General features: G+C 42.0%; 8 protein-coding genes and 1 long non-coding RNA gene across 21 annotated transcripts; 6 read left to right on the forward strand and 3 right to left on the reverse strand.

The window, feature by feature from the left end:
- Positions 1-18,396: 18,396 nt before the first annotated feature.
- Positions 18,397-39,219, forward strand: LOC148648035 (neuronal acetylcholine receptor subunit alpha-4-like). Its single transcript, XM_088607882.1, has 6 exons — positions 18,397-19,007; positions 28,365-28,516; positions 31,324-31,368; positions 31,509-31,618; positions 33,091-34,486; positions 37,036-39,219. The coding sequence occupies exons 1-6, from the start codon at positions 18,944-18,946 to the stop codon at positions 37,159-37,161; spliced, it is 1,893 nt and encodes a 630-aa protein (XP_088464008.1). The 5' UTR covers positions 18,397-18,943; the 3' UTR covers positions 37,162-39,219.
- An 18,390-nt stretch (positions 39,220-57,609) lies between these two features.
- On the reverse strand, positions 57,610-65,137 carry zgpat (zinc finger, CCCH-type with G patch domain). Of its 3 annotated transcripts, XM_088608408.1 has the most exons (8): positions 65,008-65,114; positions 64,158-64,255; positions 63,253-63,930; positions 62,372-62,505; positions 61,869-62,027; positions 61,058-61,189; positions 60,448-60,853; positions 57,610-58,787 (listed from the first exon to the last, which is right to left on the reverse strand). In XM_088608408.1, the coding sequence occupies exons 3-8, from the start codon at positions 63,891-63,893 to the stop codon at positions 58,649-58,651; spliced, it is 1,611 nt and encodes a 536-aa protein (XP_088464534.1). In that variant the 5' UTR covers positions 63,894-63,930; positions 64,158-64,255; positions 65,008-65,114; the 3' UTR covers positions 57,610-58,648. The 3 variants fall into 3 exon arrangements, with proteins under 3 accessions (XP_088464534.1, XP_088464533.1, XP_088464535.1); XM_088608407.1 differs by lacking the exon at positions 64,158-64,255 and having other exon boundaries at positions 65,008-65,137; XM_088608409.1 differs by lacking the exon at positions 64,158-64,255 and having other exon boundaries at positions 65,014-65,106.
- Positions 65,138-65,244: 107 nt separating this feature from the next.
- arfrp1 (ARF related protein 1) lies at positions 65,245-79,766 on the forward strand. 4 transcript variants are annotated; one of them, XM_088608411.1, is made up of 9 exons: positions 65,283-65,357; positions 66,895-67,095; positions 67,365-67,458; positions 67,652-67,739; positions 67,856-67,938; positions 69,115-69,196; positions 71,293-71,363; positions 74,345-74,445; positions 78,378-79,766. In XM_088608411.1, the coding sequence occupies exons 3-9, from the start codon at positions 67,366-67,368 to the stop codon at positions 78,463-78,465; spliced, it is 606 nt and encodes a 201-aa protein (XP_088464537.1). In that variant the 5' UTR covers positions 65,283-65,357; positions 66,895-67,095; position 67,365; the 3' UTR covers positions 78,466-79,766. The 4 variants fall into 4 exon arrangements, with proteins under 4 accessions (XP_088464536.1, XP_088464537.1, XP_088464539.1 ...); XM_088608413.1 differs by having other exon boundaries at positions 66,895-67,010; XM_088608410.1 differs by lacking the exon at positions 66,895-67,095 and having other exon boundaries at positions 65,245-65,357.
- A 9,327-nt stretch (positions 79,767-89,093) lies between these two features.
- LOC148648038 (tumor necrosis factor receptor superfamily member 6B-like) lies at positions 89,094-93,847 on the reverse strand. The gene is made up of 4 exons (XM_088608312.1): positions 93,366-93,847; positions 92,482-92,866; positions 91,854-92,051; positions 89,094-90,720 (listed from the first exon to the last, which is right to left on the reverse strand). The coding sequence occupies exons 1-4, from the start codon at positions 93,372-93,374 to the stop codon at positions 90,452-90,454; spliced, it is 861 nt and encodes a 286-aa protein (XP_088464438.1). The 5' UTR covers positions 93,375-93,847; the 3' UTR covers positions 89,094-90,451.
- Positions 92,864-107,222, forward strand: LOC148648039 (uncharacterized). Its single transcript, XR_015926808.1, has 2 exons — positions 92,864-92,985; positions 107,009-107,222. It is a non-coding gene; the product is annotated as an uncharacterized LOC148648039 (long non-coding RNA).
- On the reverse strand, positions 99,592-174,746 carry rtel1 (regulator of telomere elongation helicase 1). 2 transcript variants are annotated; one of them, XM_088608310.1, is made up of 34 exons: positions 174,595-174,746; positions 173,864-174,001; positions 170,046-170,244; positions 166,506-166,599; positions 165,792-165,873; positions 164,151-164,211; positions 160,005-160,080; positions 158,324-158,408; positions 157,158-157,223; positions 153,691-153,844; positions 150,757-150,795; positions 150,328-150,406; positions 144,706-144,803; positions 143,419-143,474; positions 141,731-141,805; positions 140,903-140,984; positions 139,681-139,813; positions 137,917-138,030; positions 136,254-136,294; positions 135,729-135,814; positions 135,572-135,649; positions 135,281-135,358; positions 133,386-133,532; positions 131,966-132,081; positions 130,790-130,913; positions 128,061-128,235; positions 127,560-127,717; positions 119,359-119,454; positions 116,965-117,178; positions 114,230-114,367; positions 107,054-107,185; positions 104,891-105,127; positions 102,970-103,107; positions 99,592-100,738 (listed from the first exon to the last, which is right to left on the reverse strand). In XM_088608310.1, exons 1-34 carry the CDS (start codon positions 174,709-174,711, stop codon positions 100,620-100,622), a joined length of 3,825 nt encoding a protein of 1,274 aa, XP_088464436.1. In that variant the 5' UTR covers positions 174,712-174,746; the 3' UTR covers positions 99,592-100,619. The 2 variants fall into 2 exon arrangements, with proteins under 2 accessions (XP_088464436.1, XP_088464437.1); XM_088608311.1 differs by lacking the exons at positions 127,560-127,717; positions 128,061-128,235.
- Positions 174,747-195,901: 21,155 nt separating this feature from the next.
- On the forward strand, positions 195,902-236,578 carry stmn3 (stathmin-like 3). Of its 4 annotated transcripts, none has more exons than XM_088607722.1 (6): positions 195,909-196,263; positions 218,322-218,378; positions 222,091-222,186; positions 223,981-224,159; positions 230,971-231,169; positions 234,241-236,578. In XM_088607722.1, exons 1-6 carry the CDS (start codon positions 196,245-196,247, stop codon positions 234,291-234,293), a joined length of 603 nt encoding a protein of 200 aa, XP_088463848.1. In that variant the 5' UTR covers positions 195,909-196,244; the 3' UTR covers positions 234,294-236,578. The 4 variants fall into 4 exon arrangements, with proteins under 4 accessions (XP_088463850.1, XP_088463849.1, XP_088463848.1 ...); XM_088607721.1 differs by having other exon boundaries at positions 195,913-196,263; positions 223,978-224,159; XM_088607724.1 differs by lacking the exon at positions 218,322-218,378 and having other exon boundaries at positions 195,902-196,263.
- Positions 236,579-239,280: 2,702 nt separating this feature from the next.
- gmeb2 (glucocorticoid modulatory element binding protein 2) lies at positions 239,281-255,962 on the forward strand. Of its 3 annotated transcripts, XM_088607730.1 has the most exons (11): positions 239,281-239,467; positions 240,133-240,279; positions 242,672-242,836; positions 246,048-246,136; positions 247,180-247,310; positions 248,111-248,214; positions 250,536-250,693; positions 251,853-251,924; positions 252,123-252,260; positions 252,423-252,545; positions 253,835-255,962. In XM_088607730.1, exons 2-11 carry the CDS (start codon positions 240,170-240,172, stop codon positions 254,467-254,469), a joined length of 1,725 nt encoding a protein of 574 aa, XP_088463856.1. In that variant the 5' UTR covers positions 239,281-239,467; positions 240,133-240,169; the 3' UTR covers positions 254,470-255,962. The 3 variants fall into 3 exon arrangements, with proteins under 3 accessions (XP_088463856.1, XP_088463857.1, XP_088463858.1); XM_088607731.1 differs by lacking the exon at positions 240,133-240,279 and having other exon boundaries at positions 239,282-239,467; positions 242,639-242,836; XM_088607732.1 differs by lacking the exon at positions 240,133-240,279 and having other exon boundaries at positions 239,283-239,467.
- A 1,613-nt stretch (positions 255,963-257,575) lies between these two features.
- On the forward strand, positions 257,576-285,407 carry helz2a (helicase with zinc finger 2a). 2 transcript variants are annotated; one of them, XM_088607687.1, is made up of 21 exons: positions 257,576-257,728; positions 259,108-259,204; positions 259,780-260,820; positions 262,205-262,388; positions 263,431-263,538; positions 263,973-264,490; positions 264,768-265,385; positions 265,713-266,505; positions 267,173-267,251; positions 269,405-273,005; positions 273,229-273,314; positions 274,182-274,325; positions 275,470-275,634; positions 277,990-278,134; positions 278,267-278,383; positions 278,794-278,986; positions 280,547-280,681; positions 281,142-281,351; positions 282,153-282,309; positions 282,708-282,875; positions 284,387-285,407. In XM_088607687.1, the coding sequence occupies exons 3-21, from the start codon at positions 259,820-259,822 to the stop codon at positions 284,503-284,505; spliced, it is 8,541 nt and encodes a 2,846-aa protein (XP_088463813.1). In that variant the 5' UTR covers positions 257,576-257,728; positions 259,108-259,204; positions 259,780-259,819; the 3' UTR covers positions 284,506-285,407. The 2 variants fall into 2 exon arrangements, with proteins under 2 accessions (XP_088463813.1, XP_088463812.1); XM_088607686.1 differs by lacking the exon at positions 259,108-259,204.
- Positions 285,408-288,358: the final 2,951 nt, after the last annotated feature.

The raw sequence follows: 288,358 nt of genomic DNA on the forward strand, positions 1-288,358 counted from the left end.
AACTGTGCAACAATGTTACAAAATACATGTATAAATCTTTACATTCTACATATCCACAAATAATTATATTCCTGTAATAAAAAAAAACATTAAACAACACCTAAAAAGGCCAAAAAGAAAAATAATGCCTCCTAATAAATGGATCCTAAACAAAATGAAATCTTCCTTCCCACAAAAATAGATACATAAAAATGCGTGACAATCAATCTTCCTATTCCAAAAATGCACCAAACTAGTAGAGAATGTTTTTATCCTGAGGATCCCACAATACAGGAAATAAGAATTCCCAAAATAAAACAGACAGCAAATCTCTGTGAAGCTGGCTTCCTGTAAACATTATAAACCATGAAACTGACCACATTTGTTTGTTTTAAATTTCTGCTGTTTTTTACCATTAACACAAGCATTTGTGCTGCTTTTGGTCCAGAGATCTAGCGTAGTGTGGTGTCACTATACAACTGCTGGTTTGACACAGGCTAAGAGGAAGAGGAAAGTAATGCTCCTCCACTCTGTCTCTCTCCTCCTGACATCATTCTCTTTTGTATTATGCTGTGCTGAGCTATTATTGTTGTTATTAACAGCTATTATGGCCGAAATTGTTATCCTATGTTTTGGTTCTGTGATTTAACATAATGTTAATTAACAATATCATCTGGCTTTACCTACCTCTCAGCTCACCTGCATCTAGGCAAACAACTTAAGCAATAACCATTGGAAAGCAAATTATTCACATTTTGGAAATGATCAAAGTTCAATCACACCTGTTCAGGTAGGTCAAAGAAAATGGCGAATGTGATGAATTCTCTACAGTCTCGTCACCGGTACTGGTTATACTGGGAATAGACTCCCCAGGGATTAAAATATCTACTAAAGTATCCAGAATGGAAAAACCATTTAAATATGGGTAAAAACTGGAAAGATCACACCGCCTCAGAAAATGGATTCCTCGGGAAAAATATGCTTTTAATCTACAGTATATCATACTTATAACTTTTTCTTTATTTTACCAATCACCAATCAGCTTTCACAGCTGAAAGCTGAAAGCTGCTATATTTACAGTAGCAACAAGAAACATGGGGAAATCTGTTTTCTCTAAAGCCCTTGCTTGTTCATTGTTTACTTGGCAGAACATATGCTTATCTTTTGTTTTATGTCATTGTAGAGTGAATGATAGATGTGGGTGGGATGGACACTGCTTTATACAGAACAAGCATTTCACTTAGACGGTATTTCCTCTTTCTCTCTCATCCTAGCATTAATCCCGCATCAGCAGGGTCCGCTTGTCTCCATTTGGTGGTTTGAAGCTGACGTTGCCATTAAATGCGACCGAGAATACTCCAACCACCACGTCGCTCCGCTTGCCGTCGGAGTGGGGGGGGGGGAAGGAGAACAAAGTAATGTAGCCAATTCATAGAGGGGGATTATTAGGAGGTCATGATTGATAAGGGCCAATGGGAAATTTGGCCAGGATGCCGGGGTTACACCCCTACTCTTTTCGAGAAACACTTTGGGATTTTTAATGACCACAGAGAGTCAGGACCTCGGTTTTACATCTCATCTGAAAGACGGTGCTTGTTTTCAGTATAGTGTCCCCGTCACTATACTGGGGCATTAGGACCCACCTGGACCGCAGGGTGAGCGCCCCCTGCTGGCCTCACTAACACCTCTTCCAGCAGCAACCTTAGTTTTTCCCAGGAGGTCTCCCATCGAGGTACTGACCAGGCTCACACCTGCTGAGCTTCAGTGGGGCTGCCAATTGTACAGTAAGTTGCAGGATGACATGGCTGCTGGCGCCTCTTTTTCCTCTTTCATTTTTTGGTTTTCTCACAAATGGAGCTGTACTTTGTGTTACAAAATACAAAGTGACACATTAAAAAAGCAACCAAAAAAATTACAATTACTTAGACCAAAACAAGGTTTAACAACTTTTTCAAAGAGTGGCACCCTCTACAGTACAGTGTCTCTTGTCACCGCTCGGAGGCAAATTCTTGTCCAGAGAGGAAAGAGCTCAGCCTACTGATCCATCAACACCACATCCAGCAACAAGCTCACCGAGACTGAACGCAATACGTCATGAACTCAGCAGCTGTGTTATGACCACGCATGGCGCCTCATTAATCTAATCATCTAATTAATCCCTCGCACCTGCCCTCTTCACTATTTAAACCTCCACTTCCCTCTTCCCGACGCTCGGTATTGGAGTCACTCAAATTCTTTCCTCGTGCTTTATCCTGATAAACTCTCCTGGCTTTTTGACTGTTGGCTTTGGCTCTTGGATTATTGCTTTTTCGGACCTCCTCTTCAGAGCTGTTTGTTCCTCGAATCCGGACTAAGCACCACATAGGGTTCGGCTTACTTGACAGCATCGGCCCGTAACAAGCTGCTCCTCAGAAATAGGATATGTCAGGAGTGTCTCATAAATAATGCCCTGAGATGTAACAAATGCTATTGATTTGTAAACACTATATTACCTGTGTTTTTAATGCCTCATAGTATATTACTTCCACACAACTAGTGGGCGAGAAAGCAAATAAATAGTACTAGAATCAAAATGAATATGTAAAGATCAAGAAACCCACAGCTCCCTAGATTTGGTAGTGTATCATGCAATTTCTGTCACACATGTAACCACTAAATGTTAACAACTCCCCCAAGCAAACTAGCACTCAGGCAATTTCATAAACACCCCTGGTCTGCACAGCGGTAGTAAAATAAGTTACCATCTTATCCTAGCTAGAGCATAGCTTTTAGTTAAGTCTGTGAAACATCTCCTCGAACATACAGTGGAAAAAAGTTTGATTTGAGTGATATTTTCTTCCTTCTTATGCCATCTTGTGCTCCTTTGGGAGATATATTGTAAAGGTATTAAGACAGTATATTGACAAAATCCTGACAGCCCTGAGCCTTTCTCTGGCAAATCTAAACTCCATTGTATGCATTCATAGATTTTTTTTTCCACACTGTCTTCACGGCCGAATTGCGTTCTAATTGCAAGCCTTTATCCCAGATCTCCAGGGAGCAGCTGTGAAAATTAACAATGTTTGCTGGTATCCAAGGACAGGAGAACGCTTAGCTGAGAAACTCATCACTTTATTAATAAGAAGATTCTCACAGTGGAGCTCTGAAACTTTTATTTAATTGCTTCGGGGCACATTTAGAGTTACAACTTGTCTGCTGATGAAAATACCTGCATTTCACAGCCCTGACTTGTTTTAAACCCCAGGATAATTTATACAGCATTTACTGTATCTTGATATTAATAGTCTTCTGTGAAGCTTTTTGGTTAATTAAGTTTTTCCACACCAATCATTTGTTAGAAACAAGTTCTGCTAATTCACTGTCAGCTGAATTCTCCTACCAGAATTTGAAGGCGCTAAAATAACGTTTGCCTTTGGCCCATGACATAGTGATGGTTTTAATAATGTCTTGACTGAGACATTAGGACTTTCAATTAGAGGCCACGCTTTATTAAGTAGAAAAATGTTATTCCCTGCAAGTTTATTGCACTGAGCTAAAGACTTTAAACATTAAAAACCTTTCCTATTTTCTTCCAAATCTGTTGATTGCGTGAATAGGCAGGCATTTTGGGGTGGAGTGGTGGCTGGAAGGTTGCCGGTTCAAATCCCGCAGCCGGCAGAGGAATCCTACTCTGGTGGGCCCCTGAGCCCCTGGGCCCTTAACCCTAACTGCTCCAGGGGTGCTGTACAATGGCTGACCCTGCGCTCTGATCTCAAGCTTCTCTCCCTGTCTGTGTGTCTCATGGAGAGCTAGCTGGGGTATACGAAAAGACAAATTCCTAATGCAAGAAATTGTAAAAGGTTAATAAAGTGATGTTGTTTGTTGTTATTTAGGTTATGGTACCTTTTCTTAAAGATTTCCAGACATATCCTATATTCTCACACATTTAATGCTTTCAAAAATCTTTCCTCAGTTCTGTATTTTTTTTTCTCCTACGCCAATTCCTTCCAATTTTTTCCAAACAGCACATTTATCAGAGTCATGTGCTATTTCCCACACAGCTTTGAGGAGGGTTAGCATTGCCTAGGGTTAATGACAACATTGCAACCCCAATGGAGCTGAGAACATCACAGGAACTGCTAATGGATTCAGGGCTATAAGGCTCAACCTCTGGCCTGAACGATCTCCTTTTTTGGTTAAGCCACTTGGGAGCTCCTTCTTTGTTGTGGCTATTCATGCAAAAGATTTGTGATCTTTTTCAGTCATAAAAATAATTCCTCTAAAAAACCCAGTCTTTTCAAGACATGGTCAATTTTATGTGTTCATGACAAATCCAAAGGTGGTTCTCGAAAAAAGCAGGGGTTGTGACCATGGTGTTTTGGCTAAATTTCCCATTAGCCTTTACCAGTCATGACCTCCTAATAATACGTCATCACTGTGCTCTCCTCCCCACTGAGAGCTGGTGTGTGGTGAGAGTATTGGAGCACTTTGGCTGCCGTCGCATCATCCAGGTGGGGGCTACACATTGGTGGTGGCGGACAGGATCCCCATTACCTGTAAAGCGCTGTGAGTGGAGTGTCCAGGAAAATGCTATATAAGTGTAAGCAATTATTATTATAGTTGTGGTTCTTAAGGTGTGGTAAAGTATTCATCAGCCTAATTGGAACCAGTATTTAAACAAAAAAATGTTATGGCTTTTTTTGAGCTAGAATATCACAATAGTAATAATACCCAAAATTAATAGAAAAAGTAGGAACTGCAGATCGCAGCACTGTCATTCTGGTGGCTCTGAAAGTTCTTATTATTGTCTCTTAAGTGCAATGAGCTGATGGGATTTACAGATCACCAGCTACAGTAACTGTTTACACTGTTAGAGGGCTTCCAGAAATTCACTGGAGGCAAGAAAATAATGAGCTTTGCTTCCTTCCCTTAGGAATTACACTGTTTTGAATAATACAGTGTCAGCCTAGCTTGCGATTCTTATTTTGTATTTCCTTTGGCATTTCTTTGCTTTCATAATCGAACAACACCTAGATGAAGGAATATAAAGAATTGACCTGTAGCTGTAACATATCTTTGTGACCAGCTGGTTGAGCTCGTTAAGAACTGTGCCCTCCAGGACCTGGATTGGACACCCCTGTTTTAAATTGTGTGCCTTAGTTTGTTTTTTGCTTGCACCTTGATGAGCTTCTCACTCCTAAATTACAGTTTTGTCAATCTGACACATCTATCACCTGCTATATCATAGTACACCATAGGGTTATTGAAAGAACTTACCACTACCTGAAATATCATTTTTCAAAAAGTTCAAAAGACCACTGAACGTTTTGCGTCAGCTGAAATGAGTCAACCACCTATTGATAGGCATTGAAATCGGCCCCAAATCAGCCCCAAAGAGTAATATGCCTGTGCTCACAAAACCCCTGAGTCCTGGGTTTGATTCCAGCTTGTTCATGCTCTCCCCATGGCTACATGGAATTTCTCCAACTGAACTGGTTTTCTCCCACAATCTAAAATATGCTGCCTTGGTAAATTGGCATCTTGGCCCACATGTGCATGTGTGTGTGCTCAGCTATGGACTGGTGTCCCATCTGGGATGTAGTCATGCCCTGTGATGAACTAGTGCCCTGTCTAGTGTATTGTCCCACTATTTGATGGACTGGTGACTGATCCAGAGCATTTTCTGCCTTGTGTCCTGTGATGGACTGGTGTCCTGTCCAGGGTGTGGTCCTGTCTTGTGCTCTGTGATGGACTGCTGTCCTGTCCAGGGTGTGATCCTGTCTTGTGCCCCGTGATGGACTGGTGTCCTGTCCAGGGTGTGGTCCTGTCTTGTGTCCTGTGATGAACCGGTGTCCTGTCCAGGGTGTGGTCCTGTCTTGTGTCCTGTGATAGACTGGTGTCCTGTCCAGGGTGTGGTCCTGTCTTGTGTCCTGTGATAGACTGGTGTCCTGTCCAGGGTGTGGTCCTGTCTTGTGTCCTGTGATGGACTGGTGTCCTGTCCAGGGTGTGGTCCCGTCTTGTGCCCCATGATGGACTGGTGTCCTGTCCAGGGTGTGGTCCTGTCTTGTGCCCCGTGATGGACTGGTGTCCTGTCCAGTGTGTGGTCCTGCTCTGCACTCACTGTCTGCCAGGTGAGACTGCAATCATGTTTTGAACAAAACAGTTACTGAATGAGGATGGATGAGTTCACACATGCACATTAACTACTGTATTGAATATGAAATTTGTTCAAATTAATATGTCAGTCTAATATCAACATGACTGTAATTCAGACAGTCTCCTTTCAACTGTCAGCAAAAAACTTAAATATTCAATATGTTTTAAATGGAACACAGTATGGCACAGTTTTTTTATGATTTTAGCAACTTACATACTCACCTGAACATGTATCATATTCAGTGCAGCATATATAACTATTCAATACATTTTAATTTCTTTAGGTGTATTTGCTAATGTATTTGCACACTTCATACATACATCATACAAAAAAAACTAATGTATTTGCACACTTCATTCATTTGTTTCTGAGACATTCTTGCCTGTTTACACTCATTTCCACAGGACCAGGGATGTATCTGCCAGGCTGCTGCCTGTCTGATGTGGACACGCTACAAAGAGAAGCATGACAAGGCCAGTAAAGATAACAGAAATTATAGGTATGTTATAAGCCGTTATGCACACCCCTGTAGCTTTTCAGAACACTACAAAGTGCTCTTCAAAATTCAGTACTGAGGCACTTCTGGTCGGTTAAAAAAAACACAAACGAAATGAAAGAGTAATTGAAAAACGAAGAGCAAAAAGATTAATGTTTGTTTGAATGATGAGTCTTGGACTTACTAACCAAGTTTCTGAAATGCACGCATCCGTGATTAAAATCCCTTTTTGTTCTACAATGCATTAAAGAGAATAGCTGCCCTGGGGTGGTGCAATAATGGAGTGCACAATATCTTGAAAATCATAGAATAAGCAAGGGTTTATTCTGCTGGGAACGCATGCTCAGTTCACTAACTTGCAAAAACAGCTTAAAGCTTGCCGGGGCTATTTGGACTATGTAAGCAGGAATTAGAACAACTCTTTGAATATTTAATGTTTCTTATGATCCTTTCGATCTCCATTGGGAAAACTGTAAAGTATTGTTTTCAAATGCATCCCTTGCTTAAACACCAAGGCTATGTGTCCCACAACATAGCACAGTAAGACGTGTTCCTGACAGAAGAGCTAGACGGAAAATGAGATTTAAACAGAATACAAAAGTGGTATAACTGTGCACTGTGCTTGGCTCTGCCTCTCAGAAATACTACTTCTCACAGAATGACAGCCCCTCCTCTGATGTGGAATCTGTTCAATCTTTCGTAGGTTGAACGAAAAAGGTGATGAGCTCAAAAAAGAGTGACACCTTCCAGGGCAGCTTATTTAGGGAACCCTGCATCAAACTTCCCCATCGTAAATCTTTCTGTGTGGGTTTACAACTTTTACACTTCAGTTCATTCACTTCTCATTTGTTTATTTAAAGTTCCTGGAAATCCTGCTTAGCTGTCCAGCTGCTGCTTTTTAAAGACAGTTCACCTTCAAGTTTTCCATCACCTTGGAGCTTGATGAATGAAGACCTTACATTACAGACTCTCCTCCATGTCTTTGTCTATAAATCCAAAATACGCAGATTAAGGCAATGTTCCACATCAAATATGCTTCACACACCTGTAATTGCACCCAGAATAAATTAGTTGTCAGCTTCCTTGGTGGGCCAGGGCTAAGATACTAAAGCTAATTTACGTGACAGACCTGTCCTTGCCTCAGCCATCCTGACATCCTTGTGATCCAGCAATTTGTCACCGTCACTAAACCGGCTGTGCTGCAGCTGAGATCAGCTCCTGGTGCCACCTGCAGCATCTCAGCTGGGATCGAAGCCCAGGCAAAGTTTTCATGAAGTGTGCTGTAGTCGCGTGGAACCAGACAGACTTGCTTTTCTGTCCTTATGCATCTGTTTGTGCAATATGTGATTACCATCACTAGTATGGGCAATCTTGTAATTTGAAGTTATATAGTGAGTGTAGTGAATTACTGATTTATTCTTGCAAGTAGTAGCTTAATTCTCATGGGCTGGGCAATGTATCCCGAATAGGGCACATTCCACAGCAATGCACAGTTTAAAATTGCAGATTTTACTGTCATGGATCCACAAATATCATATAAGGCCCACCGAAGATACTGCGCATTAAAAATATGTTTAAGATTGCAAGCTGTTGCTGACATCCGTGGTGTTACAAGCTTTAACCCTATTTTCTGTGGTGAACATGCAACATTCATGTGTTAGAGATCAGTTTGTGCTGGCCTAAAATTAATCTAAGCGAATGCATGTAGGAAGTAGTCTATAAAGAGTATATAATATAATTAAAATGAATGATTATAGGCCATGATAAGGGAAAGTCCTTAGTGGACCACACCAAGTAGCAACATGTTTATGGAAGTCTAACAAAAATTCTTGTTGATGCACACAGGTCTCTGGATGGTGCACAAATCATCCTGTCATCCAGGTAATTCAGAGCCCTGATAACCTGCTATCACAGGAGAGAAAGGGGCCAAATCTATGCACAGGGAAACATGTGTTGAGAGAAAAAGATTGTAGGTGAACACACTGAAAGGAGAACCCATACTTCCCGATGCTTAGGAGGACAGGTAAGTTCTGCTTCTTTAAGCCCGCCAGTGTGAATCAGTCACACATACAGTATGGCCTCAATAGAGAATGTGCTTGTGCATTAGTATTTTGAAATGTTCCTCTCTGAAGAACTTGTTCAAGGTTTAAGGAAGGTTTCCCCTATCGTTTTTGGGCATTGGAAAGCATTTTGAGTAGAAGCTCTTCTACAGAAGTGGGTGAAACTCTTGGGCAGTGTATTTGGCAAGACATTCTTCTATTTCTAGGGCAAAAAGAGGACCATGACACAGAGTACGAGTCACCACAGCTCCAGTTTCAGGCAGAACCGCAGTGTATGGCCAATGAATGATGTTGAGCAACCAGGTAGACAGGGCACAGTATTGCCAGCAAGCAGTGTAATGAGGTTGGAAGAATTGCTTAGCTGTATTCCAAGGCAAGCAGAATATTCACCTTCTTCTAAAAGCAAAGTAATGGTTTTCAATGTATCCCTGTGTATCTGGACTGATTTTCTATAAGTATGTCTTTAACATACAATTTATTTTCATGATTTTGAGCCTTTTAAACCTCAAATTTAACCAGCTTGGCATATTAATTTCTTAGGAAGCTGAGGATTTCTCTGACTTTTGCTATTGTAAACTATACCAACTAGGTGAAATCTATTGTGTCATCAAGAGCTTCAATTCCTGGAACAAACAGTTTCTGACTGAGACGCTTCTTGGCATGTAGTTTAGCTGTCACTGTCACCTCGTATAATAATATGAACAGTGCTGTGGTCGCAGGCTGCAACCTGAACCACTAATAATCCTACTGAGAGCCAAGATCACTCTTTAAAATAACACCACGGTGAAGGCATCACAATGCACTGCCATTCCAGAACTAATTGCATTAATAATGCTTGTTGATTGATTCTATCTGCACATCTCTGCATTTCTTACATGCGGTCCCAGAAGAGGTTGGGTAGAGCTCTGTAGCAGTAGTCATTGTTGTCATTTTTAGGTTAAATAATTGCAAGCCAGGAAAGTGCAAATCAAATCTTTAAAACTGTGTGTTTTAGGGTTCATACAGCACCAGCCAAATTCCCCAATATTCATGCTTACACACCCTTATGTGGACATGCTATGAAAATGAGATGAATGTAAAGCTTTATTTTGCTTTCCTGAATAGAAGTTATCCAATCTAGCGGTTTCAGAATGCATTTACGGTATGCTGTAAGTTATTACATAAAATTACCCTTTTACCATAAAAGAGTAATGAAGGGGCAGCACAAGTGTTGCTGCCTTGTAGCATTGGGGCCCTGAGCTCAGTTCCTGCTCAATTATGGTACATGCAGTTTGTGTGTTTTTTCCCTCTGGTTTCCTCTGGTACAGTAGGTTAATTGGCTTCTAGGGAAATAGGCCCTAGATGTGCGTGTGTTTTGTGTGCCTGTGAATGACAAGTGTCCCATCCCAGGGTGTGCCCCACCTTGCGCCTGTTACTTGCCAGGATAGACACCGGTTCCCCCTGCATTGGATGAAGTGGTTAGAAAATGGGTAGATGGGGTAATAAAAGGATTTGTCATATTCTCATACAGTATATTTCACCCAATTCAATAAACTAAATATCGTACTAGAACTGATTTATTCTAAAAACATAATGTCAGAGCTGAACATGAGCAGTGAAATACTCTTCCTCTCCTTAACTCTGCTTCTAGCTCATTCTTATTTTATTTCTTAAATAGTGTAACAAATAAGACTGACAATGCAATTTGATCAGCATTGTCTTCATTCCAAGACAGAACAAAGAAAATAAGCCTATCAGTTATTAGAGTTGTTGTTATACAACTGAAACTGACAGTTGCCATGACTACAGTCCTATCTTTTCAATTTCAGGCTGTCCAGGAAAGAACTGGTATCCCACTGTTTCAGTTCATTTCCCACAGGAACATCAGTTTGCCAACAGCATGTCATAGAACATAAAACCCCCCTGCAGATGCGCACAAGATGCACTGAAATAGAATATGTTTTTCCTGTAGATGGCTCATTCACCTCTTGGCCTCCAACACTGGTTTCCTCCTCATTCAAGGTGCCTTTGGAGACAGACAAGACATTGCGAGCAGAGCAGTCATGTCAAGCCACGAGTGCTGCCTTCAGGGTTCATTAAAGCTTGGAAGGAAACGGTCCAAATTCTGACAATAACGAAAAATGTGTGTGAGCATAGCATCTTTAAATGCTTTCAGTGCCAGCTCTTCATAGTACTTTGCCCCAGACTCAATACAAATCTGCACTACGCACTTTTTGCACGGTCTACCACGTTTTTCTTTTCCTCACTACTATATTTTTATTGTCCCACAACATACTTATTGGTCCTGTTGTTATTATTTTTTGGGTCTACCTTGTGTGGTGTTGTCTGCTGTACTACTGTATATACAGTATGTCCTGAGAGATCAGCGTTATTAAGAATTCCAATGTACAGTACGTGTACATATGGCAATAAACTACTCTCTACTCTTTGTGTAATAAGTACTATTAAGTAGAGGTTAATTCTAAACCTAAGAAAGAAAGAGTAAAACACACACTGGTGCTATGATTTTCCACTTGGAGGGTCTCAGTAGCAGTGGGCTAACAGATGACCCAGGCTCCTACACATGGCAGCTGAAAGAGGAAACTCAACCTGCTCTTACAGCTGTGCCTTGCCTGGAAGACCCACTTGGGAGCCACTGTTCTTCGGGATGATGGTTTAACACCACACCCTGCACTGTACCCATTTCACTGGGACACCAAAGTGAACCTTTTACTTTGGGGAGTCTTCAACCTTTAGGGTCACAAGTGTGCAAACACAAAAAAATAAGCTGAGCAACACTTGAGGTAGTGAGAGGCGATTGTGAGCGTAATCCACTTGTTAATTAATAAAACTGTGTAAAGAGGCTTACCTGGCCTGACTGACTAATCGGCACTCAGAGAGAGTGAAATTCCACATGAGGGAAAGGAACTGTCAGGATAGGATTGGCCACTCCACTGAGCTTATAGGAACAGCTACAGAGGGCCAAAAAAGATTTCAGGCTGTGCCTAGGCTTCCGGTGAAGGAGGGTGAATGAGAGCCCAACAGGGGAAGAGTTTATTAGTAATCCATTTGTTGTGCTTACAAGCTTATGGGACTTGGTGAGTGAGGGGTTCTTGAGAAAATATGCCTCAGGCTTTACCAAGGTGCATCACTGGTGCTGGAGAGATGGACTATGTGGTAACTTCTTCTCACAGCTGAGAGAACAGAGTCTAGATACCACAGCTGAAGTCTGAATATTTCTTGAGCCTTACATCCTTACAGCATGGAGGTGTGGTCTCAGAGCGAGACATGAGAGAGGACCGCTGTGTCAGGGGTGCGGGTGTTTGTCACAGAGAAGTGTCCCTGGCTAAACAGGATCAGCTGGGATGGAGTGAGCAGGAGAGTTACTGGTTATTGACGATCTGTTTAGTGAAGAGTTAGTGAGCAGATATGTTGAGTGTGCATGGGTGGAGTGGTGCATGGGTGGAGTGGAGAGTAAAGAGTATGTAGGAGAATCTGGGCATCATGCAAAGAATATGGAGGCTCTTATGCCTGGAGATACATGAATACATAGACTGAAGTGTAACTGATAAGATCTGAGTTAGAAGGAGACAGAGGAGTGGAGTGTAAAATATAGGGAAGATTAGTGAATGGAAGAAGATTTTGCAGTCTTCCTGAGATCCCAAAAGATGAAAGACCATAAAAGTGTGACAAAATAAGGTAACATGTTGGCAGTGTCTGTATTCTTATGCCAGGCGCGCTGGCAATGTTGCATAAGTGCCAATATCAAACATTAACACTTTGTTAATGCTTAATAGACCATGAAGAGGCAGTATGTTACGTGTTAATAGACTAATTCCAAATATGTATAAACATTAGTCAACAAATGTGCAAGCTGTGAGATTTTTACTGCATAAGAATTGTAGGCAAAACATTACAATTATCACACAATGCATCTGAGAGTTTTATCAAACACCATATACAGTATATACAGTTTTTAATATTACAAAATATTGTTACACTTATGACACCAACAATATAGCACAGTTATGACAAATGATGGGGTAAAATTATAGAGGGTGTCTTTTATGGGCATAGGATCCTACACTGTTTCTACCCTGTATAATCATCTGAGCTTTTCATTTGTTTAATGTTTTGGAGCTGAAAATGGAAGGTAATTAGATTGGTTCCCAGGGAGTTAATTGAACCCAGGTGTGGCTTGTTGGGCCCAGGCCTTGTTAATTAAGCCTCAACTTAAGGTATAAAAGGTTGGGACTGGGAAGACAGTTTTTTGTTTGGATACTAGAGCATGCTGGTGTGGTTTTTCTAGCAAAGATTGTGCATTTTTCTGATTTAGTAACTGCTAGTTGGTTGTTTACGTTGTCCAGTATTTATTACAAAGCCAATGGGACTCAAACCCAGGCATTAGGAGTAGTATTCACCCCTTTGTTAAAGGGATTTGAGTTAATGAAGGAATAACTGGGGTTCACGAATTTCCCTGGTACCCTGACAGCCCTTAAAGACCTTCTATAACTAGAAGACAAGCCCAAAGAGCCCAGCTGTGGTATCCAATCCTCAGAAGTACCACATAACATAGCATTTACTACTAGTCTATTAACAGTTAATATGTATTAATTCTCTTTGAAGAGTTAATAAATGATTAATAAAGGGCTTATTATTGATCTTTATAATAAAGTTAATGTAGTGTCTTTTCTCATTTTCTTTTGTTGACTGTTTAAAATCTAGTTGAAAACATTATCATTATGCCTGCAGCAGAATAATGATGGCTGTTTTTTACAAAAAAAAATAGATGAAAGACAAAGGGTAGTTAACTTGTGCCTGTATAGTATATAATTAATACTGAGTCTCTTTAGTTCTGTTGCAAGAAGCCTGATGAGTCATCACCAGCAATTCCTGTATGTCAGGCAGACTTAGAAGCATTTTTCCCCTCTGTTTCACATTCCCTACTGTATGCTTCATTTAAAATATATATACAGTATATAAAGGACTTTCTTTGTTTCAAGCACCTGTCAGAATCACCCTTTCAACAGACAGAATGAGTTAGCTCTCTATTGATTTCCCATGTTTAAATGATGCCCCTGTGTGTGCCCTCTCAACCTGTATTGTCATGCTAATAGGGCAATAATGTGAGTGATTCTAGAACTGTAGCATCCATTATGTTATGGTGCGGCATTGCAGTTGATCTGCTATTGTATGAGGGAATTACAAGTCTTGCTTTTTACTCGCATGGCTAAAGGATCTTACCCAGGATAATGTTTTTGGTCAAAAAGACTATGTGGGACTAAACTCGAGATTGTCAATTTTAGAGATGAGAGAGATGTTGAAGAGATGATAACAACTTCATCAGAACAGTTAACAAAGATTTTGTTTTGTATTTTACTGATCTTTAAATCTGCCTGAACTTCATTAATTGATAATAGACTGTAAGCACTGTACAGGACACACTAGGGCATTCTAATTGGTCGATACCGAAGCAGCCATTTAATTGAAACCCAGTGCTGGGTGCAGAAAACAATTTTCAATATTAATTAAGAAGCTCAGTAAGTAATCAAATAGCCAATGTACAGTAATTGAGAATAACAAGTACTGTGCACAACATGTTTGGCTGGAGTTCTGAACACAATTATTTAAAAGCTGAGATGCACTGGCGTCCTGTCCAAAGTGTATCTGGCCTTTCGCCCACTGCTTCCCAGGACAGGCTTGGTTCCCCTGCGACTGTAAATTGTAACAGCAGCTAGAAAATGGATGGACAGATGATTTTAAAAGGGATTGTAAGGGCTGATCCCTCGGTATGATCCAGAGGCTACCACTACGGGGTAAACCTGGAGGAATTCACTTTGAATTGATGTAAAAAAAATATATTCCATTTTATTTAACTGAGCTGGAGGAATTATTTAGCCATTTAATTGCATTCCTTTTTCTTTCATCCTTACGCTGAACGCCGGAATAAATTCCTTTAATGGAAGGTGCGCTGGGTATTCAAGGTCAAAGGCAGCTTAGCTTGAATGAGCTGTTTTGTTCCTCTTTTCACTCTAGTCTTCCGCCTTTAGCCATCTAAGCATAAGGAAGTTCTAGCGCTGTAAGCCATTGAATCACAGTAACAAAAGCTCTTCCTGTCTCCTTCATTCCCTTTCTCAAAGCCTTTTGAAAACATTGTCTTTTCTCCAGTCTATCAGTGAACAAATATTTTTCTCCTCCTGCTTCTCTCCATTATCATGCACTGGGGCCTTCTGCCTCCCTGCCAGATGGCACCAGGCTTGCAGCTGTATTGCCTTCCCTGACACGGGCTTCAGCAGACTGTCAGCACCCCCTGGGCAGCTGCAGGTGTGCCCCCGACGGGCACTCGGGCTTGCGAATATTGTCCCTGGGCAAGAGCTCACGTAAGGAAAGTTTGCAGAGGTAAAAGCTAATGTCAAGCTTTCCGTTGTGTGGGACATAAACGTCCCCTTGTGCTTGGACGAGATTAGGTGCATGACAAGAACGTACATATAATATAACAGAATTCTGTATATACATTTGATTATTTGTTCAGATCCATGCCCACTTGCCGAGATGGTGCTATGTCTTGTTGAACCGCAGGAAAAAGCCAAAAAGATGCTGCTTTTGCAGACAGACAGGACATTAACCCAAGGCAGTGACAGCAGGTGTGCTGTTGTTATCAGCATGAAGATGAGCGCTATTTTGATCTACGTCTGCCATGGCATACAGGTGGGCATGTTTCATCCCTGCTGTTTCTCTAGCCAAATATCATGTTCCCAAGAAACACTTACTTGGAGAGAAAAGGCGAACAAGTTTGACATTTGGACAGGCATACTCTGCATCCAAGGGGCAAATGCTTGGCCTCAGGAGTTCCAGAATTGTGATTAATCCAGCTGGCTATCACTCCAGAAAAAGCCATACAGACACTGAGTCTTTGCAGATTAGAAGTACAAACCCCCTGTGTAATGGGAGTGACTTCAGACAAGGCCCTATATAGAAGATCAATCTAAGCTGTATGCCATTCATTTCTATACATCAATATACAGCAGCCTTACAGTACCTGTTCTCACTTCACGTACATAGTACATATCTAACAGAAACCCAACCAAAGTCTCCATCTGAAAAAAAAAAGTAAAAATCTTCTCTCTACAGGTTGCCCTTTTCAGACATTGGTCAAACCAGTTAACTTTAAAATATGATCAAGGGGGAAGAGATGAGATAAAAGGTGAAATATGAAGGAAACTTCATACCACATACAGTATATGAACCTCTCGGGAATCCAGTCAACACGGGGTTTGCATTGGCCCAAAACTGGTTCATTTGCACATGGTCTTACACAACATCAGGCCAATGTCTGATCTGAACGTTTTAGATACTCTTGAGTTTATTGAGACAAAACATCTCTTTTGCAGATCAGAAAACCAAGGGCTATTTTTGGCAATCTGCAATTTCAAAGCTGTAATCTTCTGTAAAATCAACTCATCAAGGTCTGATGCCCATTCATTTATAAATTGTTTGCAAGTCAGCCATACACACACCTTCTCAAAAGCATTTTCATCTATGAGCCCATACCAGGGCTAGGAATAATCGTGGTTTATTGATTCAGCAGACTCCTATGTCTTCTTGACACCATTTGGAGGGGAAGGTAACACCTGTACCGATTTAAAAAAAAACAACATTTTCAGAACACCCACCCCTCAGAAGAACATAACAAACGTGGCTCTGATCAAATTCATTTCAACACAACCTCAAAGGAAATCCTGTGGGGAAGGTATTCATAATGGCAGACGGTGGTTTTTGAATTAAATTTGTCCTCCTCCTCTTTGGAAACGCTATAGAAGGTAAATATTATGGCTGTCATTACCTTATCATCTAATTATTTTTCTCACCATGAAATGCCAATAAAAACATTGATATAAAGGTGTCAGGCTTTTCATCTTAAAAAACAAAATATATGCCATCATTTACTTCTGACACACACGGACACTCTTAAGGCCGCTCTCTTGTCACTTATACTGTCGGGAGTTCTAAACACAGCATGGTTCCTCTTTATTGAGCTCAGACTTGATCCTTTTCACAGTAACAGATATGCCGTCTTGATCACCAGGCTTTCAGTCTTTCTCTCTCCCACACGCAAGATCAAACCATTTAGTTTTGAGACACGGCACACGTCGTTTTGCCCTCCATTAGGTGAGTTTGCCTAGTTTCAAAACACTTGGTCTTTCCTCTTAATTAAAATGTTCGATATCGGTGTTGGGATTGTTCTACTCCTTTGCACAATTCGATGCAGTTTGGAACTGTGAAAGCATTATATCACAGGACAAAGTTTGAACGATTCACACTCAGCTCTCCAAAATAAGAATATTCTGGATTCAAGCTGCAAAGGAGTACTATACAAGAAAAAACAATGGAGATCCTGTCACAACCTGAAAAAAGACTTGTGTCTGAAGGTCCATAAAAGAGACTATGATGAGTAAAAAATGACTGGAGCTAACCTCCTGTGAATAATTAAACAGTATTGTGTGGAGACCGGGAGAACCACTGACAGATGAACAGCACAGATGGTCCGATATAATATTGGAAGTGACCAAAACATGCAGGGAATGTCCATATTTTAAAATGGGAAACCAACCTTAAACAGCTTACTCTATATCAAAAGAATTAACAATTGGCTCATGTTCCCTCTGAGAGCAAATTTTTCCTTCTATAAGAACACACCAGCAAAAGTTAGTTGAGTGTTTTGTCAGTTAAAGTATCCACTGTCTCTGTAGAAACAAAAAGTTATTAATCGTTACATAACAGAAGCATTCAGAACACACTAGAAAATAAACAAAATATATATTGTGGAAAAAATGGTGACAATATTGTAGTCCTCTTTATATTTGCCTTCAGAATATAATTTTGAGGTAAAAAACAAATAACACTTTTAGAAAACAGCTTTAATTTTTATCCACAAGAAGTCCCCCAGTAACAGATATGATACAAAAATTATTAAAAAAGCAGATGGATCCTGTTACAGCAATTGTTTTATAGCCTATTTGTTTGATAGTTAGTCTTTTTAGTCCTGTAGTTCTCTCTAAGGACAAAGCGAATGAAAATGAGCTCCTCTTAATAGATGAGGCAGCAGGTTTCTAAATTAAGCCTTTATCTTTCTCACAAATGCTTACTTGTGTTTCAAAAGACTACAAGAGTGGGGAAATGGCATCCACGAATGAAACCATTGAGTTTTGTGCAGTGCTGCAGTGGGTCAATAGCAAAGTATCTGTGAACAAGACCAAAAATGTCACAGTGACAGGTGATCAGCTAAAAATAAATGAAGAGGACAAAACACCTCACTGAAACTTGATTCTGCCTAAACAGTCTCCTTCAAAGTGTTATTCAGCAAAAAAAAACAAATTACACAGCTATTAGATTCTGTATGACATTCCTGGCAAATTCTAATGGGGAGTAAATGTATTTGTGGTCAATCTAATCTACACTCTAAGCACCTTTGCAGTCTGTCTAATGACTGAAAACTGAAAAAAAAAACAGAACAAAGAGTTAAAAGAGGGAGATGAAGAATTATACAGGAAGAAGCCCTCTTCATATGCATAATAACCCAAAGGATCAAATGGATGTTTTAATATGAAAAAACATTTAATAGAAAGATTTAATGGAAACAATATTTGCCGGCTTCCCCGCGTGGCTATGCAAAGAGATGCTTTTGCCACAGATATGAAGGCTGGCTCTCCATCGCCCTTCTGTAGCCTGCAAATATGCAGCCCTGCACAAGCATGCCTTCACTCTGAAGTCCTATTCCCAGCTGCGCAGCAGTCTGCGTGCCTGAGCACAGACACAGACTGAGCAGACTGAGCAGGACACAGAGGGAGAGGCAGCTGAGAGGGGAGGCTTCAGGCGGACTCCGACACCTAGGAGAGGGAGGAAAACTCTCGCACGCGCGCCGCAGCAGGGCAGAGATTGTGCAGCAGAGAAATGGGGACCACGAGGGAGCAGGAGCTGTGATCAGACCCCGCCGTTCTGGGGGAAAAGCCAGCTTACCGAATAGGGAAAAATCAAAGGAAAAGGACGTGCCGAAACTTTGCTCTCCTCTCTGCTCCTGTTCGTGGTCTTCCCTTTGTGTTCACCTGTCCCCAAAGAGAGTGTGGAGAATGCAATGAGAAAAAGCAATAAAATGCCAGCAGGAGCCGGGGAGGACAAGCACAGGTGCAGCGAGAGGGAACAAGGGTGACTGTTGGGTGGAGAAGGAAGATTTTGTCACCTCCGAACTTGCTACTTCGATCTGGGACTGCCGCCAGAGGCTCTCGGTCCTTTGCCATGCAGTTCCTTGCTCCTTGCATCCACGCACTGGGTGTTCTCCTGCTTCTCCTGCCTCTCTCAGGTAAACCTCAGTCTTAACTTCCTTTCTTTCTTCTCCTGATCAATTTCACTTTTTCTTGCAATGATATTGTGGTTTTTGGTGAATCACTTAAAATCCAGTCATCAACAAAATTAGTAAAACTGGACAATTTGCTAAAAAGTATCAAGCATGCACTGCATTTACCTGTAACCAGCAAATACATTGTCACGTTATTGCTTTCTTTAGCTAAGTTGTTTTAATCACTTGTAATGTTTTAAAATCCAACATGTCATATCATAAGTAGATAAGAACATGGAGACTCACGGAGACTTATAAAAGCTATGAACGACTGTACTTTGCAAAATATCATTTTTTCATTTATGAAAACTTTACTATATATACAGTATATTTTTCTATCCTGTTTTCCTGTACAGGTGCACCCTGAGCTACTCAGATTTAGATTTGTAAAAAATGTATATAAAGAGATATTAAATACCATGTAATTGACACAGGTGATACAGTATAGAGTAGGTGTTTGATAGTCCTATAAGCCTCTTTATACAGTAAACATCTAACAACCACCCACCTCTGCACAGAGAGAATGAGGTAGTATTCCTTTGTGCTCTTTTTTCATTATGGCAGTTTATCAATTGTAATAAAACACCTGGACCAATTTACATATCCTTGCAGTGACCTACATACTGTAGCTACTGTATGGTGAGATGTTTTTCAGATTTCAGAAATTCAATAATCAATTTAATACCTGACAAATGATTTTCACATTTTTATTCTTATCATGTACTTAATAATTAATGTATATACAGTAAGATATGTTAAATCTTCTTTGGAGTTGTCAATGAATCTATAACGTGTTCTAATGTTCAAACCAAGTTTAGAGTTCTGCTGCAGTTCTAAACAAATATCTCAATCCATTTAGCGTCCTGCAGAATACACCTAATAGTCATTCTATTATTATGTTTGAATGACAGCAGAGTAAATATATGTTAGTCTGAGATTTATTTTATTTACTTTTCTGTTTCTGGATGAGTTGATAAAACAATCTTCCCTTCATAGAAATGGGTTTTGAAAACTAAAAACCTTCTAATTAAGTTTGGTTCATCTCCTGCATTTCTCAGTCTTGGAAATCTAAGCTTCAACCAGCTTCACAGTTACTGTACGCTCTCCCAGTGCAGCATTTTGCCTTTTTGGTAAATGCGGGCGCTCTGCTGTTTTCTCTGAAAGGTACATTTAGTTTCTGTTTGGAATGATGCCTTATCTTCTGTCAGGGATCTTACCTGGGGAGATGAAGCTGTCTTGTACAAATGCAGACTGTGTTGCACTGAATGGACTTGGGCAGAAAAAGTTCAAAGAATGAGAAGAAAACAGGAACAATTCAGACAGCCCAGGGGAAGAAAGGCATAGGGCTTTTTATTGGGGTTTAGAAGTCACTGATGTGTAAACATGGTGAAAAGGGAAAGCAGAGATTGATGGGACTTTCGCTTGTGTCTCAGTTTACTGCTGTTTTAGACGTCTGTACAAGCAGAAATCAACATACATTAGGAACTACTATACAGTATATATAGGGACTTTTTATATAAGGGACTCAAATTTCTGCTATATATAATATGAGAGATTTATTTATTATCATTGGGGACAAGTTATAAGAAAGGGGAACCTCAGTGTAACATTTATTTTACATGTTTTGTACAGATGGCTTACTGTACATCAGAGAGCTTATAGTCTAATACCTGCAAGAGTGACATTCATATTTTCATTTCACATTTGAAAAAGCTGTTTCAGTTATATTTATATATGAAAAATAAACCAAATGGATCTTATTGTCACGACGGGACGGAGCTGTCTGAATTCTGTCCAATGCAGAGCCTTCTAGTAGTATTTTCAATCCTTTCAATTAATTTCCTGTGTTGTTAAATAACAAATACTTTGTACACATTTTTGAAGTAAATACTTTAATCTAAACTTGTGTGCTCACACTGACTACTTTTATGGGTAAAAGAAATTCAATGTAAAGGAAAGCCCAGAATTAACATCAGGTGCTTGCATAAGCCCCACAATAAAAGCACAGGGCAGCACTTTTCAGAAGCTCCTTTAGCAGCAATTACAGCTGGGTCTTTTTGGTGAAGTCTCTACCAACTTTGCACATGGAGATGGTATGATTTTTCTCCATTCTTCTTTGCAACCTAGGTTAGAATTATAGCTGCTATCCTGTTCTTGCCTCCAAGAATTGTGATGTCATTTGTTATGTCATTTTCTATGTCAATGGTATTGCATCTTTTATGTTATCCATTATGTCATTTGTCATGTGAGGAAAACAAACAAGCATTTCATTGTACTCAGGGATATATGAGAATAAATTTGAACTTGAACCTAGCTCATTTTTCAATATTGTCACAGGCTTTCTGTCAGATTCATATCAGAATGTTAAACCCCTCAAAGACTTTCACTTTCTTCTTGTTAAGCCATGACACTGTATGTGAATTTTCTTTGGCAGACCAGCAAGTTTTTCTCTAAGATTTGCTTGTTCTTCATTCCATCTATTTTACCCTCAAGCTTAACAAATTTCCCTGTCCCTTCGTATAGAGAACTGTAACACATTATCATACAGCCACCAACCAGCTTGGAGGTAAGGATCTGGGTTTGGGCTAGATGTACAGTGTACGTAACATTCTGCATTTTGATTAAAAGGGTCCACTTTACCTAAATTGACCATGCATCAGTCCACTTTTTGCAGTTTCATTTAATGGAGTTTGTAACAAACGTTTAGGAGGGATGACATAAAACCACGTACAGTCAGACTCGGCTCTCGGTAATGAGTAATCACTCCTACCATCATTTCCTCTCCTAAAAACATTATGAAATACTGTAAGTGATCCCCTTTTCTCCCTCACATACGTCTTTTTACATCCCACCTCCACCCCATCTCGACCTGTGCAACTGCCCCTTGGTCACTCCTCACTCTGCAGGGTGCAGGGTCCCACCCTCTTCGTCCTCTGGCCAGGATGTCAGCCAAGCAGGTTCAGCCAAATTTTGACTAAACACTCCATACTTCTGTCAGTACACTTAATTCTCAGGTGTTGTTATTCCTAGTGAAAATACTTCATCACAGACTTCTGTATAGCCACTCTGCTATACAGGCCAGCTTTGGGGATTCTCCAAGAAATTGGTAGCTCTTTCATAAGGTGCTGTTGGCCACATGGTAGCATTCCTAAGTATAGGGACAGCCTGATCTGGGGACTGCCTGGGTGGTACGATACACTTTCCCTTTCTCGATCAGCCTCACCCTGCCCACGATCTGATAAGTTCCTGCCTTTCTAAAGCTTTATGTCCGAGGTGTTTCAAAAGCTCTTTGGCCTTCACGGTTGATTATTTGCTTCAGATACACTACCTCACTGGGGAACCTTACAGTGCACACAGGCAGAAGACAGTCAACTAAAAACTAGGTATTTTCGGAGTCTGTGTGTGCCTGAGCTAATTAAAGTTTGTCTTAGAAAAGGGGGGCGTGAACACTGACTGCACCTAGGCAATTCATATTTGAGTTTCTGATTTGCCCTGATGTTTGTATACAGTACGTCTGTGTCAGTGTGTGCCCTGCAATAAACTGACATCCCATCCAGGGTGTATCCTGCCCTGCACCCATTGCTTGCTGCCAAAAATTGAATTGAATGAAGCGGTTAGAAATTGGATGGATAGATGGATTTTTCTTAGCGGTGATGTTTAACACCTTTCATCCATAAAAGTATTTACTTTTTAAAAAATGTGGAATTCAACAAATCATCTTAATAATTCATTGTTTGTGTACATCAATGGTAAAGGCCAGGGGGAATTTGGCCAGCTGGGGAAAAGAGGTTCAATCTGTGTCTAATCGGTATAGCAAGAGACTGGAACCTCTGGTGTGAGGTGTGAGGGTGAGAGACGACACTATGTTACTCTGGCATAGGTTATCCTTAGCCAGCAGCTACTGCATATCAACTTACAACAGCCAACCCACTGTAAGCCTGGTCATTACCTGGATGGGAGACCTCCTGGGAAAAACTGCTCCTGAAAAACAAGGTTGCTGCTGGAAGTGTTAGTGGGGCCAGTAGGGGGCGCTCACCCTGTGGTCTGTGTGGGTACTAGTGCTCCAGTATAATGACAAGGACACTATACTGTAAAACGACACCATCCTTTGGATGAGACATAAAATTAAGGTCCTGACTCTCTGTGTTCATTAAAAATTAGGTGTGTTACCCCGGTGTCCTGAGCAAATTTCCCAATGGCCTCCTAATAATCCCCATCTCTGAACTGGCTTCATCACTCTGTTCTCCTCTTCAGTGAGAGCTGGTGTGTGGGGAGTGTACTGGTGCAGTATGGCTGCCTTCACATCATCCAGGTGGGGCTGCACACTGGTGGTGGTGGAGTGGAGTCCCCATTACCTGTAAAATGCTTTGAGTGCAGTGTCCAGAAAAAAAGCTGTATAAGTGTAGGGATTATTTAGGATTATGTGTAATTTCAACAAAAATCAGACAGCATTGGAAGAAGGTAAATACTTTTGCAAGGCAATGTACACTTGCTGTATACAGTATATTAAATAGTTTCACATTCAGATGTTACTATAAAGCAATCACGAGGCTTTTACAATACATCCAATACATCTGTGTAGCACTGTATTCTAAATCAATATTCAAAATGAATTAGAGTTTCTGAAAACTGGAGGAGCAGTTTATTCTATTTTACGTGTTTGCAGATAAAAAAGACAAATAAGCTACTGTATAGATCTATGAAAGTCTGGAGATGTCTGACTCTGAAAAAGAAAACAGTATAAATAAAGTAATTTGGTACTTTCACATAATTCTGGTGGAAAAGGAACAAGTAAAGTTAAAAAGGTCAGTTGGGTACTGTCACAGTCTGAGTATTGATTCACTACAGTTAGACAGGACTTATATAGGAGGAAGGGCAAATCTGTCTGTTGTGATTAATGTTTATTAATTTAAAAATTGAAAAGTTCAATCTTACAAACCATATACTGTATATATGAGCAAAACAAATCTGCTTTCGAAACAAGTTCAAAGCAGCCTGTTACAAAACTTCAGTTTGCCCAGATATGCCATTAATTCTTTCCCAAAAAAGTAAAATAAAATTTGTTTAATAAATCATTTGTTTTTCAACATTAGTACCAGTCTGGGGGGGACTGTGTTTTAAAGATGAATCTGTCATCATTAGCCTCCAAAGGAAAGAGAAAATACAAAGTGGGTTAAGGTTATACTTGCAAATTTCCACTTTACTACTGTTTGTCTGTTGGTCTGTTTGAAAATTAAAATAGTAACAGCCCCAGGCTGAAACAAACTGTCACTAAACTTCAAGCTCCTGTTTCCCCCATGTGTATTTAAAAACAGCCTAAGATAGTGATGAGTTACAGTACATCCTCTCTTTTTTCAAAGCTATGATGTCATTTGGCAAACTAGCTTTAGCATCATAATGTCAATTCAGGTTCCTTTCTTATGGCTTGCATCCACTGAATCTTTGCTTCACGTTTTGCAACAACTCAAGGTCAGTTGGATTGAAAGTATTCTTGCATGTGACTTACAAGTGATCTTTCTGTCTCATTCATCATTCACCTCTTTCAAACTTAAGTAGGAAATATTGGATAAGGCTTTGCTCTGTGTTTCTCTAACAGTAAATAATGACTGTGAGTATACATGGTGACCTCTTGGTTCGCACTGTGTAATGTCCACAGTAACAGTTACAAAAGATTACAATCCAATAGTAGTTCGTGTGGGAGAAAGGCAATTATGGTCAGGTCTGCACTGCGACCTCATAGCTCTTGGGTCTTGGGTTCGACTCTGGACTGGAGTATGTTCAGGGTGGAGCTTGCATGTTCTTGCCACATTCACAATGAGGTTTTGCCAGGTGTTCTGGGTTTATGCCACCTTCTAAAGGCATCTGTGTCTCTAAATAATGCTTGTGTTTGTGTCTGTGCCCCGTGATGGACTGCTCTCCCATCCAGAATATAGTCCCTATAGTCTATGCTTTTGGGACAGGTTCTGGGGTGACAAGGCCCTGATCAGGAGGAAGCAGCTTTCTAAAAAAACAGGTGGATGTTTCTGGTTATTCCATCACCTTTCTACAGACATACATTCTGGCCAAAACAGTAACATTGGGATGCCCCAATTTACCAAAACGTGTTTGTTTGAGCTGAAAATGACGTTTTGACAAAATCTCAACACTCCTGTTAAGAGCTGATTCAAAATTTTATTCCACAGTGATTTAAATGGCACAAAATAATATACAAACAGTTAAATATGCTTAACAATAAATTTTCAGCAGTATTCTCTCCAAACCAATGGGAAATGGTTAAGTGAATCCTGTATTTTCAACCACTGTACTTGCAGTCGCTATGATGCCTAGAGGGCTCCATATAAAATCAAAAACTTGCAAAGCTCCTGAAGAATGTTTTTTGTTAATCTGCTCTTGGAGTAAATGATAAGAGCTTGCAGCGCAGAAAAACCTTTTGAAATGCAGACAATAGTATTTGCTACAGTTAAACTAAAGCTCCCTTGTCTTTAGTGTAGCTTGACAAAATCTCTACTCTAATGGTAGTAAAGAACTTAATTTTGAGTCTTTCAGTTACGTAGAAATTAGGACACCAATGACCAAAACCCATTCTGAATTTTGGGCACATATATTGTCTCTTCCAGTTGTTTAATCTCCCCCATGAGCCCTCATCAATTAAATTAGATTGCAAGAGACAAGGCTGACAAAACTATTTTAGTTTAGCTCTGAATAATCTTAAACCAAATTGGGACACAGTATTAAAAGAGTTTGCGTTGTCTCCTTTTCCTATATTAGCACTTTGCTTACTTTGCAGTAACATCTTTGTAGTTGATATTTATAGTCTTAATTTTACTTATGGAAGCCTTTTGTAAAAACAATGATGAAGCTTAAAAACATCCAAACACAAAGTTACTTTCTTCCCTCATTAACACCTAAACATGTTTTAGACTTTAAAATGTATTTTAAAATAAAGTCCCTTAGTTAAACGATAGCCTCTGGTTCAGCTGTGTTGGGGTTATGTAGCTCTTCACTGAGACTGTGGCATGGGGAGGCCCCTAGGATGGGCTGGTTAGTTTGCTCTGTCCCACAGGAGCAAAGAGGGCTGTACTGATGCCCAATTCGAGAGGCTGCCAAGACATGGACCAGTCCTAAAGCAGTCTAGAGGGGACCACTTTTTCTTGGAAGGTGCAAGCTGGGAGGTTGTTGTGTGGGGCATGTGAAGAGGTGCTTGTTTGTTATGTCCAGTGATTCCCATGCCGAAGCCCAGGTGAAGTCTGTGTTGAAGTTATGTTGGAGAAGGTTTTTCCAGATTGGCTTTCTTGAAGGCAGACTTTGGTGGACATATGTCCTCATGCAGTGGCAGCCGAGGAGAGTTTTGAACCTCTTTGAGCATTTTTGGGGGCTATTGCGAGTTGTTGGGTGTGTGGAGGAGTGATATCTGCTACTGTAGGACAGGGAGCCAGGGGATTGGGGTGGAGCGTAGGGTTCCAGTGATGATGTTCATGGTGACGTTCGGCTGGGTGTACTCATTCTCCGTGAGTACGTGAAGACGTAGACCAGACAGGGCACAGCATTCTGCTGCCGAGAGAGACTTTCAGACTGGTAAAATACGTGTATGCAATTTGTAAGCAAATTAATTCAGCTCACTGATCCATTGCAGTAAAGACAGCCAAATCATGAATGTCCCCAGGGTGCTTGTCCCTCTATGTGTGTCCCTTTCCTCTTGCACCTAAGATGTCCTAAAGGAAACAACCTGAACCCTAACTTCACATACTGTATAAAAACCTGCTGCAGTAACATTTCCAACTCTGACTGTGAAAGGGTTTGATCTAACAGGATCTCTGAGTAATTTGAGAATCTGTATCTGCAGCAGAGCTGATAATGGTTATGTAGACACATCAATGGCCTCATCTCAGCAATGAAGAGAAGCAATTAAAAGTCCTAACCAGATGTTTCCACATATGCTGAAATGAGGATTTCTGTCAAAACAGGTTTGGAAGGTTCTTATGCCCTTGTAACAAGTTTTGGCTTTTGTAATCACCAGAAGAACGTTTGAGGAAGCAGTTCAAAGGAGAGCGAGAAGGTTAATTAAGGACAAACAGAGGTGAAAACTGCTGAATCCTTTTAGTTCTAAACAGAGGGGACTAAGAAAGGATACAAGTATGTAAAAACCTGAAAGACAGTGAAAAAGTCAACTCACATAATACTTAGTTCAGGTAGGTAACTGTGTCAGCATGCGAAGGCTGCAAAGGAACAAGTAAAGGGTGAATCATATGCTGGAAAGAGAAGAAAAGAAACACAACGTTTCGGCTGTGGAGCCTTCTTCAGATTGACACATTTTCTTGATCAGGAGCCAACAGTGAGGCAAGGACTCAAGGACATCAGTGGAAATTCAGAAAGTGTGCATTGAAGGCTAAGACCTGGACACATTTCAAGGGCCGTGGTGTGTGGGACACACTGACCGGCCTCGTAGTTGAAGCTGAATCCCTGGGGTCTGTTAAGAAAGGGCTGAAAGAGATCTGCAGTTCAATAAGCAATTTGCTGCACTGGGTTATTTGGACTGTTCAAATTGGACACACCCACAAGTGCTTCAATGTGGCAGCTAACCTACATGTAGTAGGAGACTTACAACTGAGTAAGATTCAATCTCAGGTATTGAGATGTGCCCTGTGTGACATTTTTGTTTGTTGCCTTTCCCATGGGACTTTACACCCAAGCACAGCCCCAGAATGTGCTATCTAGTAGTAAAGAATTTACCCACATATCACCAAAGTATCAACTGCCAATACAAAATGTCTCATCTGAGGTTGTGGGGGTTTGGGAGGGGGGTGAACAAAACCACAGTTCATAAGTGAGCCACAGAGCAGCCAAGACAGCCTAAGGTCCTTTTTTAAAGTGACAAGTGACTGGTAAACATTATCTACGGACTGCCAGCAGGTGATATTAATGTTAGCCCCTGTGCAAAAGACGAGGACGATATATTAGCTGAGTGTATTTTCAGAATAAGCCCCAGACGTATCTACTGTTGTGTAAAATTTCTCATTTCAGAAGCAGGTGAGGCACTGTATATTATACAGTAGTAGGCTCTACAGCAGGATTCCTGGACCTGTGGGATGACTTATGCATTTTATTTTACTGTTATCTGGGTGGGAAAAAATATATTGACATGAGGTGCTGCAAAAGGAAAAACGATTTTAAAAGCCTTTGTGGATGCAAACCCTAAATCTGTTTTCCTTGGCTCAGAAGTGAGGTTATCACTTATGGTTGTGGTTCGGAGCTTACTAGGTTGTCAAAGGTCCTGTTCTGTGTCTAAGATTTGGACTTTAACACAGGCTCTCCTCCTCACAGCTTATGGCCACACAACAGTACGGGCCCATGCTGAGGAGAGGCTCCTAAAGAATCTCTTCACTGGCTACAACAAGCTGTCCCGTCCAGTGGCCAATATCTCTGATGTGGTCCTGGTACGGTTCGGCCTGTCCATTGCCCAGCTCATAGACGTGGTAAGTAGCCTCTGCTTGCAGGAGGTCTCAGTCCCCTATCATCCACTTAGGCCAACCATTGCTTCAGCTCCATTAATTAAAAATCATAAAATAAATTACCAACAGCGTACAGCTAATTCTCAACTGCCTCTGTAGATATGTCCCTGAAAGATGACATGAAACTCACTGACGCAGAAAGTAAAAACTTAGTTCTCATGAGGATGCATGCAAATCCGGATCAAAAGTTAAAGACACATTTTTAATTTTATGGTACAGGTTTACATTCTGTGTTAGTATGGTGGACTACTAACCTCAAGGGTGACAACCTTGAGGTCATTTTACTATTGATCATTTCCAGACAACCCTCTGAAATGCAATTGTGATTAAGAAGGAACATGACGGAATTGATGTTAGACTTAAACTCACTTTGCCTAAGGGGCAATGGCCAGGCTGACATCAGAACCCTCTGCTGTGATCAAAGAAATTGACAGTAGTACTGGGGATGTTGCAAGGGTGTCAGTCATCTGAATGCTGTGAAATAATATTGTAACGCATACGGTCGACATTGCAGGTTGTTCGAGACGGCTCACCAGCGCGGTGACGTCACCGCCCTTCCCTGTGAATAGCAGGGACCGCAGCATAGCCAGGCTGACGGGAGATTTCCCTTTAGCTCAACTGGCTGGGTCCGTGTCGAGTGACGCCGGAGGCCCGGGTTCGAGTCCCCAGCAGTGGGGGGCTGACCTGAGCTGGCAGTGGTGAGGGCGCATACACACATGAACCCGGAGCGCTACAATATTCTTGAAGCCTTTAGCTATTTCCTAGAGAGCTGGCAATTGAGAATTAGGCTTTGTCCTTCTTTCAAAGATCCATACACACTCCTGTTAATCACACATTTTCAGGTTACAAAACCTGAAATATTCAAAATTCTTTATTTTTATTATATGCCCAGAAATGTAGTTTTATACAAGATGAAGAAACTATTCAATTGCCTGTATGTTATTCAGACATTTTGAGCTACTTTATCATCCCCTCATTCTAAATTCCATATTCATACCTTTATTCATGTTATCGTTGCATTTTAATATGCTGTGACCCGATGAAACAGACTTACTTCAAAGTAGCTCTTTCTCTCTTTAAAGGAATTGTTTTCAGAGGTTTTCTGTTTGCGAACATTTAAAAATAGTTATCCTGTCAGGAGGACCTAATTAAATGGCTGCTTTTTAAATTTATGAAAATATTCTGTACAGTATAAACTTCTCTGACCAGTGACATTGATCCTAGAGTGGCACAGTGGTTAGTATCACTGCCTCGCAATCTGGGTTCAGTTCTTGGGGTGCTACCTGTATGGATTTTGTATGTTCTTCCCAGGTTCATGTGGGTTTCTTCCAGGTGCTCTGGTTTCCTCCCACAGCCCACAAACATACCAGTAGTTTAATTAGCTTCTGACTCTAGTGTGAGTCTGTGCCTGTTTGTGTCCAGATGTGCCCTGCAATGGATTGGTGTCCCATCCAGTGTATACCCTGCATTGTACCCTTCGTTTGCCAGGATAGGTTCCAGTTTCCCCATGATCCTGAATTGGAACAAACAGCTAGAAAACAGCTGGGTGGTTGGACCCTGTCTATCGTGGCTCAGTGCGCTGAGCACATTACAGAAGTGACATCACCCCTTTGTAGCGGTAGAGGACCTGTTGTTGTGGCACTGGTGAATTCTCCACTGGCTGAGCCTGCTAGTGACTGTAACTCAATTCTGGTAGGGGCAGAATAGAGCCACACTAGCGGTGTGGTGTAAGATTCTCTTGATATCATTGTATATCACACGATGTTTTGGTGTGGTGGGGTAATCTGCTATCTAGTGAGTGGCACTGCGTGAGTCCATGAGCGACTGGAATCGCATTATGACCAGAAACAGACAAACTTTGTCACGCCTAGCCATGAAGAACTTCAGAGCTCTATTTCAGATGGATTTACAACATCTACAGAGAGAACAACAACTTCTAAATATGGAAATATGGAAAGCATACTGAGCAGATGGAAAGTCATGATTTTATTTTATATAAATAAAAAATAAATAAAATGTCCATATCACCCTGCAGCTCACAACTGGTAGCCCACTGAAGCTCAGCAGGTGTGAGCCTGGTCAGTACCTGGATGGGAGACCTCCTGGGAAAAACTAAGGTTGCTGCTGGAAAAGGTGTTAGTGGGGCCAGCAGGGGGCACTCACCCTGCCGCCTATTTGGGTCCTAATGCCCCAGTATAGTGAGGGGGACACTATACTGTAAGCAGGCTCCATCCTTCGGATGAGATGTAAAACCAAGGTCCTGACTCTCTGTGGTCATTAAAAATCCCAGGGCATTTCTCGAAAAGAGTAGGGGTGTTACCCTGGTGTCCTGGCCAAATTTCCCATTGGCCCTTACCAATCATGGCCCCCTAATAATCCCCATCTTGAATTGGCTTCATTACTCTGCTCTCCTCCCCACTAATAGCTGATGTGTGGGGAGCATTCTGGCGCACTATGGCTGCCGTCGCATCATCCAGGTGGATGCTGCACATTGGTGGTGGTGGAGGGGAGTCCCCATTACCTGTAAAGCGCTTTGAGTGGAGTGTCCAGAAAAGCGCTATATAAGTGTAAGCAATGATTAATAATATTTTTTTTTTCCCGGTTTAGCTAGAAAGAAACAAAGAGCATAAAAGAACGTTTGATTTTTCTTTGACTTTCAGCATAGGATTATGTACTCGATCACCTTGAGCAGCCTTCCCTGTAAAAGTGTGTGCCTGTTGCGATGTCAGAGTCCATTTTAATTTCTCTTTACTTTGTCTTCACATTTACAGGATGAGAAGAACCAGATGATGACTACAAATGTCTGGGTCAAACAAGTAAGCCATTCCTTCACTGATGTTGCCAGTGATGAAGAAAGGACAGTTGCAGTCTTGCAGGAAGTCTTACCCACAGTGGAAGACTTCCACTGTGAAGTCTTACCCACAGTGCTCATTTCTCCCTTCTTTCTCTCAAACAGGAATGGCATGATTACAAACTAAGGTGGAACCCTCAAGATTATGAGAATGTCACCTCAATCCGTATCCCATCCGAACTCATCTGGAGGCCAGACATCGTCCTCTACAACAAGTATGTTCTGACTGGACCTGCACTAGCCTGCAATGATGTCTTGCCAACCTGTTCAGGCTGCAGCTGGCAAAAACACTTTACTGCTATCTAACTGAAAGTCCAGCTGGACCAGTGGTTAAGTTAAAGTTCCCAGTTTAAGCCCCCATGTCCCAGTGTCACTCTGAACACATTTCAGAATCTCCCAGCTGTGTGTCCTCGTATTGGGCCCTGCAGCTACAGTTGTCCCACCTCCAGTGTCTGTCAGTCACCATTGATTAAAGCATCTACTACACGTCTTCCAATTCTTGTCGAATGTAGCAGATGATAAGGTATTAAAATACAGATAGACACATAATGTAGACATCAGAATGCAGTACACTTATCACTCACCTGCATTAGGTAATAAATAATTATATTTTGATTTGAAATTCCTTTTTTTCATTAGCATCTTTGGTCTGAAGTAGATAGAAAGAGACTCTATTGATCTCGAAAGGAAATTGAGGTGTTACAGCAGCCCAGCCCTAGACAAGCAAAAACAGACATCAGAATAGACAAAAATACATAATACATAGTTAGGTGTGTGCAAACTATGCTCATAGTCACTGTAAAACAATAAGAAATGTGCAAAATGTGCATAGGTTAATACAGATTGAGTGTCCAAAAAGTACAATAGTGCAACATGTTGTCTATAGACGAGCAGATGAAGGGATAACAGTCCTAGCCTAGGGCAGTGTTATAAACCCTGACAGCCGCTGGGAGGAAGGGCCTGCGGAAACGTTCCCTTGAACACCGTAGCTGGAGCAGTCTGTTGCTAAAAGTGCTCTTCTGCCTTATAACAGTAACATGCAGTGTTTTCATGTGTACAAATGGTTTCAATACAGAGTAACTGAAAAGGACAGAAAAATGACTTGTGTATTGTACTCTGGTGTTTGAGATTGCACAGTGTTTTAAAATTATATTAACATACGAGGCATTAGCAATGTACTGTGTTAGGCAATGTAAACAGACCTTATGTGCATCAAACAAATCATATAAACAGCATAGCCTATCTAATAATTAGAGGAATATCATTACTTCATAATATAGCACTGACACTGGGCCATCGAACTTTCTTTTGAAGTGCAACAGAACACTTACAACCAAACGGAAAAATTCCTGTTCATTCATTTCCACAGTTAGTTATATCTGGTTACTGCTCCAGCCAACTGCTATAGTGACGTACAGTACAACTTCAGAACTTGAACCCTGGTCCAGCAGGATTTTTTAATGCTTTAGTTCAGAGGTAGTTTGCTCTCCATGCCGTCAGAGGGCTGTGGACCCTAATTGAACTAATCCTTAATTGTTTAACCCAGGTGCTGATGATCACATTTCCAATTAAGTATAAGACAGAGCAAAAGCATTCTGGGTTTAAAAAATCAAAGTGTAGTTTTCTACTGTTTCAAGACTGCATTGTTAGTAAGGTATGTTTGGTGACCTTTCTTGTCTACCTACAGTGCCGATGGAGACTTTGCTGTCACTCACCTTACTAAAGCGCACCTCTTTCATGATGGACAGATCAAATGGATGCCCCCAGCCATCTACAAGAGCTCCTGCAGCATCGATGTCACTTTTTTCCCCTTCGACCAGCAGAACTGCACCATGAAGTTTGGGTCCTGGACGTACGACAAGGCCAAGATTGACCTGGTGAGCATGGCGAACAACGTGGACCAGATGGACTACTGGGAGAGCGGGGAATGGGTGATCGTCGACGCCGTGGGGACGTACAACACCAAGAAATACGAGTGCTGCACAGAAATCTACCCCGACATCACATTCTACTTCATCATCAGGAGGCTGCCGCTGTTTTATACCATTAATCTGATCATCCCGTGCCTGCTCATTTCCTGCTTGACCGTCCTGGTGTTTTACCTGCCCTCTGAGTGCGGGGAGAAAATCACCCTCTGCATCTCGGTCCTCCTCTCCCTGACCGTCTTCCTCCTCCTGATCACGGAGATCATCCCGTCCACTTCCCTGGTGATCCCCCTGATCGGGGAGTACTTGCTCTTCACCATGATCTTCGTCACCCTCTCCATCATCATCACCGTCTTCGTGCTGAACGTCCACCACCGCTCTCCCCGGACGCACACCATGCCCCACTGGGTGCGGAGGGTCTTCCTGGACGTCGTCCCCCGGATCCTGTTCATGAAGAGGCCCACGACGGTGAAGGAAAACTGCAAGAAGCTGATCGAGATGATGCACAAGAAGGGGAGCACCCCCACGTTCTGGTCCGAACAGACCTTCGAGGCCGAGCAGACCTTCCCCAGCTCGCCCTTGGACAGTCCTGACAGTCCCCCCCCCACCTCCACCCCGCCCTTGTGTCACCCCCTCGAAGATCCTCCAGCCAAGGTGCAGCTGCTCTGCAAGTCCCCCTCCAGCCAATACTCCATCCTCCTGGAGGAAACCAGCCAGCCGGGCTGCTCCTCCCCTCCTGCCTCGCACCTACTGGCCCCAGACAAGCCGTGCTCCTTCCCCAAGACCAGGTCTTTAAGCGTCCAGTACTCCTTTGGTGAAAGGGAGCTCCCCCAGACCACAGCCCGTTGCCGGTCCAGGAGCATCCAGTACTGCTGCCTGCATGAGGAGTCGTCTCAGAGCAACGGGCACGCCAGCGGCAAGTGCAGCAGGTCCCCGACGCTCCAGAGCCACCTGCTGGCGGACGAGGGAACTGACAGCGGCCAGGCCCCCTGGAAGTGCACAAAGATCCCGGAGACGTCCATGTCTTCCCAGAGGGGAGCGAAACTGTTCAGCGCCAAAGAGCAGCACATCCTCCTGATGTCCCCTTCCATGAAGCTGGCCATTGAAGGGGTGCAGTACATCGCGGGTCACCTGAGGGCGGAAGATGCAGATTTTTCTGTAGGTTTTGTCGTTCAGTTTTCCGCTCCCACTTTCCCATATGTAAAAATCTGAGAAAGATGCTTCCTAAGCTTTTCAAGAAACAGATCTCAAGGTACAGCCAGGTAACCAACTTTCCACAGAGGCATGATTATATCTAGAAGAGAATTACAGTAACCCACTTGCTGAGCATTACACACTTTCTTGCAGTTTCTTCTCGGTCTTTGTCTTGGGGCAGTATTACCATTTCACAAAAGCTTTGGAACATAAATATTTCAACCCCTTAATTCTCAGGAGACCCATTAAATAGACCTCCTGAAACCACATCCCTCTCGATGCAAGGATCTTCACTACGTGCAAAAACAAACAAGGAGTGTATTTTATTACCATGATTCTGAGACCATGCATTTCTCTCAAATTTATTTTCTAAGACCATTCACAAAATTCACTTCCTCTTACTGTTCCCTGCAGACAGGTAGCACATGGAGAGCTGAGTGTCTAGTTTCTAGTTTTAAGCTCCTTCCGGAGGTGAGGGCATCCTACTGTAGGTCTTTATTTTCCTCTCTGCATAATTCTTGAGCAATCTGCCCACTCCATTATAAATTAGGTAAGGTGACAGTTTTCCCATTTTGGAATTGTGGGTCCCTAAAGTTCAACTATAAAAAGCTGATCGTATTTCTGTCCAGCCAACATACTAATATATAACCAATGACCAGGCAATGTTGACCTCAAATGACCTTCTGCTTTCAAACATTGCCTCTCAAAATCAACATCAAGTGTGTTCATGCATAATCTAATTGATCACAGGCTGACATTTGAAAACTGCTGCCAAAAGCAATCGAGCCACTTCAGGCATACAGTTCCAAGCACAGGGAATACATAAGAGTACACAAAATACAGGGCTGGTAAACTGAGCCCAGAGTTTCCTAAAAAAAAAAAACAGAAAACATGCTTAAGAATTCAAATGAAAAGTTCCTTGTGAAATGAGGTGAAAGCAGGATGAATTCAAATGAAAAGAATGAGGTTTTTAAATGGGCCAAAAGACTAAACTCTGTATTTCTTTATTTTTAGCTTTGAATTGACGAATTACAATGTTGTCCAGAGAAACACTTCCAATAACCTTGTTGAAAAATCTGATGCCCAAAACTCCACAGACACAACTGTAGCTAAAGCCAAGTGTGGCCTTAGAATCACCTTGCACAATCCAACTTATTCCTTGCACACAGACAGGCAAAGGTATGCAGGACAGCAAGATCACGTTTCTCTAGTAATGGTTTTAAGCCGTGTATGACAAAATCCATACTTACCATGGACATTGTGATGCTGCATGGCTTATGCTGCTATTTAAGGAAGCTAATTCCTCGGCTGTCCCAGTGCTATTGTGCTTCAGAATGGAAATCATCCCTACTGCAAATCCTGGCTAGAATTAGAAATGCTTATTGGCAGGGGGGTAAAGAAAAACGGAATTGATTGCTCTTCACTTTCTGCTGAGATTGCACAGCTCTGCTTCTTAGAAGGCATGAGTGCTGGGGAAAAAATAACAGGGGTGAAATGTTGCTGCAACTGCTATGGCAATATGTTTTAGAGACATTATACAGATTAAAATATAATTTAGATAAATAGTGTTAGTTTACACTGTGGCACCTTCAATACCTACGTCTCTGTGCCTAGATCTAGCTAAGACAAAACATCTGGGGGAATTTAGCCCTTTAAGTGGTACAAATTCAGTTTTGATGTGGTTTTCGCATTATTTTTCTGAGATACAAAGCATCAATCTGATAATCCTGCAGTTGTTTGTTTAAAGTGGAGCACAGCCTTGAGTGTTTGATTTAATCAGTTGAACCTTATTATAACTTAATTAAGCTTATGTATTTTGCATTTCGAACATTCTACATTTATTAGTACGATGAAGGGTTTAGTGCACCCTGTAGCAGTTTAAGTGCTTTGGACTGCACTAATGCAGGAATTAATTGTGTTGTTTTCACTTATGGAGGCATGTGACAAGAAAAAAAAAACAGAATTAAAAACTATTGCTGCTCTTTCAACTTTTTTTGCTCAGTGCAGAAATCCCATTCTGGGTTAAAAAGAGAGGAGGAGAAACCACAGGAGCAAATCTGTAGTCAGGAAACTGTGGACGATGTTTGATGATTTGAAGACAGATTTGTTTCGAGACTAACTGCTCCAGAATTACATTTGCTATTGGGCCTTTCAACAGCAGTTTCAGCACAGTATTCTCCTTAATCACTGTCCAATCCTATCATCTGTGTAGCACAAACGTTCTTGACAGTGATGGAATGTTGCTTGGGTGGAATAAAAAGATCAGGCTGCTCTTGGGGTGAAAACTAGCTAAATCTCTTTGAAATTTTTACACAGACTATTCACAACATTAACATTGTTAAAGGAGCAGTGAGAGACGAAGGTGTTCACAGAGACAGCAGCACTGAGCGATGCGCTGCTGTCTTTGTCAAATCAACAGCTCGTGAAACCAGTTTGAGAAATGGAAAGCAGCTTTAACAAGTGATCGGGCTGAAGTACTGTAAATGTCTGACTGTGTTTTCTTTCTTCTTCAGGTGAAAGAGGACTGGAAGTACGTTGCGATGGTGATAGACAGGATATTCCTCTGGATGTTCATAATGGTTTGCATTCTGGGAACAGTGGGGCTGTTTCTTCCTCCCTGGTTGGCAGGAATGATCTAGCAGAGGAGAAAATGGATGCTGTCACACCTGGTGGGCAAAAAGAGAAACCATAAATAATTTAGTATTCCCTCTTTTTTTTAAAAAACACTTTGCTTTTATTTTTGGTGAGCATTGGGAGGGAAAGAGGGTGTCAGAAAACGTGTCTTCAACACTGGTGTTACTTTTTAATCTACTTATCTGAGGTATTTTATTTCCATTTCTTTCGAGTTAGAAAAAAGCAAGTGTCCTCTGAAAAATTACATTTTAACTTTACTGTTAATCTCTTACTTCACTGAAATGTGTCAATTAGTAATATAGTTCTCTGATAAATAAATGCATAGACAACACATGTAGGGGAAGGGTTTTTAAAAAGTAATCCATTACAGTTACAAGTTGCTTGTTCTTGTGAAAAGTATAAGGAATTACTTTTTAAAAGGATCTTACTTTAACATTGTATGTAGCCAGATGACCTGTCACTGTCTGTGCTCCCTTTTATAAGAAAGGTCCCCACTCAAAACTTGAACAACAGTAATCCTACAATTTTCCAGAATTGCAGTATTAAATACTGTATGCCCTGAAATATAAAACAACTGTAATTGTTTTATATTTCAGATACATCTCAGAGCAGTCTTGTGTCTCTGACTGGTCTCCAAATGCAGTGATTCCTCAGTCCCTATCACATTAAATTGATTAACTGTATTTGAAGGACCTGGAGGGGAATTTATTACTTATTTTTAAGGAATGATTAAAAGGTTTAATGAAATTCAAACTGAACAAGCTTTGTTGAAATAATAAAAGCAGAATCTGATACCTTCAGAGATCTATCTAAATTACAAAAAAGACAGCAGAACAGTGTTAGCAATTCAGAAAATAAACAGTAAAACATTAACCTGATTCCACAAAAGGGACAACCTGTACATGAAAAGGAATTTAAAGCCAAAAACAGGTAGAACTTCTTCACCTAAAGGGTCACGGCATTAAGAAACAAGCTACCCGACCATGTTGTTGAAGCTGATATCCTTGCATCACTTTAAAACTAACTACCTAACAAGCTAGATTGGAGAAAATCTATCTTTCCTTTTCTTACAGTATGTTCTTATTTTCTAGGTCTCCTGACAAAAGCAGGAAAGACCTAAAAGCAGAAAACTAATTTGAAAAACTTGTACCATTTCTGCTATTAAAAAAGATTATTATAGTCGCAAATGCCAAATTTACTGAAGGAAAACAGCAAAACAAAATAAATCTCTTAGTGGTTCAAGTGAATCAGGCGCTATAAATTAGAATATTGTACTGTTAATGTCTCAGAAAAAGATATTGCTGCTCTGGAATAGGGCAAATGTAGAGTGGCTAGACATATTCCCGTAGTTAAATAAATGTGTTTCAGTGGCCCGTTAACAATAAAACAACTATAATTAAAATAAAAAACCTAGTCCTGAACTTCTTAGTCCTGACCAATTCAAGTATTCAGAACCCTCAAGCATGTTAACAAAATCAACTCAATGGATTTAAAGAGCAGCAGGGAAACAGAATCTACAGGACAGAAGCAGAAACAAAAGAGATTTTTTTTTCGATGTGTGAAACAAGCTGCCCAGCCATATAATTGAAATCAAACCCTTCTCTTCTTTTACGAAACAGCTGGATGAGATTTGGATCACTTAGCTACTAGCAACTAAATAAATTCAGCTGATCAAAGGCCCTTCTCTTGTCTGAAATCGTTCTCAGGTTCTTATCTATCAGCACAGCCTTTCCTGAGACCTCTAGATCTGCTCATCAGAACTTCAAGAAAACTCATTAAACGCTCATGTCTGAGAACACTTAAAAACGTGTAGTCCCTGTTTTTTAACCTACTTCAACAATTTTGAATTAATTAAGGCTTGTTCTTTAAAGCTTAAATATTTCTTATCAATAGAATTGAAAGGGAGAATTTTATCTTATTTTTAATTTTACAGTGAAATAACATGAACATTTTTTGCTTTTTAGCATTAAAGATATTTATTTTAATTTCACGCTACATTAAGACATGGCAAATTAAGTTTGCCTTAAAATACCTAGGTTTGATGACAAAGTAGCTGTATTTGTTCATTTGTAAACAAATTAACCACATGCCTGTGGTTAATTTGTGTTGATGATTTACCTTCTGAAAAATCTGATGTCTTGCACCCACAGCAAGGGCATCTCACACTCCCAGGGGGTGAGTGCACCCCAGATTAAGAACCACTGCCATAGGCAGTCATAGGATCAACAGGAAATCCACAGGTTTTTTACCTTCTAGAGCTGATCACCACTAGAGTTTGGTTTCTAAAGGACAACAAATACCCTTGTAACTATAAATGTTTTTTAAACATTTTGAGAGTAAACGTGAACATTTTCGTACTGTACAAACGATCGAACCATTTGCACAACCATCTATTAAACGTGTACTGCAACAAAGCTGTGGTATCCGTGTGTAGTTACTTATTGTCTTCAGTGGACGGTGGAGAAATTTCAGAAAGGAGAATCTTTTGTTTAAAATTATAGAGGAAAGATATGAGCCTGTAAAATAAAGGGGATTGCTTACTGGGATTGCAATGTGCCCTCCTCTGTGTGAAATGTTCATTCATGAATGAAATCTGTGCCACTTTTGATAGACCTTGCCTTTTTCTTCTGTATGCACTAAAATAGATGGTATATACAGTAGTTTTAATTGGCTGAAACATATATAGTACAATATGATTTAACGCTCCAATAATTACAGCTATTAAATACCACCTTCATATACTAAGTCCCTTCATTTGTAGTACACTTAATAGCATATAAACACAGCAAATATAATCTATTGAAAAGTATAGGTGGGATTTTAGGAACAGTAAGGAATAGATGCCCCATGTGTTATCAGCTGAAGTCAGTAAATGCATTCAGCCTCTGACCAATTTCCACTACAGAGGAAAAACTGGAATGCTGCTTTAAAAAGAAAAAGAGGTTTAACCTTGGTATTTTATCTGAACCTCTGCAGCGTATCTGCAGACCCACTGAGTTCTAATGGTCCTCAGAGTTAAAAAAACATTCTTTTAACTACAAATTTGATTACAAATTCTAATTCACAAACCCTAGGCTTTAAAACAAGTCTGTGTTAGATGCTGAAGGAGACACAAAACTCCCGTATAAGGATGAATGAAGAGGGTGAAAATTTAGATTACTGGTCACGCATGCATTTTGTGCATTACTTTGTGAATATGAAATAATGTTACTGTACATTGGAGGACGTTTACAGATATTCTTTGTTTAAAGAACTTCTGAGAGAGCATGTCTGAGAGAGCATGCTTTTAGAAGGCTACTGAAATCTCTGCTGTCTGACTTCCAATAAATATTCATTATACGTACGTTCCATACTCCTGATCCTTCTTCACATTCAGTTCACCTCTCCTACACTGTAGGATTAGGATTGAAATATCAAGTTCAAGTTTATTTGTCAATCCAGCCATATAAAAGTACTGTATACAGAGGAGCTAGATATCGTTCCTCAGGTCTACAGAGAAGACACTGACAAGGCAATGCTATAAACAATGTAGACATAGACAGCAGACAGGATACCTGACATTAGGCAAAAAAGAACTAGGTTTTCAGATTTGGAGTAGGTGCAGTAGGTACCAAGGTGCTGAGGAGCCTGACAGCCTGTGGAAAAAAGTTGTTACGGAGTGTGGTTGAGCTAGCCTGTATACTGCGATACCTTGTACCAGATGGTAGAAGGGCAAAGAGGTTGCAGGAGGGCTGGGAGGGAATGTCCACAATACTGGATGCCTGGTGTGTGCAGCGTTTGTGGTACTATAGATGTCCTGAGTGGGTGGAAGGGAGGCTCCAATGAGGTTTCCTGCTGTATTGACAATTCGTTGCAGGAACTTGTGGTCTGAGACCTTACAATTCCCAAACCAAACAATGATACAGTTTGTCAAGATACTCTTGATGGTACCTGTATAGAATGTGGATAGTATGGGAGGAAGGTTTGACCTTCTCAGTCGCCGCAGGAAGTGGAGACGTTGTTGTGCTTTTTTTAGCTAGTGAGGTGGTGTTGATGGTCCAAGTGAGGTCATCTGTGATATGCACAACAAATATGCACATTTGCTTTCAGTTAAAACTTTTCACCTCTATGCAGAGGATGCTCAAATACAGAGCAAGTGACAAAGATTAAAACCAAGCCTGATGTACCTAATAGGGTCTTATTTCAACACTCATATAGTCCCAACAGACAAACCTACGAAAAAAGTAAGATATGACAAGAACTCACAGAGAAAGAGATTAAATATACTGGATGGGATAAAAAAATGACAAAAAGGTCATTCAATATTTTTTCAAGGTTTTAACTCATGCAAGGTCTTTAAACCATGAAGCTATGGATATCGAGAACCCCAGCAGCAAAGAAACACTATAAGTCTAAAACATACAATGGACCTGCCGTTTGTTGGTTTTTCTTTTATATATAAATATTTATCATTTTTAGGAGGAGTATGCATGATATCTTCAGATGTGAATCTCATTATTTTGGTTAGGGTTGGGGGAAATCATCATAATTGAGTAACAAAACATTTTTTGCACCTTTAAAAGTAATTATTGGGAGCTTTTTTGAGAAGACGTCCCTCAGTCAGAAATAATATCAACCTCCCGCTTAGATGTATTGACAGTAAACTTGCCACCGATCAAAATAATTTATGGTGTTAGTCAGACAGAACGCGGGAGGTCACTGCTATTGTATTTCAGAAGCTTTAGTGAATTGGACACTCATTGATCGGTTAGAAAAAAAAAGAGTAAGCACATTGTGGAAACTGGTTGCTTCTGTCAAGGTTAAACTTCTTCCTTGTCTAATTTCATTGTTAAATGTCTACTGCACTCAGGAACCCTGGACAAAATTAATATGCTTTGTGGCATGTCATCCTTGAGTCACAAGCTAAAAACATAATGATTTTTTTTTATCCATTAGCCTGTTCATCTATTTTCTTCTTGAATAAATTAAAATCTAGTAATAAATCAAAAGATGACACATTTTTAATTTTGTGCTAGGTAGAATTACAAGCACAGCACCTGTAGTGATGTTTTTCAAGTGTTTTTTGATGACTTGTTAATATCACGCACCTTGAATTATTGTGTTTATTCATCTATCTGGATTTAAATAATTGGATTAAATCATTTACAGCCAATTAAGAGGACATGGCTTCAGAATTATTTGAGCTGTATTTAGTAAATGAATGAAATTAACTGTGTAGTTCATTTACTGTGTAGTGGCTGTTTAAATCTTATCATTTAAAATCTCCTGTTACGTGAGAAAAGCTGTAGAATAATACACAGCTTTTCTGAGTGAGTCTTCATCGCTCAGAGGGAGTAAAATTCTATGTGAGGAAATTCCAAAGGAACTGTCAGGATAGGCTCTGTGTGGACTCCTCTAGGTGATTAAGAGGTTTATAAGATCAGCTAGGGAAAAGAGGTTCAATCTGTGTCTAATCGGTATAGCAAGAGAGTGGAACCTCTGGTGTGAGGTGTGAGGTGTGAGGGTGAGAGACGACACTATGTTACTCTGGCATAGGTTATCCTTAGCCAGCAGCTACTGCATATCAACTCACAACAGCCAACCCACTGTACCTGGATGGGAGACCTCCTGGGAAAAACTGCTCCTGAAAAACAAGGTTGCTGCTGGAAGTGTTAGTGGGGCCAGTAGGGGGCGCTCACCCTGTGGTCTGTGTGGGTCCTAGTGCTCCAGAAGAGTGACAAGGACACTATACTGTAAAACGTCACCGTCCTTTGGAGGAGACATAAAATTAAGGTCCTGACTCTCTGTAGTCATTAAAAATACCAGGGCGTTTTTTGAAAAAATTAGGGGTGTTACCCTGGTGTCCTGAGCAAATTTCCCATTGGCCTCCTAATAATCCCCATCTCTGAACTGGCTTCATCACTGTGTTCTCCTCCCCACTGATAGCTGGTGTGTGGGGAGCGTACTGGTGCAGTATGGCTGCCGTCACATCATCCAGGTGGGGCCGCACACTGGTGGTGGTGGAGGGGATCTCCATTACCTGTAAAGTGTCCTGAGTGGAGGGTCCAAAAAAGCTCTATATACTGTAAGTAAAAGGATATTATTGTTATTCTTTCATAACAGTTGAAAGTGAGAGGATAGTATGATCTTAATAGTGAGTTCTCCTCGAACCATTCTGTAAGTGCTGCACGAAGATGGGCAGTCGGAAATTGAGAATTGGAGAGAGTGAGGAAATGTCAATCCCGACTGCTTCTGTGTCAGGGATGACAGCCCTTGTTCTAGAAAGGCATCCTGGGCCAAACCGGGTCAGCTGGGAGAAAAGGGGGTGCTGAGGGAAGGAGTTTAGTAAGTAGTGAAGATGCAGAAAACCGGGGTCTGTGGAGCTAACGGTGTGTTCAGTTGTGTACACAAGGAAAGATTAGGAGAAGGAAGAGGTCTGTGTAGGCTTCTGCAAGAGCAGCTCCTGTGAGCTCCTAGAGGGAGGAGTCCATACCAGAGTGGAGACCACTTACAACCAGAAAGTAGAAAATGTCACGCTGGTACTATCCAGATAGTGGACGAGTATGGGCCAACAATGTCAAAAAGCCATTTGCTTGAACTTGTTCAGGTTTCTTTCAGTTTCAAACCTCCCTTTTTCTTTTTGGAGGGAAAGGTCTCCATCACTACTGATGCTGTAGTTTCTCATCCCAGATGACGCACTTCTCCTCCATGAGACTAAGATGACCTCTGCTCTGCTGCAAAGAGACACGCCAGGAGAAAACTACTTCTGTACCCTATGAGATACCCATTGAAGAAAGACTTTCCGGTAATTTAGGAAGACAGTGGACTGGTTTAGTCACTCCAGTCATTTCATTGCCTGATTTTAAATTGAGCAAGATAGCTTAAGTCTGAGCATTTGAGCACATATAGTATACCACCTGTAATGGGCCAGTCAGATACATGAATCCCTATCTCTGCTATACTTGACACACCTCCCAGCCTCACAAAAGAATTTATTCCAGCAACAACCTTGTAATGCCCATCAAAAGGTTATGCTATGAAACTAGCTTTTTAAAACTAATCAAATTTGGTTTGTATGTACCTTATATGCCTGCCTTTGCCTCTGTGCAGCTTTCTCCTACTGCAATAATGTGCTCATCCATAATTTACCAGTGCTGAACCCAGACCAGATCTTCCAAGTACTTTGATGTAAATAGGTGGGGAGAGTTGATTAAATACTGTGTGGGTGTTCAGAAATAATTCAAGGTTTTTGTTCTTAATTGCTTCCCCAAGCCATCTACTTACATAATGAGCGCAGTCATCTGTTTTTAGAAATGTCTTGAGGCGGTTTGCTGCTATCACAGGTACAGTGCAGTCCTGAGTGTGTGTTAGTCTAAACATGCATGAAACCCTTTAAACTGAAGACCTGGTTCAATGGATCTGAATGCTGTTAAGAGACCAAGGGCAGTTATGAAACAGGATGAAATTTGTTACACACTTTAGGTGGTGTTACATGCGATTGGATCGAGGTTTCTATCTACTCTCTGTGCCAAACTTGTACCATCCTTACAAACTGCAGAAAACCCACTCCTCTAAAAGGCTACTGTCCTAGATAGTGATGTCGCCATAAAAGTCTTATTTTACTGCAAGACCTGTCTCAGTTACAGTGCACATTTATCCTGAAAGCCAACGTATATCCCATTCAAGTTGAACTCCAAAACAAATGGTTTTGTTACTAGCTTCTGTTTCGGGTTCTCTTTCTATCCTCATTCTTCTTGATCTCCTACTTTCTCATCTGGAGACTGTTTGGAGTTTCTGAAACTGTTCTCAAATGGTTCAAGTCTAACCTCACCAATCGCTGTCATTTTGTCTCTCTTGGCTGAAATTGGTCTCATTAAATCTGGTGTTCCTCTGGGCTCAATAATGGGCCCCTTACTTTTCAGCATTTATATGTTTCCACTTGGTCAGCTTTTACGGATCACATGGCATCAACTATAATTGCTATGCTGATGATACTCAACTATACATCCAAACCTAACCTGACACTAATGTGGCTGTCTCTATTCCACCTAATTGCATCTCTGACATAAAAACTTGTATGACTCAAAATTTCCTTCATCTTAACTGTGACAAGACTGAAGTCATGCTTATTAGCACCCCCCATCAACTTTGTAAAGTCAATCCTGTAACCCTGTCTGTGGATGGTACTGTACTTGAGCTTCAGTCTAAATTGAAAAACCTTCGGGTGATATTCTGGCCTTCTTTTACTGACTTCATCAATTACATCAATTTTTCACTGCACAACCTTGTTCATATGAAAAAGAATGAGTTTTTTATTGACACAATAATGATGATTTGACTCTGTGCTTCCTTAGAGTTAAACAGGTCCTATTCTACAGCAACTCTGGTTCAAGCAGCACAGAGAAAGATGGGTTAAACTGGATTAACAACCAGGGATTTCATATAGTCTTCACCCAGTTGAAGTGATAGTGCAAGTGTTATTAATTGAAATGAAATAACAGTAGATACAGAGCTTATAAAGATACACATGGGAATCAGAGACGGGTGGTTTTATCTGTAATAAATTAAAAATGCACAAAGATGTCTAATTAATGGAACTACATAGGCGTAAAAGGGTTATAATTTTAATAATTGTTTCATTGTTGGCATTTAAGAAATCTGAACAAATCCCTTCATATTGCAATAAAAAAAATCACAGAGTTCTTTGCAGAATGTGCCAAAGCATTTGGTTTTCTCAGTTCACACAATATTGAAGTTAGAATTATTAAATACATTAGCAAATACAATGAAATATACATTATTAAATACACAGCAGCAGTGCTGCTCTGTTTGCCTTATGCTAGATATGGATATCCGTTCCTCTGTCATTACAGTTCCTGAAATTTATTTGAACCCCAGCACACATTACTGCAGTCAGTTAGCCAAGCCACCTGCACATCTAGTTGTCAAAACACAGACTCTCATTTGCCAGGAAATCCCAAGTAACAGAGGACAGCTGATAAGAGCCCTGATTTATTCTAATTAGTTCAGGCAGAGGGAGCTCAGATGTGAGGGTGTTTGCCATTGAGAAAATTCTTCCCTGGCTTGAAATGGGACTCTTGTTGGTGCCAGAAGAGGAGAAGATGCAGACTTTCATTTGCCTTTCTTTGGGCTGTGTCAGTGAAGTAGGAAAACATGCAATATCTCAGACAGAGTGAGTGGTAGAGTATCACACTGCCATCCAAAACTTTATATCAGCAGTTGATTGAGATTCATGATTTATCTAAACTTACCTCTTGAAAGCAGTCTTGTCAATGTCTGTTTTTGAGCTTGCATGGTCTGATTCTGGCACATACGTCTTCTTCATCTATAAAAAGAATAAAGATTAGGAAAGCACTAGAGATGTCAACTTTAAAGCCCGCTCGTTGCTTATCAAAAAGAGAAAATGCACTACTGCAATTTGACTCTATAGATTACAAAAACAGCACTTTATATACAGGGCCATTAGAATGTGAGTTATCTTTATTAGCGATTTTGCAAGCACTGTGATGATAAAAGGAAAAACATGACAAAAGAAAGTTCGTTGGACACAACTGCATAATCAAAACTGCTAGAGCAAAGATATTTGGTGCATGTACAAATTGCACCTAATATCACAGCATGTCGGTAACTCGGTGACACAGTGGTTAGTGCTGAGGCCCTGGGTTCAGTTCCAGACCAAGGAGTTTGTATAATCTACCCATATTCTCATCGGCTTCCTCTGGGGGTTCTGCTTTTCTTCCACAGTCCATGCAAATCAATTCCATTTCAATTCAATTCAAGCTTTATTGGCGCACTGGGGAAATGTGTTTTACAGCACACTTCCAACATAAAAACACAATGACAGACAAAATTTACCTACCAAGATATCAGTGCAACAATGTTATACAGTATCAAGATAAGGGAGAAGATAGTTACAATACATTATTTGAAAGAGATGTTGCAGTGGGGGTGAAAGATTTCCTGTGTCTATTGTATCATACCTGAGGACACAGAGGAGTCTCCCAGATGGGAGAAGTGTAAACTTGCAGTGGAGGGGGTGAGAGACAAAATCCATAAAACACTTTGCTTTCCTTGTCACCCTCTCTTTGTAAAGGATGTTTAAGGCGATTTGGTTGGCCCCAATTAATGTCCTACTTATTTGATTAGTTTTTCCAGCCTTTTATAATCAAGATCAGATCACTCTATTGGTCACATACAATTTCTTGCATTAGGAATTTGTCTTTTTTCACAGACCCCAGCTTGCTCTCCATGAGACACACAGACAGGGAGAGAAGCTTGGGGTCAGAGTGCAGGGTCAGTCATTTATACAGCGCCCCTGGAGCAGTTGGGGTTAAGGGCCTTGTTCAGGGGCTCAACGAAGTAGCTGGCCACAGGATACGAACCGGCAACCTTCCAGCCATAGGCGCAGATCCTTAGCCACAGAGCCACTGCTCCGCCCCGTGGTACTGATGGTACACACAAACCCCCACAAATGCGACAGTATGTTAAAATACTTTCAATTAAAGACTTGTAGTGTTAGGATGACTCTATATACCTTGAAATGGTTTAGTTGCCTTAGAAACAGAGTCTCCTTTTTTATATAGGTGCTTACATACAGTAGGTGTCGCAGCATTTTCTTCCCAGTTCAGGTTTTTGTCAATGACCAGTCCTAAGTACTTGTAGTCATTGATAATTTCCAAAGTCTGACCATTAATTACAATTAGGTTAGAGGGGTGTTGCATTGTTTTCCTTTGTTTTTAAAACATTTAACTGCAAAGAGAACTCATCACACCATTTAGCAAAGTCATTTGGAATGAGTCCATGATGGTTCTCTGATGCAAATCAATCAGATCAAGCTGTTCACATTGATTTCTAAAGAAAATAGCTTCTTAACTGCTTCTACTTTAGCCATTCTGTGGGGTTGCAGAAGGCAAGCCTGGTTATTACCAATGAGAACCAGGAAATTAATTAAAGACTGTAAATACACAATTCACACAAACGTGACACATACAGTGTGTACTACCTCTATTATTGTCATCTGACAAAAGAAGATAAAACATTGCTTTGGCTACTGGTTTAGAAAGAAGTAAATGAATAAATAGGTCATAAAGAAATAGAAACATATGGCACAACACAGTGAAGCACAGATAAAAGGGTTTGAAGAAGCAGGAAAGAGAAAAGGGGGTGGGAGAGGTGGATATTGCACTGTCTTACACAATCTCAGAGACATGCCGTAGGCGGCTCTGTACAGTTTGTCCTTATGGCATAGTAGAGATTAAAGGAACTCCTCATTCTAATAGAGATCATGTCAAATATGATATGTACTGGACAGATTTAGTTTGTAATCAATCAATTGCCTGATCTTCGGTATGGTTAGCATTACTTGTAAAAGCATTGCTTGGGTGTTTCAAGTGGTAAAAGTGCTCACAGGACGTGCAACTTGATCTCCCTGATCCAGATGTCATGGGTTTGAGCCTGGGTCACATCATTGGCCTCCTGTGACAGAGGAACAACAACCACAATTAGACCCATGCCTTCAGAGCAAAAACTGGGATTATGCGACCAGTGCTCTCTGAGCTCCCTAGCAAAAAGGACCCTGCTAATCCTGGCTGTTTGCCGGCTGGTGTGATGTAATTGTTGACAAGTCTCTCGTCCTATTACCTTTAAACCACTTGAACAGAGATTGCAGTGTGTTTAAAAAACCATCTGATTCTTGAATGCCATTATTCCTTGTGAATTCCGAATTGGGTGGATCTATAATAAAAAAAATATTGGCAATTTTAGATTTGCAAAGGAAAGACACTGCCTACATCTCTGTAGTTCAGTCAGAACCTATTTAAAACTGAGAAGGGGCGTGATTCAAACAGGCAGCTTTACTGGGGTGACTCACCTGGCTGAGGAGAGTCAAGTCTCTGTGACAGGGAAGATGAAATGCTGGGAGAGATGTGAAAACAAGTTAAAACAAGAGGCAGGATACTTTTATGTAGGCAGAGGGAAGGGGGCGGGACTAGGGTTCGACCTTCTCCCAGATATTTGTTTTAAACTCTGTAAAATACTTTCTCTGGGTTCTTTTCTGTAGATTATGCTTGTTCAATACACCTAAATGGCTTTGATGCTCATCTGTGCATATAGCATGTCCCCCTGTTCCATTATAAAATAAAAAAGTGAATTAATGCTAAGATTCAAGTGTAATCATTGTACCTCTTGTGATTCATGTTACACAGTGTCAAGGCGGCATGTATGGTGCCTTGAACTCGTTTTCCTTTCAAAAATAAATAATAGAAATTACGTTTTACCATATGGGAGATGGTAGCTTTGTAGTTTAATTTGTTCCAACATCATTCAAGACTCAGATCAAAAGGAGCGTACAGTAAATGGTCAACTGGGATACAGACATTTAAATTTCTAAATTCTTCCCAAATATAATGGCTTCTGTTTCATGGGTTGAAGATCAATTAAGAAAATTCTCCACAGAGCACAGAGCTAATAGTGAAGTTACACAAACATCAACAGAAGGCAAAGTATATTAAACAGCCATAAAAAAAAACAAGAAAATAAGAGCTTTGTTCCAGAATACAGATTAGAAATCATTATCATTGTTAGAGAGAATTGTTTTACTTATGTAAAATGAAAATTGTGTTGGTTTGTATTTGTATGAAACAACACCACAGTAAAACAAAAAGCTTTAATAAAAACATTGGCTAAAACAGTTTAGTTAAGGTATTTAAAATGGTCTTAACAATGTTAAATAGAAATCTTTGACATCTGAGACCTCTGGACCACAATAATACCATGTTAATACAATATGCACTACAGGATAATGCTTTTTAAAGGCACGTCTTCTAAGCAGCTTGTTTTTACATTAAAAACATGTTTAATAAAGAATTTTGGAAGTACAAATAAAATGTGACACTTTAGGGGTGCTCACCACAGCTGGGCTCTTTCTGGTTTGTCTGCTAGTGTATTTGATGGATTTAAGCCCTACTAGTGCAAAATAAAGTCCTAACATTTCCTTCTTAAGAGAAAAATATCTAATCATTATTTTTTGGAGGACCAATTACTCTTTTTCCCAAAATTCTAATTAATCACAGAAAAGGGGATAACACTTTCTATCTTTATGATTCAGGATAATATTCTTATGAAAAAAGAAAATTCCTTAGTCTGTCAAGACCTTATGTCCTTATAATGTAGACATGGAGCACAGGCCTTCATTGACAACACCTTTAATATTCTCCCGTTGTTCTCTTGGACCAGGCACAGCATGGCCTGTCTCCTGTGTACCATACCTTCCAGAGTTACTACCCCCACATATCCCAGTTCCATCACTTAGTTCAGGTAGTCCTGGCTCCTCAGTATCCCAACATCGTACGTTAGCGGTTTGAGCTCTTTCAGCAGTTGCTGCTTGTCTTTGGAAAACTCTTCCTCACCATATTAAAAACACCCCCTCCGCTAATGTTCCTAAATACCACCTCAACACTTGCTTGTTTTCGATGGCTTTCTTTTAATTTCACATTTATACATTTGTATGTCATTATTTTTAGTTTAAAGTTTACTCAAAATAATGAGTTCCAAATGCTTGTCCAAGCATTTTCCTAGCACCGAATTACAGCCACGCAGTGGAGGGAAAAGGTCAGCTGTCAAGCAGCACAAACTAAACATTTCTAACCTTTGCTAGCTGACGCAGAACTGGAAGCTCGTGTAAAATAAATTGCCTCTTATTTCAGGACAGGTGTTTCTGGTCACCAGGGAATTTGAGCACCACTAAGCTGGAGGACTTTTTGTCATTTGGGGTAAAACAGAAAAAAATATATTTTCCAAAATCCATAAGCAAGTTCCATTTTCAGCTAGAGCAAACACTGGGGGTTAAAAAGGATTGCACTCAATGTTTCCAAAGCTCTTTATTTCACAGTGAGGATTTCATTAGTTATACTGTGGACTATAATACCTTCTTAGAATGCTGAATAAGTAAGATCTGTATTCAATTTTTTCCAGTTCTAATGTTCACGTTGCATCTTTCTGATGCTTCTCAGCTGGACACATTTCCTCAATGCGAAAAGCCCCTAGCTGCACAGTAAATGTAAGTCTGATTGTGTATATTAAAGGATTATATCAAGGTGTGTAGTAAACAGAGCCAAAGGTGTGTAGATGCTTGCCATTCACAGTGCTGAGAAACGTTGCCTCAAGAATTGAGGAAGAAAAAAAAAACAAGCTGACATTGTTGTGAAGACATCAATGCAAAGCACAAGCGGATTATTCTCTAAAATGTCAAAAACCAGACAGGGGCCCCAGAGGTGTATAGAATTCAAAAGAAGTGACCAGGAGGTTTCCATTATTACAGAAAGAATGCAGAAACACAGAAAAGGAAAATTAGAGTGATGCCAGGCCTACTGAATGCGGTTATGATTTTCATCAAGAGTCTTAATCCACACTGTTATAACATTTTTGATTGTGATGGCTTGCAGCAGAACTGAGGGTAATATGTGAGATGGAAAATGGCAAATTTTATATAACCAAATAGCAACATTAAGGGTGTCCCATGTTGTTTGGACACAAATTGGTCAAGGCGATCTGTTGTGTTACAGATGTGTCCATGGTTGGATCAGCACCTGCTTTTCATGTCTCTCTTTCAGTTTTCATTCAAATCTGGAGTAGCTGCTACTATTTAAGAGATTTGAATTACACGGTAGAAGAAAGTTATAGAGACAACATAACTTCGTCTTCCAGATATCTTAGCCTGTCATTTCAGAAGTTTGGTCAAATTCTAATTACTGTAACTTAACGAGAAAATAAACTCTCCTGGCTATTTCCTGAAAAACAGCCCAAGCTAAAAAGTTAAGGCTGCCCCCTCACTTGCAAGGAATAAAACAGGGACGCTGCTGCAAGGGTGAAGATGTGCTGAAGGGAGAGGTACTGGGAATGAAGCATGCAAAGTGACGCACAGTAGGCGAATATATGTGATTAAGAGAGCAGAAGTGACTTCCTCACAAACTACTTTAGTAACTCCACTTCTGTTATTCAGAAATGAAGGGACATACACTATTGTAAATCTGAAAAAAAAATTCAGCTCAAACACTCTCACCTGTCACAACAAAAATGCAGATGAGGTGAAATTGTGCAGCTTTGAGGTACCATCTCTTCCATTTCTCAGGACTTTACAGTACTTCCCACGTGAGCAGGAGAAATACTCTCTCTCTTTTCAGTTCCTTACAAAACTAATCAGCACACTCACAGATGTACAAGGCAATTATTTAGTACTCAGTGGAAGTTTTTTCTCTCCAGTAGATTTCATTAGTTTCTGAAATACCTTCAAAACATCCTGCTACACAGGATAAGAGGTGAAGGTCGGGTCTGCAGTTTAAATTCTTCAAAGGCTGACTTCATTAATTCCCAATCCCAGAAGCTGAAGAAATCAAATTTGCAGCAGGAAAGAGGAATGCGAACAGTTCTCAGGAGTGATGATTGATAGGAATCCCTTGAACCACTGCTTTCAGACTTAGTCAAAAGCTGTCAGAGGTAAAATAACCTTACCAGCAGCAGGAATCAAGAACATATGATGACGCATTTAAGAGAACCTTTGAAAAAGTCGGAATTTTAAACAATATTACTAACACATCACACACAATTATATGTGATCACTTGCATTCTAAAACTCACTCTCAGAACAATTGTAAACTCTCAAAAGAATGTGTCTCTGAGAGACCCACTGCAGCAGTACTTGCTTTGTGAACTTCAGTAGCTGCAGCTGAACAATGATGGAAGCACAAAATAATGATAAACCAAGTTTCATAAAAGGGCCCAATAACATGGAATGTGAAGGCAACAGCAGAAGTTTATAAGTGACACTATAATGTGCATGAAAGCAAATACATCACAATACATTTCTGATTTTTTCTTAGAAAAATATAGTACAAAGATTTTGTTTATTCTTTAAATGCATCACTTTGGCTATACAGGACTGGCTGTGATTCACCTGAGCAAACCTGACTAGTGCATAAACACAAAATCACCTCATTAGTTGATTATACACAGGTAATGAGGTGAATTACCCTTTCATCAAGCTAATCCTATTTATCAAGAGAGCAGTGCCATCTCCGTGCTGAAAACTGGAACTGAGATGCGTCAGATAGATTTGAAAGCAGTGAAGCCAAGTCCTCCTCAGAGACTAATCAAGGTTTTTTTTGTAGACAAGGGGGTTTCCAAATCCAGTTCCAGAAGCTTGGGTTTTATTACAGCAGAGCTTAGTTACCTAACCGAAGTCACAGGATGCTTGATTGGAATGTTTGCAAGTCTGTTTGACAGAAGTTTGAGATTTTATTTTAGGAAAAGCAATAGTCAGAAGTCAACCAACAACATGTTTAAGATCTGTCTTAACAGTCAAACAATTCCGATGTATCCTGTCATTAAGTCAATGATGTAACTGAGAGCTGTACCTGAGGGCTGGAGCAAATCATTCAAGTCATCCAGAATCCTGCTTGGGAACTCCTGCTGGTGGCTCTCAGTGAGACATGCCGAATAACACAATAGTTAGTGTCTACAGCAGATCAGTCAATGGGGAGGCCCAGATGTGATGGTTAGCATCTAGTCGCTAAAGGACTCCACTTGAAAGAATGACATCATGGCTGCAATCATGATGGGACACCACCCCAGCAGGGACTTGAGCAACAGCAGCTTTCTTCAAGGTAAGAATGCCATGGCATGTATGCCCTAACATCTGATCAGCCTTGTTAATGATGATGATGATGATTATGATTATAAAACATTAACCTGTGTCATGTGTGTCCAATACAATGTTAGTGCACCTGTTACAACTTCCATAAAAAAAGACAATTTCTAAGAACTTGTGAATTTGTTTGCAGTTATAATTTTCTTTTTGAGGTTCAGTACCCCTCCTGGTCACACTAAAAGGTTTTCTTAAATCATGCACCAAAAGACATTAGAAGTCGCTGGCCTGCCATAGCCAACATACAGAATTAGGATGGGGGGAAAAGTGTTATGCATTAATTTTCTTCAAAAAAAGAAATTGCATATTTGTAAATTTCCCGCTGGGTGGCACAGTGGTTAGCGTTACTGCCTTGCAGAGGAGCGTAGTAATGCTAACCTCTGGGTTCAATCATGGAATTTGTATGTTTTCCTCGTGTTTGGGTGGGTCTCCTGCAGATGCTCTGACTACCACCCACAGTCCAAAGACATACTGGTAGGGTAAATGGCTTCTGGGAAAACATGGCCCTGGTTTGAGCATTGCATGCAAGTGTTTGTGTTTGTGTGTCTGCCCTGCGATGGACTGGCGTCCTGACCCTGACATGCACCCGTTGCTTGCTGGGATAGGCTCCAGCTCCCCATGACCTGAATTAGAAGAAACAGTTCGGAAATGAACAGATGGATAATAATGGTTTTAAAAAAGCTGCACTGTATACGACTTCTTACGTTGCTTCCTCTTGTCCTGCCCAAAAATAAGATCATATAAGATCATTCCCTTTCAGTAAAGCAGAGGATCTCTGAGAAAATTACCAGGGGCTGGAAGATGTGAACGATTTGCATTGGCATACATTTCACGAGGTTGGAAAAAATCTGCAAGCCCATGTTAAAGTTAGCGCAAATTGGGATATTGTTTAAATATATTATTTGCTGAGAGTTGAGAAACAGAATTTGGCATTGCTTAAAAAATTCTACTACAGTAACATTGCATATTTACCAGGAGCTAATGAGGTAAGAATGAGGTCATAGGGATAACGTGCTGTATAGGAGATTCTCGTAAAGATATTCTGATATGGCTCACAAGTAAAAAGGTCTTTTTGAATTTTAGGCAAATTTTACTTGTTCGCTTCTTACAGCAGAGGGTAACATTGAGCCAGACCCTAAACCAGCACTGCAGACCAGACATCAGCTGACACCAATGAAATGAGCCGGCATGCCTTTGAAATATGGAAGGCAACCAGAGCACGCATCTGTACACAACAGTTCAAAGGATTCTGATATCATGATGAATCCATCTGTTCTTCGATTCTGAAAAAGCCACCAGGAAGAGAAGCTGCACAATAGCTCCAAAGCACTCACTGCCATTTACAGAAAACACGAGGTCTCCTTCCACATGAACTTTACCTTTCTGTGCAAATCCCCATCACCCAGCTACATCATTTGGTCCCCTTTGACTTAGGAGCCCATTAGTTTTTTTTCCATATTCATGTCTTTTCCTTTTATGTTGCTGTGGAACTCATGAGGACAAAATCTTGAATGGTAGTCTTGGAAACGCTGCATTCTGGCAATGACCCAGCTTTTTTGAAAACTTCCAATTAGAGCCCATTGCTTTGAATTAAGCTCTCCAACCACTTTTCTGCCTGTTCTTTTGAGTAAAAGATTAGAAGACCCTTATCATCCTCAAAACATGGGCAATTCATTTCCCAATTTAAAACCCAATTTTAAAACAATTTAAATTGGAACATCCTGGATTCAAGTCCCAGAAACTATTAGTTGACCTTTCAAAACAGGCAGAATGCACGGCCCAGAGTTCAGTTCCTGGAGTGCTATATGTGTGGAGTTTGTATGTTTGTATGTTCTCCCTGTGTTTAAGTGGGTTTCCTCCCTCCATCCAAACATACTGTACTGGTAGGTTAATAGGTTTCTTGGAAAATTGGCCACAGGTGTTTGTGTTCGTGTGTGCCCTAAGATAGACTGGAGTCCAGTCCAGGGATGGATCTTTGGCTCCTCTGTGACTCTGAATTGGAAGAAGCAGTTAGAAAATAGATTAATGGAAGGAACAGGCAGCACACAGTATCACACTAGCAAACACACCTCATGTTTAATAAACTGTGAGATGTGGAAGGGGAGAGGTTGCTGGGCTCATAACTGAGTTTGTGGGTTCTGATTGCACTTGGTGCACTGCTGTTGTACCCCTGAGTTAAGGCACTTTGCTCAGATAGCTTCAGTAAAATTCCCGCCTGCACCATATATACTGCATATGCACAAATCCAAATGCATTGCTCCTCTTTATATATAGTAAACACGGGCCCATGTCAGCTATATTTCAACCAACAAGGTAACAGAGAGGTCAGAGAATTTCTTCATACAGCCTCTATCATTCCATTGGGTTGATAAGGAGGAAGACATTAAAACAGATGGACAGGGAGCAGACAGACAGACACCAGAAAGGACAATGCACACAAACCCTAGATCAGTCACACACGGAGCTATGTAGAGCACAGACTGCCAGCTGGTGACTTAAATAATCTTCCTAAATGCTACCTTCTGTATAGGGTAAAACAGCGGTGACCAACTTCATTCCTGAAGTGCTGCTATACAGTAGCTGCATTTTTTAGTTTTAGCTCATCTCTCTTAACAACCCAGTTGATCTATTGAATTATTGATACATTTATTATTGGGTTAATTGGAGCAGTTTAACCCCTTTTCTCATCTCTCAAAGTGCAGGGGAATCCTGCACTGCTGTCAAAGATAACAATGTTTAAAGATAAAAGGAACTCTTTTTCAAGGAGATGATACTTTGATACTCACTTTATACTTTCCGAATCAAAGAACTACTAAGATTATATTTTTAAAAGTTGGCAAGTTATGAAAAATCTAATATTTATGAAAAATGGGCAGGCATACAAAGGCATAGACAACATCCAGTCTACAAGATTGTAAGTAATATGTGCTGGTCTGACATATGGCATATTAAACCTCTACACTACAATTAACAGGATAATTCATTTGGCATTGTGTGATTTAAATGCTCACACTATTATATACCCAGGATTTTTATTTTGCCTGTAGACACAATTAACGCATCTTGAAATAACCATGAGCCTTCACAATTCACAGCATTCCAACCTTGAAATCAGTCAACCCGACATTACCATAATCAACAATGCCATCACTGATACCTCAGATTCATTTTATTTCCACCTAATATTTAATTCTGCCCAGAACAGGATGTGTAACTCCCTTCCCAAAAGCTGATGGCATAATTAGATGACACATTTGCATTCTGATTTCCTATTGTTTCCAATTTGATTGCTCAATTACTGACCCTTAAAACTTTTTTTTGGGATGGAAGGTAATTTCTAATGAAGAGCGCAGCAAGCTTACTGGACTTGCATAAATGAAAATTACAGTGGAAATCAACCCACTGAGAATAATTTATCTGCTCTCGCTGTGAACTCCCAAGTCCGTTTTAATTAGGAATTACGTCTTTCCTCATTAAAGCAGAACTTTAATTGTTGCAGGAATTAAAGATTTAAGACTAAATATCCCTCATTTAAAAACAATAATACAAAATTAAGAATTAAGCACTTTTTCTTAACTCTTTTCTTAACGCTTTCCAAAGTAAAGCCGACTCACATATCCTTCTGGTACACAGGGGACTTGAAAGAGAGATGAGATAAGTGATAAGTTATGATGTCATTAATTATGTAATCTTTTCAGGACACAAAGACTCCACCAGGTAGAATGTCCAATGTTATAAAATAAAATCAACAACATATTTTTTCTCGTTTAATAACATCACAGGCATCATTAAACAATACCTGATATGTGCCAACAAATCAGACTTTTAAAAACCTACTGTATACAGATCACATTCATTTGCAAAGGAAGTTGTGTCAGGAGCCAAGACTGTGTTCTATCTATAAAAGAGAGTCTCTTGCACAACACAATTTGCTTTGTCTGCAGGTCTCCAATAACCTGAACTACTCAATACATTCCCCCGTTTCTAAAGAGAACTCTTTTGTGCAGCCACAGTGACTGTCTCAGACCAGGCGACATTTCAGAATCTGTCCTTCGACTGCCTCCAGTGACAATCGACTCAAAGGCCTCTCTCTGGAATTCAGGGTTATAAAGAAAAAGATGTACAACCTCCATTCCTTTACTTAAAGATAGCAGGGACAAAGAGCACAAGACAAAAAACATTTCATATTTAAAGGGAAAAGAAAACAGGACTGCCCTCAAGATTAAATCCCCAAAAATATTAACAAAGGTTTGCTCATTTTCTTTTTCGCACGGATGAGAAAAAGTGGTAGCCGAATGCCCCCAGTTTTTGAGGTGCACCTGGAGCTAAGTCTCTCTTATAACCACAGAAACAGCTCTTTTAGATCATCTTCTATAAACAATGTCCAATTCAGAATTCCCAGCTCTCAGCCCAGGTGACCCCATAAGAACCAGAACCACATAAGCACCTGCCTTAGAATCAGGGCTTCAAAACTTAACACAACAAGGAAAGCCCTGGATGCAAAGAGGAAAACATCATGGCCATTAATGTCCGGGTCTTGACATTAAACAAAACGCTACAAAATAAATGGATGTTTTGGTTTAATTTTCTCTTAAAAATAAAATCCTTGAACAATTGCCCAGAATTTTCTGAACCAGTTAATGTAAGAAATGAAGTCAGGAGGTTTGGGTTTACATTAGCGACTTAAATTGAAATCATATCCACAGTTAAGTGAACAAAAATAAAAAATCCCCAGAAATAAGTAATAAAATAAGTACTGCTCGGGCGCCGTTACAGTAAAACGAGGCAACGAGTCAAAACTCTGTCATCTTCTTGTGCGTGTCGGCTTTCTTGCGCTCCTTCTGGATGTGGACCTCCTGGGCCTTCAGCTGGACCAGCTGTTTCCTGGCAGCTGACAGCCTCTCTTCCAGGTGACTGGTCATGGCTTTATCCCTGCAAAAACCCCAGGAAGGGCAGGTCAAGAGCCAGGAAAGAATGCCACCGGTGACACACGAGCTATGTACTGTAACTTTAGGTTATTGGAACATGCCTCGGACTGTGCTACAGGGCTAAATGAAACCAGAAAAGGCTGAACAGGCGAACATCAACATCATGTCTGTCTGCTGAAGGCGGTGCATCTACAGATTATACTCGGAGGAGCCACACACGGACTGGGGCAGTATCTCCATGGCCACGGGCCGCAGAGAGCTAAATCCGACCCCAAGATCCCTTCAAAAGGAACAGCGTTTTCAGGAAGCCGCGCTACACATCTGCACAGTTTGCTTTGTGGGTGTTATAACCTGCCGTCTGCTACACTGGCTTTCTACAACAAAACCCATCGCGAAGCACACAGCTTCACATCAAGAGTGCTACTACGAATTTAATGCAAATCATTTTAACAATGCAATAAGAAGAGATGTTCCAATTACTGTAAAACAATTTGTGAAACTTCACACACTTTTGACTGCATTGAACATAATATCCTCATTCCCTTGAATAATAATAATAATTTGGTAACATCATAGTATTTTGTATCAATCATTATGCTGGAGCCAAACAGCAGTTTCAACATCACTAGGAAAGTTTAAAACAGGGGATAGCTGTTCAGCTCATCAGTCTTGCCGGTTTATTCCCTAGCTGTGTATCGACTTGAGGATTTCATGCCACCATCAATTAATTACAAATAATGAGAACATTCATTCAGATTCACTTTGTCTGAGGCCACATTCAATCATCCAGAGCTCCAAGGCTCAGTTGCGTTCCAAAGGTGATTCAGCTCTATACTGGCTCCATGTGGGGAAAAGACAAATTGCAGGTATCACATAATGATATAATGCTTGCAGTAAGGCCCGTAATTACACAGCTGGCGAAGAGAGATGTGCAGCTCAAGAATGGGAAGCAATACTCTCAAAATAGCACAGAAAAAATACAGCAGAACACTAAACTGAAATTGTGTGATATGAATGGAGAACGCGGTGTTCACACTGAGCTCCCATACCAGCTGGAGTCTCTACGTAGTGCGCGGTCACAAAGGCACGTCCTTTCAATTTCATGGGGAACAGCAGAAACTGTCCATTTTATGTAAATCCCGCTGTTTAAAAATGCATGGATTCGGACAGATTAACATAACCTGAATGGGAATCTATCAGGTTCTAAACCATCGTCCGCTCACGTTAAATTGCCTAGGTTTTCTGCTCGGCGGTGACTGTGATTGCAAAAACCCCGCATTTGTTCGACCTAATCCCTGTCTTCAGAATAAAAAAGCCAACCCGTCTTCATTAAAGCTCTATCCCCGGTGTTACAAGGTATAAGAGAATGCAAACCTACTTGAGCCTGTGTGGTGAAATCTTCACTGCAGTCCACTTTCAAATTAAGATCTAGGTTTTATAGGAGTCCTATGAAAACTGATGCATCAGAAAAACGCCTGTGACATCAACAAGCTCACGGCAGTTACACTACGCGTGAGAGAACTACTTTGACCTAAGTGATACTTACCATCACTAAATGCCTCTTCAGCTCACGATGAAGGAAATGCTTACAGAATGAGGCAGGATGGGTGCCCGCAGTGCAGTGGAAAGGGAGGCACTACGCCGATCGGTTCTGCAGACCTTACCTTCCCAGGTTCCTGCTCAGGGACTCCGTGATCCTGCCGATCTCTCTCTCGGTCTGGGCGACCTTCTCTGCCGCCTGGTAGAGCCTGACATTGAGGGACCTCTTGGTGGTTTCCCCTCCCCTGTAGGTCTCTTTGCTGTTCCTCTCAGCCAGCGGGACTCCTGCCTCAGCCGCGCCGGGCCGATTCCGGTCTCCCAGTTGGCTGTTTAAAAAGTCAAACACGTCCGTGCGGGGCTGGGAAGAGCCCGTCCTGATTTTGCCTTTTTTCCGGGGCTTCGCCAGCTTGCCCCCCGGATTCCCCGGCGCTCTCTTCTGGAGAATCGCGGCGCACTGGTCCAGGGACTTCCCTTTGGGCAAAACCACAGCCAGCACCGGCTCCACCCGGCCCTCGGCGTTTCTTCCCAAGCCTGGCGGAGGACAAGAAGGGGGAACCCTGTCCCGTAACTCCGTGTGACTCTGCGGCATGGCATCCCCTTGCCGACTCGAGGAGCAAAACCTCTGCTTGCACAAGCAAAGCCTCCGGCAGCTGCTTTGCAATTCCATGCAATTTTATGGTCTTCGCATGGGAGGTCAAAGTGTCCTGGGACCCCAGTTCCGCCCACAGTTCTTACCTTTCCCGAATTCGTAGCCCATCTTGGCCATCAGTTTGGAGCCGATGCCTCGGGTATGTGCCTCCCAGCCCCCAAACTCGGAGCAAGAGGAAGGAGCCCAGTCCCCATTCGCCTCAGAGGCCAGATCCACAACTGCAGAACAGAGATAGATATGTCAGACCGCTCATCCGGAAGCAGAAATCCCACATCTTACAACCCCTGTCAGCACCGTCACCATCGCCCAGCTCGCGGCCCTCAGATCTCAGAAGATCTGGGCCTGCTTGGGCTGGGGTTTGCAAAACCAGAAGGTTGCTGTAAACAGACCAGGTGGTGCTCTTCCTTCTGGACCAGAATATTCCAAACCAAATCCCTGGGGATGGTGACTGGGAATCCTGTGCCGTAGGATGGACCACACTTGAATGAGACAATAAACTGAGGTCCTGCCTGCTTTGGCCATTAAAGATCTATGGCACAATTCGTAAGGTTAGGGGTGTTAACTACGGTGCCACTTTCCTCCCCCAGCTCCTAATCACAGCTGTGAGTTACCCAGGCAGCTGCTGCTTTTGAGATGGATGAAGTGGATCCCCTCCACTGGATAAATCACTTTGGAATTATTTGGGAATGAAAGGTGTGACAGAAATGCAAGGGATTATTAACAACGTTATTTCAAAAACTGCGAGCACAGAAACCACAGTCTGATTACTCCGTCTAAACCACCCCATCTTCTCCGATGCTTCCTGCTGGTGCCGGCCAGAAGCACAGCCGGAGGTTCGTGATGGAATAAGCACGCTAACGAGCTGGGCCACGACAGCGAGGGCGTGTCCCGGGTCACCTCGGGCGTAGGCTGAATCCTCCACCATGTCCTCGTCCTCGGACTCGGACGAGGGGGGGTCGTCTTTCCTCAGGGGCGGGATGATGCCATCAGCCTCCACCACGGCGGACCTCAGGAGCAGGGAGTCGAATTTCACTGTGTAGTAGCCGCTGTCAACATCTAAGGGCAACGGCAGGACACAAAAAGGTCACACAAAGTACCGCAATGTGCACAGGCTCTCCACACGGGCCACACGGGGAAAAGACTTAGATTTGTGGACAATCCACCAAACCCTGAGAGCCCTTCAAAGAAGGCTTTGGTGAGATTAGGCCGTTGCATGCTGCTGTTAGATGCCAACACTGCTCAATATTGCTGTGTTGTCTCATTTTTTGAAATTGTTACCTGAATGTATGTTTCAGAATGGCTGGACAAACAATGATGAGTGCAAGCTGGCCAGTCCACTGTGCGGACGACTTCATGAGTACCTCACGTGCGTTCAGGGCCTATGAGCGATCACCACAAACCTGTAATTTTGGCCGGGTACCAGATGCCATCCTCATGCCTGGCTAAACAGGCTGAGCCCTCCTGGAGTGAGCTGAGGTCCGATTCCTGGAAAGGCCGCAGCTCGGACACCAACACCACTTCTCCATGGGAGAACCTGAAGGAGGCGAAAAGGACGAACTCGGGGAGAGCTTCACGACAGTGTGGGAACGGACGGGAATGCTCGGTATCGCGGGCACTCCAATTCCGATTCGATCCGGAGCGCCGGCTCAGAGCAGCCGAATCACAACGGCTTTGCTCCATTTATAAACAACGGTTCTGTCTAAAGGCACGGCAATCACAGGGGTCAGCGTGCAGCTTTAACCCCAACTTCAATCCACGTCAGTGGTTGCCGGTTCAAATCCCGCGGCCGGCAGAGGAACCCTATTCCGTTGGGCCCCTGAGCAAGGCCCTTAACCCCAACGGCTCCAGGGGTGCCGTATAAATGGCTGACCCTGCGCTCTAACCCCAAGCTTCTCTCCCTGTCTGTGGGTCTCATGGAGAGCAAGTTGGGGTATGTGAAAAGACAAATTCCTAATGCAAGAAATTCTATATGGCCAATAAAGCGATCTTATCTCCGAGTGGACATGCTTCATTATTTTAGGATATGTTTCTTTTTGTCTGTGTTACATAGCAGCCAAGAAGCTATAAAGAATCCAGTGTGTTATAAAGAAGGAGGTGCTGTGTATTTTTTAATTTGAATTCTTTGGAATAAATCACAGAAAGGTATGCAAGAGCTAAAACAACTGCAATGCATTCCATCATATTTTCAGCTTCAGGGGTACAATGGTTGTGCGAGTCTGCCTCTGAACCCATCCAGAGGGGAACAGATGCAGTTTCCCAGTGGCAATCTGCAGCTCCTCACCTGCAGCTGTCCATGAAGCGACACTTGTCCTCCAGGAAGAAGGGGCAGGGCTTCATGGACTTCTGGGTCGGGTGGACATACAGAACCCGGACCTGCGGGTCATCATCTTCCGAGTCCTCTGTGCCCACCACCATGGCGTTGTGGTACTCCAGCGTTCCCCAGGAGGTGCGGTAAGGGGCACAGACCTTCATGCCACTCATCACATCCTCCTCCTCCTCCACCTCCTCTTCCTCTTCCTCTTCCTCAGCTGCCTGCTGAGATCCGGGGCTGCCGGATCCTCCTCCAGATCTCTGGGCCGCAGGGGCGCTCTCGCTGGTGGAGGGCTCGGCGCAGGACGGCTCGCTCACCGCCGCGTAAAACGCAGCGAACTCGTCCCGCATGCCGGGGTCCCCCGCCGGCGGCTGCCCCGCGGGGGGCTCCGCCGGCCAGGCCGACGAGCCCTCCAGGCTGGCCAGCAGCCGGCTCTTCTTCACGGACACCAGGCTGGCCTCGGTGAGCTCGATCAGCTGGAGCAGGTCCTCCTTCAGCTGCAGGAGGTCGGACTGCTGGGAGGGCTCCAGCCCGGCGCCCAGGGCCGTCTCCACCTGCTGGAGCTGGGCATGGTAAGTCTCGATGGCCGCCTCCAAGCTACCTTCGTCCATCACGACCGGGGGGACAGGCCGGCATTCAGGAATCGGTCTGGCGAGGAAGAGGAGAGGTCAAACGCTTTAACCTGGAGATGTGTTTCTCCCTCCTCCAACTGTTTCTGCTGTTCAAACTGCGGAAAACCGTGATTATCCCTGCTCTTTGAGGCACCCTGCACACTGCAGGCGAGCATTCGTCTTAATACAGTCATGCGGAAAAGCTTGAGTCAGTATGTTCAAAGTAGAGGAAATCCAATCACTTGCTGCCTCTCCCATAAATACCTTTATGAGATTGCTTCTTCTCTTTTGTCTCAAACTGACCAAGCTTTCCCGAAGCTGATATTTCCAAATCCCTTGGGCAATCTACTCCGGGATGCGAGCTGGAAGAATGAGAAATCCGACAACTTAGCCTTCAGCGCAAGAATAAAGCAATAAAATTTTCCGAATAAATTAACACGGAGATGAGACCTGTCACGCATCCCAGAGACGAAACGATCGATCTCACATCTTAAGTTGCAGGTTTCTGATGTCAACATTTCACAGACGTCCGTATGAACCTCTGTTTAAACTAGGTAAAAAATTGGGTACTAAAACTAGCGTATTTGTCTCTGAAAATGCTTTAACACTGAGATAAGCAATCCATGCAATAAGTGCTATTTATTGCTACTTTAAAGCAATTGCTTTGATTTGAAAAGTATTTTGCTAGTTTTAATTAAGGCGCCGTTCAAAAATGTGTAATTGTAAAGCAATATCTTTAGTAATTTAATTACACATACGAAAAATAACATTTATAACATCTATAACATGTAACGGAGACAAATATTAAACCAGAAATTATTTCTTAAAATACTGTTTACTTTTAATCGTTTATTCACGAAGAACTAAATGATACATACAAAGAGAGCCTTAAAAACACAGATTTGTTACTTATACCAAAACTATGTTTATCTCTTGCGTTTGATGCCTTTAAATATATTTACGGTAACTACTGATCAGGATGTATAACCGCAAAATATATAAACTGGAATACAAAAATAAAAAAAATTGTTGCTAACTGTTGGTAACAATCTTCCATACAGAAATCCTGCATTACTGATATGTATGTAGTATAAGAAAAGCAATGTAACCTTACATTTACCGGTTCTGATATTGCAGTCACCATTTAAATGACAATTTGATATCCTTCCATTTTTGAGAGGAAGTTATTAGAGTATATTTGTGAATTGTGGGTATTGTAGTGTATTTGGACCACATCTACAGTTTTAAAAGCACCAGTGAAAACGTAAATTCCCAGTAACCACTGCAAACTACACGCCAGCCTTTTCCTTTCCAATGGTATCCTGGGATTTGTAGTTTTCAAGCTCAGGACATCCGTTCAGCAGCCATGGGGGTGAAACCAACAAAAAACATCAATTCCTACAGTGCATTGCCAGTCGGTAAGCACTTCCTATTTACGGATGATGACTTGGTCGCAAATGAAAGGTAAGTTCAAGGAAATGTGTTATAAGAGCAGTTTTCAAATGCATGTATGGTTATTTTAACATCTAAGGATGGTAACAAAAAAGGAAAAGAGCGACGGATTAGAGAAATTATTATTTTACAGGGATGTTGATTCAGAGTTAATAGTTATAGCCTGTGGTTTGTACTGCTGCAAACCAGTTGGTTTTGTTTGTTTTATAATGTAATTGAGCTCATTATTTTGACAGTACTGTATACAAGGATTTTAGTCCTAAGTAAAATTAGATGGAATACCAGTCATCTCTAACAGCGCACTTTTAAATACATCCACCCCAATACAAAAGAACTAGCATTTACAATTATATTAACCTGAGAGTGTGTAAGCTATTCGCCTTTGTACGGTTTTATAAAGTGAAATCTATCATCTCAATTCCATCTCAGCTGGATTATTGAGACCTTAAACAGCAAGTAAAGTGCGGGCGATCCCAGACACAAAGGTAAACATTAGCCGAGATATAATCAGAAGCACGGAACTAACGTCACGATTCTTCTCATTTCGCCCGTTTGGTAACTAGAAGCTATTGATCCTGGGTTCTCATCCAGTCGTTCCCTGATGAGGCCGGAGTATACATTATAATATTTATTATAGTTATAACGTAATAGTTATAATAATAATAACATTATCAACTCTATAAAATAATACATATAATGGCCCTTCCATAAAGTGTATCCTGTTCTCAGTTTTAAAAGTTCTCCAATCTAGTTTCCTCTTGTAACTTCTGGGTTGTCTTTCTCTGTTTATTGTGAAGAAATACACTGGGCTGACACTGGCAATGTCTTTGAGGATTTTGAAGGCTTAAATCAGGTCCCCCTCATTGTCATCTGCCTTTGAGACTAAAAAGGTTCAGCACTTTGTCCCGAAAATGTAGGGCATCCTTTTAATGTGAATGAACCTGCTTGCTCTTTTTTCTAGAACATTTTCAGAAGCGCACTAGTCTTCTAGTCACATGGTGACCATCATGCAGTGTTCTAAGTGAGGTCTTACTTGTGCATTGCATAGTTTTGACAAATCATCCCTCGATTTAAATCCTGAAATTTTAATAATTTCCCCCTCATATTCTGTTGACCTTTTTATTGCTTGCCCACTGTAACTGGAGATAAAAATGTCAACAAACACTTTCTATTTAGCTTTTTCAAGTCCTTTGTTCCTCACTTTGTATCTATACTGCATTTTTACTTTCGGCATGTAATAATATGCACTTGTCTAGATTAAACATCATAGGACAGGGTGTTTCCGAGTTGAGCATTTTATCAGAATCTTCCTGTTTTGTGTTTTCATCTTCAGTTTGGTTTGGTAATCCTCCTATTTTGAAATAATCTTCAGACTTTGGTACTAACTATGCCGGAATCTAGATCATTGTTATAAATTAGACCCCAGCGCTTTGAGGCTGCAGTGGTAACCACTGTGAGTCCATGTCCCCATTTCTTCATTTCTTCATTTGTTGTGTTTTCTTTCTTCTCTTTTCAGCATGGAATAAACTTTTTACTTGTTCCTTTGCAGCCTACGCATGCTGATGCAGCTGCCCACCTGAACTTTCTTCAAAGAATACCATATTATGACTTGATTGTTTGGAAAGACTAGTTCAACACATGTCTCCCATCCTGTTTGTGCTCTGTGTAAGAAGGCTGTCATTAGCCACACTTACCAAGTTACTTTCTGCTAGCTAGCAAACTTGGTTTTATGCTTTTTGGGGGAAAAAAGGTAAATTTCTCACTACAATAAATCCTATCTCACACATGATTTCTTATCCAAAAAGGACTTCTTCACCTACCTTGTGGATCTATCTACACCTACCTGTCTATGTATTAACTGGCTCGTTTCTCTACATCTTTACTCTGCATTGATTTAAAGTATCAAGCAATGCGTATGATCTTGCTCAAATATCAAGCATCTGTTAATGTGTATTTTTAAAGTCCAAATGGGCATTTTAAATGATCTTTGTTTTGTTTTTTTTGGTTGTTGTTTTCCAGGATGTACACCTTATTATCGGGTCTGTACAAATACATGTTCCAGAAGGATGAATATTGCATTCTGATCCTCGGCTTAGACAATGCAGGGAAAACTGTAAGTTGTTTTAGTGAATTTAGTGAATGCCTTTTAAACCTATGGACAGTATGATTTATGGGCAATATAAAATCCTGCATGTGATTCTCTTATTGTACACTTGCAAATGCATTATATATATATGTGTGTGTATTATTAGACAGTGAGATTTTGCCAACTGAGTGATTTCATCCATTTCCATTTATTGCTATAGACATTTCTGGAGCAGACCAAGACTAAATTCAGCAAGAATTATAAGGGCATGAGTTTGTCCAAGATCACCACCACTGTGGGCTTGAACAGTAAGTTTTGATCCTCTTTGTATGAAATGCATTGTACAGTATATTTATATATCTAGACAGTACCGCCAATGTTTAAAATCAGACTGATCTGTGTGTCCTTCCCTTTTCCTGATCAGTTGGCACAATAGATGTGGGCAAGGCGCGCCTCATGTTCTGGGACCTGGGAGGTCAAGACGAGCTGCAGTCACTGTGGGACAAAGTAAGGCAAGGCAGTGGGGTTGCCTGAACTGGTCTAACCGCCTCATCCAATTCAGGGTTGCTGGGGGGCCATGGGCGAGATACGTCCTGAATGGGATGCCAGTCCATCACAGGGCACGTAGAGACACACACTCACACTGGGGCCAGTTTACCTACCAGCATCTCTTTGAGCTGTGGGAGGAGATGGAAGCACCCAGAGGAAACCCACGCAAACACAGGAGACCATACAACCCCCACACAGACAGCACCCCAGGTCCGGAATTAAAACCCAGGGCACCAGCGTTATGAGACAGCAATGCCAACCACTGCACTGCCATGCGGCCCTGGCTATAATGGAACTGTATAGCTACAATCTGCAACTGAATAGCTCATATTGTGATTCATAGAATCTTCTTCCTAAATATTTATCAGTTGCTTTGCAATGTGAGGCATGAAGCACTGCTGTTCACAATTGTGGTAGGCTATCCCATGGAGACACCTGCAGTGACCATTAAGACCACTAGAGGTCACTGAAGGGTTATCAGTGGTATTAAATGTTATTTAAAACTTTTTTAGTGTTTGTTTTATTAGGGTGTGTTATATATAATTCCTGAGCCCAATTACAACCGTCATTTATTTTGCACACCTCCCAGAGCCTTGCTACCAAAAGGAAGCTGTCATAGGACCTATATATAAGAACATATGGAACCATTTGATGCTTCATTATAACAACAGTAATGGGTAACTTGTTGAAAAAATACTTTGTACTGAATGGACATCCTTTCAATATCCACTTTTTTGACATCTGGTTCTGAACTAATACTCTTGATTATTTGAGTTAATAACCTGAAAGATTTTAAATGCATGAATCAAGTGTCCTCATAATTTCATTTTTTCAAGACCTGGAAAGATATTCTGTGTGTAACATTACTTTAAAACCAGGAACTAACCTGGTTACTCTTTCCTGGGAAAACTCCCTAGAAGCAATGTCTTTTGGTAATCTGGAACACAAACTTGTACACCATGTGCCAGATGTGGCCTTACTGACGCGTCTTGCAGTCTTTTCCCACTTTGTACTGAGGCAAAAATTAATCCCTGTTCAACACCGAGACATATTGCAAGAAAGGGAAAGGGGGAGAAAGGTGTTCATGCAGACTCTGCTCAGGGTTGATTCAGCTCTGTTTCCCTCCTGGTGCAGTATTATGCTGAATCCCATGGGGTGATATACGTGATCGACTCCACTGATGAAGAGCGGCTGTCTGAATCGAAGAATGCCTTTGGTGAGTACAGCAGGGAGCCTTTGTCCTTACGTCTGCTAGTCAGGTACTGTATCTAGGAATGGTGCTGTTTTATAGAGAGAAAAATGTTTTCACAAAGGCTGGATTACCATGGCTGCACCACAGAAGAGATGCTGGAAAAGTATTTCAGAGCACAGTGTATATTACAGTCTCCAGACTGTGACCCCCAGCCCCAGTATTCCAGCTCCTCTCCAGAGCTGAAAGACCTCCAGGTCCAGTATTCCAGCTCCTCTCCAGAGCTGAAAGACCCCCTGCCCCAGTATTCCAGCTCTACTCCAGAGCTGAGACCCCCTGCCCCAGTATTCCAGCTCTACTCCAGAGCTGAGACCCCCAGCTCCAGTATTCCAGCTCCTCTCCAGAGCTGAGACCCCCAGCTCCAGTATTCCAGCTCCTCTCCAGAGCTGAAAGACCTCCAGCTCCAGTATTCCAGCTCCTCTCCAGAGCTGAGACCACCAGGTCCAATATTCCAGCTCCTCTCCAGACTGTGAGACCCCCAGCTCCATGTTTTCCAGCTCCACACCAGAGCTGAGACCCCCAGGTCCATTATTCCAGCTCCTCTCCAGAGCTGAGACCCCCAGCTCCATTATTCCAGCTCCTCTCCAGAGCTGAGACCCCCAGCTCCATTATTCCAGCTCCTCTCCAGAGCTGAGACCCCCAGCTCCAGTATTCCAGCTCCTCTCCAGAGCTGAGACCCCCAGCTCCAGTATTCCAGCTCCTCTCCAGACTGTGACCCCCAGCTCCAGTATTCCAGCTCCTCTCCAGACTGTAACCTCCAGCTCCACTGCAGAGCACCAGCTTGAATCAAACTCCCCTCCAGCCCCAGCTCTGGTACAAGCCAGGGCTGGTGGTTAATTTATAAAACCTGTAGTCTTACATCTTCAGCAGTAATGTTTGTGCAGAAGACTAAAGCAGAAACAGTAGGCCATACATGTCTAACATATTTAAAAGTAATTCATGGTTTCACGGTTGTTGTTGCTAATGTTATGCTGTTTAACTATCCAGAATGAAAGTGCAATTTTAGCAATTTTGAAGTGTTTTTTAAAATTTTAAAAAAACTTTTAAAATTAGTAAGGGCCCCAATGCATTAAACTTGCAAATTAAATGTCATAAAAGACGCCCTCTGCTGAATTCTTCAAACACACAGCTCTCCTACCGTGGTTCAGATCTGTAGAAATAAAAAAAAAGTTAATTTATCAAGTTATCACTTTAAATGAAGAAACTCCCCAACCTCCAGTCAAATGGAGAAAGCAATTAATGTACATCAGTGTTTTCTTAAGGCAATTAACTTTAAAACAGTGCTTTATTGAGTTGTTTTGTGCTTAGCAAAAATACAAGTGTCGTAAAAGAACAAGTATATTATCACAGAAAGCAAAAGCTCTGGAGCACTAATAGTTGTTGAAATAGATACAGTAGTTATTCTATATCCCAAGCTATAGCACTATACTTTTTTCTGAAAGTAAAAATAAGCCCTTCCCTATTTTTTGGAAAAAACAACTGTGAACCATTACAGTTATAGATGTGTACAAATGTTTTTATTTTCTGTATATTTTAAACTTAACTTATATTAATAATAAATGTAATGTATATGAAAGACTGGGGTCAATTTTAAAGAATGGAGGAGAGGTTCCTGTATATAGAGTATTAATTTGACTCGTGTGATTGTAAATGAGTCAGGACCAAGAATAGTAATCCTTGTTCTAATGTGGAGCACACATGATGCAGTCTGCCAGGTATGGACCCCTCAATCACGTTATAATGTTATAACAGTGTCGCATCTGTTGTGTAACTGGGAACTGTGGCCTGATAACATGACCAAGAACTCAGTGCTTTGGAGACAAATGTCTTTACATGTCTGAGTTTTTCGCATTCCCATGGTTGTGTGCATTCTGAGGTACAGCAGTAAAAGCATTCTGCAAAAGGCACTTTTGTGATGTTCTTATTTACAGTGCCTTGTAAAAGTATTCGCTCCCTTCTAGCGGTGCCCTATTTTAAGACGTCCTCAAAATGCAACATCACTGGACAGAGGTGGATGCTCCCGCAAGGTGCTGTTGTTGTGAGTTGTTTTCTTTCTCTCTCAGAGAAGATGATCAGCAGTGAGGTTTTAGAAGGCGTTCCTCTCCTGGTGTTGGCCAATAAGCAGGACGTGGAGGTGGGTCTGCTACACTGCCTGCAATTCTGTGTTCGGTGCGAATGGCCAACCAGGAAACAGGACATCACAGCCAGAGCCGGGACCTGGGTGGGGTGATCAGAGCAGGGGAGCAGGGCCTGTGCCTCCAACCCGACCCAATGGAGATGGGCCAAAGTGCTTCACAGTCAGTGTTTCGTACGTGTCTTGGCTGTGATGGACTTTGCTCCAGCTGGCACTGCGCTGATAGATTACCCTTTTCTAAGGAAGCCTTAGTTCTTTCAGTGATTTAGAGACCCCCAGCTTCGGTATTCCAGCTCCTCTCCAGACTGAGAGACCCCCAGCTCCTCTCCAGAGCTGAGACCTCCAGCTCCAGTATTCCAGCTCCACACCAGTGCTGAGACCACCAGGTCCAATATTCCAGCTCCTCTCCAGACTGTGAGACCCCCAGCTCCATGTTTTCCAGCTCCTCTCCAGAGCTGAAAGACCTCCAGCTCCAGTATTCCAGCTCCACACCAGTGCTGAGACCCCCAGCTCCAGTATTCCAGCTCCACACCAGTGCTGAGACCCCCAGCTCCAGTATTCCAGCTCTACTCCAGTGCTGAGACCCCCAGCTCCAGTATTCCAGCTCCTCTCCAGAGCTGAGACCCCCAGCTCCAGTATTCCAGCTCCTCTCCAGACTGTGACCCCCAGCTCCAGTATTCCAGCTCCTCTCCAGAGCTGAAAGACCTCCAGGTCCAGTATTCCAGCTCCTCTCCAGAGCTGAAAGACCTCCAGGTCCAGTATTCCAGCTCCACACCAGTGCTGAGACCCCCAGCTCCAGTATTCCAGCTCCTCTCCAGAGCTGAAAGACCTCCAGCTCCAGTATTCCAGCTCCTCTCCAGAGCTGAGACCACCAGGTCCAATATTCCAGCTCCTCTCCAGACTGTGAGACCCCCAGCTCCATGTTTTCCAGCTCCTCTCCAGAGCTGAAAGACCTCCAGCTCCAGTATTCCAGCTCCACACCAGTGCTGAGACCCCCAGCTCCAGTATTCCAGCTCCACACCAGTGCTGAGACCCCCAGCTCCAGTATTCCAGCTCCTCTCCAGACTGAGACCCCCAGCTCCAGTATTCCAGCTCCTCTCCAGAGCTGAGACCCCCAGCTCCAGTATTCCAGCTCCACACCAGTGCTGAGACCCCCAGCTCCAGTATTCCAGCTCCACACCAGTGCTGAGACCCCCAGCTCCAGTATTCCAGCTCCTCTCCAGAGCACCAGAGTCGGCTTTAATCAAGCTCCCCCCCAGCTCCAGCTCTGGTACAAGCCAGTGCTGCTGATTATTTTACAAAACCTGTAGTCTTACATCTTCAGCAGTAATGTTTGTGCAGAAGACCACAGCAGAATCAGTAGGCCCTATGGGTTAGCGTAAACTGTTCCATGTACATCTGGACACATTATTTTACAATATTTCCTGTGCTGAGTTACTGTAGCTTTTGCTATGTACATTTTTTGTCTCTCCTCAAAGTCTGAGTTTTGCATTGGAAACGTTCTTTGGTTAAATTCTAAAATTAACTATGCCAATCGGATAATACTGCAGAAGTTGCTACCAATACTGCAGCAATTGGAATCTCTGCACATTTTTTCAAAGAACAGTTTATATCAATTGTCTCCACCAGGGGGAGACTTTTCCTAATCTAAGATGCATGGAGACATGTGAAGCTAGGCTGTGTAAGATAGTTTCAACAAAGGAGACTGGGCTGCACACCGGTGTGGCTGCTTCCTCAGAGCTCTAGGATTCTGGAGGTTCTGGGATTGGGCACTTTCTGTGTGGAATTTGCATGGGTTCTCTGGTTTCGTCCCATGTTGGTGGTAGGAAATCTAGTTAAATTGGTGTCTCTAAATTGTCTTGCTAATTCACTCACAGTCGAAAGACATACCAGCTTTGTTTGATTGGCTGTGCTAAACCGTCTTTCCTGGGCTTGATCCCTGTTCCTATTTCACTGACTCAGAGTGGCTCGAATTTCTGCATCCCTGTTGCACACACAACAGATAAGACAAATGGGATAAACAAGTGTCAATAACAGGGCATTAAAATGTACATTCATGCAGTTACATCTTGCCTTTGGTCCACAAATGGAAACCGTATAACAATGGTGAACAAGAGGGAGTTCTTCACACAAAGGATTAAGGATATCTGTAATAAACTACTCTGCCATATTTTTGAGGTTGAAACTACTTTGATTAAAGTCCCCCATTTGCAATTGTTCTTTTGTTCTGGAGTGGCTAAAAATATTCAATATCGTGTATCCATTTCCTCTTAGTGTTCTCGCTACAGAGCACCTGAAGCCACATGTCTGAACTGAGAACTGTGGCAGGGCCTTTTCTAACTTCTTGCAAAACCCCAAAAGCTGCATTAGGTCAGTAGCACATGAAATGGTGGGAATTAAATCAGGAAATGGTACATGCACAGTAGGAATTTACAGGCACCTCATTAGAGTTTACTATAGGACACACAGGTGAAAACAGGGAAAATTGAGCTACAGCAAGACACAAGGTATAGGAATTGCATAGTGCAGTATTACTGTGGGAAAATATGGTGAACTGCAAAATGAGTGGCCGAGTTAGTACTGCAGTGTGTTTGTAAGGCAGAGGCAAATGCGGAAAAGTTCTTTTGCCATATGGTCTTGCATTACGTTGCTTGACCTCAAAGGCATGTCCTACATCAACAGGCTAAAACAACGGAATCGTTTTAGTCCTGAAAACAGATAACCTGCGAGGGGCCCGGACTCAAGTGTTCACAATCCTGACCAGCAAATGACCACGTCCGTCCCGTGAATGTCTTCACAATCAGCAGCCAAACGCGACCTAGAGGCCAAAAATGGGTGTCGCGTAGAAGCAAGGCACCCAGAGGCACTTCTCTTCCCAGTGGGGGGGAGGGGGGGGCGTGGGGAGATGGGAACAAGCTGTGGAACCTATTGAAAATAAAACAACTTTATTTTGGACCCCTTGCTTTTTTTTTGTCCCCCAGGGCTGCCTGTCAGTTCCGGAAATCAAGACGGCGTTCAGCGACTGCGCGCCGAAGATTGGGAAACGAGATTGCCTGGTGCAGCCGTGCACAGCGCTCACCGGGTAAGGGCACATGTGCTCCGTGCGCAGCCTGGAGGGCTTTCAGAGCTCAGCCCCGCGTGCGTTCCCGAGCAACAAGCCCGCAGCCTTCAGCACTTTGGCTGTGTGAGAAACTGTTTCCACCCAGCTGTGAAAAACTGGATCCACCACACTGCCAGTCTTATTGTTTCCAAATAACATTCAGTAGCTTAAAAGCTGCATGTCTAAAGATTGTTACAGACACATCAAGTGAAATTAACTGGAACCAGAAGCTCATCGCAACATGATTGTGTTCATTTGGAAGCACGGCCATTAAAAACAGCCTTGGAAACACGGGACTCCACCCAGGGGGAGTAGCAGTCATCTCGCCATGACGTGTAATTGATATAGTTACCTTTAACACACATAAGGGGATTTTGTGGTATTTTCAAAGATGTTTGACTTACCGCTTCTGTTGCCCCAGTCCAGAGACATGGCAGTAAACGAATGTTAGTGACCTTTTTTCACATGCCTTGTGAAATCTTTAGCAAGCGGAAGGACATTCCTTATTTTGAATTTGACTAAATGTTATTAGGACAGTATGTTACTGAGAAAACAACACCCTTTTCAAAAATCTTTAAAATGCTTTCTTTTTCTGGCATAACGGATACATTTGATTACATAAAAGTCCCGGTTTATTTTTGAAATAATTTAGCTGTGGAAGGAAAATGTCCTTCTGCGTGTTCATGACACAAATGAAAAGGTCGTTGCAGGTTATCGAGGGTATAGGCACAAATCTAACTGGCAGGAGCACATTGGTGAACCCTAAGTTAATTATTTCTTGCACTTAAAGTGAATTGGGAGTTTTACTTGGACTTTGGGCTCTGGCTTGTTTTTCACTCAAGCTGCAGGTTTTTCAGAAAGGCTCGTTTCAGAATGGAAGTTTCTGAATTTGATCCCAAGACGTTTTCTGGAGCTAGGGTGCTGAGCTGTAGCCTGGCTCACCTGTGTTTCAGTTTGCCATCTGTGTGAGACAGACTCCTTCGTGAGAAAAGAGCAAGCAAGGAACAAAGGGAGGCCGTGGTTCGTGGGCGTGAGGAAAGCCAGAGGCCTGGAGTTCTTAGGCTCACCTGCCCTTATCTTCTCACACCCCTCAGACTCCGCCCACTTGTAAAGCACAGGGAATGCACTTGTTAAGACTTGTGTCTTGCCATTATCTGAGAAACAGACTCCCATATGTTTGTTTTCACATGGGCCCGGCCTGCTGCCTTACTGTTGTTCTACAAAGTTACGAACCGAACTTGTCACGGGAGCTGATCTGTGGATGTCCTGACCCCATTGGAATTTTGTGTGTCAATTGATTCAACTCAGTCCAAACAACAGTTATAAAACAGGCTCCTTGTGTTTGTTCAGGTGGTGCATGCCCTGGGCTTTCTTTTGCTGATAAGAGTGTAGTATTGCCCTACTTTTCGGTTGTGTTCAGGCTACTCTCCAGCTGGACAGATTTGGGAATCAACTTCCTCTCTTTTCTTCAACCTTCTGGTGTTTCGCCACCTTTTCTACCTGAAAACCATTTTCTTCCCCTTTAACCCACCTTGTAGTGCACCACTTTGTCTTTCTCCTTGAAACTGGCTCATTTTCAACCTTTTTATCCAGTTTACTGCAGGAATTTACAGTCATTTGCATCTCATCTGGGGTCTTGTGAAGGCTCAAGTGCCTCTGCAATATTAGGATATTCTTTGGGGAAAAAAAGCTCTTTGACAAAACTGGGATCGGTGAGTGTGGGAGTTATTTGAATGCTCTGTAATGAATTCACCTCAATAAAGTTTAATAAGAGTGATGATAAGAATTCCCTTTTGAGGTACAAGCCTACACTGGAAAAAAAACACTGCTTTAATCTTAATCCAAGGAAGTATATTACTACCCCTATAGACATTGAATCTTTTTTTAAAATTCGTTTTAGAGCACAAGGGAATAAGAAAACACACTGCAAAAATGTACAAAAAATAAAACGAGTGTTCTGCTGTAACAAAAGAAACAGAAATCAAGGCTCAGAAACTGAGGGGGGGAGCTGTTTATTGGATAAGTACTTGGCAAAATAATAGTTTAAATTCAGCTTGCTGTTTTTAGAAGAGGCATTCCCAAGACAGTTGCCATAGTTGCCGTAAAATGTTTTGCTGCTTTTTTATTTCTGAAAATTCCCTTTTAACTGCTGTGTCAGCATGAGGTTGTGCTATAAGAAATGGAGAATGATGCATCTCTGATTTTCCACTAGTGCACCTTCTGGGGTTTCACCTCATAACAGAAAGCATCTGTTGCCCATGGATGACATTTAAACATGTAAATACATTGCGTTTTCTCCTTTTACACGGAGCGATACGTTTGTCAGCTGAGATCTGAAAGTGCTTAAAATCCGCCAAGAGAGCTGAGATCTGTGATCGCAGCTAGTTTTGATCAAAACCTGTGAGCAGGACACCCATAAAAAGGGAGTTTCGGGCAGAAGAGCGTTATGACGCAGCGAGCTGATGCAGACAGGCGCGAGAACCCAAGTGAGAACACCTGGAGGGGCTCACAGCCAGAGACCGCCGAAGTGGGCGGGTGAACGGAGGCTGACAGAGACGGCCGAGGCAGGACGGAGATATGCAGATATACTGAGAGAAAGGTGACGATCGCGATCTGACAGCACTGGAGGCGAGCACAGCTTGCGCCGCTGTCCGGGAATCTTGCAGGGACCCGAGCCAATGGTATGGTGCCGAGCAGGAGACTGGTTACTGACAACGAGACAAACTAGGTTCAGGACAAACTAGGAGTCTTGCAGGTGGATTCGGGCCTTCCTTTAGTGATGCAGGTTGGTATTGCTGAGTGCACTACCTAGGTTGGAAGGTATCTCAATGACAGAGCACTGGATCAGTGGCACAGTAGGGTTTAAGAAGTCTGCCCTGATGCGTGGAAGCTCCCATTAATCAGATGAAGAAGGCTGGGACATCCAGCCCGAGAGCATCCAAAGAACTCAATGTGGAATGTTTTTCCTCGAGGCGAATGCGCATAACAAAAAGCACTGTTTATTTTCAGGGGAGCCCTTGCGTTTAGATTGACGTTAGTGTTGATCATTTCCACACGGACTTGCTTAGTTGACATTTACATGGAGGCGAGGTGTTTATGGAAAGGAGAGGACAGGGTGTTCTAGCTCATGTTTTGTGCTCATGCCAACAATGCTTTTGTCACAACTAATGTTAACAGAAATCTGTCCTCAAGGCTGTTCTCGGTGCATACAGCATAAACTCTTAGAATGTCTTCAGATGTCAGGACCAGCATTGCCAGAATTGACAAAACCAAGGGGTATCATTTCTTCGAGATGGCTGTACAAGGAATTAAAGACTTCATAATGAGCATATATAATGCGTTTACTATACACACAAGAAAACTGTGGAACACTGGAATTTAATACAATGCAGGACATGGGCCCTGGATTCTGTTTCAGACTGGAGAGCCTTCTGTGGAGTTTGTATTCTCTGTCCATTTCTGTGCGGGTTTTCTCCAGGTGCTTCAGTTTCCTTCCACCTTCCAGTCCGGTTAGTTAATGGCCAGGTTAATTAATACATTTCTCTTAATCTGTCTGTGTGTGTTTGCACTGCAATGGAGTGCTGTCCTGTTCAGCGTATGGTCTCACCTTGCAGCCCCTACTCCTGGGATAGGCTTTCTGAGAATGCACGAATACACACAGGATTATTGAGATCAACTGTGCACACCAGAGGGGGTTTATAGCATCAGTGCAGACACAGGGTATAGAATCTCTCAGGCTAGAGAGTGGTTCCCCTGGATCCTACAGTACGTGTCTGACAATCAGATCCCATTTCTCCAGGGTGCAACACGGTTACCACAATACAGCTGTATTTGATTGGGTCACCCCTCTGCCTTTTGAATTCATGACGTGATCGAGGTGAACAAACTCATTGTCTCTGCTTCCTGCTTTGCAGCCAAGGAGTCAACGAAGGCATCGAGTGGATGGTCAAGTGTGTGGTGAGAAATATTCACCGGCCTCCCAGGCAGAAGGACATCACGTAAGGCCCTGCACCCCTGCAGCTTCAGAGGGATCAAGCCCCCGCTACATGTACTGCCGATCACTCCTGTTGGCCTGTCAAGAAGAAAACGTGTTGGGTTTTTTTGTATAGCTCGCCTGTCGGAGACTTAAATGCATTGTGTTTGTGTACCTTTGTGGGGGTAGAAACTGACGGTGGTGGCACAGATGCTGATTGGACAATCACCTGCATGCCCCATAGTTGCTCTTTTGGTGTCTAGGCCTTTTTTATACCATGTGAAACTAGATTGTAATCTGTAACAGTAGCCGGCTTTCAAAGAATAGCATTTTGCGTAATTTCTCTGTGTGACCCTGCACATCGTGACCACATCGGGGGTAGAACAGCTCAGCTATTCAGCTGACTTGGTGGGGGGGGGAGCTTTTTCGCTCTTCAAGCATGACATGTTCCACACGTTGTTGTTTTTTTTAATCCTGCGTGTGGTTCACGCATTCTTGTGCATTGTTATTCATTGTAACACACGCCACCATGGCGTTAAGTAATTGCAAACTTACGTCAACCAGGAAATAAGGCAAAATAAGAAGGATCTCCTGGTGGTGTGCCTCAGAGGCTTGGCTGCAAACAATCAGGGGTGATCAGTGACATTGTAGGATGGAATGAGATTTCTTTCCAGCACGCATTGGTCTTAGGAATGCATTAACATTTTCAGGTCAGCCTGGTGGATGTGCAATGCACCAGGGCCTGCAGCTGCAGACTGTGTTTCGTTTTGTTGCTGTTGGAAAAAGAAGTTATCCAACTAAGACTACGTAGCCCGTTTCACTGAGGGAAGCAAAATGAGTAAGCAAGGCCTGATTCTTATATTGAGAACCACAGATTATGTGTGTGTTACCTGTACATAGCAATTCCAGAAACAATACACACCTACACATTTTGTTTACACACATCTTTCTTTGTATTGTCCTTTGAGCTTCTGTCCTTTTGTTCCCTGACTGGATTTTTCCAGTTCCCACAGTAGTAAACTGAGTGGAATAGACGTTGTCATAAAGTATCGCTTCTGTTTTGTCATAGTAAAACTGCATTAGGTTACCGTGAGTACGTCAGTACATAAAATGATAGTGAAAATGAATTCAAATGTCTGTTTGTTTTTTTGAAAGGGGTGGTCTTCTGAATTTCCCTGAATAGTTTTCCATGAAGTCACTGAAGTTTGAGATTTTTACAGAATCAAATAATTTTACAAGAAAACAGGATTTTCCAGCAAATGGGCACTACAGTCTCAGTCACCATTAGTTATGTTTAAATGTTTTCAAATAAATATATTCATTTACTTTACACTTCTGGCTCTGTATTGTATTATATAAACTGATCATGTATATATATAGGAACAAGTAATAGGTTTATTCCATGCTGAAAAAAAGGAGAAAGAAACCACAACATTTTGGCCGTGAGCCTTCTTCAGGTGTGAGAAAGACAAGGCAGTAAGTGACTTGTCTTTCTCACACCTGAAGAAGGCTCCACGGACGAAACGAAGCCTATTACTTGTTCCTTTGCAGGCTACGCATGTTGACGCAGCTACCCACCTGAACGTGTATATATATATATCATCCTGCTTTTCTCAAGTGAACTATGTAGAAAATGCTTACTCATAGAAGTGAATAACTTGTCTTCAGGGTTCAACCTCTGATCTCAGTTTGGCTCAACTTACAAACAGCTGTGAGACAAGGCTCAAAGTGCTTGCAGGTGGATGCTGCACATTGGTGGTGGTGGAGGGGAGTCCCCATTACCTGTAAAGCGCTTTGAGTGGAGTGTCCAGAAAAGCGCTATATAAGTGTAAGCAATTATTATTATTATTCTGTCCTCTGGAAAGCTGCCATCAGGCTCTAGATTTTAATTCTTGCCCTGCTGTGAGTGACGTTTGATAAGACCCTGGCCAACTCAGAGCTCTGGATGACCCAGCACTTTGGTGGAATGGAGAAAGACAGACATTCTCGGAAAAGCTAACAAGTCCGGGAATAACGTTCTGAGCTATATTATTAGAACACAGCACACTGCCTCAGACATCTTTATTCCTTATATACCAGCTTATTCATTTAACAACCAGTACGCCTGTAACCCCTTTCAGGACAGTTACTCTCGGCTACAACAGGGACAGCTTTCTAAAATGTTGAAAAAGTGTAGCTCTCGTGATGTTTTTTGAATTGGCTTGCTGGTTGCAAGTGCTGCTTTTCTGACCATAATCCAGTAGTTCCAGCTCTTAAATAATGACTGACAAAAACGCGAGGCAGTGATAGTACAACTTCCCCTCACCACTATTACAGTAGAGACTAATCTCAAAGTTCATATTCCTCTTTTTTTTTATTCTCTCTCGGAAACAGTTCAGTTATCTGAAAACAGGAGTTACTCCCCCTCATTTATTATTTATGTATATATTGGGAATAACCCATTCACTTTCCAGTAAAGTGGGTATACAGTAGCACTATATAAACACAAATATATTGTTAACAATATACTTTTTCTAACATTTTAATTTGTGCTCCCTCCCTGCTTTCCTCGTATGGAAATGCTTTACGTTGATGTTTATCTAGTGTGATTAATACAGTTCTGTTTTTTGTTTATAAGCTTAAGAGAACTCCCAGTCAGGTCATAGTACTGTTTTGCATTAGAAATGTGAACCACTTCTGTTGAACTTTGTCTAACTTCTTGGAATTGGAGTTCGTAGACACACTCAGTATCGTCTTAATCTGGCGACGGCGCAGGCACAGAAGTCAGAACCAGCCCTTCAGATGAGGTTTAAGGAGAAGGTCAGAGCCCGATAGCATGGTGCGCTCAAGCTGAGTTTAGGAAGAGCAGCACGAATAGAAGAGAATCACCAGTGACCAGTGTTCATTGACATGCCACCACATCCAGCCATCAGGGGGCGCTCACCCTGCGGTCCATTTGGGTCCTAATGCCCCAGTATAGTGACGGGGACACAATACTGTAAACAGGCGCAATTCATCCAGGTGGGGCTAATCATTGCTGGTGGTGGAGGGGAGTCCCCATTACATGTAAAGCGCATTGAGTGGAGTGTCCAGAAAAGCGCTATGTAAGTGTAAGTTATTATTATTATTATTATTATTATTATTATTATTATTATTATTATTATTATTATTATTCCAGTGAACTGGAAGGAAAGGAGTCAGGAAAGTGGCCCACGACATCATTCACCCACTGTACTGTCAAATCCCCCTCTTCTTCCCAGCATTCTCCTGCTTCTTGGCACTGATTGTCAGGAAATGATGCTGACCAGGCATCACCAACATCATACCCAGAGAATCGAGAACCCAGCAGAGCAAGCCTGAAGGGACAATACTATCACACCTTGACCATAAACAAAGTGCTTTCAGCTTTCAGACTGCTAAACGTGGCAAGACCCTTCAGCTCATGAGTGCTAAATAATCACCCTGCATTAAAGAAACGGAATCTTGATCCATTTCATGAATTGATGTTGAATAGAATTAATTTTTGAGAGTGTATAAAAAATAAAGGTTGAGTTGCTGAAATATTCTGCTTACATTTTGAAAGTGGTGGGGTTGTTTCTGGTACAACTGATCATAATCTGGTGTTTCTTCTTGTCAAGAAAGTATCTCATTTGTGTGTGACACCATGGGCTCCTCTAACCAACTGTCTGAGGACTGCACCAGCAGCCTCTCTGCACAGCAGATAAGGCAGAGAAGACCACTGCAGAAATTGAATTAAAAGGGGAAATTAAGGTAGGCCAGATTGCGCAAGCCCCGTGCAGTTTTGCCAAGTCATGGAAAAGAAGGATAACTTCCTCAAAAATACTCTTTGCCCTTTACACAGAGACACATCACGCTATAAAATCTGGTACTTCTAGCAACCCTTTAGTATCGGTGTGCCTCTTTTACCTGAGTGACTAACACTGTTTATTTTTGCTATCTGTTGCACATGACAGTATTATTGCTTGACTCTGAGTCATGTTTAAAAAAATTAGGGATATCCCTGACAGCTGTCTGGTCAGAGACATACTGTAGTAATCATGCCACTGGTATCCACGTAATGGGATAGTTATTCTTTTGGAAAGTTCAAAAAATGCTACATTGACAGGACAGGTTCAACAGGTATTAAAGGGGAATTTTACCGCAGTAAAAGTAAAGTGTACACAGTAACATGTCAAACCTCCAGCGTCATAGTCAAATTCAGAACGATTCAATACAAGGCAAATCTTCAGTGACATGAAGCAGCCCTGTGACATTGTAAACAAGCAGGCTTATTAACACTCTTTAAATCCACTAGAAATATTGCTCTCGATTTCAAGAAGGTTTTGCCAACAAATACTACTGTTAATTCTGCATTCAGATCACATTGGAATATTTCTGTGGTGAAATATCTGCTGCACAATCTGTACTTATTCCCTCATATATCGCATTCCATTAGTCGTTACAAAGACTAATGAGCAGGAAGGGCCACATCATGTCACCAGCAGTTTGCGACAACATGGCAACAATACTGTACTTTGTATTTTGAGCTTAACTTGGAATTTGCGATACTACCGATGAATGTATTTAGTTACTGAGATTTAGTAACTGGTCTGAGAACTTGGGACTGCAGTTTCCCTTTAAGAAAAGTATATTTTTTGTAGCATTTCTTTGTAGCGCATGTCCATGGTGCTTCTCTGTTCTCTGTAGCCCTCACTGTTCACTTTCACAACAGAAGCAAGTCTTTTCTTCAGCTGTGTGAAAAGGAGAAAATAAACTGCCAATTCAATAACACACAACAAAAGCATTTCGAATGTCTCCTTGCGTTTGTGGTATGGACAGTTCATGGTCCTGAATGTTGGTAGCCGCGTAGCAAGAAAGGGACACACTGTCTGGGTAGAGAGACAACTTAGCAAAGCTTCCCTTCATGTGTTGGTGAGAATCTAGGTGGGATTTACTTCAGATAAAATAAGATCACTTTATTATCCCTATACAGTTTCTTGCATTAGGAATTTGTCTTTTCACAAACCCCAGCTTGCTCTCCATGAGACACACAGGCACACAGAGAGAGAAAGAGAAGCTGGGGGTCAGCCTTTGTACAGTGCCCCTGGAGCAGCTGGGGTTAAGGGCCTTGCTCAGGGGCCCAACATAGGATTCCACTTCTGGCCACGGGATTTGAACTGGCAACCTTCCAGCCACAGGCGCAGATCCTTAGCCACAGGGCCACTGCTCCACCCAATGGTGCCTGCACTGGGTCCCTCTGCAAAAACCCCCTTCACACCAGCACCCCCTTTTAGGTCAAATAAAATATCCCTCCATCCATTTTTGAGCTGCTTCATCCACTTCAGGGTCACAGGGGAGCAGGAGCCTACCATGGCAAGCAATGGGTGCAAGGTAGGGCGCAACCTGTTTAAGACACCACTCCAACGCAGGGCAGACACACATGCTGACACCAGGGTCCGGTTTCCCAGAGGCCTATTAACCCTACTAGCACGTCATTGGATTGGGGAAGGAAACTGGAGCACCCAGAGGAAACCCCTGTGGAGAACACACAGACTCCCCACACACTGAACCCATTGTGCTGCCCAGGCCAAATATATCTTACAGCTCTTACTTTGTGAGTAATATCAACACACATGTTTTTTTGTCCTTTCCTTCTTAAAGAACACAGTGGTTGTAAAACTTTATGGAAGGGGTTATTGTGGAATGAACAAAAATACAGCTGCTCTGTAAAAATAAGGCCTTGTTTGTGTACGCATGCCAAGAAGTACAATATAAAACTTTGTGTAAAATCTTTAATGCTGCTATATAAAAACCTCACTGATGTCATTCCTCGTACCAGCTAATAAGTCTGCGTTCCCTCGCTGTAGTGAGCAAAATACTACATTCATGGAATTCTTTCATGCAGATTACATATGTTTCTTTCCCTAATCTCCTGCAGACAAGCACACCCACTTCTCCCGTCGTGGGTTCAAGTTTTACTCAGTTTACGTTTCTCATACACAGTTGTTAGTCCTGCCCATGTGACTGACACATCCTGTCTGCCTGTGGTTTAGGCCCCCCTATTAAGTGCCTGAGGCATATTTCCCTGTGAGCGCTCTTCTCTTAATCGAATAATATTATCATAACATTCCCGATGACGAAGAGTGTTTCCATTGCATGATTTCCGCATTTTCTGGGGAGGCCAGAGCTCTGTCGAAGCAAGGAGTAGGGACTATCCAGACAGGCTACCAGTATTGAAGGTTTCTAGCCATGAGCGGGGAGGCTCTGGCCCAGTGGAGTTTGTCAGAATTAATCACAACAAATAAACCAGAGGACAGGATGCAACTGGAAAAAAAACAGTCTAGAATATGCTATCCAGCCGTTGAGTTAAAGCTGGAACCCCAATGTCTGTTAAATCTCACCTGGATGAGGTCCTGGGATCCAATAACTACTCACAACCAGCTGAGAAAGATGGGCTCCGCGATCCCCTCTCATCTGGGCAGTGATGCAGTGCAGTGGTGTGCAGGTGTGCAGCACTGTGTTGAAAAATAAAATTTGTGCACATGATTATTCAAATTCTTTGTGCCGAGATTTGGTTTCATTGTGTCTGAATTTTGACCAGTTATACGATTAGCTGTGCTGGACGACACGCTGGTGCAGTGGTCAGCATTGCTGATTGCAGTGCTGGGGCCCTGGGTTCAACTGCAGACCAGGGGGTGCTGTCTGTGTGGAGTTTGTATGTTCTCCCTGGTCTTGCTTGGGTTTCTCCCTCAGCCTAAAGACATACTCATGGGAGAATTGGCCTCTGAAAACATCGTGTTTGTATCTGTGTGTGCCTGGAAATAGACTGGCATCCCATCCAGGGTGAATCCTGCTTTGCACCCATTGCTTGTTGGAATAGGCTTCAGCTCCCCCCAGCCCTGGACTGGATAAAGTGGATGTATTAATTATATTCATAATTATTTTCTGTTAATGGGAATCTACTATTGTGCTAAGACATACAGTAAGTGATGATAACAGCAATACTTAAGCTGTTCCATTTGGTTGACTTTCATTTCAGCACTTCACCCAGCCCTTGCAGTTAGCGTGAGTATAAACTCTAAATGCACTTGCATGACATTTAAAAGAGGGAAGAAAGAGCATGTACTGTATAAGCACACTAAGCGTTGCCACAGCAGTCAGCAAGGGTGTGACCAGGCATGAATGAGAGAATTCTTGCACACAGAATGAACCATGTTTACTTTTTTTATGGCAGCCTTTTGTTGAGGGAAAGGAAGGTGTAAACTGGTGTTGGTACTCAACCTGAAAGGAATGAAAAAGGTGATTACCTCTGTGTCTTAAGCGGTGACGTGATTTCTTCCACTCGGTAACTTGAATGAAGACACCTGGTGACTCTGCATTTCCATACAGGGGTTTACGTCATTGGTACAGCAACAGAGTACAGTGGACAAAAAAAGTATTCACAGGATTGATGTAATGTAAGCAAATGTCTGGTTACAGTATTTGTTGCATAAAGGACTGTCAGTACTCAGTATCACAAAACCCAATCTGTCCAACATATGTATCTATTTTTCAACATAATCTGTGCATCCATTTCTAACCACTCTACCCAGTACAGGGTCATGGGGGAGCTGGAGCCCATCCCAGCAGTGGGTAAAAGGTAGAATTCACCTTGGCCAACACGCCAGTCCATCACACAGAGAGACACACCCCCCTCACACCAGGGTCAATATTCCCGGAAGCAAATTAACCTACCACCATGTCTTTGAACTGGGGGGAAACTCACACAAACACATGGAGAACATCTCCACACAGATAGTACCCCAGGTCCGGAGTTGAACCCAGGGACCCAGCCCTGAGAGACAGCAATGTCGACCTCTGCTCTACTCTGCCACTGCCTTTTGAAAATAAATGATGCTTAAAAGTATTTACACCCCTGATAGTAATTTTTCAACTCTCCTTGAGAAAGAATTGTTGGGTGCTTGAGGGCTTTGTCATCATCATACCAGTCTTATCATTATCAATTGCCAAGTATTTCCACAGGCACTCTCACACAGAGCACTCCTGAAATGGTTAGATGGGTATCAGATCCACCCTGAAGGCCGGGAGTAGTCTACATTTGGAGCCACTTATGAGGTGATGTTGTCTGCACACATTTAAAGCAATGTTTCTGTGGTTTAAGAGAAGATATTACCCCATACTGCAGTCCAGCTGGTATAGCTCCCCATGAAGAGGTAACAGGCAAGCGACAGATTTTAAACGACAGAGGAAAGTCATACAGAGATGAGATCTTTTGTGGTGACTGTTGAATCAATCACCCAGGGAGCACAAGACACTTTAATTGGCCCAAGATAACACTGGTTGTCCAGCGCACTAGATGGCCAGGGCCCTGAATTCTCCCTCTCCATCTCTGCTGTGTGACCTGAAGTGGCCATTCATTTTCCAGCTCAACTAATTGCACATGGTTCACATGATGGCCTCTCAGAAGCCTCCAATCACATTACAAGCCCTCTGTACTCCTACTTTGCCCTCCAAGCCCCATCTTTGTCTTTATCTGCCACTGCTGTGTCCCTGCCGTTCATTCCCAAACAAGTTCTTCTCCACACACGTTACACATTCTAACAACCCTGAGTGCAACAGAGAGGCTCATGTCCTAGAGAAGCAACGGTGGGCAACATGTAGTTCCAGAACTGTGGGTGGCCTTTGGAGACATAACACACAGGCCCAAGGCTTTACAAAAATAAATGTTGTTTTTTTTTAACCTGAGCTATTTTATAAATTCAAGAACTATTTTTGAAACGGACCATCCACACATACACTGAAATGTAATAAGGATGCCTGTGGATTTTCCAACATCTAGTTCAGGGATCTCAAACAGTGGTCCTCAAACCTCAAACAGGTATTACAAGTGTCCTTCAAAACATACATTTATAAAGGCCTGAGACAATTTCACTATGATCGGTTATATAGGCAGTTTGTTGAATTAAGTCATTGACAGATCGTTTGGAACACAGTTTAATCTTCATCTCTCATTGAAGCGTCCATCCATTTCTAACCACTTTAATCCAATTCAGGGCTGCGAAGGAGCCAGTCTGTCCTGGAAAACAATGAGTATAAGGCATTACAGAGCTCACACAGACACAGACACAGACACAAACACACACTCACTCCAGGAACCATTTTCCCAGAAGCCAATTCACCTACCAGTATGTCTTTGAACTGTGGGAGGAAACCAGGGCACCTGGAGGAAACTCAAGCAGAACATACAAACTCCACACAGACCATCCCAGGAATGGAACTCAGAGCCCCTGTACTGTGATTCAGCAACGTCAACCACTACTCACCCCAATGCTGCCCTGTATTGAAACATTATTTACTTGATTGATCAACCGCTTAAAAAGGTGTCCCTTCCCTTGAAATAACAGGCTATTTAGGGTGACATACAGTATGAGAACAATGGGACTGGGGATCTGAGGTCTAGTTAATCCTATTCTTGAAGATGTACTATGGTTCGAGATGCTGCTTGTAAGCCTACAGGTGTCGTCTACGAGGTATTTTAGGTTAATAGATGTTGCTGGAACCCCTTGGGTTTTTGTGTGGGTGAAAACTCAAAAACAAGCTCTGGTCTTGGGAAAGAGCCACCTGAACAGTTAAGATAGTTTGAAATGTCACATGAAGCAATGACCTTTTTCTACAGATCTGTCCCTGAGAATGTTTTGATCTTCCCCATAATTGTGTAGTTTGGCAAAATTTCAGCCCAGGATAAGCAGCAGCTAGACGGAGCAGTGTCGATGGTACATTGTTACTCTTATCAGGCTCCACTGTTATATAATAAAATAATAATAATAATAATAATAATAATCACCACACATCAGCTATCAGTGAGGAGGAGAGCAGAGTAATGAAGCCAATTCGTAGATAGGGATTATTAGGAGGCCATGATTGGTAAGGGCCAAAGGGAAATTTGGCCAGGACGCCGGGGTTACACCCCTACTCTTTATGAGAAATGCCCTGGGATTTTTTTTAACGACACAGAGAGTCAGGACCTCGGTTTTACATCTCATCTGAAGGACGGTGCCTGTTTACAGTATAGTGTCCCCGTCGCTATACTGGGACATTAGGACCCACATAGACCGCAGGGTGAGCGCCCCCTGCTGGCCCCACTAACACCTCTTCTAGCAGCAACAACCCAGGAAGTCTCACATCCAGGTACTGACCAGGCTCACACCTGCTGAGCTTCAGTGGGTTGCCAGTTGTGAGTTGCAGGGTGATATGGCTGCTGGCTGCATATATCTCACTGTTATTTAAATGCTGGTGTTTTAAGGTTTGTGAATGCGCTCGTTGGATGTATTTCTGTTATTGGCTTTATGTTGTGTATTTGTGTTGTTCGTCTTTAAATGTCTGAGCTCAACAAACAAAATTCCATATTCCAAATAGTTATGGCAATAAAGTATTACAAGTATTGAAAGAGGCACATAATCTACTTTTAACAGCAATTTGCAAATGAAATGTAAAAGTCGCCTTAAGCTAAACCACAATAAATAGTAGAGCAATAGGAAATTGCAAGATAACTCCAATATAAAAATACTTTCACTACTGAAAGCTGTAAGCATTTTTTTTTAATGAACGCTGCCAAGAATTAGGAAGATCCTGGCAGGAGAGTCAAAGACAAAGACGTGAAGAACATGCACACACAGTCTTATGGTTTGAAATTCATTTTAATTGTATCAATGACATCCTCGGGATAAAGGATAATCAACACATCAAATAATCAATACCTCAGTTTCTCACTGGACAACAGCATTCAACTCGGTGGACAAGCACGCAAAAGCAACGGACTTGAGGAAAGTTAGCTTATGTTGTTCAAAAATATATCTCTGTATATAGTCTGTACATAATATAAAATACTTCAGTCTTAAAAATAATTTAAGAGCAATAACATTAAGTCACAAGTAACAAAACAACCAGCAACAACACAAAGAGGGCGGTATGTGTCAATGTATGGCTATAAAAGATGTCATTTACAATGGAAGGTAAGCAGGAAGATGTACACCCTGAGAAAAATCTAGGCAGGACGAAAGACTGTCCTGACTTCTCTTCGTCTTCTGGATATTTGCAGGTCCTTATGAAGCCTGAGCCCTCCAAGAGCAGGCAGGTCCCGATTCCCACTCATGGCCTGATATGTAAGTAAGCAGGCTGGGAAAAATGAAAGACCCAAAGAACTGCTGGAAATTCCTGTACCTTTACTTTCATTGGCAGACTTAAGGTTAATCCTTTGAAACTTGCGTAAAGCACAATCGTTCCCTCTTGAGTTTTGAAATGGTTTTACACATCAGTGCAGCTACAATTAAGACTTTTCTTAATGGCCATAGCATGGACTCTTGAAAACTGCCATTCCAATGAAAGGCACTGTTAACATCACTGGTGAGCTGGATATAAGCCCTAAATGTTCCCTTTCTGCCTTGTCTTTTATCCTGAAACCTGACACAGATCCAGGACAATGCAGGACTTTGTCACAAGCAGTCCATTAAGCATCTGAAACTCCTGGAACTAAATGATTTCAGTGCTGAAGAGCACAGCCAAATGATAGTGACCTTAAGTTTATAGTCATATAAACCCTTATTCATCTGTCTTGTGCCCAAGCTTATTTTAAATACACAGTTGCAATCTACACTTCTTTCCCAGCAAACACATTAATGTCAAATGCACTTTATTCAAAAGACAATAATGCTTAACTACCTCAGCTTAAAGGCTTACTACTAACAACAGGAATCACAGGCAAAATTGGTAACACAGTTCCAATATCCACTCTTTGAAGGCAATTTGTTTTCTATATTTGAACATGCACAAGGATTTCCATTCTAGACAAATTATTCGAGCTTAACTGTGTTGCCAAAAAAATGTTTTTCACTTGCTTTGCACAGCACTGTTAAAAAAATAAAACTGGAAAACAAAAACTACTGAATACTGCTTTTTCTCCAGTATTGGACAGAACCTGCGAAACGCAGAGTTCCTGCCCTGCGTGTTGGAAACGCTGGACTCTGTTGACCCAGGGGCTTAACGCTCCATAAACCATCTCTTCACCTTCTTCTCCAGGTTCGCCAGCTTGGCCTTCTTCAAAATGAAAAGAATCTCCTCGATGAAATCTCGACCGTGCTCATTCTTCGAGATGGAGTCCAACAAGCTCAGGAGCGTGCCCTCCTCCTGCTCAGTGGCGTTCTCCCGGGTGCGCCTCTTGGCCACAGTCATAAGCCTCTTCAGCTTCTTTTCTGAGAGGTGCTGCTGTGCCACGTACTCCATTACTTCTCGGTCGCAGAGCCTCTTAGCTGTGTAAACAAATGGCACCCATTCATTCCCATTTATTTTCACCCCACCTGATTTCCTGGCTTCAACAGAACCTTAGAGCCAGAATGCAACAAGTTAGAGGGGGAAAAAAAATCCCAATGCAAAGTCCGGCTCAGTGGAAATCACCTGTAACCCTACACAATGACTCTTTCCCTGAAACGCACAATAAAGGTTTTCACTTTTGAAGTGACAGAATTCCCGTCTATTCAGATACCCAGCAATGCGTCATGAACCCCGCAGGGGAAACCGAGCCCTGGTCACATGGAAGCAGTTTCTGCTGGTACACCTGAATAGCCTGCAAAAACTGGAGCTGTGTCCTTTAACTCAATGTCGAGAGAACTGAAAGTGATTCTCATTCAACTACGGACAATAATCTGATTGCGATGCACTGTCACTCTAAGAAGGAATAGTGCCCTTTTGAGTTCTGGCTACTCAGTTTTGATACAATTGTGTGCTTTGCTCTTGGCTACGGAACCCGGGAGGGGCCATTAGTAGGAGAAAAAAAATCATATCGAGGGAACGATTTACAATCCGTGCGCACGAAACAAGTAAATCGTTCCCTCGTGTTCTTTTAATTCGTGCGCACGAAATAATGTTTTTCTAACTCTTTACTTTGGAGTAGGTCAATTCAATTAATCTTTTTCCATTCTCATAAACTGCAGCAGTGTCAAGACAGTTAGGTTTCATTGTACTAATATAAAGACACGGTAACTTGTTAACTAGTGTTTGATACAGCGTCGATGGGAGCTGGGGATAATGCTGGCGTTTTACGTTTAGAAGCTTTCTATGTGCGCGCAGCTACCGAAGGAAAGAGGAAAGAGAAACGTTATTTCGTGCGCACGAATTGTAAATCGTTCCCTCGATATAACTATTCCGTGCGCACGAATTGTAAATCATTCTCTCGATATAACCTTTTTCTTACTGATGGCCCCTCCCGGGCTCCGAACTCATCCAGTCTAACGATAAAGCTTTAGTTTTTGCCCTTGAGCTCTGCAAACGTGGGGGACAGGAACAACTGAAAAAAATCTCTCGCCACCTGAATAGTACAGGCTTCAGTAATATCACTCCCTCTTAGTAAGGGCTAAGAAATTAAATTGGAAACAAAAAAAAATACCTTCAACGCTTTTAGCGATTTCCTCGCTCCCGTATTTCTTGCAGGAAGAACAGAAGGTGTCGTGTTTGTCGTCGCCGGGGATGGCTATCTGCCCGGCAGGGCACCATCTGTGCGGCCGACAGGGCTCCGTGCCGGAGGGCCTGGAGGAGTAGGAGCCGATGGGGCAGGTCTGGCACTGCACGTCCTCATGCGCCGTGCCTGCGGAGACCGGGAAGGAGAGAGACGGGCAGTGAGCCGGGAGCTGAAAGCGCATGGACGTGACCTATGTTCAGCTATAGTACAGCAGACGTTATTACAGTAACTATAAAAAATAGGTGTAGTTGAACAATGTCTGTGCAGCTAAAAAAAATGACTTTTAAAACCAAGCTGGGTGCATCTGTTACGCACTATTATCTTTTATTTCACGACATCCTCAAATATTCAGTGGAGACGGTACTTGACACATCATTAAATACCTGGGCTTAAACGTCCCAGGTTTCGCTTTTTCAACCTGGGACATATTCAAACTCTCGTCTTCTGCGCTCATGTCCACTTTCTTGTACACACTAAGCCTTTATGCCAAACGCAAAAAAAAAATCCATATATTCTTAGTCTATAAAATCTATTTTTCTTTACCGAACACACGTACCATTCGCAACAACTCCTTCGCCAGCTGGGCAGACGCTGTGTCTGATGCAGAACTCGTATCTCCGGTAGAAACCAGCCCGGCACTCGCACAGCCTGTTGTGCGTCGGGCTGCACTTGCGCTTCTCGAACTCGTTCTCTGTGCAGAACACGTTGCAGTAGCGGCACTCGTCGATGTAGTTCCAGAACTCCGTGTAGTGCAGGCCGGGGCACGGCGCGCACTCGGTCCGCCTGTCTCTGCCGCAGTGCCGCTTCATGTGAGTTCCGGGAGGACACTTCTCACACGTCACGGCTTCCCCCGTCTTGTCATCCTTCCACTGGTAGGTCGGCGTGAGCGAGGCGCCGCTGCCCGCAGCGAAAACCAGGACAGAGCAGCAAAACCACACCGTCTGAAGAGAGGGATAGAGAAGTTCGTCTTTCGCTGCTCTTATTTGAAAGTCGTCCGCGGTTACATGATTTCACTGAGTGGCGCGGAGCTTCAGGTGAAAGTCCTGAATCTGCACAGGCGGTTAGTTCTACCCCTTCTACTGTATCTATTATATACGGTCTACAGCGTGTCACTGCAGTGAAAAGATCGTTTCTGTTCATCAGTCACATTACAATGCCAGATGCCAGCGCTTAAAATACATGCACCGTGCCCAGTCATTACAGTACTTTGAAGGAGCTCTTGTCAGTGTTTTGGCAGCATCAAGACATTGAACCGTTAGAAAAGTCCTCAACAGTCTAAGGAACTCTTTGAATGGACCCATGATCTTCATGCCCTAAGCAATACCTTCTTACAAAATGATCTTTCAGAAACGCTAAATCAGTCGCTTGACAACAGACGGGCCAGTGGAATCTGGGCTCCCGCAATCTATTTATTAATGAAAAAAATACGGGCTCACTTACCGTGTTCATTTTCTAATGATGCCGTCTCCATGAGCCCCGGGGTTTTTATACAGTACCTGCCAGTCACTGAAGCGGAAGAATGACTCACACGTCTGTCATCACAATTTACCACAAGCAAAATTTTCCAGAAATAATCTTCACAAAAAAATGCATATCAAAATAAAATTACAACCGATAGTACTAAAGTTTGAAATTAAATAATTAATTCCTAGGGTTACGAAGCGTCCGTTGTTGTTGTTTTTTCCCCACGGACATGTCCTCTTCTTTTGGTTCTTAATCTGCGTCTGGGAGAGAGTTTCAAATATCTTAAAACATCCCGGAATTTTCCCTTCTCCTTCCCCCCCCCAGAGCGTTTGGTTGCGAGGCGATCCCTGGGATAAAGAGTGTTGATCTTGATCGGATCAGCGAGAGCAGAGAGGTCGTGCGTCAGTTATTATGAGTCGCGGACGGGTTTAAGTGCCCCGCTCCAGTTTCATTCTGAACGGGGAAGATTGTGTCCCACAGCCTGAGCTCTGGCTCAGAATCGGCACAGGAAAAAAAAAATAAAATAAAATAAACAACAGATTCTGGAGTGTATAAAACGTTTTATTATCGTGCAGATATCAAATAATAAAGATGGAATGTAGTAAACCGCATATACAGTTTAACACGTTATATGGCATTAATAATGTAACGCAACGGGGGCTCAGGCGGGCGCCCTCGCCGCATTAGGTCGGCTCGAACCCGGGACTCCCGCGTCACTCAGCAAGGACCCAGCCCGGTGAGCTACAGAGAGATCTCTTTACAGTTCAGTAGCTGTAGTCCTGCTATCACAGGGAAGGGCGGCGACTTACACAGTACCTGTCGACCGTAAGCGTTACAATATAAACCCAATTATAATGGTACAAATACCCCTCATTCCACTCTGACGGAGGGGGTGTTCTGATATAGATACCCTGTTAATGCCTAACTAGATGCGCTATTGATCAGTATAAAGTTGCGGCAAAGGGATCTAGGTGATCAATTTCCCGCTTGTGCTTAGTCATCCAATAGAGCTCAAATCAGTTCACTATTAGCGCGTTTATTTATTCTCCAGCTGGTCTCCACAATGTGAACTACAAAACATAATCAGTTAATCGTTTTGCAAACTAAATGCCCAGATGCGACACCCTCGATGTACTATGAGACAGGAATCGTCATATACATTACAAGAGTGTCATAAGGAACTTTTCCGCGCATTGCAGGCAAAACATTCTTTCAGACCTGACTGCTTCATTATATGATTAAATTATGTCAATCGTTCAAGAGAAGAATTGTTTGTACACATATTCTGCGCTTGACAGGAATGGACGGCACGATCCGGAGAAAACAATAATTATAAGGGCATTATGATCAGACACGAATGTAGTTGAATTCACCTCATGTATTGTATTGCGTCTTATGAGATGCTTTTTATAACAATTCGATGTACTCTTAATATCAAATCTGTTGGCACATTCGGTGACGCCCTCCACCCACGCAACCCACTGGGGGAAACGAGCCGAGTCTCATGATAAAACACATGCACAGCCCTGACAGGAGATTCCGAGGGGAAATGTTGGCTTTTCAAGTGGGGCGCAACGGTGACCGTACGGACGATGCGAGAATCAGCGGCCGACCCCGGAGGCTCTGGGGGTCTAGTGTTTCGTTATTTATAGACAGTTTATCCAAATCCAAAGAAGCGTCACATGAGGTTATTCAAAACTTCCATTTGCTCGTCCAAAGCAAATACGACAAGCAACACTGAAGCCTTACAGTACTTACAGTAGTGGCCGCTGCACACTAGCGCATGTTATCAGAGAAATATAGGTGGACCGTCTGCCTCGCCTCTTTGAAGTGGACATAATATTACTGCTGTCCTTATACAGTATGTTGACTTGCAGAGCCATTTCACATTTTCGGCTCTGAATGATTATCGAGTGCAAAACAACACGTTCTATAAAATGCCAGTAAATAAAACGCATCCCGTAAAAGGTTTGCCTGAACAGGGGAAAAAATGCGATGAGTACGGATTGGTTACGATAGATTTATTTAATCTCAATTACCTTTTCTTTAGGTTTAAAGCTACTACGCGCTAAAGACTAAAGAAAGAACAGAAACACACCTGCAGACCAAAACTACATCACCTCCTCGACTTCTGAGTCTCGCTTCTTGTATTTCCCACTTCGCTAATTTCAGGTGTTCGATATCCGCAATCCCTGGCTGTGTTATGTGGGCGGAGTGGGAGGTTTTAGACTAAAATTTGAGCATTTGCCGCGAAACCGGCGCTTTGGTTGAAAAGGAACCGGTAGGTCTGTCCAACGTACTAGTCGACTCCAGAAGTGAACTCGATTTCTGAAAGAAAATCGACCACAGATCGGCGAGTCAAAAGATGCAAAGTTGTAGTAAAAGTCATCATCGATCATGGACACCAGTCTTCTGAATGTGTTTAGTGGGCTTCATAATTGGATTTTTTTTACCTGCTTCGGGGCCCCAGAACAAGTGATGGGTCAATTACCCATTTGAATAGGAAAGCAGATTTGGTGCGTAAGATCCAGTAATTGCAAAACACATTAGCGATCTAAAAAAAATAATTAACTTAGATACTTGAACCCTTAATCGTTTTTCATTAATATGGTTTCTATACATGCGTCAACAACCCGCAAGTTTCAAAACCAGTCAACGTCCACATTATCTGTGATTAAGAGATCTGGTAGGATTAAACAAACGGCGCTGCGCATATTTAGACTGCTCTTCTAGTCCGATATCTGCTAAAGCAAAAATCTGAAAACCTTATTAATCGACCCGTCTGGTTAAAGTTTTAGCTAAATCTCTGCCTTTAGAGACTGTGACCCATAATTATAAAGATTAAGTTAGCAATTACTGGCTTAAAAAACAAACAAATCAGGTTCCTATGTAAATGTTTGATTTATAGATGTGTTTAGGTAATTCTTTATCAACATCACAACTTACACAGTATGGATGTTTACAGTCTTCATAAAGAATAACTAACAGAACATGCAGAAAATATTTCATGACTATAGTTTCCAACATTATATGCATAGATGTCAGATCTCAGTTAATTTGTGTGTTGTCCTCCATATGTATTGTGTGTAGTCCAGCTTTGTGTCCTGTGATGGACTGGTGTTCTGTTTAGGGTGAAGCCCTGCTTTCTGACTCTTGTGTCCTGTCTAGACACCAGTCCATCACAGGACACAAGGCAGGACCACATCCTGGCCAGGACACCAGTCCATCACAGGACAAAAGACAGGACACACCCTGGGCAGGACACCGATCCATCAAAGGACACAAGGCAGGACCACACCCTGGACAGGACACCAGTCCATCACAGGACACAAGACAGGACCACACCCTGGACAGGACACCAGTCCATCACAGGACACAAGGCAGGACCAAACCCCAGTTCATCCCAAGGCAAATTTAGAAATTAACCTAGTCAGCATGTTTTGTTAGGAAACATGAACACCAGTCGAAAGGGCCCCAGGCAAGAATCAAAGCAAAGATCTTTTAGGCAGCAACACACAGTCACCCTGAATCCCAGCTTCAAACATATTAAAGAAAAACATCTGAGAAATGTTGAATTCCTTAACGTCTCTTTAACCCTTGGCAGGGGAGACGTTTAGAACATACAGTATCTTACCGTGCATCATGAGGCTATCACAGATGAGACACAGTCATAATGCAACATCGGGTTTGATTACATGATGAACACGGAGCATATTTGAAAGAGCTGAATGATGAATGAGGCAAAGGTCAATAGTAAGTCACATGCAAGGATTCTTAAGCAAGCTTAAGCTGCTGTAAAGATTTGATAGTAGAGATAGAGATAAAAAAAATTGACACTGATTTTAAATGACATCATAGCTTGTCAACAAAGAGAATGGAGCTCTTTTTTCCAGCTTGTTTTTCACAGGGAAATGGTAGCATCACGTTTACAGACAGTTTTAGGCCTGGGGCTGTTGGTGTTTTAATTTTTAAATAGAACCAACAGACTGTTCTTGGCAGTGGGAATCTGCCAATGTAAGCTTTGTGGTTTCTTTTTCTTTGTGAGGGTAATGACAAAAGATTTGCCTTTAATTAGTTCCCACAGACGACAGTCCTGTTGAGCAAAATACAAGTTTTACTTTGTGTAATATTTAGGAAAATTGATTTTTGTTTATAACAGTGATGGAACGTGCTGCTTTGAACTTGTTTTGAAAGCAGAGTTTTTAGCACTTCTTTTCAAAAGACTGAAACTTTAATTTTTCTTTAGTTATTGCACATTACTCACAATAGATGGAGTTTCATGAGCTGTGAACACAACTGACTTCTACATTTTTTGTTATTTCTCTATTAAAATTCTGCAGACAAATTTCTTTTATATTTCTTTCTTTTCAGAGTCAAACAGGAACCAAGCTGCCCTTAGTGCATTAATAATTCATACTTTTCAGTAATTAGGTTATATGTGGTTACATTAGTCTATTCTGTGCGACTTGTGCAGTGGAGATCACAGATCAAATTCTGCAAGTAAACCTGAAAGAGTGGTTGAAACCTGTTGCTGCATTTTGTTAATAATGACACTAAGAATGAAACTGATTTTCAATTTTCAAAATGTGAAAAAAAACAACAAAGAAATACATAAATCACATGAGGCAGCTGGTGCATTAGTAATATTTACAAATTTTCTTGGGGAAAAAAAAAAGATGTCCTTTGTGCTTCTATTCCCACATGATGTGCGTCTCAGACTTAATCAGTTTTTCTGCCTTCATTCTGAAACCTCAGCCTTTATCAAAATAGAAAGCATTTTCACACACATTTCTGGTATTTCGAAAATGACTGTACAATCAATCTTTTGACATGACTTTTCTGAACATTTTAGGGCATTTTCTGGAGCTGAAAGCAGTGGGACCTGTTTCCAGCACTGGATCAGCCAGTTCCTTCACCCCTGTCAAGTGTGCACAACCTAGTCCTTACACTGCTAGACCCAGTTCCACTGAGCCTTTTTTCACCCTCTTGCTTCTCTTGGGAAGCTGCTGTTGCATTTAGTCTCTCTCATTTTCCTCATCTTTCAACTGGAACAGAATCTGTATAGTCAATACTGGCTACTGCTTGTACATTTAGAAATCCATCCATTCTCAAACCGACTTACCCAATACAGGATCACAGGGGAGCTAGAGTCTATCCGGGCAAGCACTGGATATGAGACAGGGGACACTGCACCCTGGACTGGATGCCAGTCCATCGCAGGACAGATACACGGGCATGCACACACTCGACCAGGGCCAATACTGGTTAATCTATCAGTATGTCTGTATGAACATACTGTACAAACTCCACACAGACTGTACCCCAGGAATTAACCCAGGGCCCCAGCAATGCAAGGTACTGTAGCAATACCAGCCACCTACATTAACACACCTACACCTACAAAATACCATGCCATCCTACATTTAGAAATGAGTGAACAAAATAAAAGAGCCACATAAAAACATGTTTTAACCTCAAAATGCCCTCTTTTATACTCAAATTCCCATGTAATAACACAGCCCCGCATGAGAATTCTGTTCACATTGAGTGCTGACAAAGGGTAGTTTGTCTCATCTGATTACAGTAATTCTGTAGTAAGAATTACAGAGAATTTTGGAAGTGTGTGACCTGTACTTTCCATGAATAAGGACCTTGTGCAATAAATAAACACCCAGCATCCTAGATAGTTCTTAGAAAAGACACAGCAGTACCTGCAGCCATATTGTCAAATGTCCTCCATGAAAGCTAAAACACATCCACATCGCATGACAGATTCTTGAGAATAATACTGACTTGAGATGCGTTTGCATAGGAGATCAATTGCACATTTTTCTAGAAAGTCTCAAAATAATGTGCCAGGCAGTCCTACATGCCTTTGAGATGTAGCCTGGCAAGTATTAACCTAAGCCAACTTTTACCTGTGCCATAATTATTTTAATATGCCTGGAAGACAATGTTCCCTTAAAGACCGTTAACAAAAGACTTCGGAAATTAATTAGCAACAATTAACATTTGGTGGTTTTTAATCTCTGCACTTAAAAAAACCTTGCAAAGATTAATTTGATAACCTAAAAGAACTTCTACTTACTCCCAAACTACTAAAACTACTCTAAACTCGATTTTTTGTTCTAAAAAATAATTAAAAACATGTATGGATCATTAGGTTTCTCAGTGAGCTCAAGTAATACAACTTTGGCATATACACCTGAAAAGGACTTGTCTTTAATATGAAATATAAAAAATAATTATTTACCAAGTACATACAAGCTTTTCATTAAATGCTCATTATTACACAACATTCTTACATTATGAGGCAGGCATATGAAGCAAATTACTTCATTCCAAACCTGTTTTTCACTCTTTCAAGGATATTTAGTTTCCTTTTTTTAATTTTAGTTAAACTGTCAGACAAAAATGCAAGTAAAAGTTAAATAAAGTAATAGAAGAAGAGTTCGAACAAATGTACCATTACAGTTGTTTTGAAACACTGCAACAAACTCAGGGATACTCCAGCCTATGAGTTCAAAAGCACCTGAGAACTGTACACGGCGTGTGACTCAGCTGAATATGGAAAAAGCAAATGTTTCTAGAGCATGACTCTGCATCAATAAGACAGGAACATTTCTCCTGGTAGAAGTTCCTGATGACCAAGCGTGACATTTACACAATAGCAGTTCTGTTAGAAAGGCTGACTGGTCACCTGTTTTTAGTTTTGTTTAGTTTAATCCTTAAGAGACAATGAAGAACCTTATCCAGATCATGAGGATTATACTGGTTGCTTACAACCCTGTGAGGTCAGTCCAGTTGTGCAATTCCATTGTTGAACTCTGCAGTGCCAAGGAAAGGATAGATGTCCTGGGTTTGATTTCATGGATTGAAGGGGGTCAATACACAACCAATCAAAGGAGGGTTTAGATCAGGAAGAGCTCTCGGTATGAGGAAACAGTAGGCAGAGGGAGATCTGAAATCATGTTTAAGGTTCAGGAGGGACAGTGCAAAGATTCAGACTAGAGTAAAGAAGACCAAAGTCTAAGTAGGCTAGACCACAGATGAAATAAGGAAAAGTAAAAAAAACAGACAGTGCGAGGGTTATATTACTGAAATCACTGGCAATTACTGGTCTTAAAGGCAGTTCACATCACAGTGTAAAATCTCTCAGATCACTTTCAGATGAGTTTTTAGAAGCAGCCAGGCTTGAGAAACAAAAAGTCTGTGTTTCACAGAAAGGAGTCAGCTGCTGCTCTGTCCATTGACTGGGCTGCTCTCTAACTTACAGTTCACTTGCAGGCTGCTGGAGAAGAAAGATGAGATCTTGCTTTGTCCTTTTCCAGAAGTGTTAGCTTTTGACACTTGAGAGAGAGAGAAAAAACATGATAAATTCTCCAGAAATAAAGAAAAGCATCCATTTTTCAAAATTATTCTTTTCAGCAATTTATTTGCATAGGACTGAAAATATTACGAGAATTTCAAGATGTAAGATCCGAGCCTGTATACACTTTCCAAAATCTTTAAGAATAAGGCATTAATGAGTGTTTTTCTGATTACTGCAGTATTAAAAATAATCAAATCCATTTAGTGTTTACACAGTCATCAAGATTATTCTGATTATATTTATGAACAAAAAAGCTTAATTTGCAGATAAATTATGTGATGTTTTGTAAATGTAATTACAGTATATGCTCAGCAAAAATAAAGGGGTGGTAAATCATGCCAGTTCTCATTGTAACTGGATATCCAGGCTGGCTAATGCAAAATCACTTCTAAGCCTACGTTACTTGTAGCACTTGATATCGCTCATTTAACATGATGGATATCAATATTGGCCTTTTCACCTCCTAGACATGAATCCCCATCAACCACAAGTACAAGAAGCTGCTGTGCATTCACAAAGCCTAACAAGAACTACAGCATGAACTACTGCCTTAATGCAGTTCAGAAAAAATGCAAAGTGGTTGAAATGGGAGAAGGTTCCACAAAATTAAATGTTTAACGTTTTTCAGTATCTTCTTCTTCTTCTTCTTTTTCACAGCCTTAGTCCCAGACTGTCCTGGGGTCAGCTGCGTTGGTTGCTCTTCTCCACTTGTCTCTGTCGAGCACATCTTCCTCACTCACTTCACATACCTCCATATCTTTTCTCACACAATCTATCCATCTCTTTCTAGGCCTGCCTCTTCCTCTGTTACCTTCCACCTCAAATTCCATTACCCTCTTTGTTACTTCCTCAACGTCCCTCCTCATGATATGTCCATACCACCGTAACCTCGCTGTAACGAACAGTTCTTTCCGGACCCTATGCGGACGACACAGTCCGACGGAGTGGGGAAACACAGGGGAAACGTCATGCAGGAAAACGGGGCTGAAGACAGGGGGGGCGTGTCCAAGGTGCGCTGGTGCACGGGGGAGGCGTGGCCGAGGCGAACAATCCCAGAGAGTAATCCATAGAGTATCCAAAACACACGAGTAAGTCCAAAACCAGGAGATCCATCAAAGCAAGAATTAAAAAACCACGAAGGCCGGGTCGGAACCGGCGGACAGGGAACAAGGAACAGGAACAGGGGTTGAAACCTTAACGGGACCAGGCGCTTCCAGGTCCCGGACTCGCACGATATGGAAATCAGATGCAGAGCCCGGATGAGCGTCAGCGCCTGGCTTTTAAGAGGGAACGGGAATAGGGATCAGGTGCAAACAATGGGAGGGAACGAGGAAGAGCTGGAGCTCCCTTAAGAGGAGGGGTTAGCGATCGTGACACTCGCCTCTCGCATCTTTTCAACCACATCCACCACCCTACATCGTCTACGGATTTCTTCATTTCTGATCTTATCCTTCATTGAAATCTGCAGAATCCATCTCAACATCCTCATTTCAGTTCTTCTCATCAAGTTCTCTTCCCTCTTTCCAACTGCCAAGCATTCAGCTCCATATAGTAGTACAGGTCTAATCAAAGTCTTGTACATTTTGCACTTTAACTTTCTAGGAATTTTCCTGTCACAGATTATTCCAGTTATTTTTCTCCACTTGTTCCATCCAGCTTTCACTCTTTGTTTTACTGCCTCCAGTGTTTCTCCTCCCTTTACCAGTTTTGATCCAAGGTATTTAAAGCCATCAACTTGTTTCAGTTTTCCTCCATTTGTCTCCTCAACATTGGTCATAGTATCTCCTCTTCTCTCCATTACCATTATTTCAGATTTTTCTGCATTCATTTTCAGTCCACCCTTTTCCAGACTGTGTTTTTTGAACACTTTCTCCTGTAGTTCTACTTCTGAATCTGCCATCAGTGCCACATCATCAGCAAAGATGAGTTCCCAAGGCACTTCTGTTCTTACCTCCTCTGTCAGTGTGTTTATGAAAAGGAAAGGACTTAGTGCTGATCCTTGGTGTACTCCAACTGTGATTTCAAAGTTTTTCAGTATGTAAAATAGAAAAAAAAGTCTGTTTCCAGTATGCTCATTTGATTAGTGTACTGTTACACAGAAACTGGTCTGATATTATTTCATTATAACTTGATCCTGTTACCGAGGTATAATGATAGCTGATGGTGAGATAACATTAACATTAAACATTAAAAACTGTACATTTTTACCTGGAAGCTCAAGGCTTGCGCCAGCCTGTTCAGCCTTCAAATTCTCATTAACAGATGACTGCTTCTCCTCCCCAGACAGCTCTTTAAACATCTGCAGAAACTGCTGCTTGTGTTGAGGGCGAACAAACATGGCAAATGCTAGTAAAAACAAAGGGAAAATTATAAAAAAAACTGCAGAATCCTAGTTTTCCTCTGTGATGATGTATGTGAACAGAGAAACCTTGGGAGGTTACTGCTACAGTCAATTGAAGATGAGAAGGTCAGACGGCATAGCATAGTGCATTCTGGGACTGCCAGGGTGTCCTTAGTGTACCACAGTGCATTCTGGGATGGCCAACATGTCCCTAGCGTACCATGGTGCATTCTGGGATGGCCAGCATGTCCCTAGTATACCACAATACCTCCTAGGATCTGTAGGGTCCCTGTGAGCTCAGAGGGTATTACCCAACTGCTCAAGCTCCTGTGAAGCTCTGTGGAGCAGCCTGTGTGTGACCTGCAGGAAAACGTTTCCTGCTGAAACAACAGTTAATTTAAACTGGCAATTCCAAAATCGGGAGTATAAAAATGCAGATGCCAAATGTGAAATGAATTGTATTGAAATGTATTTGGAAAGTGCAAAAAACCTTAAGTAAAGCAAAAAAGAGGCTGGTTTTTTTTTCTCGCATAGGCAGTGAAATTTTCGTAATTTAAAGGTGTCTCACTTTGGTTCATAGTCTTCAAGATCAGAGCAAATGGAAAAAAATAATTTTCCGGCTATGTGAACCACAGAAAGATGAAGGTGGGCGAGAGAATTTCACGTGACCTTTGTAAAAGGGAAACAAGTAAGCACAACCTCACATGCTTAATTTTTCTAATATCATCTCTTTTAAGCGGAAAGAAAAAAGTGCTGACCTTTAATCTGAATATCAAATTTTTGTATTTTCCCTCCACAAAAGCTTAGTGCAATCATTTTATAACTCATTCTATAAATTCGTCAGCCCTGCTGAGCCCCTTAATTTCCAGTCATGAAAGTCTGATTAGAATTAAAAAATGCCACCCCAAAAAAGGACAAAAATAGAAGTACAAAAAAAAATTGTTTGGCATAAAACTCAGAGATGAAGCATCAGCACTGGGGCTCCTCAGGTCAGATCTTATCCTCGTTTCCACTGCGCTATGCGGGCAAGTGAGTACTGTAAGTGACTCAAAGCCCTCAGACCCGCCACATCCCTCCACCCGATTCCCAGGAATCAGCCAGCATGAAAGAAAAATTGAGCCCCTTTATACTCAAGCTGAAAAATAAAGAAAAACATTTTATCGGAGGAGCCTTCACACACCTCAAGAGCCACAGTTGAAACGTTCTTTGCTTCTACGCTTCAGTATGAAATGAACCCCCTTTTTTGTTTTGAATAACTTGCTTCTGCCAGCAGCCATATCACCCTGCAGCTCTCAACTGGCGGCCCCACCGAAGCTCAGCAGGGTTGAGCCTGGTCAGTACCTGGATGGGAGAGCTCCTGGGAAGCTATGGTTGCTGCTGGAAGAGGTGTTAGTGGGACCAGCGGGGGGCGCTCACCCTGCTGGTCTGTGTGGGTCCTAATGTCCCGGTATAGTGGCAGGGACACTATACTGTAGTGGGCGCCGTCTTTCGGATGAGACGTTAAACCGAGGTCCTGACTCTCAGTGGTCATTAAAGATCCCCGGGCATTTCTCAATCAGAGTAGGGAGTTATCCCGGAGTCCGGGCTAAATTTCCCCCCTCGGCCTTTACCGTGGCCTCCATATTGTCCCCCATGTATGATTGGCTTGCACTTGCCCTGCGATGGACTGGCGTCCCGTCCAGGGTGTACTCTGCCTTGTGCTCTTTGCTTGCCGGGTAGGCTCCGGCCTCCCACAACACCGTATGGTATAAAGCGGTTTGGTAAATGACATGGCATGACATAACTTACTTCTCAGAAGGTGGAAGTCTTCTGGTTTTTCAGTGAAGAGGCCCACCACCGTAGAAACCATGCTGTCATAGTGATCAGTCTTTTTGTAATGCTGTATTGCCTCATGGAACTGGCTGTATTTAGCTGGGCCAATGGCCTTTTTCACATCGCTCAGGTAGGTTGAGAGAACCTGGTTTTTGTGGGCCGACAGATTCTGAGGTTTGTCTTTAGGAACCATCTGATGGGATGGGTGGGGATCTACGAAAATAAAAACAAAAAAAGCCACTCTTTGTCTAAGAAGACAGTACTTTAGAGCAAAAACAGAGCTTTACAAGCTCTTATTTCCTTTTTCAAAAGTTGTAGATGCAGTATACAGTCTGCTGGTTAGTTTAGGTTTGGACATATATTGATGTGCATCTTTCTGATTCACCAGGGTTGCTAATTTACAGTAATTTAACATTAAAATAAATAAATTGCATCCTCATGACTTGGAATAATTTAAATTCTCTTGAACCTTTAAACAATAAACAATAAAACTCTAGAGTAGTTAGGAAGTACACTATGAATAAAGTAAAGCATTAGTCACACGGTAGAATATTGATTTAAGTATAATAGCTACACTTATTTTTAATATAGCCTAAAGGAAGAGCTGCATTAGTGGAGCAATCGTCATGGTTGTCCGGAAGGCAAAACTTAACCACATATTGTTTGGGCAATGTCTAAGACTGCACGGTGTTTCCATTTGCTTTAGTTTTGTTTCTACTGTAACAGGCTCTGAGAGGATGTGCATGTACTTGGAAGAGCTACAATTGTAAAGGATTTTACAGAGAGTATCTGCCTGAAAAACAAGTCAAATGTAAGCACAGCCTAAAACACGTACTAATTCAATAGTTTGTTTATAGTAAGAGCCCTGATGTCAAAGGGTATAAACAGAATGTAAAATCTACAGACCACAGCAGCATACAGTAACTCCAGCCCTGGAGAGTTGAAATTCATCAGATCTCTTTACATCTCCAGCACCTAAAGAACTAGGAACAGCCATTGATGTTGATTGAGCCAAGAACTGGACCAATCAGGTATTTAACAGTCTGAGTGGAGTGAAAAGCTACAGACAGAGCAGCCCCCAGACTGGACTTGGACACCTCTGTTATTGTCTGACTATAGTCTACAGACTGTGGTCAGAGATCCAACACTTCACTCCCAGAGGGTTTCTCTATAACGAAAAGTCTTTTAAGACAACATCAAAAGTCAATCTAATCTCATTTGTAATCTACGATTATCAGACTTATTGCTTAGCTCTCAAGTCATACAGTGCTTATGTGTCACAGCACTGATCACAGGCATCATAATTTATGGCTGATGGTTGTATAATTGTTAGCCAACCAAGATGAACTGCCAGTGACCTGTGATAACACTCTGGTGGAGATGAAGACTGCACAGGCTTGTTCCAGGCTGTGTAATATGCAAGCTCTTTTCCCTTCAGTAGTAAGACCTAATGCATTGGGATGAAGATTAATTGAAAACAGACCCAAAATGAGATTGGTGCTAAATTCTGGACAGGACACCAGTCCTTCCCAGGACAGGACACCAGTTCATCACAGGACACAAGAGCTAGATGCCAGGTCACTGCGTTGCCACACAGACATTTTGCTAAGTTGAAAGATGCAAAAGATTAATATCTCCTTATGTTTTTGTATGTTGAAATAATTTACACACACCCTTGTTGACACAACTGTGCCATTACACTCTGTCCGTGTAACGTATCAGCATTTGAAACGGTTTCAAGTCTGCACTGGCTTCTGTCAAAGATGGTCATAGATGCCGACTGAATCGATAGTCAGCGTTCCAGGACAAACACGTGAAACATCTTGCTTAAAGTTTTCCAAATCTGCCGACTAAAAACACTGACACCCCTAACTAAAAGACACAAGTGGAAACGACGTGGAAGTGCATTTCAAACTGACAATAGGAGGTATTTCTTTACGCAAAGGGGTGTGGGAGTCTGGGACAGACTTCCCGGCCGTGTTGTTGAAGCTCTATCTGGATGAGCTCCTTGGGCCAGTCAGCTACTATTTGCTACATGTCTTGCCCTCGTCTGTGACCTCGTGTTCCTGTGCTTTTCTGTTATCATGCTTTCAGCTGTCAGACCGCTGGGAGGCCCCAAGGCCTGACAGAATCACTCACCCTGGCTCAAGCCCCTCGTGTGGAGATGAGAGCCCCCACGGTTCAGCTGCAGGCTCGCGTTCAGCTGCGTCGAGGCGTCGGACTCGCCAGGAGCTGCGCACCGCTCGGCTTCTTGAGTTTTGTCCTCCTTGGCTTCACCAATGCATAAAAAAAAAACAGGCAAGGTGAACATCTGAGTGCTACTTTAGTTACTTCTTAGCTACTTCTGTAGCTAAGGATCTGTGCCTGTGGCTGGAAGGTTGCCTGTTTCAAATCCCTCGGCCGGCAGAGGAATCTTACTCCACTGGGCCCCTGAGCAAGGCCCTTAACCCCAGCTGCTCCAGGGGCGCCCTATAAATGGCTGGCCCTGCGCTCTGACACCAAGCTTCTCTCCCTGTCTGTGTGTCTCATGGAGAGCAAGCTGGGGTCTGCGAAAAGACATATTCCTAATGCAAGAAACTGTATATGGCCACTAAAGTGATCTTATATCTCTTATATCAATTTCAAACTGTTTTAGGATGAAGATGTGGTTTTATCCTGCCTTGTGCCCCGTATTGGATAAAGCCAAAATGTTAGAAAACAGCTGGGACGGATTTAAACTGTCTGCCCAGGATTTTTCGGTTCCCGTTTCTTCTTCGGTTATTATCTGCCATTCTTAAACGCTGGAGCCCAGAAAAAAAAAACTTACCATAGAAATGATAGGAAATACAGTAAGGTAGTGTATCAGTATAGCAGCTCATTTTGACCTGATTTCTGTACCTAGAATACATGGTGATTTTCAAAAAACTTTCATCTGAGGTTACACAATTCTTTCAGTTTATAACTGACGCCGTGCAGCGCGCTCTGCTTTATGCCACAATGCCCAGAGCGCTGTTTGACACGTCAGTTAAATCATTTTTAGCTTTCACCCATGCTCTGGGCAAATCCAGACCCAGACTTGTCTTTCAGGGTTTTTTTCCAAGTATTTTCTGCATTAGTGGTGTGACGGCAGAGCCTGTCGGCACGTGATGCGTTCCAATCCGCTCCACTATGGAATGTGGGCCCAGCGAGCCCGTTCGCTGAGAAACTGATCTTTAAAATGAATCGTCAAAAAACCAAAGGAGAAGGCTGGAGCCCAAGGGAGAGCAGATTCATGGGTTTATCCTGGCTGCGCTTGCAGGGGTGAAGAGTTGTGAGGTGTACTGGAGGAGGGCTGCTAAGTTAGCCATGTTTCACGTGCTCTTAACAACATATAAACACATTAGTCATGTTTAAAAGCATATGAAAGTGACTCTGACATTTTACCCTGGTTCTCAGCCTTATGCAAGGGAAGCTGAGTACATAACATTGCAAGCTTCATTCATACATATCAAAAGTCATGTCTCATTCCTGATTATTGGGGAGGATATGACCGTACTGGATGTCCTTCCATTTATCATGACAATAAACAGGTGGACATGAGATAAACTCACCAATCTAGCCTTAATTAATTAAATTTGCAGTCCGTACAGTGAAGCAGAAGCCTGCAGTGCTCAGCAGGAAAACAGACCAGCGAGAGCAATGGGCTATGGACAGGATCGATATGAAGCCATATTTTTTTTCCTGTGGCATTATTTGAATAATTAAATTGGAAGACAGGAAACAAGCAGGGCCAGCTGAACTTTCAAATCTCCCTTTGTGGTAGGGAGATTTCTCAAACAGAAACACTGACTCACAATCCTTTTCTCTTCAGAATTCAGTAAATGTTGAAGAGGTCACAACTATCCCACAATTAAATAAAAACCACCTGATGTCCTTCACACAATGATTAAAAACAATAGAATCCAGTTGAAGAAAAGGAGTACAACGACTTACAATCACTGGTAAAAAAGGATATTAAAAAGGCTGAAAAAGATGGAAAGTTGGATAGGAATACTGCAATGGGAGCTAAAATAAGTTTTCAGTACTACTACAGTAAAAGGACCATTGAGGATGAAGTGAAATATGTCTAGGATGATAATGCCAAACTTCTAGACAATGAAGGGAAATAGCTGATGTATTAAATTTGTTTTGCTTTATTACACTGAGGAACAATATGTTCCGTTCAGCGGAAGGGCTAAGTTCTGTCCTGGACAGCATCAGCACAGAAAAGGCAGAAGTGTTTTGGGTAACAAGTACGTAAGCCGAATAAATCCCTCATGTCTCGATGGTATTTTACCAACTGTACAAGTGGAATCAGGAGCTGTTATACATAAGCTATTGACGCAAGTCTTCCAACAGTCATAAAGAAAGATGAAACTCAGTAAGCGGTGAAGTATGGACTGGAGGATCAGTAGTCTAGTTCTTAAGAAGTGTGACAAAGCTGACTCTTGCATGTAAGGTTATTCATGTACTATTCTTAACTTTAAACAAATTGGAGACAATTTATAAGGAAAAACGGTCCTAGGGAATCATCAACATAGATGTAGAAAAGTGATGGAGCCTGCTAACAGCTTTTACATGCTGAACTGTAACCATCACGCCCGCTTGATCACAGAAGCATTCCTCCCCTGTACTTACCCCCAAATGGTGAATGTTTACACTAAACTCCTGATGACAAAGGAAGGTTTCTATTTCCTTCGGTTACATCAAAGACAGGAGGGAGGAAGAGGAGGGGCGGGGGGGAAGCATATTTAAGTTCTGTAGGACCATATCCACTTTGAGCTAGATAGGTACTATAACTATTATGGTGCTTATTGTGGTTCCTTGTATGCATACAATAAAGCTTGGCTGGACAAACGAACACTTCAGGCTCCAATTTCTTGGTTTCTACAAAAGGTAGATCCTGCAAAGATCATATACCGTATCTCAATTTTCAGAAGGCTTTGATAAAGTTCTTCTGGTATTGCTGGTAAATTAGTCAGGTTTGCAGATGATTAGCAAATGTTGTAGCAGCCAAAGAAATTCAAAAAGATTTCTGTAAAATTTGCGACTGGAAAAAAACCCGACAAATGATGTTCAATGCAGACAAGTGGAGGGTTTACATGTTGGTAGAAACCTATAATGTTAGAAGAGGCTGCTTATGAAAAACACGTTTATGTTCACACACCATTTACATCTCACAGATAATGTGGCGAAACATTAAAAAGGCAAACAGTGTTAGGATCTATAGTCAAAAGCATAGAATTTAAATCAAGTGATGTTAATATTAAAATTGTAGATCACTCTTGTAAGATCTCTTTTATAATACTGTGTAAAATTCAGCACTTAACTGAAAAGATATTGCTGCTCTGGAACCAGTCCAGGCAGAGTTGAGCAACCAGATTCATTCCAGTGCTAAAGATTAAGGGCTTAAGTTCGACACCGACCGAGGTAGTGAACCTTTACAAGCATTCAAAATCCTCAAGGGCACTAAAAGTCAGCCGAGCAGATTTCTGCAGAACGAGCAGTGAAACACCAGAGTGCACGTGCGGAACGTATGATGAAGTGCATCTAAAAGCAAGACCAGGAGACAGTTCTTTACCCAAAGGGTGGTAGGAGTCCGGAACAGGCCTGTTAGAGACTATTGAATGGGCCAGTCGAGCCCACTGTTCTTTTACTGCACGTTCTTATTTTTCCCCCCTTACAAGACCTTAAGATACCAGACCAGGAGCCTCTAAATCAACTCTTGCAGAGAGATCCATCCAGCGGGTTTCACAGGTCAAACCCAGAAATCACCAGTTTCTAATGATGACAGACGATTCATCACTTAGGAGTGCCTCTTGTTTAACTCTGTAATCATGACAACGTTTCAGAACACTTCCGCCTTGAGGCCTCCCCAGTGTTTCCCACCTCTGCACCCACAGAGCAGATGACTTGCTGAATGAATCAAAACCTCACATTTGCTCCAAATCTGTATCAAGCAGTGATTTAGGATGATGTATATAAACAGTCTGGGCTGTGGCTTTATTGTCAGGCGATGTAACTGACAAAAGGGAAACCTGAACCACCTGTTTGCTCTTGGATTCAGCTTTGTGTATGGTGTTTAAAATTATAAGGCAAAGATTCAGACACTGAACTACAGATGTTTGCACCATGACTATATGATAAGTCTGCTAAAACATTAATTTTTTTTTAGCAGAAGACAGTAAATTACGTTATTATCCCCCCTGCCCCTGCCTAGTGTCTCCTCTCCCTGGGTGTAACATTTTCTACAGAGAGTAATGAAAATGGAGTTATCATTTCAAGACGCATACCAGCATTGAAAGGTATCAACGGGCATGTAGCTGCTTGGAAACCTTCGTTTCATTCTTTTTTGGGTTTTGTTTTCTCTCCTCAGTTTCCTAGCAACTATGCAGCCTTAGAGACAATTACGTTCATATTGTCATCCAGACATCTCTGTTTGAAAGTCTGTCTTTTCTTGATTCTCCACTGCTACTACCAGATTACAGTTACCTGTGATTTAAAAAAGGTCCCTTCATTCGCTAAAACCTTAATTAGTTTGTCATGTGTGAGTTCCTTCCCAGAAGAAGCAGTGTTTACCACATATTTAAAATGTCTAATGCTTTATGAGATAACATTGCATTTTTACACAAAAGCTATATATTATATTTTGCATAATATAACTACTAATTAATTCCCATACTGTGCATAGTGTGTCTATTTTGATGTATAATAAACTTATAACTTAATTTATGAATGTATGCTTTTCGAGATGAAAGTATATAGATGTTGGATGCTGTTGAAATATTTTTGGCATCGACTGGATTAATTGACCATTCATAACTGACCTTGACTTGGGAGTTGACTGGTTACAGAGGATGAGATGATGTAAAATATTTGATCATCAAGTCTAGTGTAAATGGAAAAAAAAAACACCGAAGGGGAACCAATATCCCCCACGAAACAAGACAACAGTACCATGGCACCACCAGTATTCCAGGAAAACGCTTTAACTTCAAACGGACTTGCCAGCAGTGGAGCCCAGTCCTCCTTCTGATGAACTGACCTCCCTGATGGATGCCAGCGAGTGTGGCACAGCTACGCAGAACAGAGGATACGCGCGGTGGACAACACAGACCAATGGATGGGGAGGCCACCAACAGTGTGATGATCCGGGCACCCGCTACAGAACCCCCAACTGGCGTGCGTGACGACCTGGGACCTCACACGCCACCCCCTCCTGCGGGCCCATCAGCAAGTGACAACGTCCCAGCAGGACAGCCAACACCTCCCCCCAGCAGCTCATAAGTCTATGGCTCTCTCGTGGGATGCGAACACAGAAGAGCGTGACAATATGCAAACTGGGAGGCTGCCCGGCCCTCTTTTCAGAATGTTAGAGTTCTGCCACGGATGCCACACTCACTAGACCCGAGTCCCAGTGAACATCTGTGGGATGGGCCAGGAAGGCGTGTCATAAAATCACCGGACGTTGCCTCAAACACATGAATTGTTGAATGTTGAGTGTTGAATTCGTATGGAAGGTGTTGCAGGCACGAGTAATGTTTTTCCTTTGATGACCGTTATACACAGCTCACAAAGCCCTATTGCTAGCTGATGCCAACCCCCAGCTCGGTGATGAGAACCTCGTGAAACTGATTCACAATTCTTCAAATCTTAAGTTACACCATCAGCGAAGAAGTTGCACAAACGACGAGTAATCATCAGCGCTAATCCAATATTCTTAATGACCTGTGGGCAAGACTGCTGTTTACGTTTTGGGACGTTTCTATGCTTAGGTGTCGTTAGGACGGTTGGTTGGAACGGTGTTTGAATGCATCCAGTGTGTCATTTTTCAAAGCTTAACAAGTTTTGTGGTCATGACGTCATCTTGCTGGAACTCTACCCAGACGCAACCACTTCAATGGGGCCTCAACACTTGTGGGAATGTGGGAAGTAGGTGTGACGACTGAAAACATACAGGGGGTGTCCTATTAATTTTCCTAGGCCGGGAGCGGTTTGTGTGTTGTGTCTGTCAAGAACCATGTTTATTCACTTCTGGATTGCTGGTTGATTGGCTGAAAATATATAAAATAAGACTCCCTCAAAACAGGAGGCACAGTGGCACAGTGGTTAGCCTTGCAGCACCGGGGCCCTGGGGTGCTGTCCGAGTGGAGTTTGTACATTCTTGCTGTGTTTGCTTGGGTTTCTTCCAAGTGCTCTGGTTTCCTTCCACACTCCAAAGACTAACTGGCCTCTGGGAAACGTGGCCCTGGTGCGAGTGTGTGTGAGACTGTTTGCCCTGCGATGGACTGGAATCCCACACAAGGTGTATCCTGTCTGGCCTCAGCTGCTTGCTGAAACAGGCCCCGGCTCTCTTGTGACCATGAACTGGATGATGCAATTAGAAAACAGCTGGAGAGCTATTTTCAACCCTTTTACCTAGTGTTGTAATTGGAGATTAAGGATTTTATTGTAGCAAATTGAAAGTCTAGTGCCCGATCATATCCTGCATATTAAATCCACATCAGGAAAGGTTTTTTCCAAAATCTCTTCTCCTCAGTATAAATTATCATACATTTAATACATACAAATGACCAAGTTTATTAAATATTATTATACAGATTACTACACGCTACACGCTATAGACACATTCTTGAAAAGCGCTCTATATAGTGAATCAATGGCTCTCAAACCAATTTCCTCCAGAAGCATTAATGGAAATGGGGGGGGTGGATTCTGGGACTCACCAGTACAGTTCCTACACTCTCATAAGTAGTACTGAGTTACATTTGTTCAAAATGAAAATGCACACAATTAAAGACGGTCATTAATGAAGGTGTCTGTGGTTGCTTCATGCTAAATAAAGGAGGACTGGGCTCCACTGCTGGCAAGTCCATTTAAAGCGAAGGCGTTTCCCCCAGAACACAGATGGTGCCAGGGTGCTGTTCTCTTGTTACGTGGGGGATATTGGTTCCTTTCTGTGTTTTTCTTCGTGCACACTGGACCTGATAATCAACATTTTACGTCCTCTCATCCTCTGTAACCAGTCAACTGTCTCTACTGTGTATTCGCATAGATGACTATAGCGTGGTAAGACACAGAGGATTGCAATGACAGTAAAAGGCTCGGTTAACAATGTGACAATACCATGTTCAGAAGCAACTCTGCACCAAATGCTGCCTTATAACTTATGACTCTGGAGTTTCAGTACGAGTTTAAATTCTAAAGCACTGGGCAGTGGAAACCAATCTTGGTATAAGTATGAAGGTATTACAAGGCCTTGCTGCATTTTGAGAAACACCGTAGGAGGCAAGCCGAAAACAGAAAAGTGTAACCCACCTGTCTGCAGCAACAACTTCTCCTTTTCTTCCTTCGAGAGAGTGTGCTCGGGTTTGAAGCCACATCCCTTGCCCGTCAGCTCCTGGCAGGCCTCGTCAAACCCCCTTTTATGGTGGGGCCGAACAAACTGATAGAAATCTGGACGGACGAACAAGGCAAAGAGAAAAAGCCAAGCTGAACCTTGCAGGACTGAGGAGTTCTAAAGGAGTCAAGGCCCTTGAATCCGACCCCGAAGTCAAACCTTCCACTAGCCGGACAAATGCAAATTCCAAACCCCGTACCCACTGGCAAGTCTCCAGTGGGAACAGAGGAAGGATGGCACAGATAAACAAAGTTGCCATTAAATCGGTGTTGAGCAATTTATGGATTAACCAGTGGTTTTAGTCCTGCCAACAGTCTGTTTGTATTAACAACTTTTATGTGTTCTCAAAAAGTAACTAATACGCAGATACTACTAGTTAGATATTTACTAGCCATGTTATTAGGAGCCTCCTAGTGAACAATACATTGTGCTTCAACACGTCAACTGAACAGCTTGAGCAAGGCGTAAAGGTCTTCACTATCTCATTTCCTACCATTCACATTTTCCAGCCCATTCACCACCATTTGCATGCAAAGTGGTGATGGGGAGTAAAGGAATTTGGCATCAAACTGCGCATTCCAGCCAGGCAAGGTGATAAAAGATCGGCTCTTGCTCTTCGAGACAATTAAACACCGTTTGCTGCTAAGAGAGCCTATTTTGGACACCGAATGTGAGTTAGGAAATTAAGGTCATCATGTTTTCCGGGGGGGGTTAGGAAGAGTCTAAAATGTAAACAGATCCCTGAGCATGCCATAGGAAGAGCAATGACACAGTTTTCTGTCTGGAGACTAGTCACAGATTGCCAGACTAAATATTTCTAAACATACTAAACTGCATCACATTAGAGAACGTAAAAGAAACAAAAACTAACTTGTATCTCTATATCGCAAAGCTGCATAGCTTTGGAGACACCTGAACACCACTTCCCTTCTTTGTATATGTACTTCTGTGTTGCGTGAGCAGAGATCCAAGTGCTTGCGTACTTGGCGAATGACTGTTATTTAAAGTACTAGGGATAAATAAACTTTAGAAAATGTACTTCACTATTCTGAACTGTTACGTTCAAAGCATCTTTTATTTGAGAGAAAGAGAACAGTCCCATTTTACTTTACCAGTAAAGATAAAAAATACTGTACAGAAACTAATCTAATCTGGAGGAACCAAAGCATGAACTTTTCGCTGTGGCAGCCCTTTCAAAGGATCAGACATTTCTTGTTTATAATAATGATTTAGACAATATTTACAGTATTGTAAGGAGGATTTAAGTATTGTGAGGAGGATAAAATAAGGGTTTATTTATATTTCAGGCATGAGCAGGAAGAGGAATTTGCAAACAAGAGTGTATATTACACAAAAAAGAGCATTATACAATTATACATTGAATAAATTCCCTTAATAGTTTTGTATTCTATAAAGGGGATTTTGCTTTTTCCTCAAGCAGCCTACTGATTTCAAAAACTGTGATTTTTGCTTTCCTCTGTCACAAAGTCAAACATTCTAATCTTTCCTTTTACGATAAGTCATTCCTTACCAGCAGTGGTTTTGGTTTTCCCTGCTCTTCAAATGTCCCCCAGGGTTATTTAAAGAAACTCAATTTTACTTCCTCAAAAACAACAGAAAATTGGCAACCGATCAAACGAAAAAGAACACACTTCATAAAACTCAGGCTTCGTAAAAATATTCTTAACGCCATTTATTCAAATACGGCTTTAAGGTGATATCATTTAAACAAATTGATTTTATAGAAATATATTAACACTAATGTCCATCTTTTTCCCTGCTGAAACATTTGAGCACATTTGAAAATGTGTCCTTGTTGCTGGGTGAGCAACATGATAAAACAGTGATCTAGAACGGACATTTACATAAAACAAGTTCATAAATAAAATGAATTATCTAATCTAACATGGTAGGGAACAACATATTCGCTCATTGGTCTCCATTATCTGGAAGCCGCTTATTCCCGGAAGAGTCACGGGACCCTGGCGCCTGTGCCATAGGCATAGACTGCAATGCAGAACAACAGGCTGGACAGAAGGCCAGTCCAGGGCGGGTTCTAGACCCACATGAGGATACAGGAACAGGGCAGGGGTGCGGGTTAACCTTGCCAGCACATAGAACAGGTGGGAGGAAATTGGTTCACTCAGAGAAAATCCAGGCAACAGCTGAGGGAGGGGACATGCAAACATGCAGGTGGATGCTGCACATTGGTGGTGGTGGAGGGGAGTCCCCATGACCTGTAAAGCGCTTTGAGTGGAGTGACCAGAAAAGCGCTATATAAGTGTAAGCAATTATTAATTACGAATTATTATTATTAAACTCCAGACAGAAGCACCCAAATCTAAAAAATGAACTGAGTACCAAAGAACCTGGAGATGCTAATCTCTCTTAAGCTGATCCTTGACAGCAATGACTCCAATTTGTGGGTTTACATTGTGATTGGCAGTTTTAATCTTGACACTCACCAGGACGACATAACTACCACTTGGCTACAACACAAGAGCATGAAACCATTAATTAATCTATTCACATTTATGTTGTTACACTTAAGAAATTAGGGCAGAACGTTTGACTCTGGGACAGGATGCGGTGTTGGATACTGTACATTTACAACTGTCCCAAACACCAACACAAAATGGAGTCAGCCGCCCACCTCTGAGTAAGTGATGCTTGTTGGAATCCCCCGCGAAGAGCTCGGCGAGCTCGGCCAGCACGGCGCCCAGGTCGTCGGCTCTCTTGTACTGCTGCATGGCCTTGGTGAAGCGCTCGTAGCTCGCCTGGCTCAGGGCCTGCCGCACGCCGGCCATGAAGGCCTTGGCCTTGTCCGCCTTGGTCTGCTCCGAGGCGCTCAGAGAGCCGCTTCGGTCCTGGGAAAAAAACGGAGAGCGCTTTTTTTCGGACCAGGTCGGAAAAGGAAATGGCAAGGCTCACGTTTCCAAGAGCAAGACTGCAGCCGTGTGAAGTGGGCTGGCTCATGTCCGGCAGGGATCTTATGCTGGAAATTCACCCCCCCCTCCCAACGGACATGGAGCTGCAGATATTACGGGCCACTATGACACCAGGGTCGCTAGTACAGAGCTCATTTCCCTACTCCCTCACACAGCTGGGGAAAGAGGATTAATATAATTTCATAATTTATATAATATAATGTGTTTTAAAAATCCACACACTCTATAGGGTTTAGTGAAGCTGTTGCCTAGCTCCAGACTCTGCATTGAAGGTCTTTTTGAGTCAGACATAACAGATGATACAGTACGATCAACACCACACCCAAGCAGAAGGAAAGTTCACTCTATTAAAACTCCACAAACCTGAAATGAATCCAAATGGGCGTTTAAGCGTTTGTGGGGAGGAATTCTGCAAACCATTAATTCCATGACACAGATACACATTTAGTTAACGGGCTTACTGTTTGAGATGACAAGATGGAGGGGAATGTCCTGCATAGAAACGGTCTATAAATTCCTTACATACCATACATGTGTGCAGATAACGTTGCTAATATCAGAGAGGGATGGATTTTTGCCTGTACCTGCTTCTTACAATTCAGGGTTGCAGGGTAGCCAGAGCCTTTCGACAAGCAATAAGTTCAAGGCAGGGTACACCCTGAAAAGGACAGCATTCGACACATGGCACACACAGCCATAAAAACAGACACACACACACACACTCACACCAGGGCCAATTTTCCTAGAAGTCAATTAACCTACCAGCACAGCAGGTCTTTGGACAGTGGGAGGAAACCGGAGGACCCAGAAGAAACGCAGGTGAACATGGGGAGAACATACAAACTCCACACAGACAGCCCCCCAAATATTGCAGCATTGAACAAAAGGTGCCCGCAATGCCAACCACTGAGCAGCACCAGGCTGCACAGGCAAAAAAAGTAAAAGAACATCTCATCCACTTTCTAAGCACGTGAGAACACCTGACCCAACCTAAATTCTGAAAAACCCCTGACACCCGAAACAAGCATGGGTCACTGCTGGAGCCTGGGAATATCCTGGGTCAGTCCTGCACGATCGACTACTAGGATGGCCTCCTCCATGGCTCAGCCTTTGAGGTCAAGGAGTTTTGCCACTACGAAGGCTGAACAGGGGCTACACCTGGCTAATGCCAACTGTCTTACATACAGTAAGATTGTGCAGACCTTTCAGATATGCTACACAAGGCAGGTGTGGCAAAGAGCAATTCGGTTCACAAAAAAGTGTAAAGACAGCAATAGAGAAAACTGAACATTAAGCACATTCATGTGACATTAAAAATATTTTTATTTTAGCAAGGAAAAATCAGGCACACCTCATTTGTGAATAAAGGTTGGACTATATATGTAAAGGTGAAAAGAACGTGCTATACGCATTTTACAAAGCACAAGGTACAGATATAATTAGTTGTAGGAGCAGCTGTCCTTCAGATGAGTCATTAAACGGAGCTACAGACTATGGCATCTTACTAAAGAGTCCATGTTCGTGAGTGCAGGGGTGTGAATTTCGGGTGTCCTGGCTAAAGGTCACTGTGGGTTTACAATCTGAGCCCTGTACATTTCTCCCCTTAATTCAGCTGGGGAAGCCTCTTCTCCACCTGCCATGCTGTGAGGAGGGGCCGCTGTTGCATAATGACTGCTATAACACACTCAAGTGGGGTCTGCCCTTCAGTCCATCTCTATAGTTCATCTACAGAAGTGCCACTGTTACTCGAAACATACCATGAAAACAATACTGTTGAGAAATGAAGGGAGGGGACACAGTACGTAGCACCAGCTTATATCCTGGACATAAATGGTGGCCACACTGAGCTGATAGCTCTCGCTCTGATGGGTATTAAGAGTGGGGAGATCCACACATGGCCCATGGCCCCACTCATCTGTGACACAGTTTGCACGATAAGGTGGATGGAAAAAGCCCAGCCAACTATAAAGCCATGATGTAAATTACTTTCACAGGAGAAACGAAAAGTGTCAGACAGGTTACGGTAACCCTGGGGAAACGAACAGGCTCGCTTTCAGAAAAGCAAAGCAGCAAGATGGATATTCGTAGAGCACACCTACCCTGTCCTGGACGACTTTAATCCTTCTCTTCCCTCCTCGCAGCTCGTCCTCTAATCGCTTGTCATGCTGAAGGGACAACGTTGACAACCGGCTGGCCTACAGAATGAAATAAGTTAGGTCAGGGCTATCCCTGTGGTGCAGACACTGATACAGGTTCAATTTCCCCAAAACAGCACCCCGTGACATTCTAACAGGTGAAAGAAAAACAGCACTTACAAGGGTGAAGCTGTGAATTCCAGTGCCAGCTCCGTAACGGATCAACGAAAACAATTAAACCCAACTAAATCCCAGGGACCGCTCAAATAGAGGATTTACTCTCCATCCCACTCCCATCGTTCAAACCCAGCTGACGAAAAACGTTTGCCCAGCAGTTTTTACTCTTAACAGAACAATAAAAGAGTAACTGCAAAGTACAGCAGTACATTGAATGGATATCTCAGAAGTCCCGCTGAAGTACTGTCATTCTACGCAAAAAATGAGCTACCTTTTAAGAAGGAAAGCATGAGCCACGAGTACATCTAAAAGTGTGCATCTGTGACAGGATTTTGTTTTGTCGATTCAGAGATTCATTCTGCAGTAACTGTTACTGGGCTGCAAATACTGCATAAACATACTGTAAACATGAGCAGTTACAGCACATCTCAGCCCACATTACCTGGGAAATGCATAATGAGGGGATGTGGAAAAAAAGTAATGTGAGAAAGGACTTGATAAAAAAAGAACCCTTTTCCTGAAGCTGCCAATTTGTTTGTTTTTACACATGCTGTTTAACATTTGACTGGGTCTGATGATTTTCATCTGCATACACGACTCATTAACTCAGGTGTGTGCATGTGTGGTGACCTTTAGGAATAGTATGTGTGCTGCAGAGTGTACTGTAACCTGTGAAACACTGGACGACCTGCTACATACAAAAAATAAACACTAACACTTAGTACTAGGACACCAATAAAACCAAACGCAAAGCTTCACTGATCTGAAATTACACCTTTTTCATACAAGATAACCCAAGCCTAATGCGATTTGTTAGTCACACTTGCAAGTCACACTTTGACAGGACCAGCAAAAGTTCCACAGATGCTAAAGGCTGCTTCTTCCTTTATCTTCAATTGCACTTTCTGAATTGTTTAAGCACAGCATCAGAAAACCTCAGGGCTCACAGGGAGAAAGCAGAATCAGACTGTATTCTGGGCAAATCGTATTCAGTACTTTCTGGGAGATCAGTAAAGTCAAGCAGCCTACATAAAGTATTACTGGGAACTCAGTAAGGGCTGAATGGAGTCTTATGATACTACACTCTGCACAGGTTGTGGTTGTGTGTGACAAACCTTTGTTAGAGACCGGTATAAACACTACAAAATGTCTAGGCTAGACTGGTCTAGTAAATAAAAGCATGAACCAGCTTCTCAGCATCAAAATATGACTAAAATCATTTTGAAATATTTCTAAGATAATACATTGTCTTGTAGTATTTTTGAGCTGTGAATCAAGGCTTAATCTTTTATCAAAGATTATATTTTTCTTTAGATTTTAAACTAAAAAAAAACCATTGAAATCCTTTGTCAACAGATTGACAGATCCAACATACTGCTTTGGCACAGAACCTACTACCAAAAATATAATGCTAAACTAAATTATATTCAGTAGAACAGTCAAGTCCTAAATAATGAGATGAAGATTTACAATTCTAGTATAGCAAACACTCAATTTAACAGTCTTTGGATTTAACATACAAAGTCTGCTATAGGTGAATCTATAGGTGAACCTTGTATGTAAAAAGTGAGACTTGCAACCACAATAACATTTTAATACACAACTAAGTAAAAATAAATACTACAGGTTTAAAATTCAGGAAAATCAAAGGTGCCCTATATGGGTACTTCAATTGCTTTTGAAGGGTGTTTTATATACTTTAGTGACTTCTACACAGTATATTTACGACACACAAAACAAATTACATCAACTGTTAAAAAAAATCAAAGGATCCAGAAACCACACACACACACAAGGCTGATGCAAAGCAAAGAGTGGGGAAAAGATTGAAAATGCTTGACGGAGGAAAACTGCAAATTATGAACTCTGAGATGGTCCGAGATGTTTGGGGTCTCTAAATGTTCTTCAAGAATGCCTCTAGGATGAGTCTGAGGTGTACTTAATTTACTGTACTTAGTTAATACTTAGTGTACTTAATACTGGTCACCAAAGCGACAAAATAGTGCCTTTTTGACAGATATCATCTAAGCCACATAAAAACTTTCCCAGAAACCAACCCATTTTTCAAAGCAGTCTATTAAAATATCACAATGTACAGCATTAATTGTGAATCTTCACTTAAAAGCAGGTCCTCTGATCCTCTAATAAGCATGGCATCTAGTGTAATGTGGTCTAAATCCTGACTGAGAGTTTTCAAGAATAGCATTCCAGGTGGTTCAGTGTCTTAACACAACTTTTTTGCCCACCAACAAAAACGTTTTTGAAAATTTGAAATTAATCTAAAATGACCTACAAGTGAACTGCTGAGGTAAACATGGTTTTACAAGAGACCTTAAAAAAGCAGTTTTACAAGTTGGGAACTACTGCCGTTTCCAGAGAACTGATTATAATAACAATAATATGCTTGATATAGAATATCTTTTAAAATGTAGTAATTCCAAGATCTATAAAATTACTAATACATTTGATTTGCATAATTATCATACTGACTTCATGGGAAGGAAAATGACTCAAAAGACACTTTACATTGCTTCAGGGGAATAATGAACTTGCAGTAGGACCACTGGTGGAAGCATGCTTCCTCATCTGAATCTAAAACAATTATTCATTCACTTCACAGGCGAGAAGCTGCCAATATTGCCAGTACGTGAAGCATATGAGTCAGCAAGTCGATCTACGGCAAAGGGCTTACTATCATTTTTATCAAAATAAAACAAGTGAAATGTTACCTCTCCAGAATTATACCTCCAAACCTTGACAGAATATGCAAATTCATCTGAACAGAAAAATCATATTTAACTTGAAGTGTTATTCATGAGCTATAATCCATGTGCTACAAATGAGCTATCCATGTCAGTTTGAAGCACTCACCGGAGATGAGTGTTGCATATCTAGGGTGTTGTGCATCTAGGGAGTCATCTTGATTGCTACAACTTCAAAAGCTGTTGTGTAAAGATGAGTGTAATGATTAATTTTATGACTGCCTCTCAGTTTTATACATTATATGTTAAGCTCACAGCATGGCCATCACAATACGTCACACTATTGTTTCAACTGTTAAAATGACCAGGACTAGAATTATTCCACACATATTGTGATTCATGCATTTTCTCATTGAATGCAGGAGTACACATAAAGCAATTTGCTTAATCTTTTCACATGCAGATAATTTCAAAGAGGACCAAACTTAGTTCATTGAGTGTTCACATAAAGAAGTATTTCAGTTGACGAAGACCAAGTTCTTTACACCGGTCCAGTCCAGTATTTATGTCGACCGATTCTTGCCTCTCTTTGCTCTGTTGAAATGGACCCCATTAAACTCCAAGACAACAAACACCACATCCTCAAATGTTGCTGAAGATGGCTGCCAGAGAATGACTTTTACAATACTGTATATTTATAGGATTGCTATTATGTGCGTTATCATAAGTATGTAAAAGCTAACCTGATAATAACTAACAGCGATATGACTTATCACAGAACATTGAGCCTTGTAATGAGAGCAAAGTTAATGTAATACAGGGCTGAACTGGAGCTTTAATAGAGAAAACACAAACCCAAGCAAGTGTGACTCCAAGTCCATTTTCCAGCTCAGCTGTACTGTAATGTGATCCAACATCCTCAGAAAAGGCTGACTTACAAGCACACAATCCTGTCCTCACATTTGCCAAGCAGTGTGATGGCTAGAGATGCCTTACTTTACATTTTATGTTTGTTTGCTATTTTTCTCACTTGTTAAAATGCAAAATAATGTTTGAAGAAAGAAATGTTACAACTACACAACCCAACCGCAGGTCATTCAATTCACTTTGGATGTACTAACATAATTACTTTTTCGACTTATTTAAGCTCAATATCCAGAATAAGTTAATTTAGAATTTTAAACCTATTGACTCGAAACCTAGTTTTATTTCAAAGCTATGAATTATCAGTATGTTTTAAAAAGATCGAAATATTTTCTTCATTGTTATCCTACATACCTAAAAACAAAAAGCGTTTAACTAGATTTGACACTCTGAACAAACGTAGCACTGTACTCCTCAGTCTATCCCAGCAATGCAAATGAACTACCCTGACTTTCACTTTTCCCATTAAAAATTAACTGCCGAGTGTCCTGTTTAATAAAGGATCTGGGACAGATTCCATAAAAATAAGGAGATCTAATCTCCTATTACTGAAAAATCAGTATTTACAACAGATTAAACCATTGTTACTATCCTGAACAGAAAACATTTCAGATGTAAAGAAGTAATATGAATGAATTCTGAATTAATTAATTAATTCCAGGTGGAAGCTGCACACTGGTGGCGGTGGGGGGGAGTCCCCATTACCTGTAAAGCGCTTTGAGCGGAGTGTCCAGAAAAGCGCTAAAAGTGTAAGCAATTATTATTAATTATTAATTTTAAACATTATGAGAAAGGGCATCTTCTGGAAGGGTCTACCTATGAGACAGCAGGAAAAAAAACTAATGTTTGCCAGTATAAGAAAGCCACGACATTAATACTGTCATACTGTAAATGATTAAAATCTGTTACTGTATGTGTTATCTGTCAAGTGTTATTCAACAGTATTTTTAAGGTCTACGTCAACTTCATGAGAAGACACCTCACAGCTTGAAATCACTGCACATCACTTCCCAGCCATGATTCACTGAGTGATTCGAATGGACACCATGGATAACTTTACTGCCAGGTTTCAAAGCTGCAAAGAAAATTATGCTTGAACTCTGGATTGTACCTGTTGTGGTCACATTATGTTTCCGGCCAGTTACGAGAAGGGACAAAGTTAATCATGAGTAATCAGCTGCCACACTGAGTGGTGTGAAGCTGTGCACATTAGAGACTAGCCTAACAATAGTTAATATTTAACTGTACTTTTAATTACTATGTTTGTGTTTACGCTTCATATATATATATATTTCCTAGTGGGTTCTGTTTTCAAGTTTTCTCTCTTTTTTTAAAAAAAGTAATGAACTGTTAATCACAAGAAAATGACCGTTCTCGATCACATCAGCATTTCCCAGAACTCTAGACATGCACGCTGGCAGGATTTAAAGGGGAACTGCAATCCCAGTCTCCCAGACTGGTTACTAAATCTCTGTAACAAAATAAATGAATTGACGTTCAAGAAAAAAAATGTACACATTTCTCATTAAGCACCAACTTGTGAACGTTGTGAAAGCACTGTAAATTGCCATGTTGTCGCAAACTTGCATTTGAATTCCCGCGAACTGTGACGTGATTCGGCCCTTCCCGCTCACTAGTCTCGGTGACGACTACTGTAATGCGATGTATGAGTGAATAAATACGGGTTGCGCAACAGACGTTTCACTGCTGAAATGTTCCAACGTGATCTGCATGCAGAGTTAACAAGAAAGTAGCATTTGTCTGCAAAACTGTCTTGAAGTCGAGAGCAATTGGATTATTGGATTAAAAAAAAAGTTGTGTTCACAAGCCTGCTTGCTTACACTGTCATAAGGCTGCACACGTCACCAGATGTTTTGTTGCCTCGTCCTGAATCGGAGAACATGTTTCTGCACATACCTGGAAATTTAGTTTATTTTGTAATGTAAATTGGCGGTTTCACCAGTCACTTTTGTTGTGGTTTGAAGTGCACTCATCAATGGCGATTCTTTCTAACCCCGAAATATAAAAATAGCACTGCTGGTCCGTTTTAACCTAAAGCAGCACTGTTGACTTTCTACCTGGACATCTGATACCAGACTGACTCATTTAAAAAGCTGTGGTAGTAGCAGGCGTCAAGCAAGTGAAATAGGTCCTGCTTGTCAGCTGTAATGTCTCACTTCTTGGTCTCCTGTGTTTAGATCTTGTCCACTCTTTGCCTTCCAGAAGCTTCCAGGGAAACCCGTACGCCTGTGTGCGCTGAAAGCTGAAAGAGCGAGTCTGAAGCTGCGCTCAAGTAGCTGCAGGAGAGGTCTGATTGGTCTTCACGCGTCCCAAGTTAATGGAAGATTAGAACTCCTACACCAGTGGCAGTGAAAGGGCTGAAAGGATGGCGAAAACAAATGAATTCTAAACAGAACCAAAGTGTTATCTGTTTTTGGCCTGTTGCAAAATGTGCGCATTCTTCTTAATCGAGACAGCAAGTAAAACAAATCCTGTGCAGCTAAGTTACCCTTTTCTACTTTTTACACTAAGCTTGTGTTATAATGGCTGACCCACGAACCACAAATGAGTCGGCATACCACCTTCACACCTGTGCGTTTGAGTGTGGTCTGTTGCTGTGTTGCTCTGGGCTCCTAGATCTACCAGAAACCTCCTTTCTGAGAAGCCGGCGCAGCTCAGTTGCTCATCCCTCAAAGCTCTGAAGGAGCCAACACTCTGCCGATGATCTCGGCTATCCTCAGGCAATCTCTGGAAGGCCGGAACAGGTAAATTCCTCCCCACCACTCCATGTCTCTTTATTACATGAAACACAAACTTGTCCATTTTCTACTCTGACACACCCCGGTGTGCTTAACGGGGCATAAACCGTTACACCCAGTCTTCCTACTATACTCTAATCAGTACTCATCATCTTCCCTGATGAGACACTGAAGCCTTCTAAACTAAACGTGGGAATATTCTTCCCCAATGACTGAACTGTAAATCACTCTAGATCTTTCTTTCAATAATCAAATCAAGGCTGCAAGCCTGAGAGCTGGCGGTAAATCACAGGGGCCAAAAGACGACTCCAGTGCTATCCAGATTCTCTCTACATGTATTCAGAACTGCACAGGAGCCTAGATGCAGACCTCTAGTTCTTATCCTCCTTGCTACTGACATAGACCATTTTTTTAAACTACAGGCTACCTATTACCCACAGAGCCTATCAGTTACGATCTTTTCCTCTCACTGACAGTTAGAACGCGTCGAATTTTCACTCCAAAAAGTGGCTTTAAACAAAGCCCCAACCTCCACACCATCACCACAGCCAGGTATGGTAAATAATAAAACACTTCCTGTTTCTAGGTTTCCTCAGGGGGGACACAGCAGTCAACAGGGGCTGCTGGCACGGTTCCCTATTTCAATATTTTGCATAAACACTACTATTTTCATATTTCATATTATATATTTTGTATATAATTTTTCTATAATATATATATACATATATAGTATATTTTGAGATAATGAAGAAAACAATACGCACACAATGCTCAGTACAGCTATATGGACCTAGAACAGATAGGCGTGCTTGGAATGACCATACCTGATCTGAGAAAGAGCATGGTATTGGTTTTCACTTTGTCAGAAAAGCAAGACAATTTTCCCAACAGTTCATTTGAAATATAAAATCTTCAAACTCACCTGCTGAGTCACTCTGATCAGAATTCGTTAAACTTAAATTTATTGTGCTGTTCTCAGGGAAGCAGTTACTTTTAAAAAGCTGAAAGACGACTACAAAACAGAAGGAAGTGTTTGCATTATTTTTCCTGTAACTTCCACTGTAACATCTTACTCAGTGTTGTTTTATTACCTGAGTGCACTGTGAGGTTTTGTTTTTGCTTCTGGTTAGAGTGCAGTTTTCTATTGATATTAACTCATGCTCAGGAAAGCTCATCAGTTACTCAGCGTTAAAGCTCAGTGTTACCGGCACAACAGGCAATAGGCATTCTGGGAAAACACAGACTGGCACAGCAACAGCTTTGGAATTGAGAAGAACAAGCAGACTAATTACAGTGGTGAAAAGGAACTCATAAAAGGTCAACAGTTCAATAGATTATTTTTAGGTTTCCTTATGTTTGCAGCTGCTTTCAACCCGTGCACAGTGGTTAAACAGGTCCAGGTGAGATTTCATCCAGCTAATGTCATGCAATTTGGCACCATGTTAGACTGGCAAAATCCATCAGCCTGCAGCCCCTGAGGACTGGATTTTCAGAAGCCTTTTCAAATGCCTTCTCCCCCCCCCGATCAACACTGCGCTCAGTGACATGAAGCGTCAACAAAAACAAAAAACGATTTCCAGCCTATCCTTTTAATCCCCCTCACCTTTTCCTCTCCCACCAGGTGCTCCTCTTCCTCCCCTCTCTTCCTCTCATTATGATCTAGGGCGTCTAACAGGCTCGCTGGCTTCCTGCGCCCCGACTCCATCTCGCTCTCGTACTCGATGCACAGCCTCGAAAGGCCGTCTTGTGCCGCGGGATCATCTGAGGGAGCAGAAGGACCCACGTGGCACAAACGAAAGCAGCAAGCAAGCCGAAACTCAACTGCGGCGCTGTGGCTGGAGGACCTGGAGAACTACCGGCGCCGCGCTGACACGTGGGATTGTCCTCGTCACAATCGCCGCCAACAGCTCACAAAACCGTTACTGCGCAGACGGCAGTGAAACATCCAGATCTGCTCCTCTTGCGCTGTTTTTTTTTTCCCTTTTTGGACAGGCAGCGCGTTTCCAGTTCTTTCTAAGCCATCCCCTTTCTTCCTGCACCGCCGCGTTTGCTGAGCTGCCGTTTCCCCCTTGCGGGGAAAGGGCCGTTTCGTGGGAGTACTCACCAAGCCGTCTCTTTTTAAGACTCGGGACGTGTGCGTCTAAGGCCTTGGCTTTCTGCACCGAGAGGCCCCGGGCTGACAACGGTGAGGCAGAGGCTGCGCAGCTGCGGGACGTGTCCCTCGAAGAACACACTGCCGCACACTTGGACAAGGACGCCTTTCCTTTGGGAGGAGGCACCTGAGAAATATGGACACAGCAGATGTTCAGGTGACGGGCGTCTCTTGTGGGATCAGTAAGATTGGTTCCCATTTTACAATTAAGGTTTCCATATCCTTTTCCGTCATCCTTGTCTGCTTTTGACCGTATCTTATCTTCCGTTCTCCTGTGTGCAGATCATCTTTGCTAACGTCTGCTCCCCCCTGTCTCTTTAGCTGAAAATCCCAGCTCCTTTCATCTTTTATTCCTAGCTGCACAAAAGTGATCACCTTCTCCTGCGCAACTTGAACGGTTTGCAAGACGAAGGCATATCGATCAAGGCAGCGAAAGACAGCAGGCAGATCACCAAAGCAGCCAAATATAAAAAAACAAAGAGCTTGAAAGGAGAAGTGACACGCGTCTTCCTCCGTACAGCTACTCCTGCAGAGTTCCTCGAGGACTTGGGGAGAACTGTGAAGGGAATCAACTCTTTACAGAGAAACGCGCAGCAAAGGGAAAACTGGGGCAGCATGAAATCCACAGACGGTCTTTGTGAATTTTTGTGGGCCACCACTTTTAGCATTACCGTTTCCTCTTTGTAGCCTTCAATGATAAAGGCATTGCTTACAGAACCACATTACAGAATAAAACACTCCAAGAGCGCAGGAAAGTTGCTCGGGTGTCTCACCCAGAATGGGCAACCACGTTACAACCGCAGCAGCGGTCAGAACAAAGCAGGTCAGTAAGGCCGACTGTGTCCACACCGAACACAGGGGACCGTGATGAAAGCAAGCAGACCATTGTTCAGAGGCACAAATAAAAACCTTGGATTCTTACTGCCTCTCTTGCTGGAAACAAAATTGGGAAATACTTTCATTAATCCATTTTCCAGCCTCTTCTTCCCATTTGGAGTTGTGGGGGAGCCTGAGCCTATCCCAGCAAGTGATGGTCACAAAGCAGGGTACACCCTGTGGCACGTCAGTCCATAGCAGGGCAGACAGACACAGAGACATGCACACAAGCACACCTAGAGCCCATTTTCCCAGAAACCCATTAACCCACCAGTATGTCTTTGGACTGGGGGAGGAAACACAAACTATATGGTAGAGCATACAAACTCCACACCTCAGAGAGCACCCCAGCTCTGGAACTGAATCCCTTGTCAAAGTGCTATAGCACTGTGCAGCCAATAGCAGAAATACTTACAGAATAATACAGTTTTTTACTTATTCTTTTCATTAAAAAAAAGATTAGAATACATAATCATTAAAAAGAGTATAATTACCATTTGAGTTTACCGATACGTGTAAATGCATTTACTGTGTTGTACTGATCTGTTCAACCTGCACCAAGAGGCTTAGTTATAGCACATCTCCCTCAGTTAGCATGAAAAGTGTACCACCACCACAGTCAACTTTATAAAATGGCCTGACCATTTCACAATAGTGGTCTCAATGACTTGCAAGGCTGGAGACCTGTAATGAGATGCAGATGAATGTGGCTTAATAAACACTCGGTCATGTAGTTGGGATTCATCTGCATTTCTCATTTTATTGAATTAATACTTATAAAGCCTGATGTATGTATTATAACAATCAATTATTTGGATCTGATAACTGTTTGCTATTTGCATCTTGACTTGAGAATGGATTTTTCAGCTTTGGTTTTTTTTTGGGGGGGGGGTTTCCATATGGCTATAAATGAATGACCTGCTTGTGTTTTAGCTTAAGATATTTACCGGGACTGAATATCTTCAAACTGCAGACATAAATGCATGTCTTCAGCAAAATGATTCCTTTTCCTCATTTTTTAAAATACATTTGATGAGGGTTGGCCATCTGTTTCTAACTTCTTTGAATTGTCAGACACTTTCTCATTTCCGTTCTCTGCCATGGCCATCCGTGATGGTCCCAAAAAAAAAGTTGGAGAAGTGAAAGCTTGTTTACTTCTCTATTTTATAAAAATAATATGCATCCAGACCGATGGCTGACCAATGCTCTGACAACTCTTCACCAAAAAAGGCAGCAGAAAAATCTAAAATGCAATAAAAAAACACCTAGTGAGGAAGTTAAAGCTCAGGCGATTTCATAGGAACTCATTTCCTAATGGAGCAGAACCCACAGCCCTGGTGTATTTGTAATCGGGGGGGGGGGGCAGACTGCACCCGAGTCAAAACCGCAGGTTGTAAAGATAACACTTTCTCCTTTTAGACTTCTGACCCATAAGTGCACTCTTTACGTCGAGAATCTCTAAGGAAAGTAAAAAGATACCAGAAATCTGTAAAATAAATGAAATAAAAAAATGTCACACTGTAGGTCCAAGTATAATATTCTGTAGCCTGACATCTAACCACTTTCAAATGAGAAATGGGAGCAATGTTTGGTTGCCCTGTGGACAGGACACCAGTCCATCACAAAGTAACACACACACACACACACACACACACACACACACACACACACACACACACACACACACACCAGGGCCAATTCTTCCAGAACAATTAACCTGCCATCCTGTCTGGCCACGCCATCCCACCTCACCCATGTCTCTGTTACATTACGGTTTAAAACTTTCCGCCGGTTCGGTTACTCACGATCTTCTGAGCCACTCTGAAAAACTGCGCCACGTCTCGTATCACGTGTCCGAAGTTGTCGTACACTCGGACGTAGGGGCGGACCCACGAGGGTAACTGCGACCGCGCGTCGGCGGACATAAACCTGAAGGGACAAGGCGGCAGGCGTCAACTCTTCCAGGTCGTTACCCACCCACCCTGTATCCAGACAGCTCCAGGATCACCACAAAACGTCCTCAAGTTAGTCGGGACGCCTGTCCATTGCACACTGACGGGCTACCGGGACACCGATTACTGGATCCTGCAACCCAGGACCCAGGAGCAGTGACGTAGCAGCGCTAACCCCTAGGCCTCCATGCCACCCCTTTTGCCATTACTGTATTTACAGTCAAACAAACAGGTTAGTGAGTCACTCCCAAGTGACTCACTCCAGTAAAGGGGGTTGCCCACACGGACATTGATCTCTGTGCTCGTCTGTTCGAGCCTGGGAAACGTTACTAGCGGACTGTGACTGGAATTCCCCATACTTGGGCACACGATTGGCCTGACAAGAGCAGGGTGGGGGTTAGCTGGCTGGAGCTCATCTCTTGGCACCACAGCCCCCCCCCCCCAAAGACAATAAATGAGTTTATTGTCATTATACTCATATACAGGTATATGGTATAACGAAATGCTATTTAGCTAGCTCTCAGACAGCAAGAAGTATAAAAAAAACTAACAACAATACAATTGTATAAGAAAAGAAAGACGGAGACAACAGGCAATGTTCTCCCTTTTCTAAACAATGATTCTAAATTTGTCATTAAGAAAATACTTTTTCACCCCCGGCTTACAAAGCAGCATTCTAAAAGCCCAACAAAACATGAAAGCTTGTTTTCTTTGCTTTTTCAAAGGCCACCCATTATGTCAGTAGCCTGTAAATGTAGCGGCTGCCAATTTGAGAAGTCAAAACATCCTTTTCCAAAACTTAAAAAGAAGGAATCGGCAATTGGAGCACTTCAGTGCCCACTATGCTATCAGACAAATCACTGTAAAGCACTGTCACAGGTGTTAGTGAGATGGTTTTGATACCTGCCTACCGTGCTGTGTGGGCTTGAAAATCGCAACGACTTCTGCAGACGCTCAGAGCCACGTCCTGTCAGGTGGGACAGAAGGAGGACGACACAGCCGCGCTCTTGCTAAGGTGTTGCTGCTCACCTGTGGTCGCACAGGAAAATGGCGCCATAATCCTCCCGGTGCCTGATGACTCTGCCGATGGCCTGGTTGACAGCCCGGGATGCCTGCTGCCGGTACCACTCCTGTCCCGACAGGTACTGATCCAGAAACACACGCAGGGACAGGGACAGGACATCAGGTCCTAGTTCTCTTTTTCATGCTTGATTTTTGTAATTTTAACTCCATCCATTGTAGAACCACTAATCAATTATAGGTCATTGCTCTGTGGTTACACAGCCTAGGTGTTGGCACAGGACTGCATGCCATTCAAAGGTTCCAGCAACTGAACCTGTATTGCGAGCTAAGTCAGAGGGAAAGACAAACACATACTGTAACAGACACTGCTCTTGTACAGCAATTCCGTCATGCTAAAGGTAATCGGAGTGGCTGGGTCGCAGGCGTGACCCAGGCTTCACGAACCTGTGATTAAACAGCTCAGCCTGCGCTCTGAGCAAGAGCCTGGAATGGTCAAGTCACTCATTATTGGTCTCCTTATTTCGCACAAAATATCCTAAACCGAGAGGCGCCAGGAAAATGCTCTTTCCTGCCGTTACAAATAATTATTATTATTATAGAGTGTTTGAAATCAGTAAGTTTCCACTGCATAAAAATGTCTTCACCATTTTATTTGGCTACTGAATAGGTAGATAAATAGATGCAACCTATTATTTCAAATCTAGGTTATTGTCATTTTATTTGCAGGATCATGTTTTTGACTTGTGTCCTAGGAAAACACTCTGCTGTGGATTCACGAGAGTCTTTCACGGAATGCCAACACGGTTACCACTTTAAGATGGTGAAGTTACCTCGTAGTTCAGAGGGCATAAACCTGTTAGACCTGTTTTTTTTTATTTTACATCACAAAGTCACAATATCCCTTACGACACCATTTTGCCTCACAGCCTGGGTGATACAGCTGCCATAGATCAAAGCAGCTTGTCACAGGTAAAGTGAAATGTCAGCAATAGCTTCTATATCTAATCATTGTCTTACTGTGCTTCCTTTTAGTCATCTTTCCTGTTGAAAATAACATTTTAATTTACCAATCAATTAGCATGTTCTTCCAGCACCTAACTCTAAAAAAAAAAACCCCTAGCTGAGTCAGTATTTCTAGAATGTGCTGATGTGAAGAAGTATATTAATAAAGCCAAGACAAAAAAAGAGGAGTTCGTGTCAGGTTTCATCAAAATTCAACGGCAGAACGCCGTTTGAAAGAACAGATATCCGGCACCTACGTGTTAAAAATTAAGCTGACGGAGTGGAAAAGCTCTAGGGTGGCAGCGAACTCTCTAGAGAAGAATCGAAAAAACGTGCACGTCAGCTATACGTCTCTTTCGAAGGCCGTGGTTTAATAATACGCAGGACCCCCGTTTAGCATCAAACAGCCCCTCTCGCCCGTTACCTTCACCCCACCAGACGCTTTCCTCCGCATCTCGTCGAGAAACTGCATCTTCAGGATGACCCGCGGGTCCATACGAGGGGGGAAGGGCAGGCCGGTGATGATGACCCCTCTGCCGTTCGAGTCGGAGAAGTCCAGCCCCTCGCTGGCCTGGGAGCCAAACAGAGAGACCTGAGCAAAAGAGCGCTGTGGATCTGGGGGGTGCCTACCGCGTATGCTGTCGCCGTTTGTGCAGGGACGTACTGGACGCGCACTAGAGCGCTCTAAATGGAGACTGAAGTGGGACATGTATATATCTCACTTATCCAGCATCACAGTATCACCACTTAAGCACATTGTGAGAGGTGTTGATGGGGTCTGTTAATTTAGCCTCAGACAAAAGTTACACTAAGATGTCATAAAGCTGACTTGCTTTAGCAGCCCCAGTGGCTTAACGCTACATAGTAAAAGACAGGAACAACACCCACAAACAGGATAAACCAGACCAATGTCTGCTGCATATCAAAGGACAGAACCTAGAGCAAGTAATTACATATCAAAGAACAGGACAAGCACTCAGATTGTGAAACAAACTTTCTTCTGACTGTATATAAGAGCTGGGAAACCCTTGCAGTTTGTCTGTTCTGTGGGGGCAGACCCAGCGCGCGTTGTCGGCCTTTTTGAGCTCAATAAAACTGAATCTGCACAAGACTGTGTCCTGCTCCTCTGATGTAGAATTTCCCACAACAGAGACCCCAACACATCCCTTTAAAGGGGAGCTGCAGCGTCATTATTACATCTCGGAGTTCGAGAGAATTGGCATTGATGAGTGCCTTTCAAAGCACAGTGAAAGTCAAATGTACACAGTAAAGTGTTAAACCTCCAATGTACATCACAAAATAGCCGAAATGTTCAGATATGCGCAGCACCATGTTCTGTGATTAGTAATGAAGCAACAAAATATCTGGTGATAATTATATTATAAATAAGCAGGCTTATGAATACGTCCAATAGAAATATTGCTCTCAAGTTCGAGATATTACTTACTTCTTAACTTTGCATGCAGATCACTTTGGAGCATTTCTGCAGTGAACTGTCATTTTTACATTTTTGGTGACATCATCCCTAAATTAATTTCGTTACCGAGATTTAAGAACCAGACTGAGAAATTGGGACTGCAGGTCCCCTTTAAAACACATTATCACGTAACACAGGGGGTACATGTTGTAAAAGACTCGGACACCGTCAGTACTTTGTTACCTGCAGAATGATTAAAGACCGCCCTAAACAAAAGGTGCACATTAAAATCCAAAAGCAAATGCAGCTGAAAGTACAACAATCAATTAGTCTGCCTCACTCCAGGATGACAGTTTTACTGCTAGCAGAAACTTGTTTTCTACTCAGATCAAAAAAGTGAAAAGAAACCTCCCATTTAGTGCACCAGTGTGGAACTACAGGTTCCTTTCAAGATATGGCTGGATGAGATCTTCAGATCAACGAGCTAGCAGTCAAGCAGGGGTGGGAGGCTGAGCCGATTACATACAGTACGAGACTAATCTTTCTTGGGCTCTATATTTGCTACCGGTCATGAAAACGAGTCAAATCAAAACCTGGAGGACTGAACGTGACCTGCAGACTGTTATCAAATTGAAACTGGAACCAATTCTTCCCAGAGAAACCAAAGTGAAACTGCATGGAGGAAAACCACAGCTGTGCAGTTCGCAACCTGAAAGGAGTGATTAAGAGTGATCAACCCGCGTTAGTCATGCTTGTTAATCTGACACTCTGAGCTACTGCACCTGCACGTTCTCAGCCAGGCAGGACAGCATCGCAGAAGAGAAACTGCCAGCACTAGCTATTAGCCTTAATCGACATATAGGAAAAGCAAAGAAAGTATTAGACTCAATGTTGCACCATACCTTCCCTCGGCACACAGCAAAGAAACTGGCTCCATTCAGTTTAGGGTCGATCACTTTACTGTAGTAGCCATCAATTACCTAGACCCAGAGAAAACGTTAATAAAATAATATAATACACACTAATGTATAACAATACATACATTATGATCTATCGCATTCTTGTATATATTATATATATATATCACTATATATAATATACATTATCTAATAATAATACAAGTCAATGATACATATCATAAAATGGAACATCACTAAAATCCAATAGTAATAATGTATACTGCGTGTGCAAACCTCAGTGAATGTCCCTTTCCCCCGGGGCTCCACAAACATCGGCTTGACATCTTCGATTCTGCCACAGTGTCCTTTCTCCTGGGAGAGCGAGGAGCAATTATTTCACTTCACAGAGCTGCAGCACTTAGGAAACAAAAACTTCAAGATGCAAATTTACCTTCCAGTATTCGATGGTCTTATCCATCACAGGGTAGGAGGGAAAGAACACTAATAAGCCGTGAGGAACTACTCGTCCAACGTTCACTGAAAGGGAACCATGAAAAGTAAAAAAAAAACACTGCGCTTCCTAAAACAATAAAAAAAAAACAGTTATTCTGAATTTCTAGTCAATGGGAACAGTTTCCACAGAGAATTAAATCAAATCTTGAAACCTTGAAATGCAAAACTTCAAAACAGCTAGGAAGAAGAGACCTCCATTGAACGCGAAATTCTGAACCGGTCAAGGTCATGACAAGGATGAAACGACAGCACAGTGCTTCCAAAAACAATTCTGTTGATCTACACCTTCGTTTCTTTTCAAAAACAATTAAGAAAAAACTGTAAAAAAAATGGGTTCAATGGATACATCACAGCTGCATAGGGGATACTTCGGAAAAAGTAGTAGTTTGTTGAGAAATCAATTATTTGAAACTGCTGGTATGAAACGGGATTGAAAATGAATAAGAAATAACATTGGCCTTACCAACAGTGTTCCCCAAGGATGCCATGTACTCAGGTAGAAACCTTTTAAGATAAGATAAGATTTTATTGTCCCCTGAGGGAATTTTTTTATGGACACCCAGCATGCCTGTACATTTAAATAGAATGCGAAAGAAAAACATTGCACATTATACTATTGCACATGGGTTGTAAGAGTCAAAATTGTGTTTATCCTTGACATTTGTGTTGACAGCTTTAATGGATTGTGGAACAAAGGAATGTTTGTATCTGTTTGACTTACAGTTGGGAACCCTAAAACGTTTACCAGAAGGAAGAAGCTGATATACAGAGTCGAGGAAGGATCTGATATAATTTTCCCTGCCTGTTTGATGATGGATTTTTCAAAGATTGTCTGCAGGGAGGGGTGCTGTTTCACTCCCATGACCTTCACAGCTGTCTGGATGCGGCGGGTAATTCGCGATTTTAAATGAACTGATAGATGACCAAACCACACTGTAATACCATATCTGATAATGCTCTCGATTACAGCACGGTGAAAGAGTAGCATTACTTCCTGTCGAACCCCAAACACTCAGTCTTCACAGGAAATATAAGCACTGCTGAACTTTGGAGCAAACACTCTCAACATGAGTAGTCCAGCACAGGTTACTGGCTATGTGTACACCTTAGTTCTTATATGAATCAACCTGAGTGATAAATTCGCCTTGGATTACAACCTGTGAGTGATCACCAACTGCTCCGGGTTCGAAAACTATTTCTTTTGTTTTTTTAGCATTCAAAATTAGGCTATTGTTGTCACACCACTGCACAAATCTTTTGGATTTAAGCACAGAGAGAGATATTTCCATAAAAAAAATGATAAAAAAAAGATCAAACCTGACAAACGGGAAAAAACACAAAGCTGAGCCTTTAGGTGTGTAGCTATAACTTGAACAAAGCCATGCAATCCTGTTCTGCAAGAAGAGCCGACTATACAGAGGCTAGAGCAGGGAGCTGCAGAAGAACAAGTAGAAATTCATTCCATTTGGGAAAGAAAAAACATGTTTAGTCTGTGTGAGGACAGGGGAAAGCAGGGATACTCACAAGAGCAGAAAAGGATCGGATAAGAGGACGAACAAGGGGAATATGAAACTGGAAAGGGGGTGACAGAGGGGACCCCCAAGAGCTGGATGGTTTTGGTTTTCGGCACGGAAAGCAGCCCCTACTTGTTCTCCGACTACACAGGCATTCCCTAAGTCATGCAATGCTCGACTTACTCAAATTCAAATTTCCGTAAAACCACAGCAGATTTTTTATAATTCAGGCCTGCATAGACCACAGCCGTGTATACATAAACGGTAACTATTCAGGGCTGTATAACTGTTCCCTAAATATGTTTTGTTATTTAATTTGTGAGTGTTTATATTCTTTTTTCCATTTGAATGCAGAATCCTCTATATTTATTCTCTGACTTTTCACCGCACAAACATGCGTTTGTGTGACCTCAGCCATGCACAAAGTAGGGCAGGAACCCATTACGAGACGGGACTGTCCATATATTTATGCAGCTGTACAATCTGCGATCTTTGAGGGTCTTGGGTGTTTACAACTGGAAAACCGCTGTGAAATGGAAATGTGTGCGTTCCGTAGAAAGCCGAGTCAAGCCTTTCCTTTGGAGAAGACAACTGCTGCAATTACTCTCTCACCTTCTGTCAAAGGCTGAACTCAGCTGGACGTTATCTGGCCCTTTGGGGATGATGCTAACAAATATCTGATGTTTAGCAATCACGTGAGGGTTTTCCAAGGAAACTGGAAATGGACTGGAAGAGAGAGAGAGCGAGAAGTCAACATAAAAAGTTCACTGTGGGGAAAAAAATACCTAGAACACAGAAAGCACAAGCATGTGACTGGAGCAGAGGACAGATATGCCATGATGACAATCACAAAAAACTATTTAGGGACTTTTTTTAAAATTGAGACAGTGACACCTCATAGTCACCCTGTGGCATGTGTGCATCAAAGCTATCAGACCCCTCTGCTCAGCAAACAGGAGGCCCTGGACTATGCAGAAATCTGAGTGCGCATAAGAGTTTACAGTAACCAAGGCCTGCCCCGTTTGTTTTCCTAATTGTTTCAAAAGAAAAACAGTCATCACCTTCCTGTTGTGCAGTAAATGGTGACTGGGATATTTTGACAGACTTTACTGAGTAATAGTCGATAACCCCGTTACAAAGCTTACTCCTGACGTTCAACAACAAACATCAAAGAGAAATGTAGTAACGGACACAAGAGTTAAAACACAGTGACCCTTTTTCGATGTATCATTATTTCTTTCACAACATAACCCTACCCAGTAATTAGTGTTTTCCAAACATGCTGTACACCACAATTTGTGAATTGGGTGAGCTGGAAGGCAGCACACTCCAGCCACCAAAGTGAGCGAGAACAGCAGCAGGAATTCCCAGAACCCACAATTTCATTTCCCCAGACGAAAATATTTGTCGGGGGGGCGGGCACTGGAGAAAGGGTGTGGCATTAGCGAACTCCTGCCTGCCTCAGAGTGAGGGAGTCTGAACAAGGTCCCAGTATACTGGCAGTGCTTCTTCTGCTCTCTGTGCTTTGGCCTTTATGTTTCAAACCTACAGAACGCACGAGACACCGTTAAAACTGGCTACAAACAGAAGAGAGGCCGTTTGCCACACAGCTCTGTGACATAAACCAACACCAGCCAATTAGAGAGAAGGAGAAAGCCGTCTTGGCACTGAAGACAGAAGAGAAGAAAAATGAAATGTTACACTAGCGTTGCCAGAGTTTCCCCAACCTATAAGTGCTCTTCAGTTATGTAAATAATATTGCAGTCAAAAAAAGGATTATGTGAACAGTTACAAAAACACACGTGACGGCGTGCCGGGACGATGGTAATTATGGAATACGACTTCCGTGTTCGGCGTGTGTCGGTGTGCTCTTCTGCTTGGTGTGTATTTGCTGCTGCCTGGCAACCCGAGTTCCCGGGGTGTCCCCCTGCCTCTGTCGTGCGCACTCGGCACCGACGTCAGCTGTGACGCAGCACACCCCTTGAGAACACGCCCGAAATATGACTGGATTTCCTTTGTGGCTTATTTGGTGTTCGCTGCCTGCCTTGCTGCTGTTTTATCTACAGATTTTAGAAGATTACTATGCCCAGTTTACGGTTAGTGCTATGCATTGGGAATAGCAGTCAGCATGATGCAAATCGCTGAAGTATAGCACTAATTCTGGTTATGGGTTTCTCATCTCATTACTCAAGTGTTTTCTGTGCATTAACGAGCTCTCAATCCTTCTACAGAGCTGGAGAAGTTTCTGATCAAACGTGTAACCTAAATGCATACATAACACTGTTATATCCATCTTTACAATTTGTAGACCTGACCTTTGTGAGCGTAAGCTGAAAAGGTACATGGGGGAGAAAAAAAAACTAAACAAACACTAACATTTGCATTTCTGAGGTGAAGGAGGACAGCGGGGAGAGGGTCCCACTGGTGAGGATGATGCAGCGCACGCCCTGATGCAGCAGCTCCTGCATGCTGAATCCAGGGGAGAAGCACCAGTAGCTCAGAACATTCCCTGCAGAAGAAAAACAGAACAGAAACAGGAGTAATGCTCTTTATCTGGAAGCCCTTCTTCCCAGTTAAAGCCCTTTCAGTTAAGCCCTCTTCCCAAGAAGCAGAACAGAAATAAAAGAGGTTTTACAGTTGACTGTATTCTTCGTGGAGGGCCGAGCACTTCTGGCAAGTACCCCTCTCATCACCGGTAACCACACAGGCATCTTTTAGAGGCAGACAGAACCAACAGCGGGCTTTTACGGCCGACTTGCTGGGAAGACACGTGCTTCATTTCGGGTTTTAAAAAAACAACTGCTTTGTCTGAACTTCAGAGATATGCTCTCGTCCCACTGGATTCTCAGCGTGCCTCCTCACCCAGATCTTGAGATTATACAGAGACACTTCCAGATAAGCAAGACACAAATCTGAAAATGAAAAAGGACATGGACACATGGAGAAGTGCCATAAATAATATTTGCTAGTCTGCAATGCCCAGATGGCCGGAAGAGAATCTGCTTTGATTTACTCTGCAGTCTCATAAAGTAACAGAAGATCACAAAGTACTAGTTGACATCGGGCAGCCTAACCAAAACATCCAACTTATTTTAACCAGTGGGATTTCACAGCCTATTCTGCATGTTCAGGTTTAGGATTTCTTCTTTTCACCATTCAATTCAAAGAAATACAGGGAATATTCCAATTCCTGAAAGGCAGCTTGAGAAGATGAATGGGGCAAAAAAAGGGGTCAGTTCACAGTTGTTCTAGGAAACAAAAGGGGGAAAAATAATTTTCCATTAAAGAAAAGGGTTCTCTAAATCAGTTCAAATCTGTAGCAGCTGAAGACCAGAGAGCTAGACGGGTGTAGGTGAGCTTTAAACTCTCTGTATTACTCTGCTCTTCAAGGCCTGGTGCTGTGAACCCCTGAATTTCAGTGCACAGGGTTGGGGTGCAGGCTGTCTAAGGAATCTGTCTGCTTAGGGGAGGGGGGCTCCCAGTCTTACACAGGAGTAAGGGGTACTGGTGGCTTGGGATACCGGCAGAACGTCGCAGCTCACCAAAAAACATTTCATGGTTTACCACGCTAAACAAAAAGAAATGAAAACCTCGGTACCTTGTTTTTTGGAGGACGACGACGACCATATATCCGTGCTCTGTTTCTTTTTGTGACTGCTCGTGTCTCGATGGATATGCACCTGTGCAAACAGAGGATTTGACAGATCTTATTGTTTCACGGCTGTTATTGCTTCATCTAACTTCATTTTTAGAAACAAAAAAGCTAAGATCACCTGCAGGGCGGTGATCCATGGAATACATCCATAAATGACCAAATACATCATCCCAAAAGATGATTTCAAAGCTCTAAATAGCTACAGTTTCAAAAGACCCATCCATTTTCTAACCTTTTCCATCCAATATGACGTCAAAGGGGAACCTATCCTGTCTAGCACAGCAACAGCACAGCAATAGGAAAAAGGCCATCGAACGCCAGACACAGACATCCTTGCACCCACTCACACCAGGGCCAATTTTCCCAGAAGCCAATTACTCTACTGTGGGACTGTGGGAGGAAACTGGAGCACCCAATGGAAACTCATGCGAACACTGGGAGAACATGCAAACCCTACACAGACACCAACCCAGGTACAGAATTGAACCCAGGGTCCCAGTGCTGCACAACGGCAACGCTAACCACTGTGCTACCGTGCCGCTCGAGTAAAAGAAAAAAAAGATACAGTATAAAATAACTTGCGCAAAAACAGCCGAAATAAGCTTGTAAGATTTTCCAAGACATTTGAAGAAAGACATTGTCATACACTGGGAAATGTTTATCACGTGTAACAACAGTAACAGAACTCAAATAATACAAAAAGGTCATGCAATAAATAAAGAGGAGCTTCCATGGTTTAATGAGACCGGTAGCATGAGAACTTCTACAAACCTTGTAGTGTTTTGCGATGCTCTGCTCCATGTCAAATCCCGGTGCGCCCTCTGGTGGATCCACACTGAACACGATCTAGAAAAGCAGAAAAGGGGTGGAGTGAACTACTGAACAATTTCTTCTCTCAAGCTTATGGTACACAGACAGAGCACGAAACAAAAAAACGCACACGGGAGAAAAGGAGGCAAAATCTTTTTTTAGGCATGGCAAAATGTCATCAACCCCTCAGAATGGTGCATCAGGAATGGTTATGTGAACGCTATCAGAAAATGTTTCAACTTAAAACAGAAGTAGTGATTAAATCTACTTCAGCTTTGCATATTAACTGAAGCAGTCATTTTAAACAATTAATCGACTTCAGCAGTCCCACCACACTCCTTCAATAAGAGATTAGAATCAGTTGCAAATATTTCTGAGCCTCAACCTTCTGTTCAACCTCTTCATGCTGCTCTAACCCATCCACGGGGCAGTCCTGATATTTTTGTAAGTGGGCACAGTTCACAGCCATTCGGGCGGAGCGGTGGCACTGTGGCTCAGGATCTGCGCCGGTGGCTGGAAGGTTGCTGGTTCAAATCCCGTGGCCGGCAGAGGAATCCTACTCCTCGGGGCCCCTGAGCAAGGCCCTTAACCCCAGCTGCTCCAGAGGCGCCGTATAAATGACACACCCTGTGCTCTGACCCCCAGCTTCTCTCCCTGCCTGTGTGTCTCATGGAGAGCAAGCTGGGGTATGCGAAAAGACAAATTCCTAATGCAAGAAATTGTACATGGCCAAGAAAGTGATCTTATTCAACTTAAGAACTCCCAGCAAAGACCCCAGAGGTAAACTCTTCTTTATCCACGGAGGATAAGCTGCTGTTTTAACACTACAATCCCCATTTACCACCAGGTGAAACAGAACTGCTGGACGGAAGAACAATTAGTGTCCTTTCAAATGTATCCCAATCACAGGGTACCTCTATAGCTCTATCACAGTAAGTCTGCATTAGTACCCAAATACATACAGGATTCTCAAGGCGTGAATAAAAGTCCATTGCTGTGATCTGGGACCTGATCCGCAACAATGTAAGGTACTGTGGACTTCACAGCTCAAAGTAACAGTGCTTTCGCCACTACTTTTAAACATTTTCTCAGTCACTGCCTAATTTGGCCCTTAAAATGTGTTCTAAATATTCCAGTAGCAATCTTAATAAACCACGTTAATTTACATGTTATGATCTGCTGTCGAGTACTCAATCTACAAGGACAGGAAATACTGCTGAACTGCTTTCTGCTATCCATACAGATTTCTTCCATTGACAATGTGTCACACTGTATCATTGCACAAACTCGACTTGTGGCAGACTATACATCACATCACGTGTGTGGCCATTGGCAAAATGTATGCAATTGTTATTGATTTGGATTGTTCATTTTGAAGCCTCTTTACCTCATAAAAGGTTTCATGCTCAGCATTAGAACATCTAGTACAATTGACAGTGTGGCAATGATGGTATTAAAATATGACATGAAGGAGCAATGGCTCTGCAGGTGGGGGTGTCAGAGGAACTCCTCTCCCTGCCGAATTCTCTCCCAAGCAGGCAAGGGATTCACTACTGCAACCAGCCAGAACTGGACACTCGTGGAATTAAAAAGAACTGCCAATGTCACAGTGAATGGGAAGAAAAACGATCCCACCACCACGTTCTTACCTGGATGATGTCCGAGAGCTTTTGGAGCCCTGCCGTGTTAATAAACACACCAGGTCCTACAAAGAAGAAAAAAAAAAACAGAACCTCAGATGAGAAAAACAGCTGAAGCCGTAAGCATTTATGCAGGGATTGATTTCAGTTTCCAGCATCATCAGAACATGATCTGAACTGTTCTGCTTCTCCCTTCCTCCTTCACCAGTGACACAGCAAAGTGAGCCAAGAGAAGTAATGACAAGGAGCCTGATGTCACTATAGTGAAAGTCCAGGAAACCACCTCAGTGCAATTCACTGCACCCTGCCTGCTGCTAATAAGTGGGAATGATCCTCCCAGAGCCACTTAATGGATTATTTTCAGATGATTTATATGAAAGGGTGCTCCGTCTTTTAAAGCACTAAAGCCGAAACACGCTCACACACATGCAAAAGGAGTTCATTATCTCCTGACTTATCATACCCTCCAAGAACTGCCATCTAGCTTGCACACCGGAGAAGCAAGAGCCATTGGAGAATTAGTGGTTTTTCTCTGTACAGCGGGAAAATAGCCTTGTCTGAGCTAATGACATCTGGCTCCGTGGCACCCTAGTGCCACATACTGCAAGCAAAGTATGGCTACAGCAAATTCCACTGGAGGCACATCTAACTTTCAAGATAAAACAAAAGCTGGAAAAACACTATTCATCAGTAACTCAAAAAAAAACATGAGTCAACAAGGCCTAAAAATAAAACCCTACTTTCCCCAGAAAGTGAATTTTCAGCTCTTTTACAGGAGATCTCCAACACACAGCCGCAGAACTTCTGCATGCTATGTACCTTAATCATTAACAGCCCAAATTCTGAAGGAAGGGTTAAAATGACCCAGTGCTCCAATGTGCACATTAAATTATTTTATAATGGTGTGGAGCTAGTCCTAGAAAACCTGTTGCATTGTGGTTTCCCCAAAGCCAAGTATATAAACATCAATTTCATCTACAAAAACAAAAAACACAGCTGGTAATGCAAGCACCAAAATACAAGCACACATGCACAGTCATTGTAAGTACTTGCATCCTTCAACTCTGATAGTGGTGCACCATTCAATTACCCAAGTAACAAAAATCATTAAACAATTATTTGACCTTAAAGATTACTGTGCAGTCACTCGTGCATGCTAGAAAGTAGCAATTAAAATTTTTAGTGAATTAACAAATTTGAGATTCTATGGTTCACAACAGATATCGGTAACTTTGCTATAGAGAGTGTTCTTATATATCTGAGACCAAAAAAAATTCAAAAGATCACAGAACTTACGTCCAGCTAAAAACCCAGTTATCTGCTCCAGTGCTTCCAGGACAGAAGATTTTGTCTCAAATGTCAGGTGCACCTTCCTGAACAGCTCATAAATAAAGCTACAGTGAAATTAAAAAGAGTCTCGTTAGATTTGACATCATGCATTAGAACATTATAAAAGGTGTCTGAACATGTAACAGCAGCCCCGTGCAAGCTTAAAAACATGAAAATGATTTTTCTGAATACATCACATTCATACCATACATATTATTTAGCATAGCAATTAGTCGCAAATACAGTCAGACCATCTCTGTTTCATGAATGCCGAGACACGTATTGTTTGCAGGTCTTGTAAATATCTGTTGAAAAAACATCCTTGTTCAGTTAGGCCTCCAAAAGCAGCCTCTCTCTTTGCTCTGCATGGCCTTGTGAACATTCACTAAGAACGAAATCAATAAAGTGCTTCTGCATTCAGCTGTAGCCAAGAAATTAGATAATTGTATAGCTTGTCACTACACAATTTCATAGTCATGGGTGCAGGAAATATTTTTTCCATCATTACATTGGTGCAAGCCCCTGAATAACGTGGACCACTAACATTTCTTAAGTTTCTGGCTGTGTAGTGTGCCCATTAGGCTAAGAGGCTGGTAGCATAAAACCAGTAAACACGGATAACTATTCCCTTAACTAAAGTGCAAGATCAATGCTCACAGCTCTTTCGCATGCTAGCTAAGCTCTCACATAACTGACAATTTGCATATAAATGGCTTTTAGTGCCTAAACAGAGGCATATTTCAAACTGCTTACATACAGTATCATGGGTAAATTGAAATCTCAGCCAGACCTTAATACAAAATGCAGAAAGCTTAAAAAGGATGGTTTCGAATTGAGGCTCTAAAACGACATAAGTTACAAACAACGGGTGCCCTTTTCGCACATCTGGCCTATGTGCAGGGTATCAGATTCAACAACATGGCTGGCCAGCTTGTTCCACACTCCTCCCTCCTTTGCGCTAAGAAGTAACTCCTGTACACCCTTTGGAATGCACTTCCTTTTGTGTCCTGTTTCACTTGATTCAGAAGATGTCTAGTGGTTTAACTCCCTCAATGACTTTTAGGATTTTCAGTACTAAAAATGTTCAGTCTTTATGGTCTGTCAATGTAGGACATTCCTTTAAACTTGTCTGCTCTTGCTCTGGACAGATTCTGGCACAGATGTTTTTCTATAGCATGGTGACCAAAAGTGTACACAATACTCTGAGCAAGGTGTTACTGGTGCATTGTAATTTTAACAACATCTCTCTATTTAAACTCTACGATTTTAATTATATATCTTAACATTTTGTTTCCCTTTTTTATTGCTTCATCACATTTACATCTTGAAGATGTAAATATGTCAAAATAAATACCTAAGTCTTTTTCACAAGAAGCCTCTTCAAACTCAGCATTTCCCATTTTGTATTGAATACATCTCTATATTTATAAATGTATCCAGTATTTGAACAGAAATGTGAAGGTGGCACCTAAAGAAGACTCCACAGCCCAAACGTTGTGTCTCTTCTTTTCCTCCCAGCATGGAATAACCATTACCTGTCCCATTGTATATTATTCGTATATTACAGGTAAGAGATAACATTCAATCTCAAGTTAAAGTGAAGGAATGAGCTGCAGGAATCAACGATAACCTGTTTCTGGGATTTTGGATCAGGTCATTACCAAACGATCTAAAAGCACTCCCAGTTTTCAAAAAATGGAAAACATCTTAACTGGACCGGTGACTAAATCAGATAGTTGAGCTGACATGAGGTAAATGTTGCTGTACACTGACAGGTATTTGTCTTGTATAGTGGAACAAATGCTCCTGAGTGGCTTCATCACTCCTGACTCCCACTCAGAACACAGGTTGAGCTCGAGGGTACAGAGACCCCGCCTCCTTTGTGCTCCCTTATACAGTAGCCCAGATGACTGCAGTCCGGATTCCCCAAGCTGCGGTTCACAACTGTATATACTGGTAGGCCAGGAAAGATGGCAAGCCATAATTTGGCAACCTGATAGCTTGCAGGGACCTCAGTTAAAGACACGCCACTCCTCCAATCAGCTCCTCTCAGGCACTGTGCAGCCCGTAACTTGATCACCTGATTGGGAGTTACTAGGATACCAAACCTTAATTAAGAGCCTTAGACTGGTACCTTCCATAAGAACAAAATAATTGGCAAATCTGGATTTGTCTCAAAAAAAGGTCAACCTGGTTTATGACCAGCCGCCTTTCACGTTTCCTTTGTCAGCAATCACCCTGTTAGGCATTTCCAACTCAACACAATTACAAGAGCGCCAGCTCTTTCAGAGCCTGAAGCTTGCTTCTGGGTGATTTATAAAACATGGAAGTACATGTTTCACAGACGCAAGACTGCTGGCTACTCCTGGCCTCCTGTTTCCCGCAGTCACAACGCAGAAGACTAGAGCCAGTGACGCAACGTGCTTCGTGCCAAAAGCCATTTTTCAGCATCCCTCCCCAGAGACCCTGAAGTTTCCATATTTATAAATCCTTAAACAAGCTGCAGACTGTGGAAAAGCATGATGCAGCACAGCGTCTTCAACTGATGTGGCTGATCAGCTAGCACTGATGTTTAAAGCTTCTTGGAAATATGCCTGAAGGACTTCTTTTCCCAAACTTCAGGTTGGCATTTGGTCAACACTAGAGCCCAGAACCAGCGTTCTGTGCCGGTGATTAATTCGAAAAGGTCAGGTTTTCGTTTGTTCAAACGCTTGTAGTGCTCCAGCTCTTTAAAGAGCACCCCAAATCAAACCTTACTATTTGTTTTTGAGGTCCAATTACTGTCAATTTGTACCATCGCAGATTTTCCCAGAGGACAATTTTGTGGCAGAGGGAGTTCCTTAGATCTTCAGAAGAGGACTACAACTTTTAAAAGGTCAAGCTGTAATAATGTCAGTACAAAGAAAATATCTTTTAGGTGCAGATTCATTCACGGATTTCAGGCTTTGCGACACAGGGAGCAATGTTTCACCACGTCACAGATGAATACTGTAAAAAGAGCAGCAGTCCCAGATATCATGACATTAAGCCTGCAGATTAAAAAGCAGGTCTAATTTCCTGGCCTGCTCTTGCTCCCATCTAAGGTACATGAAAACCAAAAGTTTTCGGGAGATTCCTACACATAAGTGTTGAGCTACCACCTGACAAGAGAGCATCTGGGCTGTAAGAAAACCGGCTCATTTTATAGAATTTGTATTGCAGGCAAGACTAAAAGTCAACCTCAAGTTAAGCTGAACCACAGAAATCAATGAAAATCCATTTCTGGCATTGTGGATCAGGTCATTATAAAATGATCGGAAGGCACTCCCAATTCTCAAAGAAGAAAAACATCTTAACCGAAAACGTTATGAAATGAATTAAATTAATGCTGAATTGAACATGAAGGACAGTAAATAGAAATGTTATTTACTGCTAAAGTGAATCTCAGTGAGGCAGCACTGACAGGTACTTGTCTCTTGTTGGGGAACAGATGCTCCTGAGTGGCTTAATCACAACAGGCTCCCAACTGTGGCACAGTGCTGAACCTAACAGCACAGGACGGACACACTGCAGCTCTCCAAAAAACTCAGGGCTGGACATCTGTTTGTTACACACAGTGCAGATGCTCAAGGCTTCTCTAGAACCCAGCAAGAAAGCCAAGAGGTCCAATGGTTCAAGAGAAGTAGAAGTGAAGCCCAGGATCTGTCACTGATTTGCAGGGCATCATCCCGAGAATGTTACTGAACCTGGAGGCTCTCTCTCTGTCCTTCCACTGAGAGGAAAGACAAAGGCCTAGTTTTAACTCGCTCTGTAGCAGCGCTTGTTGGACTGTAGTTCGTCTGTCAGTTACTTACAGAGCAAGGTGCAAAAGGCACAATTATTGCAGTTAGTGTTATCAAGTATCTGGCAAGACAGCTGGCTGGTATTCAGTTTGTGTGGAGAGTAGCGTCATCCACCCAAACGAATATACCTTCACCTCCTGATGTAGCAGACATGCGTGGGTGTTTTTTTTTTAATGAAACAAATACCAGAATTTATGATTTAGCAAGACGGCATTCTCTATGGTTCTTTAATAAAGAGTCAAATGCTAATAAATCTTTTAAATATCCCAGCAACAGAAGAAAGCGTATTATTAAACAGTAAATCAATGAAGGGTACGTGCAACTCCGTGAGCATAATTCTAATTCCCCCAGCAGAGAAAGAGGCTCCATTACAAAAAACATAACACGGTCGTTCCAAAGCTCAGCTCATGGAGGCTTCAGTGAGCTTTTGTATTCCAAAACATGTTCCTAGCCTGGTACTCAGACACATACTAAGCTTTAGCCATACAAGAAAAAAATAAGGCGGAACAAATAGGTATCGATCTTCACTTACAGCAAGATTTACAGCAGATACATTATTTAGTGTTGATTACACAGGACCTAACAGGTCCTATCAGTTTGCTCTTAATGTCACCTGCTCGACCATTTATTTTAGTACAAAAGTACCCTATTCGCAGAAAAAGTATTTTGAACTTCACTGACCGTATTCTTTGCTAGATTCATTCAACTCGTTAAGCACTTCAATGAAAATGGCTTTTAATACCTCCCGCTAAAGGGAAATAGATTTAAGCACAACTACAAAGATTCCACTCTGTTCCCCTAAGTATGTGAAAAGAGCTGAAATCTGTCTTATTTTGCATTTTGTACTCAAAGACTGATGCATCACTTAAACTATTTAATATAGCCTCTTTCAAGGAAAATGACCTGCATAAAGTACCGGATATTAAAATCCAATGACATACAATATATAACATCCTTATATGCATAAAAACAAATACCGAATATTAAAATCCAATTACATACAATATATAACATCCTTATATGCATAAAAACAAATAAAACAAAAGTAGAAATCAAAGAATAGTTCAATTAAAAAAAACAGATGAATATTAAAACCCAGAGCATGGAAATTTCCACACAGAGGTTTAGGAAAACAATGAAAAAGTTCTAACAAACCCTGGCATTTAGGAGGCCAGTGAAAAAACAGGCTTTTAATCTGGAAAAGAAAATGAATGAAACATGCTGAGGACAGCAATAAAGTACAGTGGCGCGTTGCAGAACGCACTGATGAGTTCTTGATGAATGTCCTTCAAAGGACAAAAAAGGACAAAAAAAGACTGCAAATCCTGGTACTTTTACCCACTTATTGAATACTGGTTCACCTAAACTGTACAGAGAACTAATCATTTAGGAATTTCCAGCTTTAATGCTTTGCAAAGTACTGATATATGAATGTGAAATCTATAGATTCAATGCACAGTATCCAGTAAACTTTCAAATTTTGTTTTTTGTTACTTAGGGATGTTAAAACTAAATGAAAACTGCCTCTTGCCAATATTAATTCACAAACAACAAGTTTTATTTTAAAGAAGACAATGTTAATTTTTAATCTCCAATGATTGTATAGACTCTCACAAATCCATACATCAGACTAAATTAACCCACCGGTCAAGGTGCAGGATATAAGACACAGTGCACAGCATCCCCCATATTTCCAGGAAAGCAAAAAAAAAACATTTCTTTCTTGTGGATAACTCCTTGTTTTTGCAAATTTAGAACACAAGCTCACCTTCCTGGTTTAGTTACACCCTTGCCATCGGCCGGTATCTCAAAGGAGTCAATAGCAGCTTCAAGGTCAAGAAGAATTCCTGCACAGCACATCAAACAAATTGGGGGGGGTTATAATTATTATACTTAATTACTGATTATGCCATTGGTATTCTCTAATTTCTTAACCTATTTATTTTTAACTATATATATATTTCTACACTGTATTTGTACACTATATTAAGAGTATGTTTTGGGGCTGAAAAACAATTTGTGATTTAACATTCGTCAATAAAGAACACCCCTTTCCCCCTATTAAACCAAGAGTTTGCTGTAATTCAACGTTAGAACGTTGCACCACAATTGCAAAATGTAAATGCTTTCTATTCACCCAGTCATTCCAAAACAACTTTCTTAATTATGTTTAAAAACTGAGAACAACTGCACTTACTTTTGATTTTGGCAATAATGGCTATGTCCATTTTTAACCCTGAAAAAAAGAGAAAAAAGTAAATTGAAAAGGCGTCTTTTTCAGTCTTTTTTGAAAGCCACTTACTTCAGTACTGGACACAAGGTAATCAAGTTATAACAGTCTATAGCATTACACTGCTATATGCATCTTCACAGACATTTTTTAATTAAAGATAAACAACTCCAGTTAATAACAAATGCCAGACTCTCAGAAGTCAATTCACAGAAACCGATATAGGAGTATCCGGGATCCAAGTCAGGCAAGAACTGATCTTTCACTAAACCGTAATTATTTTCTGTAAAGCTTCTACCACAAAGAAGCTAGAAAAAATATCTGATATCCCAACTGAGCTGGTAAGAGTATGTTTTAAGGTGAAAGAATCTCTCTAAAAATGATCTTTGCAGACCACACAACCTTGTAGAATTGTAATTCTAAAACAAAAGAAATAAACTGGTTCATTTTAATTTATCTATCACGGTTGCCATTTCACTCGTAAACACCATACTGGTAGTTAAAATGAAGCTTCTCCCATTTAAAAAAATACTTTCAGTCTACATACAGTACCTAACTACAAATTGCTGGGAATGTCCCTTGGGTATATACAGACTACTGTGCTGCTGAAGTCCTCTCCTGTTCCTGCTACATTTGCTGTGACCGCATGGTCAGATGCTTTGTCTCACCGGCAGAACTTTAACACCCTATTCCTTTTGTCTGTATGAACCTTGCCCCATTTTTATTAGGCCTGTTTTACCGTTGTTTCAAAATAAGGAAAAAAACGACCAATGTAAGGAAAAAAGGAAGCGCTTCCGATATGCGTAGAGATGATCACTCACTGCATGACATAAAAGCCCTTCCTGAGCTGTGCAGAAGGAGAACAGAGTGCAGAGTAGACTATATACATATACAGTAAGTCCCATCCAGTGCTACACTATCATAACACCGACACTGGAGTTAGTATGTGGGAAACCAGGTTGATATCGCTCTTTCTGAAATGATTTACAATGCCTACAAAGCCTAATTCACAGACTAAGTATATAATAGAAACAACTATTCCGGCAGTTTGAAGTTTAGCCGATAGAACTCTTTGATTTCAATTCTATATTCCTGAATTATGGTAAACCTTGCAAAACCGTATTCAAGGATTCCGTTATTTATTTATTGTTCATAGCACATGCACTCTAATCAAAGCTCTTTACAGGTAATGGGGACTCCCCTCCACCACCACCAGTGTGCAGCCCCACCTGGGTGATGCGACGGCAGCCATAGTGCTCCAGTACTCTCCCCACACACCAGCTCCCAGTGGGGAGGAGAACAGTGATGAAGCCAGTTCAGAGATGGGGATTATCAGGAGGCCATGATTGGTAAGGGCTAGGGGGAAATTTGGCCAGGACACCGGGGTAACACCCCTACTCTTTTCAAGAAACGCTCTGGGACGTTTAATGACCACAGAGAGTCTGGACCTCGGCTGTATGTCTCATCCGCAGGACGGCACCTTTTTACAGTATAGTGTTTCCCTCACTATACTGGGGCATTAGGACCCAAACAGACCACAGGGTGAGCGCCCCCTGCTGGCCCCTTTAATACCTCTTCCAGCAGCAACCTTAGTTTTTCCCAGGAGGTCTCCCCTCCGTTTCACCCAATGTAAAGTTCCTTGCCCACAGTCACCTCACTAGGGCACAGGTTTGGAAATTCTGGTCCAGGGGAAAGAGTCCCACCTCCTTTATAAGTTCTAGTTTCAAGATAAATGCATTTAAATACGATACTATAAAAGCTAAAATCATACTATAGCATTATTTTTCTTTCTCTTTTCGAGTGTCTCTATTTCTAATGTTTCCCTTTTTTTTTTACTTAAAACAGAACAGACAGCAGCAAACACCTTTCTCAGTCATACTGTAGATGTTTTTTTTGTAATAGTTCTAAAAAACCCCTCTAGTTACAGTGGCAGAAATGAGTCACTGGTAAAATGAGACAAGGTGATTCAATGCTGGAGTTTTCTTTAAGTATTGATTAAAACTCACCAATTTCAATGTGTGTTAATAGCTTTAAGAGCATTTTTTTTTAATTGCTAAGCGCTCTCTTTTTGAATAGTCCTGACTGAATCAATGTTTAGATTAAAAGTGCGGTGCTTTACCATTTTGTCCGCAGCACAAAAGCAGGGAACCCAGAGAAGCAGCAAGTGTTTTCATAACATGAGTCACAATAAATTCAGACCCATCCACCACTTATAAAATGTTCTAAGAGTGTTTCTGAAGCTTTATGATTAGATTTTATTTCCCCATAGAAATGCTTGTATGGCCTTTTCTATAAAGTTCATAACCACCCCATGCTTGCTTTAAAAGTCCTTGCAATACTGGCACCAAACTGGAATTGCCCACTGATGTTCCTGCAGGAATCAAGTCACTGAAAGAGTCAGCTGAAAGCCCTGCTTTATTTTTTACCTTGGAACAGGCCGCTTCAGTGTCAATTTTACAATAAAAAATGTCTTTGTTTGTCTAGCCAATGTAGACTCCTCATCGTGCGTCTTTTGAAAATGCTGCCTAGGCTTCATCTTTTCTCAGAGTTCAGCACATCTAGTTTCACTTTGACAGAATAAGATCTTTGTTTTCTGCTGCCTTCCACGCTTCGTGACGCGGTGCCAAACTGGAGGAAATGGGAACCACAACCTTTCCCTATTATAACTGAGTCTGCACTCCAAAGGGCTCTGATATAATGGGGTAGCGCTGCCTTCAATACAGCAATCTGTAATAAATACCAGCAAATTCAACTTGTGTCACTGATGGATAGCAGAGTTCTCGGTACCGTGTCAGATCAATGTTAGATGACTCCGTGACCTTTGTTTCAGATGCCCGTGAGCCAGCGGACAGAAGCAAACTGGAAACAGAGAGAGAGAGATTTTCCAGGCTCAATTCTAACCTGAATTGAGAGTTTCCACGTTGAAGTCCTCATTCACATCGTTCTGGCCGGCCTGGCTGGCTTGCTCCACCAGGACCTGATTCACAGCCTCAATCCCCGTGGCAAGGTCATACGGAGTCAGATCAAACGAGGTAGACTCTTCGCACATTTTCTCCTACAGAAAGGAAATCAATCATGTACATAAATATAATCCACCCCTGTTCTAACTGCTTTCTCCAATTCAGGGGTCGGAGAAGCCGGAGCCTATCCCAGCAGGCAACAGGTGCAAGGTGCGATACACCCTGGGCGGGATGCCAGTCCATCACAAGGCACACACAGACACAGACACACTCATATCGGGGCCAGTTTTCCCAGAAGTCAATTAACCAACCAGTATGTCTTTGGACTGAGGGACGAAAACCAAACCTGGCACTTGAGAACATGCAAACTCCCCACAAACAGTACCTCGGGCCCAGGATTGAACCCATTGCTGAATCGCGACAACACTAGCCACCATGTCACTGTGCCGCCTATAAATAACTACATGTCTCACATAAACAGAATTCATTTCGGCTCTGATTTTTTGCAATGCTAAACATCAGTGTGAGCCATGGTGGTGATGACATGCAATACTGGTCTTGCAGGCAGCATTTCTGATACACTTTCCACCCAGCAAAACTACAATCTCCCAGCTGACATGCTGGATTTTGTGTGGTATGATATATAGTGCTGCAACACAGCCAGCTCCCGGCTCGCAGCTGCAGGAAGCAAATCTTGGCAGATTTTCAGATCTTCCTCCCTAAGCACCAATTATATTGAAATCCGAGGCACAGCACAAAGGACAGGCGGTGTCGGAGTGAGAGTGGAGCAGCAGGCAGGCTCCATTATTTTAGACTGCCCGACGGCTGGCACTTTCAGAAAAGTGCACAGAATAGGATGCATTTCCCACTCCCGTTTTGAAATAAGAAATTTTGCTGTAAAATAAAAAAAAAAACACTGGGAATAATTTTAAAAACATAATCCATCATGTCATAATATTCTGCGAGGAGTCTGGAAGTCATCACAGTAGAAGGGACTAAATTGTGTTGTTTTTTTATTATCAGGGACTATCAGCTGACTGAAGGATAGGAAAAGCAATTCAAATACCTTTCTTTCCTTTAAATGACTTCAGTTGTACCACGGGCCACTAAAACAAACAAACGTACAAACCCAAATGCACATTCAAAAACCCACAAACCTAAAGCATTCAAAACCCTTATGGAAGACGGAACAAAAGCCAAAGGAGCTCTTGTTCCTGTTCCTGAAGCAAAGGTGGAAATTTCCATCCTGAGGGAATTAAACTGTATTGATCATTAAAGAAATGAATTGGATCAGAAGCAATCGGCCTTTGCCTCTTGCCTACTGAAAAAAAACTAAAACAGCATCAATTCAATATCCATCCCTCAATCCTTTATTCCTTACTGAAAGGCAAGCCCCTTAAAATTTCATGATTAGATCAATAATCCACAAGGGGATTTAGCTTACATTAGGCATCATCTCAGAACTGAAGCACAAAAAAGTCAGATAACAAATGTACCGTCACTAAAAAGTGACACAGATTCAAAGAGGCTGCAAAGCTTGTTCAAAAATGTTAATTTCTTATTATTCAAAGATCATATTAAGATGCTATATCGTAATGCCTGTTAAGAATAAGTGCATGCTTTCAGACAAAAGAAATGCGATTGCCTAACACAGCCACGCTCACTTTAATAATATTAAAAACAAAACTCATTATAAAAGACAATACTAAATGAAAGTGTAAAATCGAAGATTATACTGCAGTTACAAAACTGTACTGAAGAGATAGAAACATTTCATAGAGCAGAAGAGGTGGAAAAGACCTATGTCATAAATTACCACTAGTGTACAAGACGGCCACATTTCCCTCAAAACAAGACAATAACCAGGTAAATGAAAAGCAGCAAACAGATAAATTACCCGTTAACACAGCACCCCACCCCCACCAAAAAAGGGGAACAGGGATGAACAGGAAGTTAATGGAAACCACCAGGAGCACATCACTGAAATGTGTCTCTGGAGAAATCACCGCATGTGTAACTCAAGCTGAATATATGATGGAGCTGCAGCAGGCAGCTGAGGAACCTGCACTGTAACAAGCCCTCCACGCTGTACGAGTGTCACTGCAGAGCCTGCAGAGCCCAGGCGGAGAAGAAAAAGGCACCCTGCAATACGCATTCACTCACCCGGGGAAAAGCTTTTCTCCACCACGCCTAACAAAGAACGGGGCGTGACCCAGGCATCAACGCAGTCCAGCATAAACACTCACGTGGAGATGTAAGCCCTCGTTTCAATGCTGGAGTCTATATCTATAGCAAGCATTCGAATTAAAACGATTCAGAGCTGTGAGACGGACACCTATAAATATTCTGGACATTTTTTGTTTATAGGAGATTTCTTTAAGCTGCCTGCTTTAAACCAGGAGTATATTAATTGGTACTGGAACCCACAAAACTGCAGAATAAGATGTCAAATTCAATCATAAATCAAATATTTGTTCACTTCAGTCAAAGAAATACAGTGTGAAACAGAGACTACTATAAAATACTCTACATATCCAAAAATCATTTTTTTAGGTTGCCCCCAATTCCAAGCTCTGATGTACGTGTCTTAAGAAACATGAAAAGTCTTTAAAAAATTCATTTTGACTCGATAGGAAAAAATACATTAAAAGAAGGGACTGCTCAAAATACATTCGTCACCCACTCTTTTCCTCTTAGTGACAATATTCTATTGTTTTTTTTCCCCCCAAAGATTAACCACACTCGGAAGACAGAAGTGTCTCCTTATATCCACTCTCTTGGAATCCCATTACAGTACAGGCAGCGGCTGCGAGTCAGCACAGCGAGGCTGGAACTCTATGGGAGAAATGCTCTCTTGCAGGGACTTCTGTGCGCTGAGCCACTACTGTATTAAGGATGTCAGGCTACACGGCCGGGCTAATCTGGAAAGACCCTTGCTTTCGCTCCCGTTTCCTTCCGTCTGTGTAACTGCGTTCCGTTCCTCTGTCCTCCTCTGCCACCCCATTCTCATAAATCAGAGCGGGACACCACCAGCATGCGTCCATGTTGCTTAGCGATTTACAATACCCACAGGAAAGAGGTCTGAAAGCCCTTTATCTTTTTCGTTCTTGATGAATCGGCCGAGTAAATTACATGCAAGCAAAACTAAAGACATGTCACAGAGCCTGAAAGGCAGAAATTGTCTGCCGGAGAATCGGCGCACAGGGTCTAAAAGGCTTTAATGTAGCCAGGATGCATCTGACCAAGGTGGGCCTTCACAGTGTTTCATCAAGCATGTGTTCTAACACAATGGGGTGAATTACTGAGACTAGTTGGGGGTACGTTATTTACGGAGGCTTCAGATAAGTAGATGAACAAAGAAAAAAGTCTAGCATGGATCAAATAGTAATATTTCCTAAAACTGCTTACCACATTGTGGGCTTCATCAAAAATAACCACAGCACCCTTCAGATCAATATTGTGTGCCCTTCGACTCTGTGAAGCAATAAAATGACATTAGTATGAAAATCAATAGCATAGCAATAACAAAAGTAATAAGATGTAACCTCTGTAATGACATTAATCCGCTAAATATGCCTGGATTCTTGCTGTTGTGAAATTGAAATGTAGTTTATTTTAAGCCATAAGATGGTTTATATAGTCCATAGCAAATATCACTTGAGGAAAAAATTGATATTATGAAAATCACAACTGAAATTTTACCATCTTTACTTTTTGAAATTTCTACCCTGAGCATAATAACCTGTTTAAGGCTATTTTGCCACTATTTTACTTCATATACGGTTTGTATATTTAATGTATGTTTTTTTTTTCAATAGACTAAACCCTGTGCTGGAAAACTGTACCATAGCTACAGTTCATATCTAGAAATTGAAGGTATCTTTACCTAAGCATGTGTGCACCTCATTTCAATAGCACACAAAAGAGATTAAAGATTGTCTGTCTGAAAATCATTTTTAAAGGGCTGGAACTCGGGGGGATATGACAGACTCAACAACATCACTGATGCTAACAAGATTTTTGTCAGCATCAGGGCTGCATGCTCAGGAAAGCTCATTTCCAGCTTCTTGAATTACCACTTTTTTGACAACACGAGGGAGAGACGAGAAACAATAGCAGCTCTGTGGAGCCCTACAGAAGATGTTGGAGCCTGATCGATTTCAACCGCGCGCAGTCAGATTCAATTGAGATTCTGCGGTTCTTGACTGAACCGCGAACTCCAATATCCGTGCACAGAGAAGCTTACGCTAACGGTTTTTCAAGGGGAGCTTCAGAAGCAACATTAAGAGATTAACAGCCCCCATTAGAGCAGCTAATTTCTTCCCTTAGTAATAGCTCATTAAACGGTCGCTTCATTCCTGCTGAAATAATGATCTACAAAAAAAGTAAGACGCAGCTGTTTTTTGGAAATACAAATCTCCGGGAAGAAAATAAATCGGCAAAAAAAAAAAAGGTTTGCCACTACCTCCGTACATTAGGGAGGTGGACGTGGAATGGCTTATTATGCTTATTGTGAATTGCTCATTACCTGCTTCACTGCGATTTCGAACAAACACAAACCGTGTTCAATTCACCTTTGGGTCGAGGAGATAGTTGTAGGGTGTGAAGATAATGTCAGCCTGCTGCTTCAGGGAGCGGGATAAGTAATACGGACAGACCCTGGAATACCGGGACAACAAGGGGAAGCCGTCAAGGAAAAAAAAAAAGACTTCATGGTCACGGAAATTCCTGTTGGAAAAGCTTTCTTTTCTTTAAATTTAGGAAAGAGAGAAAAGGCATCGAAGGGCTATCCTTTCACAGACACACCAACCTGTTGTTGTGCGAGAGGAAGATAAAAACAGGAGCACATGCTGAAACAAGTAAGGAGAAAAGGAGCACATTGCTCTGACAAGATGTGTGCTATTATTGCGCCTTACAGAAAGCTAAAATTAAATAGGATGTGAATTAAGGTACTTAATTAAGGAACATAGATAGCTATGTTCATCTGCTTGAAGGAACAAAACTGGATATTGGAGAAGAGTGATCTTCAGCACTATGTACAGTAGGGCTTAGTATGATTTGATTCTTCACCCACTAGGTATTCTCAATAAAATCATTAAGAAACTTCGGACAGAACTAGAAGGCACTTTTCATTTTGAGAAGGAATATACATTGATATACCTTACTAAACTAGAAGACAAAAGCAACTAAAACAATGCAATCGGTCATACAAAAGACATGGTTAAATTTCCAATTAACTGAATGGTTCTGATCTTTTCACGAAGTCACTCTCACTGAAAACAGGAAAATTAATAAGAGAAAAGTTTCTTAAATATGGTCAAATCATGCAGCTAGGCTTGAGACAGTATTTACACATTTGTAACAAATATTTTAAACATTTTAATACAAAAGACATGCAGCATTAAGGCAGTCTTTGAATGCTGAATTGCTTTTTTAAAACAAATTTCAAAATGCCTATTTCACTAGCTTGGCACAGAGGACTTTTTTTTAAATGCCTTTTAACATTTTTATATTCTTACCTTGATGAAAGTCATCAGATCAATCAGCTGCAAGAAAATGTTCCACACCGTCTCTCACTGTGCCCACATACTGAGCCCACCTTCCTGCCTTCCTCAATATCTGGCTACATTTTAATAACAGTGAATCACCACCTTTGCAATTCCCCTGATACAACGGCAGCCTCAACAGCCACCTCCGATGGCTATTTTTCCCCAAATTAAAATAATAATTGTTCTTCTTATTATTATTCCTCCCTTGCTAAATTGTGGAAAATAAATCATACACCTGCAGCACCTATTTTGACATCAACTAATATCAATGTACTAAAGAAAAAAAGGGTTCTAGTTTATAAAAGGCACATATCTGTTTGATATGTACAGTATATACAGTACGTGCAAAAATATATACAGCTGTACTAAAAAATAACACACTCAAGTCTATCTTTTATTTCTAGATAGTTTTCCATATATTTTCCAACTCATTCGGCTTAAAAAGAGAACAGTGGTTTATATTTGCAATGCTGTGACTGAATATGTACTGTAGGTGGTATTTCAAAAGAGCTCACTAAAACCAGACAACAGGGTTGCCTTTTGCAATATTTCAAAGTCTCATCACTGCTACTGGGATCATACAGCTCACATAATATTTGAAGACATTCATTTTCTGCCTGTGTTTAATTCGAAGCAACTGCATCAGCCTTTAAAGCTATCGGCAAACCTTTCTGACTGCACCACTACGATAATCTTCAAACCATACCTGTGTTTGTTGCCACTTTTCACTAAATCTTCCACATCCAAAATAGTGTTCACAAGCTCCTTTTCGGTGCTCTTTTCTGAAGAGGAGGAGAAAAGGAAATGGAGAAAAGGAAATGCTCAGCTGAAGAGTTAGCTCAGACTGGAGTCTAAAACTGTAATTCAGTCATTTCATAATGAAGGTGAACGAACAAAAAAATCAAACTAAAATACTAAAAGACTTCATCGTAAACCAATCTCTAAAACTAGTGCTGTATTTCAGGTTGTAAGTTCTTTTGGTGCTTTGTGTTTTTCTCCTATTTCTGTTTTTAGGTTTTATGAACTCTTTTTGCTATGCTATTGCCGAGTGAATACAAAGATCCAAAAAAGCCCAAGGACCATTTCAACATTTCACTTCTTTGAAGGAATTTTATACATTAAAAAAAGAACCTTCTTAATGCTCTGGTTTCCTAGCACCAAACACATACTGGTAGGTTAACTGGTACTGGGAAAACCGGCCCTGGTGTGACTCTGTGCATGTCTGTGTCTGTGTGTACCCTGTGATGGATTGGTAAGCCATCCAGGATGTACCCTGTCTTGTGCCCATTGCTTGCTGGGATAGACTTGCTCTGCAGTCCTGTACTGGATAAAGAAACTGGAAGGATGGACCCGAGTTCAAAGCTAAACTATGAAGTTCTGCCTTCAGGTATACATGAGCACAAAACACAATTTTGGTCAAGAGATAAACTATACAATATTATACTAAACATCTGTAAATGCATAGTATAATATTTACAGCATTTTATCTTTACAGCATAAACAGCTAGCATAACAAATTCATTGCTATACATTTCCCAGTTACATTATTCATGCGTTTTTTCTTGTACATTAAATAAAATCACATCCCGGATTGCAGTGAGACCACAACTACACATTACTTCTTTGAAATTTGAGTGGTAATTCCTCGTCTTCACTCAATGTCTCACACTAAATTGACCTCTTAAGTTTTGAACAGTGGAGAGGCCACAAGAGGACTGGAATCTTGCAACACACTTGTAAAAACAATTCAGAGAACAGAACAATACTTTAAGACCCGCAGTGATCTGGGACCACAGGTGGAAACTGTAGAGGAAGCACGATTAAGTGTGAGATCACGATGCCTTCTTTGTCACACAGTGTGGTTTCAGCACTGGACTAGGCCAAGCTGCTGGTCTGGAATCCTTAAGGAGACCTTTCAATGAGGACTTTCAATCAGTTTGATCAGTACTATTTGAGGAATGATTGAGATTCAAGCTAATTGTTACAAACAACAATCTCTTTACGTGTAACTTTTCCTTTGTGATTTAAAAGCAGTTCAAGCAATCTCAGGCCTTAATGACTTCAACAACATTCATTCATTTATTTCTTTTTTTTTTAATTGTATAATGATAGCATCCCCTAAGGGGTTGGGCAGCCAGTTGACCTTGGACCCCTAGAGTTTTCTTTTCTCCTTACTAAGAAGTTTTTGGTTCCTCTCCTCCATTGTCTTCTGGTCTTTTCTGTTCTGTATTCATAACATGTGTGGTCACTTGCTTTGTTAAGCACCTTGGGGCAACCTTGTTGTGAAAGGCGCTATATAAAAATAAATTGAATTGAATTGAGCAACTGAAGAGACCTGCAAGCATAAGGCTCTGCAGACTCTCTTCAAACACATTTAAGTAAAGCTAAAACATTAAATATATTCAAATATCAAATTGTTCAGGTAATAACACAATCAATTGTAATCAACACTAAAATTTAACACAACCTTTCCTTAATTTTATAAATTAACTTAAAATGGTTTTAAATGTTAGCTCACAGAGCGAGTGGGCTTCAAATTATACTATTGCCTGCTACTTCAAATAAATTGTTACAGTATGAAGCCAGATTTGTATACTCTTATATATTCTTATTTTCCTTTTTCTCCCAATTTTCATTTCTAGAACAATGTGAAAACATGGCACAGCAGTCTTGAGAGGTATTTAAAAAAGGTGTCTGATCTTTGCACGAACAGTGTGAATAGAAACATTTCTTCTATTAGAGATCTTCCCATTCTAATATAACATGTTATTGCAGACAAAAACATTGAGTGATTTCATTTGAAACAATGCTAATTGTTTCTAATGAATTGATTAATTTCCAGTGAATTCACATTGAGTGTTTTACAGGTCCAGGACTTTTCAATTAGAAACTAATTAAGATTCGATTTGGAAAAAGGAAACAGGTCTTGTTGCTTTCTTTGTCTTGTGTTGCCTGTCCCTGATTTAGATAATTAAAATGGACTAAGCAACTCTCTAATGTTATAAAAAAACAAGCCAATGCTTAGCAACACGGTTGCAAAACAATTACGGGAACTATTTTAAATGCCTTTACATTTTGCTGTTGTTGAAAAGATGCTGTAAGCCCCGTTTTGTTCAGTCCTCTTTTTCCTGTAGTTACAAGCTATATAGGAATACCACGTCCACTCTCTTTTATTGCATGCCCAAAACCAATTATGCAATATTTATAAGGGAAGAAGCACAGCTATTTCTACTGCAGCTACCCAAGCGTGCAAATTGTTTCTGAATCTCAAGAGAGCTTTATCAAAACCCTACTGGCAGCTATCGCCAAAACTTCCAGACACCGGATCAGAAATCTGAAGACAAATGACTTAACAGGTCAAGTGAATTCTGAACAAGAAGTCTCAGACAGCATATACAGCAGACGGAAGTATATTTTGAAAGAGGAAAAACACTTGAAGCATTTTCTAGTGGAGCATCAAGAAAAAAAAAAGATTGAAAAGTTAGAAAGTAAGCTTCCAGGCATTTGCATCGAATTGATTAATGTCTCAAACTGCTGACTAACTGAAACACATAAATAAAGCCTTTCCTTCGACAAGTCCTACTTCATCAGCTTGTTAATAAATAATGTTGCATTAAATAGTCTTCTTTAAACCAATATTCTTTTATTTTTCTGTGTCTATCCTTAGATATTTCACACAGTTTGGCAAAATAACTGAAATAATAAAAGGGTTTTTGTCTCATAACAGCAAAGGAACCTTAAAGCATGGAGTTTCTGGAAGATGATTATAAGAAACTTTAAGAGGATGAAAGGAAAACGTCAGAGATACAGTATTCATTAAATATTTCCCTTGGGTGTATATTCCCATAAGGACGAAACCATCTTTGATCCCTCCTCTCTCCTGATCCATCCCCCTGCCTGCCCGCCTCAGGCAGGAATCACATCCATGATCCCTCCTCTCTCCCGATCCATCCCCCTGTCTTCCTTCTCCCCTCTCTCTCCCCCCCTCAGGCAGGAATCACATCCCTGATCCCTCCTCTCTCCCGATCCATCCCCCTGCCTGCCCGCCTCAGGCAGGAATCACATCCCTGATCCCTCCTCTCTCCCGATCCATCCCCCTGCCTGCCCGCCTCAGGCAGGAATCACATCCCTGATCCCTCCTCTCTCCCGATCCATCCCCCTGCCTGCCCGCCTCAGGCAGGAATCACATCCCTGATCCCTCCTCTCTCCCGATCCATCCCCCTGTCTTCCTTCTCCCTTCTCTCTGCTCCCCTCAGGCAGGAATCACATCCCTGATCCCTCCTCTCTCCCGATCCATCCCCCTGTCTTCCTTCTCCCCTCTCTCTGCTCCCCTCAGGCAGGAATCACATCCCTGATCCCTCATCTCTCCCGATCCATCCCCCTGTCTTCCATCTCCCCTCTCTCTGTCCCCCTCAGGCAGGTGGCGCCACACAGACTCTCTGCTTTCCTCTCCCAGCAGTGGCTGCGTGTTGCTCTCCAGCCTGGCTTTCACCCGGAGCTCAGGACAAGCTGCTGCCCTGTTACCAGCTCTCTCACTCAGCTCCGGCTGCCTCCCTTTGTCTTAATCATTCTTGATCTCTCTGTGGACCAGTCTGCTCACCTTTCAACACTCGTTCACTTAGGACTGTCTGGGACTGCGCCACGTGGGTATATGTTTACTGTACATGTGTATTACAGCTGTCCGTGGCTATTAAGACTGACTTCACATACACAAAGAGGAATCAGAATTCTATTTAGGCAATTTGGCTTTTAAGGGTGTGAAAAGGTGAAAATGAAGACTCCTTCAGATAATCTTGTGTAATCAGAAAACTATTATGATTATTCTCCAGTAATAATGGAATCTGGTGACTACCTTCAACATTGTTGTAGTACAGACAGGAGCGAGTTGACATCTTGGCTCGGCACATGTGTACCTGAAAAGAAATTAAAGTTTTAAACAACTGCACATAAATAATAAAAGGCACACAAATACTGTAAAGATTACACCTTTTTTTTAATTGGAACACAATTCGTGTTTTTCTCTTAAAGATCAAAATATACACGCATGGCAGCAACATGAATTTAAACAAAGATTATACTTTGAAGGAAACATGTCATTACGTATTGTATATACTACTGGTACAGGCATTAGATCAATAACAACGAGAAAAATGCTGTTAACGTATTCCACTGAACAGCTTATTAAAAAAGAAAGGGAAGCAGAAACATTCTCTAAAATTTATATATCTTTATAATTTATGTTACAAATTTTCATAATTGAACCACAAACCAAATAGTGACATTATCTAATCCAGAAATCCGGATATAAATAAAGATAAATTGTTCCAATGAAATGTTCAATAGACAGGAAAAATAAAATACAACAGCTCTCCAAAGTGCTTCCATCTGGAACAGTCAAATTCATCCATTTTCTGGATTAGAAATTATTTTCTGGATTGATTTTGAAACTAATTCGTACAGCCTAATTGAACTGCTGTGCAAAAGTAGGCATTTACAGCCATCCATCCATTTTTTAATCGCTTCCTCCAGTACAGAGTCACAGGGAGTGGGAGCCGATCCCCACAAGCAACAGGCACAAGGCAGGACACACCCTGGACTGGATGCCAGTCCATCGCGGGGGCAGATGGACAAGGAGACACTCAAACACACTCACACCAGGGCCAGGTTTCTGAGAAGCCTATTAACCACGGACCCGGAAGAAACCTACGCAAATGTGGACAGAACGTGCAAACTCCACACAGATAGCACTCCAGGATTTGAACCCAGGGCTCCAGTGCTGCAAGGCAGCAATGCTAATCACTGCACCACGGTGCTGCCCTTGGCATCTTCAACTGAAGACAAACCTGAAACTGCTGGCTGGGTACTGCAGAGAAAAGAGCTGGGACACACTCGTTTTCAGGACTGGCGAAAATCCAGGTTTTCAACCCCGTGGGCAATGAAAGCATTTTAAAAGCTTTCTCATGTCTCTCCTAAATAAAAGGTTTGTATGTACAGTATGCAGCAGCATTTTACAACCCTCTTAAGGCAGGAATGCAATGGGCCAAGCCTGGAGTTCAAAACAGTATGCTGTATGCATCTTCTAGGCTTTTAAGTAAAGGATTTGAACTGCTTGACCATTCTGTTCTCAGAGCTGTTAGCATTCGAATGTGATGGAAATAATTTCAACATGGCTAATGGGATATTTTTGCCTGGAGGACAACACCTCTCACTTTAGACTCATAATTGTCAGAGGTACATCGGGTGGAACTGACTCCTCCTCCCAAGTCCTTCTGGGCCCAAGCTAGAAACCCCAGGAGCAGAGGTGAGCACTCCGACTTTCCCTGCAGCTCACTGCCTATAAATACGAAGCAACGAGGAACGTGGGACAGAAGCAGGGAGCTCAACTAGGAGAATTCCGAGCGCCCCATAAAAAGCGATTAGGCTTCGGCTGATGTGAGCCAGCGATAAACGGGATTTAAGTGCCTTCTTTTATCTCATTCCCCTGTTTTATTACCTTAATGTGGTTACTTTCCTGTCTCATCACGTCGGGGTTGATGCACAGCTGCTCCCTGGATCCCAGCACACACACTTTAGGCCTGAGAGGAAAAGGCAGATACATAACAGTTCAGCACATCCAGAAGAGAAAAACCGCCAATTACGCCAAAAACAGGTTAACCAAATCACCGAAGATACCTCTTGCTGCATGCACACATACTGTGAAGAGCCTCGGTTTCTTAAAGATCAAGTGTTGCGTTGCCGCATCAGTGTTAAATGCACAAGAAGCACTGGACTGATTATGCCATATGAAAGGGCTTTTAATTACTACAAAAAAACTGCCCAAAATGGAAAATGCTCACAGCTATTTCCAGCCGCATGAACTAGGAAACATTATTATTTGTCGGCATATCATACTGTGCAGTTTTGAATAGATAAAAGGCAGTCTCTAGGTAGTCAATATCTTCCAATGTTCAAAGTGCTGAAACAGCCTGGAGCATTACAATCCACCGATACAGAATCATTTTAACAACCAGCCCAATATCAAATGAGGTCACCTGGCGCTTCAACCACAACAGCTGTGTTGAACGCCTTCATGTGTAATTCGGAACTGACTGTGCGGAAGATTTCACAGAGAGTGCCCTATACTGGCAGATCTAAACCGTTTTGAAATACAATTTATGTCCGTTTATATCCCTTAGGGATGACGGCGTGGACGAAAACGAGCTCTAACCTGTATGCAGTGTTCTTTAGCTCACCGATGACCTGGGTTAGCTGGGAATGTGTCCTGGATGAATAAATAATCTTCGGAATATCTGTGTAATAAGCTGGAAAACAAAAACAACAGATTTTAGGTGTAATAAAGCATCCATCTTTAAAAATTACATTAAGATTAACCTTAACTGTTCAAAAACATTTGATTAAAATTTTGCACGTGTTCACCTGTTTATAAAAAAAATAAATTCCATTTAATAGCATGTTAGAAATACATGTATTACATTTATTGAAGAGATACATTTACACTTATTTGGCAGAAATTGCTCATTATTTGAATTTGTCACCAAACAAACAGAAAATTAGGCACAGCGTCACAAAGGACTAAAAGTTTTTCAAAAATGCATAAAGTAGAAACCCGGGACAAGTTGTGAAATTTTTGTTGTTTTCAGTTGTATGTCCAGACCTGTCAAAATCAAATGTGCTACTGTTTGGGAGGACAAGTTAAGACCTACTCTGCACACATCGCTGGCTCAAGTCTAGAGATATGTCATCTGCTGGCTGCGACTTGGATTCTCCAGGCCATGAAGAAAATTGTCAAACTGATACAGGCACTGGGTGGGTAAGTACCCTCAGCTCACCCCAGAACAGAGGCAGGCACTGTTTGCTAAATGCCCTTGAAGGAGCAGCAAACAACAAGAGCTAGAGAAGCTGTTCAGCCACTGCCATGCTGTGCTATACGCATTGTTGCGCACACAGTGCAGGAAAACACAGGTGGGTCCACAATGCAAGCTTAGGAGAAATGTGTGGCCTTCCTCTCTCCCATATTCATATAGAGGTCATCTGCAGTGAGCCGAATTGATTGACAACACACAATTATTCAATTACTATTAAGTCTAACAATTAAGTCTAAACTGGGGGAATAAAAATGCAAAAAATGGCGACACCCATTTAAAAAACGTGGTTACACGTCAGGTGTTTTGCGAATACATAGCTTTAATAAAAGTAAACATAGCTTTAATGAGTGACATTAACCAAGTGATTGACCATGTCCTGCATGTTTTTTAAAGTCAGTGCTTTAGCCAAAGAAAGCTGGGTTACAGATATGCCAGTGCCTTACTTAAAATGAATGCCATTTGTCAAAGGCAGGAGTCATATCTCTCTGCACAATTTTACAGCACCAACAATAATAGCACAGGCATGCGGTCTTTGAATAAGGAAACGCTGTTCTTATTAAAGGTTGAAAACCATAAATATGCATGCACCCTGGCATGTCACAGAAAATGAAAAGTTCTTCAATAGAAAGAAAAAAGTCAACTGACACAAATCCCGTTCCGACTCCCTCGACTCGGTCATTGTTTCTTTGCACACAATCCTCACACAATGACAAAGCATGCAAACCCTCCCCGAGATGCATTATTATAGCACTGGAAGGAACAAAAAGCCTTTGGTGAAAAGGGAATATTAACAGTGCTGCTCAATATAAACCTCACATGGACGATTTGAACGACCAGCCTCTATCCCAATCTAGACTACGGCAACTTGAAGTGATCTTAACTGTTTGGAGAACTGAAGCAGCAAGAGGAAATCTTCCAAAGGTCTGATGTATCATCTTAAAAAATCAGAAGATATTTTCATTCAAAACGTTAAGCCGCCTTCATTACACTCAAGTCAGATCCTTCAACGTATACATTTACAGTATCTCTTGATAAACCAGGGGTACATGCGATTGCACAGAAAATTACTGCCCCTGTAACCAACATGCTCTCCTGCCAACAAACAAGGACATTTCCTATAAAATGCTTTATATTGCCTCAATCTCTTTCTTTATACGCCTATCTGAAAACTCGATGACTTATTTTTGAACCAAATTCATTGTATCTAATTATCCAATTAAGGTAAATGGATCATTTCCACTGACAGGCCTCATTATTTTTCCCCCTTTCGCGGTCCTTTGTTGCATTTCTATTGGCACCGTCTACAGTCTTTTCACGTTCGCTCATCTATATTCACAGGGTGATCTGTTACATGACCCTATTTTCCTCTGGACTGTCCCCCCACCGCCTGCCACAGCCGCGCTGTCGTTAACCTTTGACCCTACTCATCCACCACACACAATCCAGGAGGAAAAAAAAAAGACATTGCAAAACATGCTGGGAACCCATAAAAGACTCTTACAGAACGAATACGTTGAGCTCGTTAATGAAAGTGCTGTACGAATGCTAAAAAACATTTCCAATCTATTAATGATTAACGATTTGAGAGACGGGGGAATTTTATCCCAGAACTAGAACTGTATTTTGTACTAACAGGAGATAAAGCAGGCTGTGTAACAGTAAGAACATGGGTGCAGTACTTGTGTACGTGAAATTAGCTCCAGCTGGGTCATACAGAGAAAAGGATGGAAGAGTTTAGCTGTCTCTGTGCTTGAGTTCTATGCTTAGGGGTGCCAGGCAGAATTCTGCACCACACCCCCACATCTGCTTTCACAGTTTAACCCACTCATTCATTTCTTAGGAGGTTTTTGAAAGGCAAACAGCTGAAGAGGCAGAATTAACTTTTTAAATACGGGCAGAAAATATTTTCAAACAACGGAATAGCATCCTACTGTTAAAAACATATTTAGCGCCGGGAAGTACAGTATCCTAGAAAGTGTTGCAATCCATCGAACATCCGGTTAACTACAGAAAACACTTCATTCGCAGATTTGTATATTTTGTTTTCTGTGGAACATAAGCTTGGTCAGATCTGCAGCCCCCAAAGAGAAAACGGTTTAGGGAAAAAGAATATCCTGTTACTGGGAAAAAAAAAACATTTTTTTCCTGTGAAGAGAGATTTACAGGACTGGTTCGGAAAGAAAAAAACAGGGACATGAGAGAAATCAGAGCAGCTATCAATGGTGTTTTATACTGAACCACCAGAAACTACTGACTTAAAAGCTTTCTAATCTGACAAAATAAATGGACATTTCTAGCTCAGTTCGATCCAAATTAGATTCTTCCACACTAGTGATGTTAAATTATGTAAAACAAGGTTTTTTCTTTTAAATGTAATGGTCTGGCAAATAAATAACCAGCGTTACAGAAGGGACAACATGTCAGTGTCTTTATTGAAGACGTTCATAATTTAGGTCACTAAGATCGTTTTTCACAATAGCATTGAACATTCTGATCTATCTTCCCATCCATCACTTTAGCCACAAGTTGCTGCTTATTTGAGATTTTCCAGTGCAAAGAATCACTGCCCAAACAGTTTTGTTCTTTTTAATATTCATGTTTTGACTTGCAGACTCATATGAAAATAAACGTCAGTTTACATACTAATCTGAACTTCATACTTACCTAATTCTATTTCATAGAATTTTTAAACCATATTAATGTTTATGCAATGTGATAAAGTATTCAAGAATGATGCAAAACCCTCATGCATGCACAGCATATTACGAGAGAAAATCACAACGCTTGCACACTAAGGAAACACTGATTTTTTAAAAAACTCCCGGTCATTTTAATACAACCACTAGCGCAAAAGCTTGACATGGATATTAAAGAACATATACCAGGTGTGTCTCCATCTGTAGCAGAAGAGCCCCATGAAGACAGAGGCCTGTCAGGAAAGAGCTCCACTCCGCCCATTTTCTCGGCTATCTTCCTGGCGGAAATAGTGTCTTTGAAGTGATCTCTCCAAGCCAGCGAGGCACACAGCAGGCACAGAGTCTTCCCTGTGCCAGTCGGGCTCTCCAGAACGCCATTTACCCTCTAGAAGTAAAGGAATAAAGATAAAGTGTATTTTTCTCCAGTAATGTACAATTCTAAAGCACAGCTGACAAAGGAACAGCATTTGTTCTACTCCCCAGAGACTGCCTTGGTTCAATACCAATACCGCTATGCTAATAAAGGTATAAGATCAATGTTTACACTACTAATTACACAGGCATGCATTTATCCAAAGTATTCCAAAGCAACACCCAAGAGATTGCAAAAGACACTACTTGGCATCTGCCCGTAAAATAACACTCATCGTTCTGTCAGCCCAGCTCTTGCACAGGGTGACGAACACAACGGCCGCAATGACAAACATGAATATCTGGACAAGCACAAATCATTATTTCATAATAAAAAATTAAGACAGACATAGCACCGTCCAACCATAAAACAATACTCAAATGACATTTAAAAAAAACACTGTACACTGCAGTGGAAATAAAGTTAAAAAAAACTACAAAAAGGTCAAAGCTCTGCACCGTATTAGTCATCTTTAATTCTTTATACAGTATTACATAGTATAGGCAGAAGAAACAAAGCCCTAATAACAATAACGGGTTCAGCTATCGGGGTATTGTACCGTGAAATGAAATGTCAAGCTCCCACTGTAATAAGCAGGGGGAAGGTGTCAAAGATTCACTCATCATGTTCTGCTGCTCCGGCCCATACAACTCAGACACAGCGATCAAGAGCAATGCAATCTGTCAACCCCCATTAAAGTGAGCCCTCTGGCACCCCAATACAGAGAGCAAACAAACCCATGCCTTTAGGCCTAGGGAACTGGAAGAAGCCAATGGAAATAAGTACAAAATAAAGTATAAAATTTTCTAGACAGTGTGTTTGGCCTCTGTAAGTAGGCAGGGATACATTAAGCGCCAGTCAAGCTTAGCCTGAGGGTCCACACTATGGCCTGCTGCCTGACCTGTGTGAACTTATTATTGTCCGGTGATAAACAGATAATAGAGATCTGCAATCAAGTTGTAAACCAAACAGAGAGCATAAAAACTGGGCCCATACAGACTGAGGTTGGCAATTTACAAGTGCAATGTAGAAAGACATACCCTCCTTCTTTGATCCTCAGCCTGTTTGATTTGATCTGACTCATTGACAGGAGAGGAGAATAAACAGATGTCCCTTCACTGGAGAGGGGAGCAAACTATATGAAACCGAATGTCTGCTGCCTAGGGAACTGAAGCAGAGCTGGACCTGCTAAAGAGATTTTATTGGCCATAAACAATTTCTTGGGTTAGAAATTTGTCTTTTCGCATACCCCAACTTGCTCTCCATGAGAGACACAGACATGAAGAGAAGCTGGGGGTCAGAGCGCAGGGTCAGCCATTTATACGGCGCCCCTGGAGCAGTGGGGGTGAAGGGCCTTGCTCAGGAGTAGGATTCCTCTGCCGGCCGCGGGATGTGATCCGGCAACCTTCCAGCCAAGGGCGCAGATCCTGAGCCACAGAGCCACACCAGCACAATCGGCCAGAGTTGGGACCCACAAAAGAGCCAAATCTGCTGAAGCCTTCCAGGCTTGTCTTGGAGTCCATCAAATTCCATCCTAATATCCAGGACAGTCCTTGGAGTGATCAGGAAGTGCCACTCCCTAGACAGTAGATAGCTCTGCTTAACAGGAAGAACAATTGCATCTAAATGGTTGAATTCTGCACTGTCTAGGCTTCTAGGAGAGCGATGGCACTCCTATAACATATTGAGCGTGCAAGAGCCCAGTTACACGAAGTGGAACAAGGATCTCTTTTTAAAATTAAAGCCCCTACCTCCCACAACATATTTCACAAAGGAGGTCAGACCAGACATCCTTCTGAATTGTACCCAATCAAAGCTGGTATTCCTTGTTGATTACATTGACCAGATTAAAGGGAATCATTGTTAAGTTCATCATGTGCAGTTCTCTTCAACGACGGAGCGAGCCTTAACTTGGCTGATCCAAGTCAGGCAAGAAAAAAAACGTATTATATAAAACAAGTTAAGTCATCCACAACGAATGACCAAAATCAGTGTTTCAATGTTATTGAGAAAAGCCTTTTGAGCTGCAGTACAGTAGAGTGGTCACTGTCTGATCTAGGCACCCTCGTGGATGTGTATGAAGCTAAATATATTTCTGTCCCTTCAAAAATCCAAATCACCAAATAACTCGTCCCTCCGTTTCCCTGAGCGAATTAAAAATCTACATTGTATGGGCGACAGGGCCTTCTCCTGTTATGCCCCCAAGCTCTGGAACTCTTTCCCCAAGGATATCAGAGAGTCACCTTCTCTAAACTCCTTCAAATCCAGACTCAAAACCCTCTTCTTCAGAAAAGCCTTTACTGAACTGGTTCCATTCTTCCATTCTTCACCCGCTCTTCTTAGTACCACCATCCACGGTCTCCTCTATATATTGTAATTGTGTTTTATCTGGTGTATTCTTTTTACTTATTGTTGTATTCTCTTATCTATTGTTATTGTCATCCTGTAAAGCGCTTTGAGAAGCCACCTTTAAAGGCGCTATATAAAATAAAGTTTATTATTATTATTATAAACATGGCTTGGATTTAATAACCATTCTTGCATGTCTATAGTGCTTTTTATTCTGAAGGATGCCAAAGAACTGAGGGGACCCACGTCACGCAGCACTGCAGTGCAACTCCTGGGAACAGCAGCCATTCTGAGCAGAGTGACAAACTGCTTCACCAGCTAAGTTAGGGAAGAACTGTTCTGAAATCCCAGACTAATAGAATCCAGAGTGGAATTTAATCGGAGGATAACAGCCCTATTCATACGAACGGCACCCAGAGGCCTTTAATGACCAAGGAGTCGAGGCTTTAGTGTAACGTCTCCCTTTTCCTTAGAGGTCTCCCAGCACAGCAGTGAGCAGGCCGAGCTCCTTAGATTCCATGAGATCAGCTTTGAAGGTAGTAGTGGTGCTGTTTAATTAGATCAACCCACTACCCGTTTAATATGATCTTCCAGTCAATCTAGAGTTCCCAACAGTTCCTTTCATCTGCAATATTTTTCAGACGATTTTCCAACAATCTGAAGCTGCTTGTGTTTGTTCTCGTATGTACAGTATGAGAGCATTACGTTTCCCTTCAAATGAGCTGCCGCTGTTAACAGCTATGTATCCATAAAAAAACAGGGAAAAAAACTATACAACAGCTCATAGTGAGCAATGATTTTGCTTTTCAAACCGCTTTAATTCACTTCAGGTGCGACAGTATATTTAGTACGGAAATGCTAATTTTCAGACCGATCTGCAGTCTAACAGGAACGTGGTCGGTCAACCCGCCTCCTTACTTACTTGTCAATCTGGACATCCCAGCCAATGAAGCAACGAGGACTGGGCATTCGCCCCTATGATTGGTTGATGCTAAACCAAACAGCCCTCTAACAACAACGTGCTTCCGGGTTGGAAAGCAATGATATCTAAACTACTGTTTTAACAATTACTTTAACAACAATAAAGGAAGTTCTGAAATGAATAAAACGAGACAATCAGACACAGAAATATTAGTTATACCCACTTACTCAAACATTAAGTCTCGTAACTTTATGGAATCCTGTTTTTACCTCCCCTTGCACAACAACATAGCTGAAAAAAAACATCGTGTACTGAACTTACGTTTTGCAGGCATTCAATGACTTTGTTCATGTAATCCTCTTGACATTTATAGGGAGTGAAAGGAAAATCCACGGCGATGCCTTTTAGAGTAATTTTTGGCATGTTACTTTCTTCCACCGGAGCTGTCCACGAGAGAGACTGAAACGTTCAATTGAAAAAGACAAACATGTAAGCTTCTGTTGTTTTTACATCATATTCAGGATTCATACCCGCCTGAACGAAACAGGAAACCTTATTACTCTTCAACTTAGCGTATTACTAATTCTCTGCACCTGCTTAACAGGAGGGATGCATCAATTTACTAAAACCGAAATAAAACAAACATTTACACCGGTGACAACAGGTGAAACATAAAGCTAATAAAGCTCTTAAATCAGCATGCTTTCGCAAACATCCATCTAGTTAAAAAATATAAAATAAGCCTTTAAATTAAGTATTGTTACGAATGGTTCGTTAATACACACGGTGCCAAATCATTCCAATCATAACAACGAAAAATGCTGGAAGTACAGACAGTTCGGAACCCGAGAAAGACGGCTTTCGCACAAAGAGACGTCAAACTGAACTCCTGCGTGAGAGTGGGTTTAAAATGCACTGCGTGTTGGCAGTCACTAGGCCAACAACTGCTTTCTCTAGTATTTGGTATGAAGTCGGGAAATGCCTGGATCTCAACGTACAGCACCCAGCCAGAAGGATGGTTACCTAGTGTTATTGCATTTCTTATTCCTTACCGTGTCTTTATAAAAGCAGTCTTTCGGTGCCGATTTCTGTTCCCCTATTCCCCTGCAGAAAGCTGCTCCGTGTATTTGCAGTTCGCGCGGCAGATGCTCCACGACCACACCGCACATGCGCACAGAGCATACCTCCCACTCCAGGCGCTGTGCCAGTATGTTTAAAATTCACATATTAATAATCAGTGTGCAGGCGGTCTGACATGTCTGTTGGACGAGTTTGATAAATTATTAAAACTGTTTTTAAAAAATCGCAGCGTGCAAATAGCACCTTACTGATATATCCTATTCTCCTTGAGGAATAAACAGTCAAATTAACATCCTACCACTTATCCAACTAATATACCTAAATCCCCGCCAAAAAAAAAGTCTGACTGACAAATATGTTGCTAAAGAAATTATTTTAAAAAAGACTGGGCCAAAACCTGCCAGATTTCATTTAATGCAGACAATTGTAGAATGATGCATGCAGCAGACATATTAATTATAAATACAAAATGAGAAACAGCGAACCCAGAAGAACTGCAGATGAAAAGGGCCCGAATGTGTATTCTGGGACACGATAATAATAATAATTGCTTACACTTATATAGCGCTTTTCTGGACACTCCACTCAAAGCGCTTTACAGGTAATGGGGACTCTCCTCCACCACCACCAATGTGCAGCCCCACCTGGATGATGCGCCAGTACGCTCCCCACACACCAGCTCTCAGTGGGGAGGAGAGCAGAGTAATGTAGGCAATTCATAGATGGGGATTATTAGGAGGCCATGATTGATAAGGGCCAATGGGAAATTTGGCCAGGACGGCAGGGTTACACCCCTACTCTTTTCAACGCCCTGGGATTTTTAATGACCACAGAGAGTCAGGACCTCGGTTTTACATCTCATCCAAAGGATGGCACCTGTTTACAGTATAGTGTTGGTGGTGGTGGAGGGGATCCCCATTACCTGTATAGTGCTTTGAGTGGAGTGTCCAGAAAAAGTACTATATAAGTGTAAGCAATTATTATTATTAGTGTCCCCATCACTATACTGGGGCATTAGGACCCACATGGACCGCAGGGTGAGCGCCCCCTGTTGGCCCCACTAACACCTCTTCCAGTAGCAACAGTGGAGCTGCCAGTTGTGAGTTGCAGGGTGATATGGCTGCTGGCTATAAGCATCTTCTAGATAACGTGGAGAAGTCATAAATACGACAGACAGAATGGTCGGATGGATAGTGAAACTTGTAGAAATAGAATTAAGGAACGTTATGCTAAATTGGTCACCACGTAACAAAAAAAGATGTTGCTGGAATCAGAGAGCTGACCTGTCCTTTTAATTATTTTATTAACCTGTGATCAAAAGCCAGATAAATTATGTGTTTGGGGATCGGGAGAAATTGGAGTTTAGTACCTTTTTGTTTCTGAAGGCACTTTATAACCTATTGAGCTCAAACTTTCAAAATTATTTTAGGTAGGTGTGAGCATCATAAATAGATACAGTAACACATACAATCTTGATTGTTACATTTTTTTCGGTACTATACTGCATTTGGACAGGTTTATATAATGAATTCATTCTGCTTCATTTTGTTTTCTCCATCACTCTGTCATATTTTATCTTAATTTACTGAACATGTCACCGTTTTATTGCTTTTCTCTGAGTTTTACTGTCCTGCCTTGATTTTCTCATTCAGTGACAGCCGCTTCACTGGGGAACGTACATTTAGTATCGCAGTATTTCTATACGACCCTACTCTGGCACAACACGCATTTATGGTTGTAAAATTCGAAATCATACCCTTCCATCAAAACTTATATACCGTGGAAGCAAACTCCATTTATTGTGCTTAATTGACTTTCTCATGATCACACATTCTCGTGACGTTCACAAAGATGAAGAGCTTTGCCATGGAAATCTCAAATGTTGAAAGAGAAGAAAAACACCACGACCGAAACGTTGTGTTTTCTTTCTTTTCCTTTCAGCATGGAATAAACCTATTACTTGTTCCTTTGCAGCCTATGCATGCTGACGCAGCTCCCCACCTGAACTAATATAACATATAGTTCAGTACTAGACCATAGTATAAGGCAGATGTAGAAAGATAGAATAAGTTCGTTTAGTTTATAAATAGGAAGTATTGTTCTAATTTTCTCATTTTGTATCCAACAATCCAAAACAAGACATTCTGAATATTTTACAGAGTGCAAAATCAGGCTCTGGTTTTCTTTGCTAGCGGTCTATCAGAATAGGACGGGAGTGACCGGGACTTCGTAAGGTGGCTTCCCGAGGTTGTTGTGGATAGCCAGGTCCTGTGGGTTTTGCTGGTTGTTTCTAGGTTCGGGTTGGAACAACACCGTGTGGAAAATATCTGTGTTCAACACTCAAGGTTCCCGAAAGCGAGAAAACAGCTGGGCACCGCCTGCGTCACCGAGGACTGGGGGATACGGGGTTTCTGAGCAATGTGACAATCAGTGACTGGTGCTATTGCTCACTTTTATACGGCAGCTCCTTCATAGCGCCAGTCTTACACTCTCCGCTTTTTTGCGCTCTGCATAGCTTTCATGTCACCTTTTAATCCTTTATAACAACCTGCACTAACTAGCAAATAAGTCACCTGGCCAGAGGTGTCTCACAGGCAGGGTCACGTGACCCTGGACAATAGATAACATAGAGCAGTCATTGATACAGTATGAATCAAGTGTGAAATGAATTTACTCACTGTTCACTAAATCCAGTGACCTGAAAGACATATCTTTATTTTAACTAGAAAATGCATTGGATCTTCATACCAAGGGGAGTAGCAGAAGACATGCTATAAGTTCATTTTCAGTCTCCAGGTACAACCTCTGCACATTTCACCTTCAAAACAGTTGCTAGACTGTCAAAAACTGTCGCAGAAAAAGATTAATTCTCTCTGGATGCCAGGAAAATAATATCCACATTCTGACTTGATCTGCTATGCTCTACTTTCCTTTGACAAGGCTAGGACAGGCCACAGAAACTGTTTTAAAGGAAAAGGCCAAAACCTTAATCTGAAAGTTGATATTTAAGGGCCAAAGCAAATCTTGTTCCTTTGCCATATCTTAGAAAAAATGAATGACTGGCATTTCTGCATTAATACTAGAACTGCTACTACTAATAATAGTCATCATCATGCATTCCTGGTCAAAATTCTGGTAACACAGATATTGTCCTTTTTATATATTTATATAAAGATAAATTCAAAATAAAAACTATGTTATATATGCATGTTGCTAGTTTTCAAAGCTTCAAAAAGCATGTTTTAAAATAAAAACTAACTAACTATAACTGAATTGAATGTGTTTCCAGCCTAATGATGAATAAAGATGAATAATGAATACCTGATTTGTGACTTACAAAAAGAGACCGGATAACTAAGAGATCTCTATGGTGACATTCAGAGGAAAAAAACAGAAGGTAGCACCTGGATGTCTTTAAATCTAATGACAGCTCTCGAACTTTGTGAACAACGGCTACAGTACAGAATGATTAGTTTTTATGGCTGATTTATTGCTTAGTTATGTGAACAGCGCTAGATATAATGAGTTTTGAAACATGTGCTGTTGGGATTTAATATCACTATAAACAGCAGCCAGAAGCTAAGTACTTATTGTAATTCCAAATCTGCTAACCTTCATGTACCTTTTTACAAAGGGCTCTGACTGAAGGCTCTTAGACTGAAGGCCGTTGCAGATGCCTAGAACTGTGAATGAAATTCTTAACATGTCCAGAGAAGCTTTGACAGGCTGTGGGCTTGTAGGCCCCACTCACTGACTTCTGTTTTGTGGGAATTTTTGGTTTACATAGGTATTAGAGCATCCTAGTCAAACTGCAGTGAAAACTCCGAGCCCTAGATATGTGACATGTTTTCCAGAAACAACACCAAAAAGATAGAAGGGAGGATTAAAAAAATCTGTGACATCCCTCCATAAAGCACTGTGGGACACATCTCCATAATGAACAGTAAAAATGCAATTTTGTATCATTTTAAACACCAGGGTGAGTAATGGGACAGGCTGATGAATGAGCCTGTTTATCTGTTTTCCTTTATTAAAAAGAGGGATTATGATGTGCTTGTGGGTTTTTTTTTATCTTTTGATGTGCAAACTGAGGAGCCGGTATCATTATCCGTGTGATGTCAAGGTGGCTGTTATCTACCTTTTTCATGCTGTTACTTAATTACTTTATTTCACTTTTTGGTAACCAGGATGGCCTCAAGAGATCAATGCATGGACCGGGCACATTAGATCAGTTTGCCAGATATTAAACGCCAATGCACCACCGACATACTGTACTGTGACATCCTTTCATTTTCTTGCATTTCTTCTGTGTGGCACTTTTCATCTTGGTTGGTACAGTGGTGGATAGCACTGCTGCCTCACAGCTCTTGGGTCGTGGGATTGATTTGGAACTGGGATGCCTTCTGTGTGGGTTGTCTCCTGGTGCCCTGGTTTCCTATCACATTCCATGTTGGTTATGTGGATTAGTGTCAGATTTCATTTGTGTGCTTCTGTGCTTGGGTGTATGTGTGTGTCCTTGTGTGCATATGTACAGTATGTGCTTGTGTGTTTAGGTGCATGGGTGTGTATACTTGTATGCATGTGTGCACACACCGTATGTGTCCTTTGATGGATTTGCATTCCAATTGGAGTGTATTCCTGCCTTGTGCCATACATTTGCGAGACAGGATCTGAGCTGCCATGATACTCACCAGGAGTAGGTGGCTTTCCGATAACATGGATTTTTGATTCAGAAAAACCCCAAAGTGTGGTTCACACACAGAACCCCCATACTGCACAGGGAGAGTGACAAGCTCTACTGACCCGCTTTGCCATCAGTCTAAGAAATGCAGCCAGCTCTGAGAACTGGTTCCAACTAGAGTAGCAGCACAACCCTCACTGAGTTCAGTGCAAACCAGCATCACCCAGCAGCTTCCTGGAATCGTTTTTGTCACGGATACCCTGGCTAATTAATCCCAGCCCTATCCCTAGCAGTGTTCTTCCAGAGGTACACCTCCACATGGGGAATGCTGGAAATGAGCGTTTTAAAATCTCCTCTGTGTTGTTTGTCTGGAGCAATCAGAATCCTCTTCCATCCTTGCAAGGAGAGATACCGTATGAAAAGGCATGCTTGCCCATATAAATAGGTGAATAAGCACATAAAATGATTATGGGGAAAAAAAAAACAATAAAAGAGGACATCCAATGCCTCTGTCATTGTGATTTTGCGGGTAGAGATGTTCCCTTATCCTCTATAGCCATGCTGTAATCATAGGTGTTTTACTGTTTCTCTTTTGAAAGTATTACAATAGGAAGGTACTGAAACACTGTGATAAGATTTTGCACCGTGAATCATCTGGTAGTAAGAATAAGAAAATGAAGACAGCATGAAGTGACCATCATCCCCCGATAACAGGAGAAAGAAGGCCTTTCCGTTTCTCAAGCGTCCATGTTGAATCAGACTGGAATTAACTGTTGATCCCTTCAGTGCTGAAGGAAAAGCCAAACTGGAAGGTTATTAAAGAACTGATGTAGAATAACAGCAGGGTGAGCCTTTCACTCAACAGTGCTCCCTGCCTTTCATGTCTTTTACAACTGAGAAGGGTTATTAAAATTCCCTCTAGCATAGTCATATCATGAAGAAACACAACTGCTTCCCCTCCCGGGGTGGGCAGTAAACGAGAGGACATCAGATCCACAGGGTGCTGACTTCTGAACCTGTTTGCTGATGGAGTCGCTGTGTGACCCCTGATAATAGGATTCACACCAAACAGGCAGTGGAGTCTACAGGGATTTCCATTACAGAATATACACAATGTCCTGAGACAGATAGCAGGAACTGACCCACAACACTGGCTGGCAATGAAAGATTTCTCCAACGGTCCTTGTGATACGCTCTCTCACAGCCCTGGCTGTGGACTCTGGCAAGGATCTAGATTAAACTAACTGCAGCTATAGTTATAAAGATTGTCCAATGCTCTAACTCCAATACGTACAGCTGCATTTTTAACAAATATCGTATCCACTGAAAAGACAGTACTGTCGGTATACAACATCAAGGAACAAAAGCATTTTTTTTAAGTCTGGGTTCTAGGCATTTTGCTTTTGCTTATACAGGTCTCTTTTAGAACGGCTCATATTATCAGATCAAACAGCCAACAGACTTGGATGGGGGCTGAAGCTAATAATCGCTGAAGGTTTTATTAAAGGTAGAGAGAATGAAAAGGGACCAGCTGCACATTAGTGACGAACTAGAGAAACATGACACAAAACAGAAGGACGAAAAAGTAAAAAATGATAAAAACCGCAAGGGTGACATTAAAAGGGGGTACACACACTTATAGCGAGAAGGATTTAATATACTGTAGTTGATCTACTGTGTTTTGTAGCAGACACAACAGTTTAACAAAGGTTGCTGTAATCTCTCGGATCATATGTATCATTATCTACTCATTCATTCTGACTGACATTTTAAGTCTCCTTTTCTACACCACAATAACATCAATTATTTTGACCATAGTAAAGATTCCCTTTCTCAGCCGAAAGTAGCTTAGCTGATAATAACAGCAAATTACACAACCAGCTGACGGGCAGGTTTGTGAGAGTCTGAAACAGGCAAACCAGACACGATGTTCAAGATGTTCAAGCTGATAACCTGGTCTCCTTAAATAAATGGCTGGTTGTGTGAAATCCCCCCGATAAATCCACTACTAAAACAAATAACTAACTGGACAGAATGCCCCCCACTCATTGTAATCATGCACGTGCTCTTACATTTAAATGGACACTAAATTGTGTCAAATCGTCTTCTCCGCTGAGTGACCAGGAGAAATAACAGAATAAGAAGGTGCAGGTGGTCCTATAAACTGGACGTTTTCTCTCCTATGTGGTTTTCTTCCCTGAGTCACACGTGGCAGAGGAAGGGAGACCTGTTGTGTGTGCTCAATGGGCAGCCCCACCCCTGTGTGACTGGGAGCGATTTACCGCTATTAAGGACATTCCAGGGCTCCAATCCACAGCTCTCCCTCTTCCCTTCACCCTCTCTAAGGAACAGAGCAGTGGCACTGTGGCTAAGGATCGGTGCCTGTGGCTGAAAGGTTGCTGGTTCAAATCCCTTGGCCAGCAGAAAAATCCTTCTCCGTTGAGCCCCTGAGTAAGGCCCTTAACCCCTACTGCTCCAGGGGATGCTGTATAAATCACTCTAACCCCAAGTTTCTCTCCCTGTGTGTCTCATGGAGAGCAAGCTGGGGTGTGAGAAAAGACAAATTGCTAATGCAAGAAATTGTATATGGCCAATAAAGTGATCTCTTATATAAAGAATGGCCTGGCACCACTGCGCTCACTGCCTCATACTCTCTGAAGGTCACCCCTGCTTTAATTGGGCTCTATTAATGCACACAGCCAGCCTAAACTCCCCCTTACCTCACACACACTAAATCCTTTTCAAGTAAATGTGTAGCAACATGGCTGCTTTGTTAGTTCCGTGGGTTAGCAAAAGTTGTTGACGTTTTCTTGGTTTTCTTCCTCATTTTGTGCCGCCTTTCCTCACGTCGTCTGTGACTCAACAAAGGTGACTCACTGTTGCTCCTGGGGTTTTATGTCTTCAAGTCAGGTAACTCTCAGAAAACTTGAGGCCTTTTTTAAAAAAGTAATATTTTTTTTACCAAGCATAGCACTCATATGGTGAGCATGACCATAATATTAAATTCAACAAGCAAAACCGTACAACCGTGGGTAGAGTAGGGATGTGACCTCTGGGTGAAGGGTCATCACCACTCTGCTCCTGAGTGTTAAAAGCTCTCAAGCTGATTGAATGTTCACTGAAAAACCACAAGAAGTCATTAGGTACCATATACATCTACCATTCCCTGCAGTAATGGTGAAAAAAGGAGTGTAAATGGAACAAATGCATTTGTCTTTTCAAAGGCACCAATATAACCAGCTTGATTCCGAAAACCAGGATTTTGAGGTTTATACAGACAAGAAACAGATGAAAAACAGTCCTGCACGAATGTTTCTGAACTGCATGATCAGGATAAGTAATAGTAGCCCTGAAATCCCACTCATTCTGGTCGAATTAGTTTTGATATAACTTTAGAATAGACTATGACCCTAATTGTATATATTTAGCTGATGTGTGGTGAGCTTTCTGGCGAACTATGGCTGCCGTCGCATCATCCAGGTGGGGCTGCACAGTGGTGGTGGTGGAGGGGAGTCCCCATTACCTGTAAAGCTCTTTGAGTGGAGTGTCCAGAAAAGCGCTATATAAGTGTAAGCAATTATTATTATTAATTATTATTATGAGTGAACTATTTTATCCCACAGGCTTCAGATGAAATAAACAGGCAGTTTGCCTTCTGAATGACAAGCAAAAATCTGTTACTAAAACAATACATACTGTTTGCAAGAAATGGTGAACATTGCTGCTTCTCCGCGCTGGGGCCCTGTGTTCAATTTCTGAGGTGCTAACTGTGTGGAGTTGGTATGTTCTCCCCGTGTTTGTGTGGGTTCCCTTTCTGGGTGCCCTGGCTTCCTCCCACAGTCCAAAGACGTACCGGCAGGTTAATTTACGTCTAGGGACACTGAACGTGTGCATGTCTGTATCTGCCCAGCTATGGACTGGCACCTCATCCTTGCCAGGATAGGCTCGGACTCCCGCATGAGCCTGAATAGGATAAAGCAGACAGGAAACGGAGGGATAGATATTGTCAAGAAAGACAGAAAGAAGGTTGGCTGAGGAAAACCATCAAAATGGGAGCCAGCAGACTTGGAAAGCGAGCTACAGCAGCAGCCTCAGGGCTATTTTTATCTGAGTCGTTACAGTATGTAGCTATGCCCTTCCCCTGCTTTGCAGGAGCAACTGCTTCCAGCAGCCTCCGCCGAATGATTTCCCTGCGGTGCAGAAGAAATGTCTTTTCTAATGAAAAAAAAAAACCCGCGTGTTAACCATTCAAATCAAATTTCAATACATTACTTCGCCGGACTCCCCCCAGAAGGCCACTGCTTGGAAAAGCCCGGCAGCAAACCAATGATGTATTCTGCTCTTCTTGGGGAGATCTGAGAGACGGGCTGCCGGCCAACTCTTTAGAGTTGCACAGTTGCCCTTCTGCTCTTAAAAGCAAAATGGGTTCAAAGTGCAACTGCACACTCAATAGCCCTTGGTCATGGACAGCCAGCGTAGGTAGATAATGAAACGTTTGGGAGGTATGGCAATAGCAGGCATGCAGCTAAAGAGATGCTTTCGCAGATCAGCTTGTTATTGGCAGGCACTTATGCATAGAATTACAAGCCTAAGTCGTATTAATTATGCAGATGAATAGATGCATACTCTACCACTGGCAATCCATTATATATACTGTTCATCTTCTTTCTGATAAGATTGTTTCACCAAATCAAGCGATAACACTGATTACTCAAAGCACACCGCTCTCACAGCAGACCGGTCTAGGGGCAGCTGTACTGGTTAGAGCTCCCAGCTGTGTCTTCAACTCCCAGCTGAGACACTGCGGGTGGACTCCTGAGCCTACGGAGTCCAATTCATTCAGATTGCCTCAGCTGTATAAATGGGTATGATGTAAGCTGCTTTTTAAAATAAAATAAAACAGTAAAAATAAAGATTTAGCAAATGAATACCAATATTAGTCGCGGTTAATACAGTGAGGATGCTCTGTGCCCGGGTGGGGAGTGGTTCCTACATTCTTAGGGGCGGCAGGGCTGTCCCAGAGCATTCCTGCTGATTAGCATACTTCTGAAAAGCAGGGAAATCGAGACAGCTGTGGGTCAAGCAGGCTGCTGAATCTGATGATGTCTAATGGATGTCCATTCCCTTTAATTAGATGGTGCAGAATAAGCCATCTAATTAATCCAGCATGGACGAAATCACAAACCATTAAACTAAAACACAGCTCCTTGTTTGAGGCTCTTAAAAATGGGTCCCGCTCCTATCTCTGTGTTGCTGTAGGTTGCCAATATGGTCACGCGGCACTGACCTACTCAGACATTCTGTATTTCCTCCCATGCAGGATCTTGTCCATGCAAATGTAAGCACCAGGGGTAATCATTCTGAGAACGTGTGTCATTTCATCAGCAGGGAAAATGATGTGCAGCTCGCCTTTCTGTCTCTTTGCCTGCAGAAAAGGAAGTCTCTGAATGTTCAGTAACACGGGGATGCTGACATTTGGCAGGCAGGTGGCAGAAAATCTGTAAAGAATTGATCGTGGAAATTAGAAACTGGTCTGTATAATTAATAGATATGGGGGAGGGGGGATCAATTTTTCTGAAGACCAGGACTGCTCTATGTGACTAATGATTTATGCACAGTATGTGTCAGTTTTTGGTAAGGAAGGTTTGTATACAGGGGCTATATGTATATATACTGTAAATACATCAAAGTGTACAGTGTGGAGTCTAGTAAGAATCAGTTGAATGGTTTACTTTTGTAATACTGATGCCATAAACATTTTAAAATGCTTTCAGCCATGATGAAGGCCTTTATCCATTTCGCAATCGTGCTTTAACCAATATTTATAAAATACATTTCTAATCAGGGAAAATTGATCAATGTTAGAGAATGCATGCGAATTCAGCAGAGGCACTGCTTATATAAGACAGGTAGGAAGGTTAGCAGGTCAGTTCTGCAGTGGTTAGCACTGGGGCCTTGCAGCAGTGCGGCCCCGGATTCAATTCTGGGTTTGCCATCTGCTTGGAGTTTGTATGGTCTCCTTTTGATCACATGGGTTTCCTCCGAGAGTCCAAAGACATGCTGGTAGGTTATTTGGCTTTTGGGAAACATTGGTCCTAGTGTGAGTACGTGTGTGTGTGCCCTGCTATGGACTGATTTCCCATGTAAGGTGCATGCTCTACCCATAACTTGCTGGGACTGGCTCCAGCTCCCCCATAACCCTATAATGGCTAAAGCAGTTAAAAAATGGATAGATGGATGAAACTCTTACCAATGAGAGAACCATTCAGCTCTTGCAGCTTATCGGGCTCTTGGTTACTATCTGGTACCAGGGTGTCAGGTTCAAAAACATCGTGTGCCCTAGATTTCCACAAACTTTAATTATATAATTCGTTTAAAAGTGGTAACCCTCAAATTACTGTTGTTTTCTTTCACACTGCCCCTCTCAGTTTGCGCTAGGCCACCTACGATCAGCTTGGTGTTCTGCTGTTTTGACCCTTGAACAATCACAAGACAGATAAGGACCGTCCTCACTGTCCTCAGACATGTCCAATGTTAGGGCTTCAGCCCTAGTATTAACGTTCGAATGGTCAGGGAAAGCAAGAATATATCTTAACCAATGTAAGTCCACTGACTTACTGCTTACTACAAGATGTGCCCTCCAAAAGTCTTGGGACAGTGAAGTTGAAAGTTCTATTTTTGCAGGTCGCAGGCTTGATGCAGTTATTGGGTGCAAAGGATTTACAACCAAAAGCTACGTTTTATACTCCTTTAATTTAAATTAGGTTGTCCCAATACTTATCCTCATCTAAAATGGGAGGATTGAATACAAACAGTGTTATTATTCTAAAACTTGAAAGCATACAGTATATGAACAGAAATGTGCACTGGTCCGTACTTATCCCTCATATTCATCTTTTCCTCTCAAATCTGAATTGCATGAGTGAGTATACAGCAAAAAATAGCCATTTTGACTTTTCTGTCCCAATATTGAAAGGATGGCATTGTAACTGTTATATCACAGCTTATTATATTTAAACATACCATTGATCTATTTTCGGAAAAAGCAACTGTCCCTTGGATAGTAACTCTCGACTGCAGGATTATACACTAAAGGTAAATAGTATGTAACAGATCAGATTGTTTTTAGCTTACAGAACTAAACAGATGTACTATTGTGCATTTCACTGCAAATAAGCAAGAAACCAGGTTTATAAAGCATTTCGCTTTGTCTCTGGAGTGTAGCTCAGTCAACATTGTACACATACCTTTGCTGTGTATTTACCAAGGGCATTAACTGAGATGAAAAGCTCCGAGTATGTGGTCCATTTCCCTTCTCTGCTCTTTCAATAGCAAGGAAATTAGCGTAAATCAAAGATTTATGTTTGTTCATTTTACTGAAACTCAAAGTTCCTGCCTAAAAATAAATAGCAAAGTTCTTCACATAGATATGCTGTAGCACAGGGATTTTTTTTTAAATTCATGTACTAGTTTTGATATTTTTATGAAGAAAAATACTTCTGTTCATATAGTTCATTAGGCGTTTTCCCATAAATAAACAATTAGCAGTCAAAAGAAGAATGCGCCACCTGTTTCTGTTTCTGCTTTGAAAAAAAATCATAAAATAAAACAAGTTGGTAATAAATGCAGTGATTATCATCTCCTCCAATTTTTATTTGCATCTCTTTTCCTTTTTTAGAGCTTCCGCATTGCACAGCTACTGTACATGTTCACTTGATATGGATTCTTTCAGAGAAAGTGCAGCCTCTCACAATATAAATAAGCCCTTAAGGTATGTTAGGCTATTAAACCATAATTTCTTGTAGAAAACATATGGACCCTCTGTAGTGCTGAAAGGAAAATTATCTCTCATCCTCACAAGGGGGGAGTCAACAACCCCACTAACAGTGATGAATAACGAATTATCTTTTTTTCATTTCCTTGGCCTTGAAGTCAAATTTTGAAAGGTAATTAAGTACTCAAATTATTTGAAACTTGAATCTGGACTACATCAAAGTAAGAATGCTCAAATACTTTCATGCTACAAGTCAATTGTAAGGATACTATCCAGAATGACATTATATATATATAGTTAATTTGTAGTGTAAGAGGATGGTAGGCTCAGACAAGATTCTCAGGCACTCAGGCACCTGACCAGCTTGTTGAAGACAACTGGTCAAGTAAAGATTAACCAGGAGACCATCAACCTCTGCTATCTAGGGAAGAGAGCAGAGCTTCTGAGATGATCTGTATCAGTCGGAGAACGGAGCAACAGATTGACCAGTGGAAGATCTTGTAGATGTAGGGAGTTCAGAAACATTTTAGTTTTGAGAGTGTTTTTGGTTTTGCGAGAGAAACATACGCTGGGAAACTGGTAAGCATCTTAGCTGTCCGGTTGTTGATTGAAAGGAACAAACTAGGCAAAGCATAGTTAGAACAGGGTCCTACTGTATGTGAAAGAGCTCTTGTCTTTTGACTTCACAGCTGTGTACACCCAGTATATCTACTTACTGTACCAAGACCCTCCTACTAGAAGATCATTGCTTCAGCGTCTCAGCACTGGGTATGTCACAAGAGTAAGACAGTACACGCAACCATTGTGTCAAGGCTAAGTAATAACACCTTCGTGGACCATTACACATTGAGAAGTTGGGCTGTGCCAGAAAAATTCAGAAGGAGTGTGATAATGAGTTTTTGTCGCTAGTCTGCTTAATAGTGTGCTTACTAGTGTTTCATCGTGTTTTACTATACTTTCTTCAGCTTTTACTATTAGAGTACAATAAACATTTATAAGAATAATGACAAACACCAATCTGTAAACCGTTCTTTACAGATACAGATATTGTTCTGAGGGTGCAAGACACAGAAAATGATAGGGTTCACCAGATTTGTTCAGCGGCTGTTTCTCTAAAGGGTAGAAGTGATTAAAACACGCTCAGCTTTCATCAGCTATCTTTTATTCCAGCTATGCTTGCGGACATAACCTTGCTTCAGCACAATTCATGTCTTAAGGTAATGGTTTCAGCATGTTCTACTTTAGGAAATCTGATAGGACTTTCAAAATGACACGCCGAAAAGGCATGCAGGAAAGAAAAATGACATATTGTAGAGCTGTACGGTTACAATGTCTAGACATCCAGCCTTGGAGTCTTGTGATTGCAAAAATAATGTGACTGTCACCTAACTGAACATTAATTACTTTTTTGACTACTCAAATTATACGATGAACTTAAAGGTTTCAACTGTCAATGTTTCCTAGAAAAATGTCATTGTCTGTCTTGATCACTGAGATTTAAGATGAATATCTACAGTACAAGAGAAATATCAATTACCTTGTACAAGAGAAATATCAATTACCTTGTTTTATGCTGTAGCAGGAAAATCTTTGGAGAGGTAGATTATCAGATTCCGCCTAAAAATCAAATGTATTCCTTACCACAGTGAAAAAGAAGGCTTCTGGGAATGAGTTCTTATTCTTTTCACTAAAAAAGAATGCCCTATATTCACTAGAATGAATTGTACCCCTTTTCTCACAATCACAACAATACTCCTTCTAATACCTTTGAGATTTTTAGTGTTTTCACCCTTTATTGTTTAAAATTTGTTTCTCGCTATGATTTCACAGATTCTTTTACAGGTTCTGTCCCATACCTTATTTTTGTATGGGACCTTGACTTCCCCACTGAATGTCATTATTCCCTTTGCTACAAAACGTGACAATTTGGAAGCTCTTGTCTTATAGAGTGCCTTAGTCAAAATCTGAATGCTCAAAATGAAGACTTCTAAATAACTGGCCACACCATACTCAAAGAGCTAGTTAGGTTCTTTGAAATGTTGAAATGTTTGTGTATCCTTCCCATCGTTGTGCTTTTATCCTTGAGATTTATGCATGGGTGGATCGTTGCTAAAATTCGCTAGATGATGGAGAGAAATTTCAGAGAAAAATAAGTTTATTATCAACTCATGAGAACCAGTATAATTGCACAGAAAAGGGACTGAAAACTTAAGCAATTATCACTTTTCCTTTTTACTTTTATTTTAATCTATTTTTGTTTTTTCGCTTTGAATGTGTGGAGGAGAATGTGTTTATAACAAATATTAAAAGTGTTATGACTGCATGCATTCAAAAAAACAAAACGTGAAGACTGTGAAGACTCTTTTGCAATACAAAAAGGCACTTTATAAACTACACCAGGATGTGTTGCTATAATGCCTAATAATCTGGAACAATGTTCTGAATTTTGGTTAGAATACTGCTGGATTCAGTCTAGAGTCATGATCTAAGGAACAGGTTCAAAGTAGCCTACATCTTTAGGGAAAAACAATCGCTTTGCTATTGTTACTTTTTGATTGAACAGCAAAATATCATGGTCATGGAGCTGACAGGTGCTGACTAGCTGCATGTTGCAAAAGCAGGTCTTTTTGTACTTACTGTACATGCATTGCCCAACATGGAAATCGTGTGACTTACGACTTCCACAATACTATGAATTCATATTCAAAAAGAAACATATTTGCATGTTAATTTAAGACACACAAAACTGGATCTGCTACCAGGACAGGTAGACTGAGAACAGAGACATGCAGCAGTTAGTTTTCCTTCATGTTTGCAACTCATGTTGCTTGTTGTCTGACTGTAGCTGTGAAGTGTCTTTAATTAGGCCTGCTAATTTGTCATTAAGGGTTCCACCCCTAATGTCTTCCTGACATGACATTCCCTACCCTACCCTAAGATCTTTGGGAATCTTTGTAACAACTGGCAGCCCCACTGGAGCTCAGCAGGTGTGAGCCTGGTCAGTGCCTGGATGGGAGACCTCCTGGGAAAAAGTAAGGCTGCTGCTGGGAGAGGTGTTAGTGGGGCCAGCAGGGGGCGCTCACCCTGTGGTCTGTGTGGATCCTAATGCTCCAGTATAGTGACGGGGACACTATACTGTAAAAAGGTGCCGTTCTTCGGATGAGGCTTAAAACCGAGTTCCTGACTCTCTGTGGTCATTAAAAATCCCAGGGCGTTTCACGAAAAGAGTAGGGATGTTACCCCAGCGTCCTGGCCAAATTTTCCATTGGCACTCACCAATCATGGCCTCCCAATAATCCCCATCTCTGAACTGGCTTCATTACTCGGCTCTCCTCCCCACTGATAGCTGGTGTGTGGGGAGCGTACTGGTGTATTGTTCATGTGGGGCTGGACACTGGTGGTTTGGAGGGGAGTGAGTCCCCACTACCTGTAAAGCACTTTGAGTGGAGTGTCCAGAAATGTGCTATATAAGTGTAAGCAATTATAATTATTAATTAACTATTCCAGAACTAGACTTGATGTGCTTAGAACTAACATTCTGGAGAGAGATGGATGGAAGGAAATTCTGTCATGGAGACATCTTGTAAAGTATTGTGAAGCCTAATATGCGATGACAGGTTGTGTAGGCATGTTTGACGTAAAAGTCTATGCCCAAATGTTCAAATGTCTGTGCCGTTCTTGTTACCCATTTGCATAGAATATCTACAGAAAGAATCTGGTTACACAAAAGTGATTAATTTGCCAGCAGACCGAACGGTGTGTTGCTAGTGCTAGTTTTCAATTATTTAGATCAGATAAAAACCCAGACAAATTTTTTACGGTTAATCATTGAAAAAGATCCCGCCTCAGAATCTGTCAGGGTTATTGAGAGCCTTTTGTAGAGTCCTTGGCAGGCAGGTCTGCTGCTTGTTCCAGAGCCTGAGGGATGATACCAAGAAAGAAATGTTTTATACAAATGCATACAATCTGCCAAAAAGACAACTATTATACAGTATATAATGCATCCCAAGCGAAACATTACGCATTATTTTACAGTGGTTTAAATGACTTTGCTCAACACAATAAAGTTTCATCAGGACCTGATTAGAAATAACATTTAATAATGAATCAAATTCAAATAGCTTTATAGGCTTCACTGATAATTACAGTAAGCAATTGGTTGCCTAAGCAATAACAATTAGCAAAATGTATCCAACACAAACATCTTCTTAGTACTGTTTTACAGGCTCACTCTCTGTTACTCACGCTGTGACAGGAGATCACTTACTGGGCTGCTGGTTCTGCTGGGTTTCTCCCCCCTATCTGAATTGGAAGCGTTTCTCATTTTCTCACTCTGGGAGGTTTGGAAATTCTGGGTTTAACTTTGTTATTTTGGGTAAGATTATTTGTCTAATCCTGCAGTATATCTCGCAGTACAGCAGAAAGCCCAACTCTGACTCTGCGTCTCCTTGCTGGACATTCTGATTTGTAGTGTTTTAGCAGTGTCCAGAGTCTAAAGGGTGGAGGTGTTGCTTGGGGTAAGTGGGGTTTGGGACCAGCTGGCTGAAAGGGCTCTTGTCTGGACTCATCTCTTGGCTCATCAGACTCTTGTGGTGTATGGTGTTCTGGTCACTGTACTATTTTCTAGTCAATATTTTATTGCTGTCTTCTGCATATTTATTAGACGTATTGACCCAATTCAGCCATTCACACATAGTTGGACATTTTGCTCTGCACATGGAGAAAGTGTTTACAGAAACATCAAGATATAACTTCTGTAGGGTGTTTGTCCCATTCCGTGTGGTGCTGGTCTGTGATTCGATCCCACACACGCCTTGATAATAGCTAAATGGGCTAATTTACAACTTCAAATATTTAGAGCCAGTTTTTTGGAGGAAGGCCTAATGTACAATGTAACTTATGTGCTAATGTGACTTATGTGTACAAATCCTTGTGTGCAATCTCCTTCACTGCCCTCACTGCCTGGTCCAAATCAATTAAATTATAGTAGTTCACTTCCTAGTCCCCAGATGACAACAGTTGCTGCAGAGTCTTCTACAATGTGACATGCATCTCACATGAATGTCTTTGGGAACATCAAAAACCTCAAAATAAGTGCTTTTCCTTGAGCATGGGATTGCCAAAACACCCTTTTTTTCATTCCAGTTTAAAGTGACTTTCTCCAGCATGAGAGTTTTCCCTCAATACAACCCTCCGATCTCCCAGCTCTGATGAGAAAATGAGAAAATGAGAAATAAGTTTTAGTTGCAAATGCAAGCCTTATATGGAAAATGTTAGCACTGACACACAGTTGTGAGTATTGCGGAATGTGAGTGCGCTTAAAAAAATCCCACTCTATCATCTGTAATTCATCATTCATAAACAGCAGTGTGAGATTTTCACTTCAAAATTATGGCGGACTAGGCTTGATGTGGCATTTCATTTTTTCCATACTTCTTTCAATTTGTCCGCAATCGCCTGACTTAACGGAATTGTGTTAGCATTTGTCTTGGAAGGGTCTCCGTTAGGCTAAATGCAATCTGGGAAAACAAAGGCAATAACAGGACTGTTTCTTTTCCTTGAACTGGAAAGATTGTGGGAGATAATTTGTGAGAAACTTAGAGGACAAAAGGGAATTTTCCACATGAGTTAATGGGGCAAATACATCATCTGTGATATAACATGATAACAGAAATAGAAAATGCTTACAGGAAAGAGCAGAAAAAATAAATCAAGGAAAACTACTGTATAATCTCACCCTTTGATATACGCAGACACCTTACTCTAAGAAAGACATTTTTTGTATTTATTTTTTTTTCACTTCAGACTAGTGCTCATGTTCTGTTAGATTGGTTATAGAGCATTGCATTTGGAATAGGGATTAGGGTCGTGTTTCCTTGGAAATGCAGAGCAAATTCTGAAGGCCAGCTGAAACTGGTAGAAATATTTCCTCCCCTGAACATAATGAAATGTTCATCGCACGGTTTTGAAAATCAGATGGATATAATGATGGAAGCAGGGTGGCTGGAAACTGAAATTGCATTCGGGTCAAAGGAAGTGCCAAAGATGCCTACAGATCTGATTAGGTTAAATCAATTCTCTGTTTAAACGAACGCCGGGCGTAACTATTCTTCACAGTGCATGAGAATAACCAGGCCAGGAATACAGCCCCGGTAATTCAGGAATCCATCAATCATCAGTATTGGAGGCCTGTCATGGACTTGCTTTGCTCAGTCGCTTATGGAGAAGAGCAACATGGGATTCACACCACTGGAATCACTGTACCAGCATCATCTCCTTCAGAAACCTTTAGATGCTAATAAAGGTACTGAGGCAGTCTTATCTTGGGAAACACCATATCTGATCCCTTAGTATCTTTATCATTTCTGACTTGGATATACAGTTTAATGCAGTACATATACAGGAGGGAACATATTATACTGTATGTGTTCTGTTGCATTCTCCATCGTCACTTTCCCTAAGTGACACTTCTCCTTCAAAACTGTACACGGCAGCCATTTCACATCTCTTGAACTACCGCGTGTGTGCTGGATTTCCAATACCAGGACCTGCGGTAACCAGCACCCTTTTGAATTGAAATGGGTGGCGGGATCGTTCAGCAGGAGAAGATACAGTAGCTGCACCAAGTTACAGCCAAGCCGCCTACACTGTATATACTGGAGGATGTGCAAGCCACCCTTCGTTAGGATGTTGCCCAGGACCTCTCAAGATGAAACGTCACGTCTGGCCTGTTTACTGTCAGGGCCTGAAACCAGCTGGATAACGTGCTTCACATCCCAGGTGCCAGACAAATCCTGTCTCCCTGCTGCCTTTGGCCCTCCTAATATCTCAACCATTCTGCACAGCAGGGTTAGAGTAAATGCTTTTCTGTGTTGCATAATTGAGTTGCAGTCCTCTGGAGTAATACTGCCGGCAGCATGCGAATGAGAGATTCATGGTTTAAGACGTACATAAGAAAGAAACACAATGTCATGAAAAGACAAGTCTACAGCATTCAAAGGATATCACTTGGTCACTTTGCTTGTGACAGAATAGTTTAAGACAAACAGTGCAGTACTTACAGGAAAATGGGCGCTGTTCTTGTCTCTAGAATTATTCTACCAGATCAATGCATTGTGTTTCTTACGTATCTCTTTACTTGAAGAAACAGTAAGACACCAGATTAATGGGTTCTGGGCGTATCTGCACTTGCTTATTGCATTTTAGAAAAAAAAAAGAAAAACAGATGAACTCCAATAATGCAATTGTGGGAAGAGTCTTCACTGATATTTTGACATTTACCCCCTGGGTTTAGGCAGATGACCACCTGACCAGAGGATGAGGAAGTGACCCTCCAGTTGACTGAACATCTGGTTGGGAGGGGTGTTGTCTCAAGAGATGCTGGGGAAAGGGATCGGGTTTGCCTGTATTTGTACCTTAATTGAGCCCTTGATTGGCAGGATTCAAGACTTGAACTCCTCCCAGACTTTCCTTCTGAACTCCATGAAACTACAATGCACCCCAGAGGTGACTGGATAACATTAATGTAATAAACGTCATATTGAAAACCATTTAGGATGGATGAACCCATTTCATTCCCTTCCCTGTGCATTAAGTTTCAGTAAGTTATGGGAAGAAGCAGTTAATGGTTTACACTCACGATCAATATCTTCTGTTTTGTATGCTGTGTGGTATATGTATGAGGTCATCAGCAGCAGGGATGACTTCATTTTGTCACTGTGGGTGTCCGAATGGACTGAAATGAGCTCATCAGGGCCTAGTGAGATCACGTCTTTGCCAGGCAGAATCAGCATTCAAAGGATATCACTTGGTCACTTTGCTTGTGTCTGAATTTTCTGCCGATGTCTGTGAGTAGTAAATGAAAACAGCTTCCCGTGCTGAAGCCCTGGTGCTAGCAGTCTGTATAAGGTATGGCTTCTTTGTGCTGTAATCAATCATTTATATGCAGCAGGCCGTGAAAGCATAGATGATGATAATTTTTTTTAAATTGTTCGTTAAAAAAATCCATTACAGCAATTTGCAATGACACGTTGCCCAAACACAGTTATCTAAAATATTTGCTTTTTTTAAGGAATTTCACCCAGTATATGGGCCTTTGTAATTTACGGTTATAAAGAAGCAGCATGTGTAGTGTGATATATTATAGCACTGTACGAGATCTACACGTATTAAACTAAATTAAATTCTGCCATTGGCTAGTCAGTTTAACTGCCTGCATTTTAAATAAAAGAACATCTTCTTTTAACAGTGTCCCTCAGGAATACAACTATTGCTGGGAAGCTGATACTCCACCTTAGTTTTTACTGATAAAAAAACATATTGAAGCAAGACAATTGAAAAGCAGTGCTTCGAGGCACACTGAGTCCCCAATCTCATGGGTTTTTACAGTGAAAGCCTCTTCATCCCACTGGCAGGAGCATTTCCTATCACAGCAGGTTTTCTGGTAAAAACTGCCCTGTCCTTCCCTGGCAACAGGAGACAGGTGATGCCAAGAAACCTTGCAGAGTGCGCACGGCAGCGTATTGAAGAAATAATAATTGCGGTAGCGCAAAAAAAAAAATACCCCACAACAACCTTGAAATTTTTGCCCCCTCCTTCGTGACGCTGAGATATTTCCTTCAGTCTTCGGGGTGTGAAATGAGAAGGCCATCATTTAGGAGTGCTGACAAACCAATTTCCTCGCCCGAGCCTCGGCCCTTTCAGACAGACAGACAAGGCAGGCAGACAGGCCGGCCGGCACAGAAAAGTGCAGGGCGTGGCCCTTCACCCTCCTCTTCCCTCCCTTGGTTCAGCCGCCGGCGGGCGTATAAATATTTATCAGCTCCGGGGGCTGGCAGTGGGACTGGGGCATTAAGAATGCGACAGGAGAGGCCAGTGATTTGTTGATTAATATTCGGAGACGGAGGAGGAGAGCTCCTCTTTGCCTGCTCCTGCGTCTGTGTGAGCGCGTGTGTGTGTGCCTCTCTGCCGTTCCCTCCACCCTCCTCGTCTCTGGCAGGTTACAGCCCTATTGAGCTGACAGTGTGTTCCTCATTGTTCATTAGGCAGCTGGAAGCTTCAGCACTGCATCACTTACGAGACAGACCCAGCCCAGCTCTGCTCCCAGCCTCACACTCTCTCTGCTTCTCCGTCCGGCAGCATCCTTCGGCTCTCCAGCTCCTGCAGCCATGGCAAGCACTATCGCAGGTAGGGGGAAAAAGCTCTTTTTGTTTTCTGGACAAGAGGAAGGACGTCTAGATGCCTTTAGGAAGCAGTCTGCTTTTATTTTTTAAACCAAAAATGTGCATTTTATTCTGGGCTGCTTGCAGTACGCCCCCAGCAGAGATCTATATTGAGATATTTAGTGTGTTCTGCTTTGTGGTAGCTTTTCAATCAATGCTATTGTTATATATGTATTGCTGTATATATATATTGCAGGAATACCTTGAAAGGACTAGTCTCTATTAATCCAGTGCTGCAGCTCCTCTTTAATTTCTAGTGCATGTTCCTCAGGGGGGCTAAGATGCTTGTCTTCAGTAATCGCTTCTCCGGCTCGGTGAGATCTGTGGTCGACTCTTCTCTGGGAGGCAGCTTTTCTATGACAGCTGTCGACTCCCTGCAGCCCTGTCTCCACTCGCTCTGTCCTTTCTTCGTTAGGACAATTTCAATCCAGCGCACCGAAATCAGGATGATTTATTTATGGCTGGGTGGTAATTTGCTGAGAATGATAAATAATGAATCGCTCTTACGCTAAGAGGGGTCTGATTATAGATTTCGCCGGGCTGGCTCCCTTGAATGGCAAATGAGAAGCATGCCAGGGATATAATACAGCGAGGGTTTTGCTGCATTTGGAGATAAAAGTGAATGTGCTTCCGACTGCTCATGCAACACGGTGCTCTCTCTCTGCTGAGCAATGCAGATTCCTGAAAGCACCTTGTCAAGATTTGCACTTACGATGCGGCAGTGATTCGGTACACGATGTCCTCTCATCACTCAGGGCAACGGATTGCAGTCTTTAGTCGCAGCGTGTTATGGTTCTGCGATTCTAGATACCTTCAGAGTGCAATCGCCATCCTGGGGGCGGGTAGCTTATTTATCACTACATTGCGAGTGTGAAATGAGTGAGCCAGGATGTTTCTTTTCTTTTTCCCTGCTGCACGGTGAGCCAGCACATCTCTGTGACTCTGTGTGCGTGAGTGTGCGCGGTTTTGTGTCTGGGCGGGGGGGGGGTCATGTTTAAATGTAGAAGGTTCCGCCCAGCAACCATCTTGGCCATCCCGTGAGCCGAGAAATAATGGAAAAGAGGGGAAAGAGCAGTTCTTCAGGTGTGCCAGCCTCCTGCACTGCCACAGAGGAGCCTTCGGCTTAATCCACGTGACACACTGGGGCTGGGGCTGCGCGGGGTGTGACCCCCCTCCCCCCCCTCCCCCCTTGACTGACATGAACAAACTGAGACTGCAGTCTGGGAGCAGATCGTTAACATCCAAGAGGCTATAAAACTAATCGCGCACCATTAACAGAGGTGTGTCCACTCTTTCGTCCTGAACTGGGCCAGGTCTCAGCTCTGCAGTGCCCCCAAATAAAAATGAAATAAACCTGTCGGGGGTCTTGCATCGTGATGAGGTCTCGCAGGCCTCATGTTTGAAGTGAGAGAAAGAAACATCTCCCAGCCTTCATCAATCCCCCCTTCTGGAACTCGTCTCCTCGCTCTGTTTCCTCTGCAGTCCTGAGCGCCGCACGTAGCCAGCCCTGCGCTACAAGCGGGTGGAAAAATGAGATTTTTTTTTTCCGGGCCCACCCTCCACCCGGCGTGGGCGCGCTGGCACCCCCCAGTTTGAAATAACACCGGGTGCGTCGGGGACTCGCAGACCTTCAAAGCGCTGTTTCGCTCACTCAGCGGGGCGATGCTCCGTTGCTAGATGCTGGGAGCCCCGCCCGACGCACAGGCTAGTATCAGAGGCTTTGCGTGTCTGCAAGTCCAGGGAGATCATATTAGGACACATCCAAAGGGGACTGACGTTGAGCCGCCTTTTCAGCAAAACAAATGGGGCTTCTCTCGGATCCTTTTGTAATTGCATCTTTTTTCTTTCTTTTTTTCTGCTTTAAGTGGTTAACTAGAAAGAGCTGGCAAAGCCAGTGACTTTGATGAATATTTCTGAAGTGAACCGATTTAAGGTTTTGCAAATGAGCAATGCTCCGACTGTTTTTTCTTGACGATGTGAAGGGAATTAGGCAAAGGCCCATAGCTACATGCACGCATAGATACGCAGATGATTTTGAAAAGAAAAGAAAAAGCAACACTGCAGATTCTCAGTAACGGTGTCATTTGTCTGGCAAAGCAGGACTGACAAATGAAAGACGAGATATTACGTGGCTTTTATGTTATTTCATAAAAGAATAAAGCATGTTTGAAAATAGACATGAGGGAATTTTCACCTTAATTTGTTTTTTTTCTCTAGTGTCTCTTATGACTCACATGCACAAATTACCGTTGCAGAACTGTGGCATTTTATATTTCTTTTTAAATGTTCCTGATATTTTATTGAGTGGGATTTTACATTCTCCGCAGCCCTGGCTGGTGAGGCTACATTTTCAGTCAAGGTTAATGCTCAGTTTTAATTTACAAATGCCCAAAAATGAAAATCATGTTCTTGTGTTTCCAGAGGCGTCCTCTATCTTAAAGAGCTGGACAAAAGATGCAGAACGATGTGCTGCGTTCAAAGTACAATGTTCAGTGGGATCACATGCTAGCCTTTGAACCCTGAAGTACTCAAACATGTTAAGATTTGACCTAATTTTTGAAAGAACAATCAATCTTTCCCTCATTTATCATTGTGAATTTATTTTTTGTTTCATCAACCGACTATAGAGGTCAATTAAAAAGCCTCCTTATGTTTTAGTTATGGAGAGGTTTCTTTGTGTTCTGATGTTTAAGCCAGGGTTTAGTTGCTATTTTATCTGTATGGAATAAAGCAGCTGCCATTTGCATTGTTTGTATGAAATATTTAAATTTTTAATGTGCATTATAACGGCCATGAGCAGCACTGGCAGTCTTTAAGGTTTACGGATACCCCACTGGAGCTCCTTGGCCTTTCCATTTTCTGACAAAATCGGAGACGTGTTGTCTGCCTGGAACCACACCAGAGAGGCAGGAAAAAAAATCGTTAACGCTCAAGAAGGAGAGAGCTGGAAGGATCAAGCCACACAGAGAAAGGGCGAGGGAACAGGCGAGGGAATTTGAGAAGGACAGCAGGCCAGTTCCTCCGAGGCCACAGGATGGGACCGAGAGAAAGAAAACGACGTGGAAAGACGAAGGGAGGAAGGGAAGGAGAAATGAGGAAAATAAAATAAAGCAGCCCAATTCCATGGGGGAAGCACAATTAGCTGGAGAGCGAGGGATGGAGATGGAGAGGAGTGTGTGCGTACAGGAGAGAAAGGGAGGGTGAGCAGAAAAGATCTGCAGAAAATTAGATTACTGCTTTAGGCTTTGGTTATTGGATTTCTCTTCATTTTCTGAAAGGGAAAACTTGCCTCAGAGGTAGAACAGCAGCTTTAAGAAGGGTTTTGTAAAATGGAAGGCTGTTTTCCGAGATGGATTAACAGGGTGGCGTGCGGGAGTGCTGATCAGCTCTCTGCGTGCTGGGGAGAGGCACGCACATTAATGAGCCTCTCGACATGCTGCAGCGCAATTCAGCAGGTTTCCTAGACGGCCTGCACCCATGGTCCCTCACGTCTTGCAGCACCGGTGTCAGCTTTCCAATTTAGAGTCTACAGCCCTCCAGAAAAGCCAAGTCTGAGTGTCTGTGGTGCCTGAGGTGCCTTAGTTTGCCAGCTTATGATAATGGGAGACGGGGAATTTGTTCACTGAAAAAGGAGAGTCACATTTCTCAAAAGAAATCTCCTACCCTGATCCATGTCATAACCTCTAGGCAGGAACTTGACCAGATTCAACCCTCTTTGCTTTGGCTAAGCTAAACGATAATGGAACACATGATGAACAGAATTGAGATTTTTGAAGTTTGACATTTGAGTTATACTTTCTGGTGTAGCAGTTAACTCTTCCGATGTTGTACGTTTGCTATATTGATTACCTTCAACACATTCAAGTGCAAGGTGTTGTGGGAGCATGGCTAAGCCTGCAGTAGACAGTATCTGCTTCCCTCATTTGAAAATATGGTGGGCTAATTCATTAGAGCCCTTTGGACAATGACCTGCAGGGCTGAACCATGGGTGGTATCAAAGCACAAAGTCTCATCAGCAGCAGGATAGAGGTGTCTGCCACCATTGTGTTACAGCTAGGGTGTGACCCTGTGAGAAACAGGCAAAAAGCAGGATTTATTCCTCTAAAAGCTCCCTGTCTTGGCTGCAGTTTTAATGGTGTGAACATGTCAGATGTATCTGTAGGTGAACAGATTACTTATTTACAATAGTGATGTGCTTTTTATTCCAAATGCATTGGAACAATTCAGTATTCTTTTGTGCAGCTATTGCTTGGCATAGCAGCATGTTGTCATGATACAATGTTGGATTCAGTTAGCATAAGACTTCAGGATGGGGTATGTAGTCATTGAGTGTTCTAAAAGGGTCTAATTCTTGTGTTTATGAAAATAGAGTCATCTGCTTCCCTGAGCGCTTGGAGAGATTTTTTCATGTCAAAAGCATGTGTCAGAGGTCAGAGGTTTAATATAGCTTCTTCTTGACATAATATAACAAACGTTTTTGAACAAACTGACCCCTTCCCAAGAAACTGCATCTGAAGCAACTTTTGATATTTCATTGTGTCAAGCTCTACATTTTCCTAGACTGATTTAATTTTGATTTTCAATGTTTTAAAATATTTAATCATGTTATACATGATTATTTTCATACTCTTTAAAAACTAAATGAAAGATGGAAAGGAATAAGAAAAGCCTTTTGTTATAAAAGAAACAACGCCCCATTTGTGTAATAGGAATGCAGTTACAAGTTAAGTCCACCAGATGGTGCTGTGCACAAAACAAAAGTCGAATCTCTGCATATCCGTTGCATACATTTTCTTCTCTGAAGCATTTTTAACGTCATTCCAAGTATATCTAATTGAGTTTTTCTTTTTTAGGTGGAAATGCATGAAGAAAGATTATTTGGTTTAAATGTGTCATTAAAAGTGGCTTATGAATAACCTCACAGTTTACACCATAATTCCTATTTCCAAAATAAGCAAGAATGCAGTATAATTTCTACATACTCCTTATTTTGCTATCATTAAATAAACCTTTATCTTCCATGTACAACAGAATATCTTTTTATCAGTTTTTCTAGCCAAATGCTGGAAACATGCCCCAGCAACATCACAGTGAATTTAAATCACTGCCACAGGATGAGCCTACTGCCCACGAACAAGGGGTTTATTATAACATCACCAGGATTTAATCAGTGCCCCTTGGTATTGCATAACTAAATCTAATAAAAGAAAATATTTAATTTATCATAAAATGAGATGAGAAGGAGGACTAGTCTCTGCACCTTTTTCATTCTTTGTCAGTGAGGAAATTGGGCTTTTCAGCAGAGTACAGGGCAGTATGTGAAGAGCAGGTTTCATGGAGAAAAGTAAAACCTTTTAAACCAAATGTACGTTTGCTTCATTTTGCTTTCATCGCCTCTTCATTCATTTATGTCTGGTAATACATAAACCACACAAACACTCGCTTGCAGCACAGAAACATCCGCGGCACTGAACACACCTGTAAAAAAAAAAAGCCTGTAATAAGCTCTTTTTCACTGGGATATCAAAGGAAATGCTGTGTGCTTTTAATGTGATTTACCCACTCCTACTGTAGATAGCCCAACAGAGCAGGGGCCATTTCAGTACCTTGGACAGCAACTGCTAAATCTCTGCAGCACAGCTTTTCCAGAAAAACTAACAACTGCAATGCAGTGGCACATCCACTCCCCTGTAAATCCGTAATGAAACAGATATCCTTCTGAGCCTTTGAATTTCCCTTCGTGTTATAGAGGTTTTTTGGACACATGGTCAGTGTCGTCTCCGTTGTTTTTCGAATCAATAAATGTAATGAATCAGAGCCGGGGTAGAGCAGTTTATAGTGCAAGAAGCCGTGCTTCCAGGCTGACAGATCTCCTGAAAACAGCGCTTATGGTACTGCTATGAAGTGAGTGAGTTCCTTTTGTGATCGCTACATTCACCCTAGAGCTCACACCCTTCTGATGTGACATACCTGGCCCTTTGAAGACTTTTTAAGACCCCCACCAGAACATAAGGCGCAATTCAGACGAGAGGAGGCCATTCGTCTCTTGTCATTAGCAACGTTTTAGCCTCCTGGGAACAGCGAGGCAGAGCTGCTGTTGCTCGTGGCTGTTTTGGAGCTCTACCATCAGATGGGAAGGCCAGATGATGCACAGTGGGATAGCTGTGATGAATGGTGTCTGGAGAGCGTTTGAAGATGCTCTTGGTTTAGCAAGATAAATAAGGCCTATAAATAAGGTCCATGAGAGAGACTTGCGTGTCTGAATGGTCCTCGTCTGAGATCTGGGGCACAAGTTACAAGGCGTGATATCTTTTTAAACTGTCTCAAAATCAAACGGGTCCACAGTGGCGAAGGCACGTTTCTCTTTAGATTATGGACTGCAGAACAAAAGGTGTGGCTTCCCCCAGAGTTACAGAGATTCGGCACTGCCTGTACTGCTCCGGGCGGTTACGCTGCAATTCTGAAAAGAGCGTTTCAATAATTAACAACCCCCGGCCTCCGACAGGGGCGAGATGCTTTTCGTGTAAATAATTCAGGACGTGACGGGGCAAAGTCTGAGACGGAAAATGGCCCCCGTCTGCAAGCACCGTGACGACCGAGCCGCGGCGTGTCGGGCCCGACGTCCGGCAAGGCGAGAGCCCTGAATGCTGCACCAGCCCGTGTGGGATCGAGCCAGGGTCGGCAGAGGGGCTGCGTCAGGGGGTGTTTCTCTCAGCAGGGCTGCTCAGATCTTGGCTGAAGGCTGAAGCTCAGACTGCAGGGGTCTGCTCTGTTTCTTCCAGGCACATCCATTCTCCACGGTTTCAAGCAAAACAGGTTTTGGCTGGTGAAAGCTACTTGGGAGGCCCAAGGCAGACTGCAATGCAGCCTTTTCCAAATCCATGGCAGTTTTATGGAGCTAATGTTTTCCGTTACAAGCTGATAGGATTTCCAGACAGTATTCACGTCAAAAGGCCGCTGCATAGTAAACTGAGGCCTTTTAGAGGATTTACAAGCGTTCTGTGGAAGAAATATAATGGAGATAAACCAGACATCTAAAGAAAGTGTCTGGCTCTGCCTTTATTAAATTCCTCACAGAATAATCTCACTTGTTAGCCAGTGGGATTGGATGAAAGCCTTCTTGAATATCGATCATGCTCCGCTGTGAGGAAGCGGTACTGTTTTGCGCTGGCGTTGGATTAAGCCCGATAAAACACTATTATTAAAAGCTGACGTTTCCAAAGTAAATCTGACATATTCTTTTTTTAAATATATAACATCCTCTTACTCCACTTCTAGAAAGAGATGGAAGTCAAGAGAGAGGGACATCTTCACATTTTACAGTGTATTTTTCTAAAACAGGGGGAAAGGATCACAGTGGAGAAATGGTGCTAATTAGAATTGAATTTGTTGTTTCTTCCTCTGGCATACAGAAGCCTGTCCATCGAGGATTAACCATAGCAACAAAGCATCTGCTGACTTTAACCGGAATTATTCTCCTAATTATTATGATTGTTATTTAGACAAAACATAGTCTGTCACGAGGATATTTACTGAGATACTGCAGACCCAGAGATAATGAACCTTATTTCTAAATTATTGCATTTTTTAGCAGGTTACTTGAAATTATTTTCAATCTTTTTTTCATGCAACGTTCTTTGTCTTTTGAAACCCAGCTGACTGAAATGTATTTTCTTAAATTCGGCTATCTTCTTACAAAATGCTCATCATTAATGCTCAACTGTGCTTCAAATACCATACATGGACATCTTGTACAAATTGCTTCAGGATTATTAGGAGGTGTACAATAGGTTTGGGGGAAAGGTTATCCTTTTCTAAGAATTTCCTAGAAATTTGGTTACTGTTGTCTTAAATGAAAACTTTAAAAGATGGTTTACGTTTTTGAAGGAGTTCCGTGACAGTCAATACATCCAGCACTGTCCAAGGTTAGTAAAGCACAGTACTGTGTGAAGCAGGAACCTATGATATAACAAAGAAAATATATATAATATATATTGTCATTATTAACTAAGAAAACTATTGAATAGTTAAAGGAATGAAAGGAACTTTTATCTAACTTTTAGTAACAATTAGATCGATGAGCAAAGAGTCATTACCTTACCATTCTGGAGACAAGCCCCAAAACAGAACCGCAGGACACTGTAGACTGACCTGAAAGATGTTGATGTTCCTTTTCTGATGCCCTTGTGACAGGCAGTCAATGTTATCTTCTGTGACTTTTCATGAGCGCCGCATTTTAAATACAGCAAGCAACCGGGAATGAGAGACACGTGTATGAACCCCCAGATTTCCACTATTCCTGTGACATCTGTTAAGTTGCATCTGTTAAGAGTCCTTGTTGCATCTGAGAAGTGTCAATTCTGGGGTTCTTTTTTGCGATACCAAATGTGACTCTTTATGTCTCAATGACATTCGGTCTCAGTTCCCAAAGTGAAAAGCAAAGGGATTATCTGGTTGTCTAACACTTCTCTCTCGAGAGGAATTTTCAGTCCTCTCAAAGTGTTGATTGAGAAAAGAAAAAAACATATTTGCTTTCTTTAAAATGTTAAAATGACCGGTAAAAGTGCAACTGATTAGAAAAATAAATTTAAAATTGTAAGACACATTTTCTTGGGAAATGACTAGGGCAGCACAGTGGTGTAGAGGCTAGTATTGCAGCCTTTTAGCACTGGGGCCCTGAGTTCGATTCCAGACCTGCGCTGCTGTCCGTGTGGAGTTTGCATGTTCTCCTCGTGTTCGTATGGGTTTTCTCCAGGTGCACCAGTTTCAAATCACCGTCCCAACATATTGGTAGGTTAATTGGCTTCTCTTGAGTGAGTGTGTGCGTGTCTGTTTGTGCCCTGGGATGGACTGGCATCCCAAGATGTACCCCGCCTTACTGGGACCCATTACTAAATGTGCCCGTTACTTACTGGGACCGGCTCCAGCTCCCCCCGACCTTGAATTGTATAAAGTGGTAAGGAAATGGATGCATGAAAGATAGCTTGGAACAGAAATAGGACCTTGTACTTGGAACATCATAATTGTCGTTTTCATTGTTATTTACTATGGGGTTATTTTAAGCTGGCAGTTTTGTTCACATTTTTGCATCACAATTAGAATAATGAAGACCCTGTGCCTGCCAAAATCTGATCTAAAAAAAGCAGGAACCGAGGTGGCTGAGAACGAAAAAATAAACAATGCTGCGCAAGTCAGTGTTGGTTGCAGTCATTTCAGGAACAGTGTGACTCCGTTTTTTAAGTCCTCCGTCAATGTCAGTACCTGGCTCGGCTCTGGGCGTGCATGTCTGCACTGCAGGCATGCTGCATTATCAGGAGGAAACCTCCAGGGCGGGGGGACATTCTGGAGCAGAGATTCCTGCTTCCAAACACCAGCTGGAATGGGATCAGTTGCTTTTGGAGACGCACTGTGGAATGTCACCTTGCAAGCAGAAGCTGATCGCATTTGTTTTCTGGGCTGAGTGCGTGTGCATTGTGCAGCACAGCCGAGGAGGAGGGTGGGAGGAAGGGAGAGACCAGCTGAGGCAGCACTTCTGACAGGACAGACCGACAAAAGCCGACTTTGACCACAAAATGCTTCCTAGCCGCCGAGAGTGGGATCTTGCACAAAACGTACTGTCGGATGCCCCCGCCCGCATGCTGCTGTATTGTGACCGCACGGCGTCCCAGTGGACCTTTGTGGGTTGAAATATTTTTTGTCTTCTTGGAATTTACGGAGGGGACTGGCCCTTTTTAGTCAGAGGAGGTTACAAGGCAACGAAGAGGAATTTCGCCAGAATCAACAAAGAAATGCAACCTAGAGGCCCCCACTGAAAACTACCAGGACGGGCATTTAGAATCTTCATCCATGAAGCTCTTGTTCATGTAAAGCGCTGTGCTGGAAGAGGGTGAACAAGCCCAGCCAGGTTGTTGAAGGCTGATACTCTGGTTTCTTCCAGCAAATGGCTGGACTAGATTCTTGGGCTAATTAGCTTCTAAATTAATGAGCTGAATGGACTGGAAGGTCTTCTCTCATTTGTAAATCCTGTGTGTTAATGTTTGCTCCAGCCTCATCAGTTCAGAGCAGTGCCCGGTGCTCTCATGTGATATTTCTTGACTCTTTAGCAGGGCAGGGCCCCTTCATATTTAACTGAACAAGGAAGAGCTTGAAAAATCTCAAAAGGAGCAACCGCAAATGGCAATCAAATACTGAGTTGATGGGTTTGGGACTTAAAAAACAAGCATATCCATTCAAGAAAAAAGGAAACTAAGGATGCTAGCAAAATGACAGAAAGCCTGGTGTGTTAAAAAGAAATATTGTGGAACTGTAGTCATAGAAATAACATTCATATACACTCAATATGATATTGATTTTGAGCTCATTGTTATTGGCTGATGGCACAGTAATGTGCCCTCAATCTAATCATACATAACCCCAATGATATTGGCTATCAGTTACAGCTCATTAGGTATGTTAGTCAGAGGCTAAGTGATAAAAAAAGAGTAAGCCATTGCCCAGGCATTTATTGTATGAAGCACAGCTGGCAAAACTACATACCTGCAGGTCATTCAGAAAATCCACACTATCAGCTATCGTGGCTACTCTTGACGCCAATAAGAAATATTTTTTCCCCATGGGGAAGACAAAGAAAATTATCTCAGCTCTCTGTATAATTGAAGTTGACGGTACTCAATTGAGAGCAGCCTCGCAGTGTCTCGGCCTTTAGACCTCAACTCAGAGATGCCAGTGTAAATAATGTCACAGAGCTGGAAATTAGGTTTGGATGCTAATGACCTTCAGTGCTCTCAAAGGGACAGATCAGTAGCAGAGACTGCATGACTCAGACATTACATGCCTCTTCATTTACTGAGTGGAGACGTCCTTCAGAAATCTCAAATTGCCTTTGGCACGGATTGGACGGGCTAATTTCTGGAGAACATTCTCCAAGGGCTGCATATGATTATTGCTGGTGTGGGTTCTGTTTCGAGATTTAATGAACAGCAACTTCACCAGACATCACTGGGCACACACATACTGTCTCTAATTGTTCCTTCTGGCAAGCTTTCAGTAGACCTTGACACCAGATTGTTTTTACTAGTAGTTCACAGATGTGCAGCAAACCTGATATGTGAACAGATGGGTACTACAAGACTGCAAAACTCTGGACATTGGAACTGAAGAATTGAGCAGAATATTTGAGGCATACATCGCTAAAATCTGGTAAAGCAAGAGTCATCAAGTTCTAAGTGCCAGACAGGTACTGAATTGAGCTCTGTCTCCAAGGTGAATGTATTAGAGTCATTTATACCTACAGGAATGGAGAACATTTAATTAAAGGTCAACTGTGCAGCATCTTATCTAATGATTCAAAATGGGAGACTCTTAAAACTATCTAATCAATAACAGACACCCGAAGAAGGCTCCACAGCCAAAACATTGAGCTTCTTCTCTTTCTAACATGGAATAAACCTTTACTTCTTCAATAACAGGTTTTGGCTGCTCATGACCTTCTTATTTTTGTTTTGACCTTGTTTTGTCATCGAAAGCTCGTGTTAGACATGTCATAAGGCCAGCTTTTGTCCACCTGCGTAACATTTCCCACTTAAGGCGCTTGCTTTGCCTATGTGAAGCTGAAAAATGGCTCACTCTATTGACGACTGGGGAGCTAAAGGACTCATTAAACTTCACTGTGTACGGAAATTTGCAGCTCATGTGCTGATTACAATTACTCTGCCTCAGCATATTGCTGTGTAAATTGTATAACCTTCCTGTGAAATGTAGTGTGGATTTTAGAGTGTAATTTATAACCTTCTGCTGCTAAGGCAATGCATGGTTCAACTCCATATTACTTTAAGGACATATTGTATGAGTGTACCTAATCAAAGATCTGCTGATTCAAGTCTGATTCTCCCTGAGACCACGCTCCACACAATTGATAATAGAGACTTAAGCAATTTCTCTTCAGCAAAACTCTTTGCCCATCCATTTTTAGAACTTGCTGAAAGACCTATATTTTCACTTCAGCTCTTAACATAGAATTCTGCTTTACTCTTGGCTTTATGGAGCTGATAAATTATAAGACTTATTTTAATCCTGTTATGTGCTCTGTGTGTGTATACTTGGTGTTGTTCTTATTATTAGGCTGTTTCTGAGCTTAGAGAAGAACCATTATCATAGTCCAGTTCCCTGCAATTTAACAGTCTGTCCCCACACAATCCTTGTGCTTCATACAGTACGTTTCCAGGCTCATTGGTGGTGTCCTGGAACCTACATTACTGCAAACGTCCTACAATGAACAAGTGGTAGGTAAAACTTAGTGATGCCATTGTAAGATATTTAATCAACTTGACAAACAATGTTTACAAAACGTAATACTTTAATGATTAACTTGTATGGCTTTTTTAACTGTTCTGGGTACAAGGTGTTACTACTAACACCCCTGCCTACATATTGTTTAGTGCAATGTAACCTAGAAGTAACATAATTGATCTAACCCATCTGCGGCTGGTCCTTCTCAGTGTCCTAGACATGTGAACCCCCTGCTAGCTGGATCTTTGTGCCTGAACAATAAACTAGGAGTAGAATGAGTGGGGAACTGTGAAACCAGGGCTGAGGCTGGATCAGTCCAGGAGAAAATAATTTTCCAACCCCGACTTGGTCAGTCAATGGATTTCCCTGTAGATGTAACCTTAAATGACCGGATAACTGACTTCTCCATCTCTATACCCATAACCTTAAGGGAGAGTGTACCATGCTTTTCTGTGCTAAATTGTATGGGAAAATCTGTATGGGAAAGCAAACCGCAGTCTTTCCTGGTCTAATCATAACCCTCAGACTGCTCTCACTGGGCTTAGAGTGACTCAGTCATTAGACTAGTGCTCGTCTGTATTAATAGACAGAAAAGATCGCCCACAGCCACAACATATCACACTCTCACTGCCTCGTGTGGATGCTGGTACTTACAGTATTTTCTCTTGCTCTGGTCTCAGACTTGCACACCCCCAGCTCACACCTTCACCAGCGGCTCAGAGAAACTGCTGCTCCTCTACACCATCTTCGTATTTACAAATCTGACATTGATGAAGAGTGGGTTAAAAGCACGGATGTGTTGTTTTGCGGGATTAGGAAACACTGCTGAAAACAAATCTCGAGGCCAGACAGGCTGTCATTGGAGCGCAATTTAACAGAAACGTTTTTTTTTTTGGACTTTTTGGAGTTGGCAGGTTTGAAATACCTCTCTTTGCCACTCGCTATAAATTCAAAGTTATCGCCCAGACACTTTATCAAAAGGTCACATAAAACACAGTCCTGGCAGCCTGCGCAAATATACGTCAGAAAACTGAATGGTTTAACCTTAAAACGGCTTGGATCCATCCTCCGCCAGCCTCTTAGAATAACAATGCGCCATCAGGGTGTTGTGCTTCTGAGGAGAGAGATTTAATGTTCCACTGTGTCAGTCCCGTTCTTTATTATCGCTTCTCTGGATCTGGGAGGGTGTCTTCGGCCATCACTGGAACTTACTCATTTCTGTAGGTGTGATGGATCAGGAGGGAGGAGGATTCAGGATTTTTTTAAAGTTAAGAGCCAGGAGTGAAGCCTGCAAAGGCCACTTTGATTGATCTGTTCTCCGGAAAGGCTTAATCGTTTTTTCACATGAAAGGTTCAACACTTTTGCCTCAGCTTCAAAACAGTCAATGTAAATTTGCGAGAGTTTAAATAACTTGGGGGGATTGACTTAATTGATCTTCTTTCTTGAAATGGCCAGATTTTAAGTGTCACGTATTTCACGTTTGTCGTCAAACTCTTCAATCTGCTGAATTCAGCGCACTTTTCTCTGGACTGCAGCTGTGTGGGGCCTGGCTCTCACCAGGCTCTGCAGGAGGCTGATTATCAAGCACTTTTTATGGGCTACACCACTGGTGCTAAACCTGTTTTGAAGAATAAGTATAGGTAAGCGACTACACTTTCAGAACCTTTTTTTCTGCTCAAAGACCAAAAGAACCTGCTTGTCTAGCAAGCGCCCTTTAAGAGACTCTTGTTTCTATGCAGGGAGAATGTTGCTTTGGGTTCATTTGCTCACTGGTGCCACTTCTCATTAACACAAGGGCTAATGCGGTTTCCAGCCATTCAGCCTGGGTCCGTATTCATTTTAATTGCAAGCACCGCTCCCAGAGGAGGAGGGCTCCAGGGGGTCGTGCTGCCCTGCTGCCTGGGATCCCTCCTCCTGCTAATCCTTCCTGACGTGTGAGCTCTGCCCTGCCTGCTGTTCTTCGTGCACCAGGAGTGGGTCGCCACTGACCTTGCAGAGGTTCCCCCCCCCCAAAAAAAAAACCCTGGGTGCAGCAAATGCAGGCGAAGGAACCCGTCTGTCTGCGAGAATCAATTGAAGCAGAGAAAGCTGAATTAAAAATGCATGAGCCTTAGCACTGCAGGGACCTACAGCAAGAAGGCAAGACTAGAGGGTTAATGTACTTTGCAGCAGTACAGAAAAAAATCCTAATGTTAAAAGTATCTGAATCCGCCAGTGCAACTACTAATGTTTTCTTCATTCAAATGTGCCGACAGCTTGGGGCACAGCAGGCCACACAAGGAGGCAATAAACGAAACGGGTTCGGATTTACCGCTTTAAGTATCTTTAGCGTGACTCTTTAGTCATTTTTTGGGTTTGTCCAGTTCTTTTTAGTTTAGTCTGTGTCGTATTTTGTAAATCGTTCACGGCGATTACTTAAATTAGGTGTGAAGTTTAAAAGCTGCTATATTTTGTTGAAAGACAGGATCTCAATCTGAACAGGCATATTCTGCGAGTTACAGAAATGGTGTACGTTTCTTATGTTTTCAACAAGAATGTATTCCAGTATGTGTATTATTTTCTATGTCCACAATGCATTAATACAGAGAATATCTTAAAGAATGATCATTTCCTTTCTGTTACTTATTTAGATTGGTTATTAATTGCTTTGGGGATGCTTAAGTAAATAGCTAATATTTAAATCGTTTACTAACAGATCTCCTGAGTTAATATCATTGAATGCATTTTAGATGCACATATTCCCTTAACAAAGCATTGTGCACTGAATACATAAGGCCCAGCTAATCGAATACTAGATCAAATCTATTCCAATGCAATTCTTTGATACTACCACAGCTTTCATTGTAGAACCAAAAATATATATGATGTCAATCAACTGAAGAGATGTATGCAACGTACGCACTTGTGTGGATTAGGAGTCGACTGGGAAAAGCTGTTGCTTGAGTAGTCAAACATTTTGTATCCAAGGTTGAACACCAAGGAGAAAGACACACAAGGCCCACTCCAGTTGTGTGAAAGCATGGATGAAGTCTGACAGTACTGACCAAAGAAGAGAATCTCCTCCTGTTCATCTCCAGCCTCACTCTTTGACTTGATTTCCCAGAAACATTGACACTTCAAAGGACCATGTCTGTTTAACGCCGATAAATCGCATGAAGGCTTAAGCTGACATCACCTCAGCCGTTCCCTCACATCGACATTGTAAAGAGAGCACTCACGTCTGTCTTAAAGTCATGGAATTGTGAGCAGTAAATGTCTGAACACTTATTGCTGCACAGACCATCTTGTTTAGGGTGCTTCTGAAATTACTATATTAATCTGAAAGGATGGGTTCTATGTTCTGTCTTTATCGTCCTGCATTATTGGAAGTATAGATATAAATGTAAAGGTACTGTAGCTGTAAAGCACACCCCATAAATTAAACTTAATTCTACTTCCTTACGTGCAAAAACACAGCAACAGTCGTCTCTTGCTGATTTTCCTCTGGCTACAGCTCGGCGTGTTTTAGATTAAATATGATGATCTGACAGAGAAGAGTAGTGCCTCCAGATAATTAAAAAGGAATCTCTCTGATCCACTGTGTCTGCAAACATACATCCAGAAGTAATTTGGTGTTTCGCCTCATGTAGGAAAACGTTAAGTCTGCCATTCGTGTAGCTTCGCTCACTGGAGTTTAATGAGGATGTCTGTTGAAATTATGTTCACAGGCCTGTAACAGAAAATGAGTAATGTTTTCTCTTCATACTTGCTGTATATGTCCTTTCCCCCTCCCGCAAGCTTTATTACTTTGAATATGGACCAGTGCCCATGACAGGAAATGTGAATCTATACCATACAAGGCTAAATGTAACTCTCGACTGTACTGGGAAAAGAAAATCTGTGGATCCTGTTGCTACACATTTGAACAAGCAAAGCTTGTGTTTCCAAAGTCTAACGCGAGTAAATAAATGGCTGTTGCACTGAGAGAGCTGCTTTCATCTGGCTGATTTAATATGGAACAGTAGTGACTGAGGAAACATCACTAGTTCCTCTCCAGTGTCACTCCTTCTCCTGATCCTCCCAGAAACACGTCACATGGCTATATTTTAGTCTGCAAGTATAAATAGTAGGTCTTCTTAAGTCACCATTAGTTTTGGACTTGTGTAGGGGACACGTATCCACTTAAGCGCCAATCAAGCTAATTAACTCCTTTCAGGAGGCCATGAGAATTGAGGCTTAGAGAAACCTTCTAGACTCTTCTGACACAAAGACGTGTGCTGGGGACCCACACTCCACAGCAGATGAGATATTACCCATGTACCTGTGCTGTAACCCGGCCTTTTTCCTCTGGGGATAGGCAGTTCAGTGGTGAAACTAAAGGTCCGTTCACCAGCCTAAGCTCTGGCTTTGGACCAGCTCCCTCAGTCTGACCCCTGTGCAGTTAACGGAGCCCCTCTCACTCCTCCTGGGTGATGCTCAGATAACTGAGGTCCTTCTGGAGGTCAGCAGAAGGCTGTTAGAAACGTCTGCCCTATGTTTTTCTATTTGGAAAAAAATCTTCTCCTTGAGTGTGGAAGTACAGTATTTTTCTAGTATCTACCAAACAGTTTTGATGGGCAAAATGGCCTCCTCTAGCCTGTAACCATTCTTGTATTTATGACTGATTGCTAAACAAAGAGTAAATTATTTATATTTCATAACATGTTAATTACCCAGTTCGACAAGATAAGTTTGACACTTATATGCAGTATGTCTATTTCGATCTCAAGGAGAAATGGGTGTCCCTTCATGAGGAACATGATCCTTCAGAATTTGAGTTTGAAATCCTGAATAAGATCCCCCATCATACACGTTTCTTCATGTTTTAATTCATATCAGCCTTGATTTTAATTTAAAGTCAATGTAAATCTTGACTTTAAATCTCTAATATTTGAAATCTACGTATTAGAGTCAATTACGGGTTTGACAACAGCTCAGAGCAGTTATGATACATTTACCCCATTGTTCTAGTAGAAAAGCATTTCAGAAAACGATTATTCTTCAACCCAGCTGTAAACTATCCCCCCAAAAAACATTGTCAGTACAAGTAACAGCGTACCTTTGACCTGAAAACTGGGTTTCTAACATTTTACTTTGAAGTCTTAGTGTTTTAGTCTTTTTTTTGGGGGGTCCTCTTCAGTGTCAATCAGCCCTTTGGAAGCCACTGAGGAGAAAAATGCACTATTTCATCTCCAGCTGTGACAATGACAAATAAGTGCCTCCCATCACTGTCCACCCCATGCAAACCTACTGCATTACCAGGCCAGCCGGGGGCACAGGTGGGGTGATTAATGCCTCGCACGTCACTTGCCATTTGTCAGAAGAGCGGCCACTGTGAGTTAATTGAAGTGCTCCTTGAAAGGTTTGATTATTCTATTGATTTCTTACGTTTCGGCTAGCCTCCGCCGTCTCCATTTTGAAATGGGCTCCAGCCATCAATTTTTTTTTCTCCTCCGCCCTGTGACGTGGGGACTGGCTACAATCATGTCTCGGAAAAAAAAACAAAACAGACCAATAGCAAGAGTTTACAAATGGGGGCACTGGGGTGGGTGAATATATCCTCTGGGATTTTATCAAAAAACTCCTCAAACCCCCTCGTGCCTCCTGTTCGCTGCCTGGCTTTGTGTCATTCTGTCTTTGCCTCCTGTCCCCCACCCCCCGGCTCCAGATCACAGCAGGCCGTCTCCAGGGGAGGGAGAGCCCCCTCATTGTCATTCCTCCAGAGCACTGCCTTCCCCATCTTCATAAATCTCATTTACTGATGTTTTGTATTAACATTTGATGTTCGTCTGACAGCTTAAAAGGCAGCACAACATGCTCCACTTGACAAGGTCATGGGGCACAGAAATATGAAATGCTTGTCACTGGGAAAGGGAAACTGTTTTTCCAATAAATCTCCACCTGTTTCTCACAGAGACGTGTGCCTCTCGGACAAGCCAGATAGCCAGGGTTAGCTAGTCATCTGCAATGGCAGAATTAACCCCTCAGTGTAAGCAGCAGCACTGACACTCACAGGATGGACCATGCGTACTTAATTAACTTGCGTTTTGCTATTGCAGACAATTTGCATACAGTACAGTACACGAAACAAGGAGATTCCCACTTCCTGTGTCAGTGATGTTTCTGACAGTTAAGTGGTTCTTGGGAATTTAATTACAGGCAGCCCAGCCAAAAGCAGCACCGTTCTGGGTAATTTCACAGCTTTTTGTCTTAATGTTGAGCTATGTCGAACTTGACAAGTGCCATCACTCCCATAAAGAAAAAACGAGAAACAGAAAAGAACTGCTTTTTTCTCTCATTTCTATTGCACACATGGCCTCCCATACTCAGCATATTTGCAAAGGGAAAGATTTGCAGAAAGTGTAAGTGTAAGAATTAACCTCAAAGAGGCTAGTTTATGAGGCAGTTCAAGTAGGGAGCTGCGTCAGCATGCGTAGGCTGCAAAGGAGGAAAAGAAACAACATTTCGGCTGTGGAGCCTTCTTCAGGCATCTTAGTTTATGAGGTAGTGGCAGATTTCAAAATAATTTTTTAAAAAAAGAATAAGATTGTAACACTGCCCAATTCCCTGCATCAGTACAGCATTTTTCCATCCTGAAAGACCCCCCCTCCTTTACATGATGAGGGGACCCCCTCATCCACCCCCACAGTGCAGCCCCACCTGGGTGACAGAGCAGTCATTAAGCACCAGCTACCTATCGCACAGCAGATCAGGCGAAGGAGAGAAGCTGCTCCTCCAATTTAAACAAGGGGGAAATCTTAAGGGAGGCCAGATCGTAAAACCCAGAGTAGGATTTAGCCAGGATGTACTGTAGTGAAGGTGCCCCAGCAACCACAAAGCAGTCAGTCAGCATATCACCTTAAGGAGTGGGCATTGGGGTGGCCCATCATGGAGTCTTGTGGGCAGAACCCTCCTGAGCTTCAAGACATTCCAGTGGTCTGAAGTAGTTCAAGTATGTAGCTGCCTCATCATACGTAGGCTGCAAAGGGACAAGTAAAGCTTTATTCCATGCTGAAGAGAGAAGAAAAGAAACATTCCAGCTGTGGAGAATTCCAGTACTCTGTCCAGTTATTATTGACACAGATTTTCAGTAGCGAAGTCTGTAATATCCCTTTCAAATTAACTCTCCCTCCTCAGTCAACCTAAGGAGTCTTAGCAATTCAGAACAGGAGAATTCCTCTGAACTGCAACTCTGGATTGTCCCTCTACTACAAAGACAATCGATTATCTTAACTCAGTTTAACCTTTCACACCCAGTTTTCTCAACTTCACCTTCCAGAAGTGAGACACGAACCTTTTGAACTAAACACAGAAGTATCCCCCCCCCACAGCCATTCTGTCCTTCACACTCAACACATGCCCCTCTGCTGGTGTTCAAGCACAGGAGCCCATAGGACTTTACCTGTGCTTTCAGGGGTTTCTGGAGTCCCATACAAGCACCATCTTCCTTTCCTACCAGCAACTAGACACAGACTAGTTGTCCTTTTCCTCCTGGCTGGGTAATATACAACATCTCACTTATCAAGCAAAGTGGTCAGTTACCTACAGAACTCTATTCCACATGTGGAGTCCCACCCACTGAGTGTCAATTATCCAGTTAAGCCAGGTGTGTCTCATTTATACTCAAATCGTATAGGAGGCTAACCTCACACAGCACACCAAGGTTAACACCTCTACTTTTATGAACAGTGTCATGGGACCTTTAATGACCAAGGAAGCCAGGGTCTCAGGTTTACATCTCTTCCAAAGGAAGGAACCTCCTACCACTTTAAACTGTTCGTGTCTGGTGGTGAAAAAGAAGTCTCCGTTATTTGCATATCCTAACATGCATTGCTAACCTGTCCATTAGACAGCTACTAGTCCCAGGCAATTTACAGAGCCTTGTCCACTTATTTAATTGCTGCCACATTTTCTTACAGACCATTAATGATTCCTTAATGTATGACTAGCACACACATAAAAAGGCATCCAGAAGCTGCAACATGTTAATGAGGCTAGAGTTGTGTTTTTATATAATAAACCAATTTTCCTACAATTAAGGACAGCCTAGTCAGCTTTAATTAGTAATTTCCTCATACTTACTAATTAGCTATTAAGAAGCAATTACAACGACATCCTCTGTACATCCTTTGTCAAACTGGGTACTGAACGTGACTAATTGGGTATCTTTAATTATCATACGTCCTATACTATAGTATAGGACAAGTTCTCTAAAATTCCTTTTTTCCCAGCCCTGCATATCTTAATGCAGAAAGTCCTACTCAATGTTATTCATCATTAAAGATGACTGTTTGGCTTGATGTATTTAGGAAAGACATGAAAAAAGTCTTGTTTAACAAAACACTACAAACTGCCATGGCCCGCTGTTTGAAGTAGTTACTTCACCACATCCTTTCTAATCAAACACATTCCCTGAGACTGCAGCTTCATGACAAGTCCCTTTTCTTAACACGTGATTAAAATATGTCTTTGTGCACTCCGCTTTGATTTAGACGTAACTTTGAATCACAAGATCATGACAATTGAAAGAGCATAGGCTTATTCCCTTGTTATTTATAATAAACCACATTTCTTTAAAGCCCTATCCTGAAAAATCTTTGGAGATTTTTGATAAGTCCTTTATTTCAAGTGGTGGTAACCTGCCAGGTTTTAAGTTTTCATTCAACTTCCAAAGCTTGCTGAACTTGGTTTGGCCGAATCCATTTCTTTCTTTGTCATAGAAGCTCTGAAAGACTAGTTTTACTGAAGGCTCACCCCACATTTTCAGTCATCAGCATGTCAATTCTGTACATCATATACTTACTGTCATTGACGCAACTCAGAGAACATGGCGTGGAACTTGGTGAAATTTAAAAAAGGCTTGTTTCATATTTTTGAAGGATACCTTTTCTGGCAGGTTTGCACTAATCAATCAGAGACGGGTTTTAAGGAACAGCAGCAGTTGAGAATCCAAGAACAACAAGAATAACAAAGGTTACAAATGAGAGGAGGCGAATAGGCCTGTTTGGATTGTGACATCCAGAATGTTATCTTCCAGAATGTTATCTTGTGGTCTCATGCAGCTGTTTTTGGAAGAAGCCCAAGATATCAACAACAGCCCTACTAGACAGCATGTTCCAGAGACTCGCGTTAGGCAGTGACTCATGTTCTGTCTTAAATACAAATCCTTTCAGTTTAGGTTGTAATACTTTAAATCCATTTTAATACACTTCTCTTTACTCCTTGGGTCCTGTTGATCTTTCTGACAGGAGCAGTGAATTTCTGTGCAGGGTTTTTTAAAGACAGTTAGCAGATGTGAACTACAGTATCTTGCTTGTTTAGGCCTTGTAAACACAGCTTGTTGTAGCTTGTATGGTCAGGATGTTTTTTCATTTCGGTGTTTCACTATAACAGTTTCCCTGATCTGCCTTCTGTTCATCCCAAATCTACATGTATTGTCCTTTCAATGCTTGATCATTTGCTTTAGATGTACTTTGGTTTATTTTCTGTTTGATAAACAAGCCTTTGATTTGTTTAAAAACTGAAGACAGGTGTGCATACATTATAATTATTACTTCACAAATTGTTCTGCGCAAAGATTTGAATTGTGTACAGAAATGTTTACAACACCTTACTTCCCAGTGTCGTAGCAGGAACAGACAGCTAAGATTCCCTGGCCCTTTAAAAAGACTTTGTTACAGGCTTCTAAAAAGATGTTGCTTGGTATTTATTTTCAGTTTACGCTCAGCCTCAGATGTCTGGAAAGGATAAGAACTCCAACGGAATTGTCCAAGGTGAAGTATTGATCTGTTACCTATTAGAATTGTGTGCAGAAATGCTTTAGGCTTTACATTTAAAACAGCTTGTCCAAGTACAGGTGACTCATGTCACTTTTTTTACTTGGCTAACATTTTGTTTCCAAAGCCACTTATTTTTAAAATTTGTACAGTGTGGCATTTTAATGCGGCGATTTACAGTATGTGAAGCACTTAAAGGAACTGCAACCTTCCAAAAATGAACCTACCGCCCAAACCATCACTCCACCCTGCTTCCTGGACAGCATGCCTGCCCTGTTTTGTCTTGGAAAATAAAAGAAAGTTCCATACAGACTAAGCTACACATAACCCTAGCATAGACAGTATAAACGTTCTCTTACAGTCAAGTAGGGAGCTGCGTCAGTGTGCGTCGGCTGCAAAGGAAAAGATAAAGGTTTATTCCATGCTGAAAGGAAAAGAAAAGAGATGCGACGTTTCGACTGTGGAGCCTTCAGGAAACACCTGAAGGAGGCTCCCCAGCTGAAACATTGTGTTTTTTCTCTTCACCTGTCAGCATGGAATAAACCTTAGTTGTTGAATATACTGCTGCAGAACACAGCTATCACAGGCACTGGTAGCAATGTACTTCCACCACAATTTCTTACGATACTAAGCTCTCAACGTCACAGATAGAAACGTTGGCCGAAATTTTATTCCAATTATTTAAAAATGGAGTGATTTATACAGCTCTTTTTTTCCCCGAGAGCACAACGCTGGTCAAACACAGATAAATCAGCTCAAGGGGTCATCTTTAATGCCAGCCTTCACGTCTTGTTTGTTTCTTGGAGTTTTCTTTCTCCACGCTGCTTTTTCAAATCAAAGCTGACCTTTGTTTGCCAGCCATGTGGGCCACAGCCACTCGCATGTGCAAGCTCAGCTGATGTGACAGTGACTGGCAGTCCCTTCACTCCCTGCAGCTGGTTTCTTTCAGTGGGAGCAATGTGAACGGGGCGCACAGATCACATCAGTTGTAACACAGGGACGGCAGTGTTGTCAGAGCTGCGCAGATCAGGCTGCGTGTCCTGCTGCTTCTGCACAACCAGCACAGCGACTGGTCAGCCTGAAGCAAGTGCTGCCCAACATTCTGGACTCTTCTTCTGGCTTTGTTGGAAGGATTTCGAAATCTGTATTTTAAGTGACCAGCAGGACAGGCTGCTTGTTTAATCAAAATGCCCTCTGATAAAAAACATACCAAATCGCCAGTCCATCATTCTGTTTGATGACACAGAACTTTATCCATCTTCGTTGCACAGGCCATTTTTGAACAAGAGATCTGCTTCACCCTGGTTTTTCCAATCATGTGCTAAAACAAATGTTTAATTAGGGAAACGTGATGTACAGCACAAACCCTGTTCTTTGCCCATTCATATTCTAGCATTTTCCACAGTAAGTGAACAGTGAGGAAGTGAGTCAACGAAGAGTGAGTGAAAATGACACATTTCAATTAAAAAAAGGTAGCTCCATATTTCAGCTAATGCCATCTTCTCGGCAGGCTATTATTAAATTATCATTTAATGTGATAAATCGACTTCGAAAATAACAGGGATAATAAAGGAATACACCTTCTTAATTAACATTTTAAAGCTGCTTAATTATTACTGTTTTTGTATGCACAGCAAGGTTGAATTTTTGTTGCTCTAAATGAACTTTTGCCGCTGAGAATAAAACAAAACAGTTCTTTCGAAACACAGTCTCCCCATGACACACGTCTGAGACTGCTGTCCTCGCAGATGAGGCCTCTTTTAATCTCAGTTGCGAAGCTTGTTCCCTCTGGAGGCCGATACGTTCTGACAGTGTCACAGGAAGGCTTGCATCTTGAACAGCACTCCCTCCAAATCTCAGAATTCGTTAAGACATGAAATGTTTCAAAGGCGGGAGCCGTGAGCGTGCATGCATTAACAGCGCTCACTGATCGTCTTCCTATTACTGTGCGGGAGACGTACAGAGCTGTGGATGGCTTTTCTTCTGCCTTCATTTTATCACATAATAGGAAAAATGTAAGCGAAACAAATGATCTCCCGGGCCGATCATTTCGCGGCACGCTTGCATTACCATGAAGTCTTTTAAGAAAGTAAATGACAAGCAAAGCTACTGAAGGCTCAGACAGGGGCTCAAGAAGGGTGTCCATGAAGTCTGTGCTTCTTATTATCGCAATACCACTCTGAATTCACTTCTACTGCAGGCTGCAGTGGTGATTTATTATAACTGACATGAATTCCGAACAGCGGAAGCTGCTGGTTTTTTTTCTTATATACCATGTGATCAGCCCTTAACCTAAATGAGGAGAACTGCACAAAAAAATCCTTTGACGGCACTGCATTCAGATCAACCTGGGGATGTGACTTCTGCTGTAACAGCCATTTCTCTTTTGTTGAAATTTGACAGCAGGAAGGTCATAGTAATGAATATTTGAATACAGAAATAACAGCAAATGAAGCCCTTTTTGCAATATCACCACACATGGTGGTATTACAAGATACAGTAGGTGGTCTTGGAAATTAGTGCTTGGGATGCCAACATTTTATTGTAAAGTCATGTCCCTCATCAAACAGCGTCACCTCATTAGAAGTATTGTGTCGTGACATCTGGCTGTAGGACACTTAAATTTAAATCCTACCTTCTAGTAATAAAAAAACATTTCTCTTACCGTCACATTGACCAACGCTGACAACCACATCGTTGATGATACAGGATTTCATGACAGTCTTCATCTGTCCTATGAACTTTAGTCAATAAATATCATGTATAGGTAATTGCTACATAAGTTATGGCTCGAACAAGTGAGCTCTGTGTTAGCACAGATAAGTGTATAAAGTTTTTGCCTTTATATAAAGAGATTTTGCTTGGAGCTGTTTTGAAAACCAATATGCTTACTGGAAATCCTTTTTCTCTAATGCTTAGACTTGTTGTTATTGGCAAGGTTGTGTTTACCAATACGCATGCACATAAAAGACCAGCAAACAGCTTTCCATTAGTCTAGTATATCATCCCAGTGGCCGCAGCAGTACAAATTGGAAAAGAATTGTCATTTATGTTATTTCAGGATAATTTGAATCCTCTTGGCTACTCGTGCTATTCTTCGCAAAAGGCACTGGAGCCAAAGTGCGTCCCGACCCCAGAGCATGAGCCGGGCTCTCTGGCGCTCCTGGAAACAGTTTGTGTGGAAACACTCAGCAGTCAGAGTGCTCGGCACGCCGTCCCATTGGAAGCTGACAAATGAGAAAGAAAAAAACGTCAAATTACTCCCGACCTGATTCGGCTGGACGTAAAATGGTTGGCAGCATTAAGAAACATCAAAATGGCCCTTTTCTCCCTCGTCGGAGGTTTCATACCAAAGCAGTCTAGTGATTTTTTTCAAGGGAGGGTGCGACAGGGCTCAGGGATCGCTGAGAAATTAACTACGCATCCAGTTCAAACCTCTTTCTGAGAGTTCCCTAGGCCCATGTGCTGCTCTGTAGCGATTCATCGTACATACTGTATCATATACAGAGTAAAAGGCATATTCTGGGAAAAAAGGCGACATTTTGTGTTCACAACCTCCAATCTTGACTAGGAGTAATTGTCCTGAGAAATTGAGTAAAATGTTCATACACACACAATGTGATTGTCACACCTTTTGTTCCATATCTGGTATGCCTGTTGTGCTTGAAAACACCTGGTGTTTCTGAGACTGTCTGGTGCTCTCTTTCAGCCTACAAGGAGAAGATGAAGGAGATGTCCATGCTGTCCCTGATCTGCTCCTGTTTCTACTCACAGCCACACCCTAACAGCATTTACCAGTATGGAGGTTAGTATGAGCGCCGTGTGATAAGAAACTGCACTCTGTCTGGGAAGAGCAGCACAGAACTGGCAAAAGGCCTGAACAGGACGAGACAAGATAAAACAGCATAGACTGTACTGTGCTACAGCGTTAGTGATTCATCCGTGGTAAATAAATAGCATTTTAAAATTGGCCAGCTTCTAATTTCAGAAAACCGTGTCAATGCAAAATCGGTTAATAGGTCTACAGAAGACCTATTATATTGAAAAATACAGAAGAAGAGGCATATTCTGCAAAAAAGGCTACATTATATATTCACAATCTCCAATCTAGACTATGAGTAATTGTCCTCACTAAATGTTCCTACACGCAAAATGTAAGATGAGTTGCACCAAGCACGCACAAGGTGTACATTGAAGCTAACAATGGATTATGGTGAATTGTATCATGTTTCCATTAAAAATGCAATTATCCAGCCACTGAAATGGATGCCAGTTAATCAGCAGTAAGTACCTGTATTGTGTACCTGCCATTCTGTATATGTTAATGCTGAACTGTAAGTGAAAAAACAGATTTCCCCTTTCCCTGCATTTATTCACCCAGCAGTAAAAATGTAAATGATTACCATTCCACCCACTGGAGGTGTGTATGCAAATTATTTAAATGTGTGCACATATTAATAGCAGGTCTTGAGAAATAACTGCAAATTAGTAACATTAAATGTAATACCTGCCATATACTTAATACGTCTAAGAAGGCTGCTTTTATTTAACGGGCCCTTTCCAGAATTCTCCGTCTCTCTCTGATAGCGCTGCCTCTGGGTTATTATAATGATTACAGTTAGTATTTCGACATATACAGAGGGAGGGCTGGGGCACAGACAGGGGAAGACATTTTACAAGCCATGGCAGTCTACTTTTATTAAAAGACAACAGCATAAAATTGAATTATCGTAAAACTCATCACTGTCAACACCGAAAAGACTCAATAACGGACTATTAAAGTTCAAGGCTGAAAACTCATTTGCTCTGACGGCACTAACATGGCGGACCTTTTAAAAGATGTAGACGGAAAAATGGAGGTACATTTCTTTTAAAATGTAGAAACGCTTTAAACTAGATGTAAAAATGTTCCTGCCTTCTACTGTAATATACCACCTATTACTATACTATTAAGTTATAATATGAAACAATTGAAAAACGTACATACTGTACAAGTGTAAATTTTTATGGCTACTATGCTCAGGTGATGATCCATTTCCTAACTGCTTCTTCCAATTCAAGGTCACAGGGAAGACTGAACATATCCCAGAAAACAGCGGGCACAAGACATAAGAAAACCAGTCTACTGCAGGGCAGACACACACACATTCACTTTTACCAGTAGGGATTGGGACTGTGGGAGAAAACCATAGGAAACCATGGGGACCATGGGGATAACATACAAGCCCCACACAATAGCAGCCCAGGTACAGAGCTGAACCCAGGGCTCCAGCACTGCAAAACAGCAATAATAACCACTGCCCACCATGCCATTTCTGAGTGACTGAGGAACCCAAATCAAACATAATCAAAAGAATCTGTATCCAGATTCCTAATTTAAATCAGCAGGGCTGACTTCATGAAGGGTTGCCACGGTAACCTTGCCATTTTTGCTGGCTTTACCATTTATTTTGCAGGTGCCATGGATAGCCCTGGTTTATATCTTTTTTTTTTACCAGACTTCCATACTCTTTGCTAGAAACCACGTGCTGTAACCATGAAGGACTTTTATAGAGCTGTTTAACGGTGTCGTTTGTTTTTTTTATCGCCTCTTCAGCAGACATGGAAGTGAAGCCAATCAATAAGAGGGCCTCTGGACAGTCCTTCGAGGTCATACTGAAAGCCCCATCTGACCTGTCCCCAGACCGCCCCCAGTCCCTGTCCTCCCCTCCCAAGAAGAAGGACATGTCTCTGGACGAGCTGCAGAGGAGGCTGGAGGCAGCTGAGGAAAGGAGGAAGGTAGGAGAGCACAGCACTGTTGTCACAGGGCCTCTGTTCCACACGGAGGCGTGTTTTTCATCCCAGCTAAGTTTCTTAAGCATAAGAGTGAAGCCAAGACGGCAGCTATTGTGAACCTGAACTCAGTGTAATACACAAAGAGCACGGCTGAGCCACTGGAAGAGCACATAAGCGGTAAGACTGCACATCCCAGATATTTGCATTTGAGGTCAACTGTAGGTTTGCTATAGCAGTAGCATACTCAGCTCACCAACGTCCAAAGTGATTTCATTCCTCATAAGGCTGCCCACAAATGTCGGCAGAACCTAAACTAAAAGACAGACACCCCTCCAGCAAAATTGCTAGGTTTTCTCCTAAGAAGTGCTGCAGATTAAACATTCTCATCCTTCTTTCCTTGAACGTAGCTCTGTAGAAATAATTGTACCAACAGAGCAACATCCCCCAGTTTAATTCCAAACGCGAGTCTTTTTGTATGGGCTGCTTTCTACACGATTGAGCTTATACTGTACATGAATGCGATCTGGGGGGAAAAAAAAGAAAATCTTTCTTTGAAGTTCAGAACTTGCAGAAGCGTTTCTTCTTTTGATGTACAGGGAGTTGAGTTGGAAGCCCTGTTTCATTTTCTTTGGGTTAACAGCTTTCTGCATTAATGAGCACACTGAAGACCAATTATCGTTCTTGTGTGACACAACAATCTCTGCCGTGCTGAATATTAAAAGTGTCGAGGCACAGTTACCTTGGGGGAACAGCTACTGTCCTATAGTCACGTGAAGAGTGGAGGCTTGATAGATATATTACCTTGCAGATGTCTGAAAGAGACTACCTTACAAATTCTGCTCTCGAAACTTACCCCCCACTGCAGCACTTTTCTTATTGCTGCATTAGACAGCACAGATTACCACAGGCAACAATGAAAATTACAAAGGTACGTCAGGACCAGAATATCACTGCAGTCACTTAAAATGGAGACATCACTGCATGTGTGCGGTCTCCATTTTAAGTGACTGACTGCAGGATGAATAAAAGAAATATAGAGGATTTTAACCCATTTAAAAAGAAACATAATGCAAAAAGAGCCGTGAACAGACTACAGAGAAGTAGTGGCTACAATTTTCAGGCTGGTAGAATTCCTCTTGTTTCTGTCTTGTTGGATTCCACATTATTTTAAATGAACAAAAGTCCTTATTTTCCCAACGGGTGGATCTGTATGCAGACGGCCCACTCCTTGAAAAAAACATGTAATGGACACAAGTTAATCTAAAAGGAAAATCCCATCCAGAGTGTTTAGTCCTACTTTCACTTTAGGGGCTACCGAAGGGGTGCAGAGTTCTAGCAGGTTAGCATTATTATATACTGCGATACACATGTCTGGAGGTGGGACTCTGTAGTGGGTATTCTTAAATATGTGGGACACCATAAAACAGACACACAAAAGCAGCTGTAAGGTAAAAAGGGCTCTGGTATTTATGTGCTGTGGGAAATATATAACAAAACCCTAGCTGTTCTTCGAGCTCTACATTTTTCTTATAATATGTCCTCTCTAGATGGATGAGCTGCTAAGCTGCTTACCGGCTCCAAAACAAAAATGCATCCCCAACATGTCAGTGGCAGCACATCTCCGAGGCTCTGCTCTCTGGTATGGTGGCAGAGGTTGAGCGTCTCTGGAAGCTTCTGCTTCCTGTTTTTAATTAAATGTGACCCTTTGTCCGGTGAATGTAGTTCAAACAATAGCTGCCGTCTCTTTGCAATATCCAAGCACTCTTGGTGTGTAAAAGAAAAAAAAAACTCTTCTCCATTTATATAAGCAAACTACCAGTATAATTGGCTTTGCCCTCATTTTGCTGTAGTTGTTTGCTGCATTCAAAGTTAGTGGGATGATGGATGGGCTGTTGAATTAAGAGAGCATCTCCAGCACCGGACCTATTTGTTTTAATTAAAATGGAATCAACTGACTCTGCATGTTGGCAGACGTGTAGAGTTGGCTGCACAGCTTCCAAGTACTCCGAAAGGCTGCTTTCTGCTACCAGACTGGGAGGCCCAATGGTACTGTAGTATCTACAGCTGAAACACATAACAAACTAATGATGAACCTGGGGAAAAGTGACCCCCTGATAGGTTATTGGACTTTGTGGCTTGTGCTTTGTACCAAAAAGAAATGATGTACGAGCAGATGGACTAACGTGTTGTTGGTTCCTCTGAGCCAAAGTGTCCTGGAGGGCCTGGTATCTTCTGGTTTGAGTTTCAACCTGTGTAGCCAATTAACCAAGAATTGTTTTCTTAAATTAGACATGCTGTATATGGGATATTTCTTAAGGTCTTCTGTGGCTGAGTGCTCAAAGCATTTACTTCATTAAAGGTACAGCTTCTTATTAAACACCTCTGAACCAGGTTAGATCCATTACAGTTATACAGTTAATTAAACAATTAGACCAACTATGTAACTGAGATCCTAAACAGAACAAATTGATTGTTAGCTCGTTAGATCAATTAAGGGTTGATTTATATAAGAGAGAGCTCACTGGCACAGAGAACCGCAAGATTGGGTGTTCCCACCAATGGGATAGAGAACCCCCCCACACTAGGAAATCTTAAGTAATTAACAATAAGATCAGTAAATGTTCAGTTAGAGTTAGACAAGATCATTTCATTGGCAAGAAAAGAAGAGATTAACCATAAATATTGATTACACTACATAAATTAGTGAATAACCTTATTCCAGCCACAGGATACTAATATTAATGCTTGACTTACTAAAAGCATATATATAAAAGTAGTGTAAAAACACAGAGTGTAGGATATTTATATCAGTTACAGTATGATCTATCATGTGTTTTCGGATTTGTTAAAAAATGCCACTCTAAACCAGAGTCTATGAGGTGTGATTTGACAGACAGCATCACTCATCTCTTTATTGGAAATGGGTTGAAGGCAGAAGAGGAAAATAATGTGCAGCTTGTTCTTCCCATATAAGGCTCTCTGGGGGTGATTTTCAATCTTTTTGTTTCATCCTGGCAAATGTGCACAGCTAGTAAAGAGGTGAAAGCAGAGGTAACCTTGGCAACAAAACGTGAAGAGCCTGGTTTTCAAGATGGAAGGTCACAAGCAGTGTTCCCTGTAAGCTGTGCGCGGTGGTGCGCGCACACAGGTTTTGAAATCAGCGCACATAGGAAATAGAACTGCGCACAAAAAATTAAATTCCCCTCAAAATATGATAATAATAAAACAAACACGGTCGTCAATTGAAAAATGCTAAATTGACCACATGAGACGGGCTGCGAGAGGCCCAACTTGGCTGTGTGCATTATTATTGCTACTCGATCATCAATATCTATGCTCGATGACTGGGGACATTGAATCACTGTCCCAGTCTTTTGGATCTCCATGCTTCTATGAGAATGACTATATTAGCAAAAAAATAATTTCAGGTTTACAATTTTCCATACACTCAATTTAGTGCGCACAAGTTTTTGTCACTGGGGACAAAAATTCGCACAACTTGAAATCTTTGCGCACGCAGGCCATTAAAAATTTGAGGGAACATTGGTCACAAGATAAAATACGGACATCTCGGCATGTTTCTTCGGCAGGGGTTTTATTTTGGTGGATGGCAGGAGGTACACGAGCTCGCTGAGACCCCGACATTTGGACACACTCAGTAGGGGGCTCATTCCAATATGGCACTTTGGAATTTGCTGCAGGTGGTTGGGTTTCAGTTTTGACTCTATCCAAGCTGAGACAGACCTCAAACACAAAACTGCCCTGGTGAAATACCACTGGTTTATAGGTCACAGCTGGTACTTTTAAGCTCGTGGCATGAATCTTTATTTTTGCCTTAACGTTTTATTTGAAGACAGCTTTATACAGCCAATAATATCTTCACAAATAACTTCCTAAAGATTGGATTAAATGTTAGAAAAACATTTTCAACTCTTTTTGGCCATTCGTCTAAGTGACATAGCATATACTGTACATAATAGCCTAAAGTTGATCTTTTGTCCATGGTAACAGCCTCACATTTCCTTTATTAATACAAACTATATGGCATATAGTTGACATGATGGTCCAACAACCTACCATTAATGAGTTGTTTTTCACTAGCAGAATCGATCCTGAAAACATGATCAACTATTACATTTTTAAAAAATGTAATTCATTCCAGCAGCATGTTTTAAGCTACCTAAATAATATCAATGCACTAATTAATTATTTGTAGACACGCTGCCACACAAGGTCTTTTGTCTGGAGTTGCTTCTCTTTGGCACATGAGAACGCTTGGGGGTTTTATCTTCATAATGTGAAAAAACAAAACAAAACCAAGAGCCCAGATTGCGCCGCTTAATGAAAGCTCTGAATTTTTTTATTTTAGGCATATAATCGTATTTTAAAAATTCAAAGAAAGGGACAACAACAGCCAAAATAGGAGTAAACAAAAATCCTATTAAAATATTTCTGCTCACTGTAGATTAATATTTAAAGAGCAAGGCCCATTAAAAATTCATTTAATTCCTGAGCACAGTGCTTTCTCTTCTGTGATGAATAAGAATTGAGATTTTGAATCTTAATGGCATAATTGCTGCCTTTTCCTCCCATGGCTCAGAGCGCCCTTCGCTCTGGGGGTTGTAATTCATGGCAAATCTCTGTAAGTGTGATGGCTGCCGCCATTCATTTTAACTCTTGATGCGTTTGGCGGTTGATCTTCTCCGCTGGCTTCTCAGCCTGCACGGGCGATTAACTCCGTGGGGATTTTATGGTCCAAGAATAATTGAGGCTCTGCAGAGAAAATCATTTCAGTGCACCGCATTCGGAAGTCCAGAAGTAGTCAAAGGCACAGGCAGCACTATGGAGTCAACAGGGAAACCTGTACCAGAGGGACCGAGTAGAAACAGTGGAAATACATTCAAAACTGAGAACAGAAGGTGTTTCTTCACCCAAAGTAGGCAACAAGCTGCCAAGCCATGTGGTTGAATACGATTTCGAAGAAATGCCTGGATGAGATCCTAGGATCAATTAGCTACTAGCAACCTACTGAACCAGCTGGCCTGAATAAACTCCTCTCATTTGCAGACATTCTGAGATCTTCATCTTCATAGATAGGCTGACAACAAAATAAAAAACAAAATGTACAGAAATTAAAAAGCTTCAAAAAGCCCCAGAACATCCTCTAGTGGCTTCTTGATAGCTTTTACACTCCCCCTATCCAGACTGTTTATTAGGACATTTTGTTAACAAAACAAGACAAAAACATACTGCTTCACTTGTTGGTTTGGCAACATAAGTACCGGTAATTGCAATAGGCTGGGTAAATGAGTGAATATAAGTTGCAAAATAATCGGGAATAATCAAATCAACTTAAGCATCTTTTACAAACAGAGGGTGACTAAGAAAACCAAAAGCATCAGGGAGTGTGTGTCTCAGCCCCTCCACTGTGAATTCACACTTCTCCCACCTGGGAGACGCCTCTGTGCCCCCAGGTGTAAAACCAACAGACTCAAGAAATCTTTAATTCCCACTGCAATCACACTCTTAAACAATGCAAAGTAACTACCTTGTCTCTTGTTTCTTTTCTCCTGTAACACACCTGTAATCTCTTCCCTTTTGATGATGTATATTTGTCATTGTGTTGTGTTTGACTGTGCCATAAAACAAATTTCCACTAGGGGACAATAAAGCTTGAATTGAACTGAATTGAATTGAATAGTGGGAACAAATAGAGGTATTATTATATAAAGTGTTAAAAAAATAAGATATATTAAGTAAGAAAGACAGGAATGTAATTGTTAACAATTATTATCCTAGCTGTTAAAAATAACGTGTAGGATTTTGTCACCTGTAAGAAAATTCTCAGACACAGTTTGATTTTCTGTCCAGGTACACTATACCGAAATCTGCAAAACAAACCAGAATATTGGCAGGCATTTTCCTCCAGCTCTGCAGCTAAAGCAAACATTTGTAAACCACATTACTGTTGTTAAAGGTGTTTTGGGGGGAAATCTGTTCAATCCCTTTTCCATAAGCCCTTCCGTGTGAAAAAAAAATGAAAAGGCGAATCTCGCAGCACAGCCTGGTACAATCCGCCAGAAACTGCACAACGCCAGGCCACACGCCATCTGTCTGAGTTAAATTGACTCACTGGCTGCATGAGAAGCTCCTGGCTCTGGGATTGGGCCCCCACAGAGCACGTGCGGCTGAGCTCACGGCGTGCAAGTTATTTTTGCAGTCATTTCAGATCTTGTTGCTACGTGTGTACTCTCTGAAAGAGAAATCAATCTTTACTCCCCTAAAAAACTCACGCATACATACTGTAGCTCTGCACTCCAAAGCTGCCCACTGTTCAGATCTCCATCCAGTCATTTGGTCTTTTCTGATTTCTTCTTTCAAAAAGACTGTACGTACCAGAAGGGCAAAGCTATTCAGGGGTTTTGCTGAAACTTTCAGATAGCTTCACCTGGGAGTTGTAAGGTAACGGCAGTGTGATGTGTTCCACAGCAGAAGCAGGATTTCTTGGGGACTGTCTTTACTGAGAATAAGAGAAGCTTTATTTAGTTCCAGGGCAAACTTGGAATGCTGTCAATCCTTGATTGCTCGTTAAGTATTAATACATTGCAGCAGGGATCTCTGCAGTGTGAAGCTTTCAAACCTTTCAGGACCCAGTAATGCATGAGAAAGCTGGGCGCCAGTGCCAGGCCTGACACACAATTCGTTGGCGTCCTGTCGAGGGCTGCAGCAGTGCATTCTGGGGGGGGGGGAGGGGTTGAGGCAGGCGCGCCCACCTGGCAGGAAACCGACCGCGCATGTGTGTGTCTCTCTGCAGTCCCAGGAGGCCCAGGTGCTGAAGCAGCTGGCGGAGAAACGCGAGCACGAGCGAGAGGTGCTGCACAAGGCCCTGGAGGAAAACAACAACTTCAGCAGGATGGCGGAGGAGAAGCTCAACTACAAGATGGAGGTCAACAAGGAGAACCGAGAGGCCTACCTCAACGCCCTGAAGGAACGGCTCCGCGAGAAGGCAAGGGCTCGCCGCGCGGGTTCTCGCGGGGGGGGGGGGATCGTGGCGAGGCTGCCCTCGTGAAGAAAGCACCACACATGAAACAGAGTGGGAACACAGCTCAGCTGTCAGTGTTAATTTCTACAGCAGTGTCTCGTTTGGAAGTATAAATATGTATGGACATACTTGTACATATTTATGCCAGCAGCCATATCACCCTGCAGCTCTCAACTTACAGCCCACTGAAGCTCAGCAGGGTTGAGCCTGGTCAGTACCTGGATGGGAGAGCTCCTGGGAATCTATGGTTGCTGCTGGAAGTGGTGTTAATGGGACCAGCGGGGGCGCTCACCCTGCAGTCTGTGTGGGTCCTAATGCCGCGGTATAGTGGCGGGGACACTATACTGTAGTGGGTGCCATCTTTCGGATGAGACATTAAACCGAGGTCCTGACTCTCAGTGGTCATTAAAAATCCCAGGGCATTTCTCGAAAAGAGTAGGGGTGTAACCCCAGTGTCCTGGCCAAATTTCCCATTGGCCATTACCAATCATGGCCTCCGAATAATCCCCATCTCTGAACTGGCTTCACCAGTCTGTTTCCTCCCCCTCCTCCTCATTAAAGATCCCCTGGCATTTCTCGATAAGAGTGGGGAGCTATCCCAAATTTCCCCCCTCGGCCTTTACCATGGCCTCCAAATTGTCCGCATGTACTGTATGATTGGCTTGCACTTGCCCTGCGATGGACTGGCGTCCCGTCCAGGGTGTACCCTTCCTTGCGCTCGTTGCTTGTCGGGTAGGCTCCACGACACCGTATGGTATAAAGCGGTTTGGCAAATGCCATGACATACATTTGACATATATATACATGACGATATTTATAAATGTGAGGACACACAGGATGTGTGCAGACCTGGAAGTCCGAGGGCAGACCGATGAGAGAGCCAGGAGAGTCAGCAGCCATCGTGGCCTGGGAGCAGGAGTGGCTCTCTGTGTGGGTGGCTGGGAGCTCCTAGCTGGTGTGTCACCAGGGGGAAGCTCGTTGAGCCTGGGTAACTGCAGGCGAAGGGCTCTGTTCAGCGAGTGACCATAAGAAGGACCGTGTCAGGGTTGTTGTGGAGACTCTGGGCCTAGGAATCCGCGAGCAAAGGCCCCCAGAGTTCCCAGTGTGCGTGAGTTACCCGGACGAGGGGCCCAGTGTCAGCACCACTCTCGGAGGAGAGTGTGTGTACAGGAGCAGAAAAGGCTCCCCAGCAGGCAAAAAAGGGCGAGTCTGGAGGATGCCCAAGTGGTGACCATTACCCCCGGGGCATCACAATATCTTTAAATATCTTTTTCTGTGTAATTAGCTCATTTAGAATGAGCTAATTAATATTGACACATTAATGTTTTTCCCACTTTATTTATGGTGTAAATGAAGAAATGTAATTATTTCTTTTGTTTTAATTTATTAACTGATGTAGCGCTAATGAACCGATCAGGAAAAATCCGACTCACTGTAAACGCTGCTCATATCTTTATGTTCTATGAACACCAATAAAAGAAAATCTTAACACTGGTGTCAAAGAGGCATTGGAAGAAACAATTTGGCTCATAAGGACCCAGTGATGTTTGAACATGAATCAGATGGAGCATGATGGTTAGGGACAAGCGCAGGAAACTGGAGATCCTAGAGAAAACCCACACAAACACACAGAGAACATGCAGACTCCACACAGAAGGGCCCTATCCAAGCAGGAACCCGACCCAAGGCTCAGTCATGTGAGGCAGTGATGCTAACCACCTGCCATACAGCCTTCACTATTACAGTACATTATTGATGAGATTCATTTGGTCCCAGAAGACACTGATAACAAAGAAAACGAAGCTGATTCCTCGGTATTTCCCCTTGCTAACAACCACACTTTTCTGAAACAACAAGCTATGACCATTAGACAGCAAGCAAGAGGAAAAAAAGAAACATGCAATCCCCTTGGCACCGACACGATTGCAAAAGCCTTGTTATTAACAAAAAGGATTTCACAAATTGTGTCTCTTTTCACATCAAACTTCAAATCAAAGTGAACTGAGGCTCCTTCACGGAAGGTTTTCCTTCACACCCTAGATCTTCAGAAAAAAGAATTCAGAATGCACATCGAAAACATCACACCTCCTATTTTAATTGAAAAGAAACGTCTCCTTTTCAGGTCGCATTTGAATAGACTGCTTGAATCAAGAGCTGACTGGAGTACTTATTCACTACTTGAATCAAGGTCTAAATGCTTTTGTAGGGAACAAATTGGTGAAAATGCAGACGAAAGGAGGAAGAAAAAAACTTCAAGTGTTACATTTGGAGACGCTAGAATATAGAACAGAATGTGTTCAGCTCCCTTTAACCTTGAGGCAGCCTGAAGTGGAGAACCCAGAGGAAAATGGCCGTTTTTAAGCAACTGGTCGCTTGGACATTCCTTGTGGGTTTAGGTAGAAGGCAACACCCTTCCCCATTCAGATAGCTCAAGGCCAAACTACAATAATTCTTGCCAGGGAGGCCATTGCATGATACCCACGATGCCATGCCTGATGATGGTGATTATGGTGCCCCATTCTGGTATCTCAAGGTCAAGCTCCGTCATCCTCTGCGGTGGCCAAGAAACCGATGTCTCTTATTAGTGAGGTCACTGCATGGCACCCATGATGCCATGCCTGTGCCAGGAGTTGCAGCGAAGTGGCAGGTTTGGACCCCATGCGAGGCGGTTGTAGGTCTTTTCCGGAAAAGTTCCGTTGAGTACCACAAGTATCCAAGTCCGAAAACTATGTCAAGGGATAGTGCTCGGGTTTCGAGAGCCAAAAAGTCTTTCCCAACAGGTTGGAGGAAGGTTGAGCTCAGGAGAGGGGAGCTCAATAGTGAGCAGGGAGTGAGTGGAGGGAGAGGGAATAAATAGGGAAGATCGAGTGGAATGATAATTGATGAATGTCTGCGGTGAGAGCTGCTCGTGGGGATGCGGTGACGTCTACTGTAAGTGCTCGTGGGCGGTTCATGACAGCCTGATGATGGCGATTTTGGCGCCAGTGGGACTCGAAGGCTCTGCTAACAGACTGTCTTTGCCCGTCTCTCCTCAGGAAAGACATGCTGCCGAAGTGCGCCGAAACAAGGAGCTGCAAGCGGAGCTCTCTGGTTGAAGACATTTTCTACGACTTTATCAAGAAATTCCACATCTGAAGAGTTTTGGCTAGGAAAATGCAACTTTTTTTAATATTTCTGTATCGACTGTCATGCATTGTTCTGCATCTACAAAATTTCATTCTTTGTGCAATAGGAAAACGACTAACAATTAGAATACTGCGACTAGTCCACTCACTGCGTTACTCTGTAATCTGCCTATGGAGCCTTTTCCTCTTCTAATATTGATTTAGCAAATCAGCCTTTAGGTTTCCTCTCTTTTCTTCAAATGGCAAATTTTAAAATGCACACAACTAAAATTGCTTCTGATGGGATCAATTATTCATAGCTTTTGGGAATGCCTGTCTCCAATCGAATATTTTAACACACCAGACGTATGCAGACAAATGTCTCTCTGTAAACAAGCTGGGGACGATGAGTTTAAATTACATTTCAGCTGGCTCTGCATATTCCCATCTAATAAAGAAACGTGTTTGATCAATTATTCTGACATCATAGCACTTCAGAATTCAATAGTCTTTATTACTTAAATAGAGAGAGCAAAAAAGGGTTTCTTACAGCCAGATCAATTGAATTTCTGTCCTTGCCTATAGGACAATTTGCTCTTTTTCTCCAATTTAACAAGACTGAAGCACAACCAATAAATCACCCACTAAATTAAAAACCTGAAGGCTGAATTTTGACATTATTTAAAACTGCCATTTACGTCATTGTGTATTATAACTGTCTGTTCCAAATATTTACTGATCGTATGTACGTGTGCAAGAATTGCTTGAGCCAAATTTTTTTTTTGTCTTATTACTGCAGTAATGGTAGTACGACGTAGGAAACGAAAAAAAAAAAACCTGCAAGATATTACGCTGTACAAGGGTGTTTGCTTGGCGTGGAGCTCTGACTTGAAGCTTCTTTTTGTCTCCCTGTAAATATCTTTTACCAATATTCAGGATTGCATTTTGAAAGCTAGTTCTTAACCCCAGTCATTCCTCCTAATGCATCATTGCTACTGCACCACTCGCCATCTTTTTAGTCCTGCTGTTTGTATATAACTCACCGGTCGGAAACACTACCACGATGAGGCTGATTTTGGTGCTATGGAGTTCTGTAGTTCCTCGCTCTGTCAACCAGAGGATGGCATGTGTTAACAACGTCAGGCTGCAGGTCATTCACCAGGAAATTATTCACTCTGTCAAAATGGAGAGCTCCTTGGCACAAGCAACAACCTGGCTTTGTGTCTGTCCCAGTAGTATAGGCTAAAATTAAAACCCATATCCCATATCATTGCGTTTCTATGGTAATTTGACAGGACCAAGGTCATTATACTAAGTTTGGGCTGAAGAAATACCATGTAGTCACAAGAAAGGAGCACAAAGATGTTTCCACACACACTGAGATGTTGGTGTCCTGTTTTTATCATGTGACTCTGCTACTATTACTGGTGTCAGGATGCGACAGCATTACAGATGGTAATGTGCTGTAAGGGTTTGAGTTTTGAGCAGAGGAACCAGGAATAGGAACTTCATATGATCAGTTCAAAACAGCTTTCGTGCGTGGCGGATGTTTATAACTACACAAAAGCTGCTCCTAGTTTCAGCCCAGCCCTAGATTTGTCTTTTCCTAAAAAATATTGACATCTTAGCGCAAATCTGACTTGGAACTTGTCTTTAGAGTGAACGAGGGTGAAATATTGCAACAGACATTTGGTGAATCAAAGCCACAGTATCCTGTGCAAGAGGTAATGCAAAATGGTTATGACTTCACACATAAAAAGAATATATACAGTACATACTGTACTCATGTGTTTTCTATCCTGGCCAGATAGGTTATAATCTTTATAGTCTTCCATTCAAGTACTAACAACGGCAATCCTGCTTAGCTTTTCCGCTGTGTGCCCTACTTTTATGTGCAGACACGTCATGCTGGTACTTGAATAGGTTATAACCTTGCCTTAAGACTCCTCTTGTACTGTACATCATTACCATCTACTGTACAAAGTTTCTGCATCACATACTGGGGGCCCAATTAGACAGCTCTGAATAATTCCATGCAGATATAATCTCAACTCCATATAAATACTGATACTACTGTTGCCACATTGCAGTTTGTAGATTACTAAAATATGTGCCATCTTCCATAATCCAATGGGTATAAGAGTCAGAAATGAGGACACCTTTACAGCTACTTGTATAATCATACTTTAGAATATCTCACCTGCAGTTCAGTGTCAAATTGGGATTGTTATTGTGAACAGAAGTGATAATGAATAATAATAAAGTTGGTAATACACCGTTCTGTTTTTGTTGATTTTATTGTATCAAAATGGAGATAGCCATCAGCTATATACTGCAAAAGCAGTTAATTATCAATTAATTTTTCCTTTGCCTTTTAATACCCAATCACTTTGCATGCATGTGTTACAAAACAAACTCCTTTGTCAAAGAAACAATGAAAAAGTCTAAACAAAAAATAGAAGGGAATTCCTTTAGTATAAGCAATGATTAAATCATTGATGTGCATTTTAAATTTAATTCTCCCCCAGTCTCCTAACAAGGTTTTGAAGCATTGAAGCCCAACAGGTTAATTGTCTGAATTCTGGGTTTAAGACTGAATTGTGTCAAAACCCACATGATATCCATTTATTTTTTTTTAAAGTCTGTTTTGTAGGTTATACTGTTGCCCTGATGAAAAGCTTACACATCACGGTATGGCTTTTATGAACTTGTAATTCTTTTTCATACAGTATGTTGAATATGATATACTGTGAATTAATTTAAATTAGCCATTTGTGATATCAAAATGGAAAGGGTCCCCTAACTCATACAAATGATGACAAAGGAACGCTTCTCTGATTGTATAATTGGCAAATGGGTTGTGAAAGTAGGTCATATACAGCTTTGCTGCAGCTGGGGGCTCAGTGTCTGTTTCAGCTGGAGGGAAATTGCACACTCTGCAGTCTTGACAACATATGCAGTAGTAGCTACCCAGAGTCCCAACACAGTACTGGGAAGTGACTTACTTGTAATTGCTAATACTAAGAGGGTACATCATAAGTCAAATAACTTACTCTCATATTACAGCATGTCCGATCTGTAGCGCACAAAAGATAAATTCAAAGCTTCCATATCTTTGTTTATATGTACCTTTGCTCTCATAGCATTGCTGTGATAGACATGCAATGTAGGAACAGCAGTCAGAAAAGGGTTTATTGAACAATTCTGGAACATAGCCAAAACATCCTTTCTAACCTTTGGAAAACAAGTATACAGGTATGAGCAGGCAGTATTCCCATTAAGAGATGTTGGTGCTTTTTCATGTTCTTACGTATCACTCGAACCACGCCTGGAGGTTGTTGCTTTAGTCAGCGGGTGGGAAGTCGGACGCAGTTGTTAAACTTCTGTTTTACACCGTCAAGCTCGCCATCTCTGAGGGAAAAACACTTCCACGCATCCCAGGCCGCCAGACACCAACAGCCTCAGAGGACCGAGAGCGTCAGGAAAACAGCCAAGAAGAAACGCCACTGCTGAGACAGCTGGCAGGAGCTGTGCGTGACAGGAGGTCACGTGTTCACTGCTGCACCCTGGGAAAACAGCTTTTCCATTTGGGGTACTGATGCGGAAAACGATGGGCCAGGTTGACAAAGTAGAGGTTTGTTCCTGCACTGTGACAAGGCTACTATAATAAAGATAATGTTGAGTTAGGCTTAAGTTCTATATTAATTGATTAATTAATGCACTAACAGGCTACGTAGATGAGGTGGCTGCAAGACATACAAGCAGTTAAATCAAGATATTGTCCAGATTTTATTTAGTAAACTTGTTTCACTTACCTGCATAATGCCCCACCCCTGCCTTTCGCAAAACATGCATTTCTGTATCTCAGGGTTTTTTTGCTACAGTCATGCTAGAAGCTTTTTTCGGATTGTTGTGTTACTCCACAGTTACGCCATCTGCTGGACCTCGCGATCACTGGCACATCATCAGCCTTGGAGGCCATCTGTTCTGTTGCAGTCCGACAAACTGAGGCCACATAGCGCTCAGATAACTGTCATCTAACCCTGTCTCCCTCGGGGGCTGTATGATCTTCACATCTTTTTAAAAGACACGTTTCCTTCAAATTGTCATTACCAGCACAGCTTTGTTCAGTCCTGGAGAGACGTGTTATTTGTGTGCCCTTGATCAGATTGTCATGACAGCTCCAGAGGCAGTGGGAATCGTGTGTGGAGATGAACGCACACCAGTTACATTGGCATCCCTAACTCATTCAATCGCGTTATGTTTTCAGCTTTACAGGACACCTAAAATTCAATTTGATGCAATCTGAGTTCACATGATGCAATAATCAAACAATTATACAGGTATGGTAACTAGTTTCCATCTATAAAATATACTTTTCACCAGGCTAATGAGAAAAGCTTTGCTTTATGACTTATCTGATTTGACTGTTCCTATAATAAAATGATAACAATTAGTACTTATTTGCAAAGGAAATGCGACACTGTTATGGTTCATGAAAAACGTATTAGCAATATGTTACAGCCAGTATAGTTTAGACTCTTATTAATGTCATGTTAAAGATATAGGCCCTTTAAAAGGCTGTCTACATTACTAAAGACCCCTTGGTAATAAGACACATTTTCATGTGAGTTATGGTGAACAAAAAGGTGTAAGAAATATGTAAATCAATCTTAATGGGGAAACAGGAAGAACCAGTGTTTTAGAAAACAGGACCCCCTACACATCCAAGCTTTCACATTTAAAAAAATCAACAATTAACAATTATCACTGTTTATTTGAAGGTCTGCAGCATGTTGTGCAACAAAGAAACACCTCTGAATGGGAAGTTTTCCTCCGGTAATGGAGGCAGCGAGTGCTGCAGCTCGGCGCTACGCTTCTGCGAGGAAGCCCACGCTCGGAGGCGCTGCGGTCAGGGCGCTCCCTGTGTAGCGGGCCCGGGTCGGCGCTGCTGTCTCGCCGCAGCCCGGCTGTAGCAGCGGCCCCCTGCGGCCACAGAGCGGGTGACGCGGGAGGCGCAGTCTCCGCCCCCCGCGCCTGCTTGCTTTTCCACTCTGCGTCACCACTTTCTGCTTACAGGCTGCCGCACAGACGCAGCCTTTTCTCACGCTTGCCTGCCATTGAAACTCAAAAACGGGTGTTGCCTCCGTCTCCCAACCCAGAAGGTAAGAGAAGCGCTTCGTCCGAAAGCTTTTGACACTTGGTAAGGGGCTTGTCGGGGGGGAGGGGGTGGTTTCGATGGCAGAGCGTCAGGACGCACACCCGGAGATTGCCGTACGGACGATACGGCCCACCGCGCCGCCGACTCCGGAGCGTCAACGCGGCGCCCTTCGGTACGGCCTGGCGTAACCACCGCTGCGCGATCCCGGCGGCATTCGCCCTAGCAACGCGGCGGGTGCGCGCCGCGGCATAAAAGAGTGCCGCTGCGCAACCCCGATAGCATTTACCCTAGCAACTTCACGGGAGTGCGCAAAAACACGGGCTGCCGGGCTCAGTCCTTCAGTCTCCCCGAGCGTTTAATTTAACCCGATGAATTGAGGAATGCGCTCTTTTGTTCCGACGAGCTGGCTTTTCCCTTCACATCCCCTGTAGCACATAACGCACTGAAAAGTAAAAAAAAAAAAGAAAAAACGCAGCCTGTGAATCACGTTTGAACATTGTTTTTCAGCTCGGCACCAGTCCCACGTTGAAAAGCATCCCCCCCTCACAAAGGCATGATCTCTGATTTTAACATTTGCTAAAACCGACACCAGCCACGGGCTTAACGCTAACGCAATCGAGCGACGGTCAATGAGTTCGTTGCCGCCGCATCCCCTGTTTTCAAATACAGTTTCAAGTGACTGAGTAACGGCGAGGGCTGCTGGGAAATGGAGTCGGGGGCGGAGGACGCTGTTGGTGTCGTCGGCTCTGCTGCGCGGCTGCAGCTGCTTGGTCTGACGTCACTTCCCTTGACGCTGCCCTGGCACACGGGGGGCGGGTGAGCTTTGTACCCAGCCTGGGCTCCGGGACTTGTGGGGTGGAGGAGGAGGCAGTAGAAAAATCAGCGTTAATTTCATGTCTGGGGTGTGCTTTTAGTAGTTATTCAGGAATACAGGCGGCCCACGCACACAACATGTGACAAATAATGTGCGGTACATAGCTGCCCCCTGAATATGTTTCGCCTTCGTTCAGAGATGTTTAAAGTGGGAATTCGTTTTGGGATGTAGACCACAGTCTCTCTGGGAAGACAATGCTTGTTTTTCAGAGCCACAGAAAAAAAAACACACACATTAGACACTGTATAGTTTATTGGACTGTTTTACACAAACTCTTATGGACCCACATACTGACAGCTGTCCATTTGTGCACAAACTGCCTGTGTATAACAGGAATATCTGCTCTTTAAAGCCTGTACAGTATTATTATCTTTGTCCTGACAGTTATTAAGTGTCTTTTATTGGCATTGACAGTTCTGGGGCAGATGACAGCTTTGTGGTACCACGACCAAAGGCACACGTGTTGTCTCTCAAAAGAGAGGCCACCCCGTTCTTGTGTGTTGAAAGGGATTGAGGGCACAGTTGCAAGACAGCCCTCAGTGGCACCAGCTGTGAGCTGCCCACCTCTTTTGTGCGCACGCCTGGCGTGGAGCCCTGGTGGCACATTTCAGGCAGAGTCTCAGTAGGCTCCTGCTGCTGGCGACAGTCCTCACATCTCCAGACACCCCTGGGACCTGGCACTCTTCTAGTCCTCTTTGTTGACCTCGGGCTGAATAAATTACCCCCGGGATCAGCCAGCAGGCTAATTGTGTGCTGAAGCGGCGCCGCTCCTGGCTCAGAGCTTGGCAGAAGTGCTCCGAGCTTCATTATTCTTTCCTCCTGCGGAGCTGGTCTTGTAGGGTCTGACGTCGTCTTCCTGTAAAAAATCAATACAGAAAAAAAGGATTTCTAATGGCTAATTTTTGAGATGACCTTTTTATGCATGCAGACTGTTAGAATCCAATCCAGGAATCAGAAAGCTTCAGTGAGGGCGTTCAACAGAGCCAGCTTTATTCAGCCGGGAGACAGTCCACCATCATACCAACAATTCTCAAAAATCTGAAGCAGGCACTGCAAGTACACCTTATTTGAGTCACAATAGCTCGTTCAGTTTACACAAGGATCTGCATTCTAACAGATGTCTTTATTACTTACCGTGCCTCAGGTTTTTCCCTTCCCTGCATTTATCAGGGTGTCCTTGCCTGGGATTGTGCAGAGCTCCTGCGAATTCAAGGCCGAGAGTTTTGGCCTTCACAGCCCAAGCCTTTCAAAACGTTGCCATCTTCAAAGGCAATGCTGATTAAGTCAGTAGGCCGTATGTTGGGCGAGTCCGTTTTTTCGTTAAGCAGTTTATCCATTCTCTGGAAAATACGTCTCATAGTGACAAACCTGATTACTAGGGGGGCAGTAATGCTGTGTGAGCAAAGGCTTCCTAATCTTGCGGTTTGATATCATCACCAGGATACGTGCACAGTCGTACTTAGGTCAGTGTAATAAAACCTGAGTTTGGGCTTTTAAGAAACCAGTCTATTATTACACTCCAGTGACACTGGGATGTGAGAGAACAAAGATCAACAGCCTGCCCCTTGATCAGCAGATAGCAGTGGTTTGCATAATAAAAAGAAAGGGCATCGATAGACAACCAGGGAGAAATATCTACATATATTTGGCAAATGACCCAAACAAATCTTGCAGTATTAAATTACTGAAGCTATTGGTCTTGGGGTCCTGCAACAACAGAAAATATTCACTACAGATGGTAAATGATGGCCTCTTATTAAAACCTATTCAGAGTTTCACACTTTTAGTCACCTTGTGCCTGAAACAAGGTTATGCATTAATTGTCATAAGCCGCTTTTGCTATACTATACATGTTGACAAAAAACTTCATTTTATTTCTTTTCTCCATACCTTTATTAGAAACACTGCTATGTAGCTGAACTGGTATCTCCATGATATTTTTTGGAGTAGTTCGGTGAGATCCTACTAAATCCAAGAGAGACAAGATATGGGGAGTTTATTTGGCATAGCTTGTAGCTGCCCAAACCCCCCAGTTTGTATTGTGAGGAATGAGCCAGGGAGTAGCAGAAAGAGTACAAGAGAGATGCACTATGGGAAATCCGGGGTGCAAGGCTTCTATACAAGGTGAGTGGAAGTATGCGAGATTAGGATCCAACCTTATTCCTGAATTCCTGTTATACCTTCTGTTATAATTAGGAACATATGCCGCAGTTAATAAAGCATATGGGGCTTTTTTCTTTGGTACCCCACAGCCCGTTTCTCACAAGGCAGATCTCATTGGACACTGCTCTGTCCGAATAGGGTTGACCCTTGACCTCTGATGTCCTCCTCCAGAGTTGGCGGCGCGGCTGACAGCGGATCTCTGGCCATGGCGTCCTCCGAGGTCAGCGTGCACGTGGAGGAGGTGGTCGTCGTGACGACGCCGGACACCGCGGCCGATGGCACCGCTGTGGAGGAGGTGAAGACCATGCTGGTGACGACAGAGCTGTCCCAGCAGAGGCAAGTATCTGACGCACGCACACAGCGTGTCACGGAACAGAGTCGTCTATTTTAGCTTGGTTTTGTACAGAACTAATATTCCCCAGTTCATGTCATTCATTGCTTAATACAGCATTGCTCAAGCAGTGCGGCTCAGAATGAGTATTTGATTAATCAGAGTGAGCTTTTTTTATTGTCTGAAATAATATGGAATCTGAATGATTTTCAGTGTTGGTTACAGATTGTTTTGCCTTACAAATGTCTGTTCCTGTGGAGAACAGTAAAAGCTGATTTCTATCAATCTTGCTACTTGATTTTTTTTCTCCTGTTTTCTGTATTGTGTTATATATGGAAAGGCATTAAAAATGCAAGAAATGCTATTGTTTCCGATAGTTTTTAATGGCTTTCATTATGTACATTTCTGTGCCATCTGTACCTCTGTATGATTCACTGTTGTTGATTGTACATTAGTTGCTATTTAGCGTGCTTACTGCGTTTTTCAAAAAAGCTACTCGGGGCAGAGGGACACAAACAAGGTACAAGGGAAATATATTGGCATTGCACAGGGACCTGAAACCCATTGATGAAGTTGTAGACTCTTATAGTGGAGCAGCACAGGTGTACTTGAAATGACATTTCTCTCATTCAGCTCTGAAAAGTATTTCAATTAATCTGTTTTTTCCTTCCAAATTCTATGGCAGAATAGCAATATTTCAAACCGAAAGAGCACTGGTGACAAGATATGTGACTACAAGTGCAATAAAAACAGCAGCATGATGATTATATCTTATTTCGTTTATGCAGTATATCTTCAAATCTGTCATTTTTCTTTTCTAATAGAATATGTACCTCAAAAATGATTATGATTTAGCATATATTTTGAATTTAAATATGGTATTTTCCAGCAAGGATAGTTTACTTTAAAGAGTTATAGAGGTCGCAAAAGCTACAAATTCAATAGATCTCTTTTAGCTAGAAAAAGTGTGATATTATCTCAGTAAAACCACATTTTTCATAACTCTACTTTTTTACTACTAAGAAATGTTGGTTGAGTTCTCTTTTCCCTATATCACCTTTCAACAGTTTTGTCATTCTTAATATTAATTTTCAGGCAACAGTGAGGACATTAAAAAAAACTCACTGCCTTAAGTTTTGTTACACTAGTAGTGTAATGGTCATATGGTAACAACAATAACAAACACAAAAATAAATCTTAAATGCAGTGTGCTGGAGATGCCAGACATAACCCCATGAATTGTGTTTCCCCAGAAAATACAATTAGAGTAAATGGTTAAAAACAAGACAAAGTCAATCCGACCATTTTGCTCATTCTTTTGAAGTATATTAATTGAAGAATACTAGTAGCAGGGCTTTGTCTTAAAGGGCTGTAGAGAAGCATCCACAGGCTGATTGACTTTATCAGTTTGTGTCGTGCTGTTGGTGGTCATGTGCATTGTTATATGCCTTGGCAGGAGTCTGCTTTTAGATGGAACAGTCATCTGGGGTCAGTCTCTTCCACGGCTTTGAATATCTCAGTAAAATCTGCTTACTCAAGGTTACGGGGGTCCGTCGTCTTTCACCTGCTACCTTTACTGTCCCTGACATGTAGACTTGTACTGTAGGAGACGTACTTTTTTTCTATATTCACCTGTATGTACAGGACTGGGCGTGTTTGAGTTTAACTTGTGTTCCTCAGAGCTCACACTCCATTCAGTGAGTCACTGCTGGTGTGTGCCAGCACCAGCCTTTTATTTGTGTTCTTAATCAAGTCTGAGATTAATTACCTTGTTTACATGGGCTTAATGTTTGCAGGTGAAAACTGCCCAGTTTATTTACAAGAGAAATGGTGATCTTACAACTAGATAAGCTGTTAAATATATTTCACTGCAGGAAACGTGACTTCTCTGGGTACCTTGTTCCCAGTTTACACCTTTTTCCCTTGTAGATTCCTCTTTGGTTTCTCCTACATCTGGTCATCAGGGCTACAGGCCATATGTGAATTCGGAAGAGCTGATGCAAAGCACTGAAACAGTGCCATGGTCAGCATTAAAATCTTTTGATGTCTTCTGTATGGGGAGGTCTGGTGTTGTCATCAGCAGTACATTCGGTTATATAGGTGAATCAGTCTTTTTCTAGCTCATCAGCCAATCTTTACAAATGCCTACAGGTCTCAGTGTGACTCAGTGTGGTGTTGTTGATTTTTGTTCAGACTGTTACAATCAATGTAGACTCTTGTTTTTCAACCTGCATTGTTCATAGGAATTTCTGGTTTTGAATAAATTAAATGGGGAGCTGTTAGAAGGTAATATCATGTTTTTTCTACCAAATGGCAACATGCATTTCTTTAGACTTGCGGGAGAGCAGGTGTCTTGACATTGCGATGATGCTGAAGTGCTTCTCCAGAAAGCTTTGATGGTTGTTTTTGGTAATGAGCTTGCTGGGGGTCAGAGGACAGAAAACAGCAGGGAACTACCAGTGGGCTGGGCAAAATGTGAAACAAGCCAAATGTACAGATCCTAAAATGTTCAGAAAATCAAGAAGAAACAACATTGTACTCAGAGCCTTGCAGTGTTTAGTGCAATGGCTGTGCTTTATATTTCAAAAGGTCACACTGCATTGAAAGTGTACTGTCAAACCCAAAAACATGTGTTTCAGTAAAGGTACATGGCTTCTTAGAAGACAGGTAGTATTCCATTGTCATAGTACCTCAGTGTGGTTCTACTAAGATCTTTCCCGTGAAAATGTATCTCAATACAAGAAGTAAACCATTGCTTAGCATTGTTGCCTTGCAGTGCCAGGGTCCTGGGTTCAATTCTTGGGGTGCCATCTATAAGGAGTTTGTTTATGTGGGTTTCCTCCAGGTGCTTCATTTACTTCCTACAGTCTGAAGACATGCTGGTGGGTTAATTGACATCTGAGAAAACTGGCCCTGGGGTGAGTTTGTGTCTGTGTGGGCCCTGCGATGAATTGGTCCAGGGCGTATCCCACCTTGTGCCCGTTGCTTCCCGGGATTGGCTCTCCCACATCTCTGTACTGGAATTAAGCCTCTTGACAGGATGTCGTGAACATTTTGGTGTGAGCTATGTGTTTCAGACAGCTGCCCTGGACGTGGGGCATTAGTCCTCCTGTGGCTTCATCAGACTCACAGGCAGGGGTTTCCCTAAAGCTGTGCTTTCGCTTACAGCCAAGTGGTTTGTGATTTTGACCGGTCTGATTTGTCTTTGCCTGGCAGCGAAGATATCACCGAACAGAGCCTGGAAGCTCAGGCTGAGACGGGCACCTTCACCGCCACCCCTCTGCTGGAGAAAGAGGCCATGATAGGTATGTTCTGAAACACAGGCAGCCGCACAGAGTGTTACATTGCTTTTGTTTTGTTTTTTTCATAGCACTGTTGCAGAAGGCTGATTTGCATAACCCACACAACAAGCACTGATGCCGCATTTGACTGTGTGTTTGAGACTCACAGGAGTCAAGTGTGTGGGAGTGCTCAGACGCATCATTGCGTGATTGTGTGTTTAGGCTCACAGCTAGCGAGCGGGGCTTTTTTAGTACCAGGAGACCAGATCACCCCATGTGAATTCATTTTCCATCATTCAGTGCAAGAGGTTTTGCTCTTTTCATTTTTCGGAAAAACAAACTTTAAACTCCCAGGACCCCATCAACTGTTTTACACATTCTATCAATTGAATGAAAAGAAAAATGATAATTGCAATGTCTTAAATTGTGAGGGAGGTGTTTCTTAGGAAACATACGTTCTGTAGGCATAAATCTATTTTTTCCATGAGCGTTGTAAAGGCATAGGCCTAGTGAGAAATAGCTCATTACTGTATGTAGCCAATTTTGCTGACTAAAAGGAGAAGAATAAACAGTTTTCAGTACGATAGGAGAATACAATACAAACCTTTTTTGAATGAGGAAGGAAACGCAAATTAAATAAAGTCTGACAATTGATTAATGCGGTTTCTTTGGCCCAACACTGTTTTATTAAGTGAAAACTGTTTCGTATCAAATCCGAAAATTGATTTGTCACATTTCATTTAATTAGAGACAATAATTAAATTATATGTTTACAAGAAGTTTTATAAAGGATTGCATGTCCTCTGTGTCCGGTTTGAAGACCCTACACAATATGCTACTTGCTATTCTTATTTAAAATATTATAAAACACTTCCTCAAAATTAAAAAGTAAATATATTATTAACTGCAATCCCAGCTCTTTTAATATTCCTGGTTTTATTAATCGTCACTTGAAGAGGTTTTTTACGGATCATAATGACTCTGTCACTGAACATTTGATTGCTGAAAGTCATGTGTGTTCTAAAGGTATTAGTATATGGTGTTTTCTGCTTTTGAACTCTTATTAGCTGTGAAGTTATCAGAAGAAGTGGAAAATGTGGAGCCGGAAATTATCTACCCCATAACGTGTGGAGAGAGCAAGGCCAACCTCATCTGGAAGAAATTTGTTTGTCCTGGAATTAATATCAAGTGTGTGCAGGTGAGTCTGTTCTGTCCAGCTTCCAGCCAGTCAGGCTAAGAATGTGAGAGATCTGCTGCTGAAGACTCATTGATTTCTGTGGTAATTAAATGCAAAACTAAATGTCACCGAAATATGTTGCCCATTCTCCTGAATGCAAAGTTGGTCATTAAGCTTTTTCTTGAAAGAATGATGTATGTCACCAACTATATTTTTTATTATTATGTGTCTTCAGGGGGGATTGGATTTGCTTGTTTCTTCAAAACTAATTCTGTGCATATTTAAAACAGTTCAGAAGCAGCCTCATTGAAGTAGATCAATTGTTAAGAAAAATGGAAAAAAGCAAAACCGTTTTAAATGAAAAAAGGGGAAGGTAGTGTAACACTAAATTGTCTTTAATGAGTTTCTCTGATTAACAGATTGCAGCAGAATTAACGTGAAGTTAATGCACCTTTTTTACATTCTTACTTCTTGTAAATTATCAACAGCAGTGTTTCTGTTCACTTCGTATTAGCTGGCTTCATTTCCTAACCTAATCTGAGCAGATGGCTGAGTGCTCATGTGTCTTGTGCTGCTGTGTGCTATATGGAAGTAAAGCTGAGGTGATGAAAAAAAAAAAGCTCAAATCTCAAACTGACATTTCCAAAAAAGTGATAATCCATGCTTCATTCAAATACATGAGTTTTAGCTTTGCTGTATCATGTACCCTGAAGAATGGGCTGCTTTATAAGATAACCATTGTACTGCTTTGTAACAACAGAATTACGCAACAAAGCAAGGACAATTTAATAAACATTTGTGTATATTTTGTTTTTCCCCAGTATAATGAACACCTAATCAGTCCTAAAGAGTTTGTCCATTTGGCGGGGAAGTCAACATTGAAAGACTGGAAGAGAGCGATTCGTTTGAACGGCATCATGTTAAGGTACGTTTTTTTAAAAAAACGCGTGACTTTGGCTGTTGCGCAAGCGCTAAAGCACTTTATCGAGGAGAGAGCTGATCGGACACTTGTGCTGAGGTGATTTCACCTTTTGAAGGTCAGGTCTGGTGAAAGTCGGGAAACAGAAATGCAGAAAGAAACCAATATGTCCCGCTTATCAAGAGAACTGCACCTTGGTGCCGCCGGTGTTGCCAAAAGCAAAGCCAACTCTTGTTTAGTGACTCTGGTGATGAGTCAGGTTTTCGTGTCATGTCCATGACCCTGCTGGACATCAATGAGTGCATCACAGGCGCTTTACAGGTAACGGGGACTCCCCTCCACCACCACCAGTGTGCAGCCCCACCTGGATGATGTGACGGCAGAAATAGTGCTCCAGTACTCTCACCACACAGCAGCTCTCAGTGGGGAGGAGAACAGAGTAATGAAGCCAGTTCAGAGATGGGGATGATTAGAAGGTCATGATCAGTAAAGGCCAGGGGGAAATTTGGGCAGGACACCGGGGTAACACCCCTACTCTTTTTGAGAAATGCCCTGGGATTTTTAATGACCACAGAGAGTCAGGACTTCAGTTTTGCATCTCATCTGAAGAACGGCACCTATTTTACAGTATAGTGTCCCCCTCACTATACTGGGGCATTAGGACCCACACAGACCACAGGGTGAGCTGGCCCCACTAACACCTCTTCCAGCAGCAACCTTAGTTTTTCCCAGGAGGTCTCCCATCCAGGTACTGACCAGACTCATACCTGCTGAGCTCCAGTGGGGCTGCCAGCTATGAGCTATATGGCTGCTGGCTATTTCAGTCTTCATGTGACAACGCCCCACTTCTCTCCTGCAAGATGAGAATGTGACATCGCACTTGGTGGAGTAAGCTGGGCTGACAGGTAGCATCTGCGGCCCAGAGACCCGTGAACAGGCAGGTGCTCGTCCAGAATGGGAGAGAATCCAACCAGACAGCAGCTGCAACCTGGTGCAAAGCACGCATCACAGATATACAGCTTGTATTGCTTTCAATCACACACACACACACACACACACACACACACACACACACACACACACACACACACAGACTCCCTGCTGATCAGCTCTGTTTGTGACAAATGTTAATGAGCAAAACGAGTTTACCTTAGCCATGTCCATTCAATTAAGTGTCAACTGCACCTGCAAAAGAAAGACTCATCTTCCTAACTATGACTTTTTGTTGCAGCTATAAGTGATCTCTTTTGATGCTCAGTATATACTTGTTTTAAATATTCATATTATAGCACGGGTGTAACATTTGTAAGCTGAACTTGATGGGCTGAACACTTTCTCTTTATAATGTGTTTATTGTTATTTCCCACTTGGGACTGCTTAAAGGAATGATTAGGGAGCTGGGAAGATTAAAGTGATCAATAGTTGAGTTAAACAGATGTTTGTGAAAGAAAAGAATTATTACTTCATTAAGGAGGTTTGGATAGAGCTGTCCTGGGTGATAAACCAGTTTAAGTACAATGTAAAGTACTGTGCTGGGAGATTTTCTTACTGCCTTGGCCTTGATTTCTAAAGTTGGAGCAAAACTGCTTGCTCTTTAAAAATGCAAAAGCTAAAATTATGTTTTTTTTTCTCCAATTCTTTTATAAAGTATTATGGCAGTATAAGTTATAATATTGGTGCGGTGTGGTGGCTCTGTGGCTAAGGATCTGCGCCTGTGGCTGGAAGGTTGTTGGTTCGTATCCTGCGGCCGGCAGAGGAATCCTACTCTGTTGGGCCCCTGAGCAAGGCCCTTAACCCCAACGGCTCCAGGGGCGCCGTATAAATGGCTGCCCCTGCGCTCTGACCCCAAGCGTCTCTCCCTGTCTGTGTGTCTCATGGAGAGCAAGCTGGGGTATGCGAAAAGACCAAGTCCTAATACAAGAAATTGTGTATGGCCAATAAAGTGATCTTAAAATACTACTTCAGCACAATTTATTTCATCTAAATCATTGTAGGATTGCATTAATTTAGTCTGCACAAGGTGGCCTGAAAGGCATATTGTCCCTATGGAGAACATTTTATAAAGGTTGTTTTCATTCCAAGAGTGTTTACAGAGTCTTTAAATATTTTGCAGTAATTGAACTACACTGGTGTAGGTCTAAAGAGGGAACATGCCAGCATTCTGCTCTGTAGTATTGAATGTTAAAGGTGTTAATCACTCTGTTTATGTATTAGCTGTTAGTCTGTGTTAATTATAATGTCTCTGTTTTAGATCGATGTGGTTTGATTGGGGGGGGGGGGGTTCATTCAGCTCCTCACAAGGTTGTGACCTTTCGTCTGTAATCCAGGAAGATCATGGACTCCGGAGAGCTGGACTTCTACCAGCACTCCAAGGTCTGTTCCAACACCTGCCGCAGCACGAAAATCGACCTCGTGGGCAACAGGGCCTCGTTCAGCAGCCAGCAGTCCACCGAATTCATCCCCATCACCCCCGCGTCAGCCGACGGTACCCGACATCCAGTCGGCCGCGCCTTCCGCAAGCCGCGCCTTGACCAACCCGCTGGCCCAGTTTGAAGTGGAGCCGCGGGGCTTTGTGTGGGTCGATGAGGTGTCTGTGGGGGGAAAAAAATGGAGGAATGGGTCGCGTTTGTCTGGTGCCGCAAGAAACTCGTGCAGAGAACCGCGTCTATTTATCGGCTCTAATGATGTGCACGGCACCTTTTATTAAGTAAAAGCTGTTTTTATTTTACTGTGACTCGCACAGAGGCAAGACAGTAAGCACGCCCCGATCAGTGCTTCTAGTAAACTGAATCGGGGTAGGTGTGTGCTCAATTTGCACAGCCGAACTGCTTGAATTAGTATGCGGCGCAGCCAGAAATTTATGAGGCCTTCTGGATCAAAGCAGAAGACGTTTACTACATTTTTTTTTCTCTCTACAGATAGCATTTCAGGTTCCAGACATTTGCTGTTGTAATAGTTTAGACACCACATTTGTAGTATGCATAGAGACTATCTAGTGTGTTTAGAAGAAGGGGCTTCAGAGCCTTATTGTACACATTGGCTCGAGACGCTGTTGTGATTCTAGCTGCACGTACAGCCACCTGCCAGTGCGCTGGAGCCGCCCAGTTCAAACAAACACGAGAGCGCTTCAGGGCAGTTGTGACTATAAACATGAACCCTGTTCCATGTGTCACACAGTTATTTAGATATATGGACAGTGTAGGGTGGCACGGTGGTGCAGTAGTTAGCATTAATATCTCACAGCACTAGGGCTCTGGGTTCAGCTCTGGGCGTGGGCTTCTGTCTGTGTGGAGTTTGTATGTTCTCCCTGTGTTCAAGTGAGTTTCCTCTGGGTGGTCCGGTTTCCTCCCACAATCCAAAGAGATATTGTTAGGTTAGCTAGATTCTGGGAAAACTGGCCCTGGTGCATTTCTGTGTGTGTGTCTCTGTGTGTTTTATGTGTGTGTCCCTCTGTGTGTCTCTATGTCTCTGTGTGTGTGAATTGGATGAGTTGGCTAGGAAATGGAAGGATGGTTGAAGGGTGTACAAATGTTCTGGTTTCAAGGCATGCACATACAAAGTACCTACATGATGTCACATCGTCATTTTGTAAAGCTATTTGTTTTGTTTCCATGCCTTAACCGTGCGAGAATGTGTTTTTGCAGTAAACGGCTCTCCAGCCACCTTCACAGTGGAAGCCTCAGAGGACAGTACCGAGTGGGTGACGACAATTGGAGGTCAGTGGAAGTGACCTTATGTTGCCCTTGTATAACTCCACTACAGCACTATAGAGGTTTACATTGTGCCTTTAGACAGGAGTGGGAGTGCTAGAGGTGGGATTTAAAGAATGTGGATGCTGTGGCCTAGTGTCAGTGGTGTTCTGCTGCAGGACTGAACCGGGAAAACCTAAAGTCTTTCTACGTCTCCATTTCTAGAGGATACGGTAGCTTTCTGGCGTGGGCTGAAGGACGCGGGGCTGCTGGAGGAGGTGGTCGAAGAGTTCCAGAAGGAGGTGAAAGAAACCCTGAAGGGACTACAAGACCGAATTCAGCAGCCGCCCCTACAGGTCACCGGTTAGTGCCCACAACCCCGGCCGATGCGCGACGAGACCGCAAAAACGCAGCCTCAGGCGGTTGGCCTGTGTGGCAGGAGCGAATGAGTTGTAAACCAAAATAAACCAACAGGCGGCTCTGGGTTTGTTCTGATTAACCGGTTTCGGGGCAAATGTTTTACAGATGCTGTCCTGTTGAACAATATAGTGCAAAACTTCGGCATGCTGGACCTGGTGAAGAAGGTCCTGGCAAGTCACAAGAGCCAAATGGATCGATACAGAGAGCAGTACACGCGCAGCTTAGTAGGTGAGTGGAAAGCCCATGACAGAATAGTGACCTGAAGCTTTCTTGACTACCAGGTTCCCCAATATCTTTTCCTTCCATATCTTCGTACAGTGAGACTGCAGCATATAAGGGCTGAAAAAAAATCGTATATCAGTGTATGGATTGGTTAGCGCTTCTCTAGATTATTTAAACGCAAATGAGTAGATCTTGGAGTTTGAAAGAGATTTTTGGGGTTATGTTTTTGTGTACTATTTAAATATCCATGCAAGTCAGATATTTCTTGGCAGCGTTCCTGTCTCTGGTTGAAAGGAGGTACACCTGTTTCTGTCCCTTTAAAAAATGACTCGGAAACTCAGTTTAAGCAGAGTGTAGTTTTTTCTGCATTTCAAGTAAGGAAATGTATTGGTTAGTGCAGCAGTTTCCTGCTGTTGTGAAAAGAAACAGTTTCCCACTGAGAAAGAATACTGAAAGAAAACTTATCACCGTAGGTATGCATGCACAGAATAGTTAGAATTTTGAAGAGCGAGTAAATGTTTTTGGAAACATTGCATAAACATTTTATCCCCTGATTAACTTAGTTCCTGTTGGCACTCAACAGTAAGCTATTAAATGTCAAGCCTGATTAAAATCAAGGTAGAAAAATGCAGAAAGGAATGAATATGCCCTGTTTACCAGTGACACCAAGACACTGTTCTCTTGATATGTGTGGTGAATCACGATCCCCAGTCCACACAATGTAACTCAGAGATAGTGCATCACGAGCTTAAGAGCACACTTTTATTGGCTTGCGGGACTCCTCCAGGCTCCTGTGATGTACCACTGGTCCCTTTCCGGTGAAGCCTGGACAGTCCCAGAAACCCGCCCAATTCCTCAGAGGTTCCACTTGCACGGTCACTGCAGTTCCTCTTCCTCTCCTATTGTTCCCATTTTCACTTTTCCGAAAAATGCCAGGAAGGATGGAACGAGAGTATTCTCCCTTTATGCCTCCAAAAAGAACTCTACATTACAAAATATCAGATCGCGCTAAGTTGGATCGCTGTTGTTTGGCGTCAGGCATGTTTACAACTGGCCAATTGGAATTTGGCAAGACATTACACCTGAACACAGTCCTTCAAGATTGATGAGGCGATGCAAGGGTTACGGTCTGGGCAGGAGCATCTAGCTGCTACAGAACTCCACTCATAGTGACTGATGGCAGGCTGGCTGTTATGAGTGCCAACCTTCTTTGGATGCTCAGTTTAGAAGAAATGGGTGATTGGTAAGTCACTCTATCTTAGTAACTGACTGCTCCTTGCTTTTTCTTACTGCAGCACTGGAGCAACAATGTGATGAGCACCGCAAGAGAGCCAAAGAGCTGAAGAGCAAATCTCAGCACCTGAACAACGTTTTAATGACGCTAACGCCAGTCTCGAACCCGCCGGCACCCAAGCGACCCCGGCTGACGCGCGCCACCTCAGGCCCAGCGTCTGTGGCCACCCACGTGTCCAGCCAGCCGGCGCAGATCACGCTGGCCTCCGGGCTGCCCGTCACCCAGCTGACCAACCTCTCGCTGAGCAAAGTGATGTCGGCCATCCAGGGCTCCGGCATCAGCAACTCCTCCCAGCAGCCTGCCACCTTCGCCACCACGAACTCGCCGCTCCTGGGAGGCTACACAGTGCTGGCGTCGCCGGGCGCCACCATCCCCAACACGGTGGAGATCCAGCCCGACGCCTCCAACCTGACTGTCCTCAGCACGGCCGCCATCCAGGACGGCAGCACCATCGTCAAGGTGGTCAGCCCCTTCCAGCTGCTCACGCTGCCGGCCCTGGGCGCCACCCTCCAGAACATGGCCGCAGCGGGAGGGACCATAGTGGCCGTGCCCACCAGCACCATCGAGACGGCGGTCACGCAGACCGAAGAGACCACTGTGATCGAGGTGAAGGAGGATCACGCGGAAAAGCAGTAACAACAACGGGACTGCGGAGCTTCTGCACAAAGCACACGGCTTGGCCCGGAAGGCTATCTGGGCGTTTGTTTTAATGTGAAGTATTTCAGTGTTGTTCCTTATTTGCATCTTCCGAGCACAAGGCTGGAATGGAGGAAGAGCAGGGATGGACAGCCTTGGTCCTGGAGGGATGTCTGCAGTTTTCTTCTCTGCTAAGCTACAGCACCTGAGAAACTGGGAGAAGCTGTTAATGAGCTGCACATTGGCTTAACTGGACCAGTCTAAGTCATTGAGAATGAAAACCAGCCAACACCTTGACCCTCCAGGATCAGAATAGCCCATCCCTGATAGAAGATCTTCTCTTTTGGAGGGGGGGTGTGGGGGAGTGCATTTCTTAACATTTTGATACCAAGGTACAGATCACTCTCAATACATGTTACAGATCTAAAGGACCCTCATTGTTTCAAATCTCACGTGCTAAGTGTCACTAGTACATATGACATTTGCAAGATGTTTAGCATCATCAGTTTATTCGCCTGTTCCCTCTTTCTCACATGATGAGCTGAAGTGAAATAAAATCTGGTGGATACTGTCTCAGAAGGCAACAGACTGTCAATTGTCTCAAGAGCACAGAAGCTTATGGTTTCAACAGCTGAGTTATCCTTACCTTTGAATACAGGTTAATATATATTTTTATATACAGGTATGTATAGATATGCCCATAGTGTTCACGCAAGCACTTTGAGTAACTCACTATAGTTCATGAACTATAATTGATTTTTTTCTGGATAAGACTGAAAACTGTCTGAATTTAGTCACCCCTCCCCCTCGATTTATTATTTCAAGAAACAATTTTCTATCTGAAAGATAAATATACCTTAAACGACCTGTACATTTTTTTATGGAAATACAGTGTATGTATATATATCCCTTTAAGTCTAGGTGGCTTACCTTTGAAGCCATCAATAAATACTTGAAACCACAAAGCACTGGTCTCAGTAATGCGCGCAGAGTAACTAATTTAACACAATTTAAAAAACCAAACAGCTGCCAGTTTTAAACTTTCCACACAAATTGCATCCAGATTTCAGTGAGGGACTCCAGAACACATTTCACACTGACTGACTGACTCCTGTGTTCTTTCTTTTGTGTCATTGTATTATTTTGCAAAGGCGAACTGTTTCATCGCCTTGTTTTCCTGATATTGTTGTGTACAGTTTGCTGCCCCACTTCGTCTTGTAAATAACAAAAGTTCACTGTTGTACATAATTTTTTTAAGTGTAAATTAGTTTTACTGTACATCGCAAATAATTGACGGTAATGTAATATGCTGATATTTACATGCCTTGTAAGAAAACCTTTTGAATGCCTTAAGAAAAACATCAGCCCTTGGACTTTTGGTTTACAGTAGAGGTTTTTTGTAATAGATACCAGTTCTCATAAAGTAAAGCTTTACGCACTGATCTGAGACTGGACACTTAAGGTTTGATATTAAACATTTGTACAGTTCTTAAGACTGTTCTGATGTTTCTGTTTTTTTTTTCCCCTTCCATAAAATTAAAATTACAATGGTTCCATATTGAGTTATGCTTCAAGACAAAGGTTTTGAAACGCATAGCTTGTAAGCTATGTAAATGTTAGCTATGTTAAGCTGTGTTAATTAAGGTTTTTTGGAAACTCATTTTTAACACGGAAGGAAATTCCGGAATCCTAGTGTTCGGTTTTCTTCAGTTCAAATATCTACCTAAAGAAATTTAGTGTGACTGGAACAAAAATGTGTTTTTCTTTATCACACTAGTTATAATTCATTAGATAAACCACATAAGTATGCAAATATCCTTACATTCAGAACATATTTTATAACATTCAGTGTGTCATCAGCACTGTATTACATTCCACATTTTAATGTAACTACCAACTTATGCAATACACTCTGAAACATATAGAATATATATAGGTGGTAATAGTTTAAATGCATGTTAATTGCATTATTAAATCTTAGTGTGCAGGTTACCCTGGAATATCCAGTCTTAAATTTCCACTGATAAAACACATTACACATGGACTCAGAGCAGGTATGAAGGATAGCCGAAGAAATCCTGCACTGTGAGTATCGGGGAACCTGCTTGAACAAAATCAGAACTCAACAATCTTGACAGGACGTTCACCACCAAAAACACCTCAAAAGCTCAGTGATTACTTCTCTACACCATGAGTATAACTTCTCAATTGCCATGACAACCCCTGTGTGTAGTGATAGTAATATTTCAGAATGCACAATTTTAATAGAGCTCAATGATCTTGAGAGCTGTTGAGTTGGGTTTCAAGACACCAACTTTAGAAGTATTCATAATTTCCCATCCCTTTGTAGCACGCATACGTTTTTTAATGCTTATAACCATCTGATGAATTAAATAAAACCTTGTGCTGTTACTGCAGTGCCTATACAAAATCGGTTCCCCTAAACTTTTTTTCACATTACGTTGTCAGTGCCTAAAAATTACATTTTGTTTTACTTTGATGTATACACCAATACTCTGTTTTTGAGGGGAAACATTTTATGGGGACACAAAATTATGTATAAAAAATACCAACCTGAAATATCCTAAGTGGTGAGTCAATACTTGGTACAACTAGACCTGGAACTAGACCTGCCCAACAATTCGTTTGTTTTGACATATAAATTGGCGTGTCATATTTCAAATACAGAACCATTGGATCATAAATGGGGTTGAATTCTGGAATGCACTTGTTACACCCATGTTATAATGGCCATTGTCTACATACTAGTGTATCTCAAATGCTAAAACACCATTGACTTCTTTCTTCAGAGGGAACTTTGCACGCTAACGTGAAAACTTCCTGAAGGATGTGCTGTAAACTGTGACCATATGACGCTTAGTCATGACATTGATGATATTAATCAACAAAACAATGGAGCCCACATTGCCCTATCTCAAGTAGCTGGACGAAATAAGTTTACCCTGTTAGATCAAACAAACGCAGAGCTCTAAAATTAAGTGACAGTGAATTGCAATATCCTGTAGCTGTTTCGGTTTTCATAAATCGAAACTAAGAAGTACTTCAGCTGAAAGGGGACGCCCAAACATTGCAAAGCAACGAGGTGAGATTTAAAAACATTGGCAAAGGGTTTGCTCATCACAGACCTCAGCTCCTGTTGACATCGGCGGAATCAGCTGACGGATTCGAGTTTTTCACAGGTCTTGGTCCTCCTCGAAATTTACTGTATTGTACGATGGAACAAAATACAGTCCGGAAAGTAAGTATTTACTTAATTATAAACATTGTATTTTTCCTTTCTGATAAGAAAAATATTATCATTAAAATATCGCTTAATTTCTAAAATGGGCAAAATGAAGGATGAAGGAAAGATAATTTTATAAAACCATTAGCTTTAGGACGCTCAATTTTTTTTCCCCTGACTTATTTTGCGAATAACACATTTAAGGAATATATTGTATATTGGTATATTGTCACGTCAACTTTTTCATGTTATTATATATAATATGCGCATATTTTAAAAACAGTTTAGCCGTGTTTATAAATTATTATAGTTTTAAGTTTAAGATTTAGTTGGCGTGCATTTTTCTGTTTTAAGAATAGTTTAATGATTGTTTTGTCGACTATTTTATTTCGTATGATGTATTTCATGAGAACTCAATGAATAAAAACAATTAACATATCATAATAATACGTAATATAATAATATAACAATCATAAGTAATTCATATTGTGTTCGCTTTTGTTATAGATTAAAATAGCTTCTTTATTGTATGTACCGGACGCCCTAAACCACAGGCTAAAAGTGATGCAGCAGGAAGCTTCCTTATTTCATCTGCACGTAGAAAAGCAAACGGGTTGTATTTATTTCAGCTGTAACTGTACTGTACGTCACGATGACAGATCACGAACACCCTGTCCAACAAGGAAGTTTGAGAAAAATCGTTAACCTCTGCTCTGTCGTTCCTCTCAGTTTCTATTTATTATTATCATCTCACAGTTCCGCGTCTTGTGATTTGCAATTACCCACTCACATCCTCCAACAACCCCTGCACCTTGGGAAGTGGCACACTAAGAGTAAAAAAAGAACTGCAATTATATATATTGTAACGCTTACGGCCGACAAGCAGTGTGTGTAAGAGCCGGCGTACCAGAGCGGGTGACGTCACCGCCCTTCCCTGTGATAGCAGGACCACAGCTACTGGGCTGTGGAGAGATCTCTCTTTGGCTCACGGGGCTAGGTCGCTGCAGAGAGACGCGGAAGTCCCGGGTTCGAGCCTCCAGTCGGGATGGGGCCGACCAGATGCGGCAAGGGCGCCCGCCTGAGCCCCCGTTGCGTTACAATATTCTCGTTTCAGATAATCTCAGAGCACTTTACATAACATATTAGAGTGGACCCACTTCTTCCACCACTGAACTGTGACAGGTAAATGTAACAGGTGTGTTACTGGATGTGTGAGATACTGGATGAGGGAGCTTCTCTGAGGAAGACATACTGTAACGTAGCTTCACACGCAGGCCAGCCTCGCAAGATGCCATTTGGGAAATCCAGGGCATCGGGGTTTAAGTTGTGGAGGGCAGGTCAACGTAGGAGAGCAGTCTTGAGCATGACGATGTGTTTTTGGTACTTGGAACCAGGCAGAGCTGGGCTGCAGCAGGTTTTGTTGAGACTATGGGAAGACTGCCGACTGAGTGAAATGGAAAAGTTCTGCGTGCCACACCACGTCTGCAGGAGGTGAGATAGCAAGATAGGAGATATCTACAGTACTTTGGAAACAGTAGAAGCGAGTTTCACAGCAGAAGACGCCCAAGTCCAAGTTAATTTCTTAGTATCTTGGCTGATAAGAGCAGGGCTAAGCAGCCTGAAGTCCTCCAATGCGATCATTTACAGCCCACCAGCTCCTTATTTCTGTTGCTTTGAGCAGAATAACTGTAGCAGTGGAGGTGTTGGCATTGCAGTTACTGCAAGAAACTCAGGCAGCGTGCATTCCACTGGGTTTATTTTACAGTACTTTCCTCCCAGTATCATCTCAGTCCTTTGGTGGTGTCTAGGACTGAACTGTTCTGCTGTTCTGTTCTGTTATTGTAGCTTTTCTCAATCAATGGGTTTAAGATGTGGGGTCAACCTTGGGAAGGGAAACTAATAAATGTTTGTCTTCTGCTTGTCACGTCTCCTGCCTTTTGCTTTTTGCCCAGTGTTTTTAACCTTCTTTTGAGTGTCTGCAAGCACTTCTGTCACAACAGAGCAAGGATTATACCCTGATGTAAATATTGTACATGAAATTGATTAGTCTATGATTTTCTTTACAGGGCGAAAAATTTTCTCTGAAACAATTGGCATGAACAGTTGATGAAAATGACAGATTTTCATCTGCAAAGTTTTTTATGGACCTACGACCTGCAGGTCGCCTGTTTCTCCTGCGCCATAAAAAAAAATGAGATCACGTTTGAAATCAGGACTGTGAAACATCAGTGTGCAGGAAGCGTGTTGCTTGCCAGGCAGAGAGGCAGCGGAAATGCATGGAAGCACATATCTCGCCGTCCAGAGTTCCCTGTCCCATATAAATATGAGGTGTGCTGGTTTTTCAAGATTGGACATGGATGTCAGAAACACGGGAACAGGTGCACATTTGCCAGGAGTGAAGAAGAAGCCGCTGTCTGGAATTTCCAAAAGGCCAGACAACTCAGCTACAGTACGTTGGCAGAAATGGTCAAAGCAATTCAAGTTCCTGTGGATCAGAGGGCTCAACTGAAGCAGCTAGGTGTGGCCGAAAAAATCAGAGCTAATTTTAACGGCCAATTCCTAGAGGTGTGTGAAGACTGCTTGTATAGCAGTCCCCAGCAGATCAGTCCCAGGGGTCAGATGATGGTCTGTAATTCCTGCTTCAAGCACACTTGGAAGCCAGTGCTGGTACATTTTCAAACAGGAGAACATGGCAAGGCAGTATTTCATGAAATCAGGCCTCTGCCAGCCTCTACCACCCTGCAATACTGCAGGTATGTCATCAATGGTGAACCTTGCTGGCACGGACATCGGCGATGCTGGTTTGCTCACAGTGAAGTTGAAATGGCTGTGTGGGTGGCAGAGGCCAAGGAAGGCCTTAAGCGCCCCAACTTGCTCAGGCAGCCCCAGAGACAGGTGGCGCCGACGCAAGCACAGGCACCAGCATCACCTCCAGCTCAGACCTATTACTGCAAGGCCTGCTGTCTGAAATTCTCCTCCAAGGACAGCTTCATGAACCACTGCTCTTCCCTGGACCACGCCAGGATGATCAGCGAGGACAGAGGGACAGAGTGGAGACACCGCCCCCCGCCTGGAAACCTAACCCAGGGGTTTGAGCTTTGCAGCAGGTACAGTAAAGCCCTCCAGCTCATAATATCTGGTTGTTCTCAAGGACCAGAATCGGTCCCGAATGTCTCTGTCTTGCCTCTACACGTGAAAGAAATCGATTTTACCCACTGTGTTGTTGCATTGTAAAATTCCTCACTGCCTGCGCAGCTTTGTGAATCCTGCTCGTTTCTCTGGTGGGGCTTTGTAATGTTTTTGTTGGTTTCTGAAAGAGACAAGGTGTGGTAAAAGTGAATATTCAGCATTAGAGTATTGCTACAAATATGGGGTTATGAAAACAGGAAATATCAGAAACAGGTCAAGCGGATGAATCAATAATTAAAGTAAATAATCCTTCCTCAATTGATAATGTAATGTCTGCTTTTAAACACTAATGAAAGCAAACATTTTTAAGACATTTTGTTCTTTAACGTGAGAACATAGATGGATCCAACCGATTCAAAGTTTGGTTAGAATGGGAGTTGCGTAGCTGACATGAAATTCCAGCATGACATCTCACTCCAAGTTTTGAAACCGTGGTTAAGAAAGTGTCATCCGGTGGTAAAGAAGGGAAACCATATACAGTATGAGTCAAATGCCATGTCTTTTCCTCTGACTTGAAACAAGAAACGTTCTTTGTCTAGCATTGGGAAGAAATCTTACTCGTCAAAGTGCCGGCTAACCGGCCTCATGACCGCCCCCCGCGGTGAAGTCGCAGTATTCGTGCAGCTCTTGCTGTGATTACTGTGTATTTATTCTGCAATGATTTCAAAGAGCCTATATGTGTTTCCAGCAGTTTAACATGATACGCTGTCTTACTGTGGCTCTCCTTTGCTTTCAGAAAGATGTCTCTATGGGCTTTCCAATGCGTTTCTTTGTTTTAACATTAAATACCACGGTGGATTTATATAAGGGCATCTTTAAAGATTGTGTTACGCCACGCCCCTGGAGGACTCGGCATTCCATCTTGCATTCCAGTACGGTTCCCAATTAGGCTTTTACCCCAGCCTATTTAATGCTGCTACACACTCTCCCCAGTGCTCAGTATGAGGTTTTCCTGGCTAGAGCTACCCCGTCTTCCTGCGATCAGTTACGTCTTGGTTTGTGGCTTCCTGACCCTGGTTTGTTCTCTGACTACGTCTCCTGGTTTTGTTCTGGTACACTGACTATTATTCTGGTTTTGACTCTCAGCTTCCTCACTGCTTACAGCTCCGCTTCTGATTTTGTACTTTTGCATCGGTTTGTTTTCCTTCAGCTTTCGGACCCCGGACTGTTTAATCGACTACACCTCTGAAGTTCATCCTGACTATTCTGCATAGGGTCCTCATTAATATTCCGTAACAGATCGATGTTTCTGTGCTTGTGAAGCAGAGAAAAGCAGGCGCTCTCTCTCCTGTTTCTCCACAGGCCCGATACCTGTGAGTACGGACAGAACTGTGTAGCAGCTCATTCCACAGAGGAGCTGCAGGAGTGGATCCTGAGGACCCGGTCGGCTCAGAAGAGGATGAGGGCTGCACAGGAGCAGGGCCTTCTGTCGTATCAGGACCTGCTGCTGAAGGAGTACAGGAGCAGTGGCAACGAAGTGCACATTGTAAGGACCCGTGGAGACATGGGCCACAGTCATAAAACACCTACTACACCTCTCCGACAAAAAGAAACATAACCCAATAATCGCTTGTGGCCGCGCCCTTCCTCCCACAGTACAATCTGTTGAGACCACTTCTGAGCACTTTTCAAAAACGAATGCTGTCCCCCAACAGAAAGTACAAAAGGGCCTCAGTTTATTTAAATAATAGTGGCAGCAACGAAAATAACACCAGAGAGCAAGCAACTAAATCTCCACAGTGCCAACGTCCTCTTTAGCTCCCAACTGAAGACTCCCCCACAGAGCTTAACCTCTGCCTTTTATTAAGGAGGCTCCTCCCCCTTTAAACTCCCACAACTCTCTTAAAGGACCCTGCTACTAAATAAACACATTTACCTCAGTAAAAACAAATACATCAAAACAAGCATCCCTTACCAATTACATTTCACATTTCCCTAAATAACAATCTTTTAATACCTTATTGAAACAGTTGAGGTATTATTTTAACTCATTATTATTTTAACTTATTGTTTGAACATTGTTTATAAGTGGACGGGGAGCAGTTCCCCTCCAGTCCACAAGAGGGCACAATGGGAAACAAGCTGGTGGCCATCCGGCGATTTGCTTCCCAGGCTGTAAATCCAGCCTTGCCTCTGAATGGGGTTTTGACTGTTAAACCAAAATGAGGTGAAGTGGCTGCAGCCAACAAACAAACCAACTAAACTATTTACAAAAAGGCAAGAATTATATTTACTTTACAGTGTATGGGACAGGGCCCATCACATTGCTCCACAAAAAAATTCAGTTCCCTTCTGCTTCTTTACACAGAACCTTACTGAAATACCTGATCTTTACAACCTAATTTTGTGGTTTTCTTACAGGAAAATAAACTGCTATTGCTTGTAATAATGAAATATAATCACCTTATTTTTTGGCTATAATGCCTTTTACTATTCTGATTTAATATTCTATAATTTAATCTATTATGCTTTATAGTTTAACCTAGCTTTGTGCCATTTTCATCTCTGCTTTTGAAATCCCTTGTCAGATGTCCAGCTGTGTACCTGGGGTGTCAGTCACCTGTAGTGAGGATTTGACCACGAGCTCCAAGGAAGACCATTTGGAATGGAAGTGGACTTTCCATGTCGAATCAGAGGTGAGATTGTTTCTGGTTTTCAGCCTCCCAGTTCGGTAGATCATCAGTGTGTCAAATGTGAAGAACAGAGAAATGATGCCAACATGTTGCACTAGGAAGTCTTTTCAAGACACGCTGGGAGTAAGCTACATTAGGGAGATCACTTCATCTTGGGGGTAAATGTGCTTCACTAATTGTGCTGTTTGCAATCTGTTTGTTTCGTGTTTCTGGAAAAGTGTTTGCAACTCTGCTTGTTGATTGTTTGCAAATTGCTGCCCCTGAAGGCTTTTTTTTGCTGTTGTTCTTCTGCGTCACAAGCACTCTCTCCTTGAGCGACATGTAGGGTTCATTACCAATGATTTAGGGTAAACAACTAATATAAAACCCCAGATTCCTGTTAAAATGTCTAGGACATGAGTCGCTGTTAACCTGTGTTTTTGTGTGTGTTTTCTCAGAGACCCCTGGTGCACGTCGCCTTGCTGAAACACGAACAAGGAGCCGTTTTTACTCTGGGTGACATCTGTCCTGAAGGCCCTTGTACTTACGCCACAGGGAACACGTTCTGCACATCCCACATGAGCTGCGACGTCCCCGTCACTTTCAAATCTCTCAGCCCGGGCTTCTACGAGCAGTGGGTGGTGTTCGACTTTGACATGAGACCCGTGCTGCTGCAGAAGCTCCGGGTGCGAGTGGGTCAGCGGAGCCCGACTCCCCCTGCGGAGACGCCCGAGGGCAGCGGGCCCTGTGGTCAGAGCCTGGAGCGCTGGCACCGTGGAAACAGGATGATCGTGCCCTGCCTGGAGAGGACTGAGGCAGAGGAGAGTCTGCTGAAGGAGTACAAGCCGCCTCAGCTGAACCTGCGGTACAAACCCAGAGCAGAGGGAACTGAGCCCCTTACGAGGGAGAACTACAGAGACGGAATGCACTCCTTCCTCTACAGAGAAGAGCTGGCCCAGGAGGAGCTGTTAGAGAGGTGACATAATTTAATATGCTTGTTTACTTTCAGACAACTCTTAGGTAGGATTTGAAATGTTTTAGAGATTTTTACATACATAAACATAGGAACAATTTTCAGTTCTCAGGGTTTTTTAAAGGTTCCATCTCTGCAGCCTTAAGCTGCTTATTATCTACTGGATTTTGTTCACCAGTGTTTGGAGAGGGTCCTTGGTATAGTCATTAGCCTAAATAAGCTTAAATTGTAATTAACATTTCCTACTTGATGCATATAATTAATGATTTTTTGATTATAGGTTGAGCCTGAAAGTGACAGTGACGCTAATGGATACGTCTGGGAAAAAGCAGGACAGAACCAGAGAGCGTTCTGCAGAAGTCCCGGTTCCTTATGCACTGACACCTGATACTGTTAATGGCTATGTGCTCAGAACTGCAGTTCAGTCTGCTCTCCTAGCTCCGTCTCACCCGACAGACAACAAGGTGTACGAAGCGGTCATCTCTTGGGAAGCAAGCAGTGAGAATACAATCTTCCTCCATCTTTCCAAGCGGTGCTGCTCAGACCTCGGTCTCCTGAAGGACACAACGCGTGAGATGGAGGTCCAGTTTCAGCTGAACCGTCTCCAGTTCTGCGAGTGGCATCAGGCTGTCGACCTCCTTCCAGATGTGGGGATAGTGCTGCCAGATGTGACGGCCTGCTCTGTGCCAGTGCACAGCGGGACATTCTCCAAGCTCAATGCAAAGCAGAGCGCAGCCATGGCTTACATCATTGGGGACACAGATGGAGAAAAACCTGTGGCGCCACTGCTGATATATGGACCATTCGGAACTGGGAAAACTTACACGCTGGCCAGTGCAGCCATGGAAATTGTCCGCCAGCCTGATACCAAGGTTCTTATCTGCACCCATACAAACAGGTAGGAATTTGTGTTAATACTGGAAGTTATGGTCAAATTCCTGTATCTTTGCCATTCAGTTACAGAGGCTTTATTTACAAAGGATCAGTCCTGCTTTGATAACCTAGCTGTTTAATTCTCAAATGACAGTGGCAATAGAGATAATAGGGATAGAAACAAAATCCATGGCTTTAAGTAGCATAACATAAGCAAAGGTATTCTGTATTAGATCTATTCTTTAGCTTGGTTCTCATTGTACCTAAATCCTAGTGTAATACACTGGACCTTTGTTCATTACTATATGGCTCTTAATGTATTACAAATACTTAAATGTACACTTTTTATTAGCTCTGCAGATATATACTTAAAGGACTATTTCCACACTTGGGTGAATGCTGGGAACACTGTACCTCTGAGGATAAAGTCAAACAAAAGAGGTGTAGCTGTGAGTGCTACTTACCACATCACTCTCAGGTACTGCCTACTCTCAGAAGACGGCGAGTCATTCATTTTCCCGGACAAGAAGACATTAGACTCTCGCAGGATAGTCGTAACCACCACCATGACAGCCAGGCGATTCCAAGCCCTGAAGCTCCCTCCCGGCTACTTCACCCACATCCTGATAGACGAAGCCTCCCAGATGCTGGAGTGCGCTGCGCTGATGCCCCTGGCTCTGGCTGGGAAGGGGACCCGAGTGGTGCTCGCTGGAGACCACATGCAGATGGGCCCCAAGCTGTTCTCGGAGGAAGAGGGCCGGCACTCTGACCACACTCTGCTGAATCGCCTCTTCCACTTCTACCAGGGGGAGACGCACGAGGTGGCCTCGAGAAGCAGAATCATCTTCAATGAGAACTATCGCTCCACGAGAGAGATAGTGGAGTTTGTGTCGACTCACTTCTATGTAGGGAAGAGCGATGCCATCAAAGCCAAGGGGGATGTTCCCCCTCATCCTCAGTTCCATCCGCTGATGTTCCATCATGTCCGCGGGAGTTGCCACTGGGACAGAATCACCTCATCCTATTTCAACTGCGAGGAGATTGACCAAGTAGCGGAAATAGTCCAAAGCCTTCTCCATAACTGGCCATCACAGTGGGGGGATCCATCACAAAGGACAATTTGTGTTGCTTCAGAGGGAAAGCAGGTAAAAGCCACTGTGATTTCTAGTGTCTGAGTAACCCTTTAAATATTTTCCAACAGAAATGTTTACAGTACTTACAAATAAACATTAGCAATATTTAAAGAATATAGGTTATAAGTCTTATAGGTGCAGTATATAGTGTGGCTGATTAATGGCAATGTTTGCACTGGTAACCTGCTTGTGTGTTTGCTTGATTGTCCTTTTTTTTAACATGAGTGTTCACCGGCTATTTTGATTTTCTCCTGCCTCACAGTGGCATGCAGGTAGTACAGTTTTCCTTTTATAGGTTTTTAATTCTGTGAGCGGGTGCTGAAAATAAGAAAATAAGCTCCCATGTTGGGCTCCCATCAGTTTTAAAATCTGAGCATCAGGTTGGACAAGCTTACAAATAACTGCACCTTTTTTTTTGTCATGTTACTTAACGCAAGAATGACCAGAACTGATGTTCTCAGTTGATACTGATTGCACTGCACTATGCTGTTCTCATGACATAGTTCACTATCATTTCCATTGTTTCTGACCAATGCTGCAGTCTGGTCTTGTAGCTTTATGTCTGTAAGTAAATGTGTCTAAGAATGCTGTTTCCTCTTCACGCTAGATAGACTGAATGGCCTTTGTAACCATTATTATATTCTGATTTAATTTTGTTTTTGTTATTTCAAATTTACAGCAGGTGGATTTCATCAGGCAGAAACTGCGAAGCAAAAAACTGGGAAAAATTACAGTGGAGAATTTGTTGAACATACAAGGTAAGCTCTTGAAACCTGTGCCAGGATGGGAAAACTAGCTGTCAAAGATGGATAGGAAAATTCTGGATTTGCTGTCTGTCTGATAGGAATCTGATTAAGTGTTGTATTTGTTTGCGTCTGGTTTATCAATCATTGAGTAAATAGGATAGATAATCAGTAATTATGAAGGAGGAAATAAAGACATAGGATAAAGTGGTTCTTTTACCAAGTCGATCCTTATGTTGCAAATAATTTAATTATTAATTTGATGGACTAATTCTGATTTAAAAATTGAATTAAGTTTGTTCATTTTCTTAAGTTTATACTGCACTGTCAAAGTAATTTTTAATCAGTATTCCATTTACAGTAAAATATTGCCCCCACTGATAATTCCAGGATTACATAAAATATCATTCTCACACAGTGGATCTGCAGTGCCAGCACCTGTAGTTGAAATTTCTTCTGTCCTGCATTTCTGCTTCTAATGTTACATCATTTAAATTTCAATGTGATGGTTCAAGCAAGGGATTTTCCTCTAAAAGTGTCAGCCTTGCCTTTTTCTTTCCCAGTATTTGAACCCCATTTTTTGGATGGGCTACTGTTTCATATCCAACTTTTCTTTACCATATATAGTATAATTAAAATGTCTTTTTTTCCCTCAAGAGCAAACTTCACACCATTTGATTCTGGATTGCATATATTTTTCTCCGGTCAGGATTTGGAAAGTTAGAGAGTAAAGTCATATTACGCAATTGGTAGATGACTGAGCAGATTAGTTAATAAGTAAAATAAAAAATCATAACCACCAACTTGTAAAGATTTGCCAAAAATATACATATTATATATGTGTAGCGTTACATACGCTACACATACTACATACAAGTAACTCTTTTTAGAGGTTTACAGTCAAGGTGTTCCAGAGGCCTGTGTTTAAACCACCCAGAATAATCCCAGACTACTACTAAGTATTCAAACTCTTACAAAGGCCAGAATAAGATAAATCTGCCTTCTAAACTAAATAGAATACAACCTGCTGTTAAATTTCCCTCTCCATAAACTGATATGCCATGAATGGGAACCTATCTCCCTATTCAAAAAATGCAATCACTAACCAGGAGAGGCCGTTTTTAAACCAAGGGATTCTTCACTCGGGAAATCAGAGTTTCCTAAAAAATGCAGAATAGCAATTTCTCTTCACAAGGTTCAAAAGCTTAACTACAATCAGGTCTTCTTGGATAATCTTTTGGATAAGGACAAGGACCTCTTTCCTGGCACACTCCATTTCCTCTGGCCTTCTGTCTCCTCTCTTCTCCTCTCTCTTGTTCTGTTCTGATCTCTTTCCCCAGGACTGTCTTTTTATCGTACATTTTTTTAAACTGTCAATCATTCACCCAGAATTTAATTAACTAAGGTAAACCAGAATATTATTTAGATCAATGTATCTCACAACCAGCACAGCCAATAAAACACCCCTTGGTTTGAAGCTCTAGGAAGTGGAAATGTTGACACTTGTTAGGTATTGTATCCAGATTCTTAGACACACTTCCGTAGTCACCAACCATCTTTCGGGTATTTCACTATTACAGTGTTACTTCACACTACCTGCTATGGAAGATCCTCTCTCAAACAGCTTTTCTCTAACAAACATTTAGTATGTTTGGTAAAGTTCAGGTAGGGAGCTGCGTCAACATGCGTAGGCTGCAAAGGAACAGGTAAAGTTTTAATACAAGCTAAAAGGAAAAGAAAAGAGACACAGTGTTTTGGCTGTTCACAGACAAACTATTGTATCTCTTTTCTTTTAGTATGTTTGGTATTCAGGTATATTGTAGTTCCCCTTCACAATTGCATAAATGGTTGCTTTTCTTCCTGCCTAGTTATTTCTATACTGTTGAAGGTTAACTTTTAGATTACTACACCACGTAACTTTCATACATTTTTAGTGTCCAGTTCTTTGAAAAGGGCACAAGTTTCCTAGCAAAAAAAAACCTTAGCTAAATTACAGCTTTTCAATTTCAAATCTGTTACTTTCTTGCTGATGTAACTTTTCTCTAAAAAAGGAAGCATGTTATTTCAGCGACAATGTTTACCCTTTCAATTTAGAGAAATATGTTGTCGGAATATTTCCTGAAATGAAAATTACTTCTTGACTTAACATAATCTTTTCTCTTGGGCAGGGAGGCAGTTCAGAGTAGTCGTGATGACGACCATTCAGACCCGAGACAGCCTGCTGTCTTTGAGCTCAGCCACTCTGGAGTTCTTCAACGAGCCGCGAGTGCTGAACACTGCCATGACCAGAGCGCAGTCCCAGGTCATTGTGGTTGGAGACGCGGCAGCTCTGTGCTACTTCGGGAAGTGCTCTAAGATCTGGAGGAGCTACATAGCGCAGTGCATCGAGAAGGGCAGTGCTTTCCCACAGCACCTCACCATGGAGCACATTGACCAAGAAGTGAAGGAGACAGCAAGATTCACCAGAACAGGAGAGGAAGACATCAGTGATACAGAATCCGTTGATTCGGACCTCTCTGACATTGATGACCCAATTTTGCTGGAGCTTCTGGACGAGAGCAAAGACATTAGGGTGACTGTCACAAGTGAAGGACTTTTGGACATTGTTCAAAATAATTACTTCACTGGAAGTGGTGAATATCAAAGGCCCGAAGAAGAACCGCCTTTTGATTACACTGAGTCCTCTCTAGAGACATTACTGAGAGACAACCCAAGTGAATACAAACATTGTGAACTGGTACTGGAAAGATACGATTCAGGTTATGCCTGGCCTCTAGACCAACCAACATTCCATATCAAAATCCAAGGGAAAAAGAATATTGGCAGAGCTTTTCCTGGGGACCAGGTTATTGTGAAGATAATAAGCAATGAAAACAGCCTTCCTTCTGGGAAAGTAGTAGGGGTACTAAAAGTGGCTGACCATTCAAGGGTATTTGTTTGTATCATTGAACATTATGATAAACAAGTGATGACACCCATTAACATATGCATTCCCAAAATATACACTCCATTTTTCCAGAAGAAACCTAATGTTATTGCAGTAAGGAAATATGAAAATGGGATGTGGATTAAGACAAAATGCATAAAGATAAATGAGGAATCAAAAATGAACAACCTTTTTGTTGTCCAAGTCTTAAAATGGCGCAACAACTTTATTTATCCCCTGGGAGTTGTTAAAGAAGTCCTTCCTAGAGTGACATCCCTAGAGGGTGGCTTAAAAGTTCTAGACATAGAATATCAGCTGACTAGAAATCCTCCCTCTGTTCAGGATGAACTTGCCAAGTTTGAGGATTTAAGGCTGGATGGAAAAAACAGAAACGATTATCGTGAGTACACAACCTTCACCGTTGATCCAAAGAATTCTGAAGATCTGGATGATGCAATTAGTGTAAGAGATTTGGGAAAATGGTATGAAATTGGTGTTCACATTGCGGATGTTGCAAGCTTCGTCACCAAGGATTGTCCCATAGATAAAGATGCCAGAAGACGTGGAATGACATACTATTCCCCTGGAAAAGAGCCTGTGTATATGTTTCCAAGGTCACTGAGTATTAAGGATTTCAGTTTGCTTCCCAACTCTAATCGTCACACTATATCTTTGATGGTAACTGTTGATAAGAAAACTGAGAGGATTGTGGAAAGCAGCTTCACATTTTCAGTGATAAGATCAGATAGAAAAATATCTTACGAGGAAGCAGAGGAGATTATCCAGAAGTACTCTGGAAATGAGTACAGGTTCAGTACTGTGGAAGACTGCCTTGCTGTAGCTTACCGCTTTTCAAGGGTTCACAGAAAAAACAGATTGTTGGGAGACTGGTACTATGAGTCACTAGATGAGGACGTGAATCCAGGAGAAAGAAGGTCCCATGAGATGATCAAGGAGCTCATGATAATGTTCAACTGCACAGTAGCAGAATTTCTTATAAGCAACACTGTAACAGCAAAAGTCACTCCTATTCGTTGTCAGAATACTCCCCATCCTGAGCAAGTTTATGAGTTTCAGAGTAAATACACCTCCTTCATACCCTTATCTATTCACCTCTCCTACCATTTCAAAGTGAATAAACGTCTTGCCAGTGAAAACAGGCCCACTATGAATCAGGAATCCAATCCTACACACCAGACTGTGGGTAGGATCGTCATGACAGAGTCAGAAAAAAGCATCTCCCAGCACTCCAGTTCTGCTGTTGCTGATGATATGTGCTGTATATTGACATCTTTGTGGACAGAGCTTAAATCTGCAGTCCGAAACAGGGATTTGGATAAAATTATTGATTTGATTGCAACTGATGACATCCACCCCTGGCTGCTTCCTGTGTTATTGGAGTTCAGGAAGCTTCTCAGCAAGGCTTACATCATTCGATCCAACTCAACCTATCATTCCAAAGTTGGCCACTACATCATGCAGCTTGACTCTTACACCTGGGCCTCGTCTCCCATACGGCGCTACATGGATGTCATTATCCAGCGACATCTCCATGCGGTACTCAGAAATACAGCAGCCCAGTACACCGTCAAAGAAATTGATCTGTTTTGTGCAGAATTTCCTCAGAAGCATGAGAAACAAGTGAGCTACAGCAAGATTGTCCAGAGCCTGAATCTGGCATCCAAACTGAAGAGTCAAACCATACAAAAGGTAGCATTTGTAGTTGAGGTCTTTCCAACGGGGAACAGTTTCAAGGTTTCTTTTCCTTTAAACCACTCTTCACTACCCCACCTACACTCTGTAAGCTACAGGGACTTACAGCTAGCATCCCAGCCAATGTATGATGACCAAAGTCAATGCATGATTTTGGTATGGAGCCAAAGAGTGTACTCCATGCAAAATTCCAAAATTCACTCCGAGATCCAGCAGCAGCGTCCCAATACATATTTAACACCAGTGTTAACAGATACGTGGCAACAGATTGTTTCTGCCCTTAGGACAGGAGACTGGGAAAGGGTACTCAGTTTGTTTGAGAACATTAATTCAGGCGTCAATAAGGTCAACTGTAACCATACAGAGACACCTGGCAGAGAGTTAAGGGTTATGCCAAATTTTGCCCAATTTCCTGAAAATACAGAGAAGCACTATGCTGAACTCTCTCTAAAGCTGAAGACTGGGGGCATATTGCAGGTGCAGTTGGGCACAGACACAAAGCGAGGTATGCTGGTGCCTCAAATACAGTTGTTAATTATCCATCCAAAGTTTGAGGTTTGTCTTGAGCACGCAAGGAACCCCATAGAGTGTTTCTCTGAATATGCCATACGAGCATCGAAGCAGCAATATGTCGATTACTTGGAGTATCAGAGGGTCTGGAAGCCTCTATGTGAAATGGAATCAGCCTTCAATGCCGTGGCGGAAAACGACAGCATCGTCTTTGAAGATACAGCTGTACAATGGAAAATGAAATCGAAGTCTGACAAACTAGAAGGATTCTTCCAGCTAACACTGGCTCACAAAAAGCTGTGGTGCGTCGAGTGTGATCTGAGAAAGTGCTTCTTATGCATCAGAGTGAGGGACCAATCTCGAAACTCCAGAGAAAACCAGTTTGGACTGGAGTCCTCCGGACATGCTCCTCTGTCGGATCAAGTGGATCCCAAATTCTTCACATGGGTGGCTCATGGGGTAACTACCAAAATCACCGATGAAGAGGAGTCAAAGAAACTTTCTTATATTCAAATAGACTTCTACATCAACCATGTGCCCATGAAGAATATTCCCGACAGCATATTCCAGAAAGGCACAGCATTCACAGTGGAGCTGATTCCAAAGCTACTACCTGATGTGTGAGTATTATGGTTCACGGGTTTTTCCAAAGCCTTTGCCAATAGGAAATTTAAGCTTGCAAGTAAAAAGGGCAACTAGTCTTCAATATTTAAAAACAGTTCGAAATTATAAGTTATAAATAGTCATTGCTTATTTTTTAGATGAGTATCTTATATAAGTATTAATAAGTAAATAAGTATTTTTTCCCCACTTTTCTCAAAATATGTCTACTGGCACTTTCAGCCGCAAAGAAGACGCAGTCTCTAACCTTGCACGTGCTAATGAACTTGTCAAGAACATCATACTGGGAAAGAAGACACTTCCTCATGGTGCGTAGAATCACATTTTAATATAAGATTATAATATAGATAACAAGATCGTTTTAAATTTTCTTTTCCTGAGGCCTCCCAAGTGGCCACACCTCTACGGGAGGTAAAGAATCCTGGGTTCGAGCCTGGGTCATGTCAGTAGTCAACTGTGATCAGGATTCCCCAAGCAGTGGGGTACAATGGTTGGCTATGAATTGGCTACATTACTCTGCTCTCCTCCCCACTGATAGCTGATGTGTGGGGAGCGTTCTGGCGCACTATGGCTGCCGTCGCATCATCCAGGTGGATGCTGCACATTGGTGGTGGTGGAGGGGAGTCCCCATTACCTGTAAAGCGCTTTGAGTGGAGTGTCCAGAAAAGCGCTATATAAGTGTAAGCAATTATTATTATTATTAATGGGTGAGAGCTGCCGAAAGAAAGTCACCCAGGACTCTCTCAGCTCTCTGTGACACAACGCCCCCTGCAGCCTCTTGGGATACTTGCTTGTGTGCCGTGCTTCACAGAGTGACACTCCTCTCCTCTGATCGGCAATGAACCTCCAGCACAGGGCTGTGGTGACTGCGATATTTAAAAGAAAAATGTAGAGTACGCTACACTTTCTCATTCTCCTCTGTAGTCACAAGGCGCAAGCGGAGACATTTAAAAACACAACCGGCTATTCCAAATCAGGCTGATTACAAAAATACTTGGGGAATGTTTATATTTTTATATATTTTTTGTGTTTTTGTATTGAGATATCCACTGTTATCGTTTCAAGTAATTTAAGAAGGCTTGTCTTTGTTTTCACTGCAGTTCAGCCAGTAATATGCTATTCATTGGTTTTCTTAGGTACTCGTCTTCGTATTTATTCTTTCATTCGTTTTGCAGGTGCTGGTGTGGTAAGACTCAGACACCAGCATTTTCTGATTGAGGGCTTTGGCTCACTGGGGCTGCCTCATCTGAACGAAAGCCAGAACATAGCAAAAAGGAAAGCTCTTGAAAACCCGTTCACTCTCATCCAGGGTCCCCCAGGTAAGAAACTCGGGGGTCTGCTTGCAGATAAATGTTCAGACAAATATGTCTGCTTTTCTTCTGGTTCAGCTTTCTCAGATGTCCTGTTGACTGCTCTATCCTGTTTTTGATGATCACTGAATAAAACTTATTGACAGACATTAATGGGTAATACTTTTTTCTCCAAATTAAAGCCCTACAGAGACGTTTTGTTTCTGTTGCAGGTGGGCGTGGGTTGAATTTATGTTACTGCGGGTGGTTAAATATTAAAAATGTAGGATGATATGAGACTGTTGTCCATGTTGATTAAGTACTGAGAACATGTTTTTGATTAGAAAGGGTGAACTGAGAGCACACAGTTTGGAAGCAGCTTTGTCAATGTACATAGTCACTCAGTGACATAGTGACTAGTGAACTGGCATTAGCCTGGCAGAATCCAGTGCACAAAGCAAAATTGGCTAACTACATTCTTGCTTATTTGAAGTGTACATTTATTTGAAAAATGTACTTTTACGTAACATTTACGTAACACATTTCCATGACAGCCGTTTTGAAAGCTACAATGGGTCGTGAAAACTGTGGATGTTTAAATATGTATTAACTTATTAAAATGTCACATATTGCCTAATTAGCAGTTTTAGCATTGTGCTTTTGGGTTAGTTATGCCTACAATACTGAAATACGAAATATTGTTCTTAAATTCAAAAATGAGAAGATGTACTATAAGTGGGTATGAATTGAGAGACTGTATTGAGAAAATATAGGCCTGTACGGGGCTCTGCTCCAACCCATTTTATGATGACCTGTTTGATTCGGGTTCATATTTGTAACACGTCAATGTGAGCCTCATGATATGAAAACACACATGAGCAGACTTTTAATATCCTCTGAGGTCTCGTATTGGATATTTAAAGCTTTTAGAAGATCTGTATCAGTAAATTTAGAGACTACAATGCATTCTAGCAGCATTTCTTTTGAGTTGGAAATGTGTCTTTGAAAAAACATGAGGCAGAAGTTGAGGTTTTTCTTCATGGCATAATGTACAGTTATTATTCACTGATCCCAGATAACTCAGCAGCTTGTCAGGAGATAAGAATGGAACATAGTTGTACACGTGGTTGGCTTATTCTGAGTTATTAATTTTTGGCCTTCCCATTCTTCACAGGAACTGGGAAAACTGTGGTGGGAGTCCATATCGTTTATTGGTTCTTTCAGCAGAACAAGGACAGGAGAACCCCAAGGAAGACCAAAGAAACTGAGGGAACACCAGTGAAGAAGGACTGCATTTTGTACTGTGGGCCCTCTAACAAATCTGTGGATGTTGTTGCTGGTATAATTTCATTGTATTATTCTCTAACATTTGTCATGTCTTCACATATTATATCAAGTAAATGATAGCTGTGCGGTGAGTAACGCACATTTAATATGTAAAATGGCTTGGTACGGAGCCAACAAAATGTTTGTGAGTAAATCCCAGACACATTTTGCCAGGCAAGCCGTCAACACAATTTACACATGTGAAAAGGGTTCATGGAAAGATCAAGAAAATGCGTGTGACAAAGTGGATAAACATACATTTTCACATGTGAGTTAATTCACTCACTTTACTAATACGAAACAACATTATCAGGGCAACAAAAGGTATGGGAGTAATTACAAAACGTAAGTTCTCATGGTAAAGTCGATTAAGACAGGTTAATGTGCAGACAGTTCAGCATGAAGCTGCAGCTGGAGCCCATTACCTGTTGGAATATGGATGTAGAAACAGTGAAGAGAGAAGGAGGAAGGCTCAGAACTTTGGGGGTAAGATCCAAATCTGAAATAACCTGAGAGGAAGAGAGAAATCCTGATTATAACACCAGTCAGGGGAAAGTTGTCTGGCGATTTCAAAGAGAAGAAGTACTTGTGTCTCGATTATAAGATCAGACTTGTTTGAAATTCCCCAAAACTCAAATGGTTGTCAGTTTGGTGATAGTGGGCTCTAACTTGAGGTGTTGTCAGGAATGAACACAGAGATTCAGGACCTCGGTTTTTGTCTCATCCGAAGGACGGTGTCTGTTAACAGTATAGTGTCACCGTCACTATACTGGGGCATTAGGACCCACATGGACCACAGGGTGAGCGCCCCCTGCTGGCCCCACTAACACCTCTTCCAGCAGCAACCTTAGTTTTTTTCAGTTCTCCCATCCAGGTACTGACCAGGCTCACACTTACTTAGCTTCAGTGGGGCTGCCAGTGGTGAGTTGCAGAGTGATATGGCTGCTGGCTGTTAAGTTAAGTTAAGCGCTCAGGTCTCGTAGGGTTAAAAGAAACAGCAGCCATCCATGGCTGTCCTAGCACTGTTGGGTGAGGTGCAGCTATTCTATGGTGAAGCTCAGAAGCTCAGGTCTTGTAGGGTTAAAGAGACAGAGGTTCTTCACGGAAAGCCATCCTAGTGCCAATAGGTTAGGGACCAGAATTGTAAGAAGACAAAGACAGGGGAAAAAAGATAGCAGCAGAGTGGGTTGTTGCTGTGTTAAGCAACAACTGACTCGGAGATAGAGTGGACCTGGCCAGATGGGATCAACTGAGACAGGGCTTAAAACTTCTACTACCAGGGCGATGGAAAACAGGCTAGGTTCTTTCTCTTTTGAGATCGGAGAAGTGGCCATGGTTAACAGCAGCCGATTTCTAATCCCAGAGGGGGTTTGAGGGAACAAAAGAGGTGCAGGAAGAGCAATAGATGATTAATTCCAGAGCAGATTTATTTATCCTCGAAGGGGCAAAATAACTGCGATTGGTTTCTAGATGGTTATAAATCCCAGAGGGGACGAGGTGGGGGAATGGGTTCCTTGGTAAGAGAAAGTACTGTCATATCACAGTAGGGGAACAGGAACCCTGAAGAACAAACTTCGGACAGAGTTTCTAAGGTTTGGTACTTTGGTTACACTGAAAGAGGGGGGAGGTTCTTCAATCATACGTCTGCTGTAAGATGGAGGAAGCTCCAAAGTCCAAGACCGAAGGGCTAGGTAGTGTATGCAGTGTGTGGCCCTCTGCTCGTGAACAGAGGTGGGCAGGCTCTTTAAGTGACAACAGAAACGTTGAAAAACAAAGCTGGTCACAGGCCACAGAAATGCCACAGTCCTCTTAAATTAGTCTTGGAGAAAGGCAAAGTTTTGGGCAGGTGGCACAGAAATATGGAAGTGGCTCAGGTGCCACAGGCAGGTGCTCTATTCCAATATACTGTATAGCTCAACAAGAAATGCAAAGGCTGCAAAGGAACAAGTAATAGGTTTATTCCATGCTGAAAAAAAGAAGAAAGAGAACACAACGTTTCGGCCATGGACCCTCCTTCAGAATAAAACTGTGTTATCTATATTTCTACATTCTACGTGTTGAGAAAGTGTTATTTCTTCAAACCAGGTCACAATGACATACTGTATACGAGTGACTGTATACATTTTAAGCAAGGAATCAGCCTAATGTGTTTTTGATACTTCCTGCATTTAAGAATGTTAAGATATACAACAGGAAACTTTGAAATATAAGAAACAATATAAGTAACAAAAATAAGATATTTTTTAAACAACAAAAACCGCTAAGGAAAGATAACTTAAAAACATGGAAGCACTAGGTAATGTTTCTTGTGGGTGAACTGTAGCAGTAAGATCAGGCCTAATCCAGCAAACCTGGTGCTGAATTGCAGAATACCTCCTGAAGTTCCAAAGCATGCTCAGACCCCTCCGAGTGTACAGTGACCAGATGGAGATGCTGGAGTTTCCATATCCAGGCAGCACCTTGAAACTCTCTCGCAAATCTCTCCGTGAAGAAAAGCCAAAGGAATCGCTCAGGTACAGTATTTCCCTGTACACAAAAATGTTGTTTACTTCTTGCTGTGTTGATCTAGTCTGTTTCAAACAATAAAAAAAACCAACAACATTGGTTTGGTGTCCCCATGTTTAACTTGAACCATTTTCCTTCAGGTCCATCAGTCTACATCATTTAATAAGGATGCCAGGCAAGCCATACGCAGATCAGATCCTGAGGTTCGATGTAAGAATACGAAGTGGAGACAACCTCACAGATGAAGAAGTAGATACGTATGTGTGTCTGATTCCCTTTACGGTCCTCATCCTGTATCAAATCTTTACCTCCAGTTAATCACTTTGACTTCAAAATCACGTTTAAAATTTAATTGGTTGCTATTCTATTTTTCCTGTCCTCTGTTTTTATATTGGTCATGTTCATCTACAGTGCACAAGGAAGGAAGTTGAAGTGATTGAAATTTTACCCCTTTCTTTTCGGTAGTTTATCAACAGTTGTGCCCCATTCGTTTGTTTCTGATTTTTATTACTGTTGTTTGCTTACATTAAATTAGGGAAACATCTGCATCTTAATTCCATTCATTTTATCATTTGGCGTTTGCTTTTAGCCTCTAGAGTGACCGTTCGTGAATTAATTTTTTGTTTGTTTTTTGTACATGCTGTAAATCGACCTTTTAACTTTCTAGTCACAAAAAAATACTGAACGCGGCCCGTCAGCAGGAGCTGGAGAACCATGATGTCATCCTTTGTACATGCACTGCGGCCTCCAATCCCAACTTTACTCAGAAACTGAACCCGAGGCAGATTTTAATCGACGAGTGTGCCATGGCAACAGAGCCAGAAGCCCTCATACCCTTAGTGGCACACAAGCCGGAAAAGGTCTGTCTTGAAACCCTCACCTTTTAGTAACTTCAGAATTTACAATTTTAATATTTTTCATGTATTTTCATGTATCCATTCGTGTATCTACTGTATGTATTTTAAAAAGGAGCCACAGTCCCAGTTTCTTAGACGGGTTATTAAATCTTGGAATCAAAATACAGTCATTGATGGTATAGAACAATTTTACAAATTTTGAATTAAGCACAAAATCGTGAACTTTGTGAAACTACTGTAGGTCGCCATGTTGTCGCAAACCCCTGGTCTTCATGGGCAAGAGTGAGAGTTCACACGAATTGCGATGTGATGTGGCCCTTCCTGCTCACTAGTCACTGTAATGACTAATGTAATCGATGTATGACTGAATAAGCACAGACTGTGCAGCAGACATTTCACTGCAGAAATCTTCCAACATGATCTACAGGCAGAGTTAAGAAGTACTGTAAGAAGTATATATCGGCAAAACCATGTCAAAGATTAGAGCAATATTTCTATTGGATTAAAAGAGATGGACATTAAAATGAGTGGACAGTACAGGACTGTCACACAAAGAATGGATTAAAGAGGCTGTATCACAAGTTAAATTTGAGAGGATTTTATATAATTCACAATGGAAACTTAATGAGTATAGGAATGTTTGGGGCCCGTTTGAGACATACAGTACTTGAATGGCACTGGATGTTAAGAATATCAGTAGGAAGTTTTTGAATTTATCTTTTTTTTTTCTTGTTGTGTTTTAATTATGTTTTGTGAAGGTAAGAATTTTGTTTTGACTAATAAGAAGAAAAAATGAGTGAGAGAGTGAGAAAAAGAGACAAAAGAGAGAAAAACAATAATAAAGAAGTCCTCCAAAGTTGGGGGGTGGGGGGGCGGAGGTGGGTTAGAAAAAAAAGAAATGCCTTCAAAAGCTTTCTTTACAGTGTAATCGAGCCACCTCACCTCACTGAACATTTTGTTACCGTGTTCTGAATTGCAGAATATGGCGAGAGGAAACCTGAAAATTTAATCAAATTGTGATGTAAATTGGGGGTTTTACAAGTTGCTGTGTACGTTTATACTTTCATTTTGGTAAGAAATACACTCAACAATGCTGATTCTTTCTAACCCCGAAATATAAAAATAGCAGTGCAGGTCCCATTTAAGTCAATCATGGAAGATCCTTGCATCAGAATGACTGTTGGGGACCTTGTCTCTGGCTGGATATCCTGGTTTTTTAGAGATTCAAGTGAAAAGGTTTATAACAAACAATGAAAACCTAGCCTTCTTGAGCTCTGTTTCTCTAATATAAAACATATCACATAAACACACATCGACATACTGTACGATGTAAAGTGGTTATCACATATAGTGTGGTCTTCCAACCTTGGTTTACTGGAAAAAAAAACAGTACAATTAAAGGCACCTCCATTATACAAGTAAAAGTAAAAAAGATTTTCTGAAGCAGAGAACTGTTGGGTTTTGATTTGGCTTGAGCTTTTCATCTGAAGGCAGTCCCACTCAGGAAGACACAGACGAGACTGAATACCTCAGGAGTTGTTGATGATGGCTCTTTCTCTTCAGATCGTGCTACTCGGCGACCACATGCAGCTCAGGCCCATTGTGCACAGCGAGCTACTGAAGAGACTGGGCATGAAGAAGTCACTGTTCGAGCGCTACATGGACAAAGCCCTGATGCTTGACACGCAGTATAGAATGGTACAGGATCTGTTGGAGTTTTATCTCTCAAACTCTTTTCAAACTACCCTTCTTCTGTTGTCTATGTTTAGTATTCTATTTCTATTTCTTGTTTGTGATTAACTAATTTGTGCTATGTCTGCCCTTTGTCTTTAGGTTATGCTGACTCTTATGTGAAATGTTTGAATATATAATTGAAAAAAATATTTGGAGTCTGACGTGAGGTTGAAAAAGTTATGTTTTTTGTTGAACTTTGCTTCACATTGGATCACAGTCACGTTCTTCCACTTGCCTGCTTGGTTTCTTTGCGCTGTTCACAGTTTTAAGTTCCTCTTTTGTAATCAGCTAAAACTCGTTTACCTGGCCATGAGTACAAATGTGTCTAGATAAATGTTCATTCTTGTTCCATTCCAAATACCTATATTTAGGTGTCTATCTCCAAGTACCTGGTACAAAACCGTGTGCTTGTTTCTCCCTACAGCATGAAGATATCTGTGAATTTCCATCCAAGGAGTTTTATCATGGCCTTCTGAAAACTGGCACTAAACGCAAAGGCAGTGTTCTTCTGGCAGGCCGGAGAGCCACCTCTATCCTTTTTGGCCACGTGGAAGGGAAGGAGATGAGCCTCATCGTCTCTACGGAGCAGGGGAACGAAAACTCCAAGGCAAACATGGAGGAAGCCGAACAGTGTGTGAGTGTTGCTCTGCGGAAACCAGCATTTCTGCACACGCCAAGAGCTGGTGCCATGAAAGAGATTTTCCAAAACATCTTCTATCAAAGAAGGATGAACTCAACATCCTTATAGTTCAAGGTTAAACAGACAAATGTGTCACAGATATTATTTTAAAAGGGCATTGTGACTTTAGAAGTTTTTTAAAATTATCTATGCTCCCACCAAAACTCTGTAACAGGCAGCGCCTCAGCTAAATCTGTTAATCAGTTGGTTGCTGTGACTACATGCGCCGACTGTAGATCTGTTCCACCTGTGTGTAGTTAATCACTACACCTACCCTGTTGGAAACAGGCTCTGCCCTTCTGTCGCTCAGGTGCTCAGTCTCAGTTTCATTCCCTAGGTCTGGCTGTTTCCTGTTTTGTTTACTTTCATATTCCTGATCGTGCTTTGATTTGACTTTTGGATTTTCTCTTGTAACTTTTTCTCCTGTTCACCGGGCTATGAGCTTTGCTTGAGTTTCCAGCTACTGTTTTTGGATTGTTTTACTGCCTTGTCAGCTTTTCTGCTTGCTTTGCCTGCACTCGGGATCTCCGCACTGCCTTGGATACTGGATTATATTACAAATGGGAATTCAACTTGTGTAATGTGTATGGAGGCTTGTATTCTGTTCTTATATTTATACTAGAAACCAAAAAAACTAAATTGGCTTTTTTTTCTCTTGTGTCCTTTCCTGTGTTCTTATAGGCATAAAGACACAATATAAGTACACTGTACAGGCATTTCTGATTTTTGATTCCTTCTTAATTATTTTTTCCCCAGGTCCGTATTGCCAGGCTGTTAACGAAACATTCCAGAATTCAACCTGAACACATTGCTATTCTGACACCGTACAATGCTCAGATATCAAAAATAAATGAGCTCCTTAAGAAAAGTGAAATATACAATGTCACAGTCAGCACCATCATGAAAAGTCAAGGTACTGCAGTCTTTTTTTCTTTTTAATGTCTAGAACTTTAAAGCCCTATCTTGCATTTCACAATAATAATAATGTGCACTATTTTCCTTTTCCAATATTTGTTTATTGAAATGGCTAGTTGAGAATCTAATTATGTCAGTGATACAATAAGAAGAATCAAATTGAAATGAATATGGGGGGGGACAACTAGATAAAACTAATCAGATGTGACCCTAAAAAGAAAGGTAATTCTCCCAGCAGTGGCAGCTGACCTTGAGAAGACAGATTTTATCAGGTGAATTGGAGTGATTTGAAATACAATAAGAACACCTACAAAAATGAGATATTCATCACAGCTGAGGCCTATAGGATTTCTTTTCCCTTATCAACCGAAAGCATTTTTGTTTCCGTTTCTCTAGGGAGTGAGTGGCGTTACGTGATTCTCTCTACTGTGCGCTCCTGTCCCTCCTCAGAGCTAGAGACTGAACCTACCAAAGCCTGGCTCACAAAGACTCTGGGGTTTGTCATTGATCCCAACCAAGTCAATGTGGGCATCACTCGGGCTCAGGAAGGATTCTGTGTCATAGGTAAGTGGTACCACAACAACACAGATTAAATTCTGAAGAAAAACACTCTGTTGTCACGGATGTCGGAAGGGGCAAGCCGTAGAATGGCCAGGAGAGCAGTAGAGACCCTATGTGTAGCGGTAAAAGGGGGCAACACGGAGGTTAGCCCAGGCTCAGGGGGTCAGACGATGTCGATATAGAAACCTATGCCCTCAGGCTACGGACGTGGGGCAACCTGGTGCTAGCGGGTCTCACAACATCCATACCCTCAATACCGAGCCAGGAGCAAGGCAGACACAGGAAATAAATAGGCTACACAACAAGACACTCCGGAAAGACATGAATAATCACAGGGAACTAGGAACAGAAGTAGAGCGCCCTCTAGGTGTACAGGGCATGACATCTGTGATGTTCAGCCGTTCCTGTAAAAGACAATATTTCTTCCTTGTTCTATTAAATGCTGAAATATTGACACAAACTTGATCACTGACTAGACTGCAGTGACACCTTGCTTAGCGTGGTTTCTGTGACAGTCCACATGTCCAGAATTGTGCGCCCTGTGTGCTAAACTCAAACTGCTGTGCTTCAGCAAATTCCATTACTTTCGTTAACTGTTAATTTCGCTCTCTCCCTTTGAAACTTAAAGTGGACTTAAAGGTTCTCCTGCTCATGTATACCGCTGAGTGGGATAGTTCCAGTTTATCAGATCCTCTTTACAAAGTTAGAGCAGCTCTAAATCTGACACCAGGTTTCACACAGTGCTGTAGAACTTTCTCCTGTGCACAATCATTGTTGTGAAACATGGCTCAAACCCTTAAAAGCCTTGTTTCTCAATATACCTTTTGATTTATAATTCATTTTATTATTCTTTGTTTTTGACCAATTTACGGTATGATTTTTTTAACATTTCTATTATGTGTTCTATGCCATTTGTATTAAAAAAAATATTGTGCATCTTGGCAATGTACAATTTATGGCTAAAGACAATAAATACAATTTACAATGGTGTGAAACTGCACTGATCAGTCTACAAATTATAATGATGGTGATGTAGATTAAGGACATTGTCTTGGCTAATTTCTACAAGGACTCAGGAAGTTACTTGTTGGGAAACAGGAAGAATACTGGGTGTCCTATTAAAGCAACATAAGGCAGCAGTGAGAAAGGCTTCTCCAGGCTAGTTTGTACTCATTCAGCTCTCTGCTCTTACCTCCTGAAAATGGTTACCTGTTGCACAATCAATATCTTGAATAAATGGAAATGTAGAGTATTTTCTTTTATTTTTTTATAATGAATCACATGACTACACTTTATTCCATGAACCCTGCTCTAAAATAGTCATTCCTTCCCTGCATATTTATTAACTTGATTTCTTCCACCTCATTTAATGGCTTGTGAATAGGAAATTCTATGTCAACCAATTGACATTAAATGCTAACATGAATTCTGACTTAAATGGCGTTAACACAATTTTTTATTATGTGCTGTATTTGTGGTAAACATCTACATCTTTGCACTCATGTGTTGTACAGGAAACAAAGATTTACTGACCTGCAGTGCACTTTGGAAGAGATTGATAGACCATTACCAGCAGAAGAACTGTGTTATGGATGCAAACGACATCAGAGTACAGAATACCAGTGCTCATTAATCAAGCATTAATCAAGTTCACCAGTAAATCTTTGAAGTATGATGCCTTATGAATCAACAAACAAACTAAATATGTGCTTGTGCCAAGGAAAACATTTATGTCACAGAATTTATGACGGCTATTTCCAGGATAAGCCATCGATGAAGATCCAGGATGAGAATGTTTGAAGTGTATCCCACTCTACACCTGTGGTCCTCAGTTCTTTCCAAAAGGATATTTTTAAGGATAAAGGATACTTTTCAGAGATGATTTTAGACAACACAAAGTAATTTTGGAAAGGCAACTTCATGTAACAGACAAGAACCTTTCTTCCATTATAACTTGGCTCACAATAGAGTTTTCAACTCACACCTGAAGAAGGCTTCACAGCTAAAACGTTGTGTTTTCTCTCTCCTCTTTTCAGCATGGAATAAACCTTTTACTTGTTCCTTTGCAGAGTTTTCAACTCTGACTTGTCAGTTTCATAGTTCACATGCAATATCAGATCTTGTTATTCAGGAACTTGTGCAACTCTGCCTATGTATATAAAAGACTGAGTTTCATTCTAAAATAATGTATCTTATAGTTAGATTTTATCAATAAATAAGGATTTTTGTAAACTATATGTTAGAAAGAAAGCTGTGTATTATTTTTTTACATTTTTTATCTTGAACCAAATAGTGATATTGTCTTATTTTACTCAATAATGTTTTTAAGGCACCTAAGTTTAATACCTGTGATGTTCCTGTCTGGTATATATGCAAATATTCTTTTTTCAAAGGAAACAATTTGTTATAATGAACTTAAATGCAAGACCAGTCTTCATCTCTACCTGTATTAAATCAAGTAACTGTTGTAATGTAACTGTTAATTTTTGTAGAGACAAGGACTAAAATAAAGATGTGGTATAATCTGTGGTATAAGGTGTGGTATAATTGCTGAAGCTCAGCTCTGACATCTCTCAGTTTTAGACTGTCTGAATTCTGGGTTCTCTAAGCACAGCTCTGGCACCTCCTTGTTAAACGAAAAATGTGACATCTGCTATTCACCGTTTTAAATGAGGAATTATGACATCCAAGAATCAGATGTGTTTTAGGATGTTTACAGAGTAAATAAAGCAGCACTGCAGAGAGGAAAATGGGGTTGTGGGAGGATGCTTGATGGTTTGTAAAATTATAATAATAATAATAATAATAATAATAATAAACTTTATTTTATATAGCACCTTTAAAGGTGCCTTCTCAAAGCACTTTACGAATGACAACAACAATAAATAAAAAGAATACACAAGATAAAACACAATTACAATATACTGTATAGAGGAGACCATGGATGGTGATACTAAGAAAAGCAGAGGGGTGAAGAATGGGACCAGTTAAGTAAAGGCTTTTATGAAGAAGAGGGTTTTGAGTCTGGATTTGAAGGAGTTTAGAGAAGGTGACTCTCTGATATCCTTGAGGAGAGAGTTCCAGAGCTTGGGGGCATAACAGGAGAAGGCCCTGTCACCCATACAATGTAGACGGGCTTGGGGGACAGTTAGGAGAGCAGACTTAGAAGAGTGAAGGTTGTGAGGTGGGGAGTAGGACGATAATAGTTCAGACAGGTACTGAGGTCCCTGTCTGAAATAGAAGGCTTGCAAGCACCGGAAAAAGAGAAAAAAGAGGTGCTTGTAGGACATCTGCTGACTGCGCCAGAGGTAGAGCCCAGGACAGATCTGGGGCTGAAGAGATGGCCTCAGGAGCAGCAGAATCCAAAACAGAGATTTCAGTGGATGTTGGAAGTTACAGTGGTAAAACAGGTATGTAGTTACAGATGCCAGTGGAAATAAACGGCTCGAGTGAAGAACTCATTTTCTGGGTGAAAACATCAGCCGAGCAGGCAGCGGGCAATAGGCAAAACACAGTTCAGGGTCATGATCCGAAAGCGGGGTTCGTAGCCAGGAAGCCGACCGACTGGTGAAAGTGCAAATCAAAACAGTTCTGAAACATAGTCAGGGGTCGAAGCCAGGAGGCGCGGAGACACGGCACAAATGGTAAATCCGAAAAAAAGAGTCTTGGTAGCCAAGCAAGAAAAGGGAAATCTAAAGCCTGCGCCCGAACAAAGCTGACGATGTGTGGAACATGTCTGGCAATTCATCCAGTGAAAAGACAGGAACCTGGGTAACAAAACTCACATGCTTCCGACCGTTTGCACTTCTGATCAATTTGAATTTCACCCACGGCTAATTAATGACATTTCAAAAGATCATCTGTGGCATGAAACAGGTGTGGATAACATCCAGCGTGGACTCTTTCTCAAGGCTTTTGAAAGGCCGTGGAACATGCTGGAAACTTGACATACTGAAGCTGCATCTAGTATTTTGGAGAAAGATAAAGAGTAAACTAGTACACATCAGTGATTAACTGAACACATATTTTCTACAGCCAGTTTTCCCCACAGCTTACAGTTATAACAATGCTGCATTTACTACACTAAGTGCAGCCATCTAGGGCAGTGGAGCGCACCCAAGTGCAGACGGAGACACATGCACAGGCAAAGAAAGCAGTCAGGCAGGGTGTTACAGCAAAGAGAGTGTAATATTCAGGATTTACACAAAGTGTATCACACTGAAAAGGAAGCCGGGGTCGAATGGCAGGTACTGTAAGTGAAGAGCTGGCGAGCTGAATGAACAGTGAAACACAGTTCAAGGCTGAAGTAAACAGGCAAGGGTCGAATCTGTGAAACCTCAAACAAAAGTTTGAAAAGCCAGAGCAAGAACAAATAAACCAGAGAGTAATCCAAAACCAAACTCAGTCAAAATCATGAGGTTGCTCACAGAAACCGCAGTTTAGAGAAAACATTGGCTGGGACACTACACATGCTTTTTTCCTTCCTCTGCTAAAGAACTGCCAGCAGCCATATCACCCTGCAACTCACAACTGGCAGCCCCACTGGAGCTCAGCAGGTGTGAGCCTGGTCAGTACCTAGATGGGAGACCTCCTGGGAAAAACTAAGGTTGCTGCTGGAAGAGGTGTTAGTGGGCCAGCAGGGGGTGCTCACCCTGCGGTCTATGTGGGTCCTAATGCCCCAGTATAGTGACGGGGACACTATACTGTAAACAGGTGCCATCCTTCAGATGAGACATAAAACAGAGGTCCTGACTCTCTGTGGTCATTTGAGGGTGTTTCTCAGAAAGATTAGGGGTGTAACCCCGGAGTACTGGCCAAATTTTCCATTCCCATACCAATCATGGCCTCCTAATAATCCCCATTTATGAATAGGCTTCTTTGCTCTGTTCTCCTCCCCACTGATGGCTGGTGTGTGCTGAGCGTTCTGGTGCACTATGGCTGCCGTCACATCATCCAGGTTGATGCTGCACACTGGTGGTGGTGGAGGGGATCCCCATTACCTGTAAAGCGCTTTGAGTGGAGTGTCCAGAAAAGCGCTATATAAGTGTAAGCAATTATTATTATTTACTGTCTTTATAGCAAGATAAGGCTGCATCAAATGATCTGTAGTTCTCCATACAGCCACAGTGGGGCGATAAAGTCCTGTCATAGTTAATGAGAGTTTTAGGAATCTGGAATTAGGAAAGGAAATGCTGAAGATATACAGGTGTGCCTCGTTTTTGTGGGACAATATAAGTGCGTAGCTCAGGGAGTCTGAATTTGTATCAACACCGATGGAGTTCCCCCCAACCCCCAAGTGACATCAATTGTAAGTTTTTCCCCACCTAAAACTGAATCGAAATAATCTGGAGAGAAATGTTTCCTTTTATCTCTGGAAGATTGTAACAAATAAAGGCTTACTGTAACAAATGTACAGAAAGAATTAGTCCCTCATTAGATGCACAGATACTGTTGTGCTAATCTAGGCTGTTCAAGTTTGTTAGTTA

Source organism: Lepisosteus platostomus, chromosome 15 (genome assembly GCF_059453375.1).
Source record: "Lepisosteus platostomus isolate fLepPlt1 chromosome 15, fLepPlt1.hap1, whole genome shotgun sequence".
Lineage (NCBI taxonomy): Eukaryota > Metazoa > Chordata > Actinopteri > Semionotiformes > Lepisosteidae > Lepisosteus > Lepisosteus platostomus.

Coding starts and splice junctions, on each gene's coding strand:
- LOC148648035 (XM_088607882.1), top strand. CDS start 18,944: ATGCAGTTCCTTGCTCCTTGCATCCACGCACTGGGTGTTCTCCTGCTT. Junction 19,008..28,364: donor GCTTCTCCTGCCTCTCTCAG/GTAAACCTCAGT, acceptor TCCTCCTCACAG/CTTATGGCCACACAACAGTA. Junction 28,517..31,323: donor TTGCCCAGCTCATAGACGTG/GTAAGTAGCCTC, acceptor TCACATTTACAG/GATGAGAAGAACCAGATGAT.
- zgpat (XM_088608407.1), bottom strand. CDS start 63,893: ATGGACGAAGGTAGCTTGGAGGCGGCCATCGAGACTTACCATGCCCAG. Junction 61,190..61,868: donor GGATTCAGCCTACGCCCGAG/GTGACCCGGGAC, acceptor TCTGTTCTGCAG/TTGTGGATCTGGCCTCTGAG. Junction 60,854..61,057: donor GGGCTACGAATTCGGGAAAG/GTAAGAACTGTG, acceptor GTCCTCCGCCAG/GCTTGGGAAGAAACGCCGAG.
- arfrp1 (XM_088608410.1), top strand. CDS start 65,260: ATGGGGGTGAAACCAACAAAAAACATCAATTCCTACAGTGCATTGCCA. Junction 67,740..67,855: donor CACCACTGTGGGCTTGAACA/GTAAGTTTTGAT, acceptor TTTCCTGATCAG/TTGGCACAATAGATGTGGGC. Junction 71,364..74,344: donor CCAATAAGCAGGACGTGGAG/GTGGGTCTGCTA, acceptor TTTGTCCCCCAG/GGCTGCCTGTCAGTTCCGGA.
- LOC148648038 (XM_088608312.1), bottom strand. Junction 92,052..92,481: donor CGAAGGAGTTGTTGCGAATG/GTACGTGTGTTC, acceptor CGGTCTCCGCAG/GCACGGCGCATGAGGACGTG. Junction 90,721..91,853: donor AATCGCTAAAAGCGTTGAAG/GTATTTTTTTTT, acceptor TTGTTTACACAG/CTAAGAGGCTCTGCGACCGA.
- rtel1 (XM_088608310.1), bottom strand. CDS start 174,711: ATGTGCGGTGTGGTCGTGGAGCATCTGCCGCGCGAACTGCAAATACAC. Junction 158,409..160,004: donor AAAAGTGGCAACAAACACAG/GTATGGTTTGAA, acceptor CCGGTATTCCAG/GGTCTGTCCGTATTACTTAT. Junction 143,475..144,705: donor AACTGGGTTTTTAGCTGGAC/GTAAGTTCTGTG, acceptor TCTTCTTTGTAG/GACCTGGTGTGTTTATTAAC.
- stmn3 (XM_088607721.1), top strand. Junction 218,379..222,090: donor CTCCAACGGAATTGTCCAAG/GTGAAGTATTGA, acceptor GCTCTCTTTCAG/CCTACAAGGAGAAGATGAAG. Junction 222,187..223,977: donor CAGCATTTACCAGTATGGAG/GTTAGTATGAGC, acceptor TCGCCTCTTCAG/CAGACATGGAAGTGAAGCCA.
- gmeb2 (XM_088607730.1), top strand. CDS start 240,170: ATGGAGTCGGGGGCGGAGGACGCTGTTGGTGTCGTCGGCTCTGCTGCG. Junction 242,837..246,047: donor ACAGAGCTGTCCCAGCAGAG/GCAAGTATCTGA, acceptor TTTGCCTGGCAG/CGAAGATATCACCGAACAGA. Junction 252,261..252,422: donor GCCGCCCCTACAGGTCACCG/GTTAGTGCCCAC, acceptor AATGTTTTACAG/ATGCTGTCCTGTTGAACAAT.
- helz2a (XM_088607687.1), top strand. CDS start 259,820: ATGAAAATGACAGATTTTCATCTGCAAAGTTTTTTATGGACCTACGAC. Junction 260,821..262,204: donor GGGTTTGAGCTTTGCAGCAG/GTACAGTAAAGC, acceptor GTTTCTCCACAG/GCCCGATACCTGTGAGTACG. Junction 278,135..278,266: donor AAGCCAAAGGAATCGCTCAG/GTACAGTATTTC, acceptor ATTTTCCTTCAG/GTCCATCAGTCTACATCATT.